This window comes from Haemaphysalis longicornis, unplaced genomic scaffold (genome assembly GCF_048455015.1).
Source record: "Haemaphysalis longicornis isolate Haplotype H1 unplaced genomic scaffold, Haemaphysalis longicornis Haplotype H1 scaffold_3, whole genome shotgun sequence".
NCBI classification, from domain to species: domain Eukaryota; kingdom Metazoa; phylum Arthropoda; class Arachnida; order Ixodida; family Ixodidae; genus Haemaphysalis; species Haemaphysalis longicornis.
The window spans coordinates 108,611,758-108,900,115 of NW_027526335.1; the positions used below are offsets into that span (position 1 = coordinate 108,611,758).

The 288,358-nt window shown below is 45.5% G+C and overlaps 2 protein-coding genes across 2 annotated transcripts in view; both read left to right on the plus strand.

Annotated features, from left to right (window-relative positions):
• Nucleotides 1-13,550: 13,550 nt before the first annotated feature.
• LOC144175375 (MAM and LDL-receptor class A domain-containing protein 1-like) lies at nt 13,551-180,632 on the plus strand. Its single transcript, XM_077704458.1, has 65 exons — nt 13,551-16,649; nt 28,186-28,318; nt 30,303-30,556; nt 32,104-32,194; nt 36,435-36,575; nt 37,615-37,782; nt 43,159-43,265; nt 46,458-46,551; nt 46,833-46,991; nt 51,369-51,514; nt 52,351-52,473; nt 55,644-55,764; nt 59,250-59,387; nt 61,225-61,508; nt 63,029-63,143; nt 64,366-64,485; nt 67,205-67,350; nt 70,679-70,789; nt 73,208-73,424; nt 75,800-75,964; nt 80,073-80,297; nt 82,029-82,061; nt 82,518-82,652; nt 83,548-83,686; nt 86,343-86,451; nt 87,479-87,560; nt 88,877-89,002; nt 90,635-90,782; nt 91,260-91,371; nt 92,780-92,876; nt 93,575-93,629; nt 96,379-96,455; nt 98,351-98,556; nt 100,013-100,106; nt 101,812-102,060; nt 108,681-108,815; nt 110,903-111,048; nt 113,843-113,927; nt 114,966-115,088; nt 117,451-117,606; nt 118,189-118,274; nt 119,491-119,658; nt 120,780-120,876; nt 121,451-121,603; nt 123,343-123,516; nt 126,024-126,122; nt 130,439-130,587; nt 134,319-134,403; nt 137,630-137,788; nt 141,401-141,506; nt 144,589-144,739; nt 146,728-146,821; nt 147,922-148,032; nt 153,305-153,558; nt 157,970-158,201; nt 162,676-162,798; nt 164,643-164,779; nt 165,702-165,819; nt 167,870-167,950; nt 172,802-173,005; nt 174,708-174,839; nt 177,367-177,519; nt 177,783-177,894; nt 179,830-179,885; nt 180,447-180,632. Exons 1-65 carry the CDS (start codon nt 13,551-13,553, stop codon nt 180,455-180,457), a joined length of 11,709 nt encoding a protein of 3,902 aa, XP_077560584.1. The 3' UTR covers nt 180,458-180,632.
• A 32,248-nt stretch (nt 180,633-212,880) lies between these two features.
• Nucleotides 212,881-288,358, plus strand: part of LOC144175376 (MAM and LDL-receptor class A domain-containing protein 1-like) — a 204,188-nt gene continuing 128,710 nt past the window's right edge. The window contains exons 1-21 of the mRNA XM_077704459.1: nt 212,881-213,108; nt 222,932-223,060; nt 228,173-228,426; nt 229,495-229,585; nt 233,555-233,692; nt 236,391-236,558; nt 238,047-238,153; nt 239,688-239,781; nt 247,173-247,328; nt 248,330-248,475; nt 252,814-252,936; nt 255,781-255,907; nt 260,914-261,051; nt 263,451-263,740; nt 269,638-269,752; nt 272,483-272,602; nt 274,255-274,400; nt 276,209-276,319; nt 280,229-280,445; nt 283,567-283,731; nt 284,055-284,282. Coding sequence (XP_077560585.1) covers nt 212,964-213,108; nt 222,932-223,060; nt 228,173-228,426; nt 229,495-229,585; nt 233,555-233,692; nt 236,391-236,558; nt 238,047-238,153; nt 239,688-239,781; nt 247,173-247,328; nt 248,330-248,475; nt 252,814-252,936; nt 255,781-255,907; nt 260,914-261,051; nt 263,451-263,740; nt 269,638-269,752; nt 272,483-272,602; nt 274,255-274,400; nt 276,209-276,319; nt 280,229-280,445; nt 283,567-283,731; nt 284,055-284,282 — 3,208 coding nt within the window. The 5' untranslated portion in view covers nt 212,881-212,963. The remainder of the gene's footprint in view (nt 213,109-222,931; nt 223,061-228,172; nt 228,427-229,494; nt 229,586-233,554; nt 233,693-236,390; nt 236,559-238,046; nt 238,154-239,687; nt 239,782-247,172; nt 247,329-248,329; nt 248,476-252,813; nt 252,937-255,780; nt 255,908-260,913; nt 261,052-263,450; nt 263,741-269,637; nt 269,753-272,482; nt 272,603-274,254; nt 274,401-276,208; nt 276,320-280,228; nt 280,446-283,566; nt 283,732-284,054; nt 284,283-288,358) is intronic.

Below are 288,358 nucleotides of genomic sequence, written 5' to 3' on the forward strand. Positions count from 1 at the left end.
CGGGATTACTAGCGCAAATTGTAGTCCGGAGTCCCCAGGCCATGTTTCGACCACTCTAGGCGCGTTTACGCGATTTTATTTAGTAGAAAAACTAATTCGAAAACGCTGTCCTCCTCTCTTTACGCTCGCCCATTTTCTGTGGCGTTTTCGTGTGACGTCAGGAGGGGATGAGCTTGCAATTGGCTGCGCCACGGCTGCGCTACTGCACGGCTCCCCGGCCGACAGAGTCAGTCGGCCCAGCGTTTCGTCCGCCGGCCGCCGGCGGGTCGTCGCAATCAAGGAGGTTAAAAAAAAATTGCTTGGTCGCAATTCGTTCGCTTAGTTGAAACGAAGCCAGGACACGTTTGTGAATGGAAGAATGTGCCTTTCTTTACTTGGTTTGTTTGTACACTGTATCTAGCTCCAAGTCAAGGTCGCTTCACACAAGCGCTGCACATGCGACGCTTCGCTGACTGGTACGCCAGTAGGAAAATAAGGCCTCTTGAAGGCGGGAGAAGAGTCAGCGAAGTCAATATAGGTACTAAGCAAATAAAATCAACTGATATTTTTACCGTACAGCGTAAAACTAGGGCGCGGGAAGCACTTTTTTGCGCTGGGCGAACAAGCACAGCGGTCAGCAGCACGACTACGCATCTGCGAACGCTTTTCCGTCTACGAAATGCAATTGCTAGACGTGAGCTACTGTGGAAACTCGGGCGACGCTTACTGCACGATCGCAGTACAACAAATAGTCACCTAAGCGGCTTGAAATGCCAAAACTAAATAAAAGTGTAAACCGGTTGTACAATATATACCCTATATTAGCAAAGCATTTGCGTCCCGCTCCGTGGCCTAGCGGTCTGGGGCGCTAGGATTTCGCCGCAGATGTTTTGCGAGTCACGAGTTCGAATCCCCGCGGGTACGTGCTTTTTTTTTTTTGTAAGTTAACTTTTTTGTTTTCCGCCGATGTTTTCTATATTGAGTTCACCTTTTTTTGGGCCGCAACGTTCATGGCTACACGAACTAGTTCACAAAACGCGCGCAGGCTGGCACTGGCGCGCTAGCGAGTTCTCGTTGGCGTGCTGTTGCCATGAGCACCGACTGCTTGCAGGCAGTGGGCACAGGCCAGAATGAACAGACCCTTGGCCTGGTGCGAACACGCTTTTTACGATACAGGCATGAGGGAGGCAAGCTCCAAATATGGGGGAAAAGCGCATGATATTTGAACGTCTGCGGGTACGCGGAGGGCGTTCATGCACTGCGTAGGTCTCGGCTAGTGAATGCTACGACTACAAGCCGTCCTGGGAGGCTTATCTTGTGCATTTTACAGCCGACAACATGGCAGAAGCGCGGTACGATGATTACTGAGATATTGAGAATGCCCATCCAACAAAGCCATTGGTTATGTTTTACAGAACCGAAACCGAAACCGAAACTTGTGTGATTTGATTGCTAACCTTGGGCATCGTCCAATCACGGCGCCCCTCCTCCCAACGTCACAGCCTTAGTTGGTGCGGCCGCCGCAAACCGCGCATGGTAGTTTTTCTTCTTTCGCGCTTTGTAAAATAATTACCGATTTGTCAACCGGATAAACGATGAAAAGTGTGCTAATTTGAGCCAGTCTACGCAGTGCAAGCAAAAACGGGAGCTTGACAAATTCACTTCAGTGTCCCTTTAATACCTGCGCCGGAAAGAAGCTAAGGATCATTGGTAGCTACTCATGCATACGCAGTGGCGTCATGGTACAACAGAAACGGTACGTTAACACAGCAGCAGGCTAATCTAAAACTTTCTAATATACTGAAACGTCTTCGGGGTGTATTGTGCCGCCTTGCTATGCCTACATTATCATAATACGCCGAACGTTGAACAGTTTAGGGTCAAGATGCTGCCCGTAGAACTTCGTGAGCTACGTGGTATTACCATTCCGGGTAAAAAAAAAAACTGCTAAATCTGCGTCATATGCTGCCGCGTCTCTGGTGAATGCCGGTCGTCTAGCGAGGAATACAGGGCTTCCAATGCATCAGGCACAACTGGCGGCCCATATCCTCGGCCGAAGGAAGTATGCGAGGTACATATACGTCGTAATACCGTCATCTAATGTTCTCCTGCCTTGGCACCGCGGACGCGGATTATTCCTATCAACAATCACTTCCAATTAACAAGATTTTGCGTGCACCTAATTCTGAAATCGTCAGAATTCGGATTGTAGGGTTTAACGCACCGACGCAACGCTGGCGAGGAGGCGCTCCGTTGTGGAGGGCTCCGAAATAATTATGACCACCTGGGGATCTTTAACGTGCGCCGAAATCTCGTACACACGGGCGTTTTTGTTTTTCACCTCTATCAAATCTACAGAGTTCTGTCTTCCGAAGTTCGTAAGACTTTCCCTAACGCCATGAAGGCGTTGCGTTTTTGTGCAAAAAATATCTCAGTGCTGATTTGTGTAACGCATTCCTTCTTTTAATCGCGAAAACATGAGTGTAAAAAGCTTGAAGAGGAAGAGTGTGTTTGGTTTGGGTAGCTTTTTCAAGAATGTACTGACTATGGCTGCGGCGTCGTTCTCTTCTTTCGTAGCCTGTAGATCGGTATATATAGTTCTGAACAACCGACTTGAGAAAAACTGCCCTTAGCCTCACAAAACGTTCCCAAGTTTACGCCCTCGTCCTTTTTTTAAATGGCCACAATATATCTAGGCGCTTTAGGGTGCCCGTACCAAAGTTTATACTTTTTGAAATCATGCCCAAGAATTCGCGACACGTTTACACTTTGAGTCATGAATGTGTTCTAGCAACACGTTAGGTATGTTATAAATACAGTGTACGTACAGTGCTCGCGGTTTCTGCTGCGGTATGTGGGCTTGCAGCCCACCATGGTTCCGTGTCATATTGACACGAGCTGTGTACTGAAGTTTCGTTTGTTTCTTTTCTCTGACCAGCACGTGACCGCGCTCGGTTATATTGCCCCTGTTTCAAACGGAATGCCGGTCCGCTCCTTCTGTCGTATTCCACTCCGGGCTACGTTGTTTGATGGGAAAGGCGTAACCTTGCGAAATAGGCTGTTGTTTGGTCGACGATGTTCTCAACTTAATTCGATGGTTCTGGAAAGGAGAGTGTTCTAAGATAAATACATCGGTAGCAACCTTCGCGGCATTCAATTCACCGGTGCTGATATGTGCGCGTCACTTGCCTCACTGCTTTCGCGGCGTTTGCGTTTTTTTCTCCTAGTTTTTAGTAACCACTGCTTTGCTTCATAGAACGTTATTTTTACAAGACCCCCGTTCTTATATTTGCAGCGCCTAGATGCATTTACAGCACCTTTATGCTCATCTGTGCACGTCACTTTCCTCACTGCTTTCACGACGTTTGCGTTCTTTCTTCTTGTTTTTTACTGGCTACAGCTTTGCTCCAATAAACGTTATTAATACAAGACCCTTGCTTGGCCCCATATTTGCAGCCCCTTCATGCTTTGTTCACAAACCTTTTCAAGGCTAAAAGTAAGGCGCCAGACTAAGACCTTTAAAAGAACGTAAAGACTGGCCGCTCTGGTGTTCAAAGTGATAAAATTTACGGAAAGCTGATGTGTTTAGAAGCTGTTTCCCCGATTTTGAAAGCAGATCGACAATCGTCCTCTGGAAGCTACATTCGGCGTTTTAATTATCCTCCCACCTAAGTTCTCCTTTTTTTAGGAACCTTATTTGTCTCTGAGAGGAAAACACCATAAGCCAAAATTTGCAATGCATAGCTTGCATGCGACGTCACGACAGCCATTTCTTGAATACTGCTCTCAACATTCATAGCGGTGTCCGAGATAACAACTGCAGATAAGTTAGCAGCCTTCCAATGTGTAAGCAGGGAGCTAACATGGCCGCTACAGTGACATCAGTGCAATTTATGTATAGTTAGTTTAATTGTAGTCGGAGAGCCACGTGTACTTGGATCGAGAAAACCATGGTTAAGTTCTGGAATGCCCTTGGTGCGAAGATCCAGTAGCTTTCGTAGGCTACGTTTTCGCATCATCACGATGAAATAAATGTCGTTATTCGTACGTTGCTTGCGTCTTTCCTTCTTATTCCTTCCCATTTACACAAGCAGTTGCCACATTCAACTCTCTTTAAAGAGCTGTGGTTCCGGCCGTCTGTGCAGGGTAATGATTTCAGGCCCTGGTCTTTTATATAATGCAGGAGCTTTCTGCCAGTTCGAAAAACCATTTTGTACGAAAGTAAAGCAAGAGTTATCATGCAGAAGTATTTGGAAGAAAAATGTTCACCCCAGAAGCAGTGCGACAAGTCTCACAAAATTTCTTGTTTACTGTAGCGTTATACCGAAGGTGCTTCCAGATTGGTTGGAAATGTTGCCCCTGTTGTATTCTAACGTTCGTAACCAAAGTTTGGCAGCGTGCGGATGCACCGTTTACGGTGATAGATGCTCCAGTGTACACGTGTGCCTGTAAGCCATACCTTGATTGTTCGATAAGCAAGCTTTGAAGTTTCCATGCCGAACAAGTTGCTTGTAGTTTTGTCATCCTATTTGGGAGTTCTGTCTCTGTTGATAGCATATCTGTGAATTGTTTTGCATGGTTTCCTAGAAAACAATAGCAGGAAGGGAAGACCAGCAACCAATGGAGAGACGAAACAGGTTCCGCGTTTACGACGGCAAAAAAAAACTCTGAGCCATTGCCCTCTGTGAAGGTTAATGACAGGCGAAGCTGAGGTGACACAGAATGTTTAACAAAAGTACGAACTCGGGGCGACGATATATTCCTTCTTCGCCACTCTCGATCGGTTCCTACTTGAAGGTGCACACTGATTTGGCGTTAATTAAACGTGTTGCAGATAGACTTGCACACGGTGGACAGAAAGTACACGGAAATACAGAAAAACTTGATCTATATAACACCGCAAAAACACTAGAGTCACGCACCCACATGAGTTTACAAAAGCTGGAAAGTTAGCTACCAATGCTAACTCAACACTTGTTTATAACCCACTGAAGTTTACGCAGGCCTCAACTAGTGAGCTCACCGATCACCATTCCCGAATTACCCAAAGCCAGAGTATACTTAACTGCTCGAAGCCTAACTTTATAGCCAATAACAACATGCAGCGCTCTCTTGTATAGCGTAGTCTCAAAACAATAGCAAAAGACCGCGGCGCTCAGTAAAAAATTGGCCGCGTATCTGCTCCTTTCGTTGCAAATGTCGTCAAAAGACGATATTCTTTGTAGACATTTGCCAAAGAAATGCCCACCTTGCCTTTCCCGCTCACCTCTCATGCTGTTCTTGTACCGTCGGGCTCTTCCCAAGGTAAACACACTAAAGGTTTCCTCAAGGCGATTTGAATTTACCGCGTTCCACAGGTACAGGCCGGATTCCTCGATGCCAGCGCTGCGGTACGGCGGAGACGCACGTGAAACGAGGCGGCCGGCTTCAAGGTTTATAGAACCGCGTGGCCGTGATCCACGTCCGTTCCAAGCAGGGGCCCTATTTCTCGACTGCACACATTGCCGGCAATTCGCCCATGTTTTTTGGCGTAAGCACGACGTAAGCAATCAGTGACGTGCTGCACCTATAGCTATGACGACATGCAGTGTAATTTGCCGAGTCACTCATAAAGATCGCTACCAAGGTATCAAATATTGTGCAAGAAAAATATAAAAACACTTGGCATGTACTATAAAAATTAAGACGGTAGCTTAAATACAATGTGGCTTTAGTGGCTGGTTTGATTAGGTTAGGCATGCGGGAGCTCGGATTATGGTCGAATAGGTTTGGCCCCTGTCACAGCATTGAGATTGCTGGTTTTGAAACCCGTCTCTTAGCACTTTCACCCATTGCGTGATGTGAAGCAGTATTCTGCCGATCGTTATCTTAACAGCTTCCGCTATATCCAAGGATGTTTTCTGCATGTTTCGAGAGCACGCCTACCATTGTCTCAGTGTTCCGTAATCGATACTGGGAGAAGGCCAAAAGACACTCGCGCCGCCGTTTTATGATGGAGTAATGCAAAAAAGAGGGGCGCACAACATCGCGTCACACTGATACGCGTCTGGGCAAAGTTACGCCAAATAGCCAGCGTGTTGCGTCAATGGGTTTGGGTTGCTAAGCGCGAGAACGAAGATTCGATCCTTGCAGCGGCTTCCGATTGATTGCGATAGCAATAAACGACCAATTGAAGGGAAAAAATCCACCGTCTGCGTCATCGTCTAAGACAGCAAAATAGCTCCTTGGGAAGCGTTATATAGCATGAGGCGTCTCGTAGTGCGACCTTGAACTCGGCCATAGCGAGAGGTGGCACTCCACGCCAGTGCACCGCAAATAAGGGAACGGAAGGACGCAGGCCAACAAGCGAACCGACAACCAGCGGCAGAACTAGCACCTGGGAAACGCGTAGGAGACATATCAAAACCATTCTAAAGCGTTTAGGTGTATCGCAAATGAAATCGTCTCAACTGGCAAGATTTCAAAGCGCTTCGACAACGCGAGGTGGTAGCAGGGCGTTTCTGGCGTTCAATAGAACATTATTTTGCCTGCTTTCGCATTCACAATTAATGAGAAGGGCTTAAGCGTGTTCGGACTTCTTTAACGGAGGAGCTGTTATAGAAGCCGTAAGTTCACCATTGCAGTCGAAATACCAAGAAAATGCGGAACGCTCGTGAGAGGGTGCCTGGCGGCGTCCGCCGAGCGTTCCCGGCACGTGCAGTGACTAGCAAAAAAAAAAAAAAAAATGGCGACGTATCTGCTCCTTTCGTTGCAAATGTCGAGGAAAGACGATAGTCGACCAGCGCCCCTGCCAAGTAAATGCCTCCTTTCTCTTTCCCGCTCACCTCTCACGCTGTTCCTCTCCCGTCTCGTTCCTCTGAAAATAACACGATAGAGGTTTGCTCAAGTCAATTTAGATTTATAGCGTTTCATTGCTCCAAGTCGGATGCCTCGATGCCAGCGCTGCTGTACGGCGGAGACGCCCGCGAGTCGAGGCACCCGACTAGAACGTTTATAGAACCACGTTGCCCTACTCCACGAGCGTTCCAAGCGGAATTTGGAACCTATCTATAACCTTCTGTTGCAGTTGCCGTTTGATTTTTTCTAATTCCGCCAGGTAGCGCGGGCAATAGCAGGCTGAGGTTTTCTGCCGTTTTCGGCAACAAGTGAGAACCCGTAAGTTTTATAATAAAGGAACACTGCAGATATGACTCCTGTATTGATTTTCTGCCTTATATTAGCGTAATGTCTTGTTGTTGTCCCTCAGTGTTGACAAGTATGAACATTAACACCGGGCTCAGACTTCTGGATTTCGCTGTGAGTATATAAGACTATTGATTTGGCTGTGAGTACATAAGACTATTGTGCAGCATCTGTTTCACTTTGGCCGGTTAGTTGAATCGGGTAACAGACTGACAGACAGACGAAAATTTTCCTGCCCAAGTAGCCCAAGAAAGACTATCGTCTTAAAAAATTCAGCGCTGTCGTCTAGCGCTACCGCGCATGTAATGCTTGGCATGAGGAATACGACGACACCGATGCATATGGCGATGACTACAACTAGCACAGTGCAAAGCTACGACGGAACGTGTAAAAAAATGATTTCAAACTTCTACAAATGCGCTGTGATGTTTCCTTCAGTGCTCACGTATAAAGAAATCCTGCAGCTTCGCTGTGGCTTAAGACTTGCGGGACTTAGTGCAAGCTTCGCAAGTTAAGCTGGTGGAAGTCCGCAGTGCTGATGATGACTTTGCATCAAACACTCGCTGTGGAGAAGACGCCGAGCTCTTTCATGCATATGACGACTATTACTAGCACCGAAACTACGCAAATAAACAATGACACTCGAACTTAACTATGTGTCCGGCAATGCTCACCAACATTTTCGACATTCAGGTGTTGTGCGCGGGTCCAAGCTTCCCTGAATTTTTTTTGATGAAGGCGGGAAGAAAACCTCCCGTGTGTCGTGATTTTGGCGCAAATTACAAATCCTTGCGTGGCGTAAACAAAACTACAGTTCTTAACAGCGCCCCTCATTGTCCAGGTGGATCTTTGGAATGGTTGATTCCAGATTTTAAACTTGCTCAATAATGGCCCGCTGGGCACGCATGGGTTGTTTCTTTTAATGATCATGTCGATTACCAATCGCACACCTTGAAAACAAAGGACAGAAGTTTCAGTCGGTGCATAGTGTTTTTCAGTAACGCTTCAGTAGACTTGCAGTCCATCGAACGTGCTCTCAGAGTGCGGTCAGGCTGAAAGTGTGCAATATACATTTCCTTTTTACCAGCGGTGTATGACAGAGCGAATAGGTCCGATAAACACGTGCACACCGAATGATTATTACGGTGCCCGAAAGATATCATAAAGCGGCCGTAGGATTATTATGGTGCCCGAAACGTTGTCACGAGAGCTGCCAACAAGTCAGGCGACCAGTCTGATACGCGAACTGGGGCCGTGTGGAACTCCTTCTGTCCAAGATAATTAGCTGGAGGCGTATTGTGCTGTAGTACCTATATGCCATGGGAGAGAAAGGGGACTCCACGGGCAGCTTACCGCTGAATTGATCTGGCGTGTGGAGTGATAACGTTTGTTTTATCTTTGGTGACGGGCGGAGTCAGGAAAAGTGTTTTTTGTTGGAATTGGGGCGATGGTTAGCGGGGCATTTTAAGATGGCACGTGGCCAACGACGACGGTGAAGCTGATATCTAAGATAGCTAATAGCTGATAAAATGCTCTGAAACGGCAAAAACCCACCTGACCTATGCTAGACTTTACCATGAGAAAATAATTGAAATTCTTTCTGTAACAATAATTTCAAATGGGTGGCTCACTTCTACGTGTACTTGGGTCCAATATGTCAAATGGTGTCAGAGATGAACATACAGTGACTGAGGAAATTTTCTCCACCCATTATTTCCAAATCTGCAAAAGAAGTTTTTTCCCCGTTACTTACACGGTACGCCTGATTTCCTAGCACCTTTTTTTAGCATACAGCCAGCTGTGGGAAGCATAGGAGTGGACGTTGCTGGCCCGTTATAATAAGACAGGAACGAGGAATCTCGTAGCGCCTTGTAGGTTACTGAGGTCAATAAGGGGAAAACATATAGTAACACCGGTCGTAGTGTGCGCAATGAACAAAATTTCCGTACAAAACGCTGCTTCTCCCTTTACCAAAACTGATCGTACTGCGGATTTACGCGTAGTTTTGCTCCTAAATGTTTGAAAGGACCCTTAGACGCAAAATACAGATTGCAAGCAGCCATGTTTGCAATTAGGCTATGACGGAATATTTTTAACAGCGGAGCTGTTGCGGCTGGCCGTGATGTGTGCGGTGTGCGAAGTCATCCGAAAACCTGTGTCATAGCTACTCCGACCGTTTACCGTGCACGTGAGCCCGCGCCTCACGAGGAGCGCCCGGCGTCGTCCAGGCTTGCGCGTGGCACTCGTAAGTAACGTAGTAAGAAAAAAGTTCACGTGCGTCGGTGCCTCAAGGGAGGTGAACACGACAGCTCGCGCTACAGACTCCCAGTTCGCAAAGCTGGTAGCCGCCGAGTTCTAGCGTCTGCTGACGTCAGCATTACACTTTGGGAGAAACGTGAAAACCTTATGGCGATGACTACAACTTCCACGGGGAAAAGCGATGATGGAACATGTAAATAAACAATTGCAAACCTAATGCAATGCGTGGTGAGGTTTCCTTCAATGGTTCGATGGAAAGAAATCCGTCAGCTCTGCTATTTTTCAAGCTTTGCGCGACTAAGTGCAAACTTCACCAACTTTTTCATTTCCCCAAATCTCTAAGGGCTTTACATTAGCATTACAGCTGTCGTAACAAAAAACGCCTCTTAGGCGAATTTGTTGTCCATCGTAATTTCCCACTAGATTGTAGGGAAGTTTTCTTAATGGAGTTAAGCATGCGCACCACACTTGCTGATCTGCAACAAAATAGTGCCTATTTCCTTCCCGTGTGTCAACCTTATCAACCGCAGCGTCTCGAGTGGAGTTCCTATCGCATGCTATCTTATCTAGACCAGGGCAAGCTCCTATCATGACTTAGTTCGGGTAAGGCTACCGATTTCGCGTGATTTTGAAATAGCCAGGACTAGCCGCAGTGAACTTAGGGAAAAAAAGTCCTCGGATCGAAACCTGGCGCCGGATGCTGTTTCTTTTTTAAATATAGAGGAGCACTGCGGACGCCGACGCCGCCGCCGCCGCCGCCGGCGGTGGATGGTTTGGGGTCGCTTATAAAGTGCATTCGCACTTAAAATTCCTGAATTTATAGTGAGGGTCCTTTAGGCAGCGCACAGTTTCTTTGTAGTATCTTTATGACTGAAAACCAGCTGTATTTTACGTATTCTGGATGTCTCGAAAATACCGTGCATTGAAAGCGGTGTTCGAAGAGAAAATTTTGCAGCAGATAGAACATAAACGTTAAAAGAGAAATAGGGGCTCGAATATCGGAATGAAAAGCGAATTGTTTTTGGCGGCGTAGCTTTGGTTCAAACTTTTAGATGACATTCAGAGCAGTGGGAATTCTGATGGCTGTTGAGTGCGCATTAGGAAAATGAACTTGAACCCGTATTTGATTTTTCCAAGTTCAGTATGAGTAATACTGTCAATAATTTGACGGCGTTCAATAATTTCACGAAGTATGTTTAGTAGAGAGAGTGGGTGCGCCACAGTATAGAATTGCGGTGCGCCACAGTATAGAAAAAAGGAAATAGTCGGATACATAGAATATAAAATTCTCGAATCAAACAGGAATGTAATTGTAAACGACTATTTAAATCCTCCTAGAAATGGAGAATATTCCCACACACACAGTTAGAACAAACTTAGGTAATTCAACGTCAAACCGCGTATTTCTGTGGCACTTCGCCCACCGATGTTTCTTAGTAGATGGCAAGAAGAGCTCGATAAGCAATAGAACAATGAGAAGCCAGAAAGGAGTTGAACATCGAGAATGATTGTTCTAGGGCGGCAGCCTTATCATACACAATATCTATCCTCCCTATCTCTCTCATTCACGCTGACGCCGATGTACGCCCACAGACAATTGCATTGGTTTCTTTCGGCGCAGAAGCCGTAGCATCACTTTCACGCCGTCGTTCAGGCACTGAACGGCCAAGCGTGTGGCCTCTTACGTCTCGGGGGCTGCCAGTCTTCCCGATAAAATGCACCGGAGCCGAAGTTGGCTCCCAAGCAAGATGGCGGCATTGTGGACGAATCTTGCCGTTGTCACATGGTTGTTTCTACTGCTGGCACAGACTCCCACCGCATTTGCAGGCAAGTGAGGCTTGTCTGTTTTGCTTTGTTTTGTAGCGGCGTTCCGGCACAAGAAACGTGACAGATGTAAAGAGAGGGGAGCGGACGTGTAGACCGCTAAATTTTGGCGGCGATCATAGTGGAGATTCTTTTTTGCATTTTAAAACCAGGTCTAGAGGCATTTAAACTATAGAGATGACAGAAAGAGCACTTTTATCTCTTCAATATGAATCTAACATTTGTTTCCCAGTAGTTCGGTGAGCCATCGGTAAAGGCAAAGTCTCGCGGCCATATTAAACGAAGAGATGGGTATATTTGGTATATGGGTACAGTTAACTTCATGGTGTTTGTAATGGTAATAATAAGAAAACATGAAGGAAGTAATAAAACCCCTGGCAGCCTTTGTGCCTAAGACATTGGTACAAGGCGGGAGCAAATATCTCAACCCCGTTGTCTTTCACACAATTAGTTTGTGCCTGCGGACCAAAATAAGAGCTTACCTTCTCAAAACTGCTTGGGCGGGAAATCAGGTGGATCTGGTGTACTTGTTCATTGATAAAAAATTTGAAAAACTCCATAGATCAATATTTTCGAGACAAATATTATGCCTTAACATTTGTGCAGTGAAACTGCCGATTGTACTTCATCCAGAATATTTTGCGACTATCATACGCGGGTGCAACGCGTCCTTATTCGCAATCGCAAACGACAGAAATTTTTTTGTCCATCTGCCCTTCGCTTTAGCTCCGAGCGGGTGGCACGTCACTGCCACAAGCGATGCAGTGATATTTTGTGGCGGTCGCATATGCAAACAAAATGTTCTCACCTCTTCCCCCTTCTTGCTATGGTGTGCAGAGGGCGAGAGGGCACTTTCCCTTTCGAAGGAGCGGCTTGCGACTTCTATCCTCAAGAAGAGAGGAGGAATAGCGTTTGCGAGATACAAAATACCTGCTACTCTTTCTTGGGGCCTTCTCATCGATTTGTTGTAGGTTTGTTCTACAACTATAGCGACTTTTTGTGATCTAATTCCTTTTTAAGTGATCCATGATACCCCTTTCGACATTTATCGTATACATAGCAGGTAGGTTTTGAAGGAGACGTTTTGCAACTAGCGTAATGGTACCGTTAAGTGAATACTTGCCCGTTTTAAACATTTTCATTAGAGACCGCCATTTTCATGGATTGATACTTCATCACAGCACCTAATTTGCAAAGAACTGTATCCAGAAATATCTGCTTCTACTTCAAGGTTCTTTACACGTTGCACGTTGCCACGGTGCTGCAAACAAATAATTGTGTTCCCAACGCAACCCGTGCTTGTGTCCCGAATATAGATGCGCCAGTTTTCTTGCCATGTTTTAAGAACGTACAGCGCACTGTGCCCCTGGCGGGGTGAGTGCGATGAGCGTAAAATTTAAACCCAATATTATTTGTGAAGCTGGAAAAAATTAGAACTAATGGCTGATGGGATGGTTCTGTCAACAAGGGCACCAACTCTGAGGCATCCCTCAAAGATTGACTAGCTGTCAGCCCTTGGCTACACCTTTGTTAGGGGTCAAGGTGTGACGGCTATTTTACATTATGTGGTTTAAAGTGCAAGAAAAAAATGGTGAAGCTCGCACTAAGTCGTGCAAGGCTTGAAGCATAGCAAAGCGGGGTGATTTCTTTCTATGTAAGCACTGAAGGACACACCCCCACGCCTTGCAATACGTTGAAATTGTTTATTTACAAGTTCCGTCGTCGCTTTTCACTCTGGTAGTAGTATTCATCGTTGCATCCATCTATATCATCGTCTTCCTCATGTGTGCCTGGCGGGCCCGGATCGTTTTGTCCGCAGGCTTTCACATTTATATGAAGGTGGAACAAACCAGAACGCGCTACAACGGGCGGCAAGCAGCTGAATTCGCGAACTAGGTGTCTGTTGCGTGAGCTGTCTTTAGGCGCGGACGCGGACCGCCTTTAGGCGCGGACGCACGTGAAATGTTTTGCAGCTTGACCCTTTCAACATGAGAGTGTCCGCACTAGAGAGTGCACAGACCGCAGCCAGACAGCAGCAGCAGGGTAGGGGAGTAGGTCTAATAAAATCCAAAAAAGCCGTACTCGAGACCGGCAGCAGAGGGTTTGAGATCTGCCTTGGTTGATACAACGGTAGCAAATCGAAACTCAATCGAATAATCATGGCTAGGTACGATCGCAAAAACAGCAACAGGTACACCATTTGGCAGTGGAATTGTCGTGGGTATCGGCGTGCGCATGGTAACCTCCAAAAATTCATAGACTCTAAAAGCGCTGGTTGAGTGCCAGGCGTCATTGCCCTACAGGCAATGGGAGGGCAGGCAAAATTATCGGGATACACGTCTTATTTTGGCGAGGAGCACTCGGACGACAAGCGGACCCCGGTCACGACCCTGGTTAGGCGCAACGTTCCGGCGATGCGACGCGAAACGGGCATAGGGACCGTAGACCACGTACTCCTGGAGATTATCTCCGCTCAAAAACGAGGGCAGGGAAGTGTCTTCGTACTGAACGTCTACAGTAGTCCTCAGAAGAGACATAGATTCAAGAAACTTTTCCGCAAAGTCCTAGAGATTGTGGGCAAGCAGCCGCTTGTAATAGTGGGAGACTTTAATGCACCGCACCCGGCGTGGGGATACAAGAAGGATTTGATCAAAGGGAGAAATGTTTGGCTGGACTGTCAACAAGACGCCCTCACTCTCGTGACAGATCCCGGGTGCCCCACGCGCACGGGAAACAGCGGGAGCGTAGACACCACTACGGACCTTACATTTGTAAGAAATGTCGGGGAAGGCACCGTACGGTGGACGAACCTTAAGGAAAATTTGGGCAGCGACCACTTTATCGTGACCACCGATTTTGTGGCGGGCCCGACGAAGACTGGGTGTGGTACTCAACTGAGGCTAATGGACTGGGATTCCTTTAGGCTCCGGAGGCGTTGCGAAACCGCTGATGGCAACGAAGAGTCGGTAAGAGCTACCCGCGACATAACAGATTTGGGAGCGTGGGTCACGCAGCTGCACGGTGACGTTAAAGCGTCGACGAAGACAATCCCGGAGGAAGCGGGACTCGAGCAGACCGACGCCAGGCTCCTGCATATGTGGGAAGCCAAAGAGGGTCTGCAAAGACGACTGGCCAAGAAAAAATACAATCGCAACCTCCGCAGGCGGCTAGCCAGACTCAACAAAGAAATTGAAGACTACGCTAATCACTTGGCACAACAGACGTGGCACAACAAATGTGACGAGATGGACAGGCAAATGGGGCTAGCAAAGACCTGGAACACACTCAGATATCTGATAGACCCCCAAATGAGCAAAACAACTCAGAAGCAGAATCTAAGCAAAATCATTCACAAATTTGACGGCTCAGACGAGGAGCTCGTAAGAGAGATCCGAAACGGATACGTGGGCAATGACCCCCGCGTGAAACTCAAGGATTACGAAGGACCTTCGAACCCTAAGTTAGATGAACCTATAACACTCACCGAGGTGCGCGGAGCCATTCAGGCGCTGCGTACAAAGTCGGCTCCGGGTCCCGACGGAGTGACAAACAAGATGCTCCGGAACCCGGACGACGACTCGATAGAAGCGCTGACTCGGTACTTGAACTGGTGTTTGGAACGCGGCGAGATACCCGCACAGTGGAAAGACGCAAAGATTGTAATGATTCCGAAGCCTGGAAAAAAACTTCACCTAGAGAATCTAAGACCTATTTCACTAACGTCGTGTATGGGCAAATTGTTAGAACACGTAGTCCTAAACAGACTTCGCGCGCTCATGGACGAAAGAGATCTATTCCCCCATACCATGATCGGCTTTAGACCGGGCTTGTCCACTCAAGACGTGATGTTGAGATTCAAGCATAAAATCCTTGACGGAGAAGGGTGCTCACCGTTAGACACCAGAGCCATTCTTGGCCTGGAGCTGACGAAGGCATTTGATAGCGTCAAGCACGAGGCAATTATGGAGAGTCTAGAGGGCCTGGGGGTCGGCACCAGGACTTACAACTACGTTAGGGACTTTCTGTCCAACAGAACGGCACGCCTGGTCGTGGGCGGAGTAGAATCGGATGTCATAGAGAGAGGGAGCAGGAGCACGCCTCAGGGCTCCGTCCTGTTCCCGTTTCTCTTCAATGCAGTTATGATCGGGCTCCCGAGAATTTTAGATTCCATAGAGGGGCTGGAACACAGCCTGCATGCAGACGACATTACCATCTGGTCGTCCGGAGGCGGTAGCGATGGAGAGATCCAGGAGCGACGGCAGAGAGCCGCGGACGCGGTGGTAGAATACGCTGCCCCGAAGGGTCTGCGTTGCTCGCCGCAGAAGTCCGAGCTTCTATTATATAATCCTAGAAGGCAAACAAAGAGCGCGATGGAAGCAGCAAAGCGAAGTCCTCCGATTGAGCTCTGCGCCGAGGGACTAAGGATTCCCGTGGTCCACAGCATCAGGGTTCTGGGGCTCAGGATCCAAGCGAACGGGCTCAACATGGAGGCTATCAAAGCGCTGGAGGGTAGCGTGCACCAGACGATCCGACTCATCTCTCGCATAGCCAATCGGCATCGGGGAATGAAGGAGGAGAATCTCCTTAGGCTCGTACAAGCCTTCGTCGTGAGTTGCGTGGTGTACGTGGTGCCATTCCTCAATATGCTCACAAGTGAGAAAGAGAAAGTAGATAGGCTGATGAGAAGAGCCTACAAACAGGCCTTGGGCATACCAATCACGACATCGACCGAAACTTTCGCGGCCATGGGGCTGCACAACTCGGTTGACGAATTGATAGAAGCGCAACGCATAGCACAAGCGGAGAGACTCTCCAGGAGCCGGACGGGCAGGCACATTTTGGCTTCTCTCGGTATCCGCTACAAGTCGCAGTTTGGAGAGAAACACTCTCTCCCGATTGCTACGAGAGGGGTGCTGAAGATTCCCCCTCTCCCGGCAAACATGCACCCGCAGAGGGACGTGGCGAGGAGAGCGGCCAGAGCGGCAGCTCTTAAGAGGCAGCTCGAACCCAACGCGGGCACGGCAAATGTAAACAGAATTTACTACGTGGACGCTGCGGACTATCAAATCACGCGAAAATCGCCGAGCAGATATGGCGCAATGGCTGCTGCGGTGGCGGATCATGAGGGGAACCTGGTCGCTTCCGGCTCGGTCTGGACGACGAGCCCCGAGGTGGGGGAGGAGGTGGCAGTCGCCCTGGCAATCAGAGCTGCAGTCGCCGATGGGCATCTCGAGGACGACACACCGCTGCAACTCACCCTCGAGACGGCCACCACCAGTGCTCCAGCATGGTCAATAAGGGAGAAGGCTGTCACAGATCGCATAGACAGGGTGGTGATTGTCAGTGACTTGAAAGCGGCGATTAGGAACTTCGCCAAAGGCCGCGTGTCGCTTGAGGCTACAAAGGTACTCGTCTCTCTATTATATAATACCCGCCGGCGGACAAAATACTAGAAAGGGGGCAGGCGGTGGCATGGCGACGCCTTTAGGTGAACAGGTATCCAAATCCGGCGTTGTACAACCGGTGCTACCCCGGAATGTACGATGCACATTGTAAATGGTGTAAAGCAGCCAAGGCGGATCTCGCACATATGCTCTGGGCATGCTCGGGCCCAACCGACAATAACAGGGTGTCAAATGACATAGCACAAGCTGATCCACCCCACTCAGGGAAAGACGACGCGAATACAATGGTAGAACAGTATAAGGAGCGACAAAAGATCATCGCTGGGCATAACGGGACCGCTGAGTTGGGAGACCGCGCTGCTCAGTACGGACCCCCAGATCCAGAAGAAAATGATCCAGCTGGCCGAGGGTGCCGCTGGGGCCCACGGGCTCCTGGCCGCCACCTGAAGAAGTGGAGAAGTTGTACATCCTCCTTTCGAAGTGGATTCAAATTAAAGTTATTCTCTCTCTCTCTCTCTCTCTCTTTCTCTCTCTCTCTCTCTCTCTCTCTCTCTCTCTCTCAGAATTTCTTGCGAGTGCCACGCACAAGCCTGGACGACGCCGGGCGCTCCTCGTAATGCGCGTGCTCACGTTTTCGGTAAATGGCGGGAGTAACTATAACGCGGTGTTTTTTTATGACGCCGCACACTACACACATTAGGGCCACCAAAAACAGCTTCGCTGATAAAATGCGGTTATGAGCAGCAAACGAAGTGGAAAGGTCCGCTTCGCGCTGTGCTCCCTTCTTTCGGCGAAGAAGAGCCATTGATAGGGCGGCGTTTTGCTCAGGTTGTTACGACCAATCCATAGCGCTTTTATCATTTCGTCCTCACCCATTGTCAGCGTCAATTGTCCTGCAGCAGAACAACGATATCATTGTGAGAACCGCTTCTTTTATGTATAAAGGAAAACTTAAAGCACGCTCCGAAGAACTATGTATGGGCTCTCAACCATTGCTCTCAGTTGTGGAACAATCCAAACGTGATAACAGGATATTGCAAGTGCAACTGGAAAAACTGAAAGAGCCAAACTTGTTGTTGACACCATTGCGGCTAAGGTTTTTGTAAGGGATCCAGGTGCCAGCGACGCGGAATATGTCGAACGCGGAGGGAGCGGCAGGCCCGGGAAGTGGGAATTAATGAATGGCTTTATGGCAGCCAGCTCGTTAAGAGCAAGCGGTCTCTGGGTCATGCCGTTCGCGGAAGGGCACATTGTCTGGGGTCGCAGCTGCGCTGTCGCGTTGTTTTGGCCGAAGTGCGTGGTGTAGCCTTGGGAAAACATTGGTAGCCTGGCGACTCAAATGGAACCCCGGGGGCATGGCGGCCGCTGGCTCGGGACTCACCGCGGTTTCCATTAGCAGGTTGTAAAACCATTTGGTCCGTCGAGCGGCTGGAGACGGGGAGCGTGGAGCTGTCAACTGTGGTTCGACAGTGGCCGATTTACGGCGATAGCTTTCCTTTTGTTGGCCAGTGCGCGCGTCGAGTGGAGGCTTGCGAGGGGGCGCGCGTTGCGGCCCGGGATGGGCGCGGCAGAGGCGACGCCTGAGCCGGCCGCCGTGTCCTTTTGTCCCTACGCGCTGTTTCTGGCCCACGGTCCAATTAACGGGGCATCGCCTGTCAACGGCGGAGAATCTTGGGGACGCGCCGGGCCGTTAAGACGGATGTTTATGGGTTTCGGCTGGCTTGAGTAGCTGTCCGGTCTCGGACGAGATGCGTGGGAACAGGCGATGCAGACCAGCGTTTGTGGAAGCTTGCCCCGGGCGCTTGCACGTGTTTCCTGGGATGTTTGAGTGTTTGTCGTCTCTGTTTGGTTTACTTTTGATCTCTTCCTTGTTTTTCTGGTGGGAGAGAGTGACCAGCGTTTGAGGGTTACGGAGGGGCGTTGCCCACCGTGGTTTAGGCCCGGATTTACTAATCCATCCTATCAGGTGTCCAGGAGATACTGATTGGCCCGTGTATCGGGGGTGGGGCCTAAGTAACCCATTAAAACCACGAGACACGAGGTCTCGGGGTCGAATCCTCAAGGTTTTAATGTGCTCTGCACGGCCGGCGTATTGCCGGGCTAGCCAGGTCAGGCTAGGGAGGACCGCACCACTTGGGTAGTCTTAGGTCAGGGTCCGTCGCTGACGGGGGTGCCGCGTGCACAAAGTTGTAGCTGACCTAGAACCCCATTTTATTTCTTACTTTGTTAACTCTATCTTCAGTCTGTCAATCTTCTGTATATGTCTTCGGTGTAAATATACAGTTTTTAAAAACCCTCCATCAACCATCGTCGTCGTGTCGTCAGTGCCGTCACCATCAGGCACCAAAGCAGATCATCAGCATAATCTTCAAGGAACAACAACGAACCTACATCATTTACTGTTTTACTTCGAAATTTTTGAAAAAACAAATCAATAAGTACGCAATCTCTGTGTACGGCACAAAAGGGCAGCGATAAGCCCTTCTCTCGGGGGTACAACCACATGCTACTACTGATTCACATATCCACATGCAGAAAAAAGCTTTGAACGGCGGGAGTTCCGGGTGTTTGACTAGATTATTTTGGACCGAAGCGTGCATTTTACAGTAGTTTGATCCGTCATGCATTTTAATTTGGCAAAATAGGGGTATAAAATCACAACTTTTGATTATGTAGTATCCAAGGATGTAAGAATCAGAATTCTCAAGTTACTCGTGCCTACAAGATGACTTTTACTTGAGGATGACGTAAGGAACCTAATAAATTGGACCGGGACACCCACAGAAGCGGCCTTAAAGAAACCCTGCAACACCTTTCTAAACTTTTTTATAAATCCTAAATGCTTTCAGAACGTACTGAAGAAACACATCCAGTACTTAGAATAGCGGGTCACAAAGTATACCTCACCGAGAAATTGCTGCTATATGACCATAACGTAACTTCAGCACTTGCTCAAAAATTTTTCTCTCTTTCTCTGTCTTGGCGTTCTTCGAAGCGGGAATTACGTCATTACAGTGGTGTCACGGCAACTGGCTGGCTTCATTTCAGTTGCGTGACTTAACTCATTCTTTAGCCACTTGAAAAAAATCGCCGCAAAAGCAAAGCAGAAACGGAAGGCCTATCAGCTGTGACCAGAAACTCACGCCGTACAGCTCGTGCTGGCGATAAATATATAGCTTTCACAGTGCTTCCAGACGCGAAGGAAAGCGTGAAAGCGCTGATCGGAAGTGTTGCAGAGGAATTTTTGTGGCATGGATGAATTCCTCTGTTGGCTCCAGAAGAATTGAAAATAAGCTTTTATGAATCCTGTGCAGACAACGAGAACAGTTACGAAAATTTAGTGTTGAAAAGAACTGACAGAGAAAAATAGAAGGCACGCAACACAGACGAAGTGCCTCCATCCGCAGTCGCGGAGTGGTCGCTGCTGTTTTGCCTAAACGGACACTGCAGTGTATACAAACAAGGCGGTTTACACAGGCTAAGTATAGGGTGTCGCAAAGACATATGCACTACTCGCAGCCATATATGTTAAAAAACAGGTCACTCTGTATACTTTCTCGCACAGTGAATTGTGACGTCCCAAAATGCGAATGGTGAGACGGGATTGGTTAGGTGTCTCCAAGATAAGATTCATTCTGCGCAGACATAACTGAATGATCACATTCAACAAAGGCAGCGTGGGCTGTTCGGAGCGTTTCAAGTGTTGAATATGCACACGCTCAAGTTACAAGCCTGTTTCTGAGTTCTTTCCTCGTCGCCGTCTTCCCGCGTTCGTCTCAATGTTGCATTTATGGTCTCCGGAACTCATTTCGTGAGGCTATGGCTGCGACGTGCATGCGGCGAGGTTGCTTTGAGGCATCATCAGCCGCTACATGGCCTTAACCTCCAAAAAGTGTCCGTCACGATCGAGGATGTGGATGAAAAGCTCTGCCGGAGCACGGCTATTCGGGGGCCACGTAAAACACGAAGGGGGGGGGGGGGACGTAACACAATCACACAAGTTTAAGCCAGACCACCGCCGTATGTGTGATGATTCCCCCTTGCACAAAAAGAAGCAATGTACCAACCGTCTTGTGAGCAAATGCGCAGAGATTACAATTGATAACCTACTACGAAGCCGCTGGTAAAATTGTGGCTTAAGTGTTCCCATTTTCTGTCGTCGGGGCTTAGTCGCAAATAATGTCAGTGCCAGGCGAAAAAGTGCACTTTCACCACAGTTCCCCAAATGAAACATGAAGCTCAAGAATTATAAAACGAAAAAATTATGCACGTAAACATCCTTGCCACAAACATTCACGATTTTCCCAAGCACCCGTGCCACAAAACAGGACATGACAAGCAAAACTTGTCCAAGCTTGTCCAAAGAAGCACTGTCAAGTCCTAATTAAGAAAGCCTTTCTTGAAGTAGTGTTTCCATTTGGCCGAGAACAGTTCCACTACTGAATTATATGGCTTTTTGACGGTTGAATTCTGGTATGATCCGCTTATATCAGTGGCTCGTCTCTTTTTGAAAGGGATAAAGCATTGGTATAGGATAGACATCCGATAATGAAAGAAGGGGAAGTTTATCGCGGTGCCTACGTGCGCAAATTCGCTCACAATCTCACAAAAAAAAAGGCATAAGCGCTGGCGTAAACGTTATCGCGGCATACAAAAAAAAATGTTTTTATGCTTTGGTTAATACGTTCTGTGGACAGACAACAATCACGCTGCTCAGAAAACACTGAAAGTTGTTGGTACATTGCAACTAAGACGTTATTTGCAATTTGCCCTTGACCTTCTGCGAGTGACATATCGGACAGTTTGTTAGGGGTGTGAGCTATTGAGAGGCTGAGATAAGACCACAACCTTCGGCAAACAGCTGCATCGGGGCCTCTCTCTCTACGTTGCTGTGCTTGTGCCCTACTCTTCAGGAGTTTACATTCATTACGAAATATGAGGACATGCTTACACATGAAGTAATCGAGGCCCTCGAAATCGGCCATCATAAAGACAATTGCTCGGGCACGCCTCGTGTGGCATTCTCGATAAAGGAAACAGATTCTCGTAACCGCGACATGTAATGGGCACACGGTTAAACGATGAGTGTCCGATCTGATAATGTTTGTTTTGCACGCTGTTCCATCGGCTGAAGCACAAATTATATGCGATCCTTGTCCCAGCAGAGATTCACTTGGTAAAAATTAGAGCGCTGCTATGACAAGGACAGCAGAGAGACGACAAACACAAACATGAGGGTTTGTGTTTGTCCTCTTTCTGCTGTCCATCTCATAGTTGCGCTCTAATTTTTACCAAATATGCACTAACTTGCACAACAGTGTGTTCCACAGAGATTCACTTATCACCATTGTTTCCTCTTTTTCATCTCTCCGTCCCCTCTGAGTGCCCCGCACCCCTTTTAAGGAGTAAAACGGAGCGGCTGCTGGCGTGGTGTTCATCAGCGCTGCTCAAATGTTCTATAGGCCCGTTGAGCTGATGTTTGCCTCGAAATCAGTAGCGCCATTTTATACATCCTGGTGGTTCGCGGTGTCATTTATATCGCGAAAAATGCCACGCTCATCACGTCCGGTGGTCGTAGCAATGAATTTACGCAAGTGTCAGCGCCCTGCCCGAGATACCAACCACCGGGATTATCACGAGTCGAGCACGGGCGCTCACACAAAGAAGTCATCTAGGGTAACGTCATGATAACGAAGGCCGAGAAGAACGAATAGTTTACGTGGCTCTGATGGAAAGGCGGTAGTCGTTGATATTGAAGCCGACCGATCAGTTTGTAGATAATAAAAACGGCAGAGAAGGACCAATGAGTTCGCCACGGCCGTCTTTCTTTCGTAGACGGAAAGACGGCCGTATTTGTCGTGGCCGTCTGTCTTAGCTTCCACCCCGTAGTCCGCTGGGACGGCATGATGCAGGAAGCGGGTGATAAATGGTCGAGAAATCTCCACTTCATCGATGCCCTACGTGTTCTACAAGCAGCTTCACAAGAAAAAGGGCTGCGCTCAGAGTGGCCACTATCCGGTGCACGGTGCCTACAGGCTGGCTCAGGCCTACTACTACTAGAGCGCTGAACAGTTAGGTCTTGATTTCACTATCTGTGTCTTTGCTTTGTCACCACCACTTTCCTACGTCAATTATGCGATATTATTCCCTTTGTCATAAAAGAAAGTGATGGAAAAAATGCAGGTTTGTTCCCGTATCTCGATTATTGCAAGTATGGGCTTGTGGGCGTACTCCTTTTTGGCCGAGAGAAAGCTAAGCATGGCCTCAGATACGCGTTTTTGTTGCATTGTCCGGAAGTTTGCTTATCGACAAAAAATGTGCACACATAGGCTGAGCACGCCGATAAGGTCAAGAGCAAGACTGGTTACGTGGAAACGAGATACGCCTTATCGAAGTAATTCGTCGACCGGAGTTGAATTTGGAACGCGAAGCTATGTCTCTTAGGGCTACTGAAAAAATATATTGTATTAAGTTGGGTTCATTTGTTTGGGTGTAAAAGTGTATTAAGTTGATTGGATAACTAGTCTGAAGTTTTGTGGCTGGGTGAACTGCAGAGCGTCCAATCTAGAAAAAACAGAGTGCGTTAACCCGGCGTGGTCACAGGTAGGTGTAATGCAATGGCATAAGTAAAAAGAAGGTGCTGTAAATACAAGGAAAACTAGAAAACAAAACATTTGGCATAAATACCTGGATTCTGGTTCTTCGCACAACTGACACAAAACACTTGTTTTTTCTGAATTTCTTTCGAATGAAGTTGAATAACGACTAGCTTAATTGACTCTACAAGCGCCATAGAAATAAACGCGAGCAATTTTGATTTGGCGCGGAATAAAAGAAATATTTCCGCTGGATGTGGCTCTAAGATTACTTTCTGCATTTTGAAATGGTTCCTCGTGTAAGCGACTATAGGTTATTGGTGGTGTTAGATTTCGTGGCACCTTACATGAATAGTTACACAGCTTAATGCATGGTACAAGAAAATGTACTTCGAGCGAGCTATTACGATTCGTGCTCTTATCGCCATCGGACGACAGCGCAGAAAATCGGAATATAAACCGTGTGTGCGCCGGAACAAATATAAAATTGAAGAGCTCTAAGAAGGTGTGGAGACCAGCTCCATTAGCTCCATGTTTTAATGGTGGCTTTCCTTTTCCACAACAGGAACCGCGACGGATGCTTCGAGAGGTGCTTTTCTGTTATTCTTTTGAAAACTAAAATGGAATGAATTGATGTCACTAGCAAAAAAATAAAGAACGTGGGACAGGTGAGCCTCGTAGCTTAATTTGAATAGGAAAACATTATGGCAATGGGAACTGCTTACTGGGCAGTGAGGTCACCTCCTTGGCCAATCCCCCTGAGTGCGCATGTAACGAGCCCGAAAACGCTTTGGTACTTTCTACTGAAAGCTACGAATCTGTTTTATGGCATCTTTGTGGAACCAGCGTGGCATAGATCCAATGTAACATCGAGGCACTGGCGATATGAGACGCTAACGATGTTCCACTGGCGCTAAAGCCGTTAAGCCTTGCAAGTGGTAGCCATATTGCTTTCACATGCAGATCACGCAAGCATTGTTAAGTGCACATGAGCCGGCATGTTATTAGGCGGTCATCTTCATCGACTTTCCCCTATATTTACTTTCTTCTATTGATTTTTTTCCTTCTTTTATAACGTTTCACACCCCCTCTACTTCCCTTACCCCGCACAAGGGTTGCATTCAGCTGAGCACTCTGCAGAGCTTGAAAATATCTGCGGTGCACTTCCTTTGCTTTTCATTTACCTCAAACTGGAAGGAAGCCGAAGATCAAGCACAACTCGGCCTCAAGTATAGCTACGAATGTGTATTATGGTAGGTTTGTTCAACCAGCATGACACAGAGGCGATGTAGCCGTAAGGCAACGCCAGGGGTAGCCATAATGACTCCGCATGCGAATCACACAAACAGATTTAAGTGCACCTGAGTGGTACTGTCGCCGAACCTAGGGTTATTCGTAAGATCCGCAGCCCTGAGTAGCTACGAATTTGTATTATGGTAGCTTGACGGAGGTAGCCTGCCTCACTGGAGATCCAAAATTCCCTGGCAAGATTGGCAAAAAGGCGAGGATTAAGACTTGCCTTTGCATTAAAAGCATCTAGGAAGATTTAAATAGGGCCTCTAAAGGTCAGTTTGGTGTTACCTAGGTGCAGAGTAGCGATCAATTCATCTGCCCACCATAACGCGTTCCTCCGTTCGATTCACGTTGCTGCCGCGTTTTTTTTCTTCTTTACTTGAAGGTTCATTGAATTGTGGGGGTCATCCACTCATAAGAAGGACGAGTTACTCACCTCGCGGGCCACGTATTGCTTTCGCGTTTCACTATCAGTTGTGCGTAAAAATTAAAGGCGGGTGCTAATAGTTTTTTTTTTTGGGGGGGGGGGGGGGGGAGGGGCTGTTGTCTACGCGCTCTTAGTATCAACCCGGGCAGTATGTTCCCCATCATTCTGCATTCTTTTCGCACAGTTGTCCGTAGTGAACCGAGTTTACAAACGTACATGTCTCTTGTCTTGTCACATTTAAAGGCCAACCGCACTCAAAATTTCGACCAGGTTTTCGCACAGCGTGGCTAACAAACTGCAAGATACAAAATATGACTTTATTAAAACGGGCTCAAGAACTGACACCCTTCCCGTTCCATCGAGGTATAACGGGTAAATTAAATAATTTAAAATGGATGTATGGATTTAAAATAAAAAAAAAACGTAAAAAGGTAGTTAAACAAGATAATTACGCAGAAAATAACTTACTAAAGAGCAATCGTAAATACAAAAGACAGCAGAAATACGCATAAGAGCGGCGCAAACGACCATAAAAAAGAGGCGATCTTGAAACTAATTTTGCGAAGAGCTCGGTCGTTACGGCCAGGCTGAGGTTACGCTGCAGCCGACGAGCGATCGGCTGCAAGCGGCCGGGCGGCCGGAGCCAAAACCATAGGAGAAGCGCGGCTAGCGGCGCTCGACCTGTTCTCCTGGCTCGCCGGAAGACGAAGCCCCCTGCCGGCCACGATGTCACTTCCGCTTCAGGGCTGTTTGCGCGATCCCCCGACAGGTGGAGCGTCGCCTGCGAGGCGTCTTCTTTAAACGTTTCTAACTAATTAACAATGCGTTTCCCGGGGATACCAGTGACGTCCCAGTTGGTTTGGTGGCGCGTACTTTACGTTAAAAATAAATTTGACGTAGGTAAAATTTGACAGCAGTTGGCCTTTAAGGAGTAAAGCTTGGCGAGTTGGTCGTTAGCACTGTGATTCAAGTTGGCGGGCCTCAATCAAGAAGGGCGGACAGCAATAAAGATACACGGCTCCTGCACTGGGCGTGTTACTTTCGAGCTATTTAAGGTTGTTAATTTTATCTTATTAAGAAAATTCAGAGTACTTGACGCAAATTAGTCCTTATATTCGGTCGTTACTTTTTTTATGGAAATAGAATGTTAGCATTGGGCCAATTTCGCTAGTGGGCTTGCGTCATAGGGGGATATGCAGGGTCAGAGTCCGAAGTATTTGTATTATTGCGATAAACGGATTAAATACATTTTGCATACTCAAGAAGCTCCCATTATCTGAGAGTAAACAAAACCACCTAGTGAACGTAGGAATATACCGAAGGCTAGACAGAAAATTGGACAAAAGGAAAACTATTTGGTAAAAAAATTGAGGACAAAAACAAAAACATCAGGCATGCTTGGGCGAGTTGTCTCATCACATAAAGATGAAGGACGGCCAAGAAGAAAAACATGGGCACAATGCTGACCCGGCATTATGAGGACCGTGAGCAAGTCGAAGTAATTCTTTATATTCACAAGCCCTGGCATGATGTCAAAAAAGTTGCCACCAGGCGTTGCACGACTGTCGCGTTATTGGCGCCTTGCTAAGCCTATGTACCGAAATTTAATTAGGAAATGAAAGAGCAGATGCTTTACTTGCTGTGCTGCTAAGCTCACGAAGGCGTTACAAATGTCGTTTACAATATAAATTTGTCGTGCGATAGAGCTTCCATATGTCAGGCTGTATCAATGCTCACTTAATTAAAACAGCACGGAACGCCCGTTATGTCATGTGGAAGGGCAAATTCTTATGTTCATTGGCGAGGATGGGTGTTCCCCCACTCTTTGATGAAATCAATATTATTAATAGGGCAGTGACAAACCGCGAAATGGAATGAATTGGAGCGTATCAAATCGGAAACACGGTTATAATGAGCCAGCAGGCGTTCCGGGGTCCGCCATTATGTGTGCCAACTCACGCCAGCTGGTAGACTTTCCTTTCGTTTATCCTGACAATAAATTCATTCACTCATTCATTCACTACAATTGCACTGTGAGAGCACCCTCCTTATCGTTATCGCGAAAGAGGCCTCTTATTTGGAAAAATACAATTATCGAAACGCGCCATGCACTGCGTTTTTTATCATCGTATGCTGCCTGGACGCTATTGACTTCTCTTTCGAATCTTGTGTTTAATTAAACCGTTGCTATTATGGGCCCGTGAGTTGTGCATCTCTCTCCTTCGTCTACGCTCCTTCGAAAGATGGGTTTCGCTGGTTTTCACCATGGTTACATCTAACTTATCCCGATCGTTGAGCATTAGGGTATGCCAGTCACCGTCAAACTCGCAATTTGTCAAGCGGCGGGTGCAGGTTAAAACGGCGTAGTACATAGGAGCGTAACGTTATGCCCAACGTAAGACAGTGGACTAGCCGCGTCTTTTTTACGCATACGCCAACTAAATAAATGGGGTAAGCGCTGGTGAATACACATCTGGGTCTATGTGCTCTACTGTGCTCTGAGGATGGTTGTTTAGTGAGCCTCACGAAACGAAAATCCCGGAGTGCGGGCTGTATACCTTTGACGATGTGAAGAATACAGAAGGGAACGGGCGCGACAGACAACAAACGTCGACCTCTTGCGGCGAAATGACGCAAAGGTTCCATATCCGCTAGTTTGAATTGTGTAAGGATTCCGTGGCTTACCGGTAAATGATATATTAAATAACCTATTAGAACGACGTAAGAAGCATCCTTAGTTGAGCACGTCTTCGCGGTTGTGGACCAGTACCTGCACTGGCTGAATATGAGGCACAAGGCTAAGATAATCTGGCAAAGTGGACACATGAATCAGCGAGGCTCTGCCGAGCGGGAGGCTCAACCTTGTCGGACAGGCGAAAAATGTCAGTGAGTACTTACGGATAAGTTATTATCCGTTGCAATAAGTTGTGCCACAGCATGTGCCGCTTTCATTGTGGTGTAACCTAGAACACCTCTCCATCAGCCAGGTGAAGGACATTGAGGCAGGATTAGGCAGAATTAGGCAAGAAATTAGGCAAGATTGGACGAGATCGTTCATAATCACTGCTAACTTTCAGCTTGACCGTGAAAGGCATGAAGGATGGTCGGGAAGAAACACCGGCGCAATGGTGACAGATCACTGTGTCCGTGATTGGCTACTTTTCTGTCGTATTGTGACGCTTATTTGAATGCCCCGTAGAGACCTTAATTTTGTTCCTTCGCAGATATATGCACATTCGACGATGGCCTGTGTGACTGGGAGACGGGTAACTGCAGCGCAACTGCTTGCTTTAAGACCTTCAAAGCAGCTGACAGTCCTCGCGGCCCCGCATACGACCACACCAACAGCACAGGTAAGCTTCCGCAACAGTGTTGGTCCGAAATACCAACTGCCCCCTTTCTCCGTGCAGCTTCCCTAATAATAACATCTCTCACCATTCGGGACAGCGAATAAACAATTTGAAGAAAAACATGGTGGCGCTTATTTTGTTCAATGTGCAAAATGTTGAAGCCTGGACGTGAAACAACTTTCACGCAACGCGGGTGAAAGGTTGTCGGAAACTCTGAAAAGATCGATCTATAGTGCTCATCTTTGTGCGATGTTACCGCAGTGTTGGCAGAAACAACGAAGACAATTCTAGTACATTGTTCCTTACGGCTTTCTTGAATGTTATTTCTGGGTCCCGTGAGGTCCGCATAGCAGATCGCGTTGCAGCGAGTTCCGGAGCAGTTAGAACGACGACATCAGAGACCAGGGGCCAAACGGAGAGATCGAGGACTACCGTTTTTATACTGTGGCCATACAAATTTCGAGGTCGCAGTAGGACTTTGAGAAATACTGAATTTTTTTCGGAATCACGGGTTTCACAATAACAACTGTGAATGTCCAGGTGACATGGTTGCAGTGGAGCAACATAAGCGACTCGCTATGCTCTTCCTGCGTCACTTATTTGCGTTGTTTTAATGGAACTCAGACGTTAATTATAGGCACATGATTCCGATAGAAATCCACTTTTAGAACACAATCCCAATGAGAACTGTGACGGCAAATTCTTCTGGCAAAGGGAAAATTCACTGAAGACAAATATTAGAAAATTGGAAATTATTCCCAGCAAACACTAAGTGCGTCGGCCTGGTTAATCACTTGATTACGACGAAGTCTGTTACGGTGGCGGGAGCATAAACACGGGCGTTTCGCTGACGCATAGCTTAAAATAACGGTTCAGTCCAACCTAGAAATTTCTACACGGCCTGTAGGCAGCGCACAGCGAACGCTACGCTGACGTTGCCTTTATTTACAAGTACGCTGTTCTACGTCATGGCACCAAAAAATGACATTCAAAACCAAGTTTGGCGCTTTCAAAAGCCTCGTTTTCACGCTCTTCCGAGTGGTTTTACTCACACCATATGGGTCAGATAGCTTGACCAAAAGGAAAAGTAGGACAACGGTATTATTTTACGTCATAAACATAAAACGAAAATTTCACATATATTTGTAAAAAAATTAATTTTCCCACGCTTCACAGCATTTAAAAGAGCGTCCGTTGTTGGGCCTTGAATTAAATATTTCATACAATCCACAGATGAAATATGATATAAATATAAGTATTGCGCATTGAAAGCTCTCTTAATTGAGCTGGACCTGGTGGATGGTTTTTCTGTGGGGGTACATGTTATTGTGTCTTGTGTCGGCATAGCTCATTGATGGTTTTAATTGTCAACCCTGATGCCTTTATATTCCTCTATTTTATTTCGGTGCTCTGCACCCTTGCCCAAGTGGCGAGAAGCAAGACAATGATGGCTTCTCATGCCGACCTCTCCATCAGTAAGCATTGCTCCATGTCTCAGTGAACCATGAAGCAAAATTCTAAGCGCAGCGTCTTCATCTTTGGTTTTTCCTCTAGACAGCTGTGGTAGCACGCGGACTATTTGTTAAGTGGCAGCAGGACAGGAGTAACAGTAACTATGCCTGAGAACGATCAGCAATCTACTTGGATTATGTACAAGGTAGCTATGAGAGCGCACGCGCAACTTACGCGCCAACCATTTAGTCGTCGTCTGTCTTGGATCATGGAGCTGTGTGGCTGGCACCTACATTGCGCGGGCACTCTCATGACTAATCATTCTTAAGCATAGTTTCTGTCACGTCTTTCCTTCCTGCCATTACGTTACATGTTTGTTAGAGGTGCTGGGCAATCATTAGCGCAAGTTCGGAACCGAGGTTCGTCGTTCCCGGCTTCTGTCACCAGCAGTATAGTGTCGATCGTGTCTGTATCACTGTTTAACAGAGAGGGCCCCGTCACAATATTGTCTTGCACATCTCTTTCGTACACACAGATCAAGGATCCTGCGCCTATTCTGTGCCGAGCACATCAAAATTCGCATTCCGTACCTCCGAGATATGGCGGGACGTCAAGGGGCCGTTCTGCTTCACGGCCTGGTACCACCAGTCGGGACCTCTGCATGAAGATGCTGCATTTTCGTTCGGAGACAACAAGTTCCTTGGGACTGAATTCTACCGTACGCAACGGGAAATGGCTGGGCGATGGCAACGCGTGCGTTACTCCGAACACCGTGCGATCGAAGGGAGGGTAAGTGCTAGCTCCCCCCCACGCCGAAGCCTACCTTTGTATTTGTGGCCCTTAATAATTTCCGCACAGGAGCAGCCGACTCAATTTTCAGAGCGGGTTAACAAAGTCTTAAATTAAGGAAGTCAGCTAATTAGGAAGATATTGGAAGAAAACATACACAGCAAAATATTTCTAGATTAAGCAATGCTTGAAGATCAGGAAATTTCTCACCGCCGCTACTGATTTATTTCCTAGCTTGCCTGCATTCCAGGAGACATGTCTATCTCTCTTATATGTCTTCATTTGCTGCCAGCTATACATCTGCCTCAGTTTAACATACATGGTTGCATACATACATACATACATACATACATACATACATACATACATACATACATACATACATACATACATACATACATACATACATACATACATATGTACATAAACATGTACGTACATAAATACGTACATAGGTACATACAACACATAATACGTGCATACTGACATTCATGCATACATACATACATACATACATACATACATACATACATACATACATACATACATACATACATACATACATACATACATACATGCATGCATACATACATACATACGTATGTACGCACGTATGTATGTACGTACGTACGTATACATAGTGAAAACTCGTTAAGCAAACAATACCTAAATGATGGAACTGCCTTGAACATGTGTTCATGTGTAAGCAACGTAAAATACTCCAGTTCAACAGGATGCCGATATCTGCACCCTGAATAAACGGAAAGCAGTTGCAAGAGTAAACAGACAGAATCAGCGTTGGAAATCTCAGCGTTTTTTCAGGACGAAGGTTTTGGAATCGTTCTACTTGTAAAATAACTGCCATTGACTACGTTATCGGATAAAACCGAATGAAGCAGCCACAACGGTACAAGCTTGACTCCGTCGTTCCCCACGTACTGGCGCATGGCAGCTGCTTACGTTCCCATGTATGGGGATGAACAACACACACAAATTTATGTATAGTTTACATTTTCGGGTGGAGGGTTCCGTAGCTAAATAAGAGAAAAAAGTTCGGCTTGACATGTACTGGGGAGAATGGACAATCTGTAGGCCACGAGGACAACGGAGTGCCTATGAAAATAGGGGGCAAGATATATGGGGAAGGCTTATTGACGGATGGAGAAACGGAATGAAGGAATTAGGTAGCAATCATTGGGTTTAGACAGCGCAGACTAGGAGCAGTTGGAAGTCAACGGGAGAAGCCTTCATCTTGTACAGAACATAAAGTAGGCTGACGACTATGATGAATAAATACATGTTCAATTTGTGTCCTAAGCATTTAACACAAGGCAGGACAGGCTGCTCTAAAATATTGTCACGGGACACATAATCCTGGGACACATTGTCAAGGGACACGGGACACATGCGGGACACGGGGCACGTAACAATCTCATTCCGTGATGCTGCAAGCATTACATGTCTGTATTATAATATTGGATTCAAGAACGTTGCAATTTTTTGCTCATTTGTGCACCACTTATGCTGTACTTTGTTGATGTGCGCAGATAAAGATTCGCCACGCCCCTCTGAATCCCTTAACGAAAGGTGTGTTCGTTGTCGATGACCTGGCAATCGAAAACGGGGAGTGTCCCGCAGGTAAGCATGTTCTGGTGGGTGCAAAGCGGACACGTGATGCGGATGCATTATTGAGGATGCACTTATCCCCAATCAACCTTGCACCCGGTGGGAGGTTGATTGGGGATGATTGTCGGGAACAGATTTACTTTGCTATGCTACAAATGTTTATGTACACTCTGATAAGTTCCAAACAAGGGGCAAAACACAGCTCAAATTGGTTTCCTCTTCACATTAATTTTGCCCTGAAAGTTGATTGCCCTCCTGTAATATTAAGCGACGAAAAGCATTTGCAAGCGCGGAGTCTCCCCCAGCTTTTGCATGCTTGTGCTTATATGATTTACAAAGCATATCCTGACTACCCTACAGCATGTGTTTTTTTCAAAACCTGCTCTTTCAGTAACTCTGTAGAACAAACAAAAAACTTAATTGGAAACTGGGCGATCATCTTCTGACAAGCGTGTCCTTGAGGTGGTGTGCTGAGAAAATAGTGTGTAAATTGCACCCAGACGTCACCCTGCTCAACACCAAAGCAATTTTAATTTAATAATAGATTAGCTACCGTAGTGCGAAAAGAAGCTCATTAGCAAGATTTCATGTACACTCGTAAAAACAATGCAGAACAATAGTATGACAGGAAAGAGGGATTTAAACGGCCACTCATTTTGCTTTTCATAACCACCGCTACGTCCTCACGCTTTTCTTGGCGTGGAAAAGATCAACTCCTATTGGTTGCGACGCGCTCTGCCGCACATACGTCCGAAGAAATAAAGCACGGACACACATCCGGATGCATGCACTGTGTTTTTATTGGTTGAAAGAAGTTTGATAGCATCTTCACCAGAAAACATAGAACAGAAAAATGACACGTGCGTCAGAAATATCATGCCCAACCTCAGGTAGCTTTCAGCTTCAGTGAAGGTAGTATCGCAGCAGCATGGAATGTGATTATACAATAAGTAGCTGCACCGAGACAAGAAGAGGGACAAGAAGAGAGCGGAGTGGGTCAGGGAACAAACGCGTGTTAAGGACGTATTAGTAGAAAATAATAAGAAAAATGGACGTGGGCAGGGCATGTAATGCGAAGGCAAGATAACCGTTGGTCATTAAGTGTAAACGAGTGGATCCCTAGAGAAGGCAAGCGTGGCAGGGGGCGGAAGAAGGTTAGATGGGAAGATGAGATCAAGAAGTTTGCGGGGATAAATTGGTCGCAGTTAGCGCAGGACCGGGATGATTGGTGATTAATAGGAGAAGCCTTTGCCCTGCAGTGGGCGTAGATAGGCTGGTGGTGATGATGATGACAATGAGCTGCACCGAGCAGCATGGGAGGTGATTCTACAACAAGCAGTTGCACTGACTGCGATGCCCAGGTTGTGGGCTTAGGGTCGACATCTTAGGAAATTTGTCTATGAACCTAGTCAAAAGAAAGGCTTTTGCGTTCTCATCCCACACGAGTGTGCCGAGGGAGCCCGTGCAACTTCTATTAATTCAATCTGTCGGATACCAGGATGCGTCTGTGTTTAGGTCACCCTAGTAATTTTGGGTACAGTTACCGATAAATGAGAGGTGGCTATAGGAACGCGTGACGCTTGCTTCTCAATGCGCAATTTTTCGGCGTCCTCTGATGCTTTGAACTCGTTCAGTTACAACGGGGGACACGTCCTATTTGGATGTTTTAGGCATGCCTGCAAGCATGCCTCTTTCACTGAGGTGGCGCATGGGGCCGCTGGGAATCGAAGGCCACGCTCTCCCGTGATCACCTGTAATCACGAGGGTACGTGTGCAACATGACTGACATATAAGGGTGTTGTCCAAGTCGTGTCTGCTGTTTGAGCCCTCGCATCAGTCCCGTTTTAAAGTCCCCATCTTTGAAACATCACAGAGCTAGAACCGGGCTCTACTTTGCCAAAATGTCTCCGGCTAGGATGTCCCGCTTTGTGTTTACCTGGGTTGTGCATCCTAATTATTTATATTGGTAGGATATGTTGTGCGCACTGTCAGACATGACTCACAGTGACAAAAACGAAGCATTCGCTACCACCCCTCCCCCGCCAGAAACCGGCCCACCGCACAGCTCCTCGTGCGCTTGGTTCTGTTGCTGCGCGACAATATGGTAACTCTTAAATACGTCTATCTGCTTTCACATGTGTTTCCTTACACCTTCCGTATATGCGTGCTACCATCTGACATAGGGTCTTTCTGATTGGCTTCCCGATTAGTCAGTTCCCTGGCGCAAATTAACCCATCGTCTAAAGCACTTAGGTTTACCATCTTTCTCCTGTGACGGCCTTCCAACGGGCATCCTAAATGTCCTATGTCCCCTTGTCCTTATACTTTATTGGGTCCCTGTGTGTACGGGCTGAAGGCAGGGGTGTTGTGTAGTTTTACTATTGCGTTGTGCAGCCAAACACGTGCTTGCGTGTCAGCCAGTGCAACTGACGTCATATGAATCCTCGCATAGCTGAGTAATCTGGCAAGTGCACGAAAGCATTGAAAAGAAGGCAGAGAACAAAGTAGTTCTATGGTGCGTCGTCTGTTGCCATGCCATGGAAACAGAAAAGGGAGTATAAACGACGCGGATGAACACGCTGTATCTGAGGCCGTCATCGGCTGATCGGAATGCTATAGCTCTCTTCATTGGCCGAGGACACCTGCGGGGTTGTCAGAGTGGCACGAAGCTTGTGAAACAGATTGTATATATTGCATTAGACATACTAGGCGAGAAATATTAGCAACAAAAATCAATCGAATATCGAAAAAGCGTTGAGAAGGCGGAGAAACTTAGCTGAGGATTTGTTCCCCAAAATTGGGAATTTGTCTTGAATAACGACTAAAATCACTCGTGATTTAGCAAATTTGCTCTAATAAAGTAAGCAGATTTCAGTAAGGTACCTCATGCCAAATACTACGAGAAGTCACTTCGTGCTTTCGCCTTATTTGTTCTCATCGACATGCCTACTCCAACTGTGGCGAAATTAGCGTTAGCGGGGAGCATGCGCTACGCTAGCGGCTCCGGGTTTCGAAACCCGACTGCACCTGCGTGCGTGACCCCGACGCGGTGGGCCTCCGCCCCGGAATGAAGGAGCGAATTCGCAGTAGGGCCCGGTGCCCGCCACCGCTGGCGTCGCATGCGATACTCGCTATGCTAAAGCGCACTGTCCTCGACCACTCGCTCGCAACGAAGCCTTAGACCAACAAGTATGCCTGACCTCGAAGGAATTGTTTATGACAGTTGCGTTCCAGGCCTGCTCGGAAATCTATAAATCACAGACTGTGTAAAGCAAGTTTTTTTTTTGCACTCGGTGTACAACAACCTGGAGCATGAGGCGGAAGCTACAGTTTAAAAAGCCGGCGCAGTGACGCAATTTTCGCCTTGTCAAAAAAACTATCTTGCTTTTGACACCGGTGCCACAGAAACATAGGCTATGCATTAGCATACACAGGAATACTTTCGCGGCCAATTTGCCGACACCTACCTCAATTCGAGCTCAGGAGATATACTTCACTACGTTAGTTTTACTGCTATTGGTATCCGATGCGGCGGAAGTACACGCGGAACCAAAAACGCACGAAGTTGAATAAACTGATTCCTTGGTAAAATTACCCTGAGCGTTTGCTCGAGGCAGCAGATCGTTGAATGAACAGCATTTACGTTTGTGCAACATGCCAGAATGTCCTTTGAACTTGCAGAAAGACGCTGTCGTGGGCCTGTTGCTAGTGCAACTGATTAGTAGGAGACATTGACGAATCAACATTTGACCGCAGATCAAGCCTTTTAAAGTGCTACAGCCTAGCCACGCTATTGCGGGCACCCATTAACAAATAGCAAGAATATATTAATGTATAAAATATATAAATGTATAAAATATATATGTTCTAACCTGCAAAAGAATGATTCAAACGAAGCAAATGCACGACATGGTATCACTTAGCATTATGCAAACCGGTGTCTCATCCTAAATTATTAATGTGCGCCGTAGGCGACTTTTTTATTCATCTACCAGCTTCTTTTTCGCACTCTGGTTTAGGAAAATAAGCAACTTGTCGACCAGTTTGAGCACATAGCTAGGTCTTACCAAAAATGTTTCTGGCCTTTTTATACAACCAGTTGAATAGGTGCCCTCAATGTTCACATATCGCGGTTTTTTTTTTGCATCTCGATCATTTTACTACTGGCTGAACATTTATAGGATAGGTAACGCTTGTTGAGTATTTAGGTTTATGTTTGTTTACCTATTTGTAAACTCGCTTCATGTTACAGACTCGGTGGACGGTTCCTGCGATTTTGACTTGAATAGTACATGTGGCTACGATCTCGGAGAAAAGGAAGGCGGGTGGCAGCTTCAAGCCGGCGCAAGAACAAAGTTTTTTTGGTCCGACTTCTCAACGAACACCCGCCCAGGTAAGCATACTCCAACGTTCTCTGTTTTGTTATTGTACCCCTGAGTTTGTGTTTTTGTGTGTCTTGAGGTGCAGGGTTTGTCCAATCCTTGCTAAATGTCAGCGAAGAACTCTGCCGTACAACTGATATTTGCATCTCTCGATGAGATCGTACGTGTAATATTTCATAAAGTATGTTTCGCATTGAAAATTTACGCTAAATAAGAAAGCGAAAAGTGCCAACAACCCAGATTTCCCATATCCGGCACCTTGACTACACAACAAAGGGAAAAAAAAAACGATTGCATGGGCTGTCTGCAATTTTTTGAAGACAAGAGAAGCTTGACAACAGAAGCCTGAAAAATGTATGGCGTCCAATAGGACTCGTGCTTCGAAAACACAATAGCCTCTCCTTGTTTTAAAACCAGTCAGTTCAGATTAATCTGGGACACGTCGCTTTTTGTAGAAAATTAACAAGCGTATTCATATCTAGCAAACCTGTAACGAGAGCTGCGTTCCATGAGCTTTCTATTGAGGGTTATAAACTTTTAGGGGGAAGGTTGGGGGGGGGGGGGCGTGGGGGGTAATCGTGAATTACCAACACGTGTTGGCGAAACATATATGCTCTCCCGAATTGCGGGAACACGAAGTTTCAATAGGCGCGACCATTCCGAAGTACGGAACTAGGTGGAATATATGAACATTCCCAGTTAAATGAAATGAAGCCGCGCTATGCAGACGACCCTCTTTTAAATTTGACGTTTGAAAGAATTTTACTCTACAAAATCACTTCACGAGGTCGTCACTTCTATTGGGTTCTCCTACATTTTACGTGAAGAGATGCGTTATGCTTCCAGTCCACTGCTAAATGAAATCACCTTCACAAGTTGGGCTTTTTATTTATTAATTAGCGTCGGTTTTCTTCTTCGCACCCACGTTTCATTTCGTCCTATTTGGCTGTTAACTTACTCGCTGGTGACGACGACCTCCAAAATAGAGCAGATATTGTATCTACTAACAAAGTATCTATTATATCTCTCTACCTTGACTTTTCGTTGCAGGTGGCATCCTGTTTTTAGAGACGGGCAAAAAGGACTTTACAGCAGCCTCTTTCGTGTCGCCAGAGTTATCCGCGCGGCCTAAAGTTCAGTGCCTGCGATTCTATTACTACATTTCCCGGAGTTTTACAGCTACCAAAACTGGATACGGCCTCAAGGTCACGGCAACAGGTACGATTTCTGAAGCAATAGGTTTAATTGACGCATCATTTTACTGTAGCCTGGTTTTTTTCCCCAGCTATGCCCAAGACGACAATCCTGCGTAATTTTTATAAACAGAGTACGAAAATACATTATTACAGCTGATGAAAAATAGTGTGAAGCATTTGCGAATTTAAATTCTAGGTAATGATTAAAATATCTCGCGAAAGTTTTCAGCAGGTTTCGGACATTTATCCGGTAATAATTGGTAATTAATAGAACATACAGACCCCCAAAAGAAAATGGCGTTCTGTTTGTTATCGTGACGCCAGTGCGTGGTATTAGATGTGTAATAATTTTTTTAAGAAGTAGAGAGATTGCAACTAGCAAAAAATGCGCTGGAACAGTCCTGCTATAGAGCCTGTAACAAGAAAGGTGCACCCCCTGATTGTACATTTTCTTCGAATGCAACCATGACAAAGTCTGACTTGCAAAGTTTTGCCTAGAATCATTAAATAAGCTACGCTTAAGAGCAACGACCCTGACGTACGGCGGCAGCCATTTTGGTGCTTGATGCCAGGGTGGCCAGCTTTATGTGCCCAACTTCGGCTGGCATTGACGGGCGGAATCGGTCCTGGCGCCACTTGGCAACAATGAATGCTGTGTTTACTTTTCTAAGATTTAGAGACAGAGTGCCGGTGCGATAAGGTCAGGTTCGGTTACGTAAGCATAGCTTATTTAGTGGCTCTAGGTTGCGCTGGAGCCACTGTCGTTCTTTCCCAGCGGGAAGCGATGGAGGCGTTTTCCACCTTTCCGCTGGTTCCAACAGCCCAGTACAGAGCAGCACGGTATCTCTACTCTGTCTGGGGGCTCGAAAACAAACTCTCAACGTGTCATACAGCCTCAATGCGCTCCGAAAATCACGACTTATCGAAGAGCGCGGGCGCGGCAACACACAGGCACCAAAATGTCAGCGCCCATGGGTCTTCCCGGGGTAAACAAATGTCACGTGACGCGGTTCGACCAATGGCCGCTGTCGGCGGCATACAACAATGACAGAAAAGAGTGACGATACTGTGAGACCTGATCTAGTGGCCCTAGTTTTGGCCCGTGGTATACTTCTTCTAAGACACGTACAGTCATGGGCAAATTAAATGCGATCACTAAAATATGAATTAGAGCACACAAATAGCCCAATTCTTTCCCTAGAACTCAAATTGATATCCGGCTTAATTGCACTAACAAATTTGGGAAGTGTGGCTATCCAAATATACCAATAGCGAGTCATTATTTGACCTCCACGAATAGTACTTTTCGACTTTGCGTCTTCTAGTTCATATTTTCGTGCTCGCATTTATTTCCATTACACTACCTACCACTTTTGTATCGCAGCGTTAGGGAAGACACGTGCTTAGGGACAATTAGATGCACACGTGCTGGTCTGGTTGGCTAGTTCTTGAAGTTCGATCTGGTTTGGGTGACGAATTTTGAGCTAGGTAAGCGTAGTGAGACTACTTGACGGTGGTAAAAAATTAGAAACATGTACCCCTATGTTTAACGACGAGGATGGTTGAACGCCAAGCTTTCTCGTGAGTTCCTTTGTTTTCGTCTGAGTTCGGACTTTGACTAACAGGCTCTTTGGACGTTGATTTCTCGAGCTTTGACTTTGATTTGCATGCAGTTTAGGCCTTTGATCGCAGCGGCTTTGACTTTAACCCTTCCCCATTTGATTTCGCGCAACGAAAGCTTCGCGTTCAACCAACGTCGTCGTCAGAAGGAGGGGTGGCCAATTTCTGACTGCGTAATTTATTTCATACCTCAGCATGTACGTCTGCCAATCTGGACGAATCCGGATCGGCACATGAACCAATCCGGATGTGCGTGCTAATCCGGGCGAATGCGCCACTTTTTTTTTAGAATAACCGTAGCAACTCTTGGATATGCACTTCGTAGTCCTGCCGTTTAGGTTTGGGGTCTACGGCGTGAATAGGTACCTGCTGCTTGGCGTACAATGAATGCTTTTTCCAGTGGGGGCTGGTTAAGGGTGTTAAACCTAAAAATGTGACGTTAGGCGTAACGGCCAACAACCTCAAAATGCGGTGTTAGGGCTAACGTGCTGCGGCTAACAGCCAGCCTTATGGCGTGCAGAGCAACGCCATTCGCATGGTACGTCGAGCTGTTCATCGGCGTCACTTCCTCCCTCTGCTACATATCAACCTCCAGCGGAAGGGGCCTAAAGGAGCTGTCGCCAAGTTTTCGGGTGGAGCGTTTTAATTTTTCGTCACTTCACACACAATCATCATCATTATCAGAGAAAGTTGGCCTTCCTGCAGTACGTTTTGGGTTGACTACAGGCGACATCACAAAGAAGCTGAAAGCTTCGCTTTAGAAGCATATGGGGTCATTTAGCAGCCACTTCGTTTCCCTTCAACCGGCCTAACTGCAGCAAGCTGGGTGCGGTAAATGATTCTCATCAATTTACAAATTGCGGAGCCGTATTTTAAACACTTCTGAAGTACTGGATCTCTCTGTTTATAAATATTGGAACGTTTTCATTATTTACCTCCAGTTTCTCATTATTGGCAAGTTGAGCAGATAAAGGGATTAAATATAATCTTGTATGATGTCTGTTTTTGCCCATTATCGTCTTTATTACTTTCCTTCGGTTTTCTCCTTTACTTTTCCGTCTCTAATTTCTTCTGGCTTGTGCGCAATATCTTGTTGGATCTTCGCCCATGCTCACAGTATTAAGTCAATATTGTAGCTGAAGCTTTATGTTTGCACGCATTTCACTTTAGTTTATTTTTTCCTGTGTCTATAAACGGGTAACCGTATGCAGCGACGGCGACAAGCGACGCGAAAAACGTAACTAAACAAGTACAACAAACATGTAGTGTGGGCGACAGCGAGAAGCGAGATAAATTAATACACGGCCCCAAATTCCCTCCGTCGTTGTCGCTCGTCGTTGCCGCTCGCTTGTGGGCTACTTCTGTCCGCTAAACAGCGAGCGACAGGTGACGGTGCGTCGCTGCCACTGTCGCTGTCCCCGGGGGCCTGTGTATAAAGTTTTTGCTTTTCGCTCTCGCCCACACTACCTGTTTGCTCTACCTGTTCAGTTACATTTTTCGCGTAGCTCGTCGCAGTCGCTGCATGTGGTTACTCCTAATGCCATCCAACGTTACTATAAGCACTCCACTAAAGTGACGTCCAGTAGCGTTCTATTGCGCAAAGCCGCGCCTGGCACTACTTTGCCCTCATTAACATTTCAGATTGGCCAATCCAAAATCGTGAGGCTTCCCTTGACGTAATCAAATTCAACTCACCCTGACTTGACCCGCCTAACACTTAACATAATATAACGGTTCCTAACCTTCTCTAACGTTACCTTACAAACAAAACTGAGCATGTAAACGTTTTAAATGTTAATGCTAACTACTAAATTACCAAAATAACAGAAACAAGAAATCGAAAGCCACACAAGAGCCTGACTCGAACATCGCCGGCCGTTTGGATTCGAAGCTCACGTAACCCTAATCCCCGCCGTGCCAGATAATCCGCACCGCGCGAGCGACGCTGCAAGAACATGAATGCCGTCGAACGGCCTTCTAGTCACTGCGGTTACTATTTGTAGCACGGAAGCACTAGAAGGGTCAACACAAGAGACCAGTAAACGTGTTTATACGCCCAGAAGGGCGCTACATACCCACTAAGTAGCACATTCCCGCAGACATAAAAGGCTTGATGAAACTGCTAATGAACTCAATCACTTAAGTTAGTCAACTAAATAAATAAATAAATAAATAAATAAATAAATAAATAAATAAATAAATAAATAAAAAAATAAATAAATAAATAAATAAATAAATAAATAAATAAACAAAAGACAACTTTAGCTAAAGTTGCCGTCTACGAGAAGCCGGTGAGGTGTGGTTATCGGTCAGATTTTATTGTACATGCATCTGTGCGCATGCTCTTGACGAAGAGGGAACAAACGTGGTAGAATAATCTATGGTACAGCGGAGCAGAAAAAAATGATACGCGATATATTGCTAAATTTGTAGACTGCGTTGGTATCTGCTCTCTTACTCTCGCAAACGTGACGCTTGGCGTAATGAGCCCGCCTTGCCTCGGTATTAGAATGCCGCAACAGGGAGTTTCACGAATGCCTTCGCACGCCATACCAGTTGTGATTTACGTCCTAAATGTCTGAGGGATAACGTTTGCTCGCTTTAGCAACGGAATTGTTGCCTGTCTCTCCTTTTGTTTCACCCCAGTATCGGCATTTTTTTTTGTCATCGTTCCCATTACTTCCTCTTTGTTCCGGCGCGCTGTGTGCCGGCCTACTCGATTCTACCACGCATGCCGCCGGTGACGAACGTCACAAGATCCGTCGAGGCAAAGGCAGCTGGGGAGCCTCGCTTCGACCTATCGTCGGCCTGTCACCGCCGGATCCTTAGCACTCCGCAAACACCTCTCTCCACACGTTCTAACCAATTTGTCCTGCCTCTGCTATCGCTCTATCTCTGTTGAGAGAGACGCTAAGATAATCACAGTGCTGCAAAGATTTTTCTAACATGTTCATTTATTGTTTACGCAAAAATGAAGTGAATTGCTGGGCGTAGTGGTTGTGTAGCCCCTGAATCGAACTTGAGACACCATCATTTTCAATGCAAGAACTCTAACGTGTACAAATATTCAAACAACGGGAAGTTTTCACAGAACTGAACATATATTAGGACCAGATATAAAACTGTCGAAGCAAATGCGAATAAAACATTGAAGATGTTCGATACGTTTAGAAATCTCAACAAGGCACGTATAGGATCTGGTATTCCACGAATTTAGCAATGTCAAAATGAACGAGGAAATATTACCTTAGAGCCTGAAGAAAGAAGGAAGCAAATGATAGCAAACAGAATGGGGTTATGTGTGCAGGTAATTATGCATTACATTTGTACATTTGTCACTCATCAAAGGAATAGGAAAGCGCTTCAAATGGCCGTATTTTAAGTTTGCCGCCGTCTTTGCGAATTATATTCTGGACCGAAGACTCTGTATTGTCTGCTTCAAGATCGTGCAAAATCGTCTGCATTCTTTGCCCAATGACACATCCTCCACTGACGCGCTTTCTTGTAGCAGTTAATTACAACGCGCCACGCGAGGCCGAAAAAATACCGCGCCGCACCTGCAACCAACCAGCGGGGGCTCAAAGTTTAAGAAGTTGCCGAACGTTTAAGAAGTTGCGGCTGTACCTTTCTTATTAAGGTTGCATTGTCTTTTTTTTTGGGGGGGGGGGGGGGGGGGTGGGGGGGGGGCACTGACACCCCGGCCGTCGGTTCATGCGTATGACGCCTCTCTTTACCGCTGGTGGATGCAGTACTTACGGAGGTCTTTGCGTTTTTTCAGGAGATTCCGGTAAAGTGCAAACCCTTTGGTACCGAACTTCCGACATTTTGGTACGCGGACTGTGGAGCGCCGCAGACATGGCTTTCAAAGTGGAAGAAGGCTTCAAGGTAAAGCCACGCCAACAGGCTGGATAGCAAATTACCATGACATCAGCGTATGAGAGTGTAGAGTCGCAGGGAAATGGGACGCAAGCATAAAAACACAAACGGGAAGAGTTGAATAAGAAATATGGTCGCCATCCCGCCCTGCGAAAGTGGATGTCCAGCGAAGCTGTTATAAGTAAGCCACTACAAATGCTGATGGGGGAGGGTATGAAATGTTTCTCGCCGTTTGGGCGGGCTTGTCGCTTCCGCTCGGCTTCTCTGGTGGCAAATGCTGGGTTCTGTCTAGAATGAAGCATGCGCTCGGCGTCTTGGCCAAGAGCTGCTCTGTTTAGTGACACTGGTCCTGCCTAGACCTGAAACATAATCTGCAAACATAATTGTCACCAGGAAGACATGAAGGGGGAGCTCCCATTGTTCACAGGCACCTTAGCATTCATAATGGGGTATCGGTGCTTGTTTTATGCTTTTTTAAAACAAATACTGAGCTCTATGCTGTACGCCTGAATTGCCTGACGCATGCTTTCGGTGTCTTAGGCGAGAGCTTCTTGGTCGTGCCTGGGGTTTTGTTTACGACACCAAATTTTCCGACCAACTAGAGGTTAACAGCGTTGCTGTGGCAACTTTCCTTGCGATAATTTATTTGAACGTTCTTGCGTAACAGGCCGAGTGGATGCTCCGCCAACTCTCTCTTTTAAGTCTATAATGAGCCCTTGACAACGAAGTACTCCGCTACGGCTTCCGTGCCCTTCCTTCTCAATCTAAACAAAAATGTGTTGAGCCGAAGAAACTGCGGGACAAATCATGAAAATTTGTCTTGTCTCAAAGGCTTTGTGTAAGGTCAGAACCACAATAAGGAGTACACGACCTTCGCCTATTGCTTTAAAGGCACTGCTACTATCTTGGACGTTACTCCGCATTGTGGGGGGGCTTCGCCGGCATCCACCCACTACGCTGTATGCACGGCCGAAGTGCAGCAGTACCTATCTTTATACTATCAGGCTCCATTTCGTTTTATCACCCAACTTGCATGTTCGTACCACAAATGGACATCGTAATTACTGTGCCTGTCTTCAAGCGGAAGGCACGCACACCAGCCCTGGCTCTAACGTTCTTTGCCTTGGAGCACATTATTGACAACTTTAGAGCCCACACCCAAGCTTATGCCGATGAATAATGGGAGCTACATCTTCGATGGCCCAAAGGCGATTCCTCCGTCACGCCCCACATTTTTAGCCCCACTTAGCCGCAAGACAAATATGTCTTCTAAACTGGGTGGACCGTGCGTCGCTTATCGTTATATTCTAAAGGAGCTAGCCAATCAATGAGCTTTCTTCGTAGACTGCAGGTCAGTTACCAGAAGAACAGATGGCCTGGAGAATGTTTTGCACATTCAAGCAATACCAAGGTAGCGCTGCGCATACTAGCAGTTGATTCCTGCACATTGAGGTGTCGCCGGTAACGCCGCAGTTGACATAGCGGCCTTATCGGCCCAGAGTCTGTTTTCAAGCTCTGCCAATTTAACTCCCTAGAAATAAACAACACCTCCCCGAAGGGAATCGTGAGGAAGTGCGAATGCATTTCTTGCGCCGAGAGTACACGGCGTAGTAATTCTGCCATCGCCTTGAGAGGCGCAGTACCGGCGAGGGGGAGCTGTCAGGCGAGGGGAGAGGCGCGCGCCGAGGGTGAGTGCAAACCTAACGGGGGGAGAGGCGCGCCAGCTGCACAGCATGTGACGTCACGGCGCGAGGAGAGGGGGAGCAGACGCAAAGGCGCCAGCGCGCGGTCACGTGGGAGTGTGACGTCACGGCGCGAGGAGCGGTGCGGGAGCCGGCGCGGGCGCGCGCAGCCACGGCGCGGGAGGCGGAGCGCGCGCGGGTCACGTGGGGTGTGACGTCACTGCGCCGTTGCTACAGACGCTCCTCTCCGCTCCTCGCGCCGTTGCTAGGGGAGAGGAGGAGGAGCGCGGATGACGGCGGATTCAGGGTCGCTTATAAAGTGCATCGCACTTAAAAATGCGGTAAGTTTTGTATTTCTGATAGCCTGCGAAACGCTGGTCCTTGTCTGGGCTGACGCTAAATAGTAGTACGCACCCCTGCCCCTAATCAATCGCACTGCATGTTCAGGATGCCACTTGTGCTGAACGTGGGCTTTGCTTTCACGAGGGATTCGCTCTTCACAAAATTTCGCGGCCCTTTTTTTTCACCGCTTTGGCCTGAATGTAAATGAAGTACGTACAGGAGCATGTCGAGCATGTCAACAACGATTGTTTGAAATTCCTGATGCTTGGGCAGATGCTTATTACACTCTCCGTGTTTGTCGTGTGACATGGGACAAACTGAGGGCTGTTTTAGGTTTTCTGGAATCCAAGTGAGGCTACGTTGGCTACCGAAGTCCTTTTGGTGTTCCGTGAGAGCGTAGATCAAGACAAAGTTTTTTGACGGACTTAAGGTTGGGGCTCTGTTGGTGTGACTGAAAATTGGTTTTTGTAGTTTTATATTTTTAGAGATTTTTATCCAAATTCTTTACTTCTCATACATGGCAGCAAGACAGCGGAGACGACTCAGCTACAGTAACAGTTAACATTAAATGCATTCGCTTTGTCTCTATTTCTTTTTGCAGTTGTGCAGCTAGACGTTGTGCATCCGTACGACAAACCCGCATATACCCCGAAAATAGAGCTCGTTAACTTTTACAAGTTAGGGTGCATCAGTGCCCCATGTTACAAAAAAACCAATTCATTGGTAGAACACCCAAACACCCATTTACTTGCTTTAGAGACTCACTTTTCAGAAGATAAAAGAAAGATAAGTAGAGTATTTTCAGGTCGTGTGGACTTGGGGGGGGGGGGGAGGGTTCAGTAAGTAGATCAGTGAATAAAAAGTTACACCTTGTAATATTTTGGCAATACTGAAGATCTAGGTGCCCAGGGTTCTGTTTTGAGGCATTTCTTACAGTATCCAATACTCATTTTGTGACACACAATAATCTCTTTCTAATTAATTCCGGTAAAGTCCGAGAGGATTTATTCAGATTTTCTCCGCATAACAGCAGTCGGAAAGTAAGTACAGATGCTGTACACGCGCAAGTTTCTCTTTACGGCCGTTGTGAGACAGCGTTCATCAGGTTGAATTTATTCGTTCCGTGATGTGCAAGACATATCACACGTGATCATCAACACAATTTCCTTCTATGCAGGTCAAGTTTGAGGTTGCCCTGTTACAAAATGCAACCGACCGGCCGTCCTGCGCTATCGATGCCATCGAGATCCGTGACTGCAGTGGAAAACGAGGTAATTTAATTTTTTTGACGAATTAATCTCCGTTGCAACCAATCCTCTCGTACCGCCCAAAGTAAGGAAATTGCCCCTATAGTTACGAAGGTTGTCACTCCAACATATTTTTCAAATGGTTAGCCAGTGAACGAGGAAGTCTTTCAGTCAGGCACGCCGATATAACAGCTGATATTCTTAGACAAATTATCTATTATTCCGCCACGTTTTAAGCCATCGAGCTTTATATCCTGTATCTCACCACATTCTTCTGAATATACAACACTTGAATTTCTTTCCAGAGCCTTCCGACCGGCTTTGCGATTTCGAGGATGGCTGGTGCTCCTGGAGAAACCTTGACAGGTGGCCTTACGCGCTTGCCTGGACCATGGGTGGGGGATCAGTAAAGACAACCCTGACGAAGCCGCCAAAAGACCATACTTTCGGCGCAAACAAAACGGGTAAGGTACCACCGTACGCGAGTCGCATTCGCTGTGAAGAACCACCTCAACATACTCAGGAAAACGACGACCGTGTTTCTTTCCTAAATTAGGTTCATGAAGGCAGAGAGATAAGGCTTTATTGAGCCAACAGGGTTTGCTTGCATGGCTTGCCACGTGTGTTGGGGATGATGGTCATGTAAAGTTTGCATTCAGAAAGGCCGGGACATGCACAAAGGCCGGGAACAACCGTGTGTCATTGTGTTGAATCTTCGTAAGGGCATTAAAATGTGAAAGACCAACATGGATTCAGTTATGGGCGACGTCACGTCCGTAGACTACCGTGCTCAGGGTTTCTTAACGTAAGGTACCAAGGCAGACCAGACGCAGAGATCGCCAATTCCTAAAGTGCTGAGAGCGGGCGCCCGCATAAGTCTTCTTCGGGATCGTTAAACACTGAGCATGTTGGACGTACCGGGCAGGCAGCTTGCCCAATTTTGTAATGGAAGTGCTTTGTGTAGGTCACAACTAAATTATTCCGACGTAAAACTTGTTTTCTAAGCCTGCGCACGCCGTCCAGTGTCTGAAACATTAGGCCTAGATAGCTGAGCTTTACAACTCCTGTCTTGGAGCTCCTCTGTTTTCGATTGCGTGTGCGAGAGCCACAGTCTGCCACCTAGTAAGAAAAAATCCCCCCACCTCCCCGAAGGGGATCATGCGGAAATGCGAATGCATTGGGTGCACCGATGAGTGCGGTGCGAGTAATTATTATTAATGGCGTACTTAATGAAGAATCGCTATCAAGGCGCCAGGCGCGCGCTCCACTGCATTATATAGATTCCGAGCGCAGCGAGCGGAGAGAGGGTACGCGGAGAGGAGAGAGAGCCCGCCGAGCTCCGCGATGCGAGCGCCCTCACACGCCCGAGCGCGCTCCTCCTCTCCCCTTGCCCTCCGCTACTCCCGCCCGAGCTACCACCTGCTCCGGTTGCTAGGCGTGCCACAGCTGTTGCTAGGGGCAAGGAGGAGCGCGGAGAGATAACACCTGCGGGCGCACGCCGACGGAGCACGACAACCCCCGACTAAGAAATGCATTCGCATTTAAAAGCAGAGGAGGAGAAAGAGGAACTTGCACGCGCTTTGAACGAGGAGGAAGTAGAGAAGAAGAAGAAGAAGGCGAGCTTGCTCGCGGCATCTCGTGTTCTCTCGCGCAAGGTACACCTACGGGCGCACGCCGACGGAGCACGACGACCCCCGACTAAGAAATGCATTCGCATTTAAAACGCCATGGCGTTTGTGTCGTGTTCGGAGGCGCCTAGATTGTCTGTCATGGCACGGAATATCACAAGCATGTGAATCACTAAAGCGTGCCTGGGTCCGGAGGTTGTTACATAATCGATTGAATGATTATATCAAACCATCCTCGAGTGGTGCAGTCATCCACGAGTTCGGGAAGATAGATTGGCCGCACGATGTCGCCCATCCAGTATGGAGGCTACAGTACAGCGCCAGAAGCAGCACGTTGCACTGCCATCGATGATGTCCTGGGGCCAAACGTTGTGGTGATTGCAGTGTATGTTGATAGAAGTTATACTCCCTAGGTCGGAAATGTAAGTTTCGCAGTTGTTTACAATGGGCCCGAAGATGTATATTTTGTCGGGGGGAGAAAAACTGACCTTTGCATCTAATTCCCGGAACAGCAAATGTAATTTCTCATGAACATCACCTCCGTGTTGGGTACAGCCACCTTCTTTCTTGTACAATATAAAAAATGGGGGTTTTATGCGCCTAAGATGCTCCTGGGATGTGAGGCGTGCTGTAGTGGAGGCCTCCAGATCTTCCACCGAAGTGTCGACCCACGGGCATTTTAGTTAACCGGCTTCATCAGAAAAAAATGGTGGCCGCGGTCGGGATTGAACCGGCGTCCTGGGTTTTGGGAGAACAACGCCTTGGTAAGTGACACGCCGTGGTGGGTGGCGTCCTGTACAGACAGCAATAAGTGTGCGTCAGAATTTCCCCACAGGCGCTGTTTTTTCTCAACACATAATAAAACAGCTGAAACTACTTAAAATATTGGTTAAGCGAAGTTTCTTTATTGTCCATCTGAGCAATACAAAAATTGTTATTTTTGAAATACTGTATCTTTTTCAATCAGATCTTTTCATATCGGTTGGAACGAAGGTCATCTTAATTGCTGTACCTTTGTTGTAGGAGGCACGCAATGACAGCTTTAGAGAATCTTGGTTGTCAGTAAGGCATTCCGTTATTCATGGTTCGTTAGAACTGCCTCGTGTCGCTTCGCATCGCAAAAGGAGTTTCATACAGGGCAACATTAATTGCCCCCTCCGAATCAGCGTGCCATGTTCTTGTCGTACATGGAATCTTTGCGACGAGAACACACACGGCGCGACGTTTACATTACCTGGAGGCGCCCAGTCTGCATTAATTCCTGGAGACGCATAATAAGCGGCATCTGACTCCCCAGGAGCTTCACCTATTGGGTGTTGATGTGCAGGTCACTTATACAAGTGCTCAGAAATGTTACGCCAGTCTTGCTGCGCATGCAATAAAAACGGCCTGGCTATACGTCCCGGTACCTCACAGTCGCTCACCCAGAAACACGCTCAGAACGCCCAGCGCAGGGCTTTCGATGGCTGCGCTGCAGCCCTGATGGTTTTATTTGGCAATTTCTGGCTCACGCCGATAGTGATGATGAAAATACACGCCATAGACTGCAAGCAGCCTCGCTGCTGGCACGTGGCGAAAACAAATTTTTTTTTATTCAAGCGTGCTGCGTTTACTCCGTTTTTTAGAAAATTGCCGAAGTTTTGTATGGGATCAGAGGCTTACAAAAATACCTTCGTAATCGATAAGCGTATGGAGGAAATCAAATCAAATCAAATCAGTTTTTTCCAACACTAATTGCGGATTTGAAACATCGGCTTCCTTCAGTATTTGAGCTTTAATTATTATTCCTTGTCTATACACGTGGCAAACAGTAACTGGTTTCTTCGACGTATGGTTGTTCTTTTGGTACTGGCAAGCGAAACACTTAATGCTCAGATAACATCTATAACAAACGCATCGCTAATTCTCTGTACTTTATTGGGGTCTGGTAAACCGAGAGAACTATTCCTGAAATGCATGGGAGCTTAGACATTGGAAGTTAATTGCACAAATACTGGCACCACCGACGTTTTCAAATGCTCATGTAATACTCAATACATTTGCAAATTTACCCGCCGCGGTGGCTCAGTGGCTAAGGCGTTGCGCTGCTGAGCACGAGGTCGCGGGATCGATTCCCGGCCGCGGCGGCCGCTTTTCTGATGGAGGCGAAAAGCAAAAACGCCCGTGTGTGCGAGATTTCGGCGCACGTGAAAGATCCCCAGGTGGTCAAAATTAATCCGGAGCCCTCCACTACGGCGCGCCTCATCGCCTGCGTTGCGTCGGCGCGTTAAACCCTACAATCAATCAACATTTGCAAATTTATGACTTCGCGCCGCGATGGTATTTTGTTACGGTGTTTTAAAAAAACGCACAAAGGGATTGCAATCGATGTTTTGTATGCTTTATGTAGACAGATGTGTTAAATATAAGGGGTTTTAGAGGAATCATCTTGAAATACGCTAGTTGTTATAACCTACACCTGACGTTGTCATTCTTCAGCAATTCTCCCAGTTCAGTCAGTGTCAATAATCGAGGTCCGTGATTGCAGATGTCACCATGCTTGAAGGCCAGTGTTCGGAGTTTTTTATACTCACTAGTCGAGAAACTACACATCAAAGAGAGATGAATGTGGGCAACCCTCACTCTTCCCCTCCTTTGCATCTCTAAAACTATTTGCTAGGCGGCACGGGCCTGAACGAACAAATTTGAGAAACATGTTAAATAAACGTTCTTGAAGGCTACTTGGAGCGCAATAAAACCTATTTTATCAATACGGAGCATTGATGTTTCAATTGTGATATTTTTATCGACGGTTAACTTGCTATCTTTCTGTAGATCCAGGATACGCTAATAGCACTGCTACAGCGCGATGAGGGAGAAAATGAAGTGTCATTTTTTCTACACCTGCCGTACGGGGAATTTTGTAATCAGTATGCTGAATATTGGCTAGAGAAGAGGCAGCTTATTGGGTGTCATTGGGTGCGAAGGACGAATGACAGACATTTGAGTCATTTGGTTTTTGTAGAGACTAATTTGACGCTTTTAATAAATGTACAAGTTGAAGCTGAACTAAATTTATCATACGCTGATGGCGTTACCTTTTGGTGCACTGAAATAGATCGCAAAGTTTTTGCGTTCAGGTTGGCGTTTTTCTGTTTTAACGCACACTGTGCACATACGTATAGTTGTGATTATGACTTTAATGACGACCAAGTTCTGTCACCTTCATTACAGGATCCTACATATTTCTGAGCAACTTCGAGCGAAGAAAAGGCGACAAAGCAGACCTTGTTGGTGAGATCCTTCCTGCGCATGATAAAATCACCCAGTGTGTCGAGTTTTGGTACATCATCAACGGAGGAAAGGATACTAGTCTCAAGGTAATTATGGCACCAATTATGGCAATTTTTACTGCTATATTGGCGTTGTTTAGGTTTTAAAGTGTGCAAAAACGTTCCAGGCAAACAGGTAACATACATTTGTGTGACATTGTTTCAAGAACTTTTCGAGTGCTTGACCGATGTTTAGTATGGTTACTATTCCGTCAGTGAGCTTATCCTACATTCTACTGAAACTAAAGATACCGAGTGTGAATGAAAATGGCGTTGGAGTGCAGTGTGCAAAAATAAAGGCGCGAAAGAATGTAACGTGTACCGCCACTAAAAAATGATTTCAGAATTGTTTTTGTTTCTAACAACGGACACTAATGTAGGAAGTACTAATGGAAGAACAAATAACAGGGTGACGATGGCAGGGATGAATAAGGCCTTTAGCCTGCGCCAAAATAGGCCATAGAGACGGTGAGTACACATCGAGAACTAACTAGCTTAAGCAACTTTTGGATGAGTTCAAGTGAAACATATTCTGTCAGTTCGGACGGCGATGCCTATGTGATCCTACGGGTTTGTTTGCACTATGCGCAGCCGAAGGGAGGGAAATGAATAGCAAGAGTTTCAGAACGGGGTAAGAACGGTTGGAACAATGCGATAATAAAAATGGGAACGGAATCTCTAAACGTGATGTGAAATGGGAACAGTTTAAATTATTTGGATGTTTTCATTTTGTAGCAAAGGGTGTTGGTGGCTTCAGCATACGCTCACGCCCACCTATTCGCAACGTACGCCGTCCCACCTGGACATCTGGGCTGTTCATGACAGTTTAAAAGTTTTGTATTTTTTCCGTAATTTCTGGCATAACAAACGGAATTTTACTCCAGGTTCGAGCACTGAAGAGCACATTGGACCTAGCCTCCCAGAAGCCTTTGCCGCTGTGGACACAGGAAGGGGACAGCTCCGTAACATGGAAGCTTGGTCGCATCGCCGCACCTCATAGCAGCAGGGTAAAGTGTGGGCATGACACTTTTAGGAATAGTGTTGAGGCATTCTTGCACTGCAGTATTACAGACTTAGCTTCTGATGAGGTAGGGAAAATATCAAAATATTTTTTTAGGATTGCATGAACTTGCCGGCGTGAGTAATGTGCAGTGATATTGAGTCCGGTTTCTGTACTAGGGGAGATCGAGGTAAAAATTGCTAGAACACCTATACACTCTTTAGAATGTGGTTACTGTTGAAATGCCAGTATGTAATTGCCGGATGTAACTTGTTATTATTATCATTATATTTTGTCTGCCAATTTTTTCTTATCTTGCTCTCGGTTGCAATGACTCCATACATGCCTCCGCTCGCATCGCTATGCATCTACAATAATTAGCGGGGACATACTTTAATATTCTCGCAAATTTTACTTCTATAATTAGCACGCTTAAATTCTCATAGATGCCTGAGTACGCGTCTTGAAAAGCCGGTTGCCTTCGACGGCTGCAATAAATTTTCTAAGACCGCCTTTATACTTTCCGCTTTGCATATTTTTCTACTCGCCATTGCGATGACTGCGCACGTATTTATGTTGTTATAATGAAGCAAAGAGAACATGGGAACGTGCTATTTTAGCGCATAATTCACTTTTGCTGTTAGCATATCAAAGTTACTCACGTAAGTTTTAGTAGATGTCTCAAACACTTGTTTACAAGTCAAAGCCACAACGCAACTTTATTTCCAACTGTAGTAATCTAATGCCTGCAAGCTGTGGCGGTGTTATGGTTGCGTGTTTGGCTCGCATATCGGAGGTTCCTGGTCAGAATATTATGGCACCCTAGTTCACCTAATTGTCTTTTAAACAGAATAATGCCTTTTTTTCGATACCGCAAGTTTTTTTTGGGCCACTCTAATATCGGGAGCCGTTGTTGTGCCGATGGTATTCCCGGTTTTCAACGTACCATGTTAACTAAAGCGTTTCAATGAACGGCCGCTTTAGGGGAAACTTGAAGTTTCAGCCTTCTGATTACGTCTCGTACTCTGCACAAGCAAGACATCAGCGCAGTTATCACCTCACTTTTTTTTCAATACTTGCTCGTATGATAAGTATACCATTAGCGAGTCCGATAGGCTAAGCAGCATTATTTACACAGACAAGAACAGCGCTGAATAACGTACGGATAGATAGATACGCAAACGTATCTTAACACAATGTACCAACAGAGACCGCTGCCTTGGCAGCTCTTCGGGTTCAGGAGCGCCACTGGGTGCCGATGTATTGAGTACGTACCATTCAGGTCGAGCGCATATTTTATTTTATGCGGAAGTATTACATGACTACGTTGGGAAAAACCCGGCTCCCTTGGCACACAAAATGGCAGACTGCTCAAAGGCAATACGTCAGGTCAGGGAATGATCGAAATGACGTCACAAAAATTCAGGAAAGCTCCTCTAAACAAAGTAACTAATGGAGTTGAAATGCGAATTAGGTATGTTTTTCGCTGGGTGGGATTTGAACGAAGGTGCTGTAGGATACGAGAGAACCACGGAGCCCCTAGACAACCTCCGCTCTAAAATTCTATCTGAATAAAGGGGAACCCATACCGAGATAATAGGCTGTGGTCTACTACTTCGAAACATTTATTAAAGATATGCACACGGTACTACTAGAGAAATTTGAGCATTGTAACGCACAAGTAAGAATTAGGTAATTCAGAAAGAACGTCCCCGTAATAGCATTGTTCATAGGGCTCACAAAGGGGATTGACCAAACCCCACAGTCAGGGTAACCGAAAGAGAAAGAAAGCATCCCAAAGGACGAGAATGATGACGATAAAGGACAGGACAGATGCGCAAAACTGTACTCGTACTTTCGTAGCAACCACACCATTACCGCGCATAAAATAAACGGCCTACCTCCGACGTGACACTTGTGCTACAACTTTCGTTGGTTCGGTGTATGAGGGGAGGTGCAATAAACCCCAGTCAAGTTGTGTTTAGCCACTTTCAGCGAAGGAACCCATCTAAATATTTTTCTATTGAACAAACTGAATTGAGTTGAATTGAGCTGTATACATCAACGGCAGCTGTGAAGCATGAAAGTGCTACAACACCAGCTCTTGCGGTATTGGAAGGCGCTCCATCACAATACAATCCTACTTCTTTCGCATTCACTAAAGTGCTTCGTCATCATCACAGTCATCATAATCATAATAATTATCATCATCATCATCATCATCATCATCATCATCATCCTGGTGTTGTCCAATGCAGGACGAAGGTCTCTCTCGAAGATTTGCAGCCGCGTCTATCGAGTGCCAGCAGAGTCTACCCTTTGCCCCAAATTTTCGTGCTTCATCCATCCATCGAGCCCTCGACTCGGTGGAGAAATGAAGGGACCTCCATGGAGCCCTTGGCTCGATGGAGCTTTTGGTTCGATGGAGCGATGAGCTACAGGTGGACCATCCGTTAAATGGACGGTCTACCTGTAGTTCCTTGTGCACATGACGCGACCCGCCAATGCCCAATTTTTTCGTTTAATTTGAGCTAAGATGTCTACCACACCAGTGTGCTTCCTAAAACCACGCAGCTGTTTTCATATCCCTAAGCGTGACCACTAGCATTGTTCTTTCCATAGCCGGTTGGGCTGATAAAAGTCTATTTTCAGATTGTTTAGTGAGACCCCAAGTTTCTGCCACATACATTATTACTGGAAGAACACACTGATTAAATACTAGCTTTTTATTGACAGACGAAGCTAACTACTCAGGATATGAAAATTCCGACCAAAAGCAGCCCACCCCATGCTTGCTCTGCGGGTAATTTGCTTTTCATGATTGGGATCAGCACTTCTGACTTGCCCAAGATAGACGCATCGCTTACTGTTTCCAAGCTTCGTTACCTACCTTGAAGTCACGTTCCTTGGTATGCTTATTTATCATAAACCTTGCTGGAGTGCTTAGGTGACGTATAATTTTTGTCGCATTGATTTATGGAAAATCACAATTCTTCTATTATCCATGCAATGTTAGTATTCACTGCTTGGCCTTGCTGTCAAAAACAATTCATTCCTTGCACGTACAAAAAAATGGTTCAAGTCCGCTAGACGCATTTCCTTCTTTCTTGGAGCAGAAATAAAGACACTCGAGCTTCAAATGAAAAGTTTGTTTTCTTTTTGGCCCCTTCTATTAAGGTTGTGTTTACGGGAACTGTTGGAGCCGGAGCACCTGAGTACGTTGCGCTGGACGACATCGACATCATCTCGGAGGATCTGTGCGAGACCATGCCCGCTAGTTCCGAGGCCTTAGAAATAGGTAAATCTTGAGTACATTTCTCGGCTAATGCCTAAGCTAACTTGTTTCATTGGTGCCATTTTCTAAATTTTGTACAGCGACAACTAAAAGAACGGATTAGGTACCACAAGATGTGCTTACTTCGCAATTCTAAACCGAGCCGGTATAATTCACGTTTTGGAGCAAAGATACCAATTTAAGAAAAGTGGCCAAGCTAGAAAAAAAAAAAAAAAAAACGCGCAAGCCTTGAAATTGGGTACACTATGGCCTGAGCTGTAGTTTTGCCTTAGTTTTGAGTTTGTTTTTACAAGAGGTTTGCAAACCCTCGGAAAAAGCTAGAACGAAAGCTCCACGGTAAGATTCGCTAAAACCATAAAAGTGTGATTACACACGTGCAAATCGAGTCATCATTACTTAGCATCCCAAAAATAAGGCAAGCCCTTTAAACTCACTGACGTTCATAGATCGTTTGTCCTTTTTGAACCTGAAGTAATGAATTCAGTATGTATTACGCACTCCGTTTTTATACGGAATTGTATTGGATTGGATTGAATAAACTTTATTTAAGCCGGCAGAACGACGTTTTTACGCGCCGCGACGCGGGCCTCGGCGTCGTCCTGGTGGCTACTCATCCGAGACGTGAGCCCGCCGTTGCCTACTCGCGAGTCTCATGCCTTGCGAGCGCCTGCAGGACCTGCTGGATGGCCCAGTGTTGATTTTTGTAGGTGTAGCTCCTTGCTGCTTCTGCAAGCCATGGAGGGATGGTTCTTGACGTCGCTTCCATTGGGTTCGTGACACAGTCCCATAAGATGTGCTTCTGGTCTGCAGTCTCCCTGCAGCAGAGCTGGAAATTGTCAGTCGAGTATGCCTCCGGGCATATTTGGTGCATTAGAGCCGGGGTTGGTCAGTGCCAGGATCAGCGCCAGTGCCAGTGCCAGGGTCAGTGTCAGGGTCGGTGCCAGTGCCAGGCGGCGCCTAGCACTGAAGCTGCCTTAGTAGCACTGCGTCTGTCCTGCTCAACCCCGGGTGCGGAGGTGGGAAGGTCCTGCGAGCCAGGCGGTAGGCTTTGGTGATTTCGCCATAGTCTGTCATTCGGTCGTTAGCACCGAACCACGTTGGGCGGTCAGTTGCGGGGGCGCGGTTGGTGAGTGCTCGCGCCTCCGCGTGTGCCGTCTCGTTGTGGTTTGCGTTCTTACTCAACGCGTCCGTGCCCGCATGCGCCGGGATCTAATTCACTCGAACAGTTCTTGGCCCTTGTAGACATGCATTGTGTAGCACGTGCAAAGCTTATTTGCAGATTCGTCCCTTGGCGTAGTTCCTAACTGTCGTTCGTGAGTCGCTGATCACCGGCTGGCAGCCTGCGTCGGTAAGGGCCAGGGCGATGGCCACCTGCTCTGCGTGTTCTGCATCGGTGCACTTGACGGAAATGTTTCTTGTCGTAGCACGTCAGAAGTCAGTGCTAAAACACTCCGCAGCTTTCCGTCTCCCTTAATGCATCCTGTTACGTCTTACGTCAGTTTTTGCGAAGTAAGTTTTGGCAGCTCCAACAAACTTGAAGCAGTGGCCCGCGCAGCTTAACCGCAAAATTGTCGTTGTGTGTGATAATTTTTATTCTTGCACCTCTCAGTAAGGGCACCACCCTAATCGGAACACATTCCCCAAGCGAGTAATGACTACTTTTATATTTATTTCATTCTACAAGTTGGAATTGATTATTTTTATACGTTGTTTGTCCTATCGAGCAGTCGCGACCAGGAGACAGCTATTCTTCACAAGTATGCTAGTTTCATAGATAACCTTAAACCTATTAGCCCGAAACCTCCACGTTAAAGGATGTCAAAACAAATTACCAAATTCTACAAACACACATCCCGCTTCTTTTTTTTACAAACGGGAACGAGAGTTCATTTTCGATATATGTTTTAGTTACGCATTCTAAGTATCAATTGATTGAACCGCACAAGTAACACAAAAAATTGTATGCGTATCGGCTTGCTTCGGTGCAAATGCGTGAAAAGACATTTGTCTTCTGTTGCTCCTGCTGCATCAATCCTCATCTCTCCTCCGCCCACCCCCGATGACTTCCCTGCGATATCCGTCCTGGCAGGATGAGTGCAATGGGGGATTGTTTAAGGAGATTGCATTTTTAACGCGTTGTCGCAGAAGGTTTGTACAGCGGACGATGCGGGCGTTGCACACCAGGTGCGTGTCGTGCTGCCTCTAGGTGTTCCTCGCCCACTCGGGAGGTTGCTCAGACGTTTCCTGGGCAGACTTGAGATGACGGGCGTCGGCACGCCAGCACTGTTTCGCTTCAATGCCGTCCTTGGTGTTTTCCTTGCATTTTGCAAGCATGTTCTTCGCGTCTAGACTTGGCAATTCGTCACCTATGCCATGGCGCTTAAGTGTAAAAAATCACGTATCTGGCACCGTCATTTCCAGAGCTGGGTACACACTGCACAGAATGACATTTGACGCCGCGAAATGGAGACAAGAAACACGAATGGTGCAAATCGCTGGTTGAGATATTTCTGTTGACGCTGGTGGCGCCACCTGGCACTTGCCCTCAGCAACACACAATCCTTCGCTCCCAGGGCCACTGCCAGATAGCGCCATTAGGGGCTCGGCTGTCGGCGTATCCTGTCATCGTCGTCTCGTGTAGTCCCGGGACCAAAACACCGGGATACTCTTTTTCCAACATCTCGCGCTAGAACGTAACGCCTACTAAAAGAAAAGTGTGTAATAGATAAAACCAGTTCAAAGTAAACCATGGAACGCTCCCTGTCTGCTTCAGCAATCGTCAAGTACAAGCAGAAGCTGTTTGTAGACGGGTTGCAATCTGTGTTACACTTAGGTACCAACCGGCTCGGGACGCTAGGCTTGATCGGGTCGGGTGGTCGGTCGAAGCAAGAAAAGGCACACCTACTTGGTGCCACACCTCGTTGACCACCAAGAATGAGCCGCCAGGACGACGCGCGGGCATAGCACTGCGCTCGCGTTGACCCCTGCCACTACCTCAAACTGGGGCAGATTTGGCATGCAAATTGCTTAAACCCGGTTCATCGCAAGGGGGGGGCGCCACCGCCACAGCAAGCGCGGGATTTCTCCTCCCACCGGCGCTTCGCCACATTGAAGACGAAAAAAATAATAGAAAACACCAATTCAAAGTGCGTCACGTCATCCTAGGGAGGTATTTTTTTTAAGAGTACTGCGTCCACCAAAACTCTATCAACTAGTTTTTCTGCTTACAAAATAGTAATGCTTTGTAAACAGCATTAATTTCAAACTCCAACAATTTACTTCTCAAAGTAGCGGAAAGCAACATATTTTTGTGTATTTAGGCTTGTCCATGCCTGTGAACACTCCAGGACGAGCTCTGTCTACGAGTTTTAATGTCATAGCTGCTAAGTATGCCTTTGCGATTGGCTGTTAATCGATTTCTTACCGCACAAATCTTTTTTTACGGGCGACAGGGGTACAGAAGTGTTTCGTAATCTTTTTAAACGCAGCGGACCTCCTCAGCTGTCCATTCGACAGAACGCACTACTGCCACTGGACTGCGGAATCTTTGACTGCATGGCCCTGGATGTACGGACCATCTTTCACTTCTACTCTGGGCCCCAGAAGCCCTCCTCAAGGCGTCAAAGGTTAGATATTTCTGCTGTTATGAAGTATCTGAGTATTATATTTGTGGGTAGGAATGAGATGAGAGTAATTCGTAGGTGTCCTTAATTCTCTGCTTTTTCGCGTTCACAACTTCGTTACGCCATGTTATGGCGCAGAGGTAGTTAACAGCCTAAACCTTCAGAAATGCGTTACGCGTAATCGCAGGAATCCTGCTTAGTGCTTGGCACTGTGGTAGCCACATGTCTTTTCTAAACCGAAACAGTGCTTTTCGAAAATAAGGCTATATACCCAGGAGTTACCTCAATATTCGGGCATCTCGGGCTTCTTCATGTATTGTCAAAGTTCGTGCGCTATATCTGCCTAATCAAGACAGAATACTGAATTAAAACGAGGAAAAAGGAGTAGTGGGCATTGTGTGCTCGACTGCAAACATCGTCGGAGGTAACACGCTATCGAACACCCTTTCTTAGCAGAAACGAGTTGATGGTAGCCGTGGAAGCTTTCCTGTGCCAGAGCTGCAGCACACGGCACCGCACACGGTTTAAGAACCCAGAAGCGCTTGCACAGGGATTCGCGCAATTTGGAAGGGGATGAAAATACGTTTTTGAGCTATTCTATGACAGCGCAAGCATTTCGGATGGCGGAAAAGCTGCTTAAGCGATACGGTAGCCCCTCTACGTGGAGCAAACAACACTCCGAGGATTCTGATAGATGCCCCGTATGTGCTAATGAAGGCCCTCTGACGATGAGGGAAACTGTCCCGTGTGGAGCTACACTTAGCCCAAGGAGATTGTATTTGGTTGTTTTGTTCTAATGCCGTTCTTTTGTTGTTTCGTTCCAATGTTTCGTTCTAATAGCTTTGTTCTAATGTTCCTCAGGCACGCATATGGGGCGCATAGCGCCACCAGCCAGTTGCGTACGACAGCCCGCTCCGTGCACCTGCAGTCGTCTGCCTCTGACCAGGCGGTGATAAAGCTTGCATGCTTTCCGAGCCGTCCCGCGCCAATGAAAGATAGCCTTCGAACTAGCCCTATTACGGCAGCATAGAATTGTAACTGGGGAAAATTGTCCCTGGGGAACTTCAAAGCTGTTAGTAAAGTGGGAAAGATTGTGGATGCTCATGGTACCTTGAAAGCCCCAGAGTAATTTTTTTGACGAAGTTAAGCACACCTTAGTCGTTTCACGCCAGGTGAATATTGCGAAGTATGACCTCATGAGTCACAGCATGGAATGCGTTTTGATACAAAACGCTTTGTCACTATTTCCAGTTTCGAGGAATGGCCTGAATCTCTGCTACGCACGCACACGCACACGCACACGCACGCACACGCACACACGCACACACACACATATACACACACAAACACACACACACCCACGCCTGATTTCCCACTGGGGTCGCTTTCCGCGTACAGTACTTCCTGATAAATCATTCTTATGGTGCTTGTCTTGAGTGTGAGTTTATTACACTCAGCGTTTTTGGTTTTTCTAAATTCTGACCCGTCAATAATTGCCATTCACGCTATTACAACAACGGAAGGTATACCTCCGCCATATCTGCTTTTTTTTGTTAATGAGAGGCGTTAGAGGTTTCGCGATTTTCGCTTTTTTTTCTAGTTTTCTTATATTTTGAGTTTTCAAAATTCTGTCCGACCCATTATCTCCATTTACGCTATTATAACAGTTAAAGCTGTCTCTTCCTCCAAATATGAATGTTTGAGGAAATGCAGGGCGTCACACGGTTCGCCATTTTCGCTAGTTTTTTTTTCTATTTTTCTTATTTCGAGGTTTCGGGCTGTGCTAGGAACCAAGGTTCCCATTATAACTTTTGTGTGGTATTTCTATACGGCCATGCAGGTCGGATGATGTACGTGACTGGCCGCGTCCTGGCTCAAAACAAGAGGAACGTGGCACTAGTTTCACCAACCATCGGGAATCAGGCAGATGCCGTGTGCGTGTCTGTATGGTACCACATGTTCGGCGGGCGAGACGCGAGGCTGCGAATGTCGGTGTTCATATCAGACATTTCGGCCGGGGCCACGTGGAAGCGATCGACCATATTTCGACAGGATGGTCGGACAACCTCGGACCGTTGGTACAACGTGCGTCGCACTGTTATGCTCGACGGCCCGCACAACAAGGTACGATGAGAATTTTTAATTTAGGCGCTGTAACGCACCAATGGTACACCTGAACTATGAGGTGCGCCGTAGTCGAGGGTTCCGGATTAATTTTGACAACCTCAAGATTAACGTGTGCCAAAACCTCGGTACATTGGCGATTTTGCTTTTTCCTCCATCAGAAACTCGGCCGCCGTGAGCGGGAAGCGAACCCGCGTCCTTGAGCTCAGAAGCGCAACGCCTTAGGCAATGGGCTACCGTTATGGTACGATGAGAAATATTCTTGTCTCTTGTGTCAAGCAGGTCATTGCAGGTCTCTTCCTTACGCCATGCAGGTCATGCAGGTCTCTTGTGTCATGCAGCATGTGGAAATGTGGTAACGTGCGGTACAACTTGTGCACATGAATAGTTCCAGAAATAGGGTAGTGTGAAACAAGGCATTTGCGTAATAGTTGCATTCCAAAAAAAAAAAAAAATAACCAAATCACTGCTGACCTATTATGTGCATCAGTCTCCTATTGTTTTAAAGCTTCTGTTAAGCATATTTTGGTGTAGACTGGGGGAAGTTTTACTAATGCGTCCGCAATCCGCAGCGGAGCAGCGTGCAGTCTTTACTGGCCAGTCAGTATTGACTGTGTGTGAAACATAATGCACGCTTTGGTAGAAGATGCCTCCTTCATCTGCCATCAGTGGAAATCATCAACACCACTATCGCGTTATGGTGCTGTACATAACGTAGCAGAAATGCTCCGATTCCTTTTTGAGCAAGACAAATTCTGTGTGCCGCTACTTGCTCAAGTCTGGTATAATCTTCGTTTCTTTTTATGTTACGGGGTATTGTAAAATGTTTGGAATGCTGGTACCAGAACTGATTGCTTTGAGAAGTCTCAAAATTCCGTGGAAGGACTTTACGGAGGATGAATTGGCTTCTATGAGACCAGAACGGTCACCGGTACTAAACTGCCCAATATTACCTCAAAAACTATTGTGTTTCTTAGAAGTAAAACCAATCCAGGCACAAAGAACCAGTGATCATGACATTGGGCTAGTACATGGCGCTTGGAAGTTCGAGGTCATTCTAAAATGTCTCTTTTGTCGTTTAGAGCGTAGGCGGAATGAGCGCAAGAAGTAATTTTATCAGAGACCAGCTAGTAAGTTTTGAAATACTACTCCCATTCCTTTGCTCCTATAAAGACGAAATCCGAGGTTTTAGTGCTTAGGGGCGAAAGAGCAACTCGGCTGGCTATTTGTAACATTCTGCGACCCAAATATTGCCGAACGGGAATGATTCGCCCATTCTTCCGATGTAGCCGCTCAAGGGCATGCGTTCATTATTCGGCACAACAAAAAGTGCTGGTCACGCCAGTTGGGAGAAAACAGTGTTTGAGTTGCCACGTTCTTCGTGGAGAGGACCTTGTACAAGATGAATGGTTTGGTTGGCAAGCATTCACTGAGAGGAGCCTTTGAGGAGCACCGTTTTTTTTGTCTGTGGCTGTGTTCCTCGCAGTTTTCGTAATGCTGTATTCCTGTTTTTTGTGCAGCTAAAGATCGAAGCGTCGAACGAAAGACTGCTCATGCAGCGGAATCAATCAATAATAGCCTTGGGGCCATTGGAAGTAACATCAGGTGAATGCGACGTGTTGACAGACGGACGAGGTAAAGTTGGCCTCATATTTTTTCATACGAAATGTCCATTGAAAATGAGACCGACTGATTTTGCCGAATATGCGGTGAAACTTGTCTAGTAGGGGCACGATGACTTAAATATTATGTGGCTGGACAGGTGTGCTTTGATGCAGTGTAGGCAACCCTTTATAAGTTTCTACTTCGAGCATTTTCACTACTTGTACAATTTCTAAAGAGAGCGCCGGGCGAGGTGAAATGCAAATAAAGAGCATTTGCATTACAAGAGGTTAAACAGGTTTGTTTTCTGCTCCAACCAAGTAATAATGAATGCAAATCAGCTATACTCTTAAATAAATGAGCACAGCTGTAGACAAGTTGGGGAAAGCGGTAGAAATTGGGAGTGGCGCATCATAAGCACCCTAGCACTTTGGTCAGAGCGCATTTCGTATGCGGTGGATTTACCGTTATTTCTTGACGCTACTACATGCATTCCATACCAAGCAGGAAGGCTAGGTAACGTATTTATGGTAGAAATTTGAATGCCTCGAAATATGCCATGCATCGCGTGGTTATAAATTATATTATTTAAACGGGTACGGATCCTCCATTTCAATGTTCAGGAGTAGCAGACGGTAGTAGTCGGCGAGAGGAAAATTAGTGGAACAGACTTATTCCTCTTCCAAAACTTGGCGGGTTCATGTGCGCTGGGTACACAGTCTTTTTCCCCTGCGAATGTACTAAAAAAGCACATTCGTTCACAAAATTCACAACGGGGGAAGGGGAAGGGTTGGAAAATGTACAAAACGGTATAACCCAATCCGATTGTCTATACATGACTGCGGGCAATCCGTGCGCGCCAACAAAAGCCAACAAAAGTAGGGCGTGTTTGTGGCAGAATAGACATCGAATCATGACTTCTGCCTCACGTGTGTGACGTCACCTTGTAGTGCTTTGTGGGCCCGAGCAAGAGAATATTCGTCCGGAACAGTAATACCCCGTATGAAAAAATAAATTATGATGAAAACCCTGCAAGCGGTTTCACTCTGATATTGCGGTGTTTATCCTGGTTTTCGAACGTTTTCACCATAGGTATAAAGTGTTGTAGATGTAATGACGAAGTAAATTTGCACTAAGTGTAAAAATTTTTACTGGTGTAGTTTTCTGTTATAATTAAATTATGATGTATTTACAAGCGAATGGGACCAACATACGAAATTACCGTCGTAATTACTCCGGAACTCCAACGTCCCAGGTTACTGCGACTTCGAGTTAGACGAGTGCGGCTGGACACCTGCAAATGGGTGGACGCGGAAAATGTTGCTTGCGCCACCACTTCCTGACATGGGTCCCCGATCAGGGCCTGTAAATTCAGGTATGTATGTGTTTTGTGGGTGACCCTTTGTGTGTCTTCAGCATGCGATGTCGCTTGAGCGGAGAGAGGGCACGGTGTCGACACATCCAAGGAGATACGACTGATTTTTTTTTCAAAGTGGTTTTTCGATTCTGTCATGGTTTATGTTGACAGTGTTCGGAATGTTCTCTTAGAAGCGCGTGGTTCAGTTTGCAGCGAATAATTAAGCCATGACACAACGAAGCGGTGGTGAAATAAGTGGTCGTATATTTTGTTGACTTCATTGCTTCAGGTGCCGTCGAAAGACGATAAGTTACTTCCGCAACTGCCAAGTAATCTTCTTTGCTGTCTCCCTATTTCACCCTTCGCGCTGTTCTCTTCCCTCTCACTCGTCACATTAGGAATACAATGGTGGTTTTGGCGTCGTTATTCTTACAACAGAGCTATTACCAGATCATATAGGCAAAGCAAATGTAATTCCATTGCGCAGATACGTGTCATTGTACGTGCTATAGGCAGATTGAGAGCCACATACTGTAAAAAAGGCACATTTAAAACGAAGCTTTGCATGTCACACTGACGGCCTATTTCGCGTTAAACACTCACTGCAGGAAAGCCAACTTTCTCTGTAATGATCGTGGGAGAAGTGAAAGAAAAACAGAGTTTCCCGTCGTCGGGATTAAAGCTGGCTCACTGACGTTATGAAGTCGACATATATCCAAGTGCGCCATCACGAAATGGTCGAAGCTGTTTGGATTTGGAGAGGGGTGCATGGACGTGCAAAATTATTCAAGAAAATCGTGCGCAAATCCGTCTGAGGACGACAGTGGTTGGAGGCGAAGCTTTCTTTCCGAGAAATCTAATGACGAAGGGCCAAAGCCAAAGCCGCTGCGATCAAAAGTCCAAACCGTCTGAGAGTAGAAGTCCAAACTCAAAAGACAACCAAGGAATCCCTCGCGTCAACCATCGCGATCGTTAGACGGAGGGGTGCCGCATTTTTCTTGACTGTGTTTGGTGCAGCGTCGTAAGTTTTATTTTCCACAATTTCCCTCATCGAGGCATCCAGGCGCTTCTAAAAATGTACGCATTATGTCGACTCCCCCACCGTTCGAAACTCGGCAGCCACATAACGTGAAAACCATTGAAGCAAACGTGAAAACGCACATTGTAGCCATCGAGTACTTCAAATCTCCACGTGCGAGTATGAGTGTTTTTATATTTTAAGCTACAACTTAAGTTACAGTTTCAGGGAGATGAGAGCGCGTGCAGCACGAGTGACCAAGCGGTGACCGGGCATTTTCTTCTACAATAAATATTCCGTCGAAGAAGCCGAAGGCACGGCAACAGCTTCGGCAGTCGCCAGCCCAGCAAGACAGCACACTCGTATATGTACATACACTGACAGCAAGAAAGTCTGCACACTTCTGACACAAGGCCTAATTCCGGAACCGGCTTTAAAGCAACTTAAACGCCTTAAGGGCACGGTTATAAGGGCACACTGGGTACCGGGACACACAGGTATGGCAGAAAACGAAAGAGCAAACTTGCTCGCCCGCGAAGCGCTTCTACGGGCACCTGCCAAGTGTGGCGAAACCCAAAGGCCCTTGACCCAGGACAAAACTGAAACTTAAAGGATACGCAGAACGCAGACGGAAATTCACTCCTCCGCACAAGAAATTGCCCGGGCAACAGCAAACCACCATATGGCTGACGCAAACGCAACCGCTACTCGCACCCGACAAAGTACACAAGTATAAAGGCTGTATAAACACTTCCCCGACAGTGTGTGATGTATGCCACGTACGAATAAATGAAGAGCACATGTCATGGCTATGCCACAAGGTACGCGGAGCCAATATCGCAGGGAGTGGCTGACTGAACCCGCCTCCCTAGAATATAGCTATCGGTGGCAGGCTTCGTCCACAAGACTATAGGCACCCAGCCTTCCCGGCAAGATGCCTGGAAGATCCCCCAATGAGGAAATCTAGTGGCCCCGTGGAATGAGAAGGGCAAATGAATTTGTTCTCTGTCTCTCTTCTACCACGCACCGCAGAGGCGCCGTTGTCATGTAGAGTGGTCGCATCTGTAGCCCCGGCAGGTGTTTATGCTCCTTATTTCGGCAATTCCGCAGAACAACAACAAAAAAAAACGGTTAGGCGCCGCCCGTTAAGCCACGTTTTCATCACATTCAGAGGCAGACTGCGTACGTTACAGGAGCTTGTAGCAACCGCGAGCCTCAGAGTTAATTGCGATGGGTGCGTGCGTACCTACAGCTAAAAACGGTACACGCATAGTTCTGGTCTTGCAAAAAAAGCCCTGGGTTTTCTGCTTCGACAAGCGTATTCCTAACTGCAGATTGTCAGCTTTCCCCTCCAGGCAATCGGAAAATATATCTGAGTACTGATGCCGTAGGCTGAAATCACGGTGCATTTTTTTTTGTAAAACAAAATCACGGGTAACCACCTAACTTGATGCCAGGGTTGCAGTTGCAACGGGAAGTCGTAAGTGTCGCGCTAGCCTTTTGGAGCATCATCAATTTATAATGGTACAAAAATGAAGCAGAGCTGTTGCTGTAACTTATACTACCTTCCGCCGATAGTGTTCGATTTTTCTTCGTTCGTGTTTCTCCGTTGTCATCACTAGAGTTCACACAGTTTGCCATCATTTCGAGCGCAAGCGCCGGGACCCAAGTCTTAAGCCGCCATCCAATAAATTGCACTGTTTGTTCCACCGTCCGCAGCGTACTTTCTCCAAGCTACGGAAAGTTCTTCGGGTCCGGATGGAGCGACGTTGACAAGTCCCGAATGGAGCGGCGAAAGTGAGCCGCAGTGCCTCGAGTTCTGGTACCAGTCATGGCCGGCCAAGCCTGGTGACTCTCAGCTACAGGTGGGAAACTTGCTCTGCTGTGAATTTATCGCTGCTGCGTGATTCTGTGCTTTGATTATGTGCTTTGACGCCAAGTACAAATGCAGAAACGGCTCGTAGGGTTACTCTGACCTCTAAGCTCGGCCAAGGTCAAGCCAGCGCCTCGTGCGCTTGGGCGTAGTGAAACCACCTATCGTCCGTTCGTTACGTGGGAGGGGTGTGGAGAGGGAGACAGTGGGAAAGAGTAAGGGCACGGACTATCAGAAAATGACACAAGGCGGCGCTGCCTGCACCCAGGCTCACTGCGTGTTCGCCCCAGTCTGCAGAGCTGCGTCTGTAGTTTGTCTTGCCGTGACATTGTGTTCGCGTGCACTGCGCGCTCGCGGCGTGAATATATCTGTGTTTGTACAACAGTGCACGGCGTGCATGTCCCAGCACAAAGTATATTGTAGCGTAAGCTACACTGGCCGAGGTTGAGCAGTTTCGCGTGGACCTTGAAGGGCCGTGCTGAGCAAGCGCGAATAGCATTTGATTGGATTGGATTCGAATAAATTGGATTACATTGGATCGGATTGGAAATCCAATTGAGTAGGAGTACGGATGTGTAGAGAATTGGGTATGCGCATTCGCCGGCCTGTGCATTCCAAAGGAGTGACGTCATAGCCGCGGCAGACTCACTGGCGCCGGCGCGTTCCCAGCTGTGCGCCTCCGTTGCGCAGTAGCCAAGTCTGACGCTGCGCCGGAGCCGCTTGATAGCCGTTTCGCGTGGCTCCTGGAGAGCCGTGCTGTGCACGCGCGAGGAGCAGTGACTGGACTGGGCTGGACTGGACTGGACTGAACCGGACTGCACTGGATTAGATTGGATTGGATTAGATTGCTGAACCTTAGCTCACGTTACGTATATCCGGGCATGCCGAGCTAAGCCACTGCTAATTTTTTTTTCCTTTACTGTAGTCTCATGCTTGGTATCGTCATTCGTCAAATATTCACATTTGGTCATGCTGATTGGCCCTTCTAGGACATCGTGGGAAGGCCACGTGCGATCCCCAGGTGGTGAAAATTGATCCGGAGACTTATGGCGCGCCTCATCGCCTGCGTTGAGTCGGCGCGTTAAAAGCCACAATAAATCAATCAAGAGCAAACGCGTATACAGAGAAAAAATGGGGATCAAATGAAGCGCCAGGTGGTGCAGTGGCGTTGGAGGAAACTAAAAAAAATCATGCAAGAAATCATGTTTCCTTTCCTCGACATCCATTTTGACGTGTATTCTTACTTAACAGAGTACTGATACTCATGCTCATACTCAGCTATACGCTCATATTTTCCATGTAGTATTCCCAGGTTCCGTCCGGGTTGAATAATGTGGGCATACAGTACCAATTGCAGCAGTTCTAGCACTTTTGAATGGTTGCGTTAAAGCATTCTTTTGCCCCTTTTTTTGACTTGGTGGGTAAATTGAGCGTCAGACAGGCAGAAAGACTAGCAGACCAACATTTGTGAATTTAGGATGCTCAACAAGGACAAAGAAAACAGTCAAGAAGGATTGGTTTATCAAAAGTGATACCACACGGTGAAGGGCAGTATTGGTTGACGCCAGCACAGTTAAAATAAAGTGTGTGCGACCAATGGCTTTAAACATTTCTATTCAAACTTGTGCGAGCTTGTTTCAAAAGCCAACTCAAGAACTTTGTTGTATCTTCGGATATCTCTGCGGTACGACCACTGCAGCTTTTGGACAAATGTATTAAGGTCACACCCGAAAGTGTTAATCAACGTGAGGAAGCTTCGAACACCATAAAGTTCAGTCTGTTCTAGTGCAGGAGGCTGGTTCCAGAATTAGAATTCTGTTAGCAAAAATGTGCAGAAAATTAGAGAACGGTCTACTAATGAGTATTCTTACGGCGCTTGTCTTCAGAGCTATGAGTAGTAAATACGCTGTATTATTTTGTTGTTTTATAGCTTTGTTTTGGTTCTTTTCCCCATGTGATATCCATTTTGGACAATTATTCTGATTAAGCCGCAATGGCAAATTTTTTGCAGATAAAAAGATTTTTTTCCTATTCTCTTCCACTAATTATCTTGGCTTACATTATTTTAACGAATAAATGAGTTCACTTCACCAATTAGAAATTGTTTTTGTTAATGAATAGCGTTACACGGTTGGTCCGCTCTATCGCGATTTCTTATTCGTGTTTCTGTCGTTCTTTTACGGCTTATCGTTTCATTTTTTTGGAATGGGGCCGTATATGAGTTACACATTTTTTGTTGGTTAATTTTTACAGGCTGTTTCGTTTTGTTTATTCTTAAAAATTTCTTGAAACCAAGTTATCTCTATTGACGCTATTATAACAGTTAAGCCTGGTACGTCCAACAATCGAATTTCTCTGCCGATGCAGGACACTACTAGTTTGGCCTGTTTTCATATTTTTTGCGTTTCTGTCTGTATTTGCTAGATGTTTTATTTTTTGTCTTAGTTTTGTGGAGCGGTGTATAAGATAACATATTCTTGATTTTGGTAGTGAGTTTCTGCAATTCTTCTTGTATTTTTGTATTCCGAAGTTCCCTCGACCAAATGTTGCCGTTCACGCTATTATGACGAGTAAAGGTGCTAACTCACCAATTATGCATTTTTGTGCAAAGGAAGGGCGGTTCACAGTTATACGGTTCGGACTAGCGTATAGGTGGCAAGAAATGTTACGCATTGAATTGTATACCATAAACGCAGAAATTATGAATATTAAACTCGATGAAGAACCTGAGTTAGCCTTCATGAAGAAAACCAAGAAAAATGGCAGCATCTCTACTAAGTGAATGATAGTGAGGGTGCGGAGTACGGGGACTCAAAATGACATCCAAGTTGCGCCCTGAGTGACGTCCTGTTTGCGTCCCGACCGTCCTTTGATTTGAGCCGTGAGTTGCACCTTGATTATTCCCTAAAGGGAACTGCCACTACCGGCTCAAATCGAATTTCGCTTGATTTTCGCTTGATGGTGGTGTGCGCACGGAATGATGCGGACGGACATTGGGAGGCCCTAAGGTACTGCGCGCCGTTACAGGCGAGGGAGTAAGCCATTTGACTCTCGGGCTCATCGTCGTAGCCCAATGGGTAAGACGACTGACACTAACTGAGTCTGGTCTACCAGACACAGGCTCGAAGCGTGCCGGTGCCTGTGTGATTTTGTGCGATTGTAAATGCTATGCGCACGGACGCGGACAGACATTGTTTGGTCCTAAAGTACTCCGCACCTAATAGTAGTTTGTACACAAGAGGGAAGATACGAAATGTGCGTGAAGGATGGGGCAGTGGCGTGACCACGTCTGTCTTGCTACGTTTCTTCTCGGCACGCAGGTTGAAGTGCTGGCGAACGGCAAGAAGCAACCTGTGTGGAAGCAGTCCTTGTTTCCCTCCGCATATTGGATGCTAGCTAGGGTGCAGATTGTTCAAGAAAACAAGTTCAAGGTGAGTCACCCTTACCCCATTTCGTGCGTCTGTTTGATCTTCCGGTGGCCCCAAAATAACAGAGCAATTACATTAGAAAAACGCTATTATGCAGCATTGGCAGTGGTTGTTAATAATTGTGTAATTTTGCATAGTCTAAACCATATAAATACTATAAATCAACAACAGAAGGGAGGACGAATTAAAACAAGTGGGCTATTGGGTTTGAACTCGTTTGCAAATTAACATAATTAATAATAGGTTCTTCATATAAATAATTAAGTATATTGCTTCTGAGAGGGGCACGGAAAAAATTTACACCATCTTCCCGCGAGGGGAACCATGGAGTAGATGCGAAGCATCGGGGGTTGCCGTTGCGTTATTCAAATCATCGGACGATGTCATCGGAGCGCCGGCGGCGGAACGACTGAGCGGAGCGGCGCACTTACCGCGTTTATATGCAGCGGAATGAGAGAGAGCAGCGCATAGCAGCGCATGCGCATGTGTTAACCCGCAAGCTGCGCGCTAACGCACGGCTGGCACGGCGACGGGAGCAAGCTGACCACGCTGACGCACAGATGGCGCTGCGGTGAGAGCGGCCGAGCGCACAGCGGCCGCGCCGAGGATGCGGACTACGCCGCGACAACGACGCGGGGCAAGGCGAGTTAGAGATGCATCGCATCTAATATGAACAGAGGATATGTTTTGTGGCAGCCAACACAGTACAGCGCTTGTGTTTCATCCCATAAGCGTATACATATCTACGGAAGAAGATGTATGGCTGCTTCCAGCGGAAATAGCTCGGTACGCGCGTTGTTAAAATAATACTGGTATCTCGTCTAGAACAGAGATTAAGTTCAGGAGGACGGAGGTACTAGCCGTTTTTAGAAACTGTGTAGCTCAAGGAAGGAGGTATACCTTGAAGGGAATCGCAGAAACGAGTCTTGACTTGCTCCCCCACCAGTCTGAACCTTTCTTTCCCCGTGCCCGCACGCATCACAGGTCCCCATACCCAAAGCCCGGTCCAACCGTCACGTTAGCCTCTAGCTCCATCCCTCAAGTGACTGCAATACGCATAATTGCGTCTCCTCCCACGCAGACTGATCGGGGTTAACCTTCTCGCCCAACCACATGTTACAGCGACCCAGCTCACACATGTCATTCGATTAGCATGCACTCAAAATCAAGGCCTCCACGCATAAGACACATACCCGCTGGTACAAGCCCTCTTACTCAGTCGGATTAGTTATGGCACTCCCTGCTTCAGCCTCAGGACGATAGAACACTCCCAACTAGATGCCCTCATCCTAAAACCTAATAAAATCGTTCTTAGACTGCCAAATTTTACCCTTGCAGCCCGCTTTCTACACTTTGGTCTTCATAACACCCTCCTCGAGTTAATCGAAACGCAGCTGAAAGTTTTCACTCTTACCGATCTGGTTGTTCGGTTCGAACTGAGCCTCACCGCACCAACTGGCAGTGAAGCTCCCATCCTCAACCCCTCAGGCATTCGTAATAAAACACTCGCCTCGCCAATCCCGAAGCCATCCCACATACAACAAGGGAAGACGACATGCCCAGGTCCGCCTACTAAAATACTGCACGAAGCCTGACACTGGCTACATGGATGTGGCCGGATACCCCTAGCTATCTGCACATGCTGTCCCCATAACCGAGTTGCACAACACCGTTATAAGATCCGCCACTCTTCTCAACGCCTCAACCACACCAGTCCTAAAAACAACCACCACAGCATCCTTAGACTTCGTGACCTTTCATAAACACAGGCCTACCGCATACCTGGTTAACAGAGGTAGATCTAGCTTTACCGTACGGTTGGGTGGTAAGGGAGATGAGGTGTAGCTCCAGATGTAATGGTTTAAAGGCGCTTCTATCGGCACCCGCCGCGGTAGCTCAGTGGCTCTGACGTTGTGCTGCTGAGTTCAAGGATGCGGGTTCGATTCCCGGCCGTGGCGGCCGTTTTTGTGATGGAGGCGAAAAGCGAAAACACAAGTGTGTTCGAGACTTCGGAGCATGTGTGAGATCTCCAGGTGGTGGAAATTAATCCGGAGCCCTCTACTACAGCGCGCCTCATCGCCTGCGTAGCCTCGGCGAGTTAAACGCCACGATCAATCAATCAATGAAATTTCTATCGGCCTGCTGTGATGCTCTGAAGCGCCCCACTCGCCCCCCCCATCCCATCGATACAAGAATGCTCCCGTGGTAGCTGCTGGCATCGCTGACTTACCGCAATTACAAACTTCGGCACGCTGTAGACGTTATTGAACGCCATTTACTTCATTCTTTGCAGACTTCTACAAATACCACAGCTGGGTAGGGACTTCAATATTTATTCGTAAACACTTGTCTATACATGATAATTGCGTTTCTGCCCTTTCTACCCTTCAGGTTTCTCCTAAGTGCTTGAAATGCGCGCAGGTGGTGTTTCGAGCAAAGATTCCTGGACGTTTACCCACAGCACTCAACCTGGACAACGTAGTTCTGCGACAGCGGCCATGTGACCACCCTGCTAGCTGCAATTTTGTGGACGGCATATGTGGCTACGTGAACCAACATCAGGGCCCTTTGCGTTGGCTCGTCGGCAACGGCCGTTTGGAGAGTCCTAGTCTTCAACCGAAATTTCCAGTTGGTCAAGGTGCGCCTTATTTTCCCTTAGTCAACTGTTAAAATAAAAGCATTCTGTTTTTGGTAGAATCACACCTATGGACACTAAATAGGACGGACAGTTTAGCTGCTGGCTGTAGGTTTGAAGTCTACTATGGTTGGTGCAAGCCTGTACCTCACAATGGAAAAGCAAAGTAATTTGAAGAGCTGCTTTGTTATTAGAGTACACTGTAATTAAGTGACGCGTGGAAATAGGTGCCGCAAAGCACTGAAAACACGAATTGTGGGCAAAGTTATATCACTCCCATTATTAAGCAAACACAGCTTCGCGACATGAGCGCTTGGAGTAGGGTCGTCAACAGAAGGCATGGACGGTCCACAGGAACTAACTTTATTTTCGGGCGCCTGATGTTGGGATTCGTTTTCTGAGAGCGTGAATTCTGAGGTCTCATAGGTGGCTTTCTCAATGTTGCTTAAGGCCAGCGAGTGAAAAGCAATAGCGAAAAGCCACCTTTATAACCGAGTGATAAATTTCTTTACAAAAAACATAAATAAAACTGGTGGCGCTGCGCATTTCTCCATGAAGTGATGCCTCTGCAAAGTGCTAAACACCTTTTAAATGCTGTTCTGCAGTAACGCTGTCGACAATATCATCATAATTACTAGTTGTGATAGCTCAGCCATCATCAAAATACTTAGCTCTCGGCATCTCCGTGTGTAAATCGCGCCTCGCTTGGTCTGTGGCCCACCAAACCAGACGATCAACGTGCAGCCGGTATCCAGTTTTGCTGCTGCGCGTAACGTAATACCAATTAATTTGCTAATGTTACGGCACCCATTTATCGGTGTGAAGCCTCTGCAATATTGATGATTAAGTCGGTATCTGCTTACGTTTGCAAAATATCTTAGGGCAGTATTAGTATAAAAAGTGTTCGAGTAAAACATGGGCACGATATTGAGATAAAAATTCCTGTACTGCTTGTAAATAAATCAAAACAGAAAGAGTGCCACGGTGGAATAGAAAGGACTGATTAATTGCTTTAGCAAAAACACAAGCAACTTGTCCACGGAAGCTCCTGCATCAGCGTAAGCTTAATCAAGAACATCACCAAACTAAAAAAGTGCAAAGACATTATTATTTAATACACCAATTAAATATATGTCATCGCCGGTTTCAAATAACACGACATCAGTCGTCCAGTTTATCTCTGCCGAGTTGATCTCTGCCCATTCTGTCACTTTGCGCACGCTAGTGTTCGCAATTACGATAATTTTTTTAATTGTATCCACGCAAATACGCACACGTACACAGAGGCAGACAGACAGACAAACGGACTTACGTGCTCCGCTTCTTATCTGACTCGAGCCAAGCTCTAAAAATGCAGGCGCTGGAAAAAGATTAAACTGTATGTTCATCTCTGCGGAGGCGGATGGTACGGATGCTCTTATTTCGTTAGAGATTGGTTAGACAGGCAGGATGGTTTTACTCGCGTACATCAATGCAGTATGTAACAGCGAGGACCACGCGAGTCTCTGTGTTCTTTGAGGCAATTTACGTTGGAAATCTGAAAGCGAAAATGTGCTCGCAGTACCGATCACGATGCGCTCACACTGGCTCAAAAACCAGGAATGTTTGTGGCTGAAAGCCGAAAACCGCGGTTTAATTTTGCATACCCAGCCTGAGCAGAACCTGAAATATAAGCAACTGTCCAAAATGCCCGGCTGTCTACCATTTGTCATATAAGGTATCTTGCACGCATACAATATAGTCCATCTGGTTGACGATTGCTTTGAATTCATCGAACGTTTTTAGGGTTAATAGCACTTTAGGACGTCTCTGTGGGAACTAAGGCATGATGCCAGGTGATAGCTGTATATCTACCCACTCAATAGCCGCGGATACACAATATATGTCTATAGTAGTCAGACAAGTACCATATTTCACACTTTGAGACGAGGAGCGTCTATCCTACTTATGCCGCTGACGCTGCTACGGTACTGTACACACATGTATTCGAACGGTAGAACAGCAATTGCGCGTTATTGAAAATTAAGGTGTGTTTGATATTCTGAAAGAATTCTTGTGGAGAGTTAACTTTGATAAAGGGGATTCCCCCAGATTTCTTGACATGACGATGGTGATGAGGGCTTGAAACGTTCCATTGCGTACGTAGAATTGCACGTGAAGGTAAAGCTTCCTTGGCAGCGAAGCAAACGGGACTATATCTTGCAGTCATATCAACCGCAATTCACGACGCCAGGGTTTCAACTAGAGAAAGGTCAAGTCATCCAAACTTTCATCACAGATGCACACACTTTTGTTGTGTGACACTTGTAACTTCTCAGTATGGTTTATTTTAACACTTTTATAACTCGTTATTGTCTGCCTTGGCGTGATTTGCACAGGCGTTCCTCCGACATTCGCCTACCTTGATCTGACGACTGGGAAGGCGGAAAATGACCTGCGTCCACCTTCAGAGAAACAAAAGACTGTTGGCCTGGCTAGTCCTCTTTTCGATGTCAGTGACGACAACACCAAGCTCAACTTGTTCTATCTGAGGAACGGGCCAGGTGAGTTAGTTGCAACCAGCTCTTTCCGTTATGCTTGTGATAATGCTTGAATCACTTGCTGTGTCTTAAGGGCAAGTCACATACGCTTAGGGTAATTCGATTTTATTCCTGGTTAGCGAAGTTTCTTGCTACAATGAATATTTGTGAAAAATATCGGTTTCTTATCTTCTATTATTTACGTTACGTTGGTTTGGGTCACCTTTCTGACGTAGTAGTTTAAACACGTTACCTGTTTTCACGTCGATACAAAGAAGAACTGAAAACTAATAGCACTTGTTAAAACTGCAGTTGTTTTTGTACTGCACTGTTCTCGTCATAACCTAAAGTATTCTCTACGCGCTATGTTTAGTGCAGTAAATGCATAGTATTCCTAAGTTTTTCCGCATGCCGAGACATGCCAGTAAGAATAATTAATGTTTACATGATTAGGAATACTACGAGACGCAGCAAACCTATAAGGGAATGAAATGTGCTCACAAAAAGTCTTTTCTGATATAAAAGTGTCACAGGTGTTCGTCAAATTTGGCACGTCCATGATCAAGACAGTTGATTATTTTCCTCTTTAAATCTTGTATGGCTGCCAGAGAATACCATTGCCAGAAAATAGATTATGTGATTGTGCAGTGCACCAACATACCAACCAACACGTGTTGTCATAACTCAGTGGGAAGTCGCTACCAAAAGAAATGACGGCTTCTGTTTTGTCACTGGGGAATCCCTCTGAATAGATGTCGAGAATTGGAGTTGGTACATTGACGTTGCAGTGAACTTCGGAGCTGTGAATTTGCTGTGAATACCCAACAGCTAACCTCGTAATTGGACAATGACCTTCATTGGGTAGGTGCTAATGCGTACGTATGGGCGGGTATATTGACGTCGCAGCCAAATAGAAATTGTAGAATGAGACGTCCGCTTCTGAGGACTGGTGTAAACTGTACTAGCCAATTTGTCCCGAGTGCGTAGGTTGTTAGTTGATCGCAGCCAAATGCAAATTCCGAGGAGGTTTTTCAGGTTACATGCAGCCATTAGGGTTTTGACGACAGCATGCGGGCTGTATGCAGCCAAAAAAAATGAAAGTAGCTCACACCAACACGCACGACTTGAAGGTAGCGAAGCTTTACGGAACCTTCACGGCCATCACGACAGTTTAAAGGAGCCATGAAGAGAAAATACAACTTCGTTTAATTTGAAAGAACTAGGATTCAGTATCTCACTCAGCTCCATTACAGCCACAAAAGATGTTTTTTTAACGAAAAAAAAGCAAGAAGTATTTAAAAACTTTCAAATTTTCCGCCACGGTGACGTGTTATGAGCAAGAATGACGTCATACGGGCCAACAATAAAACATAAGTTTCAGTACGTTAACTGCACGTTAGCATTCAAGTGATGCGGTAAAATGGAACTAGATGCCCCATTACAGACGTCCAGTCATGTGTCGTCGCGACAGGTCAGTTAGGCGGCCGCCAATCGCACAAACAAGGTTCCGTGACGTCATAGAAAAGTTGCGGGAAATTGGCTAGGGGGTCGCGACTGCTTCACACGTTTTCTTTAATATCTCCGTTATTTGTTCGAAGATTGCGATGATATTGGTATCATTGTTATCGGGACTAAGCAGTCTTTCTAATAAACCCAACTTGTATTTTGTCTTCATGGCTCCTTTAAGTCCACGATTTGAGCCGATTTGCGTCCTATTCAGTGCCGCAGTGACCTTTACTCCGCCGTTGTTGCTATAAGTGCGAGCTCCCTCCATTTTTTGGAAGTGATAATCATTGGACATCACCTCAGAGTGGCATGTGCCATGACGCGTCTTTATCGTTCCGAGCAAGTGTTGCCACGATTATGGCGAATGCAAGAGTCTTTCTCGTTCCGAGCAAGTACTGCCCTGATTACGGCGAATGCTGGAGTTTCTTTTTTTTTGCCAATCTTTGCTAATCTCCCTAGGTGGGTATGCGTGGCTTGACAAGCGTTCGCCGGGGATGCTGAGCGGTCACCGCGAGGACGCACACACGAGCGCTCGGCGTTCTTTTGGTTTTTTTAAGTGCCATGTGGTCGCCGCAATTTTGGCCAATCGCCCTAAGTGGGTATGCTTGGCTTGACAAACGTGCGCAGGGGACGCTGAGGGATCGTCGCGAGGCACCCACATACAAGCGCTACGCATTTTCTTGGTTTTGTAACTGCCGGGCGGTCACCGCGAGGCTCGCACTCACGAGCGCGCTCGGCAATTTCTTGGTATTTTTAACAGCGGACAAAAAATTAAAATTTGCTGAACAGCTTCGCTGTTGAAAAGAAGTTTGCCGACAGTCTCTGGTGACATGGCTACGGAGACGAAGCTTTGTGGGCGATTATGCAAGAGGGATGCTCACGTACTAATTGAACAAAGGGGCCATGTATGGGTTTTGCGGCGCGGGTTTTGCCATTTTGTTTTGTTTTAATTTTTACACCGAAAGTGTTTTTATTCGGTTTCATGCATTTTTTTTCAAGTGACAAGAAGTTGTCCGTCAGTAAAAGCACTGCTCTCTGTCCACCTACCAATCACTTGTTCGGCTGGTTTCCTCTTACTCATTCAATCTGGAAGTAGTCTCTAGCGCAGTCCCGAGGTTCTCCGCGTCTTTGATGTGCGAGACATTTCATGGGGCGATGCGTACATGTGTGTGTGCATGCTTTCTTGTTTATGGCCGCTCCTTCCAATGAAGACGTCTGCCACGGCGGAAAACAGCGTCCTAGGGGGCAGAAACTTTCAGTCTAATGTGCCGAGATCGTGACAACGGCCATTGCCGATGTCACCACCTAATTTTTACAGCAGTACGGCTCCCGAGCTACGGTAAGGACCGAGGTCGTTCTAATACTGCTACTACTGTAGCTGGAAAAAAGAAGTAATGTTTGTTAAAAATTCTGGGTCACTTCAGCTTCGCTGGTCGTGCATCTTCACAAAGTGGAATGGCTGATTGTTTTTATATTGACTTTCTGTATGCTGGGTATACTGGGGGCCTGTAAAAAGTAAATAGGATGGTCGCTGGTGAACCAAGTGACGATTGGCGTTTTATTATCGCTTCCAGTTCATCGCGCCAGTTCACATTCTCACAAGACGAAACTTTAAAAAGCAGAGAGTTTATAACATACACTTGAAAAAAATTACACCATGTTCCCGTAGGAGAACCCTGAGTAGTATGCGCAGCAGCCATGGGGTCGACTGAAGTTCCCATTAGTTTTCAATTAGTCGTTTCCGTTGACGTTCAGCTTCACGTGCCTTCGTTGTATCAGTAGCTTCTTGACGTAGTTTTGATGAGTGAAGGACATAAGGCGCGTTCGTAGCACATGCTCCCGTCTCGGTTTGTAGCGCAGTGGGAAGAGCGCCATGTACCTCCCGTTGCGGCCAGAGAGTCGTGGAATCGAAACCGGGCGCCGCCTAACTATTTCTGTTTATAGTGGACTGCTCTGACGTTAGCCCAAACGCTGACGGGGCTGAAGAGACGCGCATTCGCAGTAGAGTGCGGACGGCGGACAACGACAACCAAAACGAGGGAGGACGGGAGGCGTGTTTCCAAACGCTTCGCTGCACAGAGCACCCACGTGACATGTGTGATGTCACTGCGCGCGCTATTCTTTTGAGCGCCTGCTAAAACGAACCACCCGTTCTGGCTTGGTAGCCTTGACGTAGAGCACTGGGTATTGACGCTGACGGCTTGGGTTCGAGCCCCAGCGCGTCTATCTCTTGTTTTTTTTTTTTTTTCATTGACGATTTTATTTCGACGTTTCATTTTTTTTAAACAGAAATCTACGCGTCGTTTTGTTAATAATGAGGATTTGGTATGTTTTAGGTCGCTATAGGCTTGGGGCGCTGCCAATAACCACGTTGAATTACCGTTCTTCATCGCGCGAACAGACATGTCACGTGGGTGCTCTGTGCAGCGAAGCGTTTGGAAATACGCGGACGGGACACAGCCCCGAGCATGAAATGCTTCGCATCTAAAATATTGCTAGCCCCATAGCTACCAAGATACCCCGTATATTGATATTTGACTTATCTTACGAAGAGGGCCATCAATCCAGATACGATCGGGGTCGTCCTGCATGATCTAAGCCCATGTTCCCATTTATTCGTTTTCAGACATTAAGTCCGCACGCCTGGTCTCATCGTGCTATGGAGAAAAGGAGTCTTCGAAGGAGACAGGACGGCAAGAACTCGAGTTGCCCTCCGTTACAGTGTGGTCGTCAGTTTCTATGACGTTGCGAAAGGGTACTAATTGCCAGCTGACGGTGGTCGTCACCCGCGGTGATGGCAGCAATGGGACCATGGCAGTCGGCCCTATTCAAGTGACCCGTCCGCAACAAAGTACGTAGCACCCGAGCCATGTTTTCTGTGAAATGATTTCCTTCCACGGTAGCGGTCGAACTGCTTTTCTCTGAAAATTCTAAAGAATGCCCTTTCTTGCAGTGGCCAATCTGCATGCAGCACGGTTTTTAAAGAGGGTTTGCACATTGCACAAGTTTTAATTGGCAAAAAATGCGTACCTATACCTAGTGTATTAAGCTTCGTGTGCATGCTGCGTAAGTCGATTGCATTACTCTCGTAATTAAAGTAGAGTGCTTTAAATTGACAATAAAGAGGCTCCCTGTCCCAACGGGAATTTCCTTCTGCCAGAATATGGTGCAAACAGCAGCGCGTACAGGAATTTGAGGGATGCTGAAATACTCTTCCGGTGTTAAATATTCTGGGGCTCCATACTGAGGCATGAATCTGTTTCGTCCCTCGGCATGCACACGTCGGCCACGAACGTAAACCAAAGGGATGAATCGGGCATCGTGGTATGCTGAAAAATTGACTTGCTTTTTTCGTGCCTTTCAGGTTCGCTGGACGCCTTCTGATTGTTTAATTGAATCCGTAGGCTCCACATCAGGCGGATCTTGGAACAAAAATATGCTGGTGTACCTACAATGCCGATTTGCGATTGAAATTTCGGAGGTCCTGCATTATTTTCCCGCTGTGCTGGTCCTCCCGAACGTATATTCCATGAGTAAACGCAGGGGACCAGTCTGCTGGGACTGGCGAGGAATACCAGTCAGCGTAGATTATCGTTTGGTGGGCCGAGTTTGCTGCTACACAATCGACATAACAACATGGTTTCCTGGATGATTACATCAAATAGCATGCCCATTCACTCTCAGGGGAAGGATGTTCTTTAGCTGTACAAGGCTCTAGCTTGGTCTCAGAACTCTAAATGTAAGCTGCTAAAACATGTATCAGAGAGCTTTTAAATTTTCGTCCTCACAAGTGTCATGTCATCTCTGCCAGCAGCCTCCTTCTTGGTAGTTTTGTAGAGAAAGTTATGCACCTACAGAGCTGAAGTTTGCTAACCTTTCCCTATCCACACTGCGTATGTGTTTTCGTTTCAACGACAATCATGTCTTACCGTTAGACGACCCTCGCACAGGTATTCCAGATAGCTACTCAATACTGTGTAAATGGGTTAGCGATACCATAGAGGGAGCATAAAGAACGAAAGCGTTTACCAGTATTTACACCCTTGAATCAATAGTCCAGAGATAGCCGTGATACAATTCCGTTTTCACGGGCACCCGTGGTAGTTTTAAAAATTTTGAAATCATTGCAATGAATTGTAACCGACGCGTTCGGAGGAAGCGATTGAGGATTTAGTACTATGTACGGGTAAATTGACGTCGCACAACTGTGTCTGAAGAACAATTCACACGAGTATATGAATTGTTAAAGAGTAAATAAGGTTCCCTTCCGTACTTTTCCGAGTACAAGGCAGCCAAGGTCGGAAATCGTGGTTAATAAGGGCAACGAATAGCGCGAGGGTTTTCTCCTGAGATTCCCTAGGTGATTCGTCCCCGCTATCTATGATTATGTCCTATTGAAAAATTTCTTTTTCGCAGAGCTGACATAACACATTATTTTAACTATAACGTAATGATGCTGGCTATTTCTGTATCATAAAAAGGTGTTTCTCAGACCAGGTAATTTAACAAAGCGGTAATTCAAGAAATGACTGCTAAACTGCATTTATTTTAGGCTTTGACAGCCCGTTTTGGTTCATTTCAGCTGGACCACCTGAGTCATCTAAAGAATCATCAAGTGAGTATATAGAGTATAGTATCTTCATTTTCCTTTCCGTTTACTGCATGGTCTATACGAACGTCATGCGCAAACGTGTAGTGAAACCACATGTTACGCACAATATCGCTTTCGCGCTTGTTTTTGCTGTTTATTTCGCGTGGTCAGCCTCATTATGCCAAAATGGTAGTTAGGTATCCCACGAAAAAACTCGCGAGTAGAGGTTTCGTCGGAGGTCATAGTCTATGGTGATCTAAATAAGCCAAGGAAAGGCTTCCCTCGCGGGAATCTTACTGTATTTATATTTTATTCCCGGTATTTTGAGCCGATCTATATTTTCTCAATTAGTACACATAGTACTGCACTTCGCATTTGTAACCCTCAGGGCTCATTTGTTGTTCGGTTTACATGTGAATAAATCATAGAAAAATTGACAAGTTGCGCTTTGCTTGATGCGGTGGCCACCTTTTCCTGCAGCGTGGTGCACGTTCGAGGATGGAACAATGTGCGGCTGGAGCTCCGGCAACAGCGGTCTCAAATGGGCTCTCAACGAGCCTTCCAAGGAGATTCCTGCCTACCCGCGTTCCGATCACACACTCCAGGCATACCGAGGTGACTGTTATTTATAGTGTCTACCACTTTATTTACGCGCACGCGCTCCCTGCAGCCACTATTCTTTTTTTGTGTTCTAAAACTTTCATTTGTTTTAGCGCACAAGTGTCATAGGATTGAGAAAAGGAGTGATAAGCCGCGTACATAGATTTTTGTAGCGTACAATTTTTTTAGACTTGCGTCAATGTATGAGTCGTTTATTTGTATGCGCCAATGTATGAGTCGTTCGTAGTCGTTAATAATACAACTCATCCATGCCGGGTCTGACTACAGTAGACAATGACCTGTTTCATAACATCTGCAAAAAAATTTTTTTTTGTTACTAAATACTAACCTCAGACGCATATGAAGAACGGCCATTTACTAATTTACGGTATACAAAAACTAGCGTGTCCCTACTGTCTTTAAGAAAACGACAGCACGCACGCACGCACGCATCCACGCACACACGCGCCAATTCGTTTTTTGCAGCGAGGTCAAATTCTCCCAGTCCTGATTCCGGTGAAGCCGCTTTACTCGGTACCGATTCTCCGCTCCTTCTCGCCACCGCCGACGCCTCTTTCAAAAAATTAAAAGTCCAGCCGCTTATAACGGATCTAGCACCTGTATCAGCAGTTGCACATTTATATCAACAGTTGCACAATTACCTTTTTATGGTACGGAGGCGTGTCGTTCGCACGGAGTAGGGCGGGAATTGAAGGCGCGTTTGCGCGCACAGAAGCGCCTCTAACGTTATCAAGCTTCTCTTTAATACAGGACATGAAGTAAAACGAAGGCAGATCCACCCGTTTTTTCTGTATATGATGGTGTCAGTAGATACAAAACGCTTCGAAATCGTATCATTTTTATACAGTGCACGGAGTATCTGAGGAAAGATCTCTTTTCACTGGACCAGGTCGTTTCATCTTTGTGACGAGCGCCAAGGCAAAAGGACGCGGGTTTGCGGATTTGAATAGCCCGGAGATGGACCTGAACGGAACCAGAACAGCCTGCCTTAGCTTCTGGCGGTTCGGCATTCACGAAAACAACATAAGGTAAGCGAACATGCCTTAGTTTCGTGTCCCTGGAACGTTTTTATAGAACCTAACTTATATGCAAATTTTCAGATTGTGTGATTATGAGCATGGACATAATGTAGCACCATTTTGAAAAGAAAACACAGTTACGAGTACTGGGTACCAAGGCCCCACGAAGTGTCGGAGTCCAAATCATAGCCCTCTTGGCCACAAGTTCTGGTGTTATTGGAAAAAGCAAAATGTTTGTCACATGTTAGAAAGACATTTCATCGTGGTTTATACATCAGCGTGAACTTGGAGCGAGAAAATTACACTGCACAAGCAGTCACTGCACACTTCAGGGTGAACGGTATGAAGAGGAAAAACTACCTCGGGTTCGTACTTACCTATAGCACATACCAACAGGTGGCACAGGCGAAAAGTACTTAGGGAAACTCCGCACGTTGATTTGGTGTGCCAAAGCCAAAATTAGCGAAGCTCTTTCCGAAAGAAAAAGGCCTTGCGAGATTCCGTGCCCCAAGACTAGCATTTTCTGTGCGCACACAGCGCCATCTATCGCTTTGTCTGAAACACTCCTACTTTGTACTGCAACTGCTAAAGGGACTTGTATTCTGCCACGGTAAACTAGGGGTAGAATCGTGGATTTTGGAACAAAAGCCTCGGCTTCGAATTCTAGCAGTTCTCATATTTTTTTACCCGTGATTTTGTGTCTTAAAATGTTCGCCTAGCTAAACTGTGCGCATTCGTTTCGTAAATAAAACTGGTTTGGCATCAAATTTTTGTTTAGATGTGGAACGCGGCATATCAACACCCTTAATTACCGTTCGGCATCGCACCGGAAGCGCGGGGCTTGTACATATCTTTGAACGAAATATCGTAACGGCCATATGGCCCACAGCCACGCCAAAGAGCCAGAAAAATAAAAATATAGCTGGGCTTTCTGTGCAGGGAATCCTGGCTTCCTCGCTGGTGAGCTCACTTTCTCGCATCAGCAGTCCAATCTGGCGTTATCGTATTTAATGTACTCGAGGGCTTTGTCATAAAAATATCGACAGCCATACCTTGCTGCAACGTTTCACTGCGTCTTACCTTCTGTGTTCAGAATAAGCAAATTGTTCGGGGGACTATGAGCAACTTTAGATCATGGGGAAGTGAGTGTCATTTATAATGGAATGGCCCTATGTGACTGTCAAAGCATCTTTTTTTCAGACGCAACAGGCTCCAGGGAATGGTACCTCGGCTTGATACGAAAAATTGGCGATCTGTGTGGCCTGGGCACAGGAAATGCATGTGTGCTTTGCAGAGTAGAGATGTTTCGAATAGCGTAAATATTTGGACTTAGAAACGTAATCGAATGACCTAGGTGCGCCGTAGTGCAATGAGCAAAAGCGAGTTCACTTACGCTGTTAACTGGATCATGGCGAGGTGGTTTTTCAGCGCAGTTTTGCTTATTCAAGCGTTTGTCAAGTGCCTCAAAGAATTGTTAATGCACGCCGGCTTCAAGTCTGCTTCTTGTGAGTTCGCCATTTTTTTTTTGCTTCTTCGCACAAGCTGGCATTTCTAGGAAGTTCAGTCACTTCCGTGCGATAGATACGGGAAGCCTTGAGGCCAAGTCGATAGCGTCGTTGGCTGCAAATGTGGGACGCTGGCTTTCAGCATCGTTTGTGTGCATCTGTTCATCCCCATTTATTATTTCCGACCGAACCAAACACATGCCGATGGGTATGTGAAAACGCACGCGAACAAACCCGTAGGCCTAAACGTATGCCCAGATAGAAGATTGGCCTTAAATACACTTAACAAAGTACACTACAGTTTATTAACTTATTTTTTCGCATACCGCCACTTTTTGCCGTCAAAGATACAGCCTCACATCTTAGACAGGACCAGTAAATATCTATCTTTGCGACGTGTCCTAAAATAAGACGTCACCTCAGTCCAAAATTAAAACAGGAATACCACAAAAACCTAACAAGAATTACTGTCGCACGGCAAAAGACTTTGTTGTGACAATAGAAGTGCTCTTCTTACGTCACAGCCATCTTTTGTTGCGACACACATTTCTGTCGGTTGTTGTGACAACAGAAGTCCTCTTGTTACGTCAAAGCCATCTTTTGTTGCGACACACATTTCTGTCGTAACGACAATGTCAATTTTCTCAGTGACAAACATTCCTTGTAGTCACAACAGAGCTGCCATTTTCGCTACTCTTCGCAATGGGCAATAACATTCAAACCATGTGCTACTACTGATGACACATCAGGATCACGACATGACAGGAATTCGGCCAGACGGAACGTCAAAATAAAGACAGGAATACGACGCCCGACAGAACACCAGAATCATGGCTTGACAAGAATAGGACAAGACGCCAGTACGACACGCGAAAATACGACAAACTACAGAAATTTTTCTTCTCGCCTTTTTCGATAGGAATTTTTGAACAATGTCGGCTGCCTGTCACAAAGAACATCCTAATTTATTTCATTCTACCCTTTGCCATAATTTGTACCTTATATTCGAAACCCCTATCAGCAGCATCCCATAAGGCAGCTAAAAATGTGTCCAAAGTCGCGGCAAATCTTTAGGCTCAACTTTCTGATAAGGCGATTTCATTTAAAACATTCCTCTCACAATCTTTTCTCCCAATAATCCACTTTATCTGCTCATGCAGGACAAGTGTAAAGCTGGGAAATCGACAATTCTATGCTGCCTCCAGTCGGGCAAACCACCGCTGGAATCACGTGCTCGTCGGTTTAGACAAGCTCGATGCAAAATTCAAGGTTGGTCATGGCAGGCGATTTCTTCACACCATTTTCGAGTTGCTTTCAAAAAGTGCTTTAATAACAAATCATTCCCGTAACTGAGAGCAATACGACTAGCCATGAGTACATGGTGGTGATTAGAAAGACAAAAAATAAGCAAAGATATGGGGGACACCATACTCTCACCTGGAGTTCACTCAAGCTGGTGTGTTCCAATGAATAGGCGAGCGATTATGGTAGGCGTGCATGGTTAAATTGAAGTGGGCCAAAAACGTGTTACGGAATTGGGTGGAAAACATATCTTTGTCCACGTTGAAACTACTAGATAGAACATAAATGTAATGTATGAAAACTAGCAGCACAATTTTGAAATAGGATACCTGAGGAATGCTGCGTGTCTATCCGTTTTCCCAAGCGTGGTCAGTTTAAGCCGGTGCTAATGCAGTTGGTAGTTATGTGCTGCATGCATTTTGGACTTGAAAGTGAGAAGACGTGCCAGTTATATTGAGGTCCGTGGTAATCTAAAAAATCCCCGTAATGTGGGAAAAAAGAAAGTATACCACTCGTGACACTCAAGATAATCCATTTAGCTAACTGAAAAAAAAACTAAAGTAAGCTTCGAGAAACTGTGCTGAAAGGGACACTTGAGTAAGTTGTAACATCGTTTTGTTCACTTCCAGAATAAACTCTTGAATGAATAGGCCTCGGTTTGCGTTATTACAGTACACTTGCACGCATTGTTGGACCAGAAAGGTTATTTATAAAGTGGTATTTACCTCGCTTCAGTCTCTACATTGATTCGCTGAACCTTACAAACAAATAGTTTCCTCATGATTTCAGCTCGTGGGACCTATGTTTGTCTCTCTCTCAAAATACTTCCGTGTTTTTGCGCCTATTCAAAGTGAGAAGAAACCACTTTGACCAACCATTTTTTTCGATAAACTTCAATTGGAAGCGTTAACGTGGTCGACTCATTATTTTGGCCTCTCTACCATCTAATTGCGTCAATGCATATTACCGCCCCATGTTTCCGTGCCCACTGCAGTTGACTATCAGCGTAGCCTTGGCTCGTGGTCTGGTGGCGCTGGACGACATTGAAGTTACTGCTGGGCGGTGCCCCGAAAGAGGTATGCCAAGTACCATTTTGTAATTTCATTTCGGCAGAGCGTTTGTCCCAGCTTTCGGGAATTTTAAGGCGCGAAATATAGACAGTCGACAGCTGCATTCGTAAGGCATCCGACATGTAATATAAAGGCGTAGTTTCGGTCCCCATTAGAGACGCGTGTTTTGCTCCATTTTGTTTCTAAACATAGAATAAAAGGTTAACTCTACTAATCATAATACTATGAAAACGAGTCTACCTGTTCTCCTGCGCTATCTTTAAGGTTCTAAAGTGCAGGATTTTTTATATACTTGTCAGCGTCTATCGAACCTACGATAAACTTGGCGTAGTTCGTGATGTAGGGGGCAAACACTTTCAAGTAAACAGTAGCGTATAGATTTACGTGTAAAAAAACGAATGTGGAAGACATCTTAGCTCTTTACAAGAGCAATAAGTGTTCGTCGGCCAGCAGAATGGCCTTTGAAGAACGGACTCGGAGTAAAGGCAGACAGATATAACTCACTGTAGGAATGGGCTCTGAAACTTGGAGGCAAGGAGTGCGTACGGACAATGCAAGCAAGGAGCCGCTAAAACCTTGCTTGAGAATCTTCCTTGAGGCGCTGGAAATTAATACTGATGATTATGACAACTTTGGTGATTCTTCTTACCTGGCTTAAAATTTCACCCGTGAATCAAACCTATCACTGCCGTTTAAGGTACACGTCTGTGTTACAAAAGTAGGGTAGGTGATTAATAAACGTAGGGCTTGCCACGAAAACACAGAGCTAGGAGTGTAGTTTCAGACACAAGGCTGTGAAGTACGTCTCCAACCAAACATCGTAGATCATACTACGCACTTCCATTCGGGGTACACTGTAGCGAGCCAAGATTTCGCATACTACGCATTCACTTGAAGGCAATCATAGAAGGTGTAGCGGCGCATCCGCACTTCTTCACGCGAGCCTCATGTTGTACTCAGGTTGCGCACCGCGAATGAGTTATCCGAATATATATGGTCCATTGTATGAATTGCCCACGTGAATTTGACGATAACGTATATAGTATGGATTGTATTACGTTAAGTTTGCGATTTCATTACCCGTGGTAATGTTTCTTCTGAGTTGTACATCGTCTCCATACTATTATTCGGTTGCTATAAACTTGAAGGCCAATAAATCTAAGGACCATTCACACTGTTCTTGGCATACAAAGGCTCCAGTCAAAGGAATGTTAACAGTACCCCACAAACAGTGATTTAGGGGTATTTTAGGACGGAACTGAAAACAGTTGGGAAAATAATATCGAAAGTATTCGCCCTTACTAATGATGTCTTACTTGCAGATTTGTGCACCTTGGAACCCGGCTCGCCATGCCGCATTGTTTCTGGCGCTGACAGCTTTAGTCGCTGGAAAATTCATAGAGGAGTGAACGTAGGCATCCCTGACCACACGCTTCGGGATCTAAACGGTCAGTAGCTGTTTGTTATAAAAAACACCCCCTTGACCTTCCTTGTCACGGCGACCGCGCAACTACAGATTGTAGTTATTACGCTCTTTTTGAATTCTCTTAACGTAGGTTGTGGCGCCATTCCTGCCTCCTTGCAATACTTCGTCATTTTTGAAGTGTATTTATACATCACTGCATTTGCATGCATCGTTATCATCGTAAAAGACCTACTTCTCATTCCGGGAGCAGTAGAGTCCGTATCACGCTGATTCCCAGTGGCGCGTAAGCGCGTTAGCCAAAGCTGCACATACCGAGGAGAATGACACGATCTCCCGCGGCATTGGCTCATGGGCTGACGCGTTATGGGGGCTCAGCACAGGGATGCAGGTTCGATCACGGGCGGGCAGGCCGTTTTTATGATGGAGGCGAAAAGCAACGACGCAGAGAGTTTGGTGCTTGCTGGGATTTATAGGTTGTGTAATATCATTCTTGCGCCGGCACTACAGTCAACCCTATGGTCCAGGTGAAGCTGCAGCACGTTCAACTCCAATATCAGATTTTTGAAAAATGGCAAGCCATTGTACCTATTGTGGCGATGGATCGTGACACCTTTTGTGATGAAGGGTGATGTTAGTCTGCTGGGATATAATGACACCGTTGCGAAAAAGAACAGCCGGCGGTCATACTCCCACCACGTTAGCGACGAGCAGGTTCTAGGAAAGCGCGTTCGTATCTTCCTGAGGATTGGTTGATTGTAGGGTTTAACTCGCCTACGCAACGCATGCGATGAGACGCGCCGTAGTGGAGGAATAATATTGACCACCTAGGGATCTTTAACCTGCGCCGAAATCTCGTACACACAGGCGTTTTTGCTTCCTGAGGATGGACCCAGAAATTACTGGCATCAGATAATATGATTAAAGTATTTGCAGAAGGAATTAACGATGAAGGTTAGTGACAGCAGTTAGTATTTTGATATGGTAGGAAGCGGGACAAACGGGGATAAGAAAAAAAAACACTTAGGAAGAAGACTTAGTGTTCTTCCATGCGTATCTATTCTTTCGCGTTTTTATCACGTAGAAGTTTTCTCACGAACCAGCCAAAACGTCTACGTTGAAAGCAGTCTGAAGCTTGTTATAGAGAGTACAATTTTTCGGCGGGTGCCTGACACCATGTATAGAGGACTGCATGGCTGCACGCGTGTCGGCAGTGTCGTCGCTCATAATAGCGGCAGCGGACTGCTACACTGACATCGACCTCACGTGGCTAAGCTGCATAGGACTATACCCTTACAGAAGGGCAGTTATTTGCAATCTTCGAGCATTTATCGCCCCACTTACTCTGGTATTCTGAGTCGTTCTTCCACTCGACCTCCAGTGGAGGAGATCCTGGAAACCTAAGCACCCATGCAGAGAGAAGCATTGCTTAATCCTCACCTGAGGCTAGTTGAGGGAGCAAATGCAATGGAGGAGGGACTCAGAATAAAGCCCATGGAAACGTTAGCGATCTGCATGCAGTGCGCATTCTTCAGTAACCAAATTCTTCAGGCTATGTCCAGGCGACGTACGCATTGGTAAGACCAGTTGACATGCAGTGACTGGTGAGAAAAACATTGCAGAAGCATCCGCCAATGCCTGTGTGCTCTTCTTGCAGGCTCGTATCTTTACCTGAACACCACCGCGGTGGACTCGCATCACCCCGTGGCAAGGCTGTTTTTGTATCCACGGCCACCAACCCAAGGCACATGCGTCACCTTCTGGTGGAGGGGGAGAGGAGCACGGAGCCAAATAAACGTGTACAGGTGGGTTAAATTTCTTGAATTCAAGATGATCTGCAAGTTTGCCCCGGTTTCTGGCTGTCTGCATGGCAGCAAGCCCTCCGCAAAAACAAGCTTCTGGAAGAAACATATGGTCTTACAGTAGATGGTCGAGTGACATAGAGCTCACAGAAGATTGCCACCAGAAGTAGAACTCTCACAAGTTTGAGCATAGTTGCATTGCAAGATTTTGCTCTTAGTAATGGGAGACGGGTCACCCCAGAGTGTGTACAAAATGTATAACTTCGTAAACACGGAGCGCCTTCCTATCATGCGGTTGTTTTCTTACCGCCTAGGTTACAAAAACCAATCGTTTCACATGTGCGCAAATATGGGCGGAGATATTTCCTATCAGAGTGATACCTAAAAATTTATTTGTTGCAGTTGAGAGCGCTTAAAATTTCCCTTTTTGCTGAGTCAGCGCGAAAGAAGACAGCGAAAGTTCTTATTTTTGTTTTGCAGGTATACTAGTGAAACCTTGTTGAAAGACCCGTTAGTCTCCGTGGTCAGCAACAAAAACGGAGACTGGTGGATTGCACGCACTGTCACAATCACGTCAAGAAACACATGGAGGGTAAGCGGTGCTTGATTGCAGTTAAAAAACCAGGAGTTGCTTTTTATCTCACTGAAAGGAACGATAGATAATTATATGCCGCTCTGCCCCCTTTTTTGTGGAAGAAGCATCAGTGACGCAGTTTGTGTGAGAATGCCTGCTCAACTACCGTAATGATTGTATAGCCCCTCGTCTTGCTTTCGTGTATTAAAATAAACTCCGGAAGATAAGAATCACTCATTAAAAATTAGTCACTCCCCTAGTGATTACCGCACTTAATTGTGTGTTCCTTTGCGATGCCCCTTTCATTATTTTGAGGACAAATCCACTAAGCGATGCACTCCTGTGGCCATACCGGGGATTAAAAACCGTGCGTCTAAAATTGCTGCGAATGTAGAGAATATCACCAAATCGGGAGGACGAGCATAGCAAGTCTGCACCATAGCAAGTCTATAACTGCACCAGCCTGGCGGCATCGAGCTCACACAGTTGATTAGCTGATAACCAAAAATTGCAACATTTACTGCAGAAAAGCCAGCAAGGGACCTGTACGTACCACTGAAAGTAAGCTGACTCAGTAGCAGTATTGCTCACAATGATCACAATTGATTTATTAATAGCGACTGATGCTTGGTTGTTTGTACATTCGGGTTGCTGAATTAACGACTACGGAACGGATCGTGAAAGCATCTACTCCTACATTTTGTGCAAAGCTTACCTGCTGCATCGACGTTACACTAAACAGCTTGTAAGGTCCGCCATAAGCGTGCCGCTCTCGAGCGTGCCCCTTCCCCCCCCCTACCCGAGCGATGGGAGATCTTGATGTCCAGCCCCGACCTGTCGACGCAGCAAGAGCTCGCGTCCAGGGGCCAGGAGCTATTGGACTCATATGGGACTTGTGAATAGGGTTCCACCCCGTCTGACGCCTGCGAGCGTCACCTGATATGGGCTCAGTGAAAGTTGTTTCTCTCTCTCTCTCTCCCTCTCCCTCTCTCCCCCCTTTCTCTCTCTCCCTCTCCCCCCCTCTCTCTCTCTCTCTCTCTCTAGAGAGAGAGAGAGAGAGAGAGAGAGAGAGAGAGAGAGAGAGAGAGAGAGAGAGAGAGAGAGAGAGAGAGAGAGAGAGAGAGAGAGAGAGAGAGAGGTGTTTTGCGGGGATAATATTGTATTGTTGATATTTTTTCAAGGGGAAGCGGTTAACACCGTGCAATCATATCAGCGCTCTGAAGCTTTACCTGGCACATTTTTATGGATGAAACACAAAAACAACGGGCTTGTAGGGCTCCAGCGGCCTCCAGGTGTAGGGTGCATTTGTACATAGTAGTATATCCGCTCGCAATATCCATGCCTTTTGCGCGAAAGCGCTGTTTTGGCGTGGTATGCGGATCGTGGTACGCATTGCGTCTTTAAACTGTTTTACTTCTTCCAACAGCTCGCCTTTGAAGTAGTCGCCGCAACTGACGCGAAAGAAGAGTCGGCCGTACTGTTGGATGACATCGAGTTTACTGACGGGAAATGTCCGCCATATGGTAAGAACGACAAGAACGAGCGCGATAAATATTTGGAAACAAAAATCTGTCAGGAAACACACATACGAACGCACGCACACACACCGACATCTATAGACCATTTTAGGGGATATACCCAAGGCTGGGTAAGTTTCTGCGAAGGAAAACGTGACATCCACGTGAAATGCAGCCGTGCGATTACAACCGGAAACTATGCATCCTTTTTAGAAACTTTACGGTTGCAGGAGAATTCGTTCTGGCCCAGGAGTGGAACACGGGACCACCGTTTTCTTCAGGCAGACGTTCTAACTGGGCTAAGGAGCAGGATAGCCGTTTTTAGCACGAGAACAAAATGACCAGCATCTCTAAGTGAGGAACAAGTGTCAAGCGCCAAAATTTAGGAAAATGTCTGAGGTAGAGCAAGTTTCTTCGAGGAAAAATTTCACATCCATTTGAAATGAAGTCATACGGCTACAGCGGAAAGCTATACAACTTTCGCAGAAACCTCACAGTTGAAAAAATATACATATACTTTAGTCCAATATATACAATCATCAAGTGGTTGCTCTATAAGAGACAACCAAAATTTTCATGTGTCCCGACTAGTAATAAATACATTCGGAAATGGTCGCTATAGGTATGTTAAAGATATGAAAGTGTGTCCGATTTTTCGTGGCTCTGCACTTTCTAACTTATTTCTTTTGGCCTTTTTCTCACAGAGTACTGCACTTTTGAAGACGAATGCCTGCCTTGGCAAGTTCTGTCCGACGGCAAGTTCTCAATTTTCAACCTTAATCCTAAAAAGGAGCGCGGTACAGAAATGTACTGCTTTTGCACATCGAGTGCATACTTTTTAATATATCGGGGAACTTCTCTTTGTTTATGTTGCCGTCGTAGAACTGCTTACAGGAAAGTGTTGTTTGGTCAATCTTTACGGTAGGGTACGATGCAACATAAGCTATTCAAAAGAATAAGGCTCTGGCTTGAAAATGATGCTTCTTTTTCGAAGTCAATTCGTAAGAAATACCTGAAAATTTGTCGGAAATCATTATATTATTACAATGTTGAAATTATGGTTCAGAACTAACACGCGCAGCGAAACAGAAAGAAATACGAGCGATACCGTATGAGTAACACAAATGAGCACAAATGAATACATTCAAATGACGTGTCCTAGACAGCACTGCTAACAATAGCGAAGACAAAGTATGCTATCATCGACAAGTTACACTGCCTCTCTATGTGGATTCGTCTCCGTGCTACTCTGGGGAGGCAAAAATGGCCATTGTCTCTAAAAGGCGATAACTCTAAGGAAGACCAAAACGGTGGCCAACTCTAGCGGAAGGAAACGATTTTTGACAATGAAAAGCAAGGTCTGCTTGAATAGCCAGCGAATAATCTCCGTCAAACACCTACCGTATTATCTGAAAAAAAAAGAGCAGCAGAATAAACGACGCTATATAAAAGCATTCCAGCAGCGCAGCAGGTGGAATACACTTTCTAGTGCCTCTTCGCCCTGCATTTTGGCCTCATCATGGCCAGCTTAACTTACTTATCTAGTTTAAATACGTTGCATCATTACCTATTTAACAAATGGAATTTACAAATCTAAGTTAGTCTTAATATAGCAGTAACTAATTTTACAACGAAATTTAAAATAGTTAAAAAGTGTTTATTATCTATAAAGGCCTAGAGAATTACTGCCACTGGAGGGTTTAATTATGCTTTATTTGGAAGCTTACTGGGATAAAATAACAACAAAGATGCCCTAACAGCCGTCAACCTGTCGGGCTTATCAACTACGCTTTGTTGATAACAGAACACTGGAAACAACTATGTTGGATGCCTTCATTTGTTATACGTCTTTCATTAGTCATGGGTGAAATTAGAGGACGTATACTTTCATGTGCGCCAGTTTTTTTACGACAGACAGGTCACGTTGCGCATTGTTTTAGGCAAATAATTTTAATTAGCGGTAGCGTCACACAAGGGAAAGCTTAACATTAGTGTGACGGTCTCCTAAAGCATCTATTTGACAGGCAAAAGGGTCGAGAACTTGGCCCATTGGTATGCATCCGTGGTGATAGAGCAGTGCCAACTTGACGGGACAGCGAAAAGACAACATCATGAGCGCTGGCTTGTCAGCTCTCGTGTTGTTTGTAGTCTTCTCTTTGTTCTGTCACGTTTGCGCTGTTCCATCATTATGTATTTACCCTGAAGCTTCGAGGTCCTTTCTTAGTGAGTAAAGTGCAGGAATACGGGAGATAACTGCACGAACGCACCACCTTTGATTAAGGATGTACGTCACCTAGTGAATGAAGAGTTCATATATGATCGCAAAGCATGACACTCAGATCTACACAAATGCACGTTCCGTCTAGGGAACTGGGTGACTTTCGGCAGATCGACTACCAGGAAGTACGCTGGCAGGACTTGAGGTATTGAAAACCTGTCGACTGGGTGTAGCTGGAAAAATTGAACACTGACATATGGTTAGACTGCCCTTGTTATGTAGAGTGACGAGACAGCAGGAATCTTAATTAACGGACAAAAAATCACCGTTTAGAGAGCTTAGTTGGTTGCAGTATAGGACCCGTAATTCTGCAGTGCTGAAAAAAAAGCGAGCTGTTCAATTAACTTACAAGCTCTAAGCAGTTCGAGACACGTAGGAGGGAACGGAAGCGTTAAAGGAATACCAAAAGACGTGCTATTGTGACAGCGTTCGAATCTATCAATCTACTTGTTATCGTCGTGTTCGAGGTTCGGAATAACTTGCTGCAAAATTTTGAAAACCGTTCAAGATATCACAAGATGAAGGGGCATATGATACGGAGAGATGATTGAATAGAAAAAAAATACTGTATATATAAGTCAAACGGCAAAAGGCAGGCCCGAGAACGTGAAATCGTGAGCGAGTGCTCTTAAAGGAGTGCTGCAACCCTTTCGATAAGCGCTTTTACTCTTTCCTTAGTGTCTGGGGCCACTGCGAAAGCTATAGTTATCGCTAGCACGGAGCGACACTGCGTGATTTGCTCGTCGTAACAGATAAGCCTTCCATTTCTGCTTTGATTTTGCGGCTTTATTTTCATAGTTGCTATCGAAAGGCGTTCAATGCTGCAACTTAAAAAAGCAGGCCAACAGCCGCTATACGATGTTAATGACGTAATTGGAGGGGTCATAAACATGAAGACGGGGGAAGAGAGAAAAATCGTTTAAGCAAGTTTCCAATTTATATGATGGGCATAGAGCAGTAATGTTTGGCTGAGGTACTTTGCGACACCCTAATGTAAGTACTGGGTGTGTTGGGTGATGCTTTCTGCAAGCAATAAAGATTTCATAAAAAGTTGAAAAAAGTGTTGCTGGGTCCCTTTAAGTTGATTATAAATTTTGATATAATTTGTTTTATGTCGGTTCTTTGAATGAATGGTTTTTCACGGCTTAGCGAGGGAAGAAAAACTATTGCGTGTAGAACTTGCTATGTAACTTCTTGGAATAAATGGTTTTTCTTGTTTCGAGCAGGAAGTGAAGAAATATTCAGTGTGGAACGTGCGGGATCTTTTGAAAAGCTCGCCAAGGATCACACGACGGGGACTAAAGACGGTAAGTTCGGGTTAAAGGGGCTCTGAAAGGCATTTTGAGCACACTAAATGAACTAGCGCAACCGTTAGATTGGGTCGTCAACGTCCTCTGTGCCAAGTATTACTCTTTTACGCGCAGCGGAAAGCTCACACTTTTGTTGCAAAGTTTGTCGTTTTTTTCTCACCCTTCCCTTCGTGTTTTTGGGCGCCGCCATCTTCACATGTCTACATCATCGATTCCCAGATGTTCGTCATGAGCTAGACATTGGACGGCTTTTTCACGCACTTCCGGCAAAGATATGAGTCGTCTGCTCAGCGTGGGCTCGCCGGCTGATCTGCCAGCGGAGTGCCGGAGTGCTTGGGCATTTTACGACAAACGAAACAAGTGTAAAACGAATGCTTAACCGTTTGTATTAAATGCAACACGGCCATAACACGGCATGGATATTCTCTTACCTGAGTACGTTCCATAAAGAAAGCGTTGAAGCCCCGTGGCACTTCTTTCGTGCAATCGCTGAGAACGCCCTGAGCCGAATGCCCGGGTTTGACGCATACATTTTATTCAACTTCAAAACAATCCAGAGATGCGTTTCTAACGAACACAACGTCACAACATGCGTTGAAAGTCTGAACCACGATTGACAGAGGATGGGTTGCCTCCTGCACGTCGTAAATTCGGTACTCACCTCGCGCGCGGTTTGCGGGGACGAACAGCAAGTCACTTAACTCTGGCGCACAAGCCGATGGCTTTTAGCCACGCACACTGCACATATCCCATGCGAGGTTGAGTCGTACGTCGCTCGAGAAAGATAATCCAGACCATGGGAAGCGCTATCCACCCGCAGAAGCACAACGTCGCATTTCATCGCGAAACAAAGGCGTCCACAACACACACACCATCGCCTCCTGTAATGCCAAACGCATCTCGCACTTCCCAATGGGAGTGAGTGGTACGCCTGCAGTGCCCACATGTCGCGAAGTGGGGCCCCAAGCTGAACCGGGATCACGCAACCGTAACTGACTCCTGGAGTGGTTTGTGCCTTGTTGCCAAGGCAACCGATGTTTGAGATTGTCAAAGAAATGGCGCTCGCTCCAGCGCTAGGAACCCCACAGCCGCGGCGGAGCATGTTTTGCCAACGTTGCCGCTCTCCACCACGCGTCGCCCCAAGCTGAACTGGTCACATGATTGAAGCGTTTTGTGCACGGGTTCTGAATCGGTTTAATATGACTTTTTCACATGCCGCCGGCAGGAATTACCACCGCCGCAAAATAAGACCCGGCACCAGCGGGGCCACATCTGATACGGAGCTTTTTCGATAAACAGTGCGCGGTGCATCAAGGAAACGAGCGCACGACCCTCCCCGTGCGGCTGCGAGTTCGCCGCCGATAAAAAGTCATGTGCCGCCAGCAACGTACATCGCGAAAGGGCAAGGCCAGGCCGCCGCATACATGCGGCCAGATTTTTCGTTCGCTTTTCCAGCCTTGAGCGGAGTGCGGCATTCATGGTGTCAACAAAGCTTGCCCGTAGCAGACGACAGTCTGAGCAGCGCAACAGCGGAAGTACGTCACCGCTGCGGAGCGCAGCATCATGGGAGGCAAGGCTCGCGCGCCGTCAACAGCGGAGAAGGAGGAGGAAACGCGGAGCGACGATAATGCGCGGTTTTTGATTTACGATTTCTCAGCTAATACTCATCGCTTTAACAAAATTCTTGCTGGAGGAGATTGCAAATACATTGCTTTATTTGGGTACATGTACATCCATGCATCGGCGGAAGGTATTTCAGGACCCCTTTAAGGGCAACAAGAGAGCTTAGTAGAATAGTACGCTCTCCACCAGCGCGGTAGTGCTTACGAAGGCCAACATTTTAATCACCTTTGAAATGAATAATGGGATGGTACGTCTTTTATCGTTTACAGGTTACTACATGCTCTACAAAAACACTGGTACAAAAGGCAACGTGTCGGCTCTGACCCTTCGAGAGCCGTTGCGCTACAAATGCGCTTCCCTTTGGTACTACCTTCCCAAGCTTTCCGGCGGTGTCGAGCTCTACATTCAAAACGCGAGGATCATTGAAGGAACGGGCGTCTGGAAACGTTATCAGATGTTGTCTCCTCCACGTGGGGTATGTTTCCGGCTGTTTTTTTATATTTGGCTTCGGCTGAAAATATATTACTTCAATTTTATATTACTGGCTAACTTTAAGATTATGGGCATTTCGGCACGCTAACACATTAGGGGTAATTTTTGATACGTTGGCGCCAAGGGCAACGTGGTGCCAACGTTGTGCCCGGAGGAAAGTTGGATGCCACTAGGAAAATACCAGGGATTCATCTCCGCCGTTAAACGTTAAAGGAGTACCGACACAAAATTTTCATTGTAGGTTTTTTCATTGCTGCTATGACTGCCTACCAGCCCAAACATCAGGTTGTCGATCGCAGCGTAAATAATTGTTTACAGCACCATTTACTGGTGTCAATGTGGGCTTCGATGAAACAAACACCGAGGAGGCCGCCATGACAGGACGGCGCACTTGACGTCACTATTCCCGTCGAAGCACGGCCGGTCTGGACGAACGCGCGCGCGCCCAGACAGCCGTGGTCGCATGCTCTCGGGCAGCATGACGTCATTCCTAAAGCTGTGACGTCATGCACCGGGGAAGTAGCGCGCAGCCAATAGCAGCCAGGCTTCGCCATAGGAGCCCTCACGTTCAACTTTTATAGTACCTATAAACGTTGCTAGCATAGGAAATTCGGACGAGGTGCAGAAGAGTCATGTTGATGCCGATGTCAAAAGGGTATCCGTCCACCGATTGTTGTGGCATAAAAAGACTGCAATTGATTAAAAATATGTTATACTGAACTGTTATGAATGGAACTTCGGGGGTGTTATTTCCATATACGAATGAAGCTTTTTACAAAGATATTTCAGCTTAGAAATTTTGTGTCAGTACTCCTTTCACGTATGTTTACCTTGGACGTCCTTGGCGCTAGGACTAGGACGCCTTATTAGAGGGACCTATCTTTATACATTGGAACTTACATTTTGAAAGGCCTCGTTGCCTTAGGCGCCCCTTATGGTCCATGTACACTTATAATGCACATCCTGACAAGCGTTGCGGAAACATTGTGGGATCGAATCAACGGGGGGGGGGGGGGGGGGGGGGGGAGGGGGGGGGTCGCCTAAAAATGCGAACACATTAATGAGGCTCCGCCTCCCGTAATAACGTGTGCACCCACGGCAAGCCAGGCCGATCTGAGCGTTCTATGCAGAGGGAGAGCAACATACTAGCACAAAGAATAACTCATTCTAAGTTTTAGCTTCATTGAGGGGCGAAATGTCTCTCGCGGCTGCCAATGGAAAACACTTGGGCTCCAATACACGCTCTGTAGGTGGACGGAAAGCGAAGCTATGACTGTCACCCGCAACGTTTGCCCAAGGCAATACACGAAACGATTGACCAAACAGAACAATAAATGGGAAAATTGGTAACACTTCGCACACCCTGTTTTACTGCATTTCTATGCTCTTGGAGATGCGGGTAAAATTGACTTTGCGATGCTGCTTTAACTTTTTCGCAGCGGGCACCCATCGTCGCTATCTCGGGAACTAATCCGGACGGCTTCGTGGCCATAGACGACGTGCTCATCAGCGAAAAGAACTGTGATGACAGCAGTAAGTTTCGCACTGCTGACATTTTTTGCCTGCTCGTTACCTGTTAATAACAACGCCGTTTCTATCGAAGAGGGCCCGGTTTAATGCATCATATCACATATAGGGACCAACTCTTCTGTTAATCGAGTGGTTGTAACTTGTCTCCAATGGGAATATTTTCATCTAGATGATTAGCAGTGGCATAAAGGACACAAATGTGGCATATGAGGTGTGTTCCTGTTTTAGTGCGGATCACTATAGTGGTGTGTGGAAGTTATTTGGGGACCGGTGGTGCCCTGTCAAAAACTAATGCATTCCCCCATAGTCCGGTCCGAAAAAGCCTGTGGACACACGGAACGTTCGTGAAGCCGGGCTTCGATTTTATCAAAACGTTTAGTTGAAAACCTGAAAAATAGAACGCTTTTGTATAAGATAAGGAGGTCGCACCAGCGGTTTGTAACCTTAGAATCTCCTCTTTTACACTTACACTATGTTACTCACACAACTGTATTTTTTAAACTACATTCCAACTTCGAACTTTGAACTCTGAATACATGCATCGATCATGGAGGAGGAGTGCAAAAGAATACCCTTACCCGACAAACCAGGTATCGTTACGCATTTGAAAATCGTCGCATGGGTTCGTTTTTTCTTCGCGATTTCGGTCTTTCAAATTTTGACGATCGAGTGTGCAGCACTTTCAGGAAATGTTGGAAAGACTTTTAGCCAAGGTTTTAACGCACTTTTAACGCAGTTTTCATGTTAGGAAGCCTTCGAACTTTCCTGAACGTTCTTCAGGAAGGTAAATTTTTTATGAGGTAAATTTAATTATGAGGTAATTTATGAGGTAATTTAAATTTTTTAAATGGTAAATTTTTTATGAGGTCGAAAGAAAATTTATTTTCCGGTAGAACCGCAAGACTACAGGATTAAGGTAGCACTTATAGGCTCGTCGATGCATTAAAACATGACGAAAATGGCTGTGAAGTTGATAGAAACGTTCCTGACACCCAGCCACGTGGCAAATATCAGGTGGATCGGCTAAAAATTCGTTTCACACACCCGCGGTTAGTTTGTCCACCTCAATGGGGCCTGTCCTGGCGTTGTCCGCACGTGCTATGTTTGAAGCCAGACATGTATTCATTACAAAGTTACATAGCACAAAGTCTGACGTGGTAGCATAGCCCAATCAAAAACGGACATATTCACCAGTACACCTGCTGGGTGACCCATGGTTCTTGCTAGCGAAACTTTCATCTCCTATTGTTGCGGAAAAGATACGTCTGCAATTGCTTTAAATTATTTTTGCCAGTTACAAAAGCAAATGCTTAATGATTACTGCATTATAACAGCCACAAAATCACCATTGTAGTACTGGGCAGTGGTGTTGCACCACAGCGGTGCCCAAGAATCAATAATTACGGCGCCAACTGATAAGAGATCTTCAAACATCTGGAGAAGAGTCTAAAAAGTACTTCACCTGACCGGCGTGGTCTGCTAGTTATGACACGTGTTTCTTGAAATCGGTGGTGGTCCAATGAAAGAGTTTTTAAAAATTATTCAGTCTAAACACGGTTAGAAATTTTTAAGTCCTAAATCCATCATTGACTACACTTGTGCAGCAAAAGGTCTTTAACGCCAAGACCTAAATTATAGAAAAGAAATGGTGTTCAGCGGTCTCTATAGCATGCAATTCACGTGTTCACATTTTCTTGTTCTCTCTCAGTACGACCAACCCTTATGTTCAACTGTGGTTCCGACCAACAAGCAGTTTCAGTGGAGCGTGTGTGTGACTTTGTGCCCGACTGCAAGAACGGCGCCGATGAGCAGAACTGCGGACAGTGTGAATTCCGCAAAGACACGTGTGGCTGGAACTTGAACCACATCCTGAATCGTGGCAACGCAGCCTGGCGGCGGACGAAGATCGGATCAAACCCGAGGGCTCCGCAAGTTGGTGCGGACGGGAAGCGCGATGGTGAGTGTGCCGCGCATACAGTGTTTTATATTGTTTCCTAAGCCATCGGAGAGTAAACTTGCGCAGTCATCATTGGACAGAGGCCGAAAAGGCATTGCGCGGGTGGAAACAGTAAAGGCACATTCCCACTGGCGATTCGCCTCGTCGACGAAAAGCGACGTCGCAAAGCGACGAGCCGGCCGGCGCTTTCCGTCGCTTTGCGACGGCGGAGCAGATCACTCTCGGTCCGAATTCCCTCGTCGCGCGACGGCGCCGCAAAACCGGATAGCCAATAGGCTGATAGCCGGATAGCCGGATAGCTGATAGCCGGATAGGCTGAAGCAGCCGGAAACGAAACGTTTCTTTACATCCGGTAATGCAAACGGCTGGGGGCGGGCGAGGGCGAGCCGCCGCCACCACCGCCGCTGGGCTCGCGCGGCCAGCGCTTGGACCGCTATCGCTGTACCCACCGGGTCGGCCGGCAAGCAACTTCCCGAGCCCTTAGGTTCTTTGGTCAGTGGCTTCAGCGTACGCGTGCACTAATCAACGAGTAGCGTGGAACTCATCAGTGTGGAGAAGCGTGTATGGAAATAGCGTGGAACTCATCAGTGTGGAGAAGCGATATGGAAAAAAACATCCCCCTCGCGAGGGGCACGATCAAATGCAGAGCATTTCTGCGGGGGGGCGCGCCTGCAAGTCGTATGGATTACGTATTGGTTGTTGTTGTTGTAATTGTTGTCTTCCAGCGTAGACATTGTCGATGAAGTCGATGGTGAAACGTGCCGTGAACCCCCTGCCGCGGCTATGACGCAACGTGGAGCGGCTATGACGCAACGTGGCGCGGCTATGACGCAACACAATCCAACACAATCCACTTTAATTCAATCCAATCCAAATCCAAGCCAATCCAAGCCAATCCAATCGAATCCAATCCAATGCCCCTCGCGAGAGAGTGTTATAGCGCCGAAATCGCCACCACGCGAACGCGTGATGCTGACGTCACGATCACGCCACAGATGTTACCGACCGCAGCGCGCGCGAACGACATATGTGGTTTAAGCGCGAACCGACCGCAGCGAGAGAGCGCGATGCGAGCGCCCCACCTGTTCTTGCGCGCGAACCTAACGCGGCGAGAGAGGGTGTTGCGCACGTCCCCACCTATTGTGCGCCCGAACCGAACGCGGCGAGAGAGGGCGTAGCAAGCGGAGAGAAGGCGAGGAGGACGCGGGGGAGAGGGCGCACCTCTGGCCGACGGTTGAATGAGTCAAGGATATAAGGCACGTTCGTAACCTTCCGTTCTGTGTCGGCTTTGTGGCTCAGTTGGTAGAGTACCGTGCACCTTGCGTTCCGCCCGCAGAGTCGTAGGATCGAAACCTGGCGCCGGCAAGTATTTATATAGTGTAGGGGGAGCGATGCGGACGCGGATTACGGACGCCAACGCGGGTGACATCGTGAGTTACTGAAATGCTCTGCATTTAAAAGCAAGTAAACATCGTATAGAGCTAGGTGGACAGCAAGACTGTAGGTTGACTTGCAGCCTCTTCGTGCTTCTATCGGCGACTGGTAAACACGCGTAGAGTTCGGAGGCGTCAGAACTTTGCGCCTGTGAAAAGAAGCGAAATTTGTGGGTCGTGATGCGGGTGTTGTGGCGTGAAAGCAATCGTGTGCATTTCTTCGTGCAATAATATGTTGAAAAGAGCCTTCTTGAGTTTGTTATTTTCTGCTCCTCCCGCAACCCGCAAATGCTTTCGGCATTGTTCCAGGTTAGTAGCATGTGTTTTAGTTTGATTTCTACCTGGTTTTGCCGCGTAACATCATTTTCTTTGACTGCGAATGGTTGACGCACCAACGAGGTCGTACAAGTCGGGAAGCAGCGGCGCTGAACGCAGTCACATCATCGCTCATCGCAAGTGCGAACACCGCCTCATGGCCTCATCGCGCGACGCGAGCCGTCGCGCGACGAGGCAAATCGCCAGTGGACATGTGCCTTAAGGCTTGACAGAAAAATTGACGCAGCCTGCACTAGTGGTAAAAGGTTGGAGAAACAGCATAGCTGGGGGTTGACCTAGCTTCTCCTCACTCTGATAGCGGATCGCAGGAGAAAGGAAGGAACCGGACCCAATCAGTGCAGAGCCGTTTGGGGTGGCACTGCAAAGCACAAACCATTAAAGTATGTACAGTGCTTGCTTTAGTAGCAGTCGTCGGTATCCCTCTCGTTGTCGTCCTCAGGCAGCACAGCCGCAAAGGGCAAATCCTCTTGTAGCGCGTCCTCGCCTCGGTACACCTCCACTTCTTCGTCAGCTGGTCCAGTGGCCTTCCCCAGATGTGGATTCTGAAGGGAATGTTTGACAGGTTCGTCCTCATTGCCTTCGGCGAGGAGGACCCGTGACGCACCGGTCGCTCTACGATGACGACGATGCAGGCGGGAGCTCATCCTGTGTCGTGACGCCATGAACAAGTCTGGACGACAACGAGCGCTCGCCGCGAGGCAGGCGCTCACGTGGGCTTGGTATTTTTTTTGCTAAAGCCACTGCGCAACGGTCGTGCCCGGTTCCTCGCGCCCGGAACGCTGGGCGATCGCCGCGAGGCACGCGCTCACGTGCTATCGGGGTTTTCTGTCGACGACGGAAGGATTTGTGTCGGCCTAAATGGCTCCGCTGTTAAAATACAGATGCATGAACAACGCCACTTGCGCAGGCAAACCCCACGCGCAGAGGCCGTCGCGAGAAGCACCGAAGTTGTTTTGAAGCGTAGCTTTTGGCGCCTCCCTTATATCGTCTGCAATCGACCCAGAATACCCTGCAGAAAAACCTTCTCTAACGATGATGATGATCGTGGGTGAAGTGAAGAAAAATTTAGGCATTTCCTGTGGTCGGAATCGAACCTGTGTACTCCGCGTTACGAGGTCGAAGTATATCCGATTGAGGCACTGCGGCACAGTCGAAGAATTTTGGATTTGGAGAGGTCAGCATGCATGTGCAAAATTAGCCAGATAATGCACCCTTCTGTCTAACGACGATGACCAGCGCTCTAACCATCATAAAGTTATAGGGTTCGCTCGCTTCTGGGTTGGTTCGTTCGGTGATTTTTCAAAGCTTCGCGTTCCCCTATTGTTGTTCCCTCGACAGAGCGTTGGCTGATGTTGCAATGAATATTTTTAGTGTTATCGGCACACCGCGTTCAGAATGAGGCCTTCCACCCACGGGTGTCCCCAACACTGAGTTCCTGTGGACGACGTCCTTTATGTTCACCCTTGCTTAGCGTAGCGTTGTCGTGCTTCCTCTAATGAATGACGGCGTTCCTATAATTGATCTTGCGTTATGTCCCGCTCTATTGGCAGTTTTAATAGCTTCGCAAGTAGAACAGATTGCACTAACGCAACACTCCGGCCTGGAATGATGCCAACTCTGCCGATGGCGCTCAGCGGCCACGAGAGGTCACACAACTACTCGAGACTGGGACGTTGCCATTGCGACATTCTAGACGCAATGAGAGACAAAACCGTTCCTATCACTCGTCGCTAAACCACGTGACCCTGATCGCTCCCTCGAGGTCACGCCCCAGCAAATTCCTTTCTGGCCCGCGTTTTTTTTGCCTCCTGGTGACGTCTACAGTTTGGAGTTGCCACCTGCCCCGAAAAATAAACCGGTCCTTCGGTGAAGAGGCGGCGTGGTATATAGAAAATTAAATTTACGTTAACGAAGCACCATGTTTTTTTACATGCAATGCTGTTAATTGTAGCGTTTTCCTAGAGAGAAATAGACATCATGTTTGGACTGAAAATGACTGTGGTTTGGACACTGCTCGTAGTATGCACCACTAAAATGTAGCCGCACATACTTGCTCCATTAAAAACTGAACCACGGTGGGAGAATTTCGTTGTGTTGTTCCTCCCCTTGGGCCCCCTCCATCTGAGTGAGCGTGCTCCCCCGCGTAGTTTCTCTGCTCGCATGTCTTTGCGCAGCTTCTCGGCACATATTTATCGTCTTAGTTGTTGAATTGACGCTTATAAAAAGCTCAAAACAAATCGTGGCACGATGGACAAAGATGTTCTACCGTCATTGGCACGATGGCCAATGACGGTCTGTTTTAGTTACGGACCGGCAACCGGCCCGCTGTCGAAAAAAACCGCTCTGGCGGGTCAAAAACGGGCAGGAGGCAACCCTAAGTCAGATGGACAAAACTGGTCCTGTAGTCAGCGATCTAATTTATAACGAAGCTGTTGAATAGGACGTATAAATTTATTTGGGACTTCCTAAATACGTGCGATCTTTACGTCTATATGCACTGTCCGAAACAAAATACCCGTCACCGAGAGGAAACGCCACGGTACTGCCGCAGGGGTAGACTCTAACCACAAGCAACGATGATGTCTACGGAATATTTTCAGACCCGGTGGTACAAATAATAAATGATGCAAACCGATCCTGCTCTACAGGAAATTTATAATACCGGGTTTCAGTAGGTGTTTAAAAGATACAGAAAAAGTACGAGTTTCGCCTGACCACAAAGAAATTAATATAAAACGATTGAGTTGCGGGCTAAAGCGACTATAACGGTGCCCTAGCCATATTGCCATATTAGCGGAAAAGGTATTTCAGGCTCCCATTCCAAATTTCATATAGCGAGAACCTTCCGTCATCCAAACCAAGAATTGAGTTATAATTTATACCGGACGCTGAAGCAACCTGTTGGGCAGCGTGGGGGTGAACATGTACAGGGTAAAAGATGCTGTTTTTAGGCGCGCATTCTCATGGCCCCTAGAAACGCAGTACAAATTCCTGTCTCTCGTGCAAGTTAAAAACGGGAGAAAGAAACAAATGTCACCGTAATAATACTGCCCTAATTGTAAAAAAAAGCTATGAGCTATCCTACTCAGTGCGGAGGATAGCCAGAAACTGTACAAAATACATATACACAGGGAAAGAGAATGAACACGTTCTTGGTTTTCTCATCATTTGGTAAGGATAAAGTCAGTGGCTTCACAAAAAAAGAGGCTCTTCGTTAAAGTTCTCCTCCACTAGGCCATTTTGTCTTTGTATTGAAGAGAGATGAAGTGAAGGCCGGTATATATAGATAGCAAACTAGGCTCTAGCCAGGTTAACTTTCCTGCCTTCCCACTACCTATAACATTGTGATTGCGTAGTGAAGGAAGCTGACCGATTCTGATTAATTGAGGGTTTAATACTTTTAATACCGGTTATACTTTTGTGAATTTAGAAGGAACAGCACGCTTTTGAGAGGCAGTTTGATGTGGGCTTACAGGTCTGCACTTGAGCAATGACAAGCATCACAGTGGGTAGCGGGGAGTAATTAGTTAGCTATAAAAAATAACGTCTTTTTCTGACCTGAAGAAGATATGGGACATTGTCTGAAATCATATCAGCCTTTTTGGTTGCTTCCAGGCAGGGCGGGAATCGAGAACTTTTGATAGCCTTCGCGAACGGTAGTACAAATGTAGGAACTAGCGCGTCGTAAATGACACGTAAATTGCGTATGTGGTTTTGTTATCAAGTGTGTTAACATGTGCGCGCAAAAGTGTCGAATTCAGGTGTTTCCTTAGATGATAGGTGAGAGTTGCAGGCGTAGCAAAGGAAAAAAATATTTAAGGTGGATTGTTGGGTTTACCGCGCCGATGCAACGCAGGCGATGAGGCGCGCCGTAGTGGAGGGCTCCGGATTAATTTTGACCACCTGAGAATCTTTAACGTGCGCCGAAATCTCGTACACACCGACGTTTTTGCTTTTCGCCTGCATCAAAAAAGCGGGTGCTGCGGCCAGGAATCAAACCCGCGACCGCGTGCTCAGCAGCACAATGTCATAGCCACTGAGTCACCGTGACGGGTTGGTGAAGGAAGCATGGGGCTGTCTTTTTCCCTCCCGTGGAAGTCAATGTATTCACAGCAGATGGGAATTCCACGCCATTTTTAACCTTACTGCGAACCTGCTGATAATTATCACAATTAAATGAAGCTCCGCGTAATGATTCGGCGCAATGATACCGTCGTTTTAGTGGCCAATCGCCATGCAATGTTTGTTGGAAAATCTTTGATAGAACAACTTTACGGCCGTATTTTTCTAGCTGGATACCGGTTGCAATTTTCGGTATTTTCTTGAGGAGGCACTCCAACTACTCGAAAAATTTCGAAGCGCACATTTAAAGGTAAAACACTGGAATATATTTGTCAGCAGAAAGGAGTTTGACGGAGAGAGACGTAAGCAAAAACATTAGACAAAGGCCAATCTTGGTCATTTCGACTGCCGCTAAACATTGTAAGTTCACTGGTGAAAAAAGAAAAGGCCAGTGTGCCGCTTTCTCAAGACCGCCAGACTCAAATGAGCATGCATACAAAAAATTAGTGCTGCCGTATCACATTTGGTAAGCCAATTTACCACTGTACTAATAGTGACAAGTAAATGAAACTCGGAGTAATAAGAGAGTCATCTTGGTGGCCAAATGTCATACAATTCTTTTTGGTAGATATTTTATAAACAAGTGTTACCGCCGCTCTCGTTTGGTCATTCGCGATAAGGGGGCCTCGCACCAATGCCGGCCTAAGTTTTTCGACAGCCACCTAAAATGTTCAGAACCTTGGCGATAAACAGCTTCGCTGTAAAATAATATTTATTCTTTCTTTTCAGGCTACTATTTGCTGCTCTCTACAAACACCACGATCTTCCGACAAGGGGCTGCTGGTGCGGTAATGGATTCTCCCAGGATCAGGAACACTAATAAGTTGTGCACGCTATCATTCTGGTACAACTATAACCAAAAAGGTCAGTGCCTAACTCGAACTCTTAATAGTCTGGTATTTCCCCGGAATAAAAACGAACGACAGTGAGAAAGTAATCACTTTAGTTGCGTTGGAGACAGCGAAAGCTTTCCCTCTAAATGCTGTCGGCAGAAATAAATATTATTGCAGACGGAAGGCCGCAGGGGTGACGGCTGCTTTTGTCGGTATGCTGTTAAAGGAGCCATGAAGAGAAAATACAAGTTGGGTTTATTAGAAAGACTGCTGAGTCCCGATAACAATGATACCAATATCATCGCAGTCTTCGAAAAAATAACGGAGATATTAACGAAAACGTGTGAAGCCGTGGCGACCCCCTAGCCAATTTCCCGCAACTTTTCTATGACGTCACGGAACCTTGTTTGTGCAATTGGCGCCCCCCTAACTGACCTGTCGCGACAACACATGACTGGACGTCTGTAATGGGGCCTCTAGTTCTATTTTACCGCATCACTTGAATGCTAACGCGCAGTTAACGGACTGAAAATTACGTTTTATTGTTGGCCCGTATGACGTCATTCTCGCTCATAACACGTCACTGTGGCGCAAAATTTGAAAGTTATTAAATACTTTTTGCTTTTTTTTTCGTTAAAAAAACATCTTTTGGGGCTGCAATGGAGCTGAGTGAGATACTGTATCCTAGTTCTTTCAAATTAAACGAAGTTGTATTTTCTCTTCATGGCTCCTTTAAGGAAGCGCTCCGGATACTGGCAAAAGTTCGACGATCGCATCTCATGGTAAAACACTAGGATATATGTCGCGGCAGAAAGACATTTGAGGGAGAGGGACTTAAGTGACAATATTATTAAACAAAGATGGGCACGAGAGGCCAATCTTGTTTAGTTCTATTGCAGATAAAAACCGTAAGTGCATTGGCAAAGAAAGAAGAGGCCAGTTTGCCGCTTTCTCAAGACCGCCAGGCTCAAATCAGCCTGAACGCAAAAATACGTGCACCGGTTTTGCCTTTGTTAAAGCAATTTTATCAGGACAACAGCTGTCAGGCTGCCTTTGGAAAGTGCTATTAACGTGCTCGATACTTTGTTAATACCCACCGCGGTGCCCATTGCCTTGCGATTTGTTTGTGGCCTACTGTAGGTATCATTGCGTTCCCCTATAGGGACGATGAGTGACCTACTATCACCTTACGCATTCTTTTTTTCAAGACCGTTGCGTTAACACGTAGCGTTACACCGGAAATTCTATCGAGCCGACGTGGACCTGATCGACTCCTAGAAAAGAGTTTCCAAATCTCGGCACGCTTACCCCTTAGAAAGCACGCAGGCTGCTAAGCAGACATGCTGGTAGAGGCAGGCATGCAGACGGCCACGGTTTTAAAAGGGTCGTGAAGACAAAATACATGTTTGGCTCATTAGAAAAAAGTGCTTCTGTCCCATAACAATAACACGTACTTGATTTCAAGCTTCCAACAAATAACAGACGACTCCCCCGCAAGTTATCTGTGATTTCTTGGTGAGGGCAGAAAATTTGTTTTGTCTAATTCGCGGCCGCCAACAAAAGCTCCCACCAAGAAACGTGACCTGACGAATGAAGTGGGCCGTTGGTTTCGTTCGATCGTATCACTTCAATTCTAACGAGCAGTTAACACACTGCTAACTGAGGTTTATACGGGTTTTTATGTCGTCTTTGCTGCCAGTATAACATCATTTTAGCGGAAAATTTGAACCTTTTGCCATTTTTTTTTTGCTTTTTAAGAGTTTAAGAATGCCTTCCTTGCCTGTAATAGGGCTGAGTGAGTTACGAAAGGCGAGTTCTTTCAAACTGTACCAGGTTCTATTTTGCCTTCATTTTTATGGCCCCGGACATAACTGGCTCTGAGGATATATCCTTCATGGATAACTCCTTTCGCATAATAATTCATGCTGCTGGTTTTCAGCAAAAATATGCCTGGAATATCGTCATTTGGTGTCCATTTTCGTTGCAATAATATATCAAGAGCGAATAATTGTGAAGCATGCTTACACGCAGCACCTGTCAAGCCAGGTTCACCATTACTTTCTTTTAATGACACTGTCACTTTTGGCGATTTTTTTATCTGTACTTTTTATGCTTCAGGTCAGGCAATGGACGTGAACCTTTACATGAAAGTCGGTGGCTTCATCATGCCTGTATGGACCTTGAGTGCCCACAGCAGGAAGCCCCGGGAAGGGGTTTGGAACGCAGCGTTTGTGGACATAGGGCGCTACCGCACAGCCGTGATGGTTGGTGGCCGAAAATATTTATTTTCTCCTGAACGCCTCTCGTGCCCAAATTTCATTTGGTTCCTAACGTGCAAATGCGCCGTTTAGCTACGTCACAACTCGCATGCTTTGTCTCGCTAAAGGGCGATCGTTGCCGACATGACCAAAACTCGTAAACAATGTCTCACGAAATGGCGATCTTTGCCGACACGACCAAAACTGGGAAACAATTTATCACAGTGGGCGCTTCTTTCGCGCGATGTCTGGAAAGGAGGTTGGTATCGCTTACCTTCCTTCTTTGTGGATATTTTATTGAGCCATGAGAGCGGTATGAAAAACGCTGTTTGTTATCCCGCTTTACGGCTTCTTGCCAACCGGAACATTCAGCGCGAGCGCGACGTTTCTAGGGAAGTATTTCGGGGTTTCGTTTTGTTTTTGTACAAAACATGTTATTGTTGCAGTTGCCGCGTAGTTAATAAAATTACATTTGGAGGGGCTCGCTCCTTGATAGCGAACAATTACCGCTGAATCACCCACAAGAAAGACAAGTACATGCAAATGCCATGCTAATGAGAACGGAGAGATTGAAACCTACACATTTGCTGGACATGATGTTGAAAACGCATGCTCGAATTAAACTTTCACGCGCACATTTGAAGGCTCAAACCCAGTTCGTATGCACAGCTGCCGACAGACACACACTTCACGGGTACAGTTAAGCACAAGGTGGCAGAACAGTGTAAGAGAGATGTGAGTGAGAAACGCTAACGTAAAAATGAAATCCAAGAACGCCCTTCCCGGTAACTAAACACAAGATTTCCGCTGCAATATACCGGGTGTTCAAAATTAAGCTTTATGGTTATGTTAAAATGACGCACTGGGAGGAGCGCGAAGACGACCTGTGCGACACTTTGCGAGGGGCACAAAAGGTGATATGATAATTATTGCTTTCAGCAGCCCAATGAAGTAAAATGGAATGATTAACGTATTTTTGGCTGCAGTAAGTGGGTATATCTCTATTAAAAAGTTAGTCAGTCGTGTTTCTACACAGTATTAGGTAGAAGAATTCCTTTAACGCGTCTGTGTCCAGAGATATCCGACTGCATATTTTAATTGTCGTTCACGCGATTTCACATGCAAGAGAGTTAAAGGGACCCTGGAAAACTTCCGTTAAGCGCTTTCACTCTTTCCGTCGCGTCTGGAAGAACTGCGAAAGCTACAGTTCTCGCCAGTACAGAGCGGCACTGTGTGATTTTCTCGTCGCACCAGATACGCCTTCCGTTGCTCCTTTGTTTTTGTGGCTTTATTTTTAAAGTTGCCATCGAAACGCGTTTATTGCTGCAGCTGAAAGAAAAGCGGCCAACGGCCACTACATGGCCTTAGTGACGTAATTCGAGCCGTCAAAGGACGTCAAGACCAGGAAAGAGAGAAAAATCTCTTGAGCGAGTTTACAAGTTTTCTGATGGACATAGAGCAGTAATTATTGGCTGAGGTACTTCGAGACCCCATAATATAAATACTGAGTGTATTGGGTGACTACGTTCTGCAAGCATTTAAGATTTTTAAAAAAGTTAAAAAGTGTTACAGGGTCCTTTAAAGATCGGCGCAAGGCTCCTCCCTGATGCGACCCGGCTGTTGCGGCTGTTACGCTGTCATATCTTGATTCCGCCTGCCGAGAGAGGAAGAGGGAAAGTTATCATACGGCGCTCGGAACAGCCGTGCCACTTCAGGAAGGAGGTTTGCACCGATCCACTCAATAAAAATTTGAAGTCAGATATCTCGGAGCACAGACACGTAGAACAGTTCTTCTAACTGATACTGCGCCGGCAACTTTTTACTACAAACATACCAACTTACTGCAGTCAAGAAAAAGTTAATTATTCAATTTTAGATAGATGGGCTGCTGACAGCGACAACTATCATCGTACTTCGTATCCTCCTAGTCGCATAAATTATTTGCACAGGTGGTCTTCGCGTGCCTCTCAGTGTCTAATTTTTAAGAAACCAACAGGACCAATTTTGAACACCTGGCAACCATGTTCCTCTTACATGTTGCGACCGAAAAAGCAAATGTGATGTGGTAGAAGTGGCATTTAAGAAATGAGTAAGCGATAAACAAGATGTGTTGGTGATATAATACTTGCTTTCATGAAGTATTTTTATTGAGCTTGGTATGTTTCACTAGAACATCCACGTTGGTAAGTTTATTGTGAGAATTGCATTGAGATTTCTTGTAGAAGCGCGCAGTAGTGATACTTGGGTGTGCTAGCCTACTAATGGAGCCATAACGATATGATAAGTTTCTTGTTAAGCAAGGGTCTTCCAGCCTTCAATGTACCTGCTGTTGGAGTAAATACAAAATAAAAATGAATGCGGTAGAGCGCGACAATTGGGGACAGCTTATAGAGCACCTGCAGATCGCAGTACTTCATCGCATTCATTCTTACGGTACTAATTATATTTACGGTATTTCAGTTTGCTAACTTCAGATCAAATTTAATCCAGACATCTTGAAATACGTCTGACTGCAGCAAACGAATCATCCGCACGTACGTCGTGGCGGTATCACCAGCACTTCAATTTTCTTTCGCTCGATAGAGCTCTCGCGGTGATGTAGTGGGTAAGACTAAAAATAGGGGACTTATTGTATTCCTGTTATAGTTAGGTTTTTTAATGGTCTCTCCTTATGCTCGTAGTATACTCAATCTCAACGAGGCAGATTGTGTCATATTGTAATAAAAGTCTGAAGTGTTTTTCGAAATGTCTTTGATGTCCTGCAGACATAATTTATTGCTATCATCGTTCTTACTTTCAGTTCTACTTCAAAAGTAACTCAGTGTCTCTTGGTGGGGCCACGTTTGCCGTGGACCACATAGATTACGATGGGTGTGCGCTTCCAGGTGAGAAGGACGTCTTATGCTACTATTTGTTAAAAGTTTTGAATTAGTTTGCGCTTTTTCTGCTACATCTGAGTTGAGACGAAACTGTTGCGGAAGAGGGAAGCGGCAGGGTTATGCAACTGGATGTTTAAACTAGAAATGCGTTTATTCACTTGGCTTGTTGAGGCTAACTTTCCCGACGAAAACAGTTAACATATCAAGAATGTAGTGAGTTCTCAGCATAGCCGTGTGTAAAGGTGCCGTCAGAAGTAATTGGAGCGCGAGAGCTGTGGCCGAACCGCATAGGAACGCCGTGTAGCTGCACCGGCGGCAAACGAAAGGACGAGGACACGCATGCACGCCTGGCGACGGCGATAGTCCACCTAATAATCTCAAAACACTCCTTTTAACCTGTGTTCTAGAATTATTCGCAGCATACTGGTCTGGGCGATGACGCTGATAGCATACACACCTAAAAATATTTCAAAAAAAAACTGTCACTGCAGATACCTGTGAGAGCACCGCTTCTCCGGCAGCTCGCGTGCGCGGGAAGTGTTCCAAAGACGTTGTCAGATGTGTCTCTGCAATCAGCGCCATCGCCGATACCAGTATGCTGCGAAGAATGCTCGAAGCCAGGATGAAAGAAGTGGTTTGAGATATACAGGTGGGCTATCACCGCCGCAAGGCATGCATGCGTGTTCTCGTCCTTTCGTTTGCCGCCGGTGCAGCTACACGGCGCTCCGATGCGGTTCGGCCACAGCTCCCGCGCTCCAATTACTTCTGACGGCACCTGTACAGGATTTACACATCGTTGTGGGTAGAATGTTTTACCTGAAAAACGTCTGAAGATTTTACCTGAAGGAAGCTCGGCGCGACTGCTGAAGGGGGATGTCCAAATAAAAACTTTAGTGCGCGCACCCTCAGACCAAAAAAACGTCTCACATTTCCTTGTGGCGTATGGGCGCTGTTACATATGGTCTTTCAGTATTCCTATTACGAGATGCCTTTATCCATGCGTAATAATCACACGAGTGTCGCTTACATACTGAAACTGTGCAGCTAAAACTGGGAACTGCTCATCTAACTTCGAGTTCCAATGCGCCAATGGAGCCTGCAGCCCCAGTTACGCCCGCTGCGACTATGTGGATGACTGTGGAGACAATAGTGACGAGGAGGACTGCGGTAAGCAGGGCGTCTTCAAAAAGCATTCCCTGTATTGGGTATCAAGCAAAAACCAAGTAGTGGTTTTCATAACTTTTGGCAAACTATCCCTAGTAGAGAGGGGAAAACTGGGCAGTGAGGACTTTTCTGTGACGTGTGAGTCGCTACGCTGTTGTAAATTAATACGAACAAAAAAGACGTGGAAATTTTTATTCACGTTGTTTCTTATTGGCAAGAACAAGATGTAGCCCTCCTCAAATGGGGCGTGCGATTTGAAGTTTTACCTTGGTATTTTGGGAGGCAAGAATGACAGCCAACGGGATACACGTCTAGTCTCGGTGCCTTTGTTTTTGCGTGAGACTCAACGCCCGCAGAATTCGGACATGATTGCTGCACGCTTACTCTGAGTTTGCGTAACAGTGCGGTTCAGATTTGCTGTCGGGGCGAACATGTCAATCTGATCTCCCAGTTGTTACCAGCGGAGCTCACTTCCCAACAACAAAATTTAGGAGCCGCGGGTTGGACAAACATTTGCCCTAAATACGATGTATTTGGAATCCAGTTCGCATATTTAACGTCGGGTGCATTGAATTCGGAGTAATTTAAAGCTACATTAAACTAACTAAGGCAATACTACTACCGATGCACGGGACTTCACGACTGAACTAGTGCTTTAGAGTAGCCACCTTGAGGTACATCCACAGCAGCCAGATATAAAGACAGGTGTTGGATAGCTTAAACCATGTGATTCAGGAAGCCCTGTTGCTCAGAAGTACCGAAATCGCGGCTGGCCTTCACCCTGAAGCCATTAAACCTCAGTGACCATGGCTCGAGAAGAAGTTTCTCTATCTCTCTTTCTCGATTCACGAAAAATTCACGGCTTCTAGGAAATTGTTACCTGATTCTAGGTTGTCGCGGTGCTAATGGCGGTTCCGGAAAAACCAGGAAGCGTCGAAAATGGTACCCAATGCGACACGAATTGTTTTTCTGTATTGGTATTTCCGAAGCACAGCAGGAACCAATGTGTTTGGTTATTTATATTTGCTCCTTTTTTGCTCACTCCAAACATATTTCCCCCATCTCAGAAAATAACTTCTCACTGTGATAACTGATAACTTCAAAACTATTATTTTTTGCCTTGTTTCTCTCCAGGGGATTCTGTGAGCTGTGATCTCTCCTTTTAGTTTAGTTTAGTTTCGATACCCGGAAAGGATGTGAGAGTCATGTCCGACTTTTTAGAGGAGGAAGAGAAGAAGAAACTCCTGTTTTAGGAAGGAAGGCTCTAATCTCATTAAGAGAAAGGGGTCGATAGGACGGAAGCTCTTGGGTGGCTTGAAAACAAAAATATATGCCACGGCGAAAGTAGCTAGCCGAATTATCGTCGCATTTTTGTGGCGAGTTCAACCTGAGACGGAGGCAACTGAATTGGAGTGACCTGGACACATAGCGTTGGCCTGATGGGTGGGGAACAGACTGCTCAAAGCTATAGACTGCTCTTGGAAGACTGTTGCTGATGAAGTATAGAACAGCGAGGGTGAGGGGTAGTGGTGCCGACAGTACAAGCGCCCAGGGTGTTGTGAATGTGTGGTGACGGTCGAAATTTGAGCCAAACAAGATATGGTAGCGGATATCGGCTTTGGTAGCACTTAGAAAGTGAGTGCACTTAAACATAGATATACGAATAGTGGAGGTCAGCTTTGGTGTCCTTGAGCTCGTGGGTGGACGAAAAGGGCGTACCATGACCTGAACATGTCAAGGGCATATCTATCGTCGGCGAAGTATGCTTTGAGAACGGCTTCGGCATATCGAAAATGTTCAGGTGGGGAGTTGGAGGCTAGTTTTCTCCACACTTTTGTGTCCAACGATTTGCATCGTTGGTCAGCCCTTTGAGTCCCTGCGGAGAGGAAATTCTGCAATACATCCGGTGCAGCCATAAACGCGGTCGCGTTTGCTACTTAGCGTATCTTCAACCGACAAAGAGACAGCTTGAGTAGTTATTCCCGAAATACTCAAAAAACGCCCCGAACCGCGGACTGGTCTTAATAGCGCCTGCAGCAGTGCCTCTTTGAGCAGTCCACCAAGCCTGTGCTTGCAAATATGAACCTTATAGGCTTGTGCGTAAGTGCATCTGAACATTTATCACACGAAGAAAACAGCCAGGACATCTTTATAATTGGTGAAGTGTATGCTACGCCGATTGTGGCATCTGTGTTTTAAAATGGTCGTAGATGCATGTCAACATAAAGCAGTTTTCTCGCTTATCTTCAGAGTGCAATTTGAAACAATCTTTTCGGGGAACTACGCTTCCGCAGACCACTTACGGTGGTGTAGAATGCCATAATTGACAGGTGTGCGTTAAATGCTGCCCCAATTGTCTTTGCAGAGGACCACCGGCTTGGTTGCAATTTTGACACTTCCTTTTGCGAATGGGTGCCAGAGGCACCTCCTACTCCGGAAGCATCGAGATGGACACGGCGTATGGGGGTACCGTTCCTTGCGCAGTTGCCCTCGCGAGATCACACAACTGGAACACCCGAGGGTGAGTTGCAAATGTTTTTCGAAATGGTATTTCAAGGGCTTGACGTCTTAATGAGATGGTTTTGGCAGAGAGTTTTGCTCCTTACAAAAAACATGAGTTAATAAAGGGTGGATAGCAGGGAGAGAGCCTGTGACCATGGTTTTATAGCTTGTTGTCGGTCTTTTTCTGTGGTTAGGATCAAAACATTAAGCCCAAAGGAATCTATTTGTGATCTTACATGGTCTCCTACTCTTTCCTTTAAAAAACACCTGTTTCAAACACTGAGTAATGTAAATAAATTCCATCTAAGTATTGTATGACTCCAGTATTTTATATTCAGAAAAAATAGCTTAACCCATTAAATAAAAAGGTCTTGAAACAAATTCCATGTTTATAGCGTGATCTTGATTACAGTTACTAGTTTTACAAAATATGTACGGGACAAGCCAGTGCATGTACAGCAGTAGTGCTGAAAGACAAACTGCCTTCAAAAAAATTGTGTCAAAAGTAACGAAAAAGAGTGCAGTTTGCGTACTCTCAGGAGCATGCACCAATGTTTCCATAATATGCTTGCATACATTGGGGCTCTGCGTTGCCTTCTAGGAAAATTCATTGCGTTCACGGCAAATCAGATGAAAGGAAAGGCTACTATACAAGGCCCAAAGTTCAGTCATTCGACACTTTGTGCGGTAAGTATGAAACGCAACTTTGAGACGTTGGACTCACGCAGTCACTCACTCGCTCGCTCCCTCACTCACTCACTCACTCACTCACTCACTCACTCACTCACTCACTCACTCACTCACTCACTCACTCACTCACTCACTCACTCACTCACTCACTCACTCACTCACTCACTCACTCACTCACTCACTCACTCACTCACTCACTCACTCACTCACTCACTCACTCACTCACTCACTCACTCACTCACTCACTCACTCACTCACTCACTCACTCACTCACTCACTCACTCACTCACTCACTCACTCACTCACTCACTCACTCACTCACTCAATACGTCGAATGAAGAGCGTATCTTCTCTGCGAGTACACAAAGTAATGGGAAGGGGTGGCACTTTGCTGTGAATGGCCGCACTTGTCAAATACCACATGATGGCTGTCAATGTGCCGATCTATTTCCCCCTACATTTTGGTTTTGAGTGCACAGTATAATCTCAAAAAGCTTCCCCAAATTACCAGCATTCTTTTACGTGTTCTTGTTGCTATTGTCGCGTGGTTTCTAAGCGCTATGGAGTCTGGCGTTTGACTTAGTATTTAGAAGCAGCCCATTACTATTCAGTGCAAGGGCGTGGTTTCTAGGACCAGTGCTCAAAAAGGCCTGGCACGTGACCGGGGCCATTTAGCGCATGTGTGAACGCACATCCATGCGAAAAAGTTGAAAACAAGGAGGCGGTAAAAATAAAAGAGCAAGTTTGCAATAACTGTAAAGAAAGCGCCACAGGTGCTGTCGTGTGAGCAGGCGCATCTGCGACATACAGTAAGAACGAGAAAAAAAACAAACAAACTGATGCTGCTGGTGTCCCAAAGGTGGTTTGCACCCTCCATTTTTTGTTTAGCATATTCCACAGTGATCAGATGACCTTATAGTGTTGGGATTGGGATCATAAAAATGGCCGGAACGGCCGAGAATCCGTATTGAGATGTCACTTTCACATTACGTCGTTATCTTCACCTCAAGCTGCAAATAGTTGATTCAAATAGTTGCATTTAGTTCACGCCTACTTTTATTCATGTAGAACGGAGCTAGAGAGCTTTCAGGCTTCGTTTCGCTTCTGTCTTCGATCTATGGGCGAAGAGACATGCCGCTTTTTCACGTGACCACATTTGTTTAGGTATTTGTGCTATTGTGTGTTTGTTTTTTCCCTTGTTTACCTGCGGCAGATATCTTTCTTTCACACGGTGCACGGAAAGAGCGACCCACAGCTGACTCTGAACGTACGGACTACAAGAAATGGGCCATGGAAGACTATTTGGAAACAGTCCAGACCTACCCAGTTCTGGCACTTCGAGTCCGCTTTTGTTCAGTTTACTGAAAACGCTCCTTTCCAGGTGGGTGCCATTGAAAAATAGCAGCCTTCAAATCTACATATGCGTATGCCTCCTTTCCTGCTTTCTTTCGCTGCGTAGCTTAATTTATTTATTGGTTATGTATTCAACGCTGTTCAATAGAACAAACTAACTGTGGATGGGGGCACATACCCGAGTGCTGTAGTTTTTATACCGCCTTAGAAAATAAGATTGAATGGAGTTCAGCCTGCAGTTTCCCCATTGAGCATAATGCTCATCACAAGAAACCTCAAGAAGCTACGGCACCCTGGACTAAGGGTGCTTAGGAAAATAAAGTTTGATTCCTTCCTTCCTTCCTTCAAGAAGCTAGACGTAATGAATTCAGTGAGCCGCTACTCCTATGCTTTTATTGCTATGGTAGACACCAGTGCTAAATGTAAGTTTCGTATATAGCTTCCCTAAGGTTTCCGTGCATAGATGCTGCATCCGAAATGCCGATGGTCTTTGCTCATATTCCTTCTGTAGAACTTGTTCGCTGTATTTGTCGTTGAAATTTCCTTTCCGCTGATCCTATGAAACGTCGCTTAGAAATACCTTATTATAGCTGTTAGTTACGTCGGGAACAATGTAAACAACTACTGAAAACAGAAATCGATGCCTAACGCTTTTGCTTGATCTTTGTTACTTCTAAGTATTTCGAATAGTGTTACTCATTATGTCACCAGCGGCCCGTACCACAGTTTTGTATTTGCACAGAATTTCGAGGAAGACAATCAATCTTGCGAAAGTGGAAATTGAGATTGATTATACCGTACGGAGAGAGAAGCCCTAAATGAATACTTAAGTCATACTCAATGACGGTATACAGCTGTTTATTTTAAATTGGTTAAAGGAAATTGAGGTACAACATCTAAAAAGAAAACAAACACACACAAAAATTCGTTGAAGAGGAATTAAGGCAAACTAAATTTAGCTCACATCAAAATAACGTTTTGCTGAATTTTTCGAGTTTAGTTTCTTAGTGCAGTGTTGCTGTAATCCCAATGATTTCCCAAACTACACCGGCTCAGAATTTTGTTGTAAATGCATTTTACCCGTTGTCTCGCATAATGAAGCTGCTTGGAGCAGGTTAATAAACCTAATAATGCTTTTTTCATCCATAGGTCGCCTTCATAGGAGAGCACCGGGTATCCGGCATGCCCGGTTACATTGCCATTGACGACGTAACGTTCTTTGAAAGTTGCAAGGTGCACTATGATGGTAAGCTTCGAGCAACAAGCGATCGATAGTTCGCACAAACGTGTTTGCGGCCCGATGACATCGCTTAACTATAAACACATGCATCCAATAAAAATGTGTTTTCCACAGGACTTTGTCTACCACAGTCAAAGAGCACTCTCTGCCACAATTAAGATATTTCCCGCACTCTTCCGGCAAACAGAGTTGCCGGAACCGGTCGGCAAAATCCGGCCTGGCGTGCGATTCACTGGATGGCTCCATACACATGCTAAGTCCCTACCTGGAAAACGATTTAATGCTCGGCGATTGAGTAGGTGGCAAAAGATCGCCTAAGGCGCGCAATTTGTGAATATAGAAACGCATCAAGAACACTGGAGGAATGGTCTGCATCAATTCATGTGGCCACAGTGTGAAGTTTCAGTGTAACACCACTTCTCCCAGGATAAAAGGGGTGTTGTCGCTCGAGAAGTGGTATCCTTGTAAATAAGGAGCTCCGGACTCGTGCTACATGAACCCAACTTTCAAACGCGTCAACACATTTGCCTCCACGCATTTTCCCGGCGGATGTTCATTGCATGGAGTTAATTTTTTGCAGCCCTTCCCGAAGCCCCATCAACTCCTGCACCTCCTTCAAGCACTTGCGACGAGCAGGAATTTCAGTGTGGCGGGAGCACGCAATGCATACCAAAGGCACAAGTGTGCGACTTCAGGAGCGATTGCTCTAACGGGGCTGATGAAGCCCGTTGCGGTAAGTTCGTTCGTCCAGGGCTCACAGAGACAGCGCAGGGCTAAAACGCACCGCTGCAGTTTGGGGAAATCACAGACGAACGCCGACGCCGAAAGTTTGTTTAATTTGCATCGCAGTTCCGCTACGAGTATAATAATACCAAATTGCTATCAAGGCCCCAAACATCCTAATTAAACCGAAATTTTCTGAAAGTCTTGCGGCTGGAGGCTGGAGTATTTGCTTTGTTTCGACAATTACGCATAGTTACTAAAAGGTTCGTCATTCGACGTCAAATTTCACCTGAGTGTATTAAGATACACTTGTGTTATTATTTTGTAGAGGGACTATTTCAGACGGAACATTCTTTAAAAGGACAGACAACCGATTTGTGTGGAATGCATGTTGGCTATTTTATGAGAAAGCTAGCGTTTTATATAGTAAGGTAACCACAATAAATTTGCAATTAAATTGGCAGAAATAATTTTAATTTGGCACAACACCTCCTGAAGTCAGAAAGTTGGTGCCCGGTATTGTAGAATTCGACATTACTGTACATACGCAAACAGCTCCGTCGGGTTCAATGCGGGATTTTATAAAATGCATAAAGTAGTAGCAAAGGCTGCATGTTAAATATATTAGCTTGGAACAAGTTTTCAAACACCTATTTTCATTTTACCCTCATCTAAAAGCATGTTACCGTAATGCTCATCGCCATGGTTGCCAGCATTCGCTTTGGCAGCCTCCGTAAGGATGGTAGGTCTAAAAATTATGCATTCAAACTTTCTCTTGCCCTATCTGCAAAACTGTTCTGGTTCGAAGTGATGCCGTTTCGTTTGGGATAGAGTGCATACATCCCTCAAAAATCGGTTGTCTGTCCCTTTAGGCGGAGTGGTGACACTACCCAAGGCTCTTGGTTTTGTAGAGTCATGACTGTTTTATGTCTGTAGCCAACGTTTTTAGATTCCGAAAGTTGCTGTCCAAAGATGTACGGAGGCAGATTTCATCTGTCTAGCACCACGCGGAATAATGTTTTAAATTTAAAATATATCCCAAAGCAAATTGGGGCTTAAGTACTGACTGAGCGAAAATGATGCAGACATTAGAAATTATTTTTCCTACGTGACGTAAAGTAATGTCCCGATTTACTAGACACAAAATTAAAAAAAAACGCGTTATTATGCGAACTTTGTTATTCTTTGTCCCTCCCAAACTAAACAATACTTACGGTTCACCCGCGCCTCAGAATGTGGTAATATGCACAAAGTAAAAGCCTATCACCCAGGGGAGAAAGCTACCCTCACCATGATTGGGAAGGAACCAGGATCGTGGTGCCCTAACGTTGATCTCCGCAAAGCCGTAAGAGTACGCTTTGTCTCGGCAAACTATCCATGTTTGTACGTACAACTTGTTCAGACGGGAGCAAAAATCTCTGCCTGCTATGAAGGCAGTGATGCCTCAGCCCCCATATTTTAGCTCACCTGGACCTAGGTCGGTGACTGGGCGATAAACGTTTTCTCTCTCTCTTTTTTCTCTTCCTCTCTCTCTTTCTCTCAAAATGTTTGACGGTAAAGCTGCTGGCGTGACGTACAGTAAGCTCTTGCCGTTTCGTGGTACAATTACGGTTGAAGAAGCTGTTGCCTAACGTCAGAAAAGGGTCCTGAAGATCCCGTTTTGCTTTATTTCGTGTGTGATGTTGAGATATTGAAAGCGTCTAAATTTCTTGTCAGTGTCCCAGTATTCAATCGCCTACATTTCTTCAGGTGCCTGTGATTTCACCGATGACTTGTGTGGCTTAACAAACTCACAACCCGACGCTCGCTTCGGGTGGAACCTCACCAGGGCGCAAGATGTACGCCTGAACGTGAACTTTCCTGAAACCGATAGCCGGCAAAGCGCGGAAGGAGCGTATGCTGCCTACTCTCTGCTCAACCCAGGTATGAGCTGTTGATGTAGCAGCACTGTAATCAGTGTGATAGAATTGCAATATTTCAAGGTTAAAACGTCTGTGCGCGATGCAGGATGTCAGTGTGTGTATCAAAAACTTAAAGAGCTCGTCACCTCGCCTCAAAAGGACAAAACAGTCTCGTGGATTCACAAAAAAGGCAATTAACCAAGAGGTTAAATTGTTTTCTCCACACTGCGTCTAGCTAAGTGCTCTCGAAGGGGTCATAGAGCACCATACAAACGTTCTTTTTCAGTTGGGCTTTGTTTTTGATGAGATTGTTGAACAGAACATACATTTTCTGTAAGTTTACACGTTGGACGTTTTCAGCCTTCTGTTGCTGGATTTGGCACTGTAAATAACCGAGGGAGAGGGGGGGGGGGGCAGAAGCCCACATCTATGCTTGTATTTCTGGTCTGGACTCCAATGTTTCCACAAAAACGTGCAGTTTGCTATTTAACAAGTGACCTAAAACTCAACGTAAACCGTCCAAAATTAGGCACTGATGCAGTAAGAGCTGAAATAAAAGGATAAGATTCGTCTTGATTATGTACCTATTCAAAGATACTCAAGGTTAAAGGCATTTGGAGGAGTGTCAGACGGGTGAATTTTTTTGTGTGTGTGCAAATAACGAGACTAATGCCCGAGTGGTATATAAACACGCCAATATATAAACGTTATGTGTGCCGCACAAGCCCTTAACAATACTATAATACCTACACCGTAGATGGTTGCGCGATTTAATAAATATTCCTAAAATAAACTGTGACAGTGACGCAAGCTGAGCCGTGCTCACTTATAACGAATAAAGCAGTTGCAGTGTGTTCATGCTTTCAAAATACGACATCCACTGAACGTAGGCAACGGTAAACCAATGACACCTAATACCACCCAGCAAGACGCCACTTTGCTACTTTGTGCTTATTGAATACTTGTGAAAGTTATTGAAAAATAACACAATTTTATTTGTCCGGGAATACGCTGAACAATTATGCGACTGGCGTAAGCGATTGAGATCGTTGATCGGTGTTTTTTGATAACCGAGCTCGCATATTCTGCCATTTCTTTCCGTAAATTCATCTAAAGCTCTTCACCTCATAGCACTAGAGTCAGCCGTAAATTGTTGCTGTCTTGCGTTTCATTAATCAGTGCCCCGCTTCTCGCTCCGACATATCAGAGGTGTGTATGATTGGTTATTCGTTCCCATTAGAGAATGAGAAGTCAAAGATACACTTGTTAATTTTCGTATGTACAGTTTTGTGAAATCGGCGCTATAATAAAGCGAAGATTTCCATGCCTCACGATGGCGTAGGTTGCTTCGACAATGCGCTAAAGGAAAGCCAACATTCTCTGACAGCAATGGTGATCGCGGAAGAAGTGAAAAAAAAAGATAAAGCAGTTCCACAAAACATGACAGCTGTCAGGTGCGGAGCATTGGTATGCCAGAAGGGCTGCGGCAGCCTCCCCTGACTATTTTTAATGTCATCCTGTTGTTGATACCGAAAGTAGTCAAGAGAGGGCCCCGCAACTTCTAAAAGGCGTATAAAGAGACACTGGATTGTGTTTTGATTCATTTTGGTGCAATAATTGCGTTAAATCATCATTTTTCCTGTTTTATAATATTGTGTACTCATTTTCGACCTAGCAACGGCATTCTCCCTGGCAACGGTGCAGCGCAAACATCACACCAACACTTGGTATTTGGTAACGCGTGCCCCTGTGGCGCAATGGGATTGACGTCGCCTTCGCAACGCGAGGGATCCAAGTTTCATCCCGACCAGGGGAAGTGGGGATCTTTCGAAGCCTCTGTTCGGTTACGTGACGCAGCCTGACAATGGCGGCTAGATATTGTGACCCCGAACTGGATACGACGACCATCCGGGCCCCTAAAGTGATCCGCACTGGAAGCGATTCCCTTGGTCGGAATCGAAACGGAGTCCCTCGCGTTATGTAGCCAACGCACAGACACGGTCGAAGCAGTTTATCTTTGGAGGGGGGAGGTATAGACGTGAAAAATTAGCCCGAAAATCATGCCCTCCTCCGTCTAACGACGATGATGGTTGAAAGCTAAGGTTTCTTTTTGCGGAATGAAATGGCCAAGGGTCAAAATCAAAGCCGCTGCGATGAAAAGCACTAATGCTCCCGATTCAACGTCAAACCTAAACGAGCCAAAGTTAAAACTCAGATAACCACACATCCGCCCATGAGAAGGCTTCGCTTTCAACCGCCGTCTTCGTTACTTGGAGAGTTGCATGATTGTTTTCGCCTTCGTTTGAAGGTTTGCTTAATCAGTTTCTTGTGTGTCAGGTCGGTGCGACCCTGGTTAGATAACATTGTTGCACGAGGTAAATATTAACTTGTTGTAAAGAGAAAGGAACTAGAGACAACAAATAGTGTTGAAAGTTATAGGAAAGTATTCGCGAGAATTATCGCTCTAATATACACCGGTCATAACTGATTTGCGTGTAGAAATGCTTGAAGTATTTTTGAAAATTCCAGGTGTTCCAGCCACAAGGTTCAACTCAATGGTAACACCGCCGCTCGGCCCAATTGCCCATTCCTGCATTGTCAGTTTCTATGCCTACATGCATAATAGGGGTAAGTAGCCTTTTGTTTCACCGCTTTGAATAACCAGTCTCTAAGGCACTAACAGTAACTGGTCGACAAGGGTGACAGTCAGTATATAAAGTATTTTATTGGCAAGCGTAAGCGACATTACCAAAAACGGCGCTCGGCTATGCAACTTCCTTGCTGTAACAAGGCCACATGAGTAAAGGCGGCATACTACGACATGGTTAGGAAGTTTTCTAACCAAGAAATCTTAGTCAGTCCAACACCACACATCGGCTTTTCTAAAACGAACCTCAAGCGTTTACGGACACATGTTGCCCACGGCTGTCACAAGAGCTTTAAAGCACTCTCATAAATCACACGTTTTTTTTGGGAAGGGGGGGGGGGGGGAGGGGGGGGCGCTGTTATTACGCCCGATAAATAGGATTCTCCGAACCACAAGAAACAGGAAAATGCAGCGGTCGGCCTGTCAGAGTTCTTCAGTGACAATCTCAAGCTGGCCGAAAAAACCTGGAACTTTCTTTGAATCGTGCCACTAAAAAGTGTGCGATCCGCATCGGTGGCTCAGAAGGCCTGCGGATGAGCCCAAGGGCGTGGGTTCCATCCTGGCCGTGGTGGCTGCGTTTCGGATGGAGGCGAAGAGCGAAAGTGCTCGTGTGTTAAGATCTCTGTGAAACTAAAACCCCCAAGTTTGTAAAAAGTAACCCACAGCCCTCCACTACGACCACTTTCATAGCACACGTGTAGCTTGAGCGCGTTAAGCCACACAATTGAAATACAAGGCTTTCAATGCCGTCTCACAGGCAGCGCTCATGGCCTCTAACATCCCGCGGTCGGAGAGACTCCAATGCACGTGGGTTTGAAAATAGGCCATGCAGTCTTTTGCTCTTTCACTTACATATTGGCCGCGAGGCTTACCACTGGACAGGCCGGCGCTGCGATCGTTTTGACGTCACTTGTAGGATCACCGTTCCTATCTTGCTGCGTAGTTGGCTTGCAGAGCGTGACACTTCGCTTAAGAAGCGCGTTCTAAAAGTATTTTCGCATTAATTTCCTTCGTTTGAAGTTAATTCTCGGTGCGTCAAGCGCAGTTCGGCCTCATGGGGCCTTTATAACCGTATCAACTGTGGTAGATTATCCGCAAACACCATGGGCGTGGTGGTGTATTACGTATGCGACCGAAGCGTAAGCAGCGGCTTGTTTCCCCGAACAACAATGTGGACTACGACGATCGCCGAGTTAAGTTTCTAGGTTTCCCTTGTTTGCAAGAAATGTATAAAGCAGGAAATCGTGAAGCGTTAACTGCTCGCAGAAGCACACGCACCCGCCGTGCCTGCCCGCACGGCCGACGGTGCGGCTCGAACCGACGCAGGTCGCGGCAGCAACAACTTGTCGCCGCTTTTTAAAATCACACAAGTCGTGGAAAATAAGTTCCAGATTGGTTAAAGTGGATGTTAGTGTGATGAAAAATTGTGATAGGTAGTGTCATCAGCTGTGGTTTTCAATGCGATGCTCAAATATCTCCCGCGATTTACGCCGACCTACGGGTCCCGGCAGCGCCGGCCCGTTCACGCACGGTGCGGCGAGCGGTCGAAGGATGGCTATGCTTTCGGGTAAGAATCGGCCGAGGCCGTGCAGGTATCTCGATCGTCGATCGCTTCAACGGAAATCACCGCACTCACAGAGTTCCCAGCGCGGTGAAACGTTCTGTTAGGGACTGTCACTCGCAACTCTAACGGCGATGAAATATCTGCTGCGACGCCAAGCCTAAAGTTCCCAACATCCGATTACGTGCATCCGAAGCCGGCTGCGAGCTGTTGGGGAAGGCCCTCCCGTCGCGCACGCGCGTGTTGCATTTGGGTTCCTCTAGCTCCTTGGGGGCCCCCAACGCTCGGTTCTCCAATTCTAAATCTCCCATTACCCGAAATCATTAACGACGTGTTTCGCCTCGTACACAGCCTCGCCTTCTGTGAGCAGTCGTGAGTTTCGAAATTGATGCTTGAGAAAGGCCGGCTCACTGAAAACGTACAAAACACGCTGCAATAATAAATGACCACACCGAGCACCTAATGAAAACTAAATATAGCATTGTACAAACCCGCTCGAAGGCGTTAAAAACTCGCGTTCATACCGTTCATACATTGCGGACAAGTTGTCGCCAAAAGTAAACATCATCCGTGCAGAGTACAGGCTACGGCAGTGATCGTTAATCAAATCCGGGCATGACTATGAAAACAGCGTAGGGGAAATAGGCACTGATTAAGCGAAACTGCAGACCATAACAATACTTTTAAGCATGTGCGGCGAAGCAATCTGATCACCGTTCTCACGTAGTCATTCATTTACCAGGCAATACGAGCAGTTCGCGCGGTGAGATCATAAGTGAGCGACGCGTTTCCGTCGCTGTTACAAGGTGTTTCCTTGCACACACATGTACCGTCACAAGTATTTCATAATGAATTTACAGCGTACTTTTCTCGGCATCAGTTGCATCGTCCTTGGCGTTAGCTGGCTGCGTATGTAAGAGCTGTGGGTCGCGATGGTAGCAACTACCTAAACGCGTCGGTATCGCCGGGAACAAGCGAGTCGCTGATTGCTGGCCTGGATTATTTGGTTTACAGGCAACTTTTTTGGTAATTTGCATCAAATCCACAAGGAGGGGGTGAGACGGTGGCCACAACAAGAAAACACGCTTCCGCATACGCACGGGAAATGTGTTGTAGCAGACGACAACACGATTCGGCGTCCTACAAGTGACGTCACTCGTAGGTGGCGCCACGGTATGTCCTCGAGGCCAATATTGCGGTGAAGAGGAGAGCTTCCCTGCCATATTGTGTTCGCGCATAGGGGTATTTTTTTAGCAATTTGTAGACCTCACAGAGTTCACCGTTTATACTTACCTTCACCCCGTGTGGGAAGGAGGTAGGGAATTGGAGAAAGGATGAGGACGCGTTGGGTGGCGCTCAGCGAACGTTTTTTCTGGTTGAGTAACTGTGGGTACAACCTAAGAGCGGTAGTAGTTTTTTTCTGCTATATCAGTGCGTGGGTCCACAAAGATATACGTTCTTGAGCTGGAGTAAAACCCCTACCATTAAACGTCTCCGGAGGCACAGCTGTCGTATATGGCAAATAATTTGCGCAATGCTCGGGGTCTGTGCCCGAGGTCCTCTGAGCTGCGTATAACGTATATAACAGTGCCAAGCTTTAAGCGCCTTACCACGGCTCATTTCGAATGCGCATTATTTTTGTGCCCCTTTTAGTCGCCACTTTCGCACTTACGTGTCACGGGGCAAACATCCACGATACTGCGCAGCCTTTTATGTGCAAAACCCAGAAGTGCGCAGCGTCGTCCCTGCATTATCTGGTCCTTCTGAACGCTAAGGCGTTGGTACTTTTTACTGCGCAAAAGAGAAGAAAAGGTAGGGGTATTCAATAGGAGATGTGAACTACATTATAAGTAAATGTGGCAAGGATACTTACATTGAGTTATCGTTAGCCTGGTTAGACGAGAAGAGTCCGTCTGGTAAGATTGCCAACAATTTGTTTGAACATCAACCTTCAACTTACACTGGGGTGCCTTTTAAACAAATGAATTACCCTGGGCAAGCCGAATACGTTTTAACCAAGGAACGACCGTCCTTACTGAACCCGCTGAACAGTAACACACTGTGCAGCAGCGGAAGGGGCCGCGTAGCCCTGGACAGAAGCGATCTGAAGCGATGTCAGAAGCGATCTGCAGCCAATTTGACATCTTTTGCTCTCTCAAACACTGACCGGCCGCAGTTGACAATGCATGTAGCATTTAAACCCACTGAGCATAGTTATTGGCACCGCCCGACCAGACAGCACTAGTAAGGGTCTCTTTGTTTACATTTTTCCTATGCTTTTACCAATCTTACTACACACAGTGGTTCCAACCTTTTGGTTTTGTTTATGTCCACAGCAACCAATTCAATATGTACTTTGAATTCGAAGGATGCCCTTATTTTTGATTATGCATGTTCATTTTGACTCAAATATGCCTCTTGTTATTTTTGCCCAAAGGAACAATTGACATGTCAGAGACGTGCCAGTAGTGCAAATTCTTTTGAATGTTCTTGTCTTCATGTACTTGGTGGTCATGTTGCTTGTTATGGCCGAAATGCGCTTTGCGAACATGTAACGGCCCTCGCGAGCAGTAAATGGCTTCAATAGAGTGACACCACAAGAAATCTTTGAGAAAGTAGACGTTCTCGACGGCGCACCGAGAGATAGATCGAAAACGGAATAATAAAAATCCTAAACGATATTTACGAGGCAGTGAATATATTTTTTGCTTCCGGCTTTTTGTCCTGGCACTCTAGGAAGGCTCACCTTCGGCGTGCTACCGCAGTCAACGAATGGTGTTGCACAAACTAACGGAGTTCCTCTTGCGGCCTTGGGCGGAAGCTCACTGAAAGGCACATGGCGCAAGATTTCTGTGGCGACAGGAAACTGGGATGCTGGAGTTAGAGTAAGTGAACGAAGCCGACTACTTTGCCCACAATGCACGCATATTCATTCATACTAATCGAAGGCGTTCTTACTACGGCTGCTGTTTGTTTTCAATCAAATAAAACTCTGCACCGCAAAGGAGTTTTAATTCGGCACTTTATGAAGCTTATATTGCGCCGTGTGTTTTTTCGCTCCTGCAGAGTGATGCGAACCTTCTAAAGCTTGGTTTCCGTTATATTGTCCTCAAGAACAACCAGACTGGTGCACTCCGGAAACATACGCTGAAAAACTCTTACGTGTTTATCAAAGAATAGATTCCGTACACTGCTCTCAGGAGTAGTTTGTAGTGATATTGCCACGTAGTCAAAGATGACGCAGCTCTCGTGAAGGAAAAACAAGTTTATTGGAGCGAACTTGTACTCCCCTAACAACGCAAAGAATACACAGGCGGCGAAAGAGCAGTCAACAAAATGACGGGCGCAGATTGGTGTCGGCGAATCGAATACCGCGGCGTCTGCTTTGCAGGCTTTTATCTTTCGGCGCAAGTGTTCCTCGAACCATCAATTTCCACCCAGAAAATTGTTGATCAAAGAAGGTTATTCTAGGCTGGTGACATTAGTTCTATACACTCTCCCTATCAAAGGAGATAACACGTGCGGAATAAAGAATGGAACGCGCGCTTCAATTGGGCCACGGATAACAGAGATAACAGAGCCCGGCGCCGCCCGTCGGCAAAAGCATAAACAAACAAACCAAGTGCATGGTTCGCGGGAATATTGACCACTTATACGCCTCTTGTCCCTCAGAGCCCATTTTGTGGGACTACAACACTTTAACAGACATCTTAAAGTAAGAAAAGCCCGTGGTCCGCAGTTCATGGTAACCACTATTCATGCCTAACCAGTCGCCTTTGTAAAGATCCGTGCCAGGAACTATACTTCTCTGCTTCTAACTGCTGTGACGATTGACCCGTATGCGTTCGCGGAGTAACGCCAAATGCATACCGGAATATATCAGAGCGGAGGAAGGGACAGTGATTGTGCTGCAGCAACTCAGCATGGACCCGTATACGGCGTATCTGGATGGTCGCTAGCAGGGCTCATCATCGTGGCGATTGTAATGCCCCAGCCTTTAAAGCTGTCTCACGCCATTCTCGCTGTGCCTGAAAGCTGGTTTTTGATACCACCTTGGTTTTTTCTAACCCTAATCACGGCCGATTTTTTTGTACTCTGCCGACTGATTTTACCTAGCGTATGCCGTGAAAGTGTTCGTATTTGTGTTAGAGTAAACTTGCTGCCTTGGCAAGCCTCAAGGGATCCTACTATTCGGAGGTTATTGTTAGGATAATGGCCTAAGGGGAAGATTGTGTATTAACAGATGTTTGAAAAATATGCACTCCACGAAGAGAAACTTTAAGGCCGTATCAGGAAGCCTTAAAAAAGTACAGGTGTCCTAAAGCCTGTAACATTTTCTTCCGGTCAATTTCGGGTTAACAAGATCTATTATATGCTTTCATCGGTGTGAAAATAAACTACAGATATCTATCTTACTCTGTTTTTATGTTAAAATACTTGGACTACAAAAAATGCAAGAAAACGCCGCTATGGAGTTCCCATATAGACCAAAATAGGCTTGGGTGCTATGGTCGAGCTTGTTGTGATGCATAAGCCTACTGCTTAGGAATACGTACCTACATTGGATGCTCTTTGATTTTATTTAGATTATTTTTCTCCGCAGCATAAGCACCTGCTGTGTCTTCAAGCTCTATCTGAAACGGACACCGTAGTGCCCGTGATGGCGTTCGCGAATACTGAGTAATATGCCCTAGTGCCCACGCATGGGTTCGCTACTCTAAAAGGCATAGCAAAAGAGCATTCGTGTGTTTTCCGTGCAACAAAGTGTAGACAAAAAAACGTGTCAACTCATAAGGGGAGCTTTGAGAGCGGCAGCGGTAAAGAAACCCTGCTTCATTTTTGTGTCACTGATAGCGGTAAACAACGCACATGTAGAATTTTTTGTCGCGGAGGAAGCGCAAATGTTCTGCAGTAAAGCAAGCATTATGTTTTTACGTGGCAGTCAGAGAACTTAAAATGCTCGTTGCTTTGTTTAAGCTAGTGATACCATGATGAGCGTGTTAGCACTTCACCTAGCACAAAAGCTTAAGGCTACATCAATATTTTCAATCATTTGCAGTGCGCTTAGGAAGTTCAAAAATTTGTTGAGGTGTCACTGAGGTTGTGACCATTGAGTCAGAAGTAGCTCTGTTTAAGCAAAAAATGCTGCCATATCCACTCTGTGCGAATGTTTAACTAGCAAAGGTCTACCGTGCGACCGGAGTTTTACTTATGTCGCGTGGCCTACCCGTTTCTAAGTAACGCGTGGCAGGCGTTTGCCGTTCCGACATTGACGCTGCTCCACCCGTACCAGGCTGTCCCTGCCCGCCGTTGTCACTTGATCGGTGCGTCACGGAGTACCTCGCTGCGCGCGGTCCTGAGACAGAAAAACCCACCCAGCCTATCTCATCAATCCTACCAGCAATGAATTTTGTCTTTCTATCGAAAACGTTTTTAACACAAAACTGTTTTATTTCGGGATACAGAAAGCTTTCTAGTAACGTCATATCCGTCACGGAAATGATGCCAGTACAACGAAGCAGGCGTCCTGTAAAGGGTGCACCCCTGCACATGGGATCTTTTTGTGGGGAAACAACCAAACATACTACAGTACATTATAATTAGGGTCGTTCGTTTTCGAGTTTCCTAGTTAAACACACAAGTGTTTTATACAGGGACATAACAAGATTTCACTGATGTCATACCCGTCACGGGAATGACGCCAGTACACCTTTGCCGAAGCCACCCGCCAGCACGACGTCGTTCGCCAAGTACCCCCACAAGACAGCCACCGACCATAAGTCATGTTCAGCTGCAGATTTCGCTGCACATTTCACTTTAGTGTTTTACCTATTCCTATGACAGAGGAATTCAACCACAGTTTTTCTGTGTGTTTTCTTTAATATTGGGACCCAACAAGCCTACAAACAATAAATTGAGCTTCTGAAGCTAGTAATTAGCGATTTACAAACGTTGCATCTAATTAGGGCCTTGGGCAATAAAATTTAAAATTGCACGAGAAAAAAATTCTTGCTTTTCTTTCTAAATTTTGCAAAGCAATGAGCCCACATAGAAACAACAAATCTGGTAGTGGGAGTATGTTTACATTTACAGTCATGTAATAAAACTGGGCTTCGTTCTTTGGGGTCACGTGACGTCAGTTTCGTCTTCACTGCAATGTTTTCATCTTTCTAGCGTTCAGCTTTAGCAAAGAAACCAACAATGAGGATATTTATAGAAAGTAGTTTAATTGTAACTCTTCTCCGACTTGTTCTTTTTTCGTACATGCGCAGTGGTTGCGCCGGAAGAGTTTTCTGCGCACTCGAAAGCGCCAGACCTTCCTTTCGCCTAGCCATAAACTCCTTCGCTTTGAAAACTCTTCGTGGTTTAAATTGAGCAGCACGAGCCCTGTCTGCTTTTATCTTACCTTTGTTATTACCATAGGAAAATAGCAATGAAATAGCACCCCCGCGAAAGGTTACGTGACCGGCTGAATTGCTTGATTGGCTAAGTCGCTTTACAAATATCACAAAAGGAGCAGCTCTATTCAGTGATCTTTGCTTTTGCTATTACTTTCACATGCCTTTGCTATTACCTTAATAATGTTAACAACTCTTTGACGTTGTCTTCTCCGAAGTTCTTTTATCAGGGGGATGCCGTAGGCACAAGCGTTGACCAGATCGAGTACAGCAACTGCCATCCGGACACCCAGGCCGAAGGATGTGAGTAAAAATAACGCGGTCGAACTAATAACTGACTTTTTTTTCCTTTCTCAGCGACTTAACCTGCCTCTATCATTTTAAAATTACATTTTGCCTGGTTTTCCAAACCCCCATGCAGACGACTGACTAGCCGCCACCTCGGAAAATACTTATGTTAAAATTTGTTCCGTATTTTATGACGTTGATTTCCATACCCATATAAATCTGAGATGATTCAATGCGGTAAATTAAAACGAATACTTCTGGAGAATAAATGTTATAGGAACAACATTATAGTTATTAATAAAGCACAGGGCAATCACGGAATTAATTTCTGCCTGCAACCTACGCTAAGTTAGGAAACAAACTTCAAGAATGTAGCAACTGCGTTGGCTGATCAGAGAATAATTCAAGTAAAAAAATTTTAGATTATGAATCATGTGGATTTGTTCAGAATTGTCGTTGGATTGGCGATATCACTTAAATTGGTTCAGCTTGAAAAAAGCACAGGTTTTATCAGGCAACAGGATAGTGAAACGCGCAAAAACGAGAAGTGCAGCCATTCTTGAACTAAATATTTACAGCAAAGCTAATAGTACAAATGACAACGCACAAGGTGCGATGTGCCAGTCAATAATATAGTTGGTCGATCAAGAGGTACACAAAATACATATATGGCTCAAGAACTGTGATGATATGCCGTAAAACGATTACGAAGATTGCTACTACAGAAACAGCATTTATCCACCCGTGCTGTTGGTTATAGTCAGTACAGAACCTGACACGAATGCCCGAGTGAGCTGCCCACGACCTGAAAAGGCACCAAAACCAAAAGATAGAGGGCCATCTTCACTAACTTGAAACCTGGGGAGGGGCGAAGAATACCAGGTATAAGTGTATTCTTGGAGATTTAGCGTTTTTGTCCACGGAGATGAAGCCCATGGGGGGTAGATGTACACAGCTTTACTGTAAAAGTCTCGTGTTTTTGAATCAGGCAGCGTTCTAGCTCGAGGCATTGGAAAACGAGTGTCCCGGTGAAATCTTTTAGTGCGCGTCTTTGCACACAGAGATAAACCGTTCTAGCGCGAGGCGTCCGAAAACGAGTGGCCCGGTGGGTTTTTTTTCAGTATGCTTTACGTTTTAGCGTGAGGCGTTGGAAAACGAGTGTCCCGGTGTTTTAGTACCGTGACTACATGAGACGTTCGACGATGATGAGAAGAGAGGCCGACAGCCCAAGCCCTGAAGGATCTTAGCCCCTAAAAAATCCAGGGCTATCTTCACTAACGCGAAACCTAAAGAGGGCGAAGCATGCAGTGTATAAGTGTACTCAAAGATTGGAAGCCTCTCTCTTGCCACACGGGGCGTGGTGATTCGGCGCCGGAGAAGCGCCGGTTGGAGGAGCAATCGTGCGCTTGCTGAGGCTGTGGCACCCTCTCTTGCATGTAACCGAATTTATGCAATTAAATGAGAGGTCATAAGTTGTATTCGTGTCATACGTCGCAGCATGCTAAGAAGTATGCGTTACAGAAAAAACCCGTGCCTTTGAAACCATGTTTACTACGGAATTTAACAAATTTGTCATTATGCAAATAAATACTGATTACTCCTGTATTTAAAATTACCTTAAATTGTGTTTGTTTATTTTCAACCGGTTTCACTCATAATAAATACACTTGCTTTTTGACCATCGTTTGACAACTTGATTTACCGAGATGATATGAGACGAACACGACAAGACAGGCTGACAGCCCGAGCCCATAAGGTGCTTCGCCGCTAAAGTTAGTCGGGCAATGAATTCTGCTTACGTGACTTGGAGGCGTAAGCCTGGTGATTATCAAAGCTTCCTTGGCTGCTACATTGTGTTTGTGTCTCTGGTTTCGCCTTCGTTCTTTTAGTTTGGGCGCAAATTACTTCTGCGCACTTCACCCGATGGCTTCCGCACAATAAGAACTCTCCGTGGCTGATGTGCACCTGTTTTACTCCCGGGCCGTAATGGTCACCTGTCCTTCGGCACGATCCAGGCTAACGCCTGTTCCACCCTCTGGCGCATTGCCGAGTTAGCGTGGTGGCGACGCACCGGGCTCCTGCTCCGGTGATTCGGGTTCAAATCCCACACAACCCCAATTAGGTTTTTTCAGTTTACTCTTTGCAGTGGTGGCCATTTTGGCGCCATTCAGGTTGAAGATGATAGCGGTCACTTTTTTCGTTTTCTGAGACATAAGGGTTAAGCTTGGTTAAGGGTTAAGAGACATAACCTTAAGCTTGTGCATGCTAAGAAGCGAGGTGGTACTGTGGTATAGTGAAACTCTGGTGACAAGTCCTACTCTGCCAAACTACCAGGTCATTTGCTGTTCCTGGACACATAACATGAGCTTACTCTGTGAGGTTCGGTATGCCGGACTACTCCTAATTGATTAACAGCATAGACTAATTTTCATACCATTATTTCGTTTACTTTTATACGCCTATTTCTATGCACTTCTTAGCTTATGTGTACACGCTTACCACCGACTTAGAGCTCACTTGCATTTTCGCACACACCGCTAGCATTGGAAATCCCGCACATGATATGATCAAGGATAGCAACATCGAAAGAGAGAGAGAGAGAGAGAGAGAGAGAGAGAGAGAGAGAGAGAGAGAGAGAGAGAGAGAGAGAGAGAGAGAGAGAGAGAGAGAGAGAGAGAGAGAGAGAGAGAGAGAGAGAGAGAGAGAGAGAGAGAGAGAGAGAGAACTTTATTAAAAGAAGGTGCCCCTAGTCCGGGGCTCCAGGCATGGAGCTGAGAGCCAACTCCGCCCGTTCAGTCAGCTGAGAAAGCAAACACTCGTTGAAGAAGCACGCCCAATAAGGCACACATTTTTTAAGCGAACGTTTGATAGTTAGTCGAGTGACCCGATGCTAACATTACCCGGCACACCACCATTCTCCCCTCCTACATTGAGGCTTGCATTGTTTTAGGCCCAAACACCAAGTATGAATCGAACGACGTTCTTGCTCTTTCCTCAGATTTCGTGAAGCCAGACTTGGAATTAAATTAGCCCCAAGGCAACTTGTGTTCTGCTATTCCACTACTGTCTAGACGGTGCAAAGCGAAGGATAAACAAGCCTCCAAGGTTTTTGTGTCCTGAACGATAACACTTTAAAGCGTGACTGTTTATTGCAGGTTACCAAGGGAGTAACCAAGCCCCATACAGTGCTACTAAAAAGCTTGCGGCACATCATTCTGATCTTGTTTTGTGTTCCTTGCAGCCGAGGCAAGCCTCAAAGTGAGCTGCGACTTCTCTAGTCCAAAAGCTTGCGGGTGGTTCCCTGAGCGCATGGCCAGCAACCTCAACTGGCTGCTCTTCCCTGGCGGCGATGGAGAACTGCGGTTTAGGTGGCAGCCACAGGACAGCGTGTCGCAGAGTGGTGAGTAAAAGAGCGTTGTATTCGCACATAACAAATTTGTTTTAGGCTGTGGCGTTGGGAGTATTCTGTACATTGCGAAAGTGATAACGTGAGAGCCCGATCAGCGCATTTGGTTATAGTGCCAAAAATGAGACAGGAACGTGTTTTTTCTACGCTTTCAACTATTTAAGTGACAATTTATCGCTGCGATTTACCATTGGTTCACTTTGTTTTGTTATTGCAAGGGTATGAGGATACTAAAATTCTGCGTGGGGGTTCGCTTTGTCGTTACTTGGCCAAACCTGTGGCCTTCCTTGTAAGAGCGCAATTGTGCTATCTGAATGGCTTGTTTTGCAGGAAGAATTTATATGGCCGGCAAGCAGTGTACTGTTATGAGTCACTCTTGAATCACTGCGATCTTGGTGCTGCAGCTTATTTGTTGCGCGTGGTGCAACATCTGACACACAGATTTCTCGCAATACAAAATCTCTGCACGCTCAGTCTCTGTGTGCTGGTCCAAATAAAAACTTGTTAGGCGGTTCACAAAATTTTTATAACCATTCTAAAGTCAAAAATGAACTTCCGAAACGAAGGCATGAGATGAATGTATGAACGCGCATACGGAAATCATTTTCTTCTAGTAGGGACAAATTACGATTAACCTGGCCAACGGGGGTAGACCATAGAATTATGCTTATGCTATTCTGCTAGCAACAGTACATTGCCGTATAATGTCTGCAACGCATTTCTAGTCTGCCTTTCTACATGTTGAGTGCATTTATATATGTGTTCGTTTGCGTATTGTAATTTACAAATGCGGGTCATTATATCTTTTTAATAAGCATAGAACAATGTCATAAATGTTTAGTATAAAACACCGCTTCCTAAAGCGTTTGGCTGATCTGGAAAAGTGTTCGGGAATACTTGTGTCTATTACAACAAGCGCACTTGTTCACCGATATCAAATGTGCACCTGGCCGTTCTGCGACAAGGAGTTGGCAACAGTGCTGCATTGGGCGTAAATGGAAGTGACGCAGACTGTGTGCTCGAATTTCACATGTTTCTCACTCTCGTGGTACCGGTATTGAGTTTGTGTGTAAACCTGAGACACCAATAATTGTCGTAGTGATTCAAGGGGTCTGTTCTACTGTTTTTAGGGAGACAGTCGCCAAGGAGACAGTCGCTTGCTTGCTTGCTTGCTTCAAATAAGTTGCGAATATGAACAGAAGTAGGCTGCAGATACATTATTACCTGGTTGTTAGATATTTTTTGTGAGCCTTTCGATTGGATTGATCGTAGTGTTTGCTGCACCGTAGCTGCCCTTCGACTATGAGGTGCGCCGTGGTGGAGGGCTGCGGATTTATTAAAAAGATCTCTATAGGGATCCTTTTAAAGCAAGCCAAATTCTCCCCACAAAAATGTTTTTGCTTTTGCTCTCCATTTGAAAGCGGCCACCGCGGCTGGGTCCCTTCGGAGCTTCTACTTTGTTTACTCTTCGCGTATGAGCCAGGCCGAACGCACGCAATATGCATTTAAAAGGACACTGAAGTGAATTTGTCAAGCTCTCGTTTTTGCTTGCACTGCGTAGACTGGCTCAAATTAGCACACTTTTCATCGTTTATCCGGTTGAGAAATCGGTAATTATTTTACAAAGCGCGAAAGAAGAAAAACTACCATGCGCGGTTTGCGGCGGCCGCACCAACTAAGGCTGTGACGTTAGGAGGAGGGGCGCCGTGATTGGACGATGCCCAAGGTTAGCAATCAAACAAGTTTCGGTTTCGGTTTCGGTTCTGTAAAACATAAGCAATGGCGTTGTTGGATGGGCATTCTCAATATCTCAGTAATCATCGTACCGCGCTTCTGCCATGTTGTCAGCTGTAAAATGCACAAGATAAGCCTCCCAGGACGGCTTGTAGTCGTAGCATTCACTAGCCGAGACCTACGCAGTGCATGAACGCCCTCCGCGTACCCGCAGACGCCCAAATGTCATGCGCTTTTCCCCCATATTTGGAGCTTGCCTCCCTCATTCATGCCTGTTTCGTAAAAAGCGTGTTCGCGCCAGACCAAGGGTCTGTTCATTCTGGCCTGCGCCCACTGCCTGCAAGCAGTCGGTGCTTATGGCAACAGCACGCCAACGAGAACTCGCTAGCGCGCCAGTGTCAGCCTGCGCGCGTTTCGTGAACTAGTTCGTGTAGCCATGAACGTTGCGGCCCAAAAAAAGGTGAACTCAATATAGAAAACATAGGCGGAAAACAAAAAAGTTGAGTTACAAAAAAAAAAAGCACGTACCCGCGGGGATTCGAACTCGCGACTCGCAAAACACTTGCGGTGACATACCCAGCACACCAGACCACTGAGCCACGAAGCGGGATGGGAAAGCCCTGCTAATATAAGGTATATATTGTACAGCCGGTTTACACTTTTATTTAGTTTTGGCATTTCAAGCAGCTTAGGTGACTATTTGTTGTACTGCGCTCGTGCAGTAAGCGTCGCCCGAGTTTCCACAGTAGCTCACGTCTAGCAATTGCATTTCGTAGACGGAAAAGCGTTCGCAGATGCGTAGTCGTGCTCCTGACCGCTGTGCTTGTTCGCCCAGCACAAAAAAGTGCTTCCCGCGCCCTAGTTTTACGCTGTACGGTAAAAATATCAGTTGATTTTATTTCATTAGTACCTATATTGACTTCGCTGACTCTTCTTCCGCCTTCAAGAGGCCTTATATTTTCCTACTGGCGTACCAGTCAGCGAAGCGTCGCATGTGCGCTTGTGCAGCGCGCGCTTGTGTGAAGCGACCTTGACTTGGAGCTAGATACAGTGTACAAACTAACCAAGTAAAGAAAGGCACATTCTTCCATTCACAAACGTGTCCTGGCTTCGTTTCAACTGAGGGGACGAAGTGCGACGACCCGTCGGCGGCCGGCGGACGAAACGCTGGGCCGACTGACTCTGTCCTTGAAGGCCGGGGAGCCGTGCAGTAACGCAGCCAATTGCCAGCTCATCCCCTCCTGACGTCACACGAAAACGCCACAGAAAATGGGCGATCGTAAGGAGAGGAGGACAGCATTTTCGAATTAGTTTTTCTACTAAATAAAATCGCGTAAACGCGCCTAGAGTGGTCGAAACATGGCCTGGGGACTCCGGACTACAATTTGCGCTAGTAATCCCGCAATGTTTACATATCACTTCAGTGTCCCTTTAAATACTAACAGCAGCTACTTTCAATGAATTAGGGCTCAACTTTCTGTTTCATTTATGTGTAAAAGTTCTAGTAAGCCTGTAGGAATGATGATTTGGACTTGAAGGCGATGCGATACCTTTCCGTACTGTATTTTGCGGTTTGATGATTATTGTTCGTTGCTTGAAAGGAAGTAGGTTTCTTAATAGTAGATATCAAAGCGTTTTCATGTGTTTTCACATCAATTTGTGTTTTTACATGCACACAAGAACCAAAATATTTTTGTATCAGCTCAGCAATGGGGAGTGATGTCTACAGGCAGAGTTTTCCCAAAGTATACTTAAATCCTAGAGTGCTCACTTTACATATATGGCTGAAACAAGCGCGTTTTTGTAAATTGACATAAGGGAGTCAGGAAGAGGCCAGCTGTTTGCATTTTTCATTCGCGGGGACATTTGCAGGTGCCTACATGTATGCCCTGAACCTGTTCGTAATCAAGAAGATTGCCCACCTTGTATCGATCAAAATGAGCCCAACACCTGAAGGCGGACGCTGCTTCACTTTCTGGTAAACCACTTACTGTCACGTCTGCTTGCTTGCTTTGTGCTTTCTGAATGGGAGCGCTGAATGTGCTTTACGAAATTAGATATTTTTCTATTTCATTGATTGAGTACGGGGTTAAACGCGTCGAAGCTGTGAGGTGCGCCATAGTGGTGGGCTCCGGATTACTTTTGACCACCTGGTATCTAACAGCGCCGCTTTATTCTTCGATCAAAAAGCAGCCCACGCGGCCGGAATCGAACGGGCCACCTCAGACGAATCAGCGCGAGGCCAAAGCGATTGATTCACCGCTACGCATGACAATGAAATTTTTAACATGCTGAAGCAAAGGCGAAACGAGGAATGCATTCTTCCGGTTAAATTTTACACCGAAATTTTTTATTTGATGAGTGCACAATAAAACCATTTTTATCGCTTATTTAACAACAAGAAAGTGAGTTTGACAATAGCTCGAAGCACGAAATATAACTTATAGCACTGCAAGTAGCAGGGCGAGTGTGTCATGGAGCAGTGACAATAGCTTGAAAGACAGCAGTCAAAACTAGCGAGTACCGCTGACTGGTGTGCCGCAAACAGCTTTAGCATCAGCTGCGGATTTCTAACACTGCTGAGGAAAAGAACAAATGCAATTTCGGGTGGAAAAACGACACCATCCTGATAGTTTGTTTTCGTTCAGAAATAATAGGGAGTGGTTACCGCGTCGTTTTGCAACGTAGCTCCCGACTTCTCTCTTGCGAAGTAACAAAAAGATGGCCAACTAGGCGGCCCTTCTTGAATGAGACGCGGAAATATATTTGTGGAACTCTTATTTGCGTTGGCGCTGTCTCAAGCATAACCCGCGCATTCTTTAGGAAGACACTGAAATCAATTTGTCTGAGTCCTATTTGTGGCTGGTGTCTTGAAAATAACCCACGAGGGTTATTTTACTGTTTTAATGGTAAACCATCTGCAGTTGAGGGCCAAATTGTAGACACCCGGCAATGTATCGGCCGCTGCACACACTACCGTAATGATGTAAACTGGTTTGCAGTTCGTCTCGTGCGTTCTCAGCCCTGAAACGTTTTTCTTTGCCTAATTTGAGGGCCAATACGAACGTACATTTATTCACACCCATGTTATTTGCGATTCGAAGTTAACGGCCACCATGTGACGGCAAGAGCTAAAAATGTGGCTCAGGTGTGTGCAAAGACGTCCGATTGATTATCTTTCTTTTGGGTGCCGCCGGCGCAGAGTTCACTGTGCCCGCTTCTCCTTTCAACCGTTTAGCAATGACGTTGTAATTTCGACATACGGGGTCTGAAGGCGAAAACATGACGCCCAAAGAAAGTTGTTGCGTCCCCTTTGCCTCACTGATCGGGAAGAAATACAGAGCTTCGAGCCCACGATTTCACGAGTGCAATTAGCAGCAGATGACGCGCATCGGAGAGTACTACGGATGGTGAATATGGGGATAGAAAATAAGCAACGGGAAGCAAGGTAGTTACTTTGGTAGGAGGCATTCACTCTGGATGACTATGTCGTTTCAATAGAAAATGATGGACTTTATAGTATTTGAGCAAATTCGTTCTTGCAATCATGCGCCATGCTCATTTTTTCAGCCAGCGTTGCTTGTTCACTTTGTCTTTCGCGGCAGATTTTTATAACCCTTGATCCCACTATCTGTTAAGTGCTAATTGCTCGAAGATATTTTAAGCGCGAAGCTCTTTAGGAAATTGTAACGTTTGATTGATTTGATTGATTGTGGGATTTAACGCGCCGACGCAACGCAGGCGATGAGGCGCGCCGTAGTGGAGGGCTCCGGATTAATTTTGACCACCTGGGGATCTTTATCGTGCGCCGAAATCTCGTACACACGGGCGTTTTTGCTTTTCGCCTCCATCAGAAAAGCGGCCGCCGCGGCCGGGAATCGAAGCCGCGACCTTGTGCTCAGCAGCGCAACGCCTTAGCCACTGAGCCACCGCGGCGGGTAATTGTAACGTTTCGTGTCCGCGTTAAAATACCGTGAAATTCCGAGTGCGCGCACGTGAGCGTGGGCCTCGAGGCGACCGCCCTGCAGTTAACAAAACCACGAAAACGCCTAGCGCTCGTGTGTGCGTGCCTCGCGATGACCGCTCAGCATCCCCTGCGCACGTTTGTCAAGTCAAGCATACCGACTTAGGGAGCTTGGCCAAAATTGTGGTGACCACCCGGCAGTTAAAAAAAAAAATCCGAGCAAATTCCGAGTGCTCACGTGTGCGTGCCTCGCGTCGACCGCCTAGCGTCATCGGCGCTCGTTTGCAAGAAAATCATACCCATTTGGGAAGTTGGCCGAGATTGGGAAAAAAAAACACTCCAAAGTTCGCCGTTATGGTGGCAAAACTTGCTCGGAACGAGAAAGACAGGCCTTAGTGTACGCCCCTCCAAGGTGATGTCCCAAGGATTATCACTACCAAAAAATGAAGGAAACTCACACTTATAGTAGCAACAATGATGGAGTAAAAATCATTACGGCAGCAGCGAAGAAGCAAATCGACTGCAATCGTAAACTTAAACCGTCGTGATTGTCGAGAACGTTGCGTACTGCTTCGCTACCTTCAAGACTTACGCATTGGTGTGAGCTTCCTTCATTTTTTTCTTACTTTGGTGCATGAGATTTTATTTCCTTCCGGGATAATGAAAACAGGCGTCCCACCAGATTCTATGCTTCGAGAAGCGCCAACGTTTTTGTAAGCGAGACCCCGCCATGAGCAAAGTAATTGATGGGTGGCCAGTGCACATTCGTCCGACTCTCGTTATCATAATTCGAGCTGTGGTGCACTCTCCATACCGCTCAAACCAGTACAATTTATTTACAAGCAATGGGTACAATATCTACCACTGAAATAGAACACCCAAAGAGGCATGTAACACATTCCAATGCATCTGCAACGATGCTAACTGCTAGCATATGGTGTTGTTTGTTGCTTCGCTGCTACCCTTTTTATATATAACTAAGCAGACTCGACGTCTTGTTGTCGTCACAACGCGCGCAAAAAACAATGAAATTTAAAGCTTCTGATTTTCCCGCGAAATAAATGCAAGACACTCGGGCTCTCGTTTACTTTCGCAGGTACAACATGTGGCACCCCAACAGCGGTGTCTTGAATGTCCTTCAACGCGTGAGCAATGTGTCTATGAGCGTGTTGTGGAGTCGCTCAGGATCGCAAGGCAAGGCCTGGCAGCAAGGCCAGGTTCAAGTAAACTCCGACGATCCATACCAGGTATAACGGGCCTATAATTTCCTATTTCTAATCGTTCCTTTGCATCAAATTGGTGGTTGAGAGCAAGATACTATAGCTGAATATGCAAAGATATTTTGTGACACTTGTATTATTTCTGAACCTTAACGTTCGCGCAAAAATGGCAGTAGGAGGTGTATTTTTCATAGCACACTAAAGTTTTGAAGAATAAACAAAAAAAAAGTTTCGTAACAAAATTTTGTTGTGGCAGAAAGAAGATTTTACATCCCCTGGATAATTTTGTGGGTGCAGCGCACTATAGACGCAAAAAGAAACGAGTAACGGATGCTTCTCCTGTAAATTGATTGATTGATTTTAGGGTTTAACGCGCCGACGCAACGCAGGCGATGAGGCGCGCTGTAGTGGAGGGCTCCCGATTATTTTTGACCACCTGAGGATCTTTAACGTGTGCCGAAATCTCGTACACACGGGCGTTTCTGCTTTTCGCCTCCATCAGAAAAGCGCCCGCCGCGGCCGGGAATCGAGCCCGCGACCATGTGCACAGCAGCGCAACGCCTTAGCCACTGAGCCACCGCGGCGGGTACTTTTCCTGTACAAAGCTCGCGGTTTCTCAACAGTAAATTAATTTGCAGGGGCTTGCACATACGAGCAGATCTTCACCCAGAAACACAGCGGTAACTCGAGCATGCAACTGCGCGACGGCACAAACTTTGGCCCAATGAGAAAAGTGTATCGTTGCTCAAACCATAATAAATGGTGTTGCTTTGGTTATACAGATATCAAAATAAGCAATTATTGCTTATTAGTATCAGCGAAACAATTTGTCGCAGCAACTAAGCGGCCTGTGAGGTTTCTTGTGAAATTAGAAGTTGAGAGGCACCTGAGTCAGCGTGCCGTCTTTGTTTTCGTACAAATGTTAATGAGAAAGCATTTATTCTCCAATTGAGCAAAAAACTGATGTATTTATCGACGTTGCAAGCCGCAAAATGACTCCATGGGGCTCGTAGCTTAGCGCAAGGCCTTCGATAGCGCCAGCTTAAGCTCAGAAGTAAAGAATGCTGACAGTCCAAGTCAGCGCCGCACAAATAAAGCAAGCAGAAATCCCAGCCAAACAAGCCAACGGCCGAAAACCCACATTCATTTCAGTCGTGATCGTGAAGTCTCCCATTACATGACGGCAGGAACGAGCAACATTGAAACACTTTAGAGATACAAAATAGTCAGGGAGTGTAAAATACTTCGAGGATCAGAGTACAAACACTGTGTCAAGCATTCAACTTAACATGTAAGTTTTCGCATTCACATAGCTTAAATATGGGTGGGTTTCCTCCGTCCTTTTTTTATGCAAAACGATTCAATGAACGAGAGCTCGGCCCAATTGAAGAGGCCGCTTTTAAAATGCTCAAAAAGCTGAGGCATATTCTAGGCGCACCTAGAAAAGGTAAATTCATGTCACTTGCTTGCGCAAGATGGCAGAATTTGTCATGTACAAAGTGTGCGCGTATATTTGAAGGACCTTTCCCAGATTAGATGAATTTTGAGGGTGACGAAGTGAGTTGCATGGGCTATGCCTCCAATAATTTGATGACAGAAACGAACCTATTTTTATCTCTGGTGGAAGCACAAATTATGGTGTTTACAAAGAGCTGTAAATATGTTCGTATCAATACTAGCCATGGTTCGAGGTGCGGTTTTGAACGCACTCCATTAGTGTGCCAAAAATATGCAAGTGATGCAGAAGTCAGCCACTGCACAATGGGATGGTTGCAATCGTTCGTAACGGATCCATGTTTGAACAAAATAAAGTAATGAAATAATAAAATAATACAGAATAAAATAATAAAAGAAAGTCGCATCGACGATTAGTAAAGGCGCAGTCTTTCCTGCTAACCTTTTAGAAAACGCGGAATATCAGGATGCAGCAATAACAAGAACGCTTAAACTGTTGATTAGTTTGAATAACGTAAAGGAAAGTTATGCTTATTTCTCGCGTAAATTTGCGTTTTCAGCTTGTTTTCGAGGCCGTCATGGCTCCCGCAGTCCCTGCTGTGATCGCCATTGACAACTTTAAGCTGAAGGACGGCCAATGTGAATCCGGGAAAGGTGCGTTGTTGTTGTTGTCATTTTTGGTCTTCGCTTAGCAGGGCGCCGATTTCGCTAACGCACGTAATTGAAAAAATTAGACTGCAAAGTTTTCTTAGCTCGTACTGGACGGGCTCAGCAAGCTGACGTGAGGTGGTGTCTCATGCGATTGGCTGTCCTCACAAAATGCACCGAATAACCGCGCGTAGAGCGAATCGTTTGAGGCCCCAGCTGAATTCGACCTTACTGGAACTGCCAGGTGCTTTTCAGAATTTCTCCCCTGGTGTCAGACATCCGGTAGTAACATTTTTCCAAATCGATTTGTTCTGTACACTTTACCTTTCCATTTTACAAAATTTGTTAGGGCACTATTTTAAGCACACCTGTTCCGCGCCCACTCAAAATGCTTGCCCTATTTCTAGCCACGTTCACATCCAAATATTTAGCTCAAAGCGGCAGACAATCGGGGGAAAAGCGAAACAATCATAGACGCCCAATGCGTAACCTACCACGATGTCTCGTACGAAGACTCAGAAAGAAAATTGTGGAGCATTCTAAATTTTTTTTTTTTATAATTTGGAGTCAAATTTCTTATTAAGTTGTTTGAACAAGGATTCCTTTGTAACTAAGCTTTACAGAACAATTATTTCGGCACGACAGCCCCCATTAGGTGAGATACCGTCTACAATACGAAATGTGCGGAAAAGGTTTCCAAGACATGAGAACTTTTGAGTAACTCGCCCGAAACATATGGGACCACTTAGAAACATGTGCTCGCACCATGCAAAAAATCAAAGAAAATTGGGGAAATTTTCTGGGAGACTGAATATTCTGAAGTGGTCTGAATAATACCGTACACATCCAGAGTGTTTGATTTTTACTCACAATGTTGCTTCAGTGCTGCAAACTCAATTTCAAACTCTGTTTTGAACCGGGGATGTAAAAACATTTTTCTCAACAATATTGCGTTGAATGGTGTCGTCGAATTTTTTTTCTAAATACGTTCAAAACCTAAACGATCCCCATTTTTCGGCACCAGATAATGACGATAGCGATTGCAGTGAAATGCTTTAGATGAACTTTTCCATGAATGAACGGGAACTTTTTTACCTTCTGCATAGCTTGCACATTTGAGACTGGCTCGTGCGGCTGGCAACTCCACAACTGGGAACTCACCAAAGGCAGCAGCGTCACGCTCCCTCAAGTTGACCACAGTGCACAGGCACCTTTAGGTAAGCGTAGCTCTTTAGATATTTTTACCAAGGATTTATGAGTCGTGTTTCGCCCCGTGTACAATACCCTACTGTTTTCACTTGAACACTCCCACTGCCAAACGTTTTAACGGGGAAGCTGCTATGGGAACTAAGTACATCGGGCAGAGCATAGTATGTATGTTTTTTAAAGGCGCAGCAAAACTATCTGTTCGTTTTTTTTAAAGCGAACCCTTACTTAAGCCCGTTCTACATAATGCAAATTTCGCCTGCGAATTCGCAACTGCGGTGCCGCTCGTGCGGAAAAACGATATATTCTAGTTGAAGGATCTATTCTTGTCGAAAACGATCTGATCAAGTCGAACTTCTCCTGTGGCTTGGCACTTGGCGATTGGTCGCGACGCTGAAAATATGAAAATAGAATGTTTTGCCTCAAGAGCGGCACCGCAGCTGCGAATTTGCAGGCGAAATTCTCACCAGCTGGTTGCACTACAAACCCGCCTTCGCAAGAAACCGATTGCACGCAAACGGCTTGTTAAGTTCATTTGCTTGCGACGCATCTATGGCCCCGTTGGCCGCCTTCTCAAAAGCGACTCACGAGAATCTCAGGCTGGTGTAAGCCACAAGCTGCCCTGAGTGGGCGCAGTTTCATTCTGAGCTGTAAAGCAACGTCGCATTGGGTGTTGTGGGGCGGCGCTCCATCACGAATAATTGATTACACGGAGAATTTGTTGCCAGCTCTAACCTGACCCATATAACCAAGCAACCCACACATTGCCAATACTGTCGCATTTACACATATCGAAGAATTCGCAGGTTTTCCCGCTGTCTTTATCCCGTGCCATGCAAGTGACCCTTTTTGCCTTCGAAAAAATTCTGTCTATTCGACAAGGTTTTAGACATTGTAAAAAAAAAAAAACCCGATGACATTTTTGTCAAGAGACACTGCTTCGGGGGTATTTTTTTATGGAATTTAAGGTACGCATTTTTGCCACCTTTACGAGCATAGCTGCTGTAAACATGCTATTACACAGAACAAATAGTTCCTTGCGAAATACTGGATATAAAAAATCGCTGGGCGGCACTAGCTTCTGTATAAACGTCATGAAAAAAATGGAGTACTGTAGTGCGAAAGTACAATAAATAAGTTATGATTTGTGGAAGTTTGTATAAAACTGCAAGGACAATATGTGGAGCTTCCTAATTCCAAAGTAAATATTTGCGGTAAAAGTTAGCAAAGAGGTCCTAACGAACAAAATAATAAGGTAGAGTCAGGTGTTTTCCCACCCGGAATGGAATGGGGGCTGCTACTCAGTCTCCCAAAAGCTTTTAGGCACTGTTATACTTACCTGTTAGGCGCATTCTTTATTCCCATTGGGAGCACACGAGACAGGTAGCCTTCTTTTTTCCCCCAGGGGTACGTTTTTCAGATACGTTGTCCTTTCAACAAAAACATTTGTTCACTCACAATTTGTGAGCCTGTGCCCAGTTCACAGCAGCGGTTTTACTAATATGCATCCGCCCGCCGTTTAGTGCGGCCTGTTTCCGCAGTTGAATTGAAAGGATTTTGGCCATTAGGGTGAGACCGATTTGTTAAGATAACCATTTATTCGTAACGTTTACTTCACTTACCTTATCCCCCGACCTGGGGCCTGTATGTCGTTCTTGTGTTTAGCATTCAAGTAATTTTTGAAGTAAACAAACATTCAAGTAATTAACGTTCACGTAATTTGTTCCTAATCACCTTCCTTCTCATCCATGCCTGCTCACTTCGTATCCAATGTCTTAACTGACCTTTGTGCAAAAACAAAAATGCAACACTTTAGGTGTACGCTTGCGGTGCGTGATAACAAGTACTGTTCCCTTCTAACCATTCCATTAAAACAGGCAAAAAAGTGTTACTATGAATGCGAATTGACTAAACATAAGAAAAATCCCAAAAAAGAGTGGAATCTACTGAACAGCTTTCTTAACACATCCACAAATAGAGCTGCTGTATGCAAAATTATCCATAATGGCATAAATTTGCGTCAACACATTCACATTGCTAATGCTTTCAGTGAATACTTTTCCTCTTGTGACACACATACCCGCAAGAATATAAATGTGCGTCATAACATCCAGCATGCTAGCCAGTCATTCTTTCACCGGTTACACTAAACAAAGTTTGCTGTAAGCCACGCTTTCTTCTCTAAAAAATACAAGGACTAGCCTGTATAAGAGTTGGGTGCGTCATTTAAAATGTTTTCCCCCATTTCCGACACGCTCACTAAAATAATCAACCTTATCTTCAAAACCAGTGCTTTTCCCTCCTTCCTGAAAAAAGCAAAGATCATAGCCATTTTTTAAAAAACGGCGACTGGTTGTTAATTTCTAATGAATTCCCCATGTTTATTCTTCCCATCATTAGTAAATTAATAAAGCAGTTATTTGCTAAGCGCCGTACTATATATGTAATTCAATATCCTTAGTGATTGCCAGCTTGATTTACGATCGTTGCGTTTTACTAGCCTAGCCCTGCTTTCCTTAGCAGTCTATGTAAAGAAAATCAATCTACACCGGAGATTTTGTGCGTTCAGTTGTTGTAGGCTTCAATACAGTATTTTATACGATTAATCACGATGTTTTGTTCCAGAAATCAGAAGCATTTGGGGTAACAGGATCACCTCTAACACTATTAAAAAGTTATTTGCTCAACAGGCAGTACACAATATATGTGGCTGACACCTTCTCTGAAACGATAACATTTAACCAAGGCGTACGCCACGGTTCCATTTTGGGTCCGCTGCTCTTTATTTTATATATTAATGACCTTCCAAATTTGTTTCGTTCTTTTTATTGTGTCCTACATGCCGATGATACCACAATATCTTTATGCGATAAATCGTTAACTTCTCTCACCTTCAAGCTGGATATTTGGCTCAATAACGCCGCTAACTGGTGTGGCGACAATTACTTAGTTATAACCCACGAAAAGCTAAATTAGTCATTTTCAGGACTTACAATAGGTAGACCAGCATCCTCCTCGCAATAATGCTCGGATCTTACACCATTCTTTTGTCTGAAGATTCATCATTTCTTGGCATCGAACTCGACCCTAGCCTTACGTTTGGTTTTTATTTTTCACAACTTAAGCAAAAAAACCGCATTTGGCATCAGCTCAATATTGAACGCACGGCCGTTTCTTTTTTTCTCCTTATGCTCTGCTATCATTGTATTTCGCTTTCATTCACAGTCATTGAAATTATGGCATTGCCTCCTGGGGTAACACATATTCTTTCCGTATCTCATCAGCCCAACACATCAAGAATCAATCCATTCGCATTATCACAAGTAATTAATACCGTTCTTCAGCTCCACCTCTGTTGCGTGAGAACAAGCTATTACCAGTGAATCAATTATTCAACTTTAACTTAGGCATAATTGTTACAAGTTACTTCACTGTTACATTTCATACGATGCCATCGATCTTGCTCGCTTAAAGGAGCCATGAAGAGAAAACACAAGTTTGGTTCATTCAAAAGATTGTCTCGTTAGAATCATACTGACACCACTTTTAACGTAAACTTCGCTCAAATAAGCTACATAATTAGGAAAAACGGGAATGGCCATGCGACCCACCAGCTCATTTCCCGCCACAGAACATATGATGTCACATGAGCTAAGCTCTGTGATTGGCGGAGGCTGGCAGAAGCAGACGCAAATTAGGTAGAGCTTACAAACTAGACGAACGAGCGATTTGCGCTTAAATTTAGGGCACATTCTTTACAAAGCAATAAGAATGATGGGACAAACAGTGGAAGTTACGAAAGCACATGTAAACATAGAAGTACTGATGCGTTCTGCTGTTCGTACTGCGCAAAGCATGCTTGGTTTAGCTGCACAGCACTACGGGGCTTGGGGTTGTCTCAGACGACACTGGCCGATTGACGCAAGCAACGGTGTCTTACGTGACCCCATTTGTCGAGCGAGCACTGTTTCAGGGAACGAATATTTTCTCCCAGAACAAAAACAAGCCAAGTTTAAATGCGGGCAAAAACAAACCAAACGCTTGCCACGGTATGGTGGCGCCATCTAGGTTCGGGTAACGTAAAGAAACGCGGTAACAAACCAACAGCGCTGTACAGGGTGGAGACAACCTTTGAACGGTCCCGTGCCGCCGCAATTGGGCCAACGGGCTCAACGCGTTATTGTTTTCGTTTCCCACGAGACCTAGCAACGCGAAACAGACAATATGATTCAAACTTCTTCAGTAAACCGCGTTGCGGCGATAATTTTAATGCGTTTTTGACACAATGACTTGCTTCGGCGGCGAGCGAGCAACCGAAAATGGCGGCGCCAGCGTATACGTGTCTCTACCCTGTACGGCGGATGCGTGAATGAAGGTACTCTAGGCTGCAGAGCGGTCGGTTCCTGTGATGTCATCGCAGACCCCGAAGACAAACAATTTAGCGGGAAAATCAAAATTTTAACTTAAATTGTTTAATTTCTCAGTGAGTAAAGCATCGTTTGTATCCGGACAAGCGCTGGGGGCACTATAAAACACGAAATCTTTCGAATAAAACCAACTTGCATTTTCTCTTCATGGCTCCTTTAAGGACAAGAATTTTCACCATGCTTGCAGCCAATAACAACTTTTTATTACCTACTGGGTATACTAATTACGGCAACAAAACTTCTTGCTTTGCTGCAATTTCATGTTAGAATAGCCTCCCTCTCAACATAAACTCATCATCATCCATAGCGATCTTTAAAAAACGCCTGAAAGATTTTTTTGCTGTCAGTAACATCCAAAATCGCACTGACGTTTCATGGTTGTCTACAATAGTGTTTGTTCTTGTATACCTTTATTTTGTATTGTAGTTCATTTTCGTTTCCTGCTGTTTGCCTTTTTTTTTAATTCTGTGTTTGCTGATTACCAAAACTATATACCCACGCCTGTAGAATAATTTGTTTGTATGTTTGAGAACAAAATAAAAATAAATTTGATTTTGAGTTTGAAGGGGGTCGATTGCTGTCGAGTTGTAAGTTTTATCCCCGTTGAAGACAGGCAGTCCAGACAACCTATTGATTTTTGTTACTTGTGACGTTTTCAGAGCTTATGTCCTGATAACAAATTCTACTGATGGCCGGCTGGATGTGCCTCTCCCAACTAGGTCCATTGTCTTATTGTTTCAACAGGAGCACAATGTTTCTCTACTGAAGGATGACTTAGTGCTCGAAACGTTCTTGCAGTAGTTTGGCAGCTTGTCCATATGGCAGTTTTTAATGCTTCTCGTGAACTCTCTCATAGGAACCTTCGCCTTGGTTAAAGCTCCTGGTGGTCGCATGGTGAGCGCTCCCCGTTGGTACGACGCGTCGAAGCACAAATGTCTTCGATTCTGGTACTTCATCGCCGGAGCTGACGTCGAAACGTTGAATGTAACCCGGCTAGCCAAAAAGGGTCAGCAGGCCGACACCATTTGGTCGGGAACCAAGGCTGATGCCCCTATGGCACGCTGGTACTCTGCTTCGGCCGCTTTGACAAGCTCTCCCGAAGCCAACATGGTAAGTGAGCCAACAAAAACTAGGGTTAAAAGTGGGCACTCTCATTATAGCGCATCCTCTAGTTCCCTCTGTATTCTGCATGTCTAAAACATATCAATGGTAACCTAACCAAGCGATACGTAAAATACGTTACTAACTGGTTAAATAGTTTCGAGAGCGATGTACGCAAAAATAAAGGCACGCCATTGACAGATATGCGAAAGTTTCCGGAAGATATGAAAGAAGTCCCGTTGATCTGAACATTTAGGAGCCTGCCGGGACGAATACCGAACCTGTGATGATACACAAATAGCCGGAGCTAGTCTACGGCTTTGTAACTATGTATATTCAAGCCTTCGATTTACATGGCCTGCCCACGGCCATTTCTTCTTCTTAGTTTCTCCTAATATGTCCTTAACACGAGTTTGTTCTCTGACCCACTCCGCTCTCTTCTTGTCACTTAATGTCACACCTGTAATCTTCCGTACCATTGCTTGCTGAGTCGTCCTCAATTTAATTGAACCCTTTTAGTGAGCCTCCAAGTTTCTGCCCCGTAGGTGAGTCATTAACCGCTGGTTATTAAAGTTAACAGGGTGGATCCCAAGATAAGGGAAGCTTGACGGGGCTGCACAAAGTCAGATGGGCAGATGTGATCAAGAAGTTTGTCGGGATAAATTGGTCGCAGTTACCTTAGGACCGGGATTATTGGAGGTTAATGGGAGAGGCTTTTGCCTGGAGTGGGCGAAGATGGACTGATGATGATCGTGAAGACGATGATATTCAAGTCATGACTATACAAAAAGAAGGTGTAAATTTGCTTCGTTCATTTTTGTCAGAGTTGTTACTGAAACGCATTACTGGTTTCAATTGATTCTGATTCTCTGAAGTCTAGAATTTTCCATCCTGCACATGGTAGATTTTATTAAAGCGATAGCGCTAGATTGCCGAAACCGGCCTGGTCTGTAAAGCCTCCTGGCATGGCCAGCAAGAAAAAGGAACTTGCGTCTCTTTGATTGGTCACGCATAGCATGCACAATGCCAGGCACCAAATGAGTGAATGAATGCCGAGCCAACATGAACGAGGAAGGCGCGTCTTTGCTGCTGCAGAAACGCTTCTGGTACTTTGGCGTGCGGGGTGGCCGCTTCCGGTGTCTCTTCTGGCCGCTGTGTGTATATTGTATGCGGTAATTGTGCTGCTTTTAGGAAACAAGAATGCGCGCCGACCAGTTCATAGTGAGGTTAAAGGATCTTGCGGATGGCAGCACGGCAGCAGTGACAGCGGCTGTGTTGTTGGGCTGTATGTACTCAATGATATCTATATAAATCTAAATTTTAGTGTAATTCTAAATTTCAGTAATAGCTGTATATAATAACCTCCAATACGTCTTGCGCTGTGGGAGCGTCTGCGCACACTGCATAATGATGGCCACCTGTAGCACAGCTATGGCATTGCTACCCCAAGAATAACAAAAATTGACAAAGGGCAACACCACTCTCTCACACAAATCTCGAATTCACCCTGCAAAACGACGGATTTTTTTCCACAGTTCGCCACGTTTCTCTGAAATGGTTATTGGGACAGAAACTGCCTGCAGTCTAGAAAGTTGTCGGCGCTTCATACTCGTCAATTGTTGTTTTTTATGTTTTGCGTTTTTACAGCGATGCCTTTTAAGCTGGTGGTCGGGCCGGTGAGCGTACGCAGGAATACCTCGCCGAGCGATGACGTCATCGCGCACGACGGCACTGCAGCTTTACGGTAGCTTTGCCTTGCTGCGCTCCGGCGGCACGCGTGTCGCCACCTGCCGGAGACGCGATACAATTAGTACAAGCACGCCTTGGAAACGTGTCGTGGAGTGGCTTGCTTTATCGCTTGTTGCGACGAGCGTCAGGACAATATAAGGGAGCGTTTAGCAGTTGCAAAGAGAAGAATTAATGCCAAAATAAAAGTATCCGAAAGGCCAAGACGCGATAACGTTAATCAACTTCTGAATTAGCGTTCCACACGCCAGACCACACAAGCCGACCAGTGGCCGCCCAGTGAGTTCAAACATTTGGGGAAAACGGTCGTCTCTCTTTTTACTCCGCTACTTTTGGGGCTTCACCGCAAAGCCAGTGGCAAGCGGACATTGGGAATACTTCAATGGCTGAGTGTTTATTGCTTTTTGAGGGGTAAACGGCGACACCACGCAGGAAACGTGACCGAGTCTCTAACGATAAGCACGCAGAAGACTTGGCCAAACCAAGAATAAACCAGGTGGGGCAGCCAACTTCCCTGTTTGCCCAGTCTGCGTACCACTGGTCGGAAGCTTCTTCAATTTTCTTATAGATTGATGACCTGACATGAAGCTCCTGATTTTGTTCCAGAAAAGAATTATCAGTGGTGCCCGTGAATGTACATCTAAGAGCAGAAGTTTACGGGCCACGAAAGCAGTAATTTTGAGTTATTTCTCTGCCGCATTGCAGCCCGGAGTACAATGTGCGGTAGTTTTAATTATTTTAGTACTTATACGACTTCTCACGCGCATTCGGCAGTTTGTCGGGCTGCTATAGGAAGAGAAATAGCATAAACTTTCAATTTCCTTGGTCCGTACACTTTTGATCGTGGCGGTACTTTCTAATATTTTATTCTTTTGTTATTTATTTTGGCCTAGAAGAGTGAGCTTGACTTCTCTTTTTTGTTTTTGTGTTTTATTATTTTTTTATATAGGTGTATTGCGTTAGCTTTGGACCACCCTCTAAGCCGAATGTTATAGGTTGTAGGTATTATATATATAGAACTTGCTCGTCAGCTGCCTTACCTCTAGCCTTGTTTTATTCATTTAGGGAACACCGGCGCAGCGTCAATAAACGAGGGCGCTTTAAATATGAAAACTGACTACAACACCTTGGCACAGCGAGAAAATGAATGAAATGAACTTTATATCACAAACTTATCCAGCACGCGCAAGTATGATTTCTGTTTGCATCCAGCTCTTCCGGTAGAGCTGCGCTAACAAGGGGGCTTTCTGGGTTGATTACCTCTTTATGGAAATGAAACGTGCCCCTTTTCCTAAATATCGCCTGTGACCAAAAGGAAAAGTCAAATATCCTTTTTTATGTGACTGGTAAAATGCAGACACTGCACATGAAAGACTTCTCGCCAATGGGCGAGATGCACGCTTAGAGAATGAAACGCACGATCGAGGCGTTTAATTGGGCTGAAAAAATTGCATGTGAGAAGAGAAGCTGAATGCAGTCGTGGTACTTTGATCATATTGCCTATCAAAATTCACGGCTATACTTTGCGTTTTGAGCACAGAAATTGAACTCCGTTCGTTTAATGACCATGGCCCAGCTACGCAAAAGACGCGCTAAAATTTTCTAAGTGTGGGCTGTAGTTTGCCTTGACATATTTGTAGAAACCGTTCGTGAGGCCGATGCAACGTTTTCTAGCCTACCACGTGAGAGAGCATATTTTAGTATTAAATCTACTGCTTGAGTTTTTTTTACTATATCCCACTATAGCAGAAGACGGGCAAAGCGGTGTTGGGATTTCAATGCACAAAAACGCCCTGTATAATTTCGCGAACGACAAAGACCTGTCGATCTCAGAGCCATGTAGGTCTGGTGGTCGCTTCTCCAGACACCGACATATTCTGCCATTGTGCACTGGCTTGTATCTACATCACAAGCCAAGCGAGGTAAGACCACGAGTATGAAAAAAAAAAAAAAGAGGTTCAACGAAGAAATTTGGGCTAGTTTGGAATACGACTTCGACATGGTGAAAAGCGCACTAGGCGGAGACAGAAGAAAAGACAGTCACACGGGACACTGACAGAAACTGTCAATCACGTGTAAAAAAGATGTACCTCAGCCACATCCCTAGAGGGACGGAAAGTATTGAAGCGGTTCTCTCGTTACCAGATCCCCTGAGGCACGAGCGCAGAAGTATGGGGCTGTCGGAATAAAAAAATCTCGGACCATCTCCACTAACGTGAAACCTGGGGAGGGGCGAAGCATGCAGTGTGTAAGTGTATTCTTGGCGCCTTGGCGTTCTTATTCACGGAGATGAAACCGTTGGGGTAGAGGTATACAGCCTTGCTGTAAAACTCTGGTATCTTTGAAGCACGAAGCGTTCTAACGCGAGGCGTTGGAAAACAACTGTGCCGGTGTATTTTTCTTGAACGCGTTTTTGCCCATGGAGATGAAACGTTGTAGCGCGAAGCTTTGGAAAACAAGTGTCCCAGTGTGTTCTTTTAGTGCGTGTTATGTTCTCGCGCGAGGCGTTGGAAAACGAGTGTCTCGTTGTTTTAATACTGTGACTACATGATGCTACGATGACATGAGACGACGACGACATCAAACGCCGATAGCCCGAGCGCGTAAAATCCACGCATGTTCCAAATACGGTGACAATCCGCGTCTGACTGTACCTGTGCCTCCCTCGATGCAGGTGGTGTTCGAAGGGGTGACCTCCGGAGACCCGGACACCGCGGTCGCAGTCGACGACATTACACTGAGCGAAGCCGCCTGTCCTGCGCCTGGGAGCTGCTCCTTTGAAGAGGACATGTGCAACTGGTTCAACAACAATGGCCGAGGGTACCCGCGGTGGTACAGAAACCGGGGCCGGACTGCCGCGCCCTTCGTGAAACTCAGTGTTGACCACACGAAGGGCACCCCGGACGGTAATAATGGAATGCGTTTATTCTAATGAAAAGACACTATGGTAATATAAAGCTGCAAGAACACAGCACTTCTATTGTATCCTTGTTATTTCTTTTTTCTGGAGTGTGGTTCGCCGTCGAGGACAGTAAAAAAATCTGGAGAAATTCAGGGAATTGTATATTAACGGGTAGCATTCTTATACCGCTTGTCTACAGTGTGAAATTTTTACACTCACATTTGGCTATGACTGAGCAAAGGCTTCGGGATATTTTAATCTTGATAATGTATTTTTCGTTCTTTTATTCAATAATGTGAATTGATACCATTATAGCGATTGAGTGCCTTTATTTCGCAATTTATGTATTTTCCCGCAGACCTTAGGTGCAGGGCAGAGTCGGTTTATTTTCGCTGTTTTTATTCGCATTTCCAAGGTTTTTTAAGATGCGACTGCATCTCGTTCACTCGCCTTGTCCATGCAGCGTCGCCGGCGTTGTTGTCGTCCGCCCCTCCCCCATTCTCCTCGCCGCGCGAGCTGCGCTCTCCGCCGGTCACCCCGTCTCCTCTCCGATGCCCCTCTCTCGCAAGGGGCATTGGATTGGATTCGAATGGATTGGCTTGGCTTGGCTTGGATTGGATTGCATTGGATTAAAGTGGATTGTGTTGGATTGTGTTGCGTCATAGCCGCGGCAGACACACTGGCGCCGGCGCATGTGCAGTACTCTTTCTCCCGCGGTCTGCTCTTCTTCGGGCGCACTGCGCGTATAACCGGTGTGCCGCTCTCCGGCGGCCTTTCGGTCGACGGTTGCTCTCCGCTTGCGCTTGAACCCCCCTCAGCGTCGCATCACACCAGGGTTCCCGCGAGGGGAGGTGGGCGTAATTTTTTCTAAGCCTCATATAGCTTAGTTTTCGCTTTTTGGAGGAGGCGCACATGATGAACATTGTGTATTCTGTTAGTTCATTTTTGTAAAATATCTACGTTAGTTATTTTTCTTTTTTTTTATTTAAAAATTCTGTTACACCAGTTGCCTGTATTTAGGCTACCATAACGACTAAATACGTCATTTGCGCCCATTCTGCAAATTTGTAGAAATGCATGGACTTACACGTTTTGTAAATTTTTGAAATTTTTATTCGTCTTCACAACGCTCTTTTAAGGGATTCTGTCATTTAGTGCTCATTTTTTAGGAGCTTTACAACACGCATATTTCTGATTTCGTCAGTTGAGTTTTGGGATATTTTTATTTTGTGTTTTTCTCATATTTTGGTTTTTCGAATTTTTTTTTTGACCAATTACGTACATTTACGCTACTATGATTGTGAAATGTGTTACTTCCTCCAATACTTCAGTTCTGTGGAAATGCAGAGCTTTACACGATTTGCCAATTTCGGAAATTTTTTAGTCATCCGTAATGTTCCTTTCCGGGATTTTTTTAGTTGCGTTTTGTTTTTTAGGAGATGTACAAGATGCATATTTCATATTTCGCCGGTGCGTTTTTGTTAAATTTTATTTTTTTCTATTTCTCTTGTTTTATGGTTTCTGTAAAATTCTGTTCGACCAATTAGGTCCATTTACGGCATTACAACAACTAAATGTGCCAATTCCCCTAATTGTGAGTTTTTCTAAAAATCTTACTGTGCCTTGGGCGTTACACTGTCTGGGCATACAGGCTATTTTTATTCGTATTTCACGCGTTCTTTTTCGAAATCGTCTCGTTCAATCTTCTGTTTTCAGAGATGTATAAGATGCATTTTTTATTGCGTGGCCATGCTTTGCCGAGGCTTTCCCCCTCCCCCCTCAAACCAGGACCATGTAGGACCAAAAATGCAGAGTTGGAGGAAGTAACACCTTTCATCGTTATAATACCATTAATACAGATAATTGGTCGAGCAGGATTTTGAACACAAGAAATAAGACATGCAAGTAAATAATAAATTACAAAAACCAACCTGAATAAATGAAAATGTCAATCTTGCACATTTCCCCCCTAAAACCCAAGGCGAAACCGAAGAAGCCCGCCTAAGAACGTTCTAAATCCAATAAAAATAGCAAAAATGAGAAGACATGTAAAGCTCTCGATTTCTACAAAAACGCAGATTTGTTGAAATTCGCAAAACTGTTATAATAGCGTAAATGGGAATATTGGATCGAACAGAATTCTGAAAAAAATTAAGAGAAATATAAAATTAAATGTTCAATAAAATGATCCCATAAGATCAAAAATTTGCGTAATGTACAGCTCCCCCAAAAACACTAGAATCCACAAAAAATGCACAAAAAACCTTGAAAATCCGAACGAAATTGCCAAAACGAACCAACTCTGTATTATGCTTTGCATCGACAAAAAAACATGATAAGCTAAGTAAAACATTTCATTGCTATAATGCTATAAATATACGATATTGGCGAGAAGAAAAAAAACGAAAATAAAATAATAAAGTAGTCGAAAGTTTGCCGTTTCTCTTTGACATCTTTGGCTATTGAGAACTCACACTTTTGACAAGCGGCTTGAGAATGCTAGGCCTTAGTACAAAATTCTCCAAATTTCTGGAGATGTTTTTATTTCGCCAGGTTATTTTAGTAAACTATTTTTCTATCCTTCTCATTTTCCGGCTTTTGAAAATCATTTTCGACCAATTACCTACATCTGCGCTAAAGCAATGATCAAATATGTTGCTTTCACCGCTTGTGATTTTTATGAAAATGCTGAAAGTTACACGGTGGAGCCTACTTTCACTATTTTTTTTGTATTTAGAAAGTTATTTCGTAAGCTTTTTTGGTCGGTCGTCAGTTTTCTGGGGAGATAGTAAGATTCATATTTCGATTTCGTGGTCTTTTTTTGTAAATTTTTATTTTTTCTATTCCTCCTGTTTATTGGTCTTTGAAAATTTTGATCGACCAGTTATCTCCATTTACACTATTATAACGGGTAACTGTGTTACCTACACCAAATCTGCATTTTTGTACGAATGAAAGGCGTTGCACGGTCCTGTCTGAGAGGTACTCAGCAAAGAATGCTGCGAAATTAAACAACCAGCTGGCCCTGACACTTCAAGATTATTAATGTCAGGGGAGGGAATAGGTGTAAATAAATATTGAACACACAAAGCGTTGCTAAAGCTCCTATGTTCATTTATGCCCGTTATTGTCGTTAAGGGCTGCAATCAAAGCAGGCTGCACAAACTGGGAATCGGTCGGGTACTTCCTTTGAGTATTGCTGTGTGCCTCTTTTAGATCATGACAGCGAACTTAACGAGTATTGATCGTTCGCTTGTTTGAGTATTGTTTACACTTCAATTATAAATTATGTGAATGATTTAATTATTCAGCTGATAGCTTTTACTTCTGCTCCTAAATAATCCGAAAAGCATTGTATTGTGAAAAAAGTCGAACACGGGGAGTCAAATGGATGAGATCCCCCCGTCACTCATTTTCAAAAATCAGCAAAAGTACGGGGCACCAAAATAAGAAACTTCATATACAAATACACTCATTACACATGTCATTCATTCATCATAATAAGTGTGTTCTTGCCAATACACAGTCAGGTATGAGGTTACGCATTTGTTTAGAAGGAACGAGCAGGGCTGCGCTTGCGCTTTGAAAATGAGATTTTGATTTTCCGGTGTTAAAGGGTATCAAACATGGCTGTGAAGTTAAAAGTTTACTTACCACCTGAACCATTGTTGTACCCAACCACAGGCGTGATGTGATCAGCAATCAGTAGAGATGCATGTAGCATGCCTTCTGATTATGCAGTGAACCAGCGATATAAACAGCATCTGGGCCACGCTTCTGGGCCTGTAGTTGTTTGGAGCTGCTGGTGTGACAATTGCCTAAACGCCCCAACGTCCTCGCCATGTTCTTGAGCATCAATGTTTGAGTGAGCGTCGACAGCTCACTGATTATCCGCGGAACCGCGTTACATCTTGTGTATTTCATTTAGCCAACAAAGTGCAAGCGTTCAATCTCAAGCAGGCTCACCCACTTTTCGAGATGTCTTTATGTAGGCCTGGAAAAATCAGAAGGCTCTATTGCAATAAAGAAGTTATTTTCTTGCCCTCCTTCACAGCTCTAGTAGAAGCATTTTTTTTCATTATCAAGTAAAAGGAATGAAATGGCGCGAATTTGTTTAAAGTTTTGATTATTTGTTTAAGTGGTTATGAAGATATTTAAAGGCTTTTAGTGCTGAGTATATCAAAGTAGGACCAAAATGCACATAACATATTGCCGTTGGCAACCGGTGACACTAAAAGTTTTATATGTTTCACTTAGATTAATAGTCCTCTCCCGAACACACGAAAAAAGATTTCAGAAGCGAACAAAAAAAGGCGGCGTGAAATGCGCAAAAATGACGGCTATGTTCTGACTTTCATTCAATTAACCGTTAAAAGAGTTTGTGATGCCGACTGGTCCCAATACAGTGAGTTTGCAAGATTTGTGGGTTGTGATTGTACAGTTAAGTGATATTTCGGTGTTACGCCCCTTTATTTCAGGGTATTATCTTGTGCTTGACTCTGAAGACTTCTACGCAGCTAAAATTGGAAGTTTGCAGAGCCAAAGACTCAATTTGGGCCCTGCCATCTGCTTCAAGCTCTACTACTACAGACTCAAGGAAGGTAAGTTTACACAAGCTGAGTACTAAGCCGCAGTGGGATCAATTCGGTGCGCTTACAAAAAAGGTGCATTGCATTCTATTGCTAACAGAGGGCATCCTTATTGCCGTACGTATCCCATGCCTTACCAACTCGGATAATTACATTTTAGAACCAAAGTGAAGTTTCAGATCAGCAAAATAACATCTGTTACATATGTATGACGACAGCAAGGGCTTATCTTTCTCACAAAGTGGTGACAAACGGCACCTTCCGAATCTTGTTAATGGTATTCATGTTTGCACAGGTTTACAGGGCACGTTGCTACGCGCTATGCGCTAAAAGAAAGGCCAGTAAGGCGGTCAAGCAAACACTCATTTGAAATTAGTTGCATTATGAGCATATTTTTGCATCCACAACGCTCTGATTCGTGCATGTGGGCCCCATTCTAAATAATAAATATTCGGCTGGCAAACAGATAGCATAAATTGCGCAGCCATACAGATAATAAAAATATCCTAATATTCTGCAAATTATAAATGCTAACTGTTATCATAAAAAAGAGAGAAAGCAGAGAGTGACAGAAACGAGCAGAGAAAGTCCGATATTTAGGTAAAGTGTGCCCAAGAAACTAAGGATGTCTAGCAATACCGTTTATAAATTTCATTCAAAATAAACTACCGACACTACAGAAATATCTTGGTGCTTGTGTTAACCAGTGATGCATTTTTAATCGCCTAAATGTACTCTCCGGCCCTGGTGCTTGGCCTAGCAGCCGTTGATTCAATAAAAAAAATTATCAATGCTGCGATGTATAACTGAAATCTTGTTGTAGTAACTAATATTCTTAAAAAAAAACTGCGTATATAGAAACACGAAACATTACATTGAGAACGATAAATATTTAGTGCGGGAAATGAATGCGCAAAACGTTTGCAGACCTGAACCATTGGGCATACTCTGGGAAAGAAGCTGGTGAAAACTGAATAAATTTACTTAGACATAAAAAGCTGCTGTGGAGAATTCGCACTCTCAGTGCACTCGATAAACAAACATTTGCTCTTTTCTCGCACAAATCATTGCCAAATTACTGACATTATCTATAGCGTCCGGCAACATCACGAGGCTTTTCCCCTTTTGGTACATTGAATCTACATTGAGGGTTGTATGTACCTCGCGGCAGTGAATTTATGGCACTAATGTGCCACATATATTAGAAACATTTGGGAAAGTAACCAGTAAGTTTCTGAAATAATTTATCTAAAACAATAACAAAGCGTAAGTCCGCAAATGGAGATGCCTTAATTGTATTTGATGAGGTATGTTGGGCTGCCACAGCTATTGCTGCATATCTGCATGTATGTGTTTATAGATCATTAGGAAGACAGCAAGGTCCACCAGCACAGGTAAATTGTCTTGCCTAGGGGCGGACACCGGAACGCTGCTGGTGTAGGGGAGCTGGGATAGGGAGGAAATAATAGATAGGAATAGGGGGATAGGCGAGAAGGTTATCATGGTACATATATACAACACAAATAGGTTGTCAACAAAGACAATATATAAAACACAAAGGGACAAATAGAGTTAAACAATTAAAGTAGAGAGAACACTATGCATATATACATTTAAATTACACGAGAATGCACGACATACATGTAAATGGGACACACATATCCTGCGAACACACACACAAAAGCTGCATCCGCACCAGCACTCCACTGCAACCTGAGCGGTTAGATGGTGTTGTAGCGGAGTGCACTGTGCAGCCCCGAGGCACCCAGGTACGCACTAGTTGGTTTCTTGTAAAATCTAAGAGTACTACAAATCTTTATCCTTATTCCTTTTTCTGCTTTGTTTTCCCTCTATAGCGAGTGTCTCGTTGAATGTGACTTTCGTGGACGCACTGGGAAAGCCAGTTGGCAAGGTTGGCAAAATGGACGACAATGCCCCCAGCGGATGGACGGAGCTTTCTGTGGAACAAACCGACCTTCCCGATCAGTTCTGGGTGAGGGACACCTTGGGCCGCAGTATTTCATTGAGGATTACAAAGGCAATGACAAGAATTGCTTGTTACTATCAGCTGATTCTTCAACAGGTGTCTTTGCTGGCTTACGAAACAAACTGCGGGTGGTTTCATAGGCTTGAAAAACCTTGTAACGCTTGGAACCCCCCCCCCCCCCCCCTCCACTTTCCCGCATACACCACATCCCCAAATACACACCCACCAAAGCCTCTGGCAAAACTACTCCCTCGCGAAAAACCAAGACTGTGCGTCTATCACCGGCCGCGCAAGCAATTAGCAGTGACGTAATTGTTAATGCAGTGTGTTGTTTTGTTTGCTATACTCGGTTACAACTCAAGAACGGCACCACCTCATGTAGTGTATCACTCCGCCAAAGCGCCGGACCCGTGACGTCACTGCGCGCGTGTTTTGAAAGGGGTTTGCTATGAATGCGTGATATTGTTTGCCTTCTCTCAGGCAGTTTGTTTGTCGTCACTGGAGTCGTTTATAAGCATAGTAAGTCGAAAAAATCACGGAAACGGCTCACGCCATGTTCAAAATATTCCCAGTAATGCCCAACTTGCGCCGCGCGGAGAAACATCCGGCTACGGTGCTAAGGCACAGCGGCAACTTCTGGTGCCGCTCTTAAGTTGTCACCGAGTATAGTATGTGTAGTCTTTGAAAAATGATATGGACACGTCTGCAGAGATAGAACGTTTCCTGCTCATATGAAACAGAGTCAATGGTACTGTCCAATTCACCAATGTTGGCTTTTGGCGCGTTTTCGATTTCTAAAATATGAGCCATAAAATCATTCAGTGAGGTGTCTCATTTTTAGAACGTTACTTTTTTGTATTTTTTACGCGGAAAGGCATCTTAGCTGCGAAATTAAGTAACCCGATATCACATTACGTGTGTCGCACAGATTGTGATCTCCGCCTTGACATCATACTCCGGAGGTATCATTGCCATAGATGATATCGCTGTGAACCCTGGGACTTGTGACGGTGCTCCGGGCTTCCCAACCACCGCTCCAGCGCCTGGTGAGTCCAGGCCGTTGCCTCAAACGGGCGGTGAACACAATTTGATATTTTGCGATTAGAAATTTGAATTTTAAGTTTTGTTTAATTTGCAAGAATTGGCCTTTAGTACCCAACTTAGACCTATTGGAGCAACGAAATATGTTTTTGAACCCCTAAGCCCTACCACAAATGTTTTAAATTTCGCGCTACTGTGACGCGATATGGGCGGGAGTGACGTAATATGGACCAGCACTAAAGCATACTTATCAGTGCGTTCACTGCACGTTAGCCGTGAAGTGATACAATTCAACGGAACTAGTGACCCCTCCTGCAATCGACCAGACAGGTTTCTGGGCGATGATTTAAATCGGCAGCCGCCGGTCGAACAAACATGATTCGTTGAAGTCAGAGATATTTCGTCGGAAAATGGTTGTTGCACCTAGCAATCCCATTATTTCTTTTCAGTTGGGTGGGAAATTTATATCATTCTTATCGGGACAAAGTTGTCGTCATGAAAAACGAAAGTAGTATTTTGTCTCCATGGCCTCTTTAAATCCTGCATGACAGTAATTCTTGCCACCGCGCGGTAAGTCTTTCCTACTTCTGTCGCTAACTTAACTCGTTTATCTTTCCAAGTTATCTCGTTGAGCAGGATAAACGGTGCAGACGCCGAACAAAAAAAAACAGGCGGGAAATATAATGATGAAAAATAAAGGTAGAAAAGAAAACAAACACCAATATGAAGTGGGGCACAAAGAAAACGTGCGTATGCAGTTGGCCTGTTCCACCTTATCTTCCGATTGCTTCGCCTTAATTATAATTACTTGACTTCAATCGCGCTATTTCCGTATTCTTTTTTATTTCGCAAGCGAAAATCTGAGATGACAGGAGGCTTCAGTACCACGTACGTTGTAATGGTGCATCGTATGGGTTCGCAGACGGTTTATCAAACTCCGGTTTATCGAAGAAATTCCTGTTTTAGCGTATTGGAGGCTCGAGCAGAGGTGGCTTCAAGCGAGAAAAAAATTGCCGGCCATTACGTTCTGAAAATGCCAATAACCGGCGTATCTATAATGCAACTGTGACAGAAACAGCGGTCCCAGCCGCTTTGCTGTTGCTATATTACACGGTGATAATTATACTCGCAAGTTCATGCACCTTGTTCGATGTTATCAAATCAATGCGCGTACGCCGATGTGTGGTCAGGGGGCCAGATTTGGGCGTCAGCGCGAGCTAAATTACTCCAGCGAAAAGCGCGTAAACCACTATCTTTTCGTTGACGACGCGTCAAAACTGAAACCACGGGAGTAGTGTCATCGTAACTCCCAAACATCGCGCTCTTTTTATAGATGGTATGGAGTATGGCGGTAGGCGTATCTGCTCGTGGTGGAGAACCGGTGCCCGGTACCTTTGAGCAAACAGTCTATCCGATGCACAGAATTGGAATTTTTTAATGTTTCTGTCGTCCCCGAGTTCTGACAAAACAGGGCCTGACCATTACAAAGAGATGATAGCAGTGAAGCTTAACATTTAGGACGGCGTGTTTGTGGTTTTCTCTCACGAGCTCGGCAGGTTTCTGCCGAGGTTTAAGTTTCTGCTTCTTCCGGTTTTAGGCGTCTTTCAGGTTTAGGCTTCTGCTCCGGCGGACGCCTGCTTCGGCAGCAGCCGCCCATAAGTAAGGAGCCACGCAAACAAAATAACAAACGCAACAAGGCACGAATCGCTGTGGGCAACGCTTCAGGACACATGGATAAGGTCGGCTTTGCCGCAATGCGTTTTGAGGTCAGCGCACCACAAAATATGTGGAAACGTAGCCTAAACCAGTGCCGCCGTAAAATCTGCGTAGTTGTTGCCTTTCAGCCTAGGCAGACGTCGACGGGAGGGCGAACGAAGGTACAGCGGAAAAGAAAGACGACACACTATTTAGCACACATGTGCCGCGCCTATGTGACGACGTTTGGCTGTATAAGTTCTCGTTTTCGCGCATATATGAAAACAATTTCGGTGCAGAAGCAATGGTTGCGAGCTATTAGTGCACTTAAGTAAGCTGGATCAAAAATTTTCAATGCAGAAACTTCAGTGCCAACACAATCGCCAACATCCGCCGACACGGACGAACCATCTCCCGAGGAAACATCAGAGTCAGTTACAGGTAGTACAGTCATTTCTTCCTGATGGCTTCTTGTGGTGTACTAAAAGTGTAAATATGCTTAAGCTAATAAGTAAAGTTCTAAAACGCCTCTAGCCTCCATGTCCATCACTGTGCTTTATTGGATAAGGCACCGCATATGTAAAGTTTCATTGAGCCTGTACTTCAACAACATCGCTAAATGTTTTGTAAAGAACAAGAACGCGCGGTGTCTGTCAGACCTTGAGCCTCTAAGTAAATTACCACTTCTTAAAGCGCCACGACAATTGGCAGGAGTATGGTGAAGTAACTTTCGCCCTAGTCGTTGGGCTCACTTCGATTTTATACATTAAAAGCGAAACAACTTCTGCTGCGGTGGCTCAGTGGCTAAGGCTGATGAGCCCGAGGATGCGGGTTCAATTCCCGGCCGCGGGGACCGCTTTTTTGATGGAGGCGAAAAGCAAAATACACGTGTGTACGAGATTTCGGCGCACGTTAACGATCGCTTGGTGGTCATAATTAACTCGGAGCCTTCCAGTACGGCGCGCCTTATCGCCTGCCTTGCGTCGGTGCGTTAAACCTCACAATCAATCGAAATAGAAACAATTTAATGCATTTCCACACTCACTCTGGAGCAGAATGATTGACGTGCTTAATTTCTTGCGTGTAGCGAAGTGCGGAACACGAAATAGGAGTTTTTTTTACGAAATCAGTAAAGTCCAGCTAACCAGAATTTGAGAAAAATCGAAAGTTTGTTACCGGTCAAAATTGCTATGCTGCCAAAGCTATTATATGACATCGTTTACATGTCAGCTAGGAGAAGCTTACGCCCACAACTAATTAAAATTGGCTCCAATCCACGCTGTGAAAGGGATTTGAAAGCAAAGCTTTAAACGACACTCACAACAATTTCCCATGCGACGTCACTATAATTCACACACGTGGCTCTACAAAGAGTGAAACCATACAGAACGCACCAGCAGCGTCGGCCACGGCCGGGCTAGAGCGCCGGACGCCGTCGTTGTAGCCCGGCCATGCGTCGGCAGAAAGAAAACGGAGAGGAGCGTCTTTCGAAGGGTGAGACAGCGGAACCTAGCCTTCCTGATGTGCTAGCTTGGGGCTACACCACCGCTCGACACAAGGAAGACACCGAAACTATTCGGCATGTGAGCTTAGTGACTCCCATTTATGCCGATTTAAACTAGTTAGTTTAGTAACTTTGAGAATTGCGAGAAGGCGGAGGGAACATTTATAATCGCTATTTACCAGAACGCAGTTGCTACTTTCACCTTTTGTAATATTTCTTAAAACACAGCCGAATCGGTATTTACCAATTTAAAAACGGAGTCCCATTCGTGACAAGCAGTGCGCAAAAGGTAGCATTTCTCTAGCAGCCACATGTCTATATGTGGTCTCTATATGTAATCTCTATTGCAGGGCGGGTGTTTTCCCGCCCTGCAAAACAATCCTTAACGTATCTCGGCCGTAGGGCCGCTTAGTTCAGTCGGGTCCGGGCTTCCCAGGAGGTGCAGTCGAACAAGTTAATCAAGCCGTGCGAAGGAAGCGCGCAGTGGACGCGAAGCTGCGCCCAAACAGTCCCAAAACAACCATCGCTAAAGCAGGGACGAAGCCGTACCGCCTACGCACCCGCCGGCGAGCAGGCACATCTGCGTTGGGAACGCTGGGTAAATTTGCCGCGACATCTACAGTATGCTCCGAGCGTGAAACCCTCCCGCCCCCCTCTCTCCCGCCGCCTCCTCCGCGTTTGGAGTTTATTGGCCCGCACGCCGCGAAATTACCGTTGGCTGGTAGAGGTAGAAAGCAAAGCTTTAAAATTATGCGGCGGATTTTACCAATATTAGGATAATTCTTTTCAATTTGGTTCGTATGAAAATGAAAGATTCTATTTGACCAATATTAGGATAGTTCCTATCTATTTGGTTCGTATGTAATTGAAAGATTCAATTCGAATGGCTATGAAAACTTGATTAAAAATTGACTTTAAAAATTTTACGATAGAGATTGAGCGGAATAGCCGTTAAACATATGCAGCATGGCTTTAAGAACACTATATCTATGCATAGGGAGCACGGGAAGCTTCTTAGCCACATAAGAAGCTCTCTTCCAATTCTTCGGTAGCATCATTTTCTTGGGGGCACCTGAAGACACCAACTAAGCAAGCAATCACTTCATTGTCTTGCTACAAATTTCCAAAGCGCTTCACAAAAAGGCTGCTCAAGTCTCTCTCTGGTTCTTCGCCCTAATAAAGTGGCGGGTACCCACAAGGTTGGGGAGGGGGCATTGACCAGGGTTTGTAAGCGGTGGCTATTGTGTTCAGTAATGAAATGGTAAATATTGCCGTTAAACAAAAAGAATGCCAAAATATTTAGATTTAGTTTGTTCGGGTGGAAGAGACTGGATGAAGTGATGGTTTGGAATACCCTGAGTTTCATTTTATTCCCTTTGTCGTCGACGTTCATGGGGAAAGATTTCGTCGATTTCCTGACTGCTATCCGAATCCAAGATACGCCAGCTCCGAAAAGCGAAAAACCGTTTATCTTACCTTCGTAAAAAGTCATTAGAAGCGCCAAAACTTTCTGACATCAGAACTGCGTCAAACGTGCGTCAACACTTTCGGTATAAGTGGGTCCAACATTCACTGAATGTGCGTCCAATCGATCACGAAACCTTCAAAGACCGAAATCGTAAATGAAGAATGAACTCATGGGACTATTAAGTCAACGCACTAGGTAAGCGCATATACGATCAAAATGCATGCGGGGTTTATGATATAGAGGAACACTATTGTACTTTCCTTCTTCATGATTGATGTCGTATTGCCTTATCTAGAACCGTTCGTTTTTAGCAATTTTCAAGCGACCGTTTCGACACAATGGAAGCGCGGCTTCACGCACGCGCCGTGTGTCCAGAGATCATATGAGAGCTTTTCGGTCGACGAATGGGTCTACGGCGAAATGTATTGCTTTCATGACAGGACACCGTTGGACATACGAAAAAAAAAAGCTTTCGCTTTAAAACACTTGCAAAACACCCACAAAACAGTTGAAACAGTCGGGCCAAAATCACACACCCATTGGGAAGGTTGATTTGGAACATTTTGATCCGTGCGACAACAAAATCGTGCTCATTTTTCATACCAAGTACTATCTGCGTACATGTTATCCGGGGGGAATCACACCTATTTCGCGTCAGCTTCTTTTCTGGGGGAACGCTCCCGAGTTTTCTTGTCCCTGCAGTTATACCTGAGTTAGTGGATTTGTGAAATTTCGAAAAAAAACTTTTTTTGTGATGGTTTCGCTCTACGTGACAATTGGAGACGATAGCCGAATGAGTTATCTAAAGATAAGAACACGGTACCTTTATAAGTAGCACATGCGGTGCTAGCTGGGCTAGTTTAACTGGCATTGCTCGCGATTAACCAGCGCGAACGAAACAAATACAGAGGAAGGAACAATGGCCGCTGATCAAACAACTCCTGCTAGTGAAAAGATGTTTGCTACTGCGGCTTACTTGTATAGGCATAACTGACATCCTTCTGCCGAAGCGCAAACACAGGCGAGGACCCACAATAGTAATAATGGACCTTTTCAACATTCTTTACCTTAGCAGCCGCTTGAAGGCGCCGCCATAACTTTGGTGCCTCAGTCTTACTGGAGTCGCCGCTTCCGACGGATGCGGTGGGTACGCCAGGCCAAGCTCCTAACAGATATTGGTTGGCATTCGGTATCCGCTGCGCTAAAACACTAAGTCGCCGGAGTGCCAATCACCGGCATTTTGAAACGCATTAAATTTGTCAACCGCACCCAAACAAAAACCTTCGCACATGAAGTTAAAAAATCGGAGCGCGATTTCCATAGCCTCTAAGCTGTCGCCATGGGCGTGCCCTGTGATTTTGAACATTGGACACCAGTGTTACCGGAAATTGTGGCTTAAATACGACCAATCGGGCATTCCGTTTTCGCGCTTCTGGCGCTTTTCTTGGCGTGGAAAAGGTCTTTTTTTTCTGGCAAGAGTTCAGACGTTGGTGGGGACACCGAAGGCAAAGAAACGTTTGTTGTTTGGTGGCCATCACCGTGTTCATTGATTTGGTTTGACTGTAAATGGCGCTTCGTCTGTCAAGAAATCAACTATTGGACTTCAAAGTGCTCGCTCCTTCAGTCCCTATTCCTGTGCATTTATACGAATATCTTTTGAAAAACAGAACTTAGATCAGGCTTATTAAATGCAGTAGCATGGGAAGTTCACCTTCTTTCAGAGCAAGTGCTTCCGAAGAACATCTAGACACTCATTTTACACTTATATATAAATACTCTTGAACCGGTGGCACCTGTATCATTTCACCATTCAAACTTTTTGTAGAAGCAATTCGTGGGGAACGAACGTGCGTGGGGCTGCAATAGTTGTTTGGACGTTTTTGCGTGACGTTTTTGTGTTACAAAACGACAACTACCACCCAGATGGCCATATTAGGCTTTTGGCAGTGTAATCAGCCAATAAATTGCACCTGCTGCCATATCAACTACCATAATGTTTCACCTGGAGCTAGAAGTTCAATCCTATTACATGCCAGTCTATATTCCAATGATCATTACTAAAAGCAGTGGCAGTTCTTAGTAACTACTTTTCACGCAATTGTTCTGAGCAACCTTTGAAATCTTCGAAAGGACCATGAAAAGCTGGAGTCTTCTATGGCCAACGTCCGCTTACAAGTTACAGGATTACTCGAAATTGCATAAAAGTATCAATAAAATGAATTGGGTACTTGAGAAAAAATTTACAACCTGCGGTGAAACATGCATTTGGTTTTTATTATGAGGGCGTAGGCGTCCGCACTAAGTAATTTTTTTTTTTCAGAACAACCCTCTACTGTCTCTCAGGAAGCGGAAATTACGGATAAACCAACAACAGCAACTCCGCCACCAAGTCCGCGGACTCCAAAGCCGCCAATGAGATGCTCCCTTGGCTACTTTAATTGCCGGGATGGAGTTACCTGCATTTCTTCACTGCTGCTGTGCGACGGCGTTCGCGATTGCCCCAACGGACTCGACGAGAAGTGCGGTATGCAGAAACATGTCTGTTTGATCGCTGAGGTTGTGGATAATGAGAAATTTACACCTGAGCAAGATATAAATATGTTCCTGTGTGCATTATATCAGTCGTTATGAGAAAAAATGGCATACATGTTACAGTGACACTGCGTCGAGTAAAAAATATTAGGTTCAAGCGAAGCCGGTTAAAATCAGACCTACCATGAATACAAAATAGGTTTTATTCATAAAAATGACTGCATTTTAAAATAACAATGGTGGCAATGTTGGCAATAACAATGGTGGCAACAAATATCGTACGCAATAACGAAAGCAAGCAGGATTAGTAGAGGCTATTGAGCTGCCACAATGTCACCCAGCGTTTTGGCTTTCCAAATAATCGTTTGTGTGATTTCCCACCGTGTGTGATTTGCCGTATTACGACAAATATTGCCTAAGCACAGTTTTGCTTTTTAGTGCCTGATATAATTTTTTTTGGTGCTAACAATTTCCTTCGGTACCATGATGGAGTGGAGGGAGCCACCAAATACGAGTCTTTTAAATAAACTCAGGTTTTATTTTGCTTACATTGTTCCGTTCACGAATTTGTATGCAGCAGCCGCGGCGAAGCTCATAAATGTGCCTTCACAATACATCAAAGCCCATATTCACAAGATGCCTGAGTATGAGGTTTACCAGCAATTTTGTGAATGGCCGGCACCCCTACACAGTTTCCCAAGAAAGGCGACACGATAGCGTTGTTACTGTCGAATGACAAACAGTTCTAACAATGCAGTATGTGTGAACAAGTTAGTTAAGTTTAGCCAACATTTATGTTATCATTACCCATTTCGGAATAACATTTATCTTATGGCTTGATATTATTGATAATTTTTGTATTACTTTTGTGTCAGGTTATAGAAGAAAAGCTGATGCGATAAGTAATCGTATAGCTGTGACATGGTCATATGGCAAGCTAAATGATAACGTGATGCAAAAATTTTGTTCGGGGTGGAATTAAACGTGCAGCTAAAATATTGGATATAGCCTGTCGGAAAGGTTTGTTACTATGCTACTATACCGATTTGTGATTTTCATTTTGCGACTTTTCCTGTAATAAAAAAATGTATAAACGGTTTTAATTAAACGTTTTACGGCTACTTCCCTATATCTATTGACTATCGTGGTGAGTAGCGGCCTGTGCCATCTATCTGGAAGTTTGTCTGTCCGAATTTAATACAAACGACCACTGTCGAACCTCAACATTCGTACGCTGTCCAAACCTCATATCATCTGCTGTGGAACTTTCGCTGTTATTTAATTGATGAACTCAACCTACAAGAGTTATTATACCCGAGCTCTGGAAAAAAATCAGAATAGTATAAAATTTATTAAATAAAAAACGTTCTTCTCCTAAGTAAAAAAACCAACAACATATAATTTATTGCCTTCGGGAAAAAATGCTTTGTTGCCTCGCACCAGTACAAAATGTAAAACTTCGAGTGTTTTAGATAGCACCTTGCGAGTCTATAAAAGCGCAAAGATACTTATAGCATTGAAAGTGAAACATGGGTCTAAGAGATCAGAACAAACAAATGCTGATTTTTAAATATTTCATCAGAGCGACAGATCTTGTATAAAAAAAATTTACTACACATCATTAAAAAGTTCTGCAACTGGGAGCTTAAGGACCAATAGATTGTCTAACAATGCTTTGCGTTTTTGTGTGGCAGGAAGCACAAACGTCTGCAAAGAAGACGAGTTTTTCTGTGCCAGCCGTTCCCCCAGTTCTTGCCTTCCGCGCTCGCTTCTCTGCGACGGCAAAGAAGACTGTGATGGCGGATCGGACGAGACTCTGTGTCGAGGTGCGTATACTCAACATATACGCTAGCCTCTTGTACTTCCACATTTTCAACATTTCTTTGTATCCAAAGTACAGCTATATACTCTGCACTTAGACGCAGCTTTCCAGCCATCAAAATATTTACGAGACCACGTATTATTCATTAGGTGAAGCGCTAAAGGTCTCTGCAGCCGACATTTTGGCAGGAAAACGTTTTCCCTGGAAACCCTGATGCGTCCACGCATGCCGGGTGAAATGGATTTGGGGAAAAAAAAAGTCAGCCGATATTCAAAATCGACGTATGACTTCACTGCGAAAATTTTGGTCTATGCAGCGCTATTACTCCATGCAGGCATGGCACCTTGCAGTCTGGAATGCTGGTGAAATTTTTTACTCAATTTGTATGTATAGCTCTCTTAAACCATTAGGCTTCCCTTAATCTAAGTTTGGTCGATCACGAGTGTTGCAGCGGAGAAGACACACCGCAACGTCTTGAAGTGTATAGTTCGGGTTCAGCTGGCACTGGTCATAAATTATTCTTTTACAGGTTTGCAGCAGTTACAGCAAATTTTACAAATTTGCAGCAACAAATTTTGCAGCAGTATGCTTGCTAAAAAATTTTTGTTGATCCCAGTTAGGCGTGCAAAAATTTCCCACACAAGACGTCAAAGACGAGGACAGGCAATACGTGTTTTCGCAGCACCTGTCTTCATCTGTCGCGTCCTTTGAAGAATTCTTGCACTCGACTGTGGGGGATCATGGCATACGAACCAGCTAGGACCAATACGTTACTAAGACTGGGAAAAGGTTTTTAAAATGTAACTCGAGAATAATTTGCTAAATTTGCTGCTACATAAAACATACTTCGTTGCCGTGCTGTTTTCCACTGGACTTAGAGAAATCGAGATGGCCTCAAATATGCACAAGTGCCGACGTTTTGGGAGCTTTGCTGCCAGCACAAAGATTTAATTTTTCCCTAAACTTTTTATGTTATTTTTATGTTTAGGAACACACTAAACGTAAGCATAATATAGTCCCGGGTGCTAGACCAGTGGCGTAGCACGGAAAAGGCGGCTATTAATTTGAAAGGGAGTGTTTCTTGGCTCGGTGGTGGTTTTATCTTGCTAATACTTGCGGTCATTTCGTGTGATTTTTATCAATCAGTATCAGTACCACATTTTCAGTCAATCCCAAATTTTATTATTGCGATTAGATGTGACAGTCATGTATGGAATCGTTAAATGCGATTAAAATCATTAACGTTGCTTGGAGCCCACGAAAAATAAAACTGCGGGCATTTTGCCGGTGAGTGTGATTACTTTTTGCAGTCATCCAAAACGACAAGTCACAACTGAAGCTGGGTTTTAAAAATGTTTGAGACTGCTAAGAAAAAGTGGAAATAAAATCAGATCAAGACTGTTTCTGATACCATTCGCTGTTTTTGGATTGCTTGCTAAACTTAACTAAGTGCAAAGTGTAAACTCAGGCTTACCTCTTGTTATTGAAAACAATTGTGGTAGAAGAATGGTGCACATTTGCCTCTCGTGATCACGTAGAAAGATTGACCACAGTTTTTTTCCCTAATTCGCACCGATTCAGTGCGATTAGTAAAAGCAATATGTAGTGATCATCCTCACCGTTCTTTCACTTGTGCCTCTTGATTTATGGAATCAAAACTTGTCATCGCGCGAGGCAATGCCATGCCACGTGATCGTCGTTATCATCTGCATCAGACTGAGAAGGGTTAAATGTTTCACTCTTTGGCGATTGAGCCGAAGTTTATTTGTATCTACAGGTGCAGCCGACACAAAACGTACCAGTCTACGCGAAACATTCAGCTTGGCTTTAGAACTCCATATACACTGACAAAATGAAACATAGAAATAGTCTGTCCAATCGGAAAAACAAAAATGAGTGCCGGTACTTGCTGAAGGAAGGCTCTTCGCTGGGTATTTTTTACTCTAAGTTTAAATTATCCTTTGAGTAGGGCCAATGCTCTGGGGATGTTCAGCGCCTTCTCGATTTGAAGGTAATCTCTTGATGATGGTAAATTTAAATGTAATAATGAACAAAAATCCTAGAAATATATGATGGCCTTTATTCCGTGCTTGTGATGCAGGCCATTTCGGCCACTCAGCTTAATGTAGCCTCAGTTACAGGGCACGAGTATACCCACGCTTCTAATTTTCACAAGCTGTCCTTGAAAAGGAACCTTTGGAATTGGCTTTGTTTCGGTAGCTTGGTGAGAGCTTCCTACTGAACAACATGTCTGTCTTTTGAACAATTTATGTTACCTTAAAGTAGGCCTGATGTCGCCTTTCGGTAGTTTAGTGATGCTTACAGAAATCTACAAAAATGTTTATAATATTTACGGGTTCTGGGAATACTGAGCGCTTGTAAAAGCCCTCACTACTGAAGCCTATCTCTTGTTGCGCAGAGAAGCTCGTGTGGAATAGTTTTAATATGGCATATCCTCTAGCGTTAGGTATAAAACCTTCGTTCATAACCACAATAACCGCATTTAAAAACTTCCGTTTCGCATCTTTCAGCGTGCCCGCACAATCTATGCCTAAATGACGGCCTATGCACATGGACACCACAAGAGCCAAGCCCCATATGCGACTGTTCATCAGGTTACCAGGGTCGGCGGTGTGAACTCCTTACGACGGGATCAGCAGAGTCGCTCAAAGAAGAAGTGAAAGGTAAGAACGTCCCGCAGGTAAACCCTGCAAGATTAGGTGGGTTTGCAAACCGCGCGGTAGATTTCCTTCTGAAAGATTGTCTAAAAAAGTTGTGTTCTGAAAAGTGAGGTGTAGTGTTTACTCAAACGGGTAATTGGCTTTAGATATGGGATAAAATGAACAGCCGAGGTTTGTGCTAGTGAATAAACCGGTAGATCTTGAGCCTTGTCTTTTGGCTATGCCCAAAAATCCCAGAAAACCTGACGACTTTTGTATACACACAGGTGGTAGCGTCGCTGGTCCCGTGGTGGCAGGCGTTCTCGTCACACTGGCTTTGGTCATCGCTGGCGCAGTCGTCGCCGTGGTCGTCATCAGAAAGCGGCGACTTGCGGCACAGTAAGTGGGACATTACTCTCGCTCAAGAAAATCAATTGAATCAGTAAATAAGGCGCAAATAAAAATTTGTAGTCATAGACATCTAAGTTAATACAATTCATTCACAAAAAAAGGGCGGCTGCCATACGTGCAGGGAGAAAACAACGAACATTTTTTTCCAGAAAAAATGGCGCATTTATGTTTTTAACTGCCGCTAAGATTCAATGTATCTTAAAAAAGCTTTTTCACATTAAAAAACAACTAAATTAACGAGGCTTAATTTAATTTTGTCTGGATAAATAAACATATACTGAAACATTTGTGCAGGCCAAAAGTTCATACGTCATTGCATCACTTGATAATGTTAGCACATGTTAGGTCGGCTGCCAACAAGTTGCCATCTTCCTCTGCACCAACCAAAGAATTCTAACCGCATTCGAAGATATCTTACACATGTATAAATTTGTGTTTACTATTTGTTCCACCATTATCAAGACCGTCATTTCTTTTATAATGTAGCTGAAATAGTTCATTTGGTTTTGCAAGATCAGCTAGCTCCAAAGATAGTGGTTTCCTGGTTTAAATATAATTTTACAGCTTGCTCATTCCTTTTTCTAGTAATACACACAGTTACCAAACGAAAATTACAAAAACGCAACGTGCACGCAGGCACGGGCATTGAGGAGTGCCCGCGCGCATGCAGACCCACACGTGGACGCTCGCACGGTCACATACGCATGCGCGCGCACACGCACACCCACACTTATGGTGCCTGTGGGCTTCTAAAGCAAGAATTATGTTTCGTGTTTTGTTCTTACCACTGTAGGTAATTTAAAAATGATATCCGCCAGGTTGTAGGTGCAGAGTAAACTATGTTGATGGCTGTTTCCATTTTGAGGCTGGTATGTCTTAGTGAAGAATAAACACTTATCGCAATTTTTCGCGCAACGACTATCGTTACGCCGGAATTTTAACAATATTTAACGGAATTGGAATGTTGCGAGTGCTACGTACACATCTCGAGGTCCAATATTTTCTGAAAACTACGCATAATGTAGAGGAGGTTCGGCATGGAAGGCGGTAGTGTAGATATTTAGTTGACGTTCTGAGGGGCTGCTTCCAACAGACGGCTGCTGTTTCTCGCTGAACATAGGGCAAAATAGGGTGTGATTTGTTGGGAAATGCCTTGTTTTCACGCTCACAAGGTCACTTACGTGATATTTAGGTCATGTATTTCCTTTAACCCGGAGCGGGCAAAAGAAAAAGGCTTTTGCTCTGAAAGGAAGCTTTAACATAATCATAATGGCAGCCATCGTTATGGCGCAGTCCAACGCATGACGGGTAGCAGCAATATCATGCTGTTTGCGCTTACAGAGCATAGGTCTTCATTATTCACGTTATTTTGCGCTTGTTTGACGTCCCGAATGCATTTGCTCTAAAGTAAGTTCGATATTGCCGCGTACTTGCAGCGAACAAGAGTTTGTGGGTCTACCTGGTTCAGTAGACAACTGCATCTTTCATGCAGGTGATGCTACACTAGATGGGCGAAACCATACTTAAAAGGCTCCCGGGAAACAATCAGTACTCGCACGCGAAAACCGTACCAGCCCTTAATGATGTAGTCGACGAACAGAAAGATGATTTAGTGCATTCTAGTTGGTATTTTTATTTAAGCTTTTATTTGCCCTCATGCAGCCCATTTGTCATTAGCACTTTTGAAATGTTAGGCTGCAGGCCAAAAAGAACTTTCCTATTACTTGGTGATAAAAAATGTCCGTTCCATCTGAATGGAGCGTCTATATTTTAATGTCGTCTGGGATGTTGCACTCGTATATACAAAAACTTAATCGACACCACGCACCATATGTTGATACGCAGTGCTGGGTTCATTAGGTAGGCCATATTGATCCGATGAAGAGTTTTCGACCTGAAAGTAATGAAACCTTGTTTCTACAGGAATTCGCCTTTGTACCTCAACAATCCTTCATATGATGCATCAAGTCAAGAAGCACGTGAGTACAAGATCCAGTGGGCACTATAATTATGTTACTTTTATTCGACGTAGAGCGGGATTCTCAGTGCTTCGCACTAAGTTTGACGTAGGGCTTTCGAGTTTCATTGAAGCTGAATAGGGCCGTGCAGGAAAACTTTTGAGATGAATAAATGGGATCTCTTAAATGAATGTCAGACCGTCTTAAACGAAATTTTAATTGAACTATCTTTTTAGGCACTTTCTGATCCATGAAACAAGCAGTCCGTACGATATTACGAAGGAACCACATCTTGTCGTTTAGAAGGCAACACCGCCCCCTACCCACTTTTGAAACATGGTTGAGTACCAAGAAATCCATTATAATAAACTTAGCAAGACAAAAAGTTATCAATGACAGAACAAAAATGCCGCACAATGTTGCTTAACCGCAGCTAATGTAATTGCAGGCTGTTTACTTCGCGAATTTTTTACAATATCCTCTAAATAGCGGTTACAGTTGTGTTGGCTTACTTTGTGCCCGAAAAGTTTGTTTCACACTGCATTATATGAATGTTCTGTCTGGTGTTTTTTGTGGTTTCAGGAATTTCTTGATAACCGTCGGAATTACGGCAATGGACCCGAATGCGCGCTCGCAAATCCTGTGTGATATATGACATGTTGTGAAGATTTCTAACGTTCTGGCTCATCTTGTGTATGCAATACATCATCGATGCACATTAATGTTTAATAAATACAAACCTTGTGGCTTTGTCCTATTGTTTGCTCAGCCTGTTGTTCTATGCACTGCTTCAGAGCCTTCAATGGCTGCAAAACTTCATTCCCTTATTCTCGCTTCCTAACTGCTGTTGCATGTCTAAAAACTTGCAATCAACATTTGCCGGCTTCGTGACTTGCGTATCTAGGAATATATTTCCCTGTCTCTAACACGAGCAGACAGGTATGACCATATTCAGCTGTTCGTCCTAGTTTGTAAATGTGCCCTTGGTGTCATCAGTGGCACGGTTTTAGATCTATCTTTAAAACTGTGTTCAATAACCACGGGAATCATAAACATAGCTGCAAAAAGCGCAATGCTTTGAATTGCGATTTATATTTTTTACTGTAATAGCTCAACTATTGAGCAAAACGTTTTAAAAATTTAAAAAGAGTGCAAATTTTAACCAAGCCCTTTTATCTATGCTGTGCACATTTAGCTCTGTCGTCAAGGAAGGGGAACAAACAAGTTTAAAGTTTTTAATCTTACGTTCACGGCCTTCCAAATTCCGGAGTTTCAGCTGTATTACCTCCGTAATCATCGATGTTTGAGAAAATGGGGTAAAGGAACCTCTGTGGGCTTTTGGCTATCCTTGGTGACCTCTTTTGTCACAGTGCAGGCGGCAGATATTCAGAGTTAATTCCTTCCGCCGCTGCAATGCTGTTGTAAGGAAAACTAAAAAAATAGTTTGATGTGATAATATTTACACCACTTATCAAGAACAACAGGCGTTGTGAATAAACCGGAAACCGGCCCTTATTGCGGGCTTTATCAACCAACTGCTGTTACAATTACACAAAATACATTTCATTTAAGGTCGCTACAAAGGTAAGAACCTTTTGTTTCCCAGTAACAGAAGGAACGCTTTCTTGCCCGTCCAGAAAGGAAATGAAGAGGGTGCCAATGGCTGCACTGTAATACTCACGTAATCTTTAATACCGAAGCTTTCTATGTCTCCCTGATGACGCAAGTCGCGTCGCAAACGCACTCCAGAAAAGCCAACTTTGTCCGATGTTGACTAATATTGTGGGTGAAGTGGAAAAAAAGCCCCATCCCCTTTCCGGATCGTGCCTTTGTCCCTCGCGTTATGAAGCAGACGTCTATCCGATTGCACCATTCCCAGACGGTTGAAGCAGTTTAGATGTGTGCGCGGACGTGCACAATTAAACATAAATCATGCACCCCTCCACCTAACGCCTGCGACAGTTGAAAGTGAAGCTTTCTTCGTGCAAAATCAAGGGGTGATGAGCCTGGGATCAGAAGTCCAAACTGTACGCGAGTCAAAGACAAAGCACAACGACACAAAGTGCAAACGTCCTGCGAGTCAAATTCCGAACTCAGGCGACAACCAAGAAATGCCTCGCGAGGAAGCTTCGCGTAAAACCATCGTTGTCGTTAGATGGACGAGTACATGATCTAAATTTTGAATGCGGGTGGGTTTTGTTTATTTTCTAACATTTCACTGCATACCAATTTTGCTTGGCCGCATAGTTCAGGAAGTTTAAACAACAGAAGTCAAAGAAGGTCGCGGATGGAGGATAGTCAGTGATTGGTACACGGGTATATGGTAACCAGACGTCAGCGTCATTGCTAGTTAGCCGATTTGTGTGCTTAGCCAGGGCAAACGAGTTCACAGCAAACACTGGGGAGAGAAAATATCCAGTCATAAATAAACACAATTTTACAGTGGGTAAAAACAACAAAATATTCACAAAATTGCACCCAGGAAAAGGACATAATCGTAGGAACAAAATCACATTAACGGTGAAAAAGCAATGATATTGGGGCACAACGTTCACAATGTCCGCATAATGAAGTTCTCCGGCGAAGTAAATTTCCTTCCTTTTTTTAGTTTTCTTGGTTATATTCCTTCGTTTTCTTAGTTATCTTTCCAGCTTGTTCCCTAGATGTTGTTGCTCTCACAACTGCTGCTGATTCACTGAGCGTGGATGTTAGGTTGTCATTTAGTCTGCCTACAGTGACCTTGTTCTGCTCGTCTAGAAGCGCAAATTTGTTTTGAAGAGGTATCTTAGACTCCTGCGATATGGCTCTGACTGACTCCATGCGGGGTTTATTTGTTTTCACGAGTTTCCTTTTCCACTTTTGAGATTCCCCCTTACCTTGTACCTAACCATACTACGGTCGCTGTTGCAACCATACTGAGAACCTCTGCGTCTCGCATAATACCTGGGCTGAAATTAAAATGAAGTAAATTTCGTTTTTTGTTCTACCATCCGGACTTTTCCATGTCCATTTCCTATGCTTTTGTTTGTAGAAGAATGTGTTCATCAACTTCAGGTTTATCTCTTTGCAAATCCCACGAGTGTATCTCCTCGAGTGTTGTTATTGTCTATTCCGAAGTTTCCTACTGGCCTTAATCCCATTTCCTTCTTACCGACCTTTGCATTACATTTTCCCATCACAATGGTAAACTGTGCCGTTGCCTTTTCTTTCGCTGATTCTATGTCGTTGTAGAGGCTGTCTACGATTTCATCCATATTAGCTGGTCGTCAGCGCATAGGCCTCTACTATCTTTAACCGCTATCGCTTGTTCAGCTTCATCACAAGAGCCATAAATTTCGTTAATGCTGAAAAACTCGTCCACGTTTTCTGCTATTTTTCTGTGTATCAAAAATTCTACCCCATGTTCTTTCTCTCCTCGGTTACACTGCAGCATGCTATATGCCCGGTAGCGAGCTCCATGTAGCCTTCTCCCCTCTCTCTAACTTCACTTCACCTTATAATATGGCACCTAATGTGCGAATTCTTCTCAGTAGTACAGAGAAGTTTCCCTCGCTAGACAAGGTGCGTGCGTTGAACGTTTCCAGGGTCAAGTTCCAAAGGCGGCCTGTTCAGAATTTGAGATTCTTAGCTCCCTCTGCTGTATCACTCTTCTGACCGCCGCTGTGGACCCCTATATATGCAAAAAATGTGGTTGATTCCTCTTTCATAGGAATCAGTAAAACACGAAAGGAAAATGTGCCTTCACAGTAGCATTCAAATGTTTTTGTGCATCCATATGAACTTGCACATCGCTATTTATATTACGTCGGTATGGCATTGTTAGACGCTTCCACGTTAGACACTGGATTGAACGCGCCGAAACATTGCATAAATCCGACTGAAACGACAGCCCCTTGAAAACCGTGCGACCGAAACCGGACCGAAGCCGAAACCGGAAGCAGTAGGTGGCGGAGGGTGCCTAAATTTTCCCGCGTCCCACGTGCACGAAGACGCTGCCATCGAGGCGACAACTGCCGGCGCTCATTAGCGTCATGATGACTACTTCGCATCGCCTCTCCTCGACGGCAGCACCATGTTAGTAAAGAAAGTAGTGGGAAAGATATAATGCGCGTTCGTAGGCCCACTTGCGCTTGAATCCATAGCGCATTCGGCAGAGCGATGTGTACCTCCCGTTGCGGCGAGAGCATTCGTGGCTCGAAAGCGGCCGCCGCCACGTCATTTGAGCTTTTTCTGGTGATGTCTTTGCGTGACGGATATGACACCGTCGAGATCTTCGTGTACCCGGGCATAAAACACTTGCTTGTTAAACAAGGCAATGAGTCATACATAGACTTCGCATTCCGTCAGACGGCTGACCAATTCGAGTGGCTTGAAAGCGAAGACGTTTATGTCGACTGAGACAAACTGTAGAGTGCATAGCATTGTAGCAATTCTAGCGCTGCGTCGGAGATGACGTCAGGGTGTTGCTGAAGGATAAGCTTCGGGAAGTGAAGCTCAACAAGCCAGCAGATTTAGTTGAGAAGTACCAGACCCGCCGAAAGTTGCATGTAAAGTGGTGCGCGTTTAAAAAGCGGACACTTTTAAGACGAAGCCTGATGAAGGGAAAGAGCTAGCGTGTCACAGTTTTAGAAAAGACTCGCCATCTACGAAAGAAACTGTGTTTGAAGGGATAGATGAGTTGCGAAAATGGAACAGTGATACCAAACAGCGCACGGACGCCACACGTGCATTCGAGTCGGGAAAACAGCTAATCTGCTTCAACTGCAAAAAGGAAGGGCCTATCGCGGTAATTGTAAACAGAATGTTGCTTTTGCAAAGATTCGAGAAACCGAAAAAGAACATGCGGTTGCTCTAGCCCTACATGCAGGAGGTAAACGACAACGGTAAAAAGTACGGAGCACTCCGAGAGTCAGCAGCAAATACGGACAAGGTCCAGCAGTCACTAGTTTCTCCGAATTACTGCACAGGAGAATGAGCTTTCATAAGGCGAGTTGCTGAGGTGCCCAGTGTTTTCTTGCCCATCGCAGGGTAGTCATTCAAGGAGCTTTTGGTAAGCTTAACCCAGAGGCAGCTTTGTCTGCAGCGCTCCCTGAGCATTTTCCTTGTCTCTTTTCTAACAGCTCGGAGAAGCTGCTCAAAGAACAAGGAAAATCGTCCTTTACCAGCGTGGCGTGCACGCCCCTCACGAGATCGGAAGCATAGATGCTCTTACAGAAACGCGACACTTCCCCAGCGAGCGAAATACAATAGGTAGTCGAGCAACGTGGCCCGAGCTGCGAGCCAACGCGATCTGTGCGAGACGACCGAAAACTTTCGCGGTCTCATAGTCGAGCCGCCAGCAGCCGAAGCAGATTTTGTGCAGGGTGTCGGAAGAAAATGCTTGGACAGCAAAACTGTTTATCAAATCGGAATTTTTATGTCGGCAGTTAAAAATACTCAGAAATTGCCGAGTTCGTGCACATGAGCGTGGGCCTCGTGGCGACCGCCCTGCAGTTAGCAAAACCAAGGTAATGTCTAGCGTCCGTGTGCGCGTGCGTCGCGAGGACTGCCCAGGGCCCCCTGCGGACGTTTGTAACGCCGAGCGTAACCACTTAGGGATATGCGACCACCCGGCAGCTAAAAAAAGCAAAGAAAATGTCGAGAACCAGCCCCGGTATCTCAGTGGCTAAGGCGTTGTGCTGCTGAGCACGAGGTCGTGGGTTCGATTCCCAGCCGCGGCGGCCTCATTTCTACCAGATTTCGGTGCACGTTAAAGATTCCAGGTGATCAAAATTAATTCGGAGCCCTCTACTACCGCGTGCCTCATCGCCTGCTTTCCGTCAGCGCGTTAAACCCTACAATCAATCAAGAAAAAATTCACCCGCATTTCCCCGAAGGGGAGCATGGGGAAGTGCGAATGGACGGGTGATGCAAAGGAACTCTTCTTGGCCAATCGCACTAAGTGGGTATGTGGTGGGGTCGCTTTTGCACTTAAAAACTCTTCTTGGCCAATCGCCCTAAGTGGGTATGTGGTGCGGACAGACGGACGGCGGTGGACGCGTGATTCAGGGTCGCTTAAGATAATACTGATTGTGGAATTAAAAGCTGTTTAATTCCACACTAGCCTGGTCAAAGTTTCAATGACTTGTGGGCTTGGCGCCTCGTGATCCCGATGTATGCTATAGGATTCAACCAGGGCTTCAATCCCATCTCGGTGAGGTATATTTGTGTACAGAGAAGTTACATCTATAGTTACAAGGAAGGCGCCATCAGGGATTTTTATGTTGTTAATTTCCCGTAGGAAGTGGTTAGTATCACGAAGATATGCCGAATGGGTAGCGAAGGAACTCTTCTTGGCCAATCGCCCTAAGTGGGTATGTGGTGCGGATGGACGGACGGCGGTGGACGCGTGATTCAGGGTCGCTTAAGAAGTGCATTCGCACTTAAAATGCCGAGAGTTCGTGTGTGCGTGCCTCGCCACGATCGCTCTGCCTCCCTTACGATCGCTTGTCAAGCAAAGCATACACACTTATGCAGGTTGGCCAAGATTGCGGCAACCACCCGGCTGTTAAAAAACCAAGAAATTGCCAAAGTGATCGGGTGTGCGTGCTTCATGAGGACCGCTTATCCTCTCCTGCGCATGTTTGTCAAGGAAATCATACCCACAAAGGGCGATTGACCAAGAGTAGTAAAAAAGAGCTCCAGCGTTCGCCGTAATCGTGGGCACACTTGCGCAGAACGAGAAGGACTTTAGCATTCACCGTAATTGTAGCAACACTTGCTCCGCACTAGAAACACGCGTCATAGCGTACGCCCCTTTAAGGTGATGTCCAATGTCCAATGATTATCACTTCAAAAAATTACACCATCTTCCCACGTGGGAACCCTGCGGGGATGCAAAGCCGTGCAATCTGGATCAGCTACTCGCCGCAGGCGTTTCAAAGCGGCTTCTCGTTCTCAAAGCGGGGAATCCGCTGCTCGACGCTGCCGTTTACGTTCGGCGTCGCGAGCTCTCCTCTGTACAGCCTTGTCCTCGGATGTGCTCGCGGTTCTGACAGTAGTTGAAGGTTTGCCAGCCAGTTCGCTGACGGAATCGTTGGCGTCCATTTCCAGTCATCGGACGGCGCAGTACCGAAGAAGCAACTGAGCGGAGCGCGGACGGGTTTATTTGCAGAGCAGAGGGAGTGGAGAGGAGGAGCAGCGCGCATGCGCGTGATTGGACAGCTGGTGCGCAGAGGGGAGAGGAGGAGCTGCGCGCGCTAGCGCACAGGTGGTGTGGAGAGAAGGAGAGAGAGAGCGGCGTTATTACAGCTGTTGTGGAGAGGAGGAGAGGTGCGGGCGCAGGACGACGGTGGGTCGACTCAGAGATGCTTTGAATCTAAAAATAGAACAAGCTCACGCTTATAGCAACAATGTAACGGAGTAAATGTCGTTGCGGCAACGAAGAAGAAGCAAATCGTCTGCAATCGTGTACTTAAGCCGTCGCGATGGTCGTGAAAGTTGCGTGCTACTTCGCTAACTTCAATTCTTGCGGAGTAGCGTGTGCTGCCTTAATTTTTTCCCTGCCCTTTTTCCTTTATTCATAAGACAAGTACGGCCGCAAAGGAGCACTTTGCAGGTTTTATCGGCCAAAGACGTAGTTCCGATGAGCACACACTAAGTTAAAGAAAGAATAGCGAAAGAGCGTGGCTTTCTCTTGAGAATATCGGAAAAAGGTTGACCGTTCCGAGATGTAGGAGTGGACTGTGAACTAACGCTCTTTTATAAGCGCGCAAGGTCCCACAACAGCGGCAAGAACTTACCACGACGCGCCGAGACGCGGCGTACGAGGCACAAGGTTATCACCTTATAACAAAATGATGCAACATATTTTTCAGCAGTTTTGTTTTCAACGTAAAGAAGTCCAGTTTTCGGAATATTGAAGAAAATCGAGACCAGGTTTCTTTATAACGAAATTTGTTTTTACGCAATGTCTAAAAAACACGCCGGAGTTCTTCAGTTTTTCTGTTCCGTTTTCTATTTCGTTCCATTATTACAAATTTCGTTCTGGTTGAGCTCCAGAACGTAAGAAATAATGGTTCGTAACGGTACGTAACGGGTTGTGGTAGCCCCCAAGAAAAAAAAAGAGAATTGAGATGCCGCTGTGCTCAGCCAACACTTGCGTACAAGCGCGGCGTGACATATAGCTGCTTTCTTTGAGTGTGCCACTGCAATCTCCGAGTTTCGCTGCAATCTGTGTATGCTGCCGTTCGCACGCCAAGCATTGCATTTTCTTTTTCTTCATTATTACATCGTCTTTCTGGATTTTCTGTGTTTATTTGTGTATAGCACCCTCTTGGTTGATTGTAGGGTTTAACGCACCGACGCAACGCAATCGATGAGGCGCGCAGTACTGGAAGGCTCCGGATTAATTTTGACAACCTGGGGATCTTGCACGAGCGCCGGAATTTCGCACACACGGGCGTTTTTGCTTTTCGCCTGCATCAGAAAAGCGGCCGCCGCGGCTGGGAATCGAACCCGTGACCTCGTGCTTACTGCACCCTCTTACAACAATGCATCAGAAGAATGCAGGTATGTCAGTAAATAAAGAAAGAAAGAAACAAATGAACAAAAGAATAAATGAGTGAACAAAGGAATATATAGTTTGAAAAACTAAATTACAAATAAACACAGCCACGACGTTTTCTTGCAGCCAACTGCGGGCAGTGATCGCGCGGAGAGCTAAGCACTGACCATAGAGGCAGGCGTATAGAGTTCTAGAACACTGGAACAGTCGGAAAGAGTAGGGAAGCAGGCAGAACGCCCGCCGAAGGAGAGATATAGCCAGCGAAATGCAAGACAATTTTATATGCCAGGGATCCGGCGGCGATCTCCCACTTTATTGCATGGAAGTTGAAACAAATCCTGAAAAAGCGGAACTTTCCGCTCGAACCGAAACCTGAATGGCATTTTTTTTTGTTTATACTCCTGAACTAAATAATAAATAACGTTTCGTTTACGTTTCACTGGCGCCATCCCCTTCGGCGAGGAAACCCTACCGGTACTACCAGGCGAAGCAAACTCTGCGTTCTCCCCGGGCTCCAACAGCTGACACAAGTTAATCAAGGTGGACCGAGCGACGTTCATTCAAGAACAGCAAGAAGATAACTCGATGAACGTTTTGCTAGATAGCGTGAAAGTGGGCGGAAATGAAAAGAACATTTCATTTCATGAGAAATCCGGAGAAATGTGGTACCGCATTTGCACAGATGCTAAGGGTCATAATCACGATCGGCTTTTCATCCTGAAAAACCATTTCCGTCAGCTATTCGAACTTGCGAACAAAAACGTGTGGCAGGGAACCTCGGTCCACTTTTTCGTGCAACTTTTCATTTTATTGGTTACCTCTTGTTAAATACTGCAATAAAAAACACCTGTGGTTCTGGATTCGCATGCACATTGCAAATATATCCAGGTGTTCTAAATTATTTGTGCGAAAGCTTTAGTTAACTTTTTGTCGAAAGTGTGGCGCTTTTGACTTACAGAGCATGGTCGACTAATAACACAGAAAATCTTTGAACAACGGTTGCCAGAATATGGCCAACTGGTGAAAGGCTCTGGGGCATCGGTGCCGGCGTGCGTGTGGTCGTCTCTGAAAGAGAGCACATGGCGCGAAAATAACACTACGCGATACCCAGTGGCTTGTAACCGAAGACGTGCAGCGACACCACGTGAGGGATACTGTAGGGAGCGCCGTCGTGCAAAGCACGCATTGTGTTGCGCAGAGGAACAGTTGTTGCACGTCGCTTGCAGCGGAAGCAATAAACCAGTGTTGCTCCACAGCTCTATGTTTCCTTCCCGTTGAAAGGCTCCCGGTGAGACGTTTCGGCTGGTGTCTTTCACCGGCGGTCACACTTGTAAGCGTGCATGGGTAGGTTGAGGGGCGTGCACACGCGAGTAGACTTCGCGGGCTCAGCGACATTCAATGGTCTTTGCACGTCTGCTGTATGAAACATAATTGGTGAAGCCTTCCACATAGCGCAACATCGTATGAGGATGGTACTTAGAGAATTAGCATTCCGCGAGTGGCAAAGTATGCCCCCGCTAGGTGTCATCTTATCTTGACGATGCGAATGAGGATGCCTCCTGAGTCTTCGTAACGGAAAGAAGAAAAAAAAAGATATTAGAAAGATAGAATGATGATAAGTACGAAAGGACACGTGCGTGATCGGTCGTTGGACACTTCCGCATTTGGACGCACTACAACAAAAGTGCTTAAGTGTTTTCGTAATTTGGGCCTAGCATCAACTACAGCGCGCATTGCGGATCAGCTTCAGCTTAGGGTGTGAAGTTTCACAACGTATAAAAGTCTAAATTTGTTTTTTTTTTCTTCACACTTTGCGAAACGGAGCACCAGTTCGCCAAAAAGATCATCCAAGTCGTAACATTCGGAAATATGGATTTCCTCTAGTGCTGAATTGCCCGATCCGGCTATTAGAGCAAACGCCATTAGGAGTAATCACTTTCCAGCTGGAAGAGAGAGAGAGAGAGAGAGAGAGAGAGAGAGAGAGAGAGAGAGAGAGAGAGAGAGAGAGAGAGAGAGAGAGAGAGAGAGAGAGAGAGAGAGAGAGAGAGAGACACATTAATTAAGCGTCCCTTTCCCCCTCCTCCCAACACAAAATCTTGTCGATGTCCATGGCCAGAACGTCTTCAAACGCTTAAGACCACTGCTATAGGGTGTACAACGCTGACGTAACCCAATATTAATGCAGAAAAATTAACACAATCTAATGTGATTGTGGCCGTCGTCTTAAACGTAACGCTTAGAGCGGCATGATGAATTGTCTTGATTGTTTCTTTATCTTCTAATTACTTTGAGAAAATACTCGTGTCCTTCTTCTACACGCGATTAAACTCCTTCACTTTCACTTTAGAGTGTGTTTTTATTAGCCTATCTATAAGCCTGCGTAACATTCCCATGAATATAAAGAACCGAAGACTACCCTTCATGGCGAAGATAGCGAAGCCTGCTAGGCGCCGCCGTGGATCTCGTACGTAGCGAGCACTATCTGGACGTCTGTGATATTACCGTTTTGAGCTGACAATCTAGGCGCTATCACTCCCCAGAATTGAATGCCAAGGAGCGAAGGTGCGTGCGTAATGAGATAACTGTGCGCAGGTGCTCAGCAGCGGCGGTTCATGTGCAATGCTGTCGGCCTTCAGAAATGTTTGCTCGCTTGAGGGCGTGTACAGGCACCGTAAAACATATCAACGCCGTATTACGGCGTCGGCTTCGTGGGTTTCGTTTACATTGTTGCTCACCATGGGCCACAGCGCAGTTTTACTGCACTGGAAATCGAAACACGCTGAAGATAAATTTCTGGAATGGAGGATTTTAAAAACAGTTGATGTTTCTTTGGCTTCAGTGAAATGACATTTTCTACTTCTTCGCGATGCTGCAAGAGCACGTCGATGCACTCACTGACGCTTTCACGTTGAGCCAGCTTTATTCGCCCTGACTGCTGATTTGGACACAATTCTTGTGTAGTGCACGCACTCGTGATCACGTTAATTGATCGATTGTAGGGTTTAACGCACCGACGCAACGCAGGCGATGACGAGCGCCGTAGTGGAGGGCTCCGGAATAATTTTGACCACCTGGGGATCTTTAACGTGCGCCGAAATCTCGTACACACCGGCGTTTTTGCTTTTAGACTCCATCAGAAAAGCGGCCGTCGCGACCTTGTGCTCAGCAGCGCAACACCTTAGCCACTGAGCCACCACGGCGGGCAGTGATCACTTTAACATTTCAAGCCGAAATGTAGTCCGAGGTTTCGAGGAAGACATAATTGTCATGTCTACGGGTATTATGTTTATAGGAGCACTGCAGTTTTCTAATGTGGGCCCAAAGATATAACGCATGAGCGTTTAGGTGTTTCGGCATTAGCTGCACGTGGCTCTAGGAATGTAAAATACGCAGGCGGGGCGGTAAAAAATAACAAAAATAGCAGCCAATGTAGGAACATTTTTGAAGAGTTACCTAAAGGGGTCCTGAAAACATTTAAAAAATTGTGTTGTGTGGGTACTTGTACCTGTGCAGCCTTGATAAACAAACAATGCATACCCGTTTCGTTGCCCGATATCGGCAAACTGGGAAAACGTGCAGTTACGGTTTCACCGAGGCTTTCGTTCTCAAATTGTGAAGTGACGCCTTGGTAAGCAGCCAATCACAGCTCCCCCTCATTTGCACATGTCGGAAAAGAGCGGGCTAGCAAAGGGTCAGATTAAGCTACAAAATCGGCGCCATGATGAAGCTCATCCGGCAACTGAACGGGACATGTCTGATATCTGATGCGACCGACAGACATGGTAGAACTTTCAGCCAATAACACGGGCAAGTTTCGTAGGCAGAAGTATCCATGTTTCAAGTAAACTGGGTATTTGTAAACTGTTTACGCTGTTTCGCACGAGTTTAAATTGCCTACGTCTGTCTAAAGTAGCCTGTAATGCGAGTTGCGGGAACATGAAACCTCTAAACTGACGAGATAATTGACCGGAAGCTTAAAATGAGAATTTACTACATAAACAAGTTTATCGAAACAACTTCTAGTATTCTGAACCTAAACCGACCTGTCCTGTACTCATCGAGTGGAAAAATAATTAGCCAGAAGCAATGATACAGCACCGAGTCTCCAAGTCGCACCATCACGCAGGTCGATTACTTTCCTGTTTTTTTTTTTCGATAAACAGTGCTGTTAACGTTGTTTCGTTCATTGGATATGCTCCCCTTTGGCTTAGAGCAGAAACGTTCAACAGTAAGTTGGCGGTTAAAGATCTCGGTGGATTACAATTTATGAAAACACACAAGGGGCCCTATTCTCGACTGCACAAATTGCCGTCATTTCGCCCATGTTGTTTTGCATAAGCACGACGTAAGCAATCAGTGACGTGCTGCACCTATAGCTATGACGACATGCAGCGTAATTTTACGAGTCACTCATAAAGATCGCTACCAAGATATCAAATATTGTGCAAGAAAGATGTAAAAATACTTGGCATGTACTATAAAAATTAAGACGGTAGCTGAGGCTGACAAAAAAAACACATTTCTGGAGGTCAAATTTGGCGTCAACACCACAAGGCGATCGAGTAACGTTGATCCAAAAGCGAGCGAAAGGCGGATGTCGAGCTAAAGAACATCACACAATTTTTTTACCGTATCTATTTATCACTTTCAATCACTTTTAGTAACATAGCTGGGCTCTCTGCTTCAATGCAAGCTTATGCGTTATCACCTTCCCTGCCGCCACCGCCGCCACGCCATCGTCTGCTGCTGTGTTACAAGTTTATGGCGTGATCACAGAACAAGACAGCCGCGACCATCGCTTCTGACACATACGAGCAGCGAAGCGCTATACCCCTGATAACCGCGGAGCACAAAGATGTCGCCGATTCACTCATTCGTCAAGCTCGACTGCAATCAGCGCTGTAATGAACTAAATAGTCACTTTTCATTGTTATTTTTCTCTTGAGTTCGATCATGTGACCCAACAGCTTACTAGGACAAGTATAGACAAATGCCATGCATTTGGTTCTCTTTGTCATGGAGAAGCTTGTACTGCCCTCTTATGTTGCGGTTACGCCAAACAAATAATTTTTATTTCATTGCCAAACATAAAAGCAAAATACTGCATGTTATTTGTATGTTCCATGATCGCTGACTCGGAAGCAGTTAAAACTATAATTTGTTTCCGTAGGAAACAGGCTTTAAACAGCGCGCATGCGAAACGGCGCCTGCTGCAAATTGCCGCACATTTCGCGGCGCCGTAAGCCGGGGCAATAGTTTGCCCTATTTTGCTTGTATTTTGCGACCAAAACAGCCGCCATTTTCAAGCTGTTACGTAGCATTACGTCACTTTTACGCAGGCTGAAGTTGCCAATGCATGACGTAATCGTTCCCGCCAAGTGTTTAAATTACGTCACGCTTTGTCAGCCAATCACAGAGGGGGTGTGTATTACAAGCAGTATTTTTGTTGAATAGCAAAGACAGGCTTACGTTGTCATTTCCGCTGCATTTAGTGTGGTTTTTCATTGCCGGCCAAGAATTATGCACCTTTAGTAACGAGAAATAAGGCAAACTTTAGAACTGGTGTCCGTAAACGACATGAAACGTCAAAATGACGACAGCACACACAACCGCTTTGTCAACAGGAAGCACGTGACCAAAATTGAAAGCCAATCAGAAAAGACTCCCGGGGCCCTATTCTCGACTGCACAAATTGCCGGCAATTCAGGCAATTTTCCGGAAGTCTTTTCTGGTTGGCTTTCAAGTTTGGTCACGTGCTTCCGGTTGACAAAGCGGTTGTGTGTGCTGTCGTCATTTTGACGTTTCATGTCGTCTACGGACAGCAGTTCTAAAGTTTGCCTTATTTCTCGTTACTAAAGGCGCATAATTCTTGGCCGGCAATGAAAAACCAGACTAAATGCAGCGGGCATGACAACGTAAGCCTGTCTTTGCAATTCAACAACAATACTGCTTGTAATACACACCCCCTCTGTGATTGGCTGAGAAGGCGTGACGTAATTTAAACACTTGGCGGGAACGATCACGTCATGCATTGGCAACTTCAGTTGCGTAAAAGTGACGTAATGCTACGTAACAGCTTGAAAATGGCGGCTGTTTTTGTCGCAAAATACAAGCAAAATGGGCCACAATATTGCCCCGGCTTACGGCGCAGCGAAATGTGCGGCAATTTGCAGCAGGCGCAGTTTCGCATGCGCGCTGTTTAAAGCATGTTTCCTAGCGAAACAAATTATAGTTTCAACTGCTTCCAAGTCAGCGATCATGGAACATACATATAACATGCAGTATTTTGCTTTTATGTTTGGCAATGAAATAAAAATTCTTTGTTTGGCGTAACCGCAACATAAGAGGGCAGTACAAGCCTCTCCATGACAAAGAGAACCCAATACATGGCATTTGTCCATACTTGTCCTAATAAGCTGTTGGGTCACATGATCCAACTCAAGAGAAAAATAACAATGAAAAGTGACTATTTAGTTCATTACAGCGCTGATTGCAGTCGAGCTTGACGAATGAGTGAACCCGCGACATCGGTACGCTCCGCGGTTATCAGGCGTAGCGCTTCGCTGCTCTTATGTGTCATAGAAGCGATGGTCGCGGCCGTCTTTTTCTGTGATCACGCTATAAACTTGTAACATAGCAGCAGACCATGGCGTGGCGGCGGTGGCGGCAGGGAAGGTGATAACGCAACAAAGCTTGCATTGAAGCAGATAGCCCAGCTATGTTAATAAAAGCGATTGAAAGAAATAAATAGATACGGTAAAAAAATTGTGTGATGTTCTTTAGCTAGACATCCGCCTTTCGCTCGCTTTTGGATCAACGTTACTCGATCGCCTTGTGGTGTTGGCGCCAAATTTGACTTCAGAAATGTGTTTTTCTTGTCAGCCTCAGCTACCGTCTTAATTTTTATAGTACATGCCAAGTGTTTTTATATCTTTCTTGCACAAGATTTGATACATTGGTAGCGATCTTTATGAGTGACTCGTCAAATTACACTGCATGTCGTCATAGCTATAGGTGCAGCACGTCACTGATTGCTTACGTCGTGCTTACGCAAAAAAACATGGGCGAAATGCCGGCAATTTGTGCAGTCGAGAATAGGGCCTCCGGAAAATTGCCTGAATTGCCGGCAATTTGTGCAGTCGAGAATACGGCCCAAGGGGCCCTGATCTCGACTGCACAAATTGCCGGCAAATCGCCATGTTTTTTTTTGCGTAAGCATGACGTAAGCAATCAGTGTCGTGCTGCACCTATAGATATGACGACATGCAGTGTAATTTGACGATTCACTCATAAAAATTGCAACCAAGGTGTCAAATATTGTGCAAGAAAGATATAAAAACACTTGGCATGTACTATAAAATTAAGACGGTAGCTGAGGCTGACAAGAAAAACACATTTCTGGAGGTCAAAATTGGCGTGAACACCACAAGGCGATCGAGTAACGTTGATCCAAAAGCAAAGCGAGCTGAAGGCGGATGTCGAGCTAAAGAACATCACATAATGTTTTTACAGTATCTATTTATTTCTTTCAATCGATTTTAGTAACATAGCTGGGCTCTCTGCTTCAATGCAAGCTTTGTTGCGTTAGCACCTTCCCTGCCGCCACCGGCGCCATGCCATCGTCTGCTGCTATGTTACAAGTTTATGGGGTGATCACAAAAAAAGACGGCCGCGACTATCGCTTCTATGACAGATAAGAGCAGCGAAGCGCTACGCCGGATAACCGCGGAGCGCACCGATGTCGCCGATTCATTCATTCGTCAATCTCGACTTCAATCAGCGCTGTAATGAACCAAAGCGTCAATTTTCTTTGTTATTTTTCTCTTGAGTTCGATCATGTGACCCAACAGCTTACTGGGACGAGTGTGGACAAATGCCATGCATTGCGTTCCTTTGTCGTGGAGAGGCTTGTACTGCCCTCTTATTTTGCGGTAACGCCAAACAAATCATTTTTATTTTATGCCAAACATAAAATCAAAATACTGCACGTTATTTGTATGCTCCATGATCTCTGACTTGGTAGCAGTTGAAACCATAATTTGTTTCGGTAGGGAACACGCTTTAAACAGCGTGCATGCGAAACTGCGCCTGCTGCAAATTGGCGGACATTTCGCAGCGCCGAAAGCCGGGGCAATTTTTTGCTCTATTTGGTTGTATTTTGCGACAAAAACAGCCGCCATTTTCAAGCTTTTACGTAGCTATACGTCACTTTACGCAGGCTGAAGTTGCCGAAGCATGACGTAATCGTTCCCGCCAACTGTTTAAATTACGTCATGCCTTCTCAGCCAAACACAGAGAGGGCGTGTATTACAGGCATTATTGTTGTTGATTAGCAAAGACAGGCCTACGTTGTCATGTCTAGTGCTTTTTGTCTGGTTTTTCATTGCCGGACAAGAATTATGCGCTTTCAGTAACGAGAAATAAGGCAAACTTTAGAACTGGTGCCCGTAAACGTTCTAAAACGTCAAAATGACGACAGAACACACAACCGCTTTGTCAACCGGAAGCACGTGGCCAAAACTGAAAGCCAATCAGAAAAGACTTCCGGCAAATTTGCGGAAAAATGGCTAATTGCCGGCAATTTGTGCAGTCGAGAATAGGGCCCCAGAGCGCAAGGTTACAAAGTCGAAGCATATTTACTGCCGCAGTTATCAGGAGCGCGCGCTTTTGCGTCGATAGTGGAGTGGGTAAAGCGTCTGCCTTCAATGCAGGCTGGCAGTACCGTTGAGCTGGCCCGGCGGCCGCAAGTAGGAATAGCGCACGAGGAACTTCTTTAAATGCACAGCATTTCTTTAACTCACGATGTCACCCGTTCTAGGCGTCCGTAGTAGTCCGCACCCCTGCATCTACACTATATAAAAAAATAATACTTACCGGCGCTTGGTTTCGATCCCACGACCCCGCGGGGGGAACGCAAGGTACATGGTGCTCTACCCACTGCGCCACAAAGCCGACACAGAATGGAAGGCTACGAACGCGCCTTATATCCTTTACTCATTCAAACTACGTCAAGAAGCTGCTGATACAACGCATTCACTACCTGTGGGCGGAACGCGAGGTACATGGTGCTCTTCCCACTGTGCCACAAAACCGACACAGAATGAAAGGCTACGAACGCGCCTTATATCCTTGACTCATTCAAAATACGTCAAAAAGCTGCTGATACAACGCATTCACTACCACCAACTCCCCAAACACTAAACGTTAACGCAATACACCCACCCCCTATGCGACGCATTTACTCGAGTCCCCCTCGCGGGGAGATGGGCCCAATTTTTTTTCTTTAACGGTTTTGTGGCATTTGATACAAAAAGGTATTATTCCAAACACAGTTGTATACTTTGTATACTCTGTTCGGCAACGCAACGTGAACTTCAGAAGGGAAGCTGGCTACAAACAGTACAAACAGCCAGTAGATCTGATAGCGTCCTCGATAAACATGCACCGGTGTTGCCCCCAAAACCGGCGCGGTGCACAGTGCCCCACGACGGTGCGTACCGGCACGGAGCGTTGATCGAGGACAAACGGGGCGGTGCTACCCAGGCGCCATCTCTTAATCTAAGAAATCAACTCATAAAAACGTTCACAAGTAGCAATACAGCACTGTAATGAGACACAGCGCTATTAGAAAGTGGTATTTATTGAAGGCCAATGATTATATGTACGCACAACTTCAATCCGTCACACATGCGGAACAACGTACCGCCACCGCTTCCACTAAACAGCTACATACAAGCTGCTTCTCATCTTCATTTGAGCCATAATGCGAGTCCCTGTTTTGTTCCGCCCTTCCGTTACAACAAAACAAGTAGGTCTTCATCGCCTAGGCACCCCGGTGACAGTTCATGATAATTAGATCGAACGAAACGAATGTCAATCCCCAACTGTCTGGCAATGCATGCAGCCGTCTTTTAAGTGCACGAAGTTCGCGTCCTCATTTACAATCTCTGGCCGTTGTTACCGCCCGATAGGAGCCTGTCGCATCGTTGCCCGATGAATTCACAAGCACGCCATCCTTGTCAGCAACAATACACAGCTCCTCCCGCCTTGACACGAGTGCGGCGATCCGCCGTCGCTGCAGCATGGCTGCAGCAGACGGCGGAGGAAGCCCCTTTGCCGGCGTCGTCCACGATGCATCTCGGGATTGCGCCCCGGCGCACCGTCGACTCTCTTGGTGCGCGGCGGTGAAACCAAAAATTGCCCCGCGACGGTGCGCCCCGGTTTATCGAGGACGGACGGTGCACACCGGTGCGGTTTATCGAGGATGAAAAGGCGCACCGGTGTGCCCCGGTGTGCACCGGTGCGGTTAATCGAGGATGCTATGAGTTCTGCTACAATGGTTGCCAGACAACTGGAGCGGTCGCGACGCCAGTCACGTCGATAAAAACTGTTTATAGGAACGAAAAAAGGATGTAATATTTTTTTAGATATTGGGTTGGCAGTTGTGCAGAACAATACACACAAAGATTGTTGAACTTTTGAATTTTCTTGCTGTGAAATCACTGCTAGTTGCGCTGCCGACCGACGATGCGCGCATGGTCGCTTGCGAAGCGCCTCAAGAGCCTTAAAACAAGAATTTCAAAGGCATCTACAAATGCATTTTCTCTTCACGAACCCTTTAGGCGATGTGAAGCTCCGTTGACTCTTTCGCCCACGGTCGTCCGCGGTAGGGAAGCTTAATCACTTTCGCTCACAAAACATTTGGGGATCCCACGTATATTTGGGAATCGACCTAAACCGAATTTTTCAATATATTTACATTCACATTATTCACAGTGCTCTTAACTGCACAGTAGAGTTCAAGTAGCGCAGTTTGAAATGATTTCACGAGCATCACGGCAAAACTAGATTGAGACGAAACTGCGCGCGGCATTTTTGTTCCTCTTGCTACTTGTGCGCGGAGTTCTCACGAGGTTCGGCTCCGCCGGACGTTGTTGCGTTGACTGGCGTATTCGAGCCAACTCACAAAGTACACATTCGCGGTATGCCCCACGTTTCTTTGTTGGCGAACGCATTTCTGTTTAGCGCGTTACACTTCTTTCAGGCCTGGATGTCCCGGACGCTGCGGAAAGGGCTTTGAGCAATTCCGCTGGTGCGTGTTTAGGTGCCTTTCAGACGCGTCGGCGGCGGCGGACCGATATTCGCGGAGACCAGCGTGCCATCTGCTTGTTTTGTGAAAAACCCATGCGAATGGTTTTAGTAGCGTGGGGTTGTGTTTTCCTATGTAAACATTTTGAAGAAATATTTCAACTTTCGTCCAGGAGCTTGAAGCGGGTAACAGGTGGACCTCAGAAAGAAAGAGGGTAAGGCCAGGCTATTTGCATTTAGGTGTCCTTAAAAAAACTATCTTCTTCAAAACCCGATAAAGAGATCAACTATAAATGTCCCAATTCCACTTGATGTATGCTCATTCTCCTCAGTAGAAAGGCGCCTCTGACCTCATCAAGATTATTTCTTCTTTGAACGTACGTAGATGCAGGCTGATCGCTCTGGTGGAGGGCGCCAGGGAGTACTTTCTAACCTATAAGCATCCCAAGAGGGATGGACCGCATGCACCGTGTACCTAACCGTGCTGGCTGCGGAGGCACTAGGGGAATCCAAAACTGAGCTTGAGCCACTTATGAAGGCCTCTAGCCCTCTTTGGAACTGCCGATTGGTAAACAGCTTAACTAACGATCATTCAATGTACCGTAATTAAGGTGCAAAGTGTGGTCGCGGCCATTCTCTCAACCAGAACACTCAGGGCAGCATGCGAAAATATCTTGATAATTTCCTCACCCTCTACTTACGTCAGCAAAATACTCCATTCCTTCACCCTCCCAGCAATCAATACACTTTCACGCCTTTACTGTAGGCTGTGCTTTATCTACTACACAATCATATCAGCACGTGTAAGATACCCCTGAAAATGAAGAACCGGAGCCTCCCCTTTGTGCCGGAGATAGTGAAGCTTGCAGCGCACCCACAGCAGTACGCCTCGGACATTGTAGGCGGCGATCCTTATTAGGGTGGCCGAAGTACTACCATTTTCCGCTTACAATCTACGCGCTATCACTCCCCAGAATTGAATCCCAACGTATGAAGTGGCGCTTACATAAATGAGATAACTCTTGGCAGTTGCTCAGCAGCGAAGGTTCGTGTGCACTGCTGCGGCCTATAGAAATCTTTTCTGACTTAGTGCGCGTGCCGAGGCAGCGTACATATCAACTTGGTATTCTAGTGTAAACTTTGTGGGTTGCGTTTGCGAGCCTTTACATGAACGATCTTTCAGCCTCAGTTCTTTGAAAAACAAAATACACCGAGCATGAATTTCTAGAATGGAGAATTTTAGTAATACATGATGTTCCTCTACCATTCTCTTCAGTGAGAGGAAGCGTTCATTCGCGAAACTGTAATCGCGCGTCAATGCGTTCCAGTGATGGCGTCAAGTTTGGCGCTGTTTCTTCGCACTAATGGCTGATTTGGGAAGGCTTCTTGCGTACTTTTCGAAGTAACGAGCGCGTCAGGATTTCGTGCACAAAACGGCCACGGAAACTACAAGAAGTACCTTCATAAGGAGCAAGACCACAAACACCACAGAACTTAAAGGGGCCCTAAATCGGATTCCCGAAGGTTGCCGAATGTTGCCACGGCAGAATGCTCTGACGCAACCTCTATCACGCACAAAGTACGGACCAGTACGGCGCCGCCATTGATGGGCGCCTTTAAAAGGGCCACGCAGACAAAATACAAACTTGCTTTATTCGAAATATTGCGCGTTTTGTAGTGCCCCCAGCGTTTTTCCGGCAGCAAATGATGCCTATTCACCAGAAATTACTCAATTTTGGTTAAAATTCTGATTCTCCCGCCAAATAGTGTATTTTCGCGACGTTTGCCATGAAGTCATAAGTAGGCGTATTCAAACAACGAACTTCCACTGCGTCATTCGGCTCTGCAGCCTTGCTTCCCATTAGCCCTCCAATATGGCGCTACTATACTCGCGACGGACCGTTCTACGCCGTTGCTTTCTTTTTGACGGCATTTGCCCCTGGCTTGTTTTGTTACTACAGAAAGTAATTGTCTCGTTAAACATACGGTATCGTCGACAAACAGGGCCAGGCAACACAACGTCACTTACGCCAATCGGCCAGTGTCATGGAATACAACTCCAAACCGGCGGAGTGCTCTGCAGCTGAAACAGGTTAGTACGCCCAGTACGAACAGCAGTACGCATCGGTACTTCAATGCTTACGTGTATCTTCGTAACTGTCATTGTTTACCCCGTCATGCGTACTGCTGTAAAATGAATATGCATTACATTTAAGCGCAAATAGGTCATTCGGCGAGCTTATAAGTCCTGCCTAATTTGCATTTGCTTTTGCCGGCCTCAGCCAATGGCACAGTTGCATATGACATGATAGGTTCTGTTGCAAGAAATGAGCGAATGGGTCGCATTGTCATTTCATCTTTTTTTAAATTATGTAGCTTATTTGATTGAAATGTGCGTTAAAAGTGGGGTGAGTATGACTCTAACGAGGCAATCTTTCGAATGAACCACACTTGTGTTGTGTCTGCATGGCCCCTTTAAATGCTGTAGCCAATCAGCGTTCCCAGCTCTGGGGGAAACGCTTTGCGGTTCCGGCGAGCCGCGCTCCTGCACCGCCGGCACGGCGTATTTTAGTAGGGACGAATGTCGAACGTCGCTATCCGTCACACGATCTTAGGTGAGTTTGTAGATATAGCGCCTCGTTTACAACGTTTGAATAACGCTGATAAACACGGAGAATCTCTGCAGGCCGAAACGCCGCTACCCACGCGACCGCGGCAAGCATCTGCCTGCACGGTCGACAGGGGCCTACTCTGCGGTGTATCCACAATACGGCATACAACGCAGATGCTAAAATTTGTCACCGCCAGCCAGGGTGGGACTATTGCTGAAAATCAGTTTAGAAATGCGTGAGAGGGGGTGATAGTGCAGCGAAATATTGGACTGGTGATCGTCGTCAGCACGGCTTCGTAAAGCGGTAACTGTATAACTTCGGCGATGCTAAGCCTTTTCTGAGCGTCTGGGCATCGGAGGGACCTGTTCGCCGCTACAGCGCCGCATGCGGAAACGCTAGCCTGTTGCTAGTCTTCGGTGTAAAGGCCCAACCATATGCAGCGTACTTTCGCGTTTTTACGCGTCCACGCCCGTCAGCGCGCGTCGCCAGAAATGCATGGCGACGCGAGCTGACGCGTGAGCAACGCCGATGTATGTGCTCGCCACATATCGGCGTCGACGCAGCGCAAGAAAGCATCAGAAAGCGGGCGGCAGCGGCCGGGTTTCCTGTCCGTCCCGTGGTTTGGAGTCATTCCTTGGAGCAGAAAACAATCAATGTCTTTTTAACCTGCGCTAATCGGCTGCCTTGAGACAAAGTGCGAGCTATTTCTGTTCGAAAGCGCCCATTCATTCGTGGTTTCTTTGGCTTTCATGGAGGGAATCAGGGATTTGCGATAGTTTTTTTTGTGAGTTAAATATGGGATCTCTGACTATCTCTCTTGTAGTATTAGCAGTATTAGCAGTATTAGCATGAAGGGGCTTGTCTGCAAGATCGATGCGGAACGAGCAAGCGTTATCAATGCCAGAATTCTAGCGCCGCATTCCATTCCATTTGCAGCTACCGTGGCTTGCCTAGGGGAGACCGGGGTGCGCAAGAATATTTGCGACGAATTGTTCTGACGTCCTTAACGATTCTTTTTGTGCAGCGTTCAACAATTCCCTCACTGATAACATTGCGGACACACCTTACCATTCACATACTCTATTGGAAGTATCATATTTGACCCTCATATCATTGGATAGCAATTGATAGCATCAATGCAAAAATTTTAAGGAACACTAAACACTTAACTAGCCTTCTCCTGTCACTCATACGACAACCCTCCTGTCTCTCAAATAATCTTTGATGGCGTTCCCTTGCAACAGCCAACTTCTGTTGCAAACGATTTCAGCGAGTTTTGTCTGGCATTGCTACTTCACAATCGGTCGTTTCGGTATTTTCTTTTTTCTATGGTAACTTTTTCGTTTTATTTGTTCCCCCGTCACGCCGAAAGAATTGGGCTCAGCGCTCTTGAAGCTAAAAAATGCATGTTTTGGTCTTGACAACATTTCTGCGTATCACTTAGAACTTGCTGCACATAATATTTCCGGGATACTCAGTGATATCATTAACCTAACGTTTCGAAAATTTGTATTTCCTAAACTTCTGAAAAAATTTAGAACTTTTCCTGTGATTATAATGGTCCCAAAAGAACAATTTCGAATTATCGACCCATTTCCATTCTTTCTTCCCTCAGCGAAGGTATTCAAAAATTATTTGTTGATTGTTCATAGATTACTTCAGAAATATTAATATACTTCGTCGCGGTCACTTTGGCTTTCTTTCAGGCAGTTCGACAAGCCTAGCACTAGTTGCCTTAATCGAACGTCTAAAACAATTCACTGATTCTGGTAAATTTGGGCAATATGTCTTCTTACATTTTACCAAATTTTTTTGCACCATTACCCATGCCACGCTGTTGAAAAAATTGGAGGCTTATGTGATAACTGGGGCTCCGGTAACATTTCTGAAAAGGTATCTGCACAACAAAGAATGCTCGGTTTGCTTGGCAGGTGCTTCTTGTGAAGTTAAGCTAATTAACCAAGGTCTTCCCAAAGCATACTTGTTGGATTCTTTGTTATTCATAATTTACAATATTAATCTTGCTAATGTAATTAAATAGTTTCACGGCGTCTAATACGTCGATGACATGACTCTATCTGCCGCAAAGGATTCTCTATCTGCTCTTACTCAACAGTTAAATAACGCGGTTCTAGATGGTACAAAATGGTGCCACGAGAACCAACTTATGATTAATCCAGCCAAAACCAAGTAATGACCTGTACATCTGTTCAAAAGCAATTGCCTTTTCATCAACCCTTAAGCCTAAGTCCTTGCTCTGTTTCTGTCGTAATGCTGTTTTTTTTGGTGTTCATGTCGACAGCCACCTGAAGTTTATTCTACACACTAATCACGTCAGAAGAAAAACGGCCTTCAGAATTCGGGCTTTACTAATAAATTCTAGTCAAGTTTTTTCTATAGATGTACTTCTTCTGTCCCTGTATTTTGCCTTCATTCATTCTCATATCATGTGCGGTATTGCTGCTTGGGGAAACACGTTGGCTGTCAACTATCACCTTTTCAGAGCATACAAAATCAAGCGATCCGTATTGTCACAAATAGTCCACCCTACTCCAATGCAAGCATTCTACTCCATGACAATACTATCATCCCTGTTCGTAAATTATTTTTAAGCAAAGTGTTTTTTTTGTTTAAACTTTTGCAAAATGTACAACTTCTGTTTGATTTTAATGATCCACTTTTTAGGAAACAACAATGTGACCAGATTTGCATCCAACCTTATCTTTTTTTACTCGCATCACGCACACATTATAGAAAAATGACCTTCGCTCTTGCGGCTATTTTTTATAAAGTGATCTTCCTCTTTCTACAAAATCCACATCTTTACTGCCATCATTTATAAAGCCTCCTAGACTTTTCCCTTAAATTACTACTTGCCTGTTTTTGCATTTTCGGGTTTTATAATCCCCATAGTTTTGTTTTGTTTGACAATGTCGGCTGTTCAGTGCCAATGGTAGTTTCACTTTTCTCTATTCTTTCTTTTTTCTTCGTGTTTTTTTGCGTTGGTTTTGGTTGTGTGTTGTGTCATTTAGCTTACATTGGTTACTAATCCTTAGAAATTGTATACTTGGTTGCCTCGTATCACGTGCTTCTTGCTTGCTTGATATAATTCATTGGTTGTTGGTATTCATCGAAGGTCCCGTTACAATTTTTAACTTTGGGGCCCTCATCTTTATAAAATCATTAATGTACTGCTTTTCTGAAATCACTGATAAACTGAAACTGAAACAATGACGTGATACAGGCTCCGCTGCGGAAGACGGGCGTATCAGGAAGATCTCTCCGGTTTTTTAAGAGAAGTGACCGGTCTTCACATAACAACTATCGCCGATTTTCATTGACCGCGTAACTTCGAAAATCATTGAACTTATATTGTACTCCCATATAGTTTCGTTTATGTTATCTGTAAACTTCTTTCATCCTAATCAGCACGGCTTTACACCAAGCTTGCCCTTTCTCTTTCCGATCCGCTTACCTATCTGGACAAAAACGTTCCTGTTGACGCCGACTTCTTAGACTTCAAAAGGTTTTAGATAAATTACCTCACGCCGGTTTTTGCTAAAACTTTCCCGTTTAAACCTTTATTCGGATGTTCTTAATTTCATACAAAATTTGTACCACCCGCAAGCAGTTTGCCCATTTGCATTTTCACTCTTCCTATTTATCCTCTTTAATTTCTGGTGTTCCCCAGGGAATGGTCCTCGGACCATTACTTTTACTAATTTTCAGTAACGATCTGCCGCTTACTGTCGAATCGGACGTCCGTATTTTCCCGGAATGTGTAATATACCATCTACGACTAACCTCTGCCAATACCCCTACCCTTCACCAAGACTTGTTTAATATAGGAATGGTGCAGGAAGGGGCTAATGAAAAATGGTGATAGCAAGTCCTCATTAGTTGCTTTAAAGCGTCGTCATAATTGTATAAAATCGATATATGTCTATAATAACGCCGCAATAGCTGCCACTGACTCATTTAAGTACAGTAAACCTTGATGTCGGGCTAGTTGGTGCAACATGCTATTGAAAGTAATCCTTCTTCTTGTGAAAGTGTACTTTTTTTTCCTGTGTCCGTCTCTGTTATCGTAACAGCGGAACTTACCTTCATTCAAATACTTAGGTGTTATTATCTCCCGTGATCTAACTTGGTCAATTTGTCGTCCTTGTGCACTATACAAATCAACTACACCTCAAATTTTGCTAATGGTGGCCTCGGCTTCTTGCGCACAAAATTGACATCCGCTTCGATTGCAATTATATTATTAGTGTAGCAAACATTTGTCTTACCTAAATTAGAGTACGCCAGCGCTATCTTTGACCCACATCAAGTGAACATTACAAACTCCACTGAATCCACACAAAATCGTTCTGCGGGTTTCGTTCCACCTGTACACTCATTCCGTTCATGGATCTAGCCATTAAAACCTCACCTCCACGTGCCATCATTGGAATCCCACCAGTACATATCTAGTCTGCCTTTATCACCGATTCTTTTACTGTCTCCCCCGCAATAACCGGATAATAGTTCCAACGCATTGTATTTGTCGCTATTCTGCCCAATACCATGTACTACCACGTCCCCTGACCCCAACTTTTCGGCGTTCATTCTTTACCTTTACTGCGAATGAGTGGGGCAATCTTCCCGCTTACATTGCCACTATCACACGTAATAGCAACTTCAGGAGTGCCACAAAACATGCTTATATTTATTAATCGTCTTTTATTTTTTTTTGTTGTCGTGCTGCTGATGTGTTTGCCCACCTGTCATGTAAGACCCCTCAGGGGGCGTTAGAAGTATTACTCAAATAAATAAATAAATAAATAAATAAATAAATAAATAAATAAATAAATAAATAAATAAATAAATAAATAAATAAATAAATAAATAAATAAATAAATAAATAAATAAATAAAAAAAATAAATTGGAAGAACAAAACGATCACCACAGGATGACGGTGACTGGAGGTGTAGAGGAATGACGCAGCGAAGCGGAGTAGTAGATAGGAGGCGCTAGACGTGCCAGTCAATCAAAGTGGAAGCGCCGGTGAAACAGGGCAGTGAAAATTGTGACACTTTCACTCTGTGAAGGTGAATGCCCAGTGAAGCGGAGGTTGCCCAAAATTTTGAACAAAAGCAAGAACTCTTTTATTGTATTTATCGGTGGCGATTGGCACGAAAGGTAGGTAAAATCGTTTATTTGGATGACTGTATCCTTGTGTACACATTCGCGTGGACGACTACCGCCACCCCAAAGAGCCCAGCAAAACTACCCACGCCTGTCGTTTCTACGTGCGCGCCACCGCGGGAAAGTAAGCGCACAGGAGCGACGTACCCTCTACTACGGGAGATGGAAGAAAAGAAAGCTGGGACAGCAAGTGGTCGGAACGAGGACACAGAAAGGCGGTGCGAGCGTAGACATGGCCGACGTCGGTCATACAGTAGCAAATCATTGAGAAATTTTAAGAGCGCTGCTCTTACGTGGCTCCTTCTGTGGTTTCGCGGTGTACCTCGACGTCGTCTTTTGATTTAACCGAGATATCAAGGAAACCGAAGAGATGGAGTAGATGAAAGCGGAAAAGGAAAGTATGGCGAAGATGTGAGGAGGAAAGGGGGGTGCCGCGGGTGCCGCGCAATAAGTGCACCACGACGGGACCCGCTACGAAATGTGGCTAGCGTAGCGCGCGCCGTCGTGCGTTCGCACATGAAGCAACCACACAGGCATGCGGCGAGCGTGTCCACCGATACCATACATGGAATCAAAGCGTCGCTGCATGAGATGATAGCCGAGAGGACTCTGCAGTACGCGCTACCGATGCAGAGGCTTACCGTCGCCGCCATTGAGAGGACAAAGGAGTGAAAGGTGCTGAAGCAAAAACTACCCGCCGCCACGGAGAAGACCAATAAAAGTTTTCTGTAACCATACATATATGGCTGCCTGAAAAAGCATCTAGGAGCTGCGCTCAAATTTTGCATTAGGCAGTACTGTAATCGTCGGCAATTTCTTCAATTGTTTAAGCGCATGCATGCGAGTGCCTCACGCTTTAAATACACGTGGAACCCCTAACTTGTCTGTACCTACACATTAAAATGCGAAGACCCCTACCCATTAATAACTCTCTGTAAAAAGCGTATCAACGTGTCACCTTTGCACAATTTAAGGGCATCACCCTGTGAATTATTGAAGAGTGCATGTTCAAGGACACGTCGTGAAAAAGTGGCCAGCTAGCGGCCGATCATGTGAACATCACAAGCATTAATTAGAAGCTCAACAATATATACCGCAAAAGTCGTTCGGTTTGCGAGCACATGATGGTTTTGCGTAACATTTGTTCACCTAGCAAATGTCAGTATTTTTGTATGAGCGTAATTCGCTTTTTAGGAGCTTCTGCTTGTTATTCCAGTACTTTTTTCTCTTCAGTGGCAATGACTACATTATGTGGCGGCATTTAGACGTTCGCGCCACACTTCCAACTCCCCTGGGTGTCGCTTGTGACGAAAGGTTTTCTCTCTTGCGATTAGTACGCGCACATTGAAACGATTTCCCCTTACTTCCTTGAAAAGGAATACCATTCCTCGTTGAGAACACGGGGAGTGATCTCGGACTCCTGCTGAGGCTACAGCATCACGACCTTCCACTTTTGGCTGCTACCCGGGGGCAGTCAAACGGACCAGAACCAACCAAGTAGTAGGCGGAGTAACCACCAAAGACTCTCACGACAGGAGGTCATTGACGAGGACTAAGATTTTAGAGCTACGCCATCAGCACAACGTAAACAAAGGTCTTGTGGGTACAAAGAGTTCTGCTGTTTGTTGACTCATCATTATGCGGGAGCCCTTTCGCTCGCAGAATTTTAAAAGGCCATAGTCTTTCTTGAGCTACTTAAACACAAAAATTTGGCCTGTCTGCCTTTCCCTCAACTCAACTGACCGGCCAAGAGTTAAAGTAGTTCCCGAGAGGCAATTTTATGTAGGCAAAAAACAATGTCCCGAATGTTAAATCTGGTTGCATACTTTGCAAAAAAAAAAACAACAGATTAGGCATTTTTGACACAGAGCATAACTACATCACTGACAGTAGCAGTCTCTTTTAGTCAAAAATGGGCGTCGACTTGATTCGGGCTACAGCAAATAAAAAACGCGTTAAAGCAATGTTTCACCGGAAAATTCAAAAAGGGATTACGCTCAACCCTTGACCCCGAGACGGCACCCGAAGTCTGAGAGTAGCAACAGGTTCCAACTGATGTCGCGACGAACGCCGGAAAATTCCATTTGATTGAGCCAACTCTATCACGTTTATCATGCGAAGGGTGAGACAGCCGGGTCGCGTGTGAAAGGTCGGAGGGGGAGGGGACAAGCATTGAGAGGCATATCATTGAGACGAATATCGTCTTTTGACGGCATTTGCAGCGAAGCGAGCAAATACGCGGCCGTTTTTTAGTTGATAAAAAGCAGCCTACTCCAAGCTGAAATGGCCGAGGGCTTATCAATGCGCTCCATTGTAAAGATAGCGTATACGACGAAATAGCCATACAAAAACAGGGATCATAGCGTCCGCAGGGTTAATGAGCTGTTTAAATTGGTCTCAGAGCGGCAGGCTAAGTATTTCGAAACTGTGGAGGCTATAGTTAGAGGGTCTTGGCTCATGTCGGTAGCGACTAACGTCAGAAAGGAAGTTTAGGCCTTTTTTCGGCTTATGCCTACAGTTCACCACCCATTGTTTGCTAACGCAAGGTAGAGCGTTAGGTCGTAGGCGACAGTTAACTGAGAATGGATGTTGCGCAGAGAGTGCAGTGAGGATATGAAAAAAAAACCCGTAATCTTACGTCTTTTCAGAATATACTTTAACAGCCATCTTAACCAGGCTGCTGTAAACAGGCAGTTGACACAGCTTTGAGGAAAGCACCAATTACGTGCGCCATTTTGGCGGCAAGTGAACTCTTATCGGCCAGCCCATCTTCGCTATCTGCCGCCTCCCTTTCATCTTGTCCTAGGTAACCCTTTCTGCCATTGTCAGCGTACACTGAGTGAATCTGGGGCACAGGACAAAAGAGAATACGGCGCTTTCTGCGTATACAGGTATTTACTTGACTCTGACGCAATGTCTCGCTAACCAAGCCACCGCGATAGAGTTGCACAAATTTAGGGCATGCACGACGACTTTAACTGCAGGCCGCGGTAAAGGGTGTTGGTAGAACAATATACGCAGGAGCAAGACTGATACCAGGGCTAAAAAAAAAAACTCGCATTTCCTTACGAGCAAGGACGTTTGACCTGTTAGTCGCAAGCAGTTGGATTTGCTTGCGACTCGAAAAGAGAGCTCAACAACAGCTTGAAACGTCGTTTTTTTTTCAAAACAACCAACAAACCGGCAAAGAAAAGAATTGAAGAAGATAGTGACAAGACACACGCTTGATAGGTCATCGACTCCTCCTACTGAGTCTGTTTGCGCAATAGTTGATTATATCGACACCTTTTATTTAGTGTTCTTATACTTCTCGTGGAAGAGGAATACCCAGCGGGCACAGGAACCTGCGCTCCTTGTGTTCTGTTCGACGTGCCTTTACTCAAGTTGTAATATTTTCTCTGAGCCCCGCGTCGTCGGTCCAATGCTAAAACGCCGATGCGTAATACGTAAACTACGACCAGCAGATTTTACGGCCAATTACGGAAATGTATTCTCGGGCGACACGTATAGAACAATTGGGAGTGTGCGGCACCCTCCATGGTAGAATAAAAATGCAGTTGACATTTCACCTATCATCTGTTCGAGTGCGTGGAATGCGGCAATGAACCTTTTGTAGAAGCCCAGCCGCAATAAAAAGGGGGAAGGAGCAAGGAAGCACGCTTGCGGCGTGCACCTTTTATACAGGGTCGTCCACTCTTGGTGCGAACACGGGGCAGCGTGGCCTTGCTCCGTGCAGCGCCAACGCACAAGCCGCGGCCGCGCAGCAAAGCTAAGCGGCCGGCGCACAGCGGCTTGGCGGTGGGCCTTCGTGTCGTCGGCTAACGCTCGGGAGCGCGCCGTCCTTGCTTTGCTGTGAAGCACGCCTAAGGCCGGGTTCAGAACTGACTGTTGCCGTAAGTGTCGTAATAACTTTAAAGAATGACGTAATTTCGCGTCTGAGCCAACCGAACTGCGTGACAGGCCGTTTTTTTTTTTTTTTTACGTCCGGAGGTCACGATATGGCTTTTGCGTTGGTAGTATAAACATTGCATAACTTTCAGCATTCTTGTAGCGTCTTATCGGGCCGTAACCGTATTGCGGGAAAGCGGACTTCACTCACTGCGGCGCGTTGTTGTAGTTTCTGCGTGCGGCAACTGAGCGCTTGCTGCTTTCAGTGCCGCGATCCCAGTTAAATGAATGTATTGTTGCAAACATTTCAGGACTGGTTTTGTTAGGATTATGGGGGATACTAGGAAACTGCCCAGGCTATGAAGGCGCTGTAGAGGAGGTCTTCCGGGAAACCACCCGAGGCTCTTTTATGTGCACGGATATCACGTGCCATACGCGCACCCATGCATTTCGTATCTATTGAAACAAGGCACCTGCAACCGGGAGGCACCTGCCACCGAGCCTTCAGCCAAATACTTCTCCATTGTGGGGGCGTAGGAAACAGCTTGCTTTACTTTTGTTTTAAATTTTCATGCAAAGGAGGATGAGGGGGTGCGGATTCTAAATGCACTTTTCCTACAGGGGAAAACGTTGAGCGTACACATGTGCTTGTATAGAAAAGTAATCAGTCGACGAAGTAGAATAGTGCTGACAAATACATTAAATCTCGTTAGAAGTTTACGAACTCTAAGGGCGAGCGCTCTCAGGGACGGCGCTTTTCATAACAGCAAACCCAAAGTCAAGCCTTCTTGGGTGTTTTACCTTTCAGACTACAATTTTACCATGTGGGTGGGATTAAGTTCCATTTAGGTTCCCAATACGCGTGATAAGGTGCTTTGAAAGTCGCCATGCAAATTCCCTGAACGAAAACAGCTACAGGTGACTTGTTGTTTCACCCGACCACAAGTGCGCCTCAAGGCATAAAAATAAATATACATGAACTTCAGCTCGTGGTGTCATATTAACAAGTCCAGGTAAAAAGGTCTCAATCAAATGCGAAGAAACCCTTTGAGAAGGATTGTTCTTATTATAATAGGAGTTCTCCTTTCTCCTTTATTCAGGTGGAGGGCTCCGTGTATGCATATTTCTGGCTAGATCTTGTCTTAGTGTTGTATTCTTACTTGTGGTGTATGTCCTGTATTAGCCTCGGTACACTTATCCTAGATTCACTACAAAGCAATAGCGGCTGAAGTTCGTACAGAACGTAGGAAACATGCGAAAGGTAAGTGGAGGCAAGCGGAAGGCACAAAAAGGGAAAAATTAAGACTAATTCACTGCGGTGGTTTATTGCGGGGGCCTGCTGTAAAGAAAAAAAAAAAACCCTGACCAACCTTAATGTTCTTTAGTTTGGGAGACTGGATAACCAATTTCTATTTTCTTGTTGCTTTGTTGAAGCATAGTATTCTATTAATTTTCACTTCGGCATCCGACGCGAGGCAGATAGTGTAACAAAACGCATTATTATCGACCCGTTTTTACGGACTGAACTACTATGTAATCAACGGAGGCGCAAGAGAACAAACGGTGGAAGAGAAACCCCACAAATGCGAGATAAACATTCATTGTAACGAGGCTGCCTTATCAAGGCAAACTCTCTATCGTCTTTATCTCCTGCATCCGCAATCCCTGTTCGGTGCTGTACGCCCACAAGTTAGACAATGTGTTGGCGTTTTGCGTCGCGTAACGAACTCACGTGCCCGTTCAGACGCTCGAGTCGCGTCCGAAGCTGAGGCTGCAGCATGCGGGAGGCTGCGAGTCCTCCTTGTTCAACGCGCCGGGAACGAGGCGCAACCCGACAAGGCGGAATGGCGGCATCATGGACACCATTCGCCATCGCCACGATGGTGCTTCTTCTCTCAACAAAGTGCTCCATGGCCTTAGCAGGTAAATGCTACCTCTAAGCCGTCTCTCTACGACAGAAGAACGGAAAGTTGGGCTAGTTGGTATATGTTCATCTTGGTGGAATACAAAAGCGCTCAAAAAACAAGGACGAAGGAAGAAGTAGACAGCACGGCGCTTACTCGCAACTACTCGTTTATTGAAAAACATACAAATATATACCATCCAGAGTACACGTGGTCGGATTCCCTCCCCCATTATACACACCATTATACACACCATTTTTCTGCCGCATGTGCCTCGACCGCTGTTAAGTCTTGTAGTGGTGTGTACAATGGGGGAGGGACTCCGACGACGTGTACTATGGATGGTATATATTTGTATGTTTTTCAATAAATGAGTAGTTGCGAGTAAGCGCCGTGCTGTCTACTTCTTCCTTCGTCCTTGTTTTTTGAGCGCTTTTGTATTCCACCAAGGTCTCTCTACGACGCTGGTAAAGCAGTCTAAATGGAAAAGCAGCGGAAGAGAAAGGTGTTATCGGTCTTGTGTCTGGTCGAAATTATTAGTTCTTTTTCATTAGTGGAGGTAAATTTCCCCAAAATTTTGCGGCCTGGGTAAACAAGAACGCCACGGCTGGAAATCGCACTTATTAATGTGTGGAAAGCAATTCAAGAGCGACTGAAGCGGGTAATGTTCTCTTGATTGAGAGCCAGTGATCGTCCCGACGCAGTGTATTTTTACACGTTTGGGTTCCTCAGGTCGCGCTTGTATGAAATCGCACGCGTCTTGCATGTAGAAGTTCCATGCATTCTGCAGTAGTTGTAGTATGGGCGAGCCAGAGTGCGCGTTCTGGGAGGGCGAATTTGGGCATTCCCGGACTGAATTTACACTCTGTGGTCGCACTCGTATTGTTATCACTGTATGCTCGTGCAACTCGGCAGTCCTCCACAATTAGCGCTTGGTTAATATAAGAGACAGTGATGCAAAACCACCCGTGCACATGGGCGCTTACGTTGACGCACGTTTACATTATCCTTCTTCAGTAAAATCATCGAGGGAAAAAAGGTGGGATCACGTGACCCGATGGCGCTGGTGTCGACTATAGTTAACAAATTCGTAGAAAGTCGCGCTGAGAATGGCACCCCCAGAACTCTATTGGGAACGAAGGCTTGTATGTGCCACAACTGAATGGTGCTAGAGTGACCAGGCTGGTGCTCAGTGTTTGAAGGGGTGCAATGGTACCAAGTTGAAGAAGGTGCGTACAAAACATAAAGATGGGGGTTTATATAACAGAAATGCAACATATAGGTCCCATGATACGCATCAAGCCCTCTCTAAAATTGAGCCTCGAAACATTTAACACAGCAAAACTGTATTTAAATCGCGGAAACATGTATCGTGAGAAAAAAAGAATGAATAAAAATGAAGTATGATGCCACGTCAATCGACTAAACGTGCAGTTCGCCAGTCTAGACAAAAAAAAATTGCCCGCATTTCCCCGAGGGGAAGAATGTGAAAGTGCGAATGCACGAGTTGAATTTGCGCGGTTCGGTAATGTTCGCGAAAGAGAGATCACACACACACACACAACTACAAAGAAAGAAAGATGCATTTATTCACAGACACCTATTTGTGCTGTCGTTGTACTTGATTGCTAGAGCGGATCTCAGCTTTGAAATTTCGTGTCAGTACTCCTTTAAGCAGGTGCATTAGCCCTTCTCACGCCCGATTCTTGGCCAATCCCCCACGTGGGTATGTGCCATGTCAGCGGCCAGGCAGCGCGCGGCCATCTCCCCCCGTTGCCAAGGAAGACGAGGAGATTCCTGGCCAATCCCCCACGTGGGTATGTGCCATGTCAGCGGCCAGGCTGCGCGCGCCCATCTCCACGTGCGCGGACATCGCCGGTGGACGCAGGTTCAGGGTCGCTTAAGAAGTGTATTGCACTTAAAAATCTTGCGATGCGAAATAATGTTTTTTTTTGTACAACCTATCTTTAAGATGACGCTCTGTCTTTTAATGGTAAAGAGAGTTCCGTAACGTATGAAGAGTAAGGCTTCATCTATTATGGTGGCTGAGAGAATAAACTACTTTTTACACAACTTGGATAATTCTCTGTAGAAACCGCTACCGAATCCGTATGAGAGCCCAAAAACCGTGCAGTGCCTTTTTTTCGGTAAGTTTGGTTCTGATTAACAAACCGAATGTTGATTAAGTACAGCCGGCAAATGTACTTTGCCAAGCCGACCTCACACTTGACTTGGTTGAGAAGTCTGCTGTTTATGTTGCAACCTGGGGTTGGAGTTATGCCATTCAGTTACGACTGGGTGGTTGGTCCACGAGGGCGCATCTATCACATTTTGTGTTGACGCAATTCACCACCGATAGACAAATGAGATTTTTCTCTGCGCTTCTTTAGGTGGTATTTTCTGCAAGTTTTGTCCCCGATGGCAAAGAGAGAGAGAGAGAGATAAAACTTTATTGGATCCATGCCATTCAGGTAGCGCTTGTAGCCGGTGGCATCCACCACTCACCGGCGACTGCCACAAAAAAAAAAAAAAAACGTTTTCTGATTGCGTCCTCATCAGACCAGCGCTTGGTTATTACCATTTTCGATAATTTCGTTCTGTGGCTGGAATGCGTCCGTACATGCCATAGATATTAATGGGCAGTTTTCCTGTGAGAAGTAAGAGGCCCCGCCCAAATACTCCAGCTGATTGGAAGGAGACCACGGCAAACAAATTGGCTATTATTTGATTGCGCTGAGATTCAACATCAGTATAGACACGGTGTATAGCTCTGATCGCGATCGCCAGCACATTTTGCTAACAAAAACCACGATCGTGTAGAGATGTGTGGCTACTTTCTGGCAGAATTAGTAGTGTCCTGGTCCTTCTGAGCTTATTTTAGTGCAAATATGTAGGCTGCGTTATCCGAGGTTATTTTTGTGCGACTGAAAAATCCCAACGTTTGAAAGAATCAATCCTGCCGGACGCAGCGTTCAAATAAACGGGTATTTTATAATTTTGTTCGCACATTTAAACAAACTTGTCTTAATAAAAACAGCGTGAATAGTGGCCCCACAGTTGCTTTAAAACCTGCATCACAGTACTAAAGTGCAAAACGTAACACCTTGCCGCTATTTTTTTATATTTAAGCCTGATCTAGTTCGTTAAACGTACCTCAGTATTGTTAAGTAAGGGCAAGTGGTACTCCAACTACCTCGTCTTCTAGGTATAAAAGCGTCCTTTTGAAATATAGCACAATAATTGGAAAGTGGAGTAACCACTGCCAAAAAAAACTCTGGAGTATTCTGCGCAAGCTCTTGAGTGAATGACAAAGTTTCGAACAACAACAAATCTGATTAGAACCGACATCACATCCCAGTCGCATTAATACAAAAAGTAGCACCTTTATCGGATCCCAATATCATTAACAAATAATGTGGTAGCAGCATCGTAATGACGCCGCAACACACGTACACTTCGCTGTATTTTTGCTTTATCCTGGAATAATCATTGGTAAATTAGGGGGGGGGGGGGGCGTGGAGATAATGTATGTTTGCGTTAAAAAGCTATTGGCGTTTTGCGCACCGAAGCTATACATTTAATATTACGCGCGCGTGCTGGTATGTTCAGGATCAATTTGAGTGAACTGGGGATTCGAAAGTGCGCCGAACCTCGACAAACGGACGTTTCCGTTTTCCGCATCGTTCAAAAAAGGAAAAAAAAAAGCATAGTACCCTTCCATCCTGTGAACATGGATGATTTGTGAAGCTGGACGCAGTCGACGGAGCGCCCGAAACAAACCACTTTTTTTTTGTAATTTGCGATTCAGTATACTCCCTAACCCTTTAGCTGAATTAAACTTGGAAAGTCTCGAGTTTTATTCTAGCAAACAAACATAGGGCTTCCTGTATTCCTCCCGCGTCTTATGCATCTTAGTGTCATAAAACACATAACCCACTCTACCAAACCCTTGAAGACACCAGACAGGTCGCCTTGGGCTGTTTGAGGTCCACGTGTAAGCCTCCCGCCAGCACGACGAACATGTCATCAATGAGGGCATGACACCTATATCTTCGCGTGTACGCTCTCCCCCCCCCCCCCCCCCCCCTCCGCCCCCCCCCCCCCCCCCCGCTTTCCTCCCTCCACTCCCGGCACGTCCACACATAAACCGGCAACCGCTTATGGGTACGTGCTCAAACGTGAAATACCTTGGCGAATGTGGAAGAGGGGTCGGCGGTGGCGAAAAGGAACGCCGGAGCGGTTCCGACTAAAGCGGCTTCACCGGAATGAAAACTGGGGGGTTAGACATATACTGCTTCGCAGTAAGACGATTTCCGGGCCGGGATGAAACCTGCCTCCGAAAGATGTGTGATTACGGTAGTTTATTAGGAGGTGTTTTGATTTAAAAGACTTTCCAGCGCCGTGAAGCGTTCGCTGTTACTTTTTATAATGAGTTCGATTTGGTCAAGCTTTGTGACTCGGTAAAATCTTTGAGTACACTTTCCTAAACCCCAAGCAGGCAAATCCTGTTGAACTCCATTTATTCCATATCAAGGTGAAGCGTTCTACGCCTCACGGAGGGTGTTTGATTTCGCGCGAAAACGCACTGCAAGAAATCCAGCTTTACACAATAGGTTTCGCAAAACGATGGTGATGATGATGATGATAATCGAAGGCGCATCAAGCGCCGCAAGAAAAAAGCGCTTCTCGTAGTCAGAATCTAGCCTTGTTCTTTCGCGTTAGAAGCCGACGTCTATCAGATGTCGCCATTCCGGCACTCCCGAAGCCGTTTTCGATTTCGGACTTTGGCTTTGACTCAGAGATTTTATGGGGAATAGTTTCGCGCTTTAACCATCTTCTTTTTAAAAAGGGGCTTTGTTTTTTTTTTCGCCTTGGAGAATTCATGGCCATATCGCTCTTCGAAGGGTGTTAGCTAGTAACGTTGAGTGATGCAGTCCCAACCGAGGAGCCAATTCCAGGTCATGGCACTACCGTCACGGCTTCGTTGGCTGGCTCGCGTCAGTTAGGCATTGAAACCAAACTCCTTTAGCACGAAACGAGCGAACCCTTGTTTCTGTGGCTCAGAAATGTCCACATTTCAATCCCCCACAGCCACGACAGGGGTTGTAGCATCACTAAATGTCCACGGAAACTGTATAGACACGAACATCTCACCCTTAATTTGGTTTACTGGTCATCGTACACAAACGTATGCTACGTGGTCAAAAAAAATTTCAGGGAAGCTTGCTTTCACGCGCAAGACTTGAATGGCGAATGTATTGTAGCGTAGCCTTGCCGGGCACATAGTTAAGTTTCAGTATCATTGTTTATTTGCATAGTTGTGGTGCTAGTAATCGGCGTCATATGCACAGAAGAGAAGAAGAATGAACTTTTGCGAATTCAATTTTGTCAAAACGGTACATGAGTGGAATGAGCTCTCGAATGCACAAGTGTCTGGTGTGAATGAAAACTTGTTTTCTTGAACCTGTAACCCCCCTGCTATAACGCCTTCGGGCGCTGCTGGTATATGTTGAATAAAAAATAAATAAAGAAGATAGAGGTCGTTGTCTTCTTTGCGGCAAGTGGTGGATGCAAAGTCTTCCTCAGCATTGTAGACCTCCATCAGCTCAACTAAGTCGCGCAAGGCTTGAACGATAGCGAAGCTGCAGGATTGCTTCCTACGTGCACACTGAAGGACTCATCACCACGCATTTGTACAAGTTTAAAATCGTTTATTTACATATTCCGTCGTTGCTTTGCACTGCTTTTGTTGTAGTTATCGTCGTACGTATCGATATCGTTGTGTCCTTTATTACATGCGCGGTACCGCTTGACTGCAGCGGTGGGGTTCTTTTTCGTTTTGCTAGAGCCACTGCATGAGCCGGGGACTCGGGGGTCGCCATAAGGCACGCACTCATGAGCGCTCGGTGGTCGCCGAGAGGCACGCGATAGCGAGTGCTCCGAAATTTCTTGGCATTTTCTTCTGCAACGGCGAACTTTCGGCTTATAGAACAGCTGGGTTGTTAAAATGCGGCGACAAAGCGCTGGCACAACCGATTCACGCCCCTTCCCCTGTACCTTTATACACCTCCTGGCACGTAGTCGTGACACTGCGGTAAAGGGATAGGGCGAGGGGAAATGAATGAATGAGTACGCTTTATTAAAAGGAGCACAAAGCCCGGTGAGAGGAAAGAGATTGGTAGTAGGAAGAGTAAAAAAGGGGATACCAGTTAAGTTCATTCGGGGATCACGGACTCTGTGTCGGCATCTTCATTCTTATGTACCGCCTAAAAGACATGGCCAGGCACGCTCTCAAATATATTCCTCCTCCCCCGGGACCATTTCGACAGGTGCGAACATGAATGATTGTCAGAGGAATACGCAGTATCTTATCTAGCTGGTTCATTATTGACCGGGTTTACGGGTCATCCCAGTGAAACGAACGCTCCACGGACACACACACACACACACAAAATGCGGCGACACGCAGAGATAACACAATCAACTGAAGTTTATTCACCCTCCCCGGGGAGGGGGAGGTGGAGTAAACTACAGTTGATTGTGTCTTTTTGTGTCTTCGCAGCGTTAGTTTCAATGGGATGACCCGTAAATCGGGTAAATTATGAACCAGCTTTATAAGATTCTGCGTATTCCTGTGACAATCATTCATGTGCGCGCCTATCTCAATGTACACCGAGGGAAACAGAATTCCAATATTCATCTGTAGGCTACATCCATCACCGCTGTCAACGTATTCTTTGTCTTACCAGGCCGTGACATACGGACGCGGAAGCGTTCGGTCCTTTACGAATGCCGCGACCCCACCTCCTCGTGAATCCGTCCGCTTGCCACACACAGTCCCAATGTTACCATCGGTTTGAAGGCAGCGCATTTTTCCATGTTTCGGAGGCCTAACACGGATGTTTGTAAGCATTGCTAATAATATAAAATGACACAATGTTACGTAATGTGGTGGGCATAAAAATGACCCTTTTGAATAATGAAACTGCTTCATGAATGAAAAAAAAAAAAACGCGCATACAAGTACACGCTGATGAGAAATCAAATCTCCAGGCAAGCCTACATTTAGCTGCCAAGAGTTTCCCCAATCGGATTCTGTTAGCAGCATACGTGAGAGAAGCCTGGTTGTCCCTTCTGTTGTTGTGAGGACACACTTCAAAATGGCGAAATTTGTATGCGTGATTTTCTGCACGCCTTTTTACAGGAAAGCTCTATAGGCCTCGGTGTCCACATAATCAACGTCAACCAACCAGCCTGCAACAAACATTTTTTGCACCTAAGAGCTGGCGTTTTCTGTTCCCTTCTTCAAACGTTTCTAGAGTGGCGTTCTAGGCGGCGTTTTTCGCGCCCTGCTTGAATTGCTTGTGGAGCGACACTTTGTCGCTGTCTTTCCCGCCGAACCCTGCGCAGTTCATCGGTTGCCCCTTCATGCGTGCACGGATGCCGGACGATGGAGGGAGGGGGGAGGGGCGTGCACGCGCAGTCAGACTTCGCGCGTCACCGATGACATGCCCGTTGTGCTGGTGAGATAATTCTACGTGAACGTCTCACGGCCTAATGCGACCTGACTGATGTCCTCTGTGACCGAGCAATTTGGGTTGATTGGTTCCACAGACACCAAGATGCCTACGATGCGGGATGAATCGAACAGCCCCGTGTTTGTCCGCTGGAATAAAACTCTGGTCTTTCAAAGTTTCATTCGTCTAATAAGATGGGAGGTATGCTCAATCAAAGATTGCGAACAAACGTGTTTCGTTTCGCGCACTCGTTGCACAGCGCCTGGATTCACTGGTCATCCTTCTCCACAGAGTGGATCGGCGCTGAATTTTTTTTCCATCCTATCTAGATGATTACCTTAGCAGAGGCTCTAAAAAACTGCAGTTACCAAATCGTCTGCAAGCTCTTATCAACTAGAGTAAAACTTGGAAAATGGCATTCAGACAGATGAGGTAACTTCACGGGTTACTTCAAAGGTGCCAACCCACATCCTACGCCACCCCCTCCTTCCCGTCCTGCCCGCCCACCGTGTACACAGCTGTTTAAATAACTTACCGCATTCGTTTAAAACCAAAGTTGGTTATATAAAAATTTTCCCGTGCTTTCCGGCGTAAGCTTGAACTGCCTAATTTTGTGTACATTGAATGAATGAATGAATGAACGACTTTATTTAGAAATAGGCCTGAGGCCCTGGGGGGTTATTGGAAGATGAGGGAAGGGGAGTCGAAAGCCTCATGTACGCTATTAAACACAAATTGTCTGTTTCCAGGCCCTACTAGGGCTGTCAGACCGCTCTACACTGCTTTGTAAAGACCACTGGCAAGTGAATAAATTCCTACGCGTTCGAGAAGACTACCATCGCAACGCAGGCGCTCCAGGTGCTCCGCATTCGTACGTGGTGGTGGGCAATTGGCTACCAGGTGTTCTCGGCCGCTTTGGAATGTCGGACAAGACCATATTAGATGAAACAAGTTCGGGAGGATATTAGCGGCACCGCAGAAATCGCACGTAGGTGCGAATGAAAGAGATGTGCTGCCGTGGTACCATTTGCGAACAATGTCCGGAGTGTAGGAGGCGTCCGCGCATGCCTTGTTAACAAAGATTTCGCCCTGCCGAGATAGGGATATCGAATCAGGGAGAAACGCTGGGGCGGTAGCTTCTTGGAGCCGCCGTTGACTTTGTTGCCGCAGTTGTCGTCTTTTTTGATACCAGGCTAAATATGTAGGTGAAGTTTCATCAGCGGGCGTGGTAGCCAGGGGAGGAGTCGAAAGAAGGCACTCCCTAGCAGCGTTGTAGGCTTGCTGGTTTCCAGTCGCTCCAGCTGTGTGACCAGGTGTCCAAGCCAGACGAATATTAATGCCTTGTCCGCGCCAGGATTGAATTGTGCTTATAATGTGGTTGGCGGTGAGATTATGGGTATAAGCTTTGTTGAGTTCCTGGAGGGCAACGTGTGAATCGGTAATGATGCGGTTATGGTGATATTCGGGTTGCTGGGAGGTCTGAATTGGTTGGAGTGCTCTAAGAATGGCACATAGCTCGACATCATCAGTAGGGCCGTACGTGTTGCTGATCTGCCGAGATCCATTCAGGGTTGGGTCTTCGGGGCAAGTCCAGGGTATTGCTGCGCTCATGCCGCTAATAGCCGCATCTGTAAAGATGTCTAACTCCTCAGGGCCAACTGGGCAATGTACTGCTCCCGTACAGTTCTTCGACGTCGCTCTATGGGGCGGCGACGAAGTAGGCCGAGTGCCGGGCGTTCCCATGGCGGAAGAGCCGGCGGCATATTTGGTACATTGAATAAAAACTTGGAGCATCACAGGTTTTGCTTCAGGGTAGACTGTGGGCTTAAGTGCGCTTATTTCGTGCGATGTATTTATAGAATTCGTCAACTCGCATGTTATTCAATTTTTGTTTACCTTTCTGTTTATGACTATCTAAATGCGGGCACTTTTTTAGTACGAAGTTCACATCAAGAAATAAGTATCTAGCACTCTTTGACCATAAGGCCCTTGCGCCACAAAACACCATCATCAGCAGCACCAGCATCAGCACCAGAAGAACCATAATCCTCATCAACAACTTTAATAACAACTTCGTCAGCGGTTAAAGGTGTCTACTAGGACCGAAAGATCTCGGATTCGGTTGCACCCGCTGATCAGAATTTTCAGGATCGTGGAGGAATCGGTGGTCACTGCTGCATATCTGCTACAGCTTGCTGTTACAGCTTGCTTATGTGTTGAGTGATTCCTTTATCTGCAAATACTGGCTACCAAGTCGGAAGGTCCCGTATTAGAGATGGTCTTTGGAAAGAATTCTAGCGTGCTTGCTGTTGCCTTTCTTTGCAGACACGTGCACGTTCGACAGTGGCTTCTGTGACTGGCAAACAGGGAACTGCAGTTCAAGGTCTTGCTTCAAGATTGCCAAAGTGTCTGACATGTTATACGGACCCAGTTATGACCATACCACGCACACAGGTAATCGCGGAGAGCTTGTCTTTTTTGAATATTTGTACATACGACGCGTAAAATGCTGCAGTATGAAAAACAAATAAAAAAAAACATTGACTGCCCAGAGTACCCTTGTGTAGCTGGAGAGTGCTAGTTGAGATTGTTACCGTTAAAGAAAATGTTTTTTAAGTTCGGTTTAGTCACCAAAGAAAACTTAAAAAAACAGTTAAACTATTCTTGGTCCGCGAAAATTCTAACAGTGGTTATGCGTTCGATTTGTGGGCTTCAGATACCAGATGTTTTCGTTGTTGAAACACCAAAACAATGTAAATTTGTGCAGCAAAATGAGTTAAAAAAATTTACATCTCGGTTTCCGGCCGGCAGGGTCTTCCAGGGGCACGAAGCAAACAAGATGCAATCGAGAATTCGGCATGATTTGAGGAAACCAAAGCGTTGGACCCCGGCAATCGAGTAAATACTTTGACAGCCCAAGATATTTGTAAAAATTGATTGTAATATCTATTTCAGAAGGTTGAAATGCACTTCACGTATTCTTGTTCCTATAATGATTAAAAACAGGTCTAAGACGCAAAAATGGGTTAGGTGCTATAACGTACGAATGTCTAGTGTGTATTAGGAGTGGTGATAAATACAGCGTTTACAGCTTTTGCAGAGAAAAATATATTTCTTGTAATGCTAACACTGAATAAATTTAGATATTGAGCACAAATTCAGCAGAAAAAGCAGTCTTCTTTATAGTGCCTAGCCAAAATGAGTACTGTCCGAAGCAGCAGATAAACCTATTTATTTTGCGAGGATACTTAAGGAACCCTTTCGAGGGAATTTCCCACAGTGTGAGCAAAGTGGCCACGCTATCAAACTATCCAATTGCACCTGAAATAACAACTGCAATATTATAGAATTTAAAAAAAAATGCCCCAGTGTACGAATACTAGGTATAAGAACACGAAACTAAACATTGGATTAGATAAACCAACACTAACCAATGAGATATCACAGAAGATATACATAACAAAAACACGTACAGTGAAACCTCGTTAAACCGTACCTGACGGGGATGCGAAGAAAGCACATATTAACCGGCACTACGGTTTATCCGAATGCATTAAAATAAAGTGAAACATAGTAGGGGCTTCTGCTTGACTATGTATAAAAAGAAACTAAGGCTTATGCGGGTATGATTTAACGATATTATAATATTCACGCATGCGGGATTACGATAGAGCCATCGAATTACCGGCTCCGCAGTGAACTTGGAACTGATAAAAATTCTACAAGTAGATTGAAGCGATTGGGTTATGAACAACTTAAGCAGGTGGAACGAGGTGGCCCTTGACACTATTACAATGTTCATGTGGAGGCTTAAGGATAGCGATGAGCCCTGTTATTTATTTTTTGGTTTGAAGTAGTTAAGAATTGTCAGTGAAATGTCTCAACTCCGGTGGAAAAGCCATGTCACCTCACGGTTTATTTCAATGTAATAGCACGAGTTTAGCTTGGACCCTGCGTGCTGCCTGACACGATGACAAATGCCTTGATGGCGTAAAACAGAATTTCGGTTGGAAAAACTGTTTTTTCTTATATATTTATTTTTGGCTTGGTTGAAATGATTGATTGCAATTGGTAATGACAAATGTTTAGAATGTTTGGGGATAAGGTGTACCGAATGTCATAAAATAGCGTTATACGCCAGTTAAAGGGAGTAAGTGGTAAGTTGTAAGTTGTAAGTGGTACGTTAAGGGTGGTAAGTTGTGTTACGTTAATCTTAGGTTGCACGTACCGTACATGGAAGCTGTAATGCAATTTTTTTAGTGCCAAGCAGCCAGCCTTGTAGTTGCTGTATTGATTGACAAGCGGTCGTTACAGGGCCGTTTAAAACAACGAAAGCGGTTTTTGTTTGGCAAAACTTTCTGTAGGTATGTCGGACGAAAAAATTTAGTACATAATGTACGCATTGTTGGCTTTATTGGGGTTAGGTAATCGTATAGGACTTCTAACCAACCTCAGTGCATCTTCAAGTAGAAAGGAAATACTGTACCGATGTCCTGCGGCGGCTTAACACTGCTTACCTATTTCACTAAACAACAAATGAAAAGGCACATCGTTTCACCTGTGCTGTTTGTTCCTGCTCCATTTTTGTGGTGCAGTGTTTTCGCACTTTACCCTAAATAAAATCCTCGCGCGGCCTGCGACCTTAAAGCGACTCTCCCATGTATTTATTGTCGTTTAATTTTTGGCTTTATTACACTATTTGGGCCATTTACTCCACTGCCCTGCTGTTAAGTTTATATGTCCATGGTCCACCGAATTCGGGCCATACGGGGCCACGGCCCTGACATTTATAATTACGTCAAACAGGCTTTTAATGCGTTTTTATGGTATCTCAACTACCAGAACCTTGATTTTCACCAATTTTATTTATCGTTTTATTTTTGGACGTAGGATTTGCAGGTGAAAGAGGCTAGCAAACGGCTCAGTTAGTGCTTGCGGTAATCCCAGGAGTGGGCAGTTATATCTAAGTAATGGCACCTTGAAAGGTTCCTTTCTTCCCTAACAATGGGCTTAATTGGCAACATAAACTTAAACTTAGCACACGGCCAACTTATTCGAGGTTTTGTTTAGTTTAGGTAATTCGACAGCTTATAAAGCTCTCGTCACTGACCTCTGAAACACCATTGCATCTCGCTTCTCTGGCATTGCGTTTAGGTGCTTCGCCAAATGTCAGCATACACAGGAAGCGGGGTGACGGAAAAAGTGAATTGAATATGGGGATAGCTGGACATGTATGTTGAATCGCAGCAGAGCTGGGGAAGAAAGGTGGAAGGATGGACAGAGCATAGTGAAAATGGGAACTCTGTTCGTTCTTTGTTTTGTCCTTGTCTCGACTGCTTGCGCTACGGTTCATGACAAAAGGGAAGCATAGAACTGAAATGTTTGTGCCAGGATCCTTAGAGTAATACCTTAACAGCAGAGCCGTTTAAGCTTTTATTTCCGCTGTGGATCGTTACCAAGATGCTCGGCTCAGCTGAGAGCACGTGAGGGTGCGCCTCGTGAGGAGCACCAGGCATCGGCCAGCTCTGCCTTCCAGAACACCCTGTCCAGCGTTCGCGGCGTGGTCGCTACCGCTCCTCGCTAAATCAGGTGCGTTCGCGCCTAGGGTGGGACGCCTAGTTCGCTCTACAGAAGCCGAGTTCGCGAAGCCGGTTGCCGCGGGTACTAGTGTGGGCTAGCGCGGTCTACATTGGGCGAGATGTGAAAGCCTGCGCACAAAGCGACCAGGATCTGCTAGACAGGAAGAACTTTCAGAGGCAAGTTTGGTTATCCTTTTAAATGCAGAGCATTTTTTTAACTCACGATGTCACCCGGCGTTGTCGGCGTTGGCGTGCCTCGGCGTCCGCAACAGCCGTTCCAGGTGCGCCCTCTCTCCCACTCCCCCTCTCCCGCATCACGCTACCCTCCTCGCTCTCAACCACAGGTCCGCACCCCTCCCCCTACACTATATAAAAAAATAATACTTACCGGCGCCTGGTTTCGATCCCATGACCCTGCGGGCGGAACGCAAGGTACATGGTGCTCTACCCACTGCGCCACAAAGCCGACACAGAATGGAAGGCTACGAACGCGTCTTATATCCTTGACTAATTCAAAATACGTCAAGAATCTGCTGATACAACGCATTCACTACCTGTGGGCGGAACGCGAGGTACATCGTGCTCTTCCCACTGCGCCACAAAACCGACACAGAATGAAAGGCTACGAACGCGCATTATACCCTTGACTCATTCAAACTACGTCAAGAAGCTGCTGATACAACGCATTCACTACCACCAACTCCCCAAACACTAAACGTTAACGCAATACACCCACCCCATATACGACGCATTTACTCGAGTCCCCCTCGCGGGGAGATGGGCCCTTTTTAGGTGCAACAACGGGGTCTCCGGCAAAGGGAGACGGGTCGCCAACTCTGCTGTTTCTCTAGCCTTGCACTACTAGTGCAAACTGCAAGAAGGTTTTTTTACGTATAGAAATGTTAACCATTTCGGCCCTGAGGGTGTCAAAGACGCCACCACACATAAGTCTATCAGCGCATAGAAAACAAAACCTGCACTGATAATTTTTCCGGGAATTTTTCTTCACGATGATTGGTGCGATATGTATGTCCATTGTTTCGTTTTAGTGGAGCTGAATGCTACAGTGAAGAACAACGTGTAGTGAATGTAAAATAACGATGTCGAGACTGAAAAAAAGCAGAGATCGTATCTTCATCCGGAGCTTCTAAATCTGCAAATATGTGGACTGCGGAGCTCATTTTCCGTTTGCAGGCTCATGTGGTGATAAAATTTAGGAAAACATAAAAATGTTTTCTGCTCAACGTAAAGTTCTTAATTGCCAGATGTCATAATTATTTACCTCATTATTGAATCAGTAATTACTTGCACTACCAGCTCTATTTTTTGCTTGTGGGCTTATGGGAGCCGTAAAATGTAATAGAACACAGAGAAAACATTTCTGTGTCAGAAGAAAAATCCGGGATGAAAGGGTTAACTTGATGTCCAGTAAAAGTGTTAATAAAAATTGCCCATCGCTGCTAGTTCGAGCACTGAAAGTGAGATTGAATATATATAAAGGTGCATCAGTGGTGTCTTCCCAGCCAACTTCTGCTTTGAAGCACATAATCGGCAGCATCTGTGCTCCTAACCAAAACCCTGTATTTTATTTCTGAAAGCTGAAATCAACTGTTATTTTAGCTGATTTTTATCTCTATCCACTGGACCTCCAGTTTTTGGAGCCTGCTGGAGCTTTACCGGTCAGAGGAAAAAAAATATCAATAAAAGCTGCCCGGCAAAAATGACTGACCCGACTTTTTAAATTTCACTGTGCAGTTGCGAGCATTTGTCGTCGCGCCGCTGCTGATAGCCCAAGTTTACTACGTTATGTTACTACGTATGTATGTATGTATGTATGTATGTATGTATGTATGTATGTATGTATGTATGTATGTATGTATGTATGTATGTATGTATGTATGTATGTATGTATGTATGTATGTATGTATGTATGTATGTATGTATGTATGTATGTATGCATTACTACGTATGTATTTGATCAATGCAGACAACGGCTACTGTGCCTACGCAACACCCAGTCGATCAAAGACATCGTACCCAAACGCCCGGCTATGGCGTAGCTACAAGGGACCGTTCTGCTTTACTGCCTGGTACCACCAGTCGGGACCTGAACATATCGGAGCTAGATTCGTGGCTGCGCAGCACGGACTGGTACCGGTAGATTTTTATATCACCCAACGAAGAATGGCTGGCCGCTGGCAACAGGTCCGTTACTCGGAGAAGAGCACAGTGGACACGCAGGTAAGTTGCGCTGGCCCCTCGTAATGCGATGCTTTCGTCACAAAAAGGAATTTAGGGTTGGATAAAGCAAGACAAATGTCTGTACAAAACTGCAAGCAGCAATGCTCCTTTGTGCGTGGTCTGTTTAAACATCACAGCGCATCGCCATCGTCTTCGTCTTCAGTGCAGCGAGTAGTAAAATGAGGAGTCCGCTCATTAAAGACACCTACGTCCCCGCTGCAACATGCAAACACCATTTAAAAGAGTTGCGCCCCTAGTCTAGTAATGATCACCATCTTCGAAAATTAATGATTTAGTTAACAGGACCCGCTGCCATGCCTTAGTGGCTATGGCGTTGTGCTGCTGAGCCCACGGACGCGGGTACGATTATTGGCTGCGGCGGCGGCTTTCCCGGTCGAGGAGAAGTGTTTTTTGTTCCCGAGGGCGATTTAGTAGTGGAGCTGTTTACACTTCAATTTTATTTGCGAATGACACCACTGCAAATTAAGGTCTCTATTGGAAAGAGTGAAGAAAGAATAAGGGCCAAACTGTTAATCAGTTTGAGAAAATTGTTTGCGACAGCAAAATCTCACCCTTGCGTACATGCCTGTTGATACCATTTGTTTATCCTACTCACCTAACATACAAATGAAAGTAAAATCGCATGTTTGATTAGATGTTCTTTATATATTTTTGTTTAGTTAACGAGACACCGGTTACACTTCTATATTGCAGCCTTCTCACTTGGGGATTGTTTGCCCCCACGAAGCGTTTCCTTGCGTGTTTGGCCTCATTCGTCACAATCCTCATTCTTGGACAAACCAAAAACTGAAAAGCACAATGCACTTGTATTCCAGATAATATGCTTCCAGCCATGGCGTAAAGTTATGCGACACCAAAGTTTGCGCAATTTAGCTGAAGTTTCTCCAACAGCATTTTTTCCTATAGATTTTTATTTCAAGTGATTATTTGTACATGGACACGTATTTCTGATTAGGGACACATATGCTGCTGAAGCAATATCTTTACTTTTATTTTCAAGGAGTGGAACCACTGCAATAGTTGTGTTTGTTGTTATCACCTGCGCAGATCGAGATCCGCTATTTTTCCCTTAATACACTGAGAAGCGGAATCTTTGCCGTTGACGACCTCACCATCACAAACGGGAGTTGCCCTGAAGGTAAGCATGTCGGCAGGCTGTGGCGACGTGATTCAGATATCCTGCCCTGCACACATTTTTGTAGCTAACGTGCGCTGTTATGAGCCACAGAATCTTGAAACGGATGTTTGCGCACAACGCTGTCCGGGCAGACATCTGTAGCACGTATAATAAAAAAAAAACATGTCAACTGCCTTCGTTAGTTGTTGTTTTATCGTTCACCTATATGCGGTTTATTGACAGCAGCGGATGGTTTCACTAGCATGTGGGGCCCGTCCTGCTTACGTGGCTAAAAGTCAGAAGCCGTACTCGGGCAGTTCAAACCATTTGCGCAGCTTTACAGGATACGTACACGGCTTTATTAGCGTAATCCAGACCGTGCTTGGAATGAATCGTGGTCCCCAGGGAAGGCAAGCGGAAACGTTCGCTGCCGATGGGGCCGCGTGCTGTAGATTGCCGGTATTGTCCTTGTCTATGCTATCACGGCTCTGATTACGCCCAGCGGTCCCCGCACTTATCGTTTGTTCTCTGTGCTGAAAGAGAGTTTGTCCGGACTCTACAAACGTCTGGGCTTGAAAACAATGGGGGCTGAACACTCGTTTAACGCATCTGTCGCTCTAGTTCGCTATAGGTGGGGGCAAAGTTTCACTAGAAATAGAAGACCGTGCATGAATCAGTTGTCTGATTTTGTGAACGCAAGCCCGCTCATTGGTTTCCTTTCTCCAGTCATCGTCATGATCGCAACATATCACGCTAACTCCTAACTGGCGTGACCACGTCGCACAAAAGAAGAGCGAAACAACGTTTGTAGCAAAACATCGCGACAACTGTGTCGCGTGACACGCAAATCAAAAGTTGGTTCATTCAGTCGAATGCATATAGATGCCATTTTACGCGTATCGCGCAGAGAAATTGCCCGCATAATATGCAGGCGCCCATTCTCGAGCACTCGGGGCTTTTGTGGGGGGTAGGCGATGCACCTAGCCTAATTTTGAAAAGTCGGGCGAACTGAAGTTGAAGTTCTCAGTTCCGTGCATGTGCACCGTTGCATTGAGCTACTCCTTTTTTTTGGCTGCCGGAGCACGCAGAGAACAAAAGAATGCAATTAGGAGTCGAGGGTTTGTAGGGAGCTTCATGCAGAGCGAGCACAGCCCACCGCTCTTCTCTAGAAGCAAACAGGTGCGAGTCTCCGACACCGCTTGCTGTGGAGTATAATTTGCAACAAGGAGGTCTGCACTGTGTCCCGTTGCGTTTGTCGCTTAGCTTGCTATAGATTTCCTACTCAGACGTGAGTGAAATTGGTGGGGCACGGCGTCAGCCAGGAACTTAGTTACTGGAAATTGCCGTCACTTGAAAAGCTCAAGCAGCTAGAAGGTGGGGCTACACAGATCCAGCGTACTCTTCTCGTACGTGGGCAGTACACCCTTTCTGAAAGAGTGTGTACGTTGTCTAGTGTTGCGGACACCACTGCGCACAAATTATAGGTAGCAAGACCTCCCGCGAGTGTCGTCGTGTGCGCTGGTAGATTCTGCGGACGCACCCGCACATTCGCGTGCAAGTTGAAACCAAAAACTGACTCGCCGCCACAGAAACAATAGCGAGTTTTAGCTGACCGCTTTTCATGGTCCGCTCCGCTCCGATAGCAAGCGCGAGCCCCCCTGCGCAGGCGTGGTGCGCTTGGCCGCGAATGGCATTAGCTCCGGTGTCGCCGAGACGACCGTTGACAACGGTCAGCTAAAACACTTTAATATGCCACGAGGTGATTTTCGCACGTCTCTCGCCAACGTTCACTACGAGGTACTCTGCGTTCTTTATAATTGGCCACTCCCGGTTACTCAGCGCTTACTTTCTGTAAGTCGCGACGCGTGGCTGTCCTTACTACTTTCCTAAGTGAAGAGTTGAATGGCATGGTCACATCGTTGGATGGCCCCCTTATGCGACTCAGACTCCCGCTCTCCGCCGATGGGCCCTTCTCACGCTACATAACCACCATCTCCATCCTCTTCGGGGTATTTACTTGCCGGAATTTTTCTACCGGAGACGAGGTGCTGTGCAAAGCAAACAAGCAAATATTTTCTTACTTCTTCGCAATCAAAACATAGGGTTAAATGGGGAGGCTTTATGGAGTACGCGCATGGGGAGAAGGCCACTGCGTGCACGTGTCATGTATTCCGTGGGCCGTCTCATATCGCCCACGGGAAGGTGCGGCCTGACTACGGTTTTTCAACTTTTATATCACAACAAAAAACACTTTATTTTTCATACCGAACTGCAGCGCTCCGTTCGGGGGAGCTTTTTTTACCTAATGTCGCCTGCTTCAAATAAAGAGAGGAACAGGCTGTCAATATAAAACCTCTGCGAGTTGCTGTACACGGATGTAACTCTATTAGCGGGCTCCTACCTCGAGCTTGAAACTGCGCTTGCACATTGAAGATGAGAAAGCACTGCTCACCGAAGAGTAAGAGGTGAAGGCCTTGCACGTGACATTGATTTTTCTGTAAGCCATAATTGTTTGTGTCTTGATGTTGTAAACCTTGAAATTTCTACTGAACACATAATAAACAGTTTTAATTGCTCGTGCTCCTTATATCAAGTATTTTAGTGCGTCTGTTTTTGTGACAAGCGTGAAGACGGTTTTGTAGCAGCATTTGGATAAATTCGTTAGTGATAAATGAGTTTCTTCGAGACGGCATAGACTGCATATTGCCGCATGACAAACTCGAGAAGAAAAATAGTGTTTTTTTAAGAGTATATAGATTTTTTTGGCACCATCTTCTACAGGGGTGGTTCGGATCCATAGGTTTGTTTTCACCCAGACTGCCGAATTATCGGACGGTTAGATAGGCAAGAAGAGGCCTTCTACACTGCATGTAAAATAGTATTTTGTTTAGGTCTGTGTTCGACGGAATTTGAAACCAACGCTGCGTGAATTTGATCGACTTTTGGCACTATAAGTTTGAATCAAGGTGTGCGTTTTAGCTGCTATATGGAGAAAAATCACAGGATGCATCGCGGGTTACAAATATCATCAATGAAAAAGCCTAAGCAGACTTTTTAAGGTTAGTACGCCTGTAGAAGGGGAGGGGGGAGTACACCAATATACGATGAAAGATTTAGCCTGAAGTTAATACAGTGTAAATACAAACGCAATATAATGGGAAGGTTTCTAACGGACTACTCAAGGAAGCGCAACTAGGAGCATAATAATGCATAAGATAGCGGTCAAGCACTCATTTCACGCAGGCAGGTGACAGAAATAGTGTAGTCTGATGGCAAATGCTCATTTTCAGCCGTTTTAAAGGAAAACGTGGAAAAAGAGAGCTACCGGCGTTGAGGAGAGACACTTTTTATCAGTCATCGCGTATGTAAAGCAAAGAGTAGGAGAATACATTTAACAATGAATTTCGGTAATCTTTCAAAATGTTTGCCAGGTTTCTTGGAAATGTGTTTCTGGATCTATTTTACGGTTTCTGCGGAAAGGAGTATAGTGCATAACACGCCTGATTTACCCCGCGGATGTGCGTACACCCACGTGACTCAAATGGAATTAGGTTCATTTAATAATATTATAGCATTTACAAATAGTCTTACAATTCATGTTCGCCGGAGAGCTGTTGAATCTCGCCGCAACAGTGCCTTACTCCAATCCGAAACTATAGATGGGCATTTTCAACGAAAATGAAAATGCACACTCCAGAAATTTGTATGCCCCAACCACGACAGCGGTAACTGGGCAACTGTAGATAATTGTCGCTCTGTGTATAAGCAACTTTTTTAACAAAATAATAATTTGGGCTGGTTAGTACATTTAAAAAAAACAAACAGAATCATCCTTGTGTGTTTTTGTCCCTCCCATCGAGCTGTTTCCGCCGTTATTTGCAACGTGTTTACCTTGGTTTGGGCGGAACCGCGCACTGGCCTCTACTTTCTCTGTTGGCCGTTCTTGTTTGATGTATTATAGTCTTCAGTTTGACGGAAAACGTGTTACAGAGCCGAAGGATGGTTCGTGTGACTTCGACTTTGGTGACAGCTGCGGCTATGAGCTGGGCATTGCACCCGGCAGCTGGCGACTTGAAGATGGTCGTAGTGTGTTCTCTGCACCCGATGCCTCAACCAACTCTCGGAAGGGTGAGCCGCAATCAATCTTGGGCGTTCTAAACAGCCGTTTTTTTACTCCGACGTCTTTACGCTTTTTTTTTTTGTAATCCGCGCATCTGTAAAGTATTAAGGGGTCGGCTAATCGTTTACCGTAGACATGGTTTCACTATGCAAAGGGCCCCACAAAACCTGTATTTTGAGTCGCTGGAATCGCTCCGAACCTCACTAAACGTACCAGCATAATAGAGAAACCTACGTATCGACCAGAAAAGGCTCAATCACTGTATCATAAAAAATCGGATAGTCCAGACGGCATACCTAACCAATTCTTAGCACGTTATGCCTTATGGTTGTCCCAATATCTCACAGTTATATTTAGAAAGTCGTTGGCTACGGGTCACGGAAATCAACATGGTTTCAGGCCCTAACCCAATTGAGTGAATTTGTCAATAATATTTCCGCTGCCCTCCATGCCAGAAAACAGATCGATGCCATTTTCATTGACTTTGCTAAAGCCTTCGATTCCGTGCCCCATACTAAATTGTTGTCTAAACTTAACGCTATTCTACAAAACCCGCTTCTTGTCACCTGGATCACCAGTTTTCTTTCAGATCGTTGTCAATATGTATACTTTAACTCCAAAAATTCCAGCACTGTCACAGTGACTTCGGGAGTAGCACAGGGTTCCGTCTTGGGACCATCACTCTTCTGACAATTTATTAATGATTTGTCATCTGATAATGACTGCAAAATTCGCTTCTATGCTGATGATTCTGTTTTGTACCACACAATCACTTCAACTGCGGACCACTGCCACTTGCGGGAATCTTTCGCAAGGTTTTGCAGGTGGTGTGATAGCTGAGACATGACAATTAACTTCTGCAAGACGGCTCTACTGTCCTTTACAAACAGTCCTCACTTCTCCCGTTTTGATTACATCCTCAACGATACAAATCTGGAAAGGGTCAGAGAATACAAGTACCTAGGAAGTATAATCACCCAGAACCTGTCTTGGTCATTACACATTGATTACATCTGAAAAAAAGCATTAAAAAGTTAGGTTACCCGCCGTACACTAAAAAACACCCCTAAGAACACTAAATTAACGTTATATAAGACCCTTATACGACCGCTTCTCGAATATGCCTCTCCAGTTTGGACCCCTTACAAGAAAACTGAAAGTAATCAAATTGAGGGGATTCAGCTGAAAGCTGTACGATTTATTTGCCACCGCTACGACCATTATTTTTCCCCGTCCTCAACACTGTCTTCTTCGAACTTGACACCACTCCCGGAGCGCTGGCGCATTGAGGCTTTGAAATTTCTGCATTGCATCATAAATGGCTCCCGTCGCCTTCCACAGAATTCTCTTACAACTTTTGCCGAACCACGCACCACTATAAGCCAGTCCAAGTTACACCAACACTTTCAAATAGCTTTTTTCCACGTGTTGTAGAGCAATTGAACTTACTTGATGACCCCACCCGCTCTCTTTCTTTTTCTGCATTTCTATCCGCTGTTTCTTAATACGTACCAATATATTCATGCTGTCACTATTTGTGTTAATTATAGTGTGTATTTGGAGTGTTCGTTATTTTTACTTTTGTGTGGTTTTGTTGAACGGCTTCAGTGTACATTGTACGGGTGAGGTATGCTTTGTACGCCCCACTCTTGCAATCGCCCCATGTGGCTGCAGTATGTAGAAATAAATAAATAAATAAATAAATAAATAAATAAATAAATAAATAAATAAATAAATAAATAAATAAATAAATAAATAAATAAATAAATAATAGAGCAGAAAAGTGTGGAAGCAGATTTCGTGGCTCATAATTTTTTTAGGCGCACTAGTGGTACACTCCCTTTCCCCGAAATCCACAGCACTTAAGAATGCGGAAGTTAGGTCAGGTTTATGTTATTGCAGATAAGCTTCTTCTTTCTCGATAGTTAACAGGACCTGCCTTTTGGCAACTCTTGTTGCCTGCGAGGTCAACATTTTCACCTCGTAACTATTTATAGACAACCATATTTGTTTAGTCGCCATTACGGGAAATTCTGGCACAGAAACTAAAACAAGCTAGCTATGGCGGCTGAACCAAACATTTGTCATAGCCCCCCTCAAAATGCGCTTTTGTAGTTGAGGGAGTGGCCAACAGCACTTCCATGTGCTTCGTTGTGTACTGTGCTTCGCCCCATTGCGCTGTATGCTTGGTTGAGTTTCCTTGTGGTTTGATGTACAAAAATTCTGCTCAGAACCATATTTTATACATTTTTTGAACAAAGTGTAACGTTAGGATTTAGGTGCGTATTGTTTTGGGCTATTATTTCTGGAGTACCTGAGGCGTGGGAAATAATTTACACACTCTGTATTGACATTGGTGGAAATAAAATTTCATTGTCATTGTCAACTCACTGTCATATTTAACGTACCGACTTACACACTTGGTCTGTTCTTTTCCGCCGTTACAAAAAAGGATGTAAACGCAGGAATCAAACTCAGGACCTCGCGCTCAGAGGCGCAACTCTCAGCTACTGAACTACCATGGCGTGTCCGCTGTCATTTACTGCAACAATAATTTGTTAAACGCAGATTTTCAGTAATGCGTATCGCAATTATTTATTTCTCGTTCCCGACGAACGCACATGACAAAGAGCAAGCAAAAAATCCGGTACTATGAGATTGCCAAAAAAAAAAAAAATAAGGCTTTTCCACTGTGCGAACTTTCAGGTGGAGTAGCGTACGCCGACATGGTGGGGACCAACATCACTTCTGCCTCCTTCACTTCCCCGCAATTGTCTGCACGAACCGCGGTTCAGTGTCTGCAGTTCTTCTACTACCTTCCTTGGAAACCAACAGCGTCCGAAAGCGGCAACGGGCTGCGGGTCATCTTAAAAGGTAACAATTTGTAAATGTTATTCATTCCGATCATTTAATGAATAAAAGATAATTTTGCATTGAAGGAAGTAAGGAAAATTTGCTGACAGCGTCGAAGGTTGATGCAAATCTGCTTACTTGCTATGAAGGCGGAAAACTGGCAATATATATTAACAACCTCTTTACTGCGGCATCGTATTTGCGTCTCCTTCTTCGCTTTTGTATCCTCGTACGTCTTTTGGCCCCAGTTTCTTCGAGAGGCTTCTTTTCTGCTGTGAACGGGTTTTAGTCTCCTTCTTGCTTTTGGTTTCAGCGTGTTTTGGTAGAAAATACGTCAGCAGGTAAACTTGTTCGGCGCGGCTGCGACGCACTTGTTATACTTAAGTACCCCCACTTTCAATTGTCACGTGGCACGCACTGTTGTAACTTTTTTCATTGCTGGAATCGTGCATAGAACTGTTTATGATAACTTGTGTGGAGAAGATGCGCTCTTACGTGTACGTAAAATGCCACTTTCTCCCCCAACAAAAACGTTCTTCTTCGAACTGCGAAGCGAAACTTTGCAGGTTAAAAAGTGGCTACGCTACCTGAACATTTTTGTGTCTTTTGTAAGCTTTCGTCTGTGCGATGTACCGGAAACAATTAAGCATTGGTTCATAAATTGTAAAGATGCCGTACTCTTTTGTGGTGTCCTTTAAAGTATTGTTAAGAAGCACTTTGAACTGACTCCACCTAGTATAGGGTATGGAGGGTAAAGTGCCACATGATTGCTTTTTTTTCCTGATCGCTCGGCATAGTGTATGGAAAGCACGAATGCTGTATTGACACGCTGAGGCTATGGTTTGTTCCTGATCACACTTATGCCAAATGAGCATTAATCCTAAAGATGTCGTCGACGAAAATGACTCTCGCCCTGACTGGTAGCTTCTGCTTATTAATTGTTCCCCGTTGCCGCCGTTTCGAACCAAATGTACATAATGGTTTATTTTGTTTAGTTTTGTTTTTCATTTTGTATTCAACCTATTTGTATGTGTACATAGTTGTTAACATGTGTTGTCAATTTCATTTCTTACATTGACCGGTAGTTCAATAAATGCCATCTGAAAAAAAAAAAGAAGATAGCGATAGCCCAACGGTTGGGCATTGGACTTCTATAGTGGAGACCTCTATTTAATACACATCGGACTGCACGTCCTTCGTTTATTTATTATTTCCTGTGGCGCCCACTTTTTAACAGACAATTACTGTTTCTTTTGTAGAATGGGGCACTTATGGCCTTGTCGGTGAAAGTAAAGGTTGATTAGTGAATTGAAATCGGATTTCGCGTCTAGTTACTTTTTTGTGGCTCCCGTACAGCTTTACATACAAAGTCACACATTCCACTATCACTAGGAAAAACAGTCTGTGCAGTTCTCTTAAACTGGTGGTGTTAAATTTGGTGTTGACCTTTGAGGGATATGTTTATTTCTAAAAAACCAACAAATTCTTATAACGTCCTCTATTTTTTAGGAGACACCTCAGATGATCGAGTCATCTGGTATAGAAGCTCAGAGTATTTGCTTAGTGGAGCTTGGATGGCAGCGGACGTGGCCTTCGAGCAGAAGGAAAACTTCAAGGTGAGTTCTTCACATAGATCGACACTACTTTAACTTCGAAGCTCAACAAAGTTACGCCCAACAAAGCTCAACAAAGCTCAACAAAAATTCTCACTAAACTGAATGGAAGTGAATTTTAAAATAATTCTAACAGTAATGGGGAAACAATGGCTGCGTAAATTCTTGCTTCGCTAAAAATGTCAAAACACATGTTCTGCCGCCGCTGCGAAGTAACTATATCTCCTCTTTTTACATCCCAACAATGACGCTGTTGCCCTCCTCTCGAGCCTCCCATGATGAAGCAATGGAGGTTTATTTAATTCAATTCATTTTTCCGTGACTTCACTGCTAGCGCTATCAGTTGGGTAGTGGACTTTTACCTCCTTTAGCGACCCTTTGTTTAAGGCATTGTTTTTCCGTGCTTCGCTAGCTGTGTTAAAAACAATTTAGCATACATTACTAGTTAAAGAATGCTGAGCGCTGTAGCGAAAAAGCGAGAACGCCCATGTGTACGATCTGCAGCGCTCTGCTGCAGCGCGTCTCCCAGTGCGCGTAATCGCAGTCCTATCGTCGCCACAGGAAACACCCGAAATTGGAGAAAAAACACACGCACATTCGATTAATTGCTTAATTTTTTACACAAATTGGGTGAAGTATTCCTTCCGCTGAATAAAGTGGACCCCTATAAGCCATAGGAGCAGTTCGTCAGCAGCGAGGCAAATAGAAACGCAACCATTTTTTATCTGGGTGGCAAGATTTTGAGACATGTGAATTACTGACGGGCGGACGGACGAACCATCGCCTCCTGCATTAATTTCAGTACCAAACGAATCGCCAAGTTCGCACTGGGAGTGAGTGAGAAGCCTGTTCCGCCCACGTATCCTATGATGGGGCCACGAGCTTAACCTGGATTTTCGGAGCGTAACTGAATTCGAGAGCGGCTTGTGCCTGGTTGCCAGGGCAAGTGATGCTCGATATTGCTGAAGTAGCGGCGCTTTGGTCAGCGATAGAAAACGTAATGCCGCGGCGGTGCACGTTTCGCCAACGTAGCCGCTTTCTACCAAGCGTCGCCCCGATCTTAACCGGTCCCGTGACTAAAGCGCTAGGAAGGCTAGCAATTGGGAGAGAGTGGCCAAAGTAGCAGGAAAGGGCTGGATTGTCCGCTCCGGACTGATGGATTTGTTATTGAAAAAATACAGGAGGTGATAAACAGATGGACAGCAAACCAAAATTTGAGCGTTTAGGTGGCATAACAAAAACTACAGTCTTGGTAACCAAACTTCAGTGAATGCGACCTTCTGAGAGGGCACCATTACGGACGAAAGTCGCAAGCTTTCTTATTTTGCGATGTTTTTGCCTTCACGCTTCGGTCAGTTTACCACAAAAATTGTAGATAGCATAATATTCTACCAGCAGCTATAAAACCTTTAATCAGGCTGGTCTGTATCAACAAGTTTGTCATGAGCCGTAAAACAGGTGCCTAATTGCAGCAACTAATCGATACACCAAAAGCAAGGTGGAACAAATAAACATTCAATATATTTCTTCTCTGCAGCTGAAGTTTGAAGCCGTCGTGAAGTCATCTCAAGGTAACCGGGCATTCTTCGCGATCGATGCAATCACGCTTCAGGACTGCAGCGGGAACAGAGGTAAATTCAATGACCTTAAATCTGGCCTTACCATTACGCAGTATGTGTCGACAAAAAGGTGTCGGCAAAAACAATTTCAGCAAGATTTTGAGCGTGTGGTCCTGCCAATAGCCATATACGCAATTCATAAGCCGCAAGATCGGCGAGTTTAATAGACGGTGTCATTCTATGCACTTTTCCCATGTTTGGGGAAAAAAAAACGAGGTCAATCTACTCTGTGAAATTGGGATGACACCGAAGCTGTTGTTTTATTCCAAAATACTTTTTTGATGCCACTACTATAATAAAAAAAAATGTGACCACTGAGACGGTTAGAACGCAAAGCACGGTTGGCGCCGTGTGCAGAGGGTGTGCAAGAAACCACTTGTTTGGGGGTTGTAATGTCGGAACAGGGTGTGCTCATTGGGCCAAGCCTAGAGTTCCCGAAGGAGAGGGACGAGGTGCCCATGCGCTCTTAGAGATCCACAAATGTCAGAGTCATAGTCAGAAGCGCTTTTATTTGGCAATAAATGAGTTACAAAATATGTGTATACGGAAGGAGACCCCATAGTCAGAGACTGAAACGGAACCTCCTATAGTGGCGAACGTAGAAAAATTAATTAAAGCAGCAGACAGGAGTAGCGAAAACAAAAAAAAGAACATGGATCGCAGGCAACACAGACAATTCGACGAAAGGACAGCAACAATGGACACAGAAGCGGAAATTAGACAGGAAAAGAAGTAAGGGTAATTCAACACTCGTGAGCAGGTGTCAGATGGTTGCAGGTTGGAAAACAGCAAAAATAAAAAAAGGAAAACAAAGAGAAATCACATGTATTTTCAGCAATGTACAGCGCGGTTTACTGTCAATGGGAACAGGCGAGCGCATGGCCGCGCTCCGCGAAGCGCCGGCGCCGAAAAGTGGAGATAATCGGAGACTGCAAAACATGCGCACTGACCGCAGCGACAGGAACAGCGGAGTGTCGCCTGCTATTCGCCCCGACATCGAACCCAGTCGGCCCCTGGCGGCGGCGGGACGAACCGCTCCTAGTGTGGATGGCGCTCTCGCGTCGTCTGCTCGTTCACGTTGCGCGCGGCGCAACCCGCGTGCTGCACACGATAAAACAACCAATATGTGTACTTGATTTGCAGTAAGCAATGACATAGTTACCGCTACCTCCACATTTCCTTTAGACACGAAATAATCAGCGGCCGTTGCAGGTCAATGCGCTGGTTTAATTCCACGAAATCTCTTCGCCGTGATCACCGCTTGAGTGTGAAACGTGTTGTAAACATTGCTTCGACACATTGCACTTTTTTTATTGATGAGTGCAGTCGTCTGCCGTTTCGGGAACGTCATAAGGGGGCTTTTTGAAGGTGGCGTGGCTGGTATTTAAAAAATAAAAGTTGAATACATGAAACGGCCGGGTAAGAAGCGCAAAACCTATGAATACCCTTGCATTTAATTGTCACACCCTTGTAAAATTGCGCTGTGTCTTTATAGAAAGAAGAAACAAACAAACCCAATTACACTGCACACGAGCCGTGCTCTATCGCCCATACATTACCGGGGACGTATTTTACACCCGCAAGCGCCTGTGTGGTGGAATTCTTCCCGTACCTTTCTTAAATAAGTACCATTTTTGAACAGACGTTGCTTATACTCTGGTGCTAATTTTACATATTTAAAATACGTTTCTGTGGACGCGCCAGCGTATTTCGGGGGAATTTTGTTTAAAATTAAGCAGTTGTGATGTTGCGCCTGTCCTGTGACATTTCTTATGTCATTTTCATATTTCCCATTTTCAAATCCCGACATAAATCACCGTGTCCAGAAACGTAAGTTTCACTCAGCATAACTAAATGCCTAATATGGTCATGTCGTAACCTCTTAAGGTGGACTGAAGTTCAAAGAAGCAGGAAGAATCGCGTAATATAATGCACGTTGTTAGCCACATGTGCGGAGGGTGTGCGCCATGACTCGCTGGAGTTTTTTTATTTTCCCCCAATGTTCGCTTACAATACAATTTTGAAAAAGACTAGCGACAATTCCTGGACAATTTTGCGCCAAAAGGGTGGTTAATCAGTTTCGAAAATACTGGCGTCTACTTGTTGAAGTACTGCTTTTTCACCGTTACGGGACAAGACGCCTAGCGGACTTTCGGTTGCAAGTATTACTCATAACCAACATTTCACTTTTCGCGTTACATGCGTTCTCTTCTCATTGCGCTTGGAACGTTGGATGACCCCCCCACCTCCCTCTTTCACCCCCCCCCCCCCCAAAAAAAAAGGAAATGCACAGAAAACATTTATCCGCGCCTGTTTTAACCGATCCCCAAGAATGAAATGCCAAGACAAAAGCAAGGTTCAGTTTACAACACAAATAAGTTACCGGGAACCCGTTGCGCTGTTGCGTGACGAGAAATAAAAAGATACGGTTTACTACATCTGCAACAGGGCAACTTCATTTGCTACGTGTATGGTTCGTAAGCGACATTACGCAAGAATGCAAACACACCTCGCTGTTATAGGCTACTGTTAGATTAAAAAAATATGCAAATGGTCAATATTGCAGCCGTAACAGAAAATCGGTCTTCGGTGTTCACTGTGATGTCCCAGAAGTTTGGTTTACACACTATAAACCTGCTTGTCACTTTGCAAGTCTGGCTAAACATTAGGTGTTGATTGAACTGCGCGCGTTAGCACTTCAATTCGCAAGGTCACTTGCAACGAAAGCATTAAATAAGTGATCCGACACAGTTATTTATCAAACCTGTCTTCAGAGTCACTAAAATTTCATTTAAATAAAGCTGTGCGCGAAAGACCTGTTAGAACGGTTGCATTTATATCGCTGCGCTGGTTAAAATTCAGTAATTTTATGTTGCCTTTCGAACGCACAAAAAACATTGTAAGCTTTTAGAAGAAATTTCGGGGCAGTTAAGTGGTGTTACCATTTCAGGGCATCCCACAAATGCAAGAATGCGCGATGCTACAAGCGAAAGCGACTGAAACTGCAGTTGTAAACTGAATTCCAGAGATAGAGGCTTCCTGATCTGTTTCTATTTATGATTGTATTGAAGTCTTGAAGCCATAGTTTGCAAAAATCGAGCTTGCTACGAGCCACGGCATACAAGTTCATTGTCATTATTGCGGCCGTTCTGAGATTCCCGAAGGGTTGCCGCTTTTTTGGCGTACTATTAAAATCTTATTGCCGCTTCCATGCTATAAATTGAACGTCGAGGAACCGAACTACAGCATACCGCTCTTGTCTGCGCCTTTCGTGAGCACATACGGCGCGAGGAAGGCAAAAGAACGCCCACAGTGTGCATTCTCCCGTGCCGCTCAACGGAGTATCCACACTAGCAGCGCGACGCTGCCGCCACCTTTATGTCGATCTCGCGGCGAATACGTTGCGCTGTCGAGCCGCCCAACATCCCTTGAATGGGACATTTCGCAGCTCTCAGTAGCTGAGCGGCACGACGGCCCGCCGTAGCAAAGGACACTCCGCTGCTCCTTCCAGAGCAACGGAGTGTCGTCTGCTAAAAGATATTTTTACCCCGTTTTAGTTCTACAGGAAAGATGTCAGTTCGGAAAGGTATGTGAGTAATGGTTGCCAGAATATCAGAAACAACGTGTACAATCATTTTAACTTGAGGGGGGTGTTGAGAATGCCGTCCAGACCAGCGCTTGTAGTTTTCAAGTTGCAGCTAACATCTTTACTTCATGTGATGGGGTCGAAAATAAAAAAAAGATTGTGGCAGACGAGAAAGGGCAAGATCAGAATCAGTACTGAGGATGACTTCAGCATTAAATAGGCTAACGGGACACACGTAATTTTTATTGTCAATTCTTGATTTGTGCAGAGTTATAGCATATGCACGCAATGTGTCGGTTTATGATATTTAGTCGGGAGCGACGTGATGACCCGGTATGACTTGGGCAGCAAAAAGGAAGGAAGCTCTCACTAACGCGTAGGACTTCAACGTTACAAAGCTGTAGGCAACCTTCACGACCATCACGACGGTTAAAGTTCCCAATTGTAGCCGATTTCCTTCTTCTTCGCTGCCGGAACGACCTATACTCCTACATTTTCGTTATAAGTGTGTGCTCCCTTCATTTTTTGGGACGTGATAATCGTTGGACATCACCTTGGGGGGGGGGGGGGGGGGGGGCGTACGCTATGACGTGTATTTCTCGTTCAGAGGAAGCGTTGCCACGATAACAGTGAAGGCTAGAGCTTATGTGTTTTTTTTTCGGCGAATCTTGGCCAAATTCCCTAACTGGGTATGCGTGACTTGACAAACGTGCGGGGGGGGGGGGGGGGGGGGGGGGCGCAAGGTGGTCTCTGTGAGCAACGCACACGCGAGCGCTCAGCATTGTCTTGCTTTTAATAATCGGTGGGCGTTCACCGCGAGGAACGCGCTCACGGGCGCTCGGCATTTTCTAGGTATTTTTAACTGCTGACGGCACACACTAACGATTTGCCGAGCAGCTTCGCCTTTAAAAATAACTACTGAGCGCCTCAGCAATCTCTAACGGGCCGTCATGCGTGTTGTTGTTACACTAGATATTACTTATACTAGACTGCCTTGCGTTGCTGTTCAAGAAGGATTGAACGATCTCCCATTTTTTCCTATCATTTGAGCCAGCATCTTGAATTTTTTTATTCATACTACAACTTTCTTGCATTATCCTTCGTATTGTAAAAGCGGTACAAAATCTTCCGTTACGCGCAAGTAATTTCCAATTAAAATGCTTCGGTTTTTTTATTAACGTTCTCTTTTGCTCTAAGCCCTTTCAATATTTTTCTGTGATCCAAAGGTCGTGAGGTCTGGCGTGTTCTTTTTGTACTTGCTGCCGTTACTTCTTTATGCTCGTGCCTCACGCAAATGGAACGTTTTATGCACACAGTGCTTTATAAATCGCAAGGAATGATTTTTCAACTAGCTTTAAATTGTTTCCAACCACTTGATTTGAAGAAAGCTTAGATTGCACAGCTTCATATGCAGGCATTTATAAATGCCCCGAAACGCGAAAATGCGTCATCTGGCGCAGGTGTGTCCGAGAGGTTGTCCCAAAATTGGCCGAAAGCGCGAATATAATAGAAGCAAACAAACAAAAAAAAACATCACGTAGACTATCTAAGGTTCAAACCCGGGACCTTGTGAATGAGGTTATGAGACGAATTCCTAGCACCATGCTTTTTTATTTGATGCATTAGAAAAGAAGGCAACCTTGAATGTTACGATTCCGAGTAATATGCGTAATCTCGCACAAGAATGAGACAAGAGAAGGTAGAGATAACAAAATAGAGACCGTTAACAAAAGGCAGACGAAAAGGTAGACATTAATTAACAAAAGGTAAACCCAGGGAACGCGTTGTGGAATTTGGCTGCAAAATGTGTCTTAGAGGCATGTGATGAGGCATATGCCGAAGTAATTTGACCATACAGACTACAAAAGTAGCGAAGCACGTGTAGACGATTAGCAAATTTCCCGGACGAAGAAAACAATCCCCTCCGTGTGCTGGCACCAATGGCGTAAATCAGAAGAAACAGAAAACTAAAGAGCAGAAGAAAATGGCGCAAATGGAGAAAGGCCATTACGAAGTTGAGCGACAGCAATCGCGGCACTGGAGCACTACACGGGTATTTCGAGCATGCTAATTTAAGTCTGTGAGAAGACGCCGCCGTCATCGCTCGGCCCACCAGCTTACTTGATCTTCACAGAAGAAGCTGGTCAGCAGCCTCCCCCATTGCTCACGGGCGGAGGAGTGTGGGCAAATAAGGACAACGTGGGAAGTGTCCAGTAGGGAATATCATAGCAGACAGGTGAAGCGGCTAAAGTGCAAGCTCAATATGACGACGACATGTAAAGTTCCAATAGTTACGTTGTTGCCGGTGGGAGAAGGAAGCATGTGGTGGAGTATGTTTGCAAAAGACGTGTTTGTCGTGGGTGTGGATGCTGAGGTGGATGATGATGAGGTTGATGAGGTGTGGATGATGAGGTTTCCTGTGATTGATGATTCAGATGCTGCGGGTGGTATATGCTGCGATTTAGTTGCTGCGTGGTGCTGCGGTCTTCACCCCGCCAATCTAGTGCCAGCGGGGGCCCTGCGTATAATTACGAATAGTTGAGGGGAAAGTTCTCACAGGAATGGATATCTGAGAGGGGAGGCTGTCCTCTATCGTAGTGTATGCAGGCCTAGAAAGAGACAGTAACAATGGCGAGGGGGTTGTTGTGGGTTTTGCATAGCGACGTCGCGAAGTCCGGCGATAGATGCAGCGGTTCTAAGTGACACAATCATACTACGTGGTAGCAGCCGTCGAGGTAGGCGTGTAGTAGAGGGCCCCGATTGTGGTGCCACGGTCACGTTATTTGCGTGTAATATATGTAAGTCCGACGTATTAATCTCTGTCAAGTCCGTGTGTAGCGTTCGCACACTGGCTCATCTTGCGCTTTTATTAATATTGCGTGCAGATGTCTCGGCATGACGGTGACGCTCAGACAGTCGCTGGCGTATGAGTAAGGGGCTCTGGTGGCTCCCGTCTTGAACTATTAGGATGTCCTATTCCAAATGACTGAGCCGGTGTCGCTGTTTGAGTGAAAGCTGGAGGCGAATAATTGAATAGTGCGCTGCGCTTGGGGATGTTCGGAAAATTGCCTAGTTTTAGGAGTTTATGTGTGGGCGTTATTGAGCGATTGAAGAGACGTTTTGTAGGCGCTGCGTTGTGAGATATCAAATGTCACTTCTGAGGGCGTGAGTGCACTGGAAGGCGTTACTTTAAATGTGCCCGAAAGGCGTTGTTTATATATAAGCGAAATTGTGCCAATCGAAAATATAGCACACAGTACGAGCGTGCCCTCTTCAAGGTCGATTGTCTGTTGTTCGGAAGTGTGCGAAGAGGATAGATAAGGCACAGATATCTTTTTGAGCGCTCAAGTCTTCTTCCGTGCCTCGAGCACGAAAGCCTAAGGAGATGCCCTGGGGATGCGAATGTGATTTTTTTGCTTAAACATTTCGTTTGTGTCTCTTCGCATTCGTCTCTTCAACTATGTGCACCTGGTGCTTGACTGCAGGTATTTCGGAAGTCTGCACTGAGAATCATTTATCGGTGTTGCGCTAGCTCCACCCAAGGAGGATTACACATATGCTATATAAGTAGCAGTAAAAATCGTTGATATGTATCACAAGTGGAAGTGATATTGCTCTCGCATTCATATTACGTAGGTAGCCGTAAGTGGTTCATTGCTTGTGGTTCATTGCTTGTGTATTACCAAAATATTTGTTTGCTCTCTTCAGTTCCGTATCGGAAGTTTCTTGTGGTGTTGGGCTCATTCGTGGCATGTGACACGCCGCACCGCTCTATAAGAAATTGCAAACTTTGAAAAAGTTCTTGCTTTTTCAACAGTTGCCGATGATCGTCTTTGCGATTTCGAAGACGGCTGGTGCTCCTGGTCAAACCGTGCCAACGAGCGTACCGTGACTGGCTGGGGACTTGGTGCCGGGTCGATCAAATCTACATTGTTAAGGCCGCGCAAGGACCACACGTTTGGCAACGGCACGGGTAAGATGAGGCCAGATGCAGGCCGGAACTATGTATTCCATGCTACAAATGTCTTCGGCTTAGATAAAAATCATCTCTACACTAACACAATAGCTGTCTTTGGGTGCACACAAGTCTTAATATCTATTATGACTGTGTCGTTACAGAAATTTATAAACTGTTTGGTAGGCGTGAAGCTGTTGGAAAATAACGTTCGGCCGGTGTTTACTGTAGCAAGACATGGCTATATTTTGGCTTACTTAACGGGTGCTGCTACTGGGATACTTTTGTTTCTATACACTGCACTGAAACGTGTAGTGCAAATTATGGGGCTTTGCGTTTTGCAGTTTATTGAAGATCGCTATTTTTATCTCCAAGGAAGATTATAAATGTATTTGGAAAAAAGGATGTGCACTAATTAGAGTCCTTCATAAAAATTTTTTGGATTTATAGTGCCAATGAAGCACTGAGTGGACTGAACTTTTGCCACCATTATGGCAAGTAAGGCTTCTGCGGTCGTTAATAAAGAAGCACATGCAACTTAATTTTGAAGCCAGTAGGTTATTCGAGGTACCGACGCCGCTTCAACTGATTTTGGATCAGTTCCTGTCCAATTTGTTTTGTCAACTTTCTGATACCAGCTGGTGTACGAGCCTAAAGAAAATTCGACAGCAATTAACCTATAACCCTTTTGGCATTTTCATTGAATTCAGAGATAACAGGCAGTCAACAAGAAACGAAGCCTCCCCAAAATCAAACTTCTAACCCCACAAATCATTGTACCTTTGATTTTGCGCACGAATTAAGGGCATTTCGAGAGTACGTTTGCAAAGTACGTTCTGGGGGTGATATCTTTACAAGAAACAGTGCGCCATTCACCACATTGGTTCAGAAACCGCGTGATTGCAGCATTAGAGGTAACATTCCTGCCCGACATTGCTTAGGCTCTGCTTCATATCACTCATCTTTAGTTTTTGACCGTCTATTTAATTTGGCCGTGTTGTTTGGCCCTTCGGTTTCAGGCTCTTTCCTTTACGTGACTGACTTCGAGCGACGAAAAGGGGAAAAGGCAGAACTCGTTGGAGAAATCCTTCCATGGCATGATAAGATCACCCAGTGCATCGAGTTCTGGTACATCATCTACGGAAGCAAACAGACAAGCCTTAAGGTATGTGCGGTGTGCAAAACGGAAATGCTTGGCGTGTTGCGTTTTCTAAAACTGGTCGCCAGCAGTGTGTTTTCCTGGCTTGCAAGTTACTGTGCATGCCAGTTCACATACCTAGAATTACAATTGAATCAGGTTTGACTCAATGTTCCTCTATTTTGCTAAATTTGATAAATGTTGCATTTACTGTACAGAAACAGGTGTATATAAGGCAGGAACCACAAAAACAAACATTTAGATAACATATGGGTAGTGGAAAAAAGTTGCAGAGACATCTACGTTTGCATCCTATGATGTAAGGCGCGGTAGCGATACTTCGACTCCCACGGAGCGTTTCCGTACGCAGCTGCTGCCTTTCCGGTCTGTGTTTCACGAGCACGAAAGGATACCAAAAAGAGATAGACTAGAAACCAGGGTTTTTAATCGCCATGTCCCAGGAGCGGCAAAGGCTCTCGGCGTTTCTGTGGCTTAAAATGTGAGCGTGAAAGGTTGCCAATGCGAGGCGTTGGTCAGTTTCAGCGAGGAAAAGTCACTGCCAGTGTAGCAAAATGGCTACTCCATGATATCTAGGCCGGCTTGAACAATTTCGCTTTTTTCAATGAGAGAGAGAGAGAGAGAGAGGACCTTTGTTCAGGAAGAAATAGCTGTGGTTTACGAAAATTGGCAAAGAGATGCCAGGGAGCTCAAAGGTAGAACCTGAGTCTACGGCACCAGATGCAGCAGCTCTTTCCCTTGCCCTCTCAATCAGCTCGCGCTGATCTTGAGATAACGAGTGGGTCAAATCTGCCTCCCTTGCTTCGAAGAAATGAAATATGTCATGTTTGAGTTGTTCTCACCTGGCCATACCCTTGGATATGGCAAGATTGTGCGCAAGAGGGCAGATGCCTCCCCTATTACAGCAGACTTCCAAGTTAATGACTGATGTTCCCACGGAACACATTAACGCACATGGATTTTCAAATAATTGTGTGGGTTTTTCGTCCACAGAGTTCGTTACTCTTCGGTATTAAGATCTCGCTGTAGGAAGTTAAAGATTATGTTCCTAGTCATAGGATGAAAATCCGTTCTTAACGTTTTTCGAAAAGGGCAGTGTGGTAGTCTTGGTCACAAGTAGCACCGTATGTGAGTTCGTGCGCCTCTCGCATAGTGGGTCGTTCGCGTTCAGACCATTAGATCCGGCTGTTCAGGTGGCATTGCTAACTTTCTGCGTTAGAGACGGGAATATCTTACCGAAGTGCTTCGTATTCCGCCCCCAGAAAACTGTATAATGTCCTCTGTAAATCTGCAATGATGTTACGCTTTTAGTTGGTACTTCCGCTATTCGGATTTCCAAGAGGATGGCTCCAACTTCCACTTCTTTGTTCATGTATATGTTGGAAGGTCATGCAGCCACAAAGATTGCCAGAGTCGTTAAGTATGACAATTCGGGGCCTTGTGCTTTCGTACTCACCGGAGTCGGTGTATACTGTGGTCTCATGTGACTGACACTTTCCCCGAATGAACTTGTGCCTACCATACCGCCCCTTGTGTAGGATTGTATCCATATTTTTGGTTTTTATGTGGGGTCGCTTGATCGGTGCCATGTCCCTTATGGCGTGCGGCTGCTTCCTTTCAAAGTGTTGGGGGTGCCTGTCTTTTCTTTTCCGTTTTGGGGTGCCGGCTTCTTTTCAAAGGGGGTATGATTGCCCCTCCCGGTTTTGTATTCACATCCGCTCTCTTGGTGCTGGGAGAGTGCTTTGTTTCTCCAATTTCTTCAAATGCATTAGCGAAACAGAAGTTCAGGACCTATTCATCGTCATTATCACCAACATCCTATTTAGGGCGACTGCAGCGTGAAGGCCTGTTCTATTGACCTTCATCCCCTGTTGTCCTGCGCTTCCCGAGTCCATTCTTTTCTCTGAATACGGTTATTTCATCCCTACATCGAGGAAACGGCCGCCCCTTTCTTCTAGACCCGACTATGAATGTTTAGTTTGTTACCCTGTTGGTCCACCCTTTGCGAGGTTGAGAACTGCCTTATATGCTTTCCTAATGATGGTGTTTCACTTTCTTTGGTCCAGGTAAATTTGTGGTACGGCAGGCTCTGCGATATTGGGGTCATGATCAGCTGTTGCATGAGTCATCGTTTCTTTTATCTTTTTCTTGCTCTTTAATGGTGGGACGTTTGGCTTTAGGGCAATAAGTGGTTTAGGGTTTTCTGTTTTTCGCGATTGTGTGTTAGGAGATATCCGCTTGTCCAGAAGCATGCCGAGCATTCTTATGTGGCTGTTCTCTAAGAGGAAATTCGTACCTTTTTTTAGGGTGATTTATAACTTGCCCGCGTGGTGCCACCTGTCGTTTACTAAACCGAGCTTTCATCGGAGACATAACCGTGGGAAAATTGAAAACTATTTTGAAAACTTATGTGATTAGACGCTACATAGTGAGCTTTATTTGAGCTATTTGCGGCTTATAATCTATGCCCTCCTTAATTTATAAGAGACCGCCGTTAATCCTTTGTCCCGGTTTTAGTTAGGTCACCCACTGCTGGAGCCGGCAAAAGTCCCCGTGGAAAACACAGCACGCTGCCCTGCTGAGCCCAAGGCCGCGGGTTCAATTCTTGGCTGCGGTGGTCGTTTTTCTGATGGAAGCAGATAACACAAAAGCCCATGTGTCGAGATTTCGGCGCACGTTAAAGATCCTAAACAGGCCAAAATTCTTCCGGAGGCTTCCACTACGACATGCCTCGTAGCCCACGAGTAGCCTCTGGGCATAAACTGGAAATTTATTTTTTTAATCTTCTGGTGGAAACCCGCTTTGGTATGATGATGTAAGTTGCGGGCACGGCTGAAGACCGTTCTGCGGAGCATGCTACCACCGACTGGGCAAAGAACAAACTTCACCGCGCAGGCGCGGCACCTGGTTATTAAGCCGCGTGTCCTTTTTTTTTGTATTTCACGTTGTATCATTGTCCTCCTTTTCAAACTTCTGTTGCCGTAGCGCCGCATTACAGGTTCCGCGGAGCCCTCGAATCTTGCTGGCTCAGTCGTAGCTTCCGGGTGGCAGCGGTGATGTATTTCCTTGGACGCCTGACGGCACGGCTGATAGCCGACAGCTAGGAGCCACGGGGCAATCGAAAAATGAGCTTAATAACGCTATCGCGTTAAAAGATGTGATCTATATGCGATTGGTATGGGACACAACAGGCTTTCTTCAGGCGGCTTAGAATAGATACAAAGGTATAAATGTCGTTTGAAAAAATAAAACGCAGTGGTGAAGCAAAAGAAAATTGCAGGGCAAGGAATAAGATACCATTTTATCAACGCACAACCAGTTCAAAATCATACACAGGAAAGAGTGGGGCTGACGGTGGCATCTGATCGAATGGTCAAAAAGCTTGGAGTTACAGCCACCACATCGCAATAAGTTTCGAGTAATCTTTAAATCTTATAGAGGCATTCCAGGGCTGGGGCGATTCAATCCACACTTTGTTAATACCCTGTAAAATTGCGGAGATTTGCGATTCAAAAATTTGTCCTCAAACGGCAAAGTAATTTCTCCCTTGAAAAACGTTCATGAGCAGTTCGGTGTCGCGAATAGCGCAGCTTCGCTCGCTATTCAAGCTAGTGGACCTTTTTAGGCGCCTCATGTAAGTACTTGCGAACGCGTTATAATTGCGTTAGGGTCCGGTAAAATTCGTACGTTTCATATCCTGTAATGTTACTTCGTGCAGGTGTGTTTATAGGTAGGCCGTAAAAAGTCTGTGCCTACCATAATGTTGCAAGAATTGCGTTCTGTCATTATGGAAACCTCCATTCAGGAGTGGTATTTCCCTATCTCCAAGGGACAACTCAAACGCGCTGGTATGTTTAATTAGAAGTCTCAAAACAAGAGCTTTGTTGCTATAGAGCCGACAACTTGTGCAACCATCTTCGTCCTCGCGGTTGCCATCAAAAGAGACGAACCAGGGTATGATGCGTAGTGTGCAAGAGACCTTCTCTTCACTAGTAATAGGAATGTAATTACCATCCGCCACAGATTATGAATACGAACTCGAAAACTAATTTGGCTTGGCACCGTTGTCTCGGAGGTTGGTGCAGTATCAAGTTTCCAGAAGCCATAATAATTTCAGTAGTGCCTGGGGAAGGCCCACAGGAGATTTCATCCACACATTTAGTGTACATAAAAAGAGGATCGCAGAGGGAGCCGTGGAAAGTGCCTGAGTGGCATGGGGGAGATAGCCGTGTGCGCATGTGAGTGTGCACAGTTCCCCTGTTTGCCTTTTTTTGCCTATCTGAACGCCTTCCTGACGATAATAGCTGTTTCTTTATCCATTGGCACCTTGTACTTTGCGAATTTTAGGTTTATGCCGTAACGCGCACTGAAGGTCCAGCCTCTACCAAGCCTCTGCCCCTGTGGACACAAGAAGGTGACAGTCCAGTTGATTGGAAGCAAGGACGCTTCGCCGCACCCCACGAGACCAGGGTGAGTTTGACCCTGCCTATGCGGCTTTCTGAGAAATGCTGGCTGATGGTCATTTTTAGAAGCGCATGTGTTCCACCAAGCACAAAGTATAATATAATCTTTGGAAGTTCAACTGGTTTACCGTTACCGCTGTGTAACGGTAAACAAGCTCGGGACGCACGTGGGGAAAGTGGATTTGACCAGCGTGTGTATTTTCGAACGAATCGTAAAAAAAAAACAAATCACCATGTAATTATATTTACGAGTTTAGGCCGCTGCATTAAATTGAATATTATTTCGAAGGAGGAATATGTTACGCCAATGGGTACAAAAACACTGGGAGGTCCCAAGGTTAAAACTGCAGGTGGGACCTCCCATGAACTTCCGGGACCTCCCGTGTACTCGGAACCTCCCACGTATGCAAGCACAATTCTGATAGCGACGACAAACGAAGGGTCTGTTGTTTTTACTGTGGCTTCGTCCCATTGCCAAGTTCCTTACAGCTACTTGAGTTTCGCGGATTGCAGGGATGCTACACTATATACAATTTATACTTCATTACAGCCCGGGACCAAGGCGTAGCACTTAGCGTTAGCTAACCAACAAACTTACGATAGTGTACACATTATTCCTAAGCATCTCAGGAACATGATTTGACGGTGGTTTCCAGATGCACAAAACAGTGGAAAGTGCAAATAATATTTGGCTACGACGAAGCCTCTTTGAAAGTAGAACGTTACAGTGCCCATGTCTGGTGTTCTCCGCAGTGATGGCTGCTTAGCTGTAGAATGTGGGCTTCCCTGTGATAGGAAATGGCAAGTTATAATGATCAGTGAAGTTGATAGGACTGGTCAGGTGGTAAATACTGGGGATAAGTAGTTTTTGTAGTGACACCATCCAGCAAGAGATGACATTGGGTACGATTCTTCGTGCGCAAGAAAAGAATTTAGTGGAAATAATACAGTATCAGCGAGAAGACAGTAGTCATACTGATTGCGTAAAAATGAGGCACAACGTGAATGCATTCGAAGCCTCTGCACTGGATAGGAGCTACGAGGATGAAGCGGTTGATAAAAGCTGCAAGAGGGTTGAGTCAGCCAGTGCATCCGTAAACACTCGGAGTTCGGTTAGTGTTTAATACGTCATGTCGAGGCAGGGCAGAGGCAAGTAGAAAAACATTTCAAATTAATGTTTGAATGAGCGATCAGAATACCATATACGGCAAGCGAGAGGAAAAAAATTATGAATCATCAATTTTTTCTAGAGATGTTAGAATTGCCAATTAGAGGAGAAATCTGGAAATCACAAAGCGGAAAAAACTGAGTTTATATTCAGTTAAAATTCGCTGATGGTTGATGACATCGGTGTGCGTGGGACTCAATGGGCGCGCAAGACACGAGACACAGAAGAGAACAGACCTGAAAAGTTACTTGATAGAGGACAACCTCTGGTAACATATTTGTTTAGTACTCATTTAAATGCGTCACAGTAAATTGAAAAAAAAAACGAGTAGTATATGCAGAAAACTTGCCCCACGCGAGATATCCGGGGAGCATTGTCATTTGCAGTGACCCAAGAGGCTAATCAATAAGGGAAGCTCCAGAGGCTTCCACAATAACGTTAAGCACATAAAAAAGTAAAGCGTGATACTAAAATAAAAGAAGAGTGTGATAGATAATTTTCGGTGCAAGGTGTCAGTGCTTATCCCGACAACAGAAAGTATCAAGGCGGAGAAATATTACCGTTAAAAATGCATTATGTAAGCGCTGTAATGTAACAATTAGTACATTTCCTGCGTGAGAAAAAGGACCCCATCAAATATTGTTGCATTAACTTGCTACGTCATTGTGGGAGAAGCAGGATGAAACCTGCACTTTGAAGAATGCTTGCTTCAGCGCCGGCAGCTATCAAAATTATTATAGGTCTCACTCTTAGGGTAATAGGGAACACACTGTTAATGGGGATTGAATGGGAACATACTTTTAGAGTAATGGGGAGCTTGGTAGGCTAACGAGGAATCATGAATTAGGAAACATATTCTGTAGAGCATATGCTTCGTCGCACAAACAAAGTTAGTTGAGTACGAGGTCGGGGGAGGGGGGGGGATAGATCTGTATCAGGCCGATCACCAAACCAATAATGAGAATCTTCAGGGAAGGATGGGATTTAAAGTCGTGGAACACCTACAACTGGTGCTGTATTTATAATAGAAAATGCATTCCCTTAACACATCATGGATGCGTTGGTAATACGGCAGGAGCCTTTCGTTCACGAGTGGATTTGAATAATGCGGCTCGTTCCACGGGCCTGCTGCCTGAGTTCAGCTATAGAATAGGCATAGTCGGAGCTAATTGGATCATAATTAGGTTAATATTGGTCAGCCTAAATATAACCCAGGACACAGATATAGACTAAAGAAAGCGCTTGGGCTTCGTTTTTCGTCTTTGTCTGTGCCCTGAGTTAAATTTTGGCTGACTAGTATGTAAACCAGCTAGACAGGCCTTTTCTTACTCTAAAAGTTCTACCCCATGCCATAAGTCATGAGGCTTTGATTGAAAAAAAAAATACTATTTTGCTGCTCTGACCGTCGAAACAGTACAGCTCTCTAAAAATTGTTTGCAAGAACGCATGTGAAGTCGGTTCTTAATGTTTTCCGTCAACGCCCACCCCGCCTCCACCCCCCCTGACGCAATTGTGACTGCAGTAGTCCTTTTTTGTACAACTAAATGGCTGAAAAGCAGTAGGGGTGTGTGCTCAGTTTTGTGGTAAACTGATCAACGTCTGATATGACACTCTTCGTCCCCATAGATGTGCTCTGGCTATTTATGCAACCGAAACTCTTTTACCCCTCCGTGTCTTTTTAAGGTCGTCTTCACGGCGGCTGTCGGATCAGGAGATTCATCACCTGAGTACGTCGCCCTTGACGACATTGCTGTCATATCGAAAGACTTGTGCGAGACACTTCCTGTGGGCGCTGAAGGATTGGAAGCAGGTAAATGAGTCGTTGTACTCTCAAAAAATATGCATGAGCAATTTGTCACCTACTGCTGGTTGCTCCTAACTTCATGAAAACGCGCTGCCTCTACCCCATCCTTGGGCGAATGGAGGACTCCGACACATTAACCACGTTCTAGCCCGGAGACGTGCAAATGTAACCTTATTTTGGAACCATCGCCCAAAATTCTCGGCGCTTCTTGTGATGACGCACAGTGGGGCATAAGCGCATTTGTAATTGTCCCCAAAGGCCCTAATCATCCTACGGACTTTCACTGTGACCAGACATAACTCCTTACATCTCCCCATTTGATGCAAAAATGTTTATTGAGTGCCGCATTGTGGCCAACTTGCTTTGTGTTTATTTGTTGCTAGTGCCAGACCGCGCTGGGTTATCTTGTTCCGTGCCTATTCTTGCTCCGTGTACGTGCCGAAAGCGGCGAAACCGCAGTCGTCTTTTCGCGTTAAGCGCGAGCCACATGCACGACTACAGCATTAGATTGGCACGAGACTTATCGTTACGACGGTCGCTACGATTAGTTGCACGCGTGAATTTGAGACACATGGTCCAATACGTGTGTGCGATGTCGTCGGCGTTGCTCCGCCCACGGTTTTCGCTCCATTGTTGCTTCCCCGTTTAGGCGCAGTCCGGTCGATTTAGATATGTGCAAGAGAAATCTGAGCAGGAAAAAAAAACATTTATCAACTTTAAATGCAAATAAATAGCGCATTTCATATGTTCATTCAGCAGCGTCGGGACATAGAGCACTGACGTTTCCGCTCGTCCGTGATGTTGGCACCGCTTGCAACATGTGTCGACTAGGTGTTTGTATTGTCGGCGGAGAGCGCGCAGGTCGGCGGTGGCCGCGTAGAGCTGCTCCCAACAAAATACTGGGAAATGCCAACTGCACCTCCTGGAAGCTTCGAAAAAAACTTTCACCGGGACGTCATTATGATGAAACCTTTAGGCTCTCATTGGCTGCGGCCGCACGATTGGTTCGAACGATCATACTGCTGGCTCTGGCTTGCCAGTCGCACGTTGTGAGCCTCCTCCGACCAGCGTACGACGCCAAAACCGATTCTAACGATCAGTCGTAACGATCAGTCGCATGCCAATCGCATGCTTTAATCGTGCATGTGTCACGCGCTTTAGGCCATGCCTGGCTACCTCCATTGGTAATGAACTAACCGGACTATTGTTGTTTGAACGACCGTATTCGACATGTGCGGCCGAATTCACCAAAAAAGGGCGCTGCTTTAAAACGCCGGGGTAGCACCATGCAAATGCATGCATTCTCGAGCTAAGGCGCCGCTCAGGGGCGTAAGAACGGGGGAGAGCACACAGTTTTGCTGCAGCGAGGGCGGGAAGCGACGCGCCCGGCCCTCCGCCGTTTTCCTTGCTACTTTTCTCCCTCTCTGCAGCGACACTCCGTGTGCTTTTCCACCTTTTCCCGCCACTCATAGCGGCGCCCCAGCTCAAGAACACATGCATTTGCATGGCGCTACCCAGGAGTTTTAAAGCGCCGCCCTTTTTTTGAGAATTCGGCACCTGGCTAGACGACTCTGAAAGGGACTACGGACTATGCACGCGACATAACCAAGACTGGATTTATAAATAGCGACCTGCCCATAACAGCCGGTGACTATGTGGGCCAGCGTGCCAAAGAAATGCTGTGTAGGGATGGCGCGCTCTGCCAGGTGGTGCTTTCAGTGCGACCTGCGACTGCTCGCACAAGATATAGTGGTTGTACGAATGAGTACGGATTGTACCAATCAGTACCTACAATACTGGTCATGACCGATAATTTACAGTTAATTTTGGACCTGCTTCTGAGCTATGCAAAGTTCAACGTACACAAGTAAACCGCAGTGCTACCATATCTGCCAGCTCGACTACCTTCCTTGGCTTTAGAGAATTTCCGCTCATTTAAAGTTTCGAAAACTTCATTTACCTTGGCTTTACCTAGGGAAATTTTTTAACACCAAGCACGTATTGTTTTTACAGTGAATGATCGACGCAATCAATGATCAACGGAAACTTTTTTTAAATGCAGAGCATTTCTTTAACGCACGATGTCACCAGTTCTAGTTGTCCATCGTCGTCCGCACCCCTCCCCCTACACTATATAAAAAAAATAATATTTACCGGCGCCTGGTTTCGATCCCACGACCCTGCGGGCGGAACGCAAGGTACATGGTGCTCTACCCACTGCGCCACAAATCCGACACAGAATGGAAGGCTACGAACGCGACTTATATCCTTGACTCATTCAAACTACGTCAAGAAGTTGCTGATACAACGCATTCACTGCCTGTGGGCGGAACGCGAGGTACATGGTGCTCTTCCCACTGCGCCACAATAATCATACCCACCTGCTAATAAATGACGTCACGTGACCACGTAATTACGTCTCCTCATTTAATTACAATACAACAACCAACAGCAACAAGTGCAACAACATTAACGTAACGCAAACTACTTAACGTCGTGCGCCCCCGGAAATGCTCTGCATTTGATCGTGCCCCTCGCGAGGGGGATGTTTAGTTTCCTGCCGCAGCAAGAACCAGGTGGCCTCCTGCGCAGTTTGTGGCGCATACCCACTTGGGGGATTTTTTTCAACGGCTAAGGCGTTTTAACAAACAGTTGAGCCACGCTTGTAGGAGCTCTTACACTTCCAACGAATGGCAAAGTTGTCATTGCAGCCGCCCTGGGTCGATACCTGCTGTAAAATCCTCATTTATCTTAGGGACATTTTTGAGCCCCTGCCCCGGTACTGAAGTGAAGGGAACGTGGTGAAACGAAATTGCCTTTGCCGGGCAGCTGCCGGTCTTGCTAGCTCACCTGTACGCAACAAATACCATCGCGTACGTTACGTTAGTGAAAGTACGATGCAAACATTCTGCGGAGCACCTTTCAGCATATCCTTTCGCAAAAGCGCTTCTTTTGACGTAGTTTTTTACCGAGCCTTTCGCCGCTATTGACTATAATTTACAACGTCAACTTTGCACTTACCGAAGCTACGTTTTCCAGATTCACTTTCCGTGCTGCTGCGACACTACCTCCACAGAAGCTCTAGGCCAACCAATACTGCGGGCAAAATTTCTTATGCATGCTCGTTTTATGTATTTTAAAGCAAAGCTTTCTACCTCTACAAACCAACGGTTTCGTAGTGTCGTGCGCGTCAAGAAACTCCCAACGCGGCGCGGGAGGGACCGGGTGGTTTTAAGGGGCGATCACAGAGTAAGGAAAAGAGCAACGCCGACTTCGCCCTGTAGGACCATAGAGTTTCTTACAACATACACTAGAGAGGAATCTAACGCTAGCATCTATGCGGCTCATATCAAGGCTGTCTGTGTCGTCAAGGGCTGCCATTATACCATACGGCTGCCTTAGTTGCGTCAATGGCTTGGATGGAAACGTTTTATTGGGCGTATATATTGGAACACAGTGCCACAAAAACGCAAAGGGCGTTTTTTATACAAGTGGAAAATAAAACACGCTGTTTTAAAGCTAAGAAAAAAGGAAGTAGAGTGTATTTTTGCCCCAACATTTTTGCTTACTATTCTGCACGCCAAGATGGTAGTTAACAACAATGTTTTTATATGTTGGGGGAAGCTCATTAAAAACTCTTATTCGATTAATTTTAACTTTAATATCTAAGTTGTTTGAAGAGTTTGGAAATGTTTAAGCATGCCTACGGAAATTTCGCCTTCATGTTGAAACGGTGCATCGCCCGCCAGCTATATAGTTTAACAAACTTGTTGCTGGGTGAGTTCGTTCATACATGAAGAAAAAAGAAAACGTGGCGTAAATAGTTCTGGACGAAGACGAGATACGACGGATACAGGCGCCCATATCTGTCGTACCTTGTCTTAGCCGAAGTAGGTTTGGTTTTTTTTTTTTCACAAGCTACAACTTTCGCGGCAAGCATATTACCCGCTAAGGCATACGCTCCGCCGAACTCGGCATCACCAACCTACGATACAATCACGCACTGCCTGCTTTTTTACCGAACACGCAGTTGCCACGGCTCACGGCTTCCACCGTAGCTCGTAGATGTGTTAACTCAGCGAAGAAAGCAAATTCCCCAAACCGCTTAAGAATCCAATTGTCATACCAATCCCATGCCATAAGCAGAGGTCTTCCCATAACCCCCCGTGACGACATGGATTCCCAGGTGCAGTTTCATCTTTAGCATATTAGTAAGGAACCCTATGTCTAGGATGGGCCCTTAAAGGGGCCATGAAGATAATATGCAAGTCTGATTCATTCAGAAGATTGAATCGTTGGAATCATGCTGACACGACTTTTTATGTAAACTTCGCTCAAATGCTGTACAATTAGGAAAAAAGGGAAAGGCCATGCGCCCCACTAGCTCATTTCCCGCAACAGAACCTATGAGGTCATACCAGCCAGCTCTGCGAATGACAGAGACCGGAAAAAGCAAACGCAATTTGGGCAGAACTTATAAGCTTGCCGAACGAGCTATTTGCGCTTAAATTTACGGCACAACTTTTGATATATGTAAGAATGGTGAGAGAAAAAGCGGATGTAACGAAAGCACACGTAAACATATAAATACCGATGCGTACTGCTGTTGGTACTGCGCGCACTATGCTTCGTTACCGCACTGCGGGCATTTGGGGTTGTCTCAGACGACGCTGGTCGATTGACGCCACCGATGATGTCTTACGTGACCATATTTGTCGAGCCAGCACCATGTATCACGAAACGGTTATTTTGTCCGTCAACAAAAGCAAGCCAGGTTTACATACAAATTTTGACAAAGACTGTACTTGCGCAATTAAAGCACGAGATGATGTGCAATAATAAGCCCGTCATTTTGTTTTCAATACCTCCTCAAGGAAATATTTTTCAGTGTTGTTGGTTTATGTTCCTCCTTGTCACAAAGCTCCTAAACCAAACTCTCCTTTTTTCTGTCTCTATATAAAAATAATAAAAATATCCCTCTCCTATTCGTCTCCTCTATCACCTTCATGCAGTGGACCTGCTGAGCTGCTCCTTCAGCGAGCGGAACTATTGCCACTGGACCTTGATGGCTTCTCTACCGAGGACCTGGATATCCGGCTCACCTTACGGCTACAAATTAAGTCCCAGGAGCTTGCCACCAAGTGTCAAAGGTTAGAAGCTTCCGAAATTTAGAAATGTGTCCCGTACGGGTTCTTTAGCATTCCAGGTAGCTTCATTAAACAGAAAACTGCCACACCACACAACGAATTCGATGGTCATTCAAAGAAGTTTGTTTCGGTTCAATTGAAATTTAATGTGTTACTGTGAAACCAACCTCAAGCAAGCACATTAGTGGCCGGCAATAGCACCAGAATTTAGGCACACGGTATGCAAGGGAGGCAAATAAAATAGGAAAACGTTGAAAAAGATAGTAACATACCCGTGGTATGACGTAAGCTCGCGAGTTCGTGCTGGGCGTGCATTTGGATATATGGATGGCGACCCGTTGAGGCTTCGCAGTGCGAAACCGTGGTGCTGTGATCTTGAGTAGGCAGGTTCGATTACTACCATGGTAGAGTTCTTTTTTTTCGGATGAAGGCAAAGAAATGGCCACGGGTACAATAAAGTTCTTGAAGCAGTTCCCGAAGGCGTCTCCGATTGACATACGTGCCATGATTACTCACAATTGGAGGCACATACGCTCACGCGTACGTGAGCGCTGCATCCACTAAAGCAGACGGTTGCATCCACTAAAGCAGACAAGATAGGCCAAATTATTTCGCTAGGCGGAAAATCTACGGTTGGTCATCAGTATGTCTCCCGCTTTTCGGATGAATCAGAAAAAATTCGAAAAACACTCGCCGGTGGAATTTTTGACAGTTCGGATTTATTTGATAAGCAACGAGTTTAGAGCATACGACGAAAAAAAAAAAAAAAGGACGATCGGAGTTCCGACTTTAGGATCTGTGGTAAGTTATCGGCACCACTGGCCGTTCGCACTTTCCGGTGGTAACTATGAATGGCGACGTGTCCAACACGCAGGCTCCTTTTTCCTTTGTCAAGATCGTCACGCTTGTTTATACAATAGTCATCTACCCTGATTTGGTTGGATGCCAAAAGCTTCTGCGACATCACGTGCAGTAACTTGCGTGCTTTCCAACTATTTTTGCATTTTTCAGGCCGGGTGCCCAGTTAGTCCATTATATGAAACGAAAAATGTGACAATGTTCCGCTCTTTATCTGAACGGCATGTTCTGTAACGCGGTTATTTGTTCAATTCAAAGGAGCGCACTTCCATCACCGAGTGATTGCTGGTACTACAACAAGTTTCTAGGGTTTATTAGGAGAAATGTGGGTGATTCGTCTTTAAGTATTCGTGCCTGTGTTTGACATTTGAACATACAATGAAAATTTGCTCCGAGCTTTGTAAAGTATTTATGTTCAGATATAATTTTACCAATGATTTGGAGTATTTAAAATAAAGCTGAATGAAATTTCAATTTAGGGGAATAGGATATCTGAAAGATTATAAACTCCCTCAAACACCATAAATTCTATAAAAATAGTCTGACCCCCCCCCCCCCCCCCTCCCCCAATGCCAAAAATAAACTCTAAAAACCCGGAGTCCTTGTCATAAGCCTCCCCACAGGTGACTGTTAGCCTTTTTGAGACTGCCGTGGACTTCTGTGTTGTCCGCACCAGCGTATCTGCATCACAAATGAAGTCGCTATTTTCCCGGTGTACACTAGGAAACCCTGTACCAAACGATAGTTTGCAAGAATGGATGCGTATTTAGTATTGATCCTCCGCGTGCGCATGGATCTGCAGGGCCAGGGAATTTATTTTTTGCTGTACCTTGTCTGAGCACAGTATATTAGTCTTAATGTTAGCGCTCTTGAATCGCATGATAGCTAAATATTTCTCATAGTGATGATCTCCTGAATGTAAAGCATTTAAATAGAAGCAGATAATAGGCTTAATATTACCGCTCATAAATCGCACGGCAATTTTAGTTTTATTACTCGAAATGTGAGTGCTTCCCTGAATCTAAAACATTAAAGTCCAAGCTTCTTTTATAAAGACGCGGCGAACTTCTTTTATGGCGACATGAGGGCAACGCTTCGGAAAAATCCCCAAATGCGCCGTTCAAGATTTAAAGCGAAGCTTTAGAAGTCTAGCCGGAAGAAAGATTCATGCGGTCGCGAGTACGCAGAAAACATCTTCAGTGGAAACTTATGCGCATGTTCGGAAAAACCAGGTTGGAGAGGAGTTAGAAATACAGGGAGGGGGATTGGCTGGTTTTAAAGATGACGTGGCTACACTCTCGCATCTGGCGATTCTGTTAATTTGGAACAGTGCATCTCAGCGAATAAAAAAAGAGTCCCTCTCGCAGCAGAGCGCGCCCGCAGACAGCTAATTCGCAAAAGCACAATATCAAACGACAGCGGCGGGCAGCGGAAGAGGGGGCGAGGGTGAAGCCGCAGGTTACAGCTTTCCTGCTTAACTATCTGTACGGAGTGCGTGGTGCATTGTTTAACACTGGAGTTGCTTCTGTCGGTTTGTTACGCAGGTGGAATGATTTACGTGACAGGTGGGTTGCTGGCGTTCAGTGGTGGCAGCACAACGTTCACATCACCGGTGGTGGGGCCGCAGCCAGAGCCCATGTGTCTGTCCGTCTGGTACAACATGTTCGGTGGTCGTGGAACGACGCTGGTGATGCGAGTGGGGAGTTCGGACGCTTACTATGGGCGAGATCTGGAGATGACTTGGGCGACAATCTTTCGACAAGTCGGCCGCACCACCTCTGACAGGTGGTATAACGTTCGCCGGACTATGAGCCTCAGCGGTCCGCACAACCAGGTACCGTTTTCAACGGGTGTTTTGGGCATGTTTATGTGTTAGTTTACCATTGCGTTTGCATGGCTTCAAGGAGAGAGAGAGAGAGAGAAAACGTTTATTGAAAAGCAGGGACGGGGTAGGGGAGAAAAAGAGTTAGGAGCTGTGGGCGGCCATCCTATTCCGGTAGGCCGCGTGCCGCGGCTGCCATCTTCGCCCGAGAGATCAGGGCCTCCTGGTCTTCGAGCTGACAGCTCTGCAACGCGCACTCCCACTGCTCAAGGGTAGGGGATCTGGGAGGTGGAGGGTTGGTGGGGCACGTCCAGACGAGATGAGCTGTGGTTCAAGGAATCAAATTTTTTATTCGCCTTGAAAACGAAACAAGATGTTGTAAAGCTGGTAATTACCGACTATCGTCCCTAACGGAAACCACATCATCAATGGTTGTGGAGCATAGCTAACAGCCCACTGTGACAGAAAGCTCATTAAGGGAAAGTAGTACCGGAAGAAAGCTCAAAGCCAGATAAATGACTTTTAACCCCGAATAGATGTTATTTCTTTCACTACAGCAGGAAGTTATGGCACGTCTGAGCTAAATAAACAAATTGTTGTAATTTCACTCATTCATAAACACTAAGTCGAAGTGGCCATTTTATATCCTCTAATCAAAAGGTTTTTGGTTATTGGGCCAATGTCTATCAAAAATACTATGTGTTCAAACTTAATCATTAAAAATCTTTTTTCTCTTTTGGATCTGCTTCTGAGGGTGTTTTGGGATCTGCTTCTGCTTCGGGATCTGCTCTATATTAGTACTGCTATGGCACTATCAAAAGGTGTGAACTTCGCTAACGAAGACGCCACACAGGGAGATGTACACAAGAACCGGTGAAGACTTGCAACTAACTTTTATTCCCGGCAGAAACAAACAAGTACAGACGGGCATGTCATCGCGCACGCGCGATAAAAACACACACAGCTCAAGAGCGTGTGGTGAAGATTTTCACAAACGCTCGTCTATAAATATCACCTCACTGTTGTGCAGGATAATTGAGGTAGCACTGACACAGTCAGTTCCCTTCCCTTTTTTCTGGTATGATAAGCCTAGCGAATATCACTGGCTCGGCTGTCCTTGCACGTACACAATATCTTAACTTGATTGAAGAGTGTCTTACACAGTGACTCGCCAAGCAGTGATTAGGGAGATCTCCGCTTGCGTGGTTCCTAATAGAAAGTTTGTGTTCGCCAACCTCACATTCACACATCTTCCAGCCTGTCCGACGTAAACTTTGCCGCATGAAAGGGGAATCTGATGCACTACTGCAACGCAGCAATTAATGTAGAAATCGGTGTATTGTTACTCCTTTCAACGCGCGAACACACCCCAAGCTTGACAGGGGCCGACAACGCCACTTCCCCGCCATACCTTTTCATCACCTTCTTCAGGTTAAGGGGCATCTTGTGAACACGTGGTACAACTCCACGTTTTTTGTTACATTCTCTTCTATTGTCAATGCTGGAATTTTCAGTTATATCTTGTTTAATACTGCCTGCGCTGCGGAAGACAAGATTGATTGCTTGAATCCAGCTTTATGTAACCTTACAATCTGTGCTTCAAAGCTTTCTGAACTTTGTGGTCGCATGATTTCTTTAAAGCAGGCATGATACACTGAGTGGCTATAGCACGCTTGATAGTTTTTGAATGTGCTGAATCGTATGGTAACAATTATTTTTGCGACCTGGTTTACATTTTCAGCCCACATGGTAGTCATAGACGATTAAAATGACGCCTAAAAAACTGGACCCGGTTATCGTGGGTGGAGGGTAACCCTTTGCCATGGCACTCAAAACACTTTGGATGTCTGCAATGGCGTTGTCATATGTTTTGAAGGGTCGTTTTGTAAAGTACCGGCAAATGCTCAACGCTACGAAAAACAGAGACCACCTGCTCCCAGTCGAGCCTCTCGTTCAGCGCTCTGTCAATTTCTGATAGAGAAACATGGCACAGCAAAGGAGCAACACATTGTCTAACGCATATTTCCTGTTTCTGCACATAAAAGGCCTCGGCAGATTGCGCAACAGTAAAGGGAGGTGAAATTCAAATACTGCTAAAACATTTCAGTATTTCAACACTTATCCCAGCTGAGTTCTGAAAAGCCACTTCCCCATGACATTAAATACATTTTGGTACACCTAAAACAATGCATCGTGAGGGATAGCATAAAACAGGTTTTCTACGTAAATAAAAAAAATAATGGCTAATGGCGTCGTTGGAGTGTAAAGAACTAATAACGGCTTTCGTGTTCTTTAACGTCGTTTTTTTTGAATGGGTCATTAACGTCTAGGTGCTTCAGACAACCCTGCAAGAACTTGCTATCTTCGTTCTGCCAAGTACCTCTGTCACTCACAATAGTGCGAAAGGGAACGTCCTCTTTGTGCTTCTTTCGTGTAAAGAATGCTCTTAGGTAGTCCCCTTTGCTCTTGTTGACTGGGGTCGCCTGTTTCTGCAGCTCCACCTCTTTGCACATGGACACCACCATCATCGCTTTGATCTTTGCAGTCTTCGTTAACACAGGTCTGAAGGTATTTTGAACGGCGGGTACTGATTTCGCGTGAAAACGTCCATGCGACAATACCGCAAACCTTCCTTCCTTATCCCGCTGTAGAAGTCGCACGTCATTGTCTCTAAACAAACGCAGAATAACGGGAGTGGGGTCCGTCCGCTTTGGCCGTTCTTGCGACTTTCTGACCGTCTTTCTGAGGCTGTTCACGCCATCCAATTGACTCTTCTGCTAGTCCTCTGTTCCCGCATTCTTGGCAAGGCTGCCGTTGAGGGTCAGCCATTCGTGCGCTTCCAGTGAAGTTGCAATGCTGCACTTGGGCCCGTTCCTTAAGGTTGTCAAAAACTTCTGGGGAACCAGGGCTCCACCCAGCATCATAACTTTGCCGGACGCATGCCTATGGTCCTTCCTCAGTTTCCCTAAGACACCATGGAAATAACTGCGCCACCATTGCTACCGCCACGATTGTTACCATCATAGAGGCAACAGCACCACCAAGCGAACGTAACAAGTAACAAAAAACGTGGGGTTGTGCTATATGTTCACAAGACGTCTCATAACCTTAAGATGATCATCAAAATATATGGCGTGGAAGCGGCTTTTTCGACACCTTTCAAGCTTGCGGGAATGTGTTCGCGCGTTGAAAGTGGTAACAATAGGCAGTAACGGTCCGGAAAGAAGAACGCCCATTTCTACATTGATTTCTGCGTTGGATTATTGTATCAGATTCCCCTTTCATGCGGAAAACCTTACGTAAGATGTGTGAATGTGAGGTCTCACGAAAACGACCTTTCTATTAAGAACCACGCAAGCGGACATCTCCCTAATCACAGCTCGACATGAATGTGTAAACACTATGTAAATGACTCTTCAAGCAAGTTAAGATATTGTGCAAGGATAGCCGAGAAAGAGAGATTCGCGATACTTATAATATCAAGAAAAAAGGAAATGACTGTGTAAGCGATACGTCAATTGTTGTGCATAGCAGTGAGATGACGTTGACTGATTAGCGTTTGAAAAAACCTTCACCACAAGTTGTAGATCTTTTTACGTTTTTTTCGCGCAAGTGCAATGGCATGCCTGTCGGTATTGATGTGTGTTTCTGCGTAGATTAAAAGCTAGTTGCAAGTCTGCGCTTATCCTTGTGTAGCTCTCTCTGTGCGGGGTCTGCCTTAGCGCTGTTTACACCTTTTGATAATATGCACCAACTCACCCAGCAACAAGTCCTTCGAAACTTTTATGGCAGTAATTCCTCACAATCACCCTACTCCGTAGATCGGATGCGCCTGTTGTCCTGGCTTGGTGTCCAGTGCACTTTTTCTCCTTGGCTGCGCTGCACATTCCCTGTGACGCTCGCTGCATACTTTTATTCAGTCGGAACGGCCCAGAAGCCATACAGTTAGCGTACCGGGCTTGTATGACGCCTCTGAGGAGAGGGCTGATTTCCCAGCTGTTCCGATGTGCACCAATGTTTATTTTGAACGCAAATGATTTACTCTGTTCACACAAACATCTTTTATGAATATGACGTCAATGGTCGCTTTTATTTGCGGTTTTACCTTTTTGGCCCAAACCGCTGTGAAAAGACAACAACGGCGTTGCGTTTGCCACCCAGAAGACATCAAACGTTTGCATTCATAATTGACTCGAGGTGTTGTTTGATGAAACCCAATAACAGTAGCTTTGTTTCGCATTGACCAATATCAAAATGTCCAGAGAATTTAGAACTGCGGCCACACGGACGCTTTCTCTGCGTAAACTGTGTGGATAAGTTATTATAATATGCAAGGATGCATTAATTAGCGTGGCGGATGTGTGGGATTTGGTGATGGTAGTTCTACCCCCTGCATTGTTATTCGCACATCAGCTCAGGTTAAACCAGCGCTTTGTCTTAACGATCAAGTTTATAACGACGCCCTATAAAATGGGCCTTTGTTGATTTTGAGCCTTATGGAATTCTTTTGGACGGGAACCTTGGAGTGGTTTACTTGAATAGATTGTTCAAATTTCACAAACGCACACTCATTCGCTTAACGAGAGTAAAACTATTTCGTTGTATTTGATTGCCTAACTGCCTCTACGTCCACAGCCACAGTGCTCGTGTGACGAAGGCAGGGGGACATTGCGCAGCCATTGCCAGGAGAAAGCCATAACTACAGACCAGAGTGCATTGTGCCAACGGCGCACCGAGCCCGTCATGCTATATATTATTTTATCGTGGGGTACCTGCTCTTGCTTAGCGAGTCTATGACACCATGAGAAATAAATCTCGTGGGCCAGTACCCTAGATGCTGGTGCATAACCCCTGCGTGCTGCACCCAATCTCTTTCATAGGAGCAGGCACAATGCATGGGCGCAGATTAAGCTAGAATTTTGCCCTGGTTTGTTTGTTTAGACAGGCAAGCTAAGAATCGGTCACACGTCTCTGCAGAAACCAAGAAACAGGCTCGAAATATGCACCAGCAGTTCATAATCAGCTTTATAATTACATGCTTTGCTAGGCTTTTGGAACTCCACCTTGAAACTGTGGTTTTTATTCATATATACCAACACAAGCTTAAACCGCACCGCCCGATATTATAGATTAACAGGTGCGTGATTTTAGAGACTAGCGGGCCCTTGCACGTTGAGACCGCCAACGCACGGCTGTGGAAGCGCCGAGCACGGTTTTAAGTTTTGGGTACACAGAAAAGTGAGTAATTTCAGAGCCCGAATGGCTTCACTCTCCGAAGTTCCAACATGCAACGACTTGAAATTTCAACGCGACGCACCGCTTCGGCGATTGATATAGATTGGCTATTCCGGAGGCCCCGACTTAAAGCCGAAGCAGGTGGTTTCTGCTTGCGCTGGCTGTGCCACAAATTCGCTGCGGTACACGTGAGTGAAAAGAAGTCTATTCTGAGTGAACCGCCAATTACGCTATGCTGTAGAATGCTTTGACATGCGCTGATGAGGCAGTCGAAGCGCTTGACAACGCTTTTTGCTAAAAGTGAGGAAGGAGCTACAACATATGCGCTTTTGTATGTATCGGATCGTGTATTGGAAGACGCGCGCTTATTCATGCTTAATCATCGTATAGTCATGGCGACTTGGTATTCAATACTAAGCACTCACTGCGCAAAAAGGCGAAGACCACCAAGACCCACGATACGATATTCGTCCTTAATGTCTTTATAGTATATGTCATTTAGTCTTTTGTGGGGCGTGATCGTGTATCGTTTTATGGTCGTTGTCTTTTTGTGCAGGAAACGTTTACTGTTAATCATGCTTGCTCCGCGATAAGTGAAATCCGGCACTGTATTTCGAGGACTTCTTGCTGAACTGTTAAGATAGAGCACTACAAAGCTGACTTGTTCTTTGCAGCTCGAAATTGTCACTGAAAAGTTAGCGCAGCGCTCACAGTGGAACCAATCAATAGTGAGCTTGGGGCCACTTGAAGTTACGACCGGAGAGTGCGACCTGTTGACGGATGCACTGGGTAAGCGTGTTTGGGGCAGTGTTTTCCGCTAACTCTTGTGTTGTCAAACATTGAAGTTCTTTCTGACATACAGAAATCTTGAAATGCTTTGATCGCTGCATACCACGTTTATATTTATATTTGTAGTTGCTGTTTCGCAAGTTGAGTTGCATCAAATGTGGTGTCCTATATAATACAAGTAAAGAAGAGCATTATCGGAAGTAAAACGAAATAATTTCTCTGTGGGCGCCATGGGTGCACGCAGGTTGAATTTTTGCCCCTGGTTTCAATACATAATTTTTGTTTTAACCTGTACGTTTCTCATGTCAGAAGAACTGAGCGTGCTTATACAAGTGAAGGATTTGTTAGCGTATTCTTAATATGCGTGAAGGATTCGCGCAGTTGGATACAACGAGTGGTAAGGTAGAGGAAGCTCGACGACACGGGCCTATCCAGTATTCGTTCGTAGAATATACATTACTGCACATGTATATTATATCAAAGGTGGTAACGTTAGGAGACAGTAAATGCCTGTAGCGTCTCGTATTTTCTTAGTTTCTTGATGCCAAGTACTACCCGCGCGATGACATAAACTACCTTCGCTCTTGAGCTAAGTAGGAACAAAATGGCCGCGTATCTGCTCCCATTGCTGCAAATGTCGACAAAATACCATAGCCTCTGCCCGAAAATGACTCTCTTCTCTTCCCTGCCCAAGCTTTCGCGCTTTTCGCCTCCCTTTCGACCCTCCAACGATTACCCCGGTGAAGGCTTGCTAGAACCAACTAAATCTTTCTGCGTTGCGCTTTTCGCGCCATCAACTGGAGCCTTTTATGTTTGTTTAACCTGGAACACTGACATGAGTTTCATGATCGGGCGAGCTCTGTTTGTATATCTGGGTAAAAATATTCTAGCGACTACTCTTTATTTGTTATCGCAAATATTAGCACATATATGTATTCGATTAAAAGAAAACTGCGAGTACCAGATGTGCAATCATGTTTCACCTGATATATGCGCAACTTTTTTTGCTTAACAATGCTTTCAAGTATGAATTGTGCTTCCAGATTTAGTTGCTGGAGTATTCGTTACAGAATTTTTGCACTTTTGGACGGGTGGTTGAATGGACGGACGGGTGGGACAGACAGCAGATAGGCAAAAAATGTCTGGTCTAAGCGGCCAAGTAAAAACTCTAGTCTTTAAAAGTGGGGTAGTTGAGACTCAGATACCAATTTCGCAGCGGCAAGCACGGAACCTTTCCTTTATTCGACGGTGCACGATCACATCCATAACAAACAAAAGAAAGGGCTGAAAAAGAAATTCCCAGATGCTTTGGCTACGCCGACTACGGAATATTGTGTGAAGGCACCATTCATTCACGCGTGTAAGTTGTTGTGTGAGTTGTTGTGCCCTCTGCGAGTGTGTTTGACTCGGGGGTTTTGTGACATTTTGGTCGCCATCAGAGTATGCACGAGCAGTATTGCGTTTCTTTATTGGTGCAGGCCGCGCACTTCCAGTGCGGTTCAGAACTTTTCTTAAACGTGGCAATATGCCTCTGTGGGCAACTAGGCCGATATAAAACATATAAAACACCTTTGTTTAATAACTGAAAGCCTAGAACGTATCCAACCGAGAATATTTCCAATAGGAAAAGACGAAAGAGGGCAAAATTTGGGGAGTTCGAACCCACGATTCAGCGTCAGAAGCCGCGACGCTACCAACGTGGCCACAAAAACCGAACAGGGAGCTCGTTTTAGTAATCGGTCTAAAATATTGCGGTGGTGTGCAAAACTAGACACCGTTTGGTGTACCAGGAAGTGTCGGCTTGCACTGACCTAAAAACGGAACGTCGCTACGCCCACATACTTCAGAGTAATGGCCCGACTTGCTTATGAAGCGTTGGCCAATCTTTCACTGTGGGTGTGTGCTGCTCTGTGGGTTATTCAACTTTAATTGATTAACAGCAGCAACTATCGCGTATGGCTTGCGCAGGCATGACTTATGACTTTGAGTTTTAACGACATCAACTGGTGCGCGAAGCTTGACGTACAATGAGTACAATGAGAAAGTTGAATCAGTAGGTATGCTTTGCCGACTATATCACAGCTGAATCCCTGCAACGTCTTCAATTTGCCCAAAAGTGTCATAATAGGCGATTTTATAACATGTTATTGTTAGATAGATAGGGACGATTGGTAGAATGGAATAAAGAAAGCAATAAAATGTAGTAAATTTAATTAAACCTACAACGGAACAGACAACGTGAAATATATATCTGTCTGAAACACCACTGCAACACGGCCAAGAGAAAAAAAAAAACGCGTACCGAAAGAGCCATACAAATGGTAAAAACACAACAACCCATTAAAGCCCTGCATCTGCTCAATTTTTTTTTTGAACTTGACAAATTTAGTTAAGGTAGTGTACATGCAGATATTTACTCAAAATAAATTGCTAAAATTACACAAAAATAATAAAAAGCAATGAAGTCGCACTTACTACTTAAGAATATGAACCTTATACACCACCCTCACCCGACGGGCAGAAAATTAGAGAGCCCAGATAAGGGTAACCGAAACAGGATGAAGAAATCGTGAAACGGCTCCAATGGGGTGACGGTTGTATTACATAATTTATGACGAACGGGAAGTGAGTATTTCTCGGCGGCACCAAAGTTCAGCTTTAGTTGGAAGGGGCTGACGCGCACACTGGGAAGCACCTGACAACACTAGGAACTTCACTGTGACCTCCCAGGATACTGCGACTTCGAGTACGACGAATGCGGCTGGACGCTTGCGGATGGGTGGAAGTTGAAGGCGGCGAATCTGTTTTCGTCTCCTGACATGAGTTCCTACTCAGGACCTGTTAATTCCGGTACGTGAGCGCTTTCTCTAAGCTCATCTACTAGCCTTCAGCCTTCAATGCCTTGCCGAGCCTTTGCGTCGCGGTCGCAGGTCAATCTTGCAAACATAACATCGGGGGACAGAAGGCTCAAAAGCTTCATCAGCATTGAGTCAATAAACGTACCGTGAAGCTCCGAAAGAACGCCCTGCCAAACTACAAAGATATCAAGGGAAAAATACGAGATTGGCGAACTTTCGGGTCAGGTGCTAAAACTAAAAAAAAGTTGTCGCGGCGCCAACCAAAACTGCAGAGATATATAATAAAAAGTCCTAACATGGTTATGTGTCCTTTGCTTAATATAGAGACACCGGCGTTGTTCACGGCCGCGGGACGTTTTCGCGGAGGCAGCTGCCCGGGCTTTGTAAGGCGTCGATGCTAGCGTGATTTTAGGGGGTGGGCGATATTTGGGATCTTGTAGTAAATTGAATATTTCACCCCTAAATGTTGTTTGCGATGTTTCGGGGATCGGCGTTCCTTTGGAACTTTACGGCAATTCTCAAATGTATCAATGCATGAGTATTCCGTTATTTTAAAACTCGAGAGCTGTGGGCATTAGCGGTTCTACTAACTTGAGCAGTCTCAGTTGATTTGTACCGGCTGCGCGCAAAAAGAATTTAACGACGAACGCATTTATTACCACCGTCGTCCCCGACCGGGGATGTCAAACAGCGCTTGGCAATATCTTATGATGATATCTATTTAAATATCGGATCACCTTTGAGTGGCCGGCGTGTGGATGTCGCTAAACAGACAAACATTTTGGAAAAGATGGCGAGAGCACCGGAAGCTCAGAGTCCATTTTATTAGATATTTGGTGGTAAAGGAAAGGTGGGCGGTCAAGAACCGACACATTGCTAATATGATCCTTCTTGCCATTTATGGCAAATTGTAGTGTTTAATACGTTGTCAGTGATACAACAGTGCGGATGCCAGCTGGCTGCTCCACAATTTTAAAGCGCACCATTGTAATGCCTTCCCTCGAGTAATGCTGCCTGTTGAAGAAATCTAATATGGTTCACAATTACTGCTGCGCCTATTTGCTGCTGGATTCACCTTAAGGCATTGTTCGTTTATTAAAAAAAGGGATTATAATATCAGATTGGCGTTCCTTTTATTTTATCAGCGAACTGGAAGCGTATCTTTTAAGCCGGCCTATTTTAAGAGTGGGTTTTGACAAGTGTTTAAACAAAAAGACAAAATAACGCCATTAGTCGAGAACCGTCTCCTCCTGTCATTGCTGCTTCTGGGTCATCAATAAAAATGTAATACATTTACCCCGCAAACAATTTGCAGTAGGTGAGCACCAGCTGAAAAATATTAGTTCTCCGATTGGGGTGCAATGCTTAGCTATGAAGTTAAAAAAGAATACGGGGTGGAAATAAAAGTACCCAATGATCCAAACAGGGATTAAGTACCCCAACCGTTAACTGCGTCACCTAGAGCTGTCCGCAGGTTGTGCGCGTCGTTTGGAAGTGTCCTGAACGTTCCTCATAAATCGTAGATTGTAGTTGCCTTTCCTTCGCTCCTCGCCTAATCTTGATAACACTCATGTGAAGTAAGATACCGCATCAAGTAAGAAGTAAGATGCCATCTCAACGAATGTTTCGACTTTTCCTCCTCAGCCCATTATCTTCAGGCATCCAGAAGCTCGACAGGTTTTCATGGCGCTATTCTGACAAGTCCGGAGTGGCCTGGCCAGAGTGAGCCACAATGCCTGGAATTCTGGTACCAGTCAGTACCGGCCCTGTCCAACCAAGCTCACTTGCAGGTGAACGAGAGAAAAACAGTTATTCCCGCTAATTGCTCATAACAAGTGGTAAGCTTTCAGGTGTAGCGTCAGTGTTTTACGCCACAATTATTTTGAGTGGTGGTGGTGTGGAAACGTTGGGGTTCTAGTCCATTGAGATTTAACGGTGGGGCGCTTACAGCAAAGATAGAAGTACTAACACGAAATTACAAAGCTGAGGTAACTATGCGAAAAGCTTCCTTGGTATATCTCCCAGCAGTTTCCACCGTAAGCGTCCAGTGTGGCATATTTATAAGCAATTTTAATCTTCGTACGTGTCTGAAAGCTCAGAACAGATAACCCTTCGACATCGGCATCAGCATGATGCGTTGAGGGCCTCGCCCCGAACTACGGACGTCAGGGCTTCCGTGACGCGGCTAACGCGTTGTCCGCCCTGCGAATCGCGTCACAGTTTTGGAACTGATGTCATGCTGCCTCGTGCCTCGACGCCCGCGCCCAGACAGGCAGCGGTGCGACGAGAATGATGACGTCATGTGCGCCCTCCTGTCATGGCGGACACCTCGGTGTTCTTTTGGTCAAAACCTCCGTGGTCAAAACCTAAAGTGACACAAATAAAGGAGGGTGTAAATATATATTTACGCTGCGATTGACCATGTAATGTGTCATTATATGAATACCGGGCTCGTAGGCACCCACAGCAAGAAAAAAAAAACGTAACACGAACATTTTATGTCAGTACTTTTTTGAGCATAGCTAACAGTAATATTAGAAAGCGAGAGTGATGAGCGAATATTTCGTCACGTCGTTTTGCTCCGACCGCTGTGACCCGCCTTTGCTTTTTAATGTACAACCTATACTTCCTTTATTTCCCCGCACGCGTGCCGGGGTCTTCAAATTACAGGCAAATTTCAATTCTATTGCGCCATAGGTGCTCCAGACCTGTGAAGTGCACAACAACGTGCACAGCTATAAATTTTTAGAACTGGTGGTGTAAACGTTTTGCCGGGCGAGCACCGCTGGTACTCACAGTTAGTTTTAGGTCGAGAATCTAATCATTCACAGGATGTGCAAGGGTGCCTTGGCGCAAATGTCGTTCTTCTGAATGAGTTGTTTTAGCTTTCATTCACTTCCAAATGAAAACTGAGGTACTCTCAGAAAAAAAAAGTACTACTGCCCAAAACATCTGTCCGAAAAAGTTTTTTGTTTCAATCAGAAATTGACTGTCGGAATGGGAACCACACACACTGCTTAAGTGTCAAAATATACTGCCTTTTCAGAAACGCCAGCAAATGGTTAACAGAGAGACCATGTTAATAATATCCGCACTTTTAACCAATCCCAGAAGGATTATCCGCTTTTGAGAATGAGGACGCTAGATGAGATGAAAACCAGCGCGTTCAAACATTCTTGGACCTAAGTAACGAGACAAGCGTGCATAATTTAAAACCAGCTCAGAACTGCTCTAACTTAAGTTCGAAACGTTGTCAGGGAAGAACAATCCTAGACTAAATCGCATGCTAAGACTCTCGTCGCTAGTTCTGCTGTTTGGAGTTGGAGAATAAAACAGAATAATCTTTTAGATACGGCTGATAATAATATCAGTGCCAGCGAAAACATTCATTCCTTATATTGGTCGGGTAACTTCTGTAAAAATAAATCAGCTCTGACACCAATATAAATAGGTTTCGTTGCAATAAAGTAACTTGTAATTTATTAATGGGCCAAAGATGATATTGCACTCGTGGCTTTTGGGTTACTCGATCTTTTTTTCAAGCAGGCACGCATGAGCATGCTATGTTAGAATGAGTTATGGTATTGTTTGTTCGCAGGTCGAACTGCTCGTGAACGACACGAACAAAGTTATTTGGAAGCAATCCGTACATCCCTTCGTGTATTGGATGCGAGGCCAAGTACAGATCGTCCAAGAAAGCAAATTCAAGGTGAGAGAAAACACAGAAGTCATTTTATTGTCACACCACAATGGTCATCATCTTTATCATCTTCATCGTCGAAGTAATCGTTGGTGTTGTGTGAAAAATGGCATTATTTTTACATCGCAGTAGTAAATGTATTTTTGCAAAGGCAGACGCAAAACCAACTAAACTCTAGCGAAAATTCTTTTTGCGGCTTATCTGTTACGTTACCCGGGTACAAGGACCACTAATACTAAAGTGAGCAAGCCTCTGAAGCATATTCCTGCCTCGTGAGATTGTAGTCATGGTGAATAGTGGTACTCAGGATACCAAAACGACGGGTTGAAGTGAAGCGTGTGGAGTGGTTGCAGAAGACTTCTTCGGCAGTTGTAGGAAATCGGCGTTGTTCCGGGCACGATATGGGTGTCCAAACAAATCGATCGGTCATTCTTGAAGTAATCTCGCAGCACAGCATACTGAGCTCTTAGATTTGCTGAAGAATAAGGCAGTGAACATCCGATATCTTTAACATAAACGTAGGCAATTACGTATTCGGGTGAGCAGTGTTCACTACTACAATGAAATAAAAAACAGTGAGTACAAATTGGCGAATTTTTATGAATACTCGCAAGTGGAAGTTTCAGCACGGCTGTTTATATATCTATTGCAATGATGTAGTTTTGTATTTGGGCTCTGTAAGGCTTCAAATACAGAGATCCAGAAAAATGACACCGAAAATCAGTACCGTTGTGTAGTAACTACTCCTAAAACGCCCATGGAAACTACAAGTACCAGCACTAACCGAGACAACTGAATGTACGGTGGTCAAGCGCGAACGTGCCGCTAACGCTTCTTTTGTGGATCTTGGGCGTCTTTACCCTCCGCCTTAGCATAACGCCTGAGTCCTTCTAGCATCTCTGCTGCTCTTGCCACACTGATCACCATCGTTACCATTTCGTCAAGCGATCACCTTCGCAACAGAAAGAGAAGGGTGGAGTGTACGAATAACAGTACACTCCGCCTCCGCTTCCCTAGTTGGTTCCTTCAGGACGCCGGTTCGATTCCCGGCCGCGGCAGCCGTTTTTCTGATGGAGGCGAAAGGCAAAAGCACCTGTGTGTTCAAGATTTCGGCGCACGTTAAAGATGCCCTAGGGGTCAAAATTAATCCGGAGCCCTCCACTACGGCGCGCCTCATCGCCTGTGTGGTGTCGGCGCGTTGAACCCCACAATCAAATCAATCGTTGGTCCCTTTGAACTTCCTCTTCATGCTTGCGCCGCTCATTCGTCGGCTTTCCTCCTAAAGCTAGCTTCGCAATAACCGCCATTTATTCTACACTGAGCTTGGCGTTGGCGCTCTTTCATTCTGCATTGTAATGCTGATGGTCAATTGGTTACACTGATAGCGACGCTGTCGCGTAAACCCGAAACGCGCGTTGAAAAGCTGCGCTATAAAGGAACCCTATCATAAGCCGTGTTCCTGTACCATTGTTAGCCCGCTGCCATATTTTTGTCTATTGTACTCGTTCCTTTTCTCTCATCGAGAATGAGTACACCCGATGTCACCGCTGTTCTCACCACATTAACCACTTTGCACGCGCTCGGCATGGTCGCCGCTTCGTAAACGCCGTTTTAGTGACAGTGCAATAATCAGCGATGTAAGATCTCTTCGGGTTTCCTCTTTGCGGCTTTGCTGTTCTAGGCTGGCCGAATTTTTACCTGTTTAATTTGTCGTCTGTCGGAGCCAGTTTTTCGCGTGTCATTTGGCTTGAGTCTTGACAACGCGCGTTCTCAGGAGAAAAGGCAGCCGCTTCAAATAGACGACGTATGCTCTATTTGCGCATTAGAGGTCAAGCAACCACGTGTCTCAGTAGTACAATTGTCGGCGGCAGGTCGCTTTTGATACGTTTTTGGTTCCAGTGAAAATGTAGGTTTGCTGTTCGTGTTTTTCTTGTTGACACATCTGGAACGGACCAAACAGCAAAAGGCCGGTCGGCCTCAATATTGGGACTTATAATGAAACGTAATGGATCTCCCAATGCTACCTAATTACCGGTGTTTATGCGGCGTGTCCTAAAAACAACAAAATGTTAAGTATTGACTCTTCGGAGTAGCATTATTGACTTTTAAAGAGAAACCTTGTATGTCTCACTGATGGCATTGACATCCGAGCAAAAACACACTGAAGGAAAACCAACTTTAAACCATGGGTTTCACGAAGGGTGCATCAATCATACGCCATGTCACATAAAAATGGGATGTCTTCGCACACCCAACGGACGTATCGTAATACGCAAAAAATAGTTGATCAGTACACACTGCTCGCGATGATGATGATGAAATACGTTTCATAAGGAGGGTTGGATTTTTGCTCTCGACTTTAGTAGTGCGGGGTTGGTCGCTGGCTTTGGATGTTTCCAGTTTGGATTTTGGACTTCGGTTCAGGTCGAATGGGCGAAATCTTCGCCTTTTAACTATCTTTGTGTTAAGAAAGGGCCTTTGATAGGTTCTAGATGCTCTGGCACTCAGGCTCTGCTTAACACCTTTTGTTAGAACGATCCTTCTCTGGGGTTGGTTGTGCTGTAGAGCGGTTCTGTGCACCCAACGCTCTTGGCTCTACCAGACAGTTTTCTTCATTTATCCTAATTGTGTAATAAGAGCTTGTGAGATGAGTCCTGCACTACTGCCAAGGCTAAACCGACCCATGGAAGCCTCGTTTCTCCACTGGAAACTAAAAACGAACACTTGTAGCCTTCCTCTACGGCCTTTTTCGGCGCTCAGGTGACCCCGCTGCACTTACAAACGTGGGGTCTAAAGCTGTACCTTAATAGTATGCAGCATTATGTATACAAGTGTACACTACGGTATTTATGCTAGTAATAGTAAAAATGCACGCAACTAACATCCTACAAATATTTGCACGTCTTCAAAAACTTTTAGGCCTCTGCGTAGTCGGTTGCAAGCACCGCAAACGATATCAGCAGCCCAAAGAATAGCTACAGCGTTTAGCTGCGCCAACCTCGCAAGAAAGCGGAAAATTTGCATACAATCTTGCGGACGAAACAGGCGCAATACCTCTATTCCGGTACTTTTGGGTATAGGCAATTTAAGAGAATAACATCAGCAACTGTCAAGTATGTGCCGGAGCGTAGGCCAGATTCACGTTTTGATGACACCCGACGTCAAACGTTACCCGCAGCGCAAAGTGCTACGAGTACTTTCCTGGAATGAGTACTTTCCTGGAATGAGTGCGATGAGTGTTTTTTTTTGTCATCCACCATGTGAACATTCGATGAATGACGCTACACGATTTTGCTTAAAGATATACATTCTCTGCTCTCTTGGGCACTGCAAGCATAGTGCCACGCAGTGGCCTGCTTTGCGCAGTACCACACGGAACATATTTTGAGTCGTATGGTGTGCCAGGTCCATACATGCAGTCAATTCACCTTGTTGTAGGCTTGAGTAGGTGACTCGAGCTCATATTTCATGCATACAGTGAGAATGCTTTGTTGTTAGCTTGAATGGGGGACTCGAAGTCATTGTGGCAAAGCTTAACCGCGGAAGCCGCCTAGACCATACCCGTCTAAATGAATTTTCAAGAACAGAGCAGTAATAGTTTATGGCTCCCGTGGGCAAGCACCTTTTGCGACATCCTCTCTCATCAAGCCTAATCCTACTAATCCATTTGCCTTTTGAAGCAAAATCGACTAGAAAGTATACTGTCCTTCAACCCACGGCAGGATTACTGATAGCTTGTAGGAGGACAGTGTGGAAGAACACCTAGGACTGACAAGTGTCCGGCACTTATCGAGAGCAAGGGTTAACCCCTTCACGCGATGCGATAAAGCTGCGAATAATGATGCGTACCGGGGATTCTGTTTTTTTTGTTATGTGGTAATTACACCTGCCATTTCTCTTTTTTATGGTTATGCGCAGGTGATGTTCCGGGCCAACTACTCCGAGACTCAATTTGGATCAATGAACCTCGATAACATAGCACTGCGGCCAGAAGCTTGCGATCACCCAGCTAACTGCAACTTTGCTGACGGCATATGCGGTTACGTAAACCAGTACGTTGGAAATTTCCGCTGGCTCGTTGGCACAGGGCGGTACGAGAATGCTGGAATGCAGCCAGAAGTTCCCGTTCTTCAAGGTATGAGACTGTGCTTTAACAATAACAAAAACTCTTTACTCAGCAAATATTATCAGCACTTGCTTGAGGCGATGCTTCCATCACTTCTTTGTTTGTTTGAATACCAAACGCGCTGAGAACACTTTTGCTACAGCAGGATTTTCGCTAGCATCAAGGCTGCTTTCAAGGCCATTATAGTTGACTAAGGATGGATCACCGGGTAGTAGAGTCCATTTTTGTTGTTATACGTGCTGAGACTTCCAACAAAGCGCTAAAAAAACTGAAGTAGTGGGTTATCTGTTCCTAGTTCGGTTTCTGCGCCCTCACGTATTTGTATCCTGATTTTCTCGCGGAAATGGTGCAACGCTACGCCACCGGATAGGGCGTTGGAAAGATGAAGAAACGATTAGAATGTATATACTTGCAACCATTCAGATTCATGGGCGCCTTAGGTACTATTTTCTCACTGCACCAAAATAGTTCTTGCGCGAATAACCAACGCGAATAAAGACACACGCCCTGCCTGCTATCTTCTGAACCCTGGTAAAAGTCAGAGACAAAAAGGTTCACACTCACCACTGAGCGCTGTAAAGTCTGCTGGTCCGAAGACGCCTGGACGTATGTGATGTTCAATCACACACCGCGGGCGCCAGTTGTTACATTGGCGAAGGCGTCCACGTACCGAGCTCGGTCGCCTCCGTAAATGTAGTGTTAGGGTGGTACAGCTTCCGCGCCGTTTACGATCAAAAGCTGAGAGCAAAATTTAACTGGTGTACGGCATGGCGAGGGATGAATAGCAACGACACAGGAACAACAAGCGGCACTCTTACTACAGCCCCAAATGTCGAACGACTTAATTACTCAGTGGGTGGATTTATACACAAATGCGCAACGGTTTCACCGTCGTTGCAGTGCTCTTGCTCACGGCCCGAACAGAGTACAGACGCAGAAGAACTCTGTCTCCCAGGTTCGTGAGAGCCGGCGCAAGTTGAGTCTGAGGTGTGAGGGAGGGAGGAGAGATCTCGGCGAGGGGAGTCGGCTCAACGGTTCAAGTGTCTAAATGCCCCGTTTGTACCGGATTTTGCAACTGCCTTGGGCGTGAGTCACCGCAGCAAGGGCACACGCGGAGGAAACGCTCAGGCTTGTCATAGCATGTTCGAGGAAGGCGGGCGGGCTCTGCCGCCAAGCCCAGGGAGCTGCCTCGCACTACACAAAATTTCAGCACGCGAGCACAGGAAGTTTCTTCGCACTACACAAAATTTCAGCACGCGCACACAGTGTAGCGGCGCGCTGAATTGTTACAAGGGTAACCTTTGAGGCGGCCACTGTGGCGACTGGGCGTTTTACTCCCATTCGGGCTTCTGTGCGTGCCAACGTTCCTTCAATACCCGCTGTTCTTCCTCCCCGCAAACGACAGGTGTACATCCCACAGCGAGAGGAAAGTGCAACTGCTGGTAATTGCGCAAGAGCAGTTACCTGCTGCTTCCGCATCATGTAAAATGGGCGTTTGAAGTGGCAAGGAGGAATACAATGGCGCATCCGTCAACCATTTTCACAGACGTGCTATGGCACCTTATACATCAACAGATATATACCCACGGCGCAATATTATTAGCCTATGCCCGCGGAGACAATCTTCTGATTTCAAGCCGTGTACAGCATCGCTAAGTCTTTCGATCTTTGTGTGCTGGAACGGTGGTTGTGGCTGCCAGTTTGTCTGCGCGCCACATCGGTGGATCTGATGGCCAGGGACGTTTTTACCTCCTGGTCTGAGCGCGCCAGCGCCTCCCCCCCTGATCATCAGGGGACATTCGGGGAAACGTCTTTAATGTATTTCGACATAATGTGACGAAGGATTGCGACGGCTCTATGCGGGAAGGAGCATTTTGAGGGCAGAGGAGGTTGATTTGGCGGAGTTTGTAAAGGTATGGGTTCGGAAGAGTGGCTACCTGTACACAGAACCTAACTCGTCAGCCATGGATGGCATATTCATGGGAACAAAGTTGAGGTTAGAAAAATTTAGTATAAGCGTACATGCCCTAAGCAAATTTTCCCTGGAGCGAGACGTACCTCACATTTTGTGTCTAACAAGCTTCACACTTTGTGAATGCACAAGTGCAACTAAAGCGTTGCAAATGTCACCTAATGCAGAGTTTTGTCTGGAACCTGCAATAAAAAACCATGCTCCTCCTCAAATTCAGGATAGGGTTCTGTACATTCTCGTTAAGAAATCAGGCACAATTACAGCTGGAAGCACAAACCACAGTTGAAATCCTAAATTATTTTGCCGAACGAATTGAAAGTTAAAAACATGTTTTCACACAATTTTCTTGCCCTGAATAACAAAATGTTTACTCGATAGCTTGATATAGAAAGCATTTATATTAGTGAAGTAGTCAATCGTTTCGGAATAATGGAATGCTACGCAAAATTACACTGCAGTAGCTTTTTGTTTTTATGTTCGGAAAGATACCGCTGTTATTGTTTTTCTACCCACGAAATGGTACAAATCATGCAGATGAACATAGCCGCAATCATACTTTGTTTTCTTCAGTCTGAAAAATGTCAATACATCGTTACTATCGCGGTCTTCATAATAATCATTGGAGCTGTTGTCATGAGTATGCATATACATGTGTAAAGACACGCCCATAGTCTCATGGAAGTGGAATACAATTTCTGCAGCTTTGCCACATATGTTACGGACTAGTTCAGGAACACGGAAATCCGCCTTCGTTGACGTGATGGTTCATCGATAGAGTATGATGGCACATTTACAGTTTTTAGCAAAGCCAATAAATCACATTTTAAATTGTCACTTCTTACGCACCATTTTGTGCCTTGGTTAAGCTTTGGCTGTTACGCTCACACCGCATTCCGACGTACGTGTCTACAAAGCGATGAATTACCTAGCAGCCGCCTATGCGCGTTTCTCCCTCTCAGCTGACATTTCCCTAAACCTCTAGCACATAAAACCAGACCATCACATATCTGCGAGCCATTGCTCTCAAGGCAGGCGGCACATGTAGCATGCCACGCCTTAATAAACCACGCCCTTTTGTTCCTCGGCTTCAGAGATTATGTTTTAAACACCACGAGTAAGTTTTAGCCATCCCAACATTGCGAACTTATAACTGCGCAGGCTTTCCACCAACGTTCGCCTACCTAGATCTCACGACAGGAAAGGCGACGAAGGTCCCGCCTGCTCTGTCTGACCAGGAGAAGACGGTTAGCCTGGCTAGCCCGCTCTTCGATGTCATGGACAACAGCACCAGTGCCACTGTTTACTATTTCAGGCAAGGGCCAGGTAAGTCAAAAACAGTTTCTAGTTACCTTCAACGCGAAGCGCCACTGGTGCTCTGCTGGAATGGCCGAGCACTACGCACTGATCTTCCCTGGAGACATTCCTTGCAGGGAAGATTTTTAATCATTCAAATTAAATTAAATCAAATCAAATCTTTACTTGGACATAAATACACATGCCCACGAGGCAAGGCAGAAGGGTATCCAAACATCTTCTGGAGGGGCCAACGCCTCGCGTTTACGCGCCGTACAGCAGTGTGTGTATGTATGTATATGTAAGTTATAAACTTTTCCTCTTTGAGTGCTTTTCATTTCCTATGCCTCCAGATATTCAATCAGCGAAAGTCGCCTTCGCCTGCTACGAAGACAGCGACACGGCCAGTGAGAAGAGCATACAAGAGTCGGAGATGGTTGAAGGCTTCGTGAGGACGTCTATCAGCGTAACGCTCAGGCAGGGCAGAAACTGCCAGCTGTCCGTGGTTGTGACTCGCGGCGATGGGACTAACGGGACCATGGCAATCGGTCCAATCAGTGTCACCTCACCCAAACCCACGGGTGAGTCTTCGTAGGACCCCTCTTATAGCAAATTCTGTGCTTGCCCTTTCCCGCTAAGTTTGTTCAGTTACTTCTTCAATAGAGTCATGTAAATCTGAAACCGCGCCCGCAGCAAAGGATGGGATAGAAGTGTCGAAACATATAGATGAGACACGCGGAATCGAATACAGCATGAAATACCACCGGCACGTGGCCTTTTTTGAAGCTCACAGAAGGAAGGCAAGTTGCTGCTGCTAGGCTACACTCGATATAATAGAATGTCATAAAATAACTCTAAAACCTGCGGTAAAAGCGCCTAAATTATGCTGCAGAAGCCATCTTGTTTTCAAGGTACGGCATTAGCGCTCAAACGTGTCCTACTTTTACTATTACGTAGGTTTTAGCAAGAACGTATTTTTAGTTGCGTTTCTTCCTCATGGGCATAATCACGGTAACCCCCATCATGGTAGCCACTCTTCACCAGATTAGATATGCCCCCCCTGCTCCAACTGAATGAGCATAATTATGAATTAGTTGGTCGTAGCAAAGAACTGGTTAGGATAAGGTAGGAAAGAGGCGGCGTAAAACCTACCAAGAAAGCCCTCCGCTCCAAAGTGGCATCATATTTTTCACCATCAGCAAGAAGCACAACCAACCGCGCAATAATTTCTGCTGCAATACGAATGCCTCTCGCAAAGAGTTCTATCCATTCTCATGGAGAGTTTGCTAAGTTCATTATTGCCATATTCATGACGTAATTCCCATAAATAGTGCGCTGAACCAAATTGTCACGAATTGAGGACACTGCCTCCTCTTTCGAGTCAGCGAGATTTTGCATCGTGTGCCTTCAATACAATTGTAAAGCCGCTCAGCGGACTTCAGTAACCCGAGGGTAATTACGTGGGGTGCGGATTCACGCACTGCATGCGGCAAGCGAAGCGTGTACCGGCATTTGTAGGTTTTTTGCCGGCGTGCTGAACCAGGTGTCGCTGTTCGGTAGGTACATTTGCAGCCAACAGGTGAAAAATGATCAGTTATCATGCACGACGCAAATTCACTTCCTCGTTCACCTGTAAGTGATCCTTTCATAGGTACAAAGCTTTGCATTTTTATTCACCCACAATAAAAGAAACTTACTTAAAATATTTGCAGGATATTCTTAGGAGCAATATTTTAAAGGTTAAACTTCGTAAAGATTAGCCCTACGTCTGCCGACGATGTTTTGTTGTGTCTCGCGGGGAATTTAAAATTTATATTAGAGAGATATATGTTGTCTTGGTGGTTGTTGAGGGGACATTTTACGAGGATTGTGGCAAAAGCAAATGTTGAACCACCTGCAGTACGTAACAATATTTTCATAACTGGTACACAGTGAAGGTCTCAGAATTATAGGAGGGAATAAACCAAAAACCTACATTGTGACTTTCTTGCTTAGGCTGCAGTACCTGCATGGGACCCTCTTGTACAACTAGTTTTTAGATGAGTTATAAGGCTGGGTGGTTTGTGACAAAGTTTTCAAAGTTCGATTTGAAGAAATTGATTGCAGTATAGGATGCTTAGTCAGTTTAACTCTTATTACCCAACGACAACTGAAGCAATTTAATAATCCCCAACCTGAGACGAGATTTATTTTTATCGACAAAATCGTTTGGTATTTTAAATTTGTGGTCAGTGATACAACGGGTAAAATGAATGACCACCTTGATGCTGCTGGGTTTTTTCTTCTGAAAGCTATAAAGTAGTTTCGGAAACTCTTTGTATCTTTTACAAACGTGTCCTGGATTTTACGTAGTTGTACTTGAAATCAAAACAGTTTCTCAACTGAGCGAGAGATTGTGAAGGTTGCCGGCTCCAATCAAACGTGATGTAAACGTAGACGGTGTGGCCGGCAGAATATCGTCTCCTAAAGTTCAACCTTTTCGGGGTTCTCGAAGTAACACATTGTCAGTTTCCAGGGCTTGGCTAAATTTGAAAGGTGCATGTCTTATCTTGCTCACGGCGTGTTTTCGGAATTTTCGCTTATCCTCGATTCTTCATACCCGACTACTGCTGGTTCGTGTTACTGCTGCGAAGCGATTTGACTTTCATACGTCGTCAATTGTGTAGGACTTTTTGTACTTGTAGAACCCACGACAAATGATGCCACAGTAACGCGAGAGTTTCTCAGGCCACAGAGCTGTTATTTTATTTGCGAAAGCCATGCTTAGCTGTATCTTTCAAGTTCATTTATCGCGTCGCAATGACCTTCAGCGGCCGTCGCGCAAGTTGCGTTCTTGTTATCATGTCGCTTGCTTGTAGCTCCGCTCCTGGGGTTCAATGAAACTAGGCAAGGGCGACACTACATCTTTGCCCGCGCCTTATCGCCCAGGAGCAGTTGTGCTGCCTGTGCATGCGGTTTAGCCCAAGTGAACCGTGTTACTTAGCGAGGGTTTAAAACCTGATAGGTAAAAGCACTGCCCTGACTCAGTTTACGGGAACGAAGACTAGGCGAACACACGATACGCGCACACTAAACCGATTCTTCGCTGGCCTTTGGTTCCTAGGTATCGTCATCGGTGACGCGCAGCCTGGGCTTTGTGTGCGTACTCTTGAGCGCAAACTAAATGATGAATCCAGTCATCCAGTAAAGACAACTATATGGCAGGCTGCCAAATATCATGTCAAGCCAAACTTTCACGAAACGTGTGTGCATAGTCTCTGCTTTCGCTCCTGATAACTAGGTTTAGCAGTGTTAAACCTGCGTCCTCTTTTCTCGCTTCCATCAAAAATCAAAAAGAGGAACTACAGTTTCCATCCGGAACCATCGACTAGGATTAATCAGGGCCTGAATAATGCGTTTTTCTCTTTAAAATGGCCTTTTGAGCTCATTTCAAGCGTAACGTATTGGCAATTGCCAGACATCTGAACAGTGGCAAGCCCAAAACACGACTCTTCGCTTAGCTTGTGTGACATTATACCAGATTATCTGCTATCTGCTTTCAGCCAGCCAGGACCCGCTCGATGTGGACACATTAAAAGAAACATTGTACAGGCAAAAATTATATTTCCGCCCCTACACTACTTTAAAGGGCGAGGCACCTTATTATGGCCGAGGCTTGTCCGGGGTCTGTGCTGATGGCACAGCACCCTGTAAATAAAAAAATCTGTGAACAAAAGGTTCACAAAAGGTTAACAAGAACAAAACAAAAGGCTGACACAAGAGTAGAGAGAAAGGAGAGAGAGAGACGCACCGCACCATGTAAATCGAAACATGTGAACAAAAGGAACAAAATAAAAGGTTCACAAAAGGTTAGAGAGAGAGGCTGAGAGAGAGAGAGAGAGAGAGAGAGAGAGAGAGAGAGAGAGAGAGAGAGAGACGCACAGCACCGTGTAAATCGAAACTTCTGTGAACAAAAGGTTCTCAAAAGGTTAACAAGAACAAAATAAAAGGTTCAGAAAAGGTTAGAGAGAGAGAGGGGGGGGAGAGAGTGCTCCTCTGGAGCCGTGCTGCGCATGCACGAGGAGCATTAGATTGGATTGGATTGGATTGGATTGGATTGGATTGGATAGAAATAGATTGGATTGTATTGAAATAAGTTGAATGGCATTGGATTGAATTGGACTGGAAATCGTTTTAGCTGCAGTAAGTATGCTCGCGGGAGATTTACGGTAAGAACGTTCCCCAGTGTTTCTCCCACTCGTCATGATTCACTTCGTGGAGATGCGTGAATTTTTTTACTTAGAAATGAGATTCCGTTTACTGCACAGAACATGAACACAACAAAAACATGAATTCTGAAAATATTCGCCTAACCATGTACACAGCGGAAATTATGGCGGCATTTTGTTTAGGTTTAGTGCCACATAGCAAAACACGAGGCAGGTTTCTTCAAGGAGAAGAGGTTAGTGGAGCGAACTTGTGCTCCGCTAAAACTCAAAGATAATACAAGCGACATCGAGCAGTTAACCAAGTGACGTGGGTAGACTGGCATCGGTAAATCGAATGCGCGTGGCGCCTGCCCTACGAGCATTTATTTTTCTCCGTGATTTCTTATAGAACTGCCGAATTACAAAGAGAATACCAGAGATCAATGAAGACTATTATGGTCCAGTAACGA

Bases quoted from the DNA above. Each gene is read 5' to 3' on its own strand.
- LOC144175375 (XM_077704458.1), top strand. From the start codon at position 13,551: ATGGGAGGGCAGGCAAAATTATCGGGATACACGTCTTATTTTGGCGAG. The intron at 92,877-93,574 runs GTAAGAACGACA...TTTTTCTCACAG, and splicing joins CGGGAAATGTCCGCCATATG to AGTACTGCACTTTTGAAGAC. The intron at 117,607-118,188 runs GTGAGTTGCAAA...GTTGCCTTCTAG, and splicing joins CACAACTGGAACACCCGAGG to GAAAATTCATTGCGTTCACG.